The 227963-nt window shown below is 48.1% G+C and overlaps 2 protein-coding genes across 4 annotated transcripts; one reads left to right on the top strand and one right to left on the bottom strand.

The window, feature by feature from the left end:
- The first annotated feature begins 58 nt into the window (after positions 1-58).
- On the top strand, positions 59-3640 carry GPR135 (G protein-coupled receptor 135). Its single transcript, XM_044436255.1, has one exon. It carries the CDS (start codon positions 59-61, stop codon positions 1337-1339), a length of 1281 nt encoding a protein of 426 aa, XP_044292190.1. The 3' UTR covers positions 1340-3640.
- Positions 3641-13958: 10318 nt separating this feature from the next.
- Positions 13959-203677, bottom strand: DAAM1 (dishevelled associated activator of morphogenesis 1). 3 transcript variants are annotated; one of them, XM_044436533.1, is made up of 26 exons: positions 203504-203677; positions 130386-130608; positions 110802-110891; positions 78604-78675; positions 69562-69656; positions 66126-66459; positions 65088-65198; positions 63619-63722; positions 62660-62726; positions 61170-61287; positions 54854-54992; positions 52937-52995; positions 50907-51094; positions 49873-50169; positions 49249-49356; positions 38660-38689; positions 35969-36072; positions 30129-30213; positions 28606-28712; positions 26095-26183; positions 24763-24931; positions 23635-23742; positions 22269-22329; positions 20901-21032; positions 18230-18400; positions 13959-17915 (listed from the first exon to the last, which is right to left on the bottom strand). In XM_044436533.1, the coding sequence occupies exons 2-26, from the start codon at positions 130566-130568 to the stop codon at positions 17706-17708; spliced, it is 3231 nt and encodes a 1076-aa protein (XP_044292468.1). In that variant the 5' UTR covers positions 130569-130608; positions 203504-203677; the 3' UTR covers positions 13959-17705. The 3 variants fall into 3 exon arrangements, with proteins under 3 accessions (XP_044292468.1, XP_044292469.1, XP_044292470.1); XM_044436534.1 differs by lacking the exon at positions 203504-203677 and adding an exon at positions 196458-196892; XM_044436535.1 differs by lacking the exon at positions 38660-38689 and having other exon boundaries at positions 203504-203676.
- Between the last annotated feature and the right edge of the window lie 24286 nt (positions 203678-227963).

A 227963-nucleotide genomic window follows, 5' to 3' on the forward strand; every position in this document is an offset into this window, starting at 1 on the left:
CGGGGACGGCCGGGCCGCCGCCCATGCCCGGAATGCGCCCCCCGCGCGGCCGCCGTCCATGGAGGCGGCCGCCGTGCTGAGCAACGCCTCGGCGGCGCGCGGCAACGGGAGCGCGGGCGGCGGCCAGGGGGCCCCGCCGGGGGCGTGGGGCTGGTCCGGGCCGGCGCTGGCGGCGCAGGCGCTGCTGCTGCTGCTGATCTTCGCGCTGTCGGCGCTGGGCAACGGCGCCGTGGTGCTGGTGGTGGCGCGGCACCGGCAGCTGCGCACCGTCACCAACGCCTTCGTGCTGTCGCTGTCGCTGGCGGAGCTGCTGGCCGCGCTGCTGTGCCTGCCGCCGGCCCTGCTCAGCCTGCTCAGCGGGCGCCCGCGCGGCGCCTGGCTCTTCGGGCAGCGCCTGTGCCTGGCCAGCGCCGCGCTCCACGCCGGGCTGGGCATCGCGGCCACGCTCACCATGGCGCTGCTCGCCTTCGACCGCTACTGCGCCATCGTGCGCCAGCCGCGCCGCCGCCTGGGCCGCCGCCGGGCCGCGCAGCTGCTGGCCGGCGTCTGGCTGGCCGCCCTGGGCGTCTCGGGGCCGTGGTACCTGCTGGCGCAGGAGGACGAGGAGGAGGAGGAGCGCGCGGGCGGCGCCGCCCCCTGCATGTACGTGCTGCCCTGGAGCTCCTCGCGCCTGGGCCCGCCCTACAGCGCCACGCTGATCGCCCTCTGCTACCTGCTGCCCTTCTCGCTCATGTGCTTCTGCCACTACGGCATCTGCCGCGCCCTGCGCCTCTCGGCCCGCCGCGTGCGCCCGCTCGCCTCGCACGGGCCGCCGCCGCGCCTCCACAGCGAGAGGCGCACGGCCACCACGGTCCTCATCATGATCGTCTCCATCATCTGCTGCTGGGGGCCCTACTGCATGCTGGGCCTGGCCGCCGCCACGGGGCACGTCTCCTTCTCGCCCACCACGGACACCGTGGCCAGCTGGATGGCCTGGGCCAACGGGGCCATCAACCCGCTCATCTACGCCGCCCGCAACCCCAACATCTCCCTGCTGCTGGGGCGCAGCCGGGAGGGGGGCTACCGGGCGAGGAACAGCGCGGGCGCCCACCTGCCTGCGCCCCAGGGCCGCCGCCCGGAGGCCAGGAGCCGGGCGGAGGGCTGTGCCAGCCACGGGCAGGGCAGCCGGGGCCCCACCGGCAGCACGCTGAGCTCCTCCAGCACCACCGGCAGGGGCGAGGTGGCCACGTGGGCGTGCAAGAACCCAGCCTTGCTCTTCTGCCGCGAAGCCCAGCTCTGTGCGTCTGCTGACGTTGCCAGGATGCGGCCCAAATCGGGCACCGTCGACACCAGCCTGTGAAGCAAAGCGGTGGCGGGGCCCAGAGGCCTTGGTGGCAAGTTGTGCTGACCGGGCGAGGGAAGAGCGTCCTGACACGGCATCCACGGCGGAGGCCTGTAACCAGAGGGGATGCTGGTGAATGCACGGAGAATAACCCTACGTTGGGAGGAGGAGCACCGTGAAACAAGGCGGTCCTCGGACTCCTGCGCCTTTGGACTCCCCCTGCAGAGATTTCAACACCGTGTTCATTTTGCAGAGCTGTGAAAAAGCTGCGGCTGTTGCAGGCTGCGTGATCTGGGGTATGCTGCTTCCGGTGGGTTGACTCCAGGGTTGGCTGTGTTTTACTTAGTCCTGACTACCAGCCTGTCCCGTTGAGTCCGGAGCATGGCCGTCTCCGGATCCAGTGCAGTCGTGTTGGGGCACAGGACTTCGGACGGGTGTGCAAAACAAGGTGTGTGATGCCACAAGCTTCGCACTGAGCTGAGGGTGCAATGACTCCTGTGGAGAAACGAGAGGGTATTTTGTCTGTGCCTTCCAGAGGGTGGAAGCCTTGGGTGGGACGGCAAATGAGGGGTTCTTTGCTGCTGAAAATGGGCTTAATGGCCGCCAGGGCTGCTTATGTGAGAAGCGCCGCAACCTTTGGGGTGTTGCAGGCACTGGGCAGGAGGTGCTTGCAATAGTTGCTCAGACGAGTTCTGCACTGCACTTAACTGTTCACTAAGCTGGGCTGTGGATGAGGGGGATAACACTTCTTTTGCGATGCTTAAATGCAGGGAGAATGTCGTTTTACAGTTTTGGCTATGCTACTTTCAGCGGTTGTTTGCAGTGTCATGGTTTGTGCCTTTGGAAAGCATTTTATATATTTTGAAAGAAACGAGTGCCAGCCAGCCAGCCTTCAGCACATTTCCACTGATTTCTTCAGCAGACGGCATGAACAGTGCTTCCTATGCATGTTCTCAGGAGTAAGTCACACAGCGAATGACTCGCCACAAGTACCCATTTGAGCGCGCATGGGAATCAGAGGAACTGTTGTGCTGCTGAGCTGTGCCAGAGAGCAGAGTGTGACTTGCTGCCTAGCAAGGAAGCAGGGAACTCATCCTGTATTGCAGATCCTGGACTGAGCAGCGGGTTGGACAAGAAGATCGCCAAAGTCTCCTGATCATGAGCACCCTTTGCCATGTAGCATTATCACATTTATTGCACTATAAGTAGATTTTCTGGAGCTGCAGCCAGTTAGAGGCATAACTCAGCGAGCAAAAACACCTGGAAGCAGTGTCAGAATTTGGGGGGGCCAGTGGCATGCACGCATGTCCGCCCCCCACTCAGTGCCACTCCAGGAACCTGCAGAGTTCGGCTGCGCTGCTTCGCTTTCATGGGGGAGAGCCGTTGGAACGGGCAATCTCTCTTCTTGAATAATTGGCTGCACACAGAATTTGCCTTTCCGCAAAGCACGTCAAGAGCTGATTCTGGGCACGTAAGAGCCTGGATGAGCATCTTGTGAGAAGTAAGTGCCAAAAACAAAAAAGACACCCAGACTTGAACAAGCACTCGGCTACTTACTCCAAGAGCAAAAAGGTTCACCGCACGCTCTGAAAAGCTTAATATTTTTTGCAGGAAAAATGGGGTGGGGGGAGACCCAGGGAGTGTCCTTACGCATCGCTTGCCCCCGCACTTCCTCTGAGAGTCTGATACGAGTGCAGGTGGGTGGGCTTGTCATGGGGAGGTGGGCGCATGGCCCAGTTTATTGTGGTACAGAAAGACGGCCCTCGCGCAGTAACGTCTCGCTCACAGATGTGCATCTTCTGCAGCGTATTGCCCTCCAGATGTGCCCGACTGCAACTTGCAGAAAACCCCAGCCAGCAGTGCACTTCCATCAAGAGGAAGTGAGCCGACAGTCTGCACATGCTCCAAACAGCTGGGAATGCACGTAGGGCATCAGTCAGTGAGCAAAAACGCCCAGAGACTTGGAACGCGAGGGGGCCGGTGGTGAGCATGGCCTGCACGCTGCTCTGTCTCTTCTGCGGAAATGGACAAGGTGTGCCCTGCATCGCTTGCTAGGAGTGACGCACGTGCCTGAAACTTGGGAGGAAGCAGTAGATTGCAACGTGCCGGTCGAAACTCAGGGAGGAGGTTGTGCATTAGTTGCCTAACGGGCCTGGTGTAAGAGGTGGGCATGGTTGGGAGGTTGCTGAGGCCCCCTCGGGCCCACAGGCAGACGTTTCCCCTCCTCCTCCTCCTCCGAGTGCAGCCAAAATGTCCTACCTCTTGGACTGGCTCGGGTACAGAAGCAGTGGCAAGCAGGAGATGCTCCCTGTTTGGCAAGCAGGCAAGTGGGAGCGGGGGGGGGGGCAATCAGGGTGGGGAGGAAGGCATCCCGGGAGGCCATCTTGCAGCAGCACTGGCCTACTAGGAAAAATGAAGCAAAACGGATTTCCTCACTTCTGCTGGACCTTTTGTATGCCTCTCTTTGGCTTGGCGGGACCCCCAGGGGTGCCATGCTGCAACCCTGGCCCAGGAAGAAAGCTGGCAGACGACCCAGCTGGTCGTTGTCCCTGTTGCCGACAAATGAAGATAAGGGGGGACTCGGAATTGCATCCAAGCCATGCTAGCAGTCAAGATGCCTCCCGAGCCAAATCCGTCACAGGCCTCCTGGGCGCGCCATCTCTTCCAGGACCCATCCCAGAATAAGTGTTACCGTTGTGTTGTCATGTTTGGATTTGGCAAGTGTGGGTGTGCCTTCCATCTTTCCCACACAGGCGTTGAGGGACCTGCCCCTCTGCCGCTCCGCAGGCGCTGATTTCAAATGCAGGCGAACGCTTTAACCACGGTTAGTTAACCACCATAATTAGGTTATGAAGTGTGGGTGGTTCGTGGTGAATAAACCGTCCAGTGTTTACTGAGCAGGGTTCAGGCAACATCGGAACGCGTGGTTGGGGGGCAGTTCACGCCCACCCCATGGCACCCCTTGAACATCCATTATTGTGTTATTTGAACCAAGTCACTGTGTCTTTGTCCTCTTTGCAAATGTGACATTTTTTGTGAGAATGCAAAAACATAGAATGGTGTTGCTTTCTTTCTTTTTTGCAAGATATTAAAATACCACCTTTTCTAAACTGGTCAAAGCCTTCTCACTTAACTAAGCACCCCAGCATATAAGCCCCAGACAAGTGTTTTGGCAACACGTTTGTTTGTTGGCATTCTTTTTTCCAGAGGAGAAGGCAGCGGCTTCCTAAAGGCCTTGGTGAAAGTCTTTCACAGCTTCGTCTCAAATCATACCAACAGTGAACGGAGGGAGCCTCAGCCCTTTAGATTTCATTCCATCAGTCCAGTTTGCCCCCCTTTGCAATTTACCTGGCTGTGCGACCCACCAGTCAAGAGTCATGGAGTGACAGAAACATAGAAACAGCGCGAGTCAGAAGGGGCGTCCCGGGCCATCTGGTCTGACCTCTGGCTCCAGCCGGCTGCGCTCACGACATGCCCATCATGTGCATGTCTAGCCTATCTTTGAACACCCGCACCAATGAAAAAGGACATTTAGAATTGCATCGAATCGAACATTCGTGTACCGCTAAGCATTTCTGGTATGGGAAAAGAGCTTCCAGCCTAGTCTTGTCCAGTTAAGGAGTTCTGAAATGTCCTGTTCCCTGTGGAGCCCCTGAAAATCAACTGGAATCTCAGCAGGGAAGGGCACCGGCAGGGAGAGAGAAGGACCTTCTGTTGCTGGGAGTGAGCTGCTAGCTTTTAGGGCCCAAGGAATCACTCGCTGCCAGGAGGAAGGGCTGGAGCCGGGCTGTGGATACTCAGCCAGCCAGAGGACCGCATTCCATTTGGGAGACGCTGGGGGGACCTTGCTGCTGAGGTGGGTGGGGCCAAAGGCAAAAGGGGTGGAGCCAAACATTAGAATACCCACCTCTATTAGACTACTGTCTGTCACAGGGCCTTGGAAGAGGCTTGTTAGCATTTTAGAATGGGAAAACTGCACAATAGCTGGGAAGTGCCATAGACTTGGTGGTCAGCAGAGGAGGCTGGGCTGTTGGGGAACCCCCCCCGTGGGGGGCAGCTTGAACTTTGGGCCTGGGGTCCTGCAGCCCTGAGTAAGGAAGATGGACAGTGCGTGGTCCACTCCTCCTCTTCAACCTCCAGGTCATGAGCACCCCGGTCAAGGAAGAGAAGGCGGCGTGATGGGCTCCCCATTCAACAGTATTTCTTTCTGGGCAAGGGCCCACATTGGAGGCCACTTGGCAGGCGCTGGCAGGACAATGGCGCCTCCTTGCTGGCGCCTGGGAGAGGGATGGGTGGTCCTTGGCAGGGGCCTGGCCTGCCGCCTTGCCGAAGGCGTGAGCCGTGGGGCTGCGTCCCCCCTGCTTCCCACTCCCCTGTGCTTCCTCGCCCCTGCTCCACAAACCCCTTCAATGAGGAGGAGGTGGAGGAGGAGGCACCAGATGCCAGAGGAAGCTGGTGTGCTCCTGGGCGGGAAGGGGCAACCGTGCCCCAGGAGCTGACCGTCACGTAAAACACACGCCCCCCCCCCCAGCATGCGGGCGGACTCGAGCTCTTTCACCGACCCTGCGGCCATGAAGCGCCAGGGGGCAACGGAGGCGCCATTGCATGTGTTCGAAGGAGAGTCTGCTCTTGCTTCAAGGGGCACCGGGAAGCGGGAGGAAGTCCGGGGTCAGTCCTCAGCATCTGCAGTGCCAGGAGCAGCCCTGCTGGGTCAGACCAAAGTGACCTTCGGCCTTCAGCTTGTGCAGTGGTCAACCGACACCCTCCTTCCCATGGTCTTCAGCAATTATTATTATTATTATTATTATTATTATTATTATTATTATTATTATTACATTTCTATGCCGCCCCTTGCCGAAGCCTGGGGGCGGCTTACAACACAATACAATACAATACAAAAATAACAATATAAAATTAAAATTAATAATTTAAAATAAATAAATAAATAAAAATTTATAACCATTATAAAAGAAGTTATAAAAGAAAAGTTAGAAAAGAAGAAAAGAAAAGGAAAGGAAAGAAGTCGCCCTGGCCAGATGAATAAGTGAATATTGTTAACAATTAAAATGACGTTTAAATAAAAAGGTCTTCACCTGGCGCCGAAAAACAAATAACGACGGCACCAGGCAGACCTCACAATTGGTGTGCTTCAGTAGATTGCCTCCACTACTGAAAGGAGGGTGGGTGGGCGGGTGGAACAAACAGAAGGGAGCACGCAGTTCTCATACCTTCATTTAGTTGCCTAAGGATGTCATCCCACAGATGGCGACCATGTGAAACGGAGCCCCCCCAGAGCTGCTCTGAGAGGCTGTCTGGCCATCAGACCAAGGCAGGTTCTGCACCGCTGCTGGAATGAGATGGCCGCAGCTGACGGCAGAGGCGTGTCTTTCCCAAAGAGGCCAGGACGCCAGCTCCTCATCGTGCCAGTTCATGCCGTGTATTACCTCTCCATATCAGCAATAGCTGGAGCTGTCTGAGAAGTTTAGGAACACCTTCAAAATACATTAGGTAAACTTGCACACACAACCGTATAAGCATATCACACACGGACACACCACAATGAAAAGACAATTTTGAACAACCAACAAGAAAAAGTCAAGCTTGCTTAAAACCATAGCCTACGTTACCAGATGCAAGAGAGGAGGAAGGCTTAATCTGGGGCCAGAAAAATAACAATGTTGACTCCAGACAGGCTTCATGGTTCCACAAGTGGGGGCCACGACTGAGGAGGCCCTGCTTCTCTTTGCCACCTTCAGGGCCTCCTTTGGCGCAGGCACCTGGTGGAGGGCCTTGGATTTGGAACCTCATGTACTGCTGGAGATTCTGCTCAGGTCATGCTGGCAGGGAGGCTGTATTCAACAGCTTAAGGCGAATTCCCTCAACTCCCTGCAGCTGTGCGATCAAGTGCTTAGCACTGGGTGACATTCCATCACACTGACGCCAAGCCGCCCCGCACACAGTGCTCATTCCAAGCACAAAGCCGTGACATGTGGGCATCCGCGCTCCTCATGGCCCCTACAGGGCTGCAAATCTAGGTCTGTGCACATGCCAAAAATTAACTGCCTATCTGTCACATGCACGGAGCTCATGTCTTCCGGAAAAATAAATGCACCCAGTTAGCAGAGTGAAAAATGGCCCATTATCATTAACGAAGCATTTGGCTGTGGGCAACGGCTGAAGCCGTTCTCACACATCAGCCTCTCCTCTCCCTGTCAGCTTTCTATTGGAGACACCCTTTCCCCGCGTTGCGGGCATCCCTCCGTAAAGGCATCGTGCACCTCCATCAGCGCTTCCTGATTTGAACGCTCCAGGAAGGCAGCTGCTGCAGGAAGAAACGTTGCATGAAGCAGCCGTGCCCACGAGGTGGCAGCGCTGCCGTTTGGCGCATGCAGCAGACACGCACCGCAACACAATCTTGCTTGAATCAGGCTCTTCCCCCCCTTTTATAGGGCCACCATATCTTCCCAAGCATTCCAGCCAGTACATGGGATTTTCCTGAGGAGGGAACGGAAGTAATAGAGGAAGACCTTTCCGTTTTTTGGACACTGTGCGTGTGCGTCTCTGTGTGTGTGTGTTTTAATACAATAAATCTGTAAAAGCCACAAAGCCCCAGGGAATCTGGGCTCCGTTATGATGAATTTATGGACGTAAATGATGGCTTTCCTTAGCTAGCCAAAACAGCGCAAGAGATCCATTTGGAAACTCCACTGCTTCCCACAGCCTTCCAATCAAAAATCATGGGAGTTCCACCACCTGCCAGCAAAGTTCATCCCATAATCGTGGAAGACGGGAATGGTGGTAGGGCTGCCCGGGCGAAGAAAGTCCTCCGCACTTGGGCAAAGCCTGGCACCGTTATTGGGTAACATGTGCCAGGTTGACCTCGCAGCGAAGGGTTCGAGGCAAACCGAGCCTCGCAGGGAAGCCAGAAAACCTCGCTGGCCGCTGGGCAGCTCCCTCCATTTGCGTGCCCCAAAGGGGCATTTTCCCTACAACAGGTGAGGTGTCAGGCTCTGCAAAAGCTGCAGCTTTCGGACCACCTTTAACGGCAGCCCCGCACAGAGTGTAATCTAGTCTTGAAGTTACTAGCATGTGTAATGTCTGTGCTGAAGCTGTAATATGTAAGCTTAGGGCTGGTTTATTTGCTGATCTGTTCCATTTATTCTATACTGCCCAATAGCCAAATGCCTTTGGGAAGTTCGCATCAATTAAAATAATACAATGCAACACAACACAGCCCATAAAAGTTTAAAAGTATTCTACGCAATGCAGCAGTGGAACCAGTGACCGAGGGACAACATAGGATCGCAAGCCAGTAAAGCTGGAAGTGGCCCAAAAGGCCAGCAGGACTGTCCCCCTGGTCAATGCAGGATGCCAGGTTCAAGCACCCATAACCAATGGCTGGTTTCCAGCTCCCAGCACAGCTGGATGGGGATGCTGAGAGTTGTAAGCCTTTTTTTTCCTGTCTGCACTTGCGCATGGTTACACTCTGACTTTGAGTAACCTATTTTAAAAGGTTTGAGCCTTCCAACCTTTTAAAATAGGGCAAAACTGCACCAAAGGGGAGGCCCGATGGGCCAGGGTCGCACTCTGCACTCCTAGGTTAACAATACCGATCTGGCTGGACCGGTGATCTGGCGCCATAGAAGGCCAGTTTCTATGTTCTTATTCTTGGGTGCCTGCAAAGTGCTAAGTGGTTAAGCAAAGTGCTACTGGTTAAGAGGGCAGGACTGGGCCTCAAGCAGGCCTGGGCTCTGGTTCCCACCCAGCCATTGAGCCAATCACAGACTCTCAGCCCAACCTACCTCACAGGGTTGTTGTTAGAATAAGACTGTGAGGAGGAGGAGCACTATGTCAGCCACTTGGAGTTCCCTGAAAGGAAAAAAGGCAGGAAATCGATAAATCAATAAATAAATGTATTCCAATGAGCTGCCACCACTCAGGCACAACCTCCAGACAAAATCCATGGGCCAGGCGAAAACAGTGTGCTAATCAGATATTATGGATTATAACTCCCATCCTCCTTGATGATTTGTCATGCAGGCAAATTATGAAAGCTACAGTTCCATTTTCCCGAGCTCCAAGATCATCTCAGATGGGGACCGCAGCCAAGAAATTAAAAGACGCTTGCTCCTGGGGAGGAAAGCTATGGCAAATCTAGACAGCATACTAAAAAGCAGAGACATCGCCCTGCCTACAAAAGTGCGTATAGTCAAGGCTATGGTTTTCCCAGTTGCAATGTATGGCTATGAAAGCTGGACCATAAGGAAGGCTGAGCGCTGAAGGATTGAGGCCTTTGCATTGTGGTGCTGGAGGAGACTCCTGCGAGTCCCTTGGACCGCAAGGCGATCAAACCACTCAGTCCTAGAGGAGATCAACCCTGACTGCTCTTTAGAAGGCCAGATCCTGAAGATGAAACTCAAATACTTTGGCCACCTAATGAGAAGGAAGGACTCCCTGGAGAAGAGCCTGATGCTGGGAACTATTGATGGCAAAGGAAGGAGGGGACGGCAGAGAATGAGGTGGCTGGATGGAGTCACTGAAGCGGTGGCTGTGAGCTTAAGTGGACTCCGGGGGATGGTGGAGGCAGGAAGGCCTGGAGGAATGTTGTCCATGGGGTCACAATGGGTCGGACACGACTTTGTGACTAACAACAACACAGTCCCAACCATCTGGACAGTACCAGGTTGCCCACTTTGACCTAGGAAAAACAGAGGCCGAGTGGAGGCTGGGTCAGAAGGTCTACGGACAAGGACCCCTCCAATCAGCCCAGCTCTAGGGGTGAGAAGTTTAAAAAGAAATCACTTTATCTTTTTTCTTCCCCAAAGCCACGGGGACATTGCATTTTGCAGAACTGCGAAAAATGCTTCTTGGAATGGGAGAGCTTTGCAACTGTGTCGTCTTCTTAACACTCATGAAGGATTTTAGTGGGAATTCTAAAGAAATATGGTTTTTAATCCATGAACCCAAATGGCAAAATATACCAAGAATCTTTATTTTGGACAATGGTGGAGGAAAAGAAGAAAGAAGAAAAGCAACACTTCTTGTTCAGATGCAGTGGCCATGGTAACGATAGCGAGAGTGGTAAATAGTCAAACTAACCTAGCTAGTTATAGTTTCGTTCCCTTTTCATGATCCTGGCTTGGCGAGCGTATCTATTTATTATTAGATTTCTATCCTGCCTTTTTTCTTACAAAGAACTCAAAGCAGCTTGCATGATTTGCCTCCTTTCTCAAACTTATCCCCACAACAACAACCCTGTGCGGTAGGTTGGGCTGAGAGTCTGGGACTGGGCAAAGTCACCCCGTTGGCTCCATGGCTGAGCGGGGACTAAAACCCAGATCGCCTGAGTCCCAGTCCCAGGCTCTTAACCACTACATCACGCTGGCTGTGCAAATGCAGAGTTCTGTGTAGGAAAGAGGTCCTGAGGGAGTGTTAAGCCCTTGCAAGGCATCTTGGAGCACCTGTCTGGATGATTTTCATGGACCCAAAGGAAGAGAGGCGCACCTCGCATAGCTATGGGGGCTGGAAGGCAAGAATCCCGGTCCCTTAACCAAGGAGATACCTGGATCCACCAAAAATCATTCAGTCAGCGACCACGTTGCTGATGCACGTGGCCTAGGAAGCCCATCGGAAATGTCTGTACATCTGTTTATTCAACCCGTCTTGAACTTCCACTGCAAAAGAGCGAGCTGTTCATACAAAGGGATTAATCTGGAAAAGTGTATTAGCAAGCAAACCCGACCTCTAGGAGGCACTGTTGATCCACACGAGGATGCAGTTTGCACCTGGCCAACCATTCCAAGGATTTCCAGGCTTACTCAAGATTCCTGAACCAAACTCCTGGGAAAGACCGATGCTGAGCTTCGGAGCAAGGCGTGTTCCCTCTGTTTTGCTGTCCGTCTTCTCGTGAAGAGCTCACCTGCTTCCTACGAGCAGCGCCACCTTATGACCCCCAGAACGGCAAAAACCGCTCTGAAAAGCGACACACACAGCGATGCCGCTGGTCCTTCCCCCCAACAAAGGTGTGGTGTGAGAGGAACCTGCGTGGCTGTGCTCAGGCTTCCACAGAGGCTTGGACGTTCCTCACCTGAAGGTCGGTCAAAGCCCAGATGTCACCGAAGTGACCCACGCTCAGGTTGCCCAGTACGGGTAGTCAGTCGGGAGAGTTACGTCAGAGTGCAGGCATAGGTGCCCAGTGACCAGGTGCCCCAACTTCAGAGGACACGTCCTCCCTCTGAAGAGTGGGCAGAGATCAATATCCTCCATTTGAGGGTCCATCCAGTCCAATGCTGGTGTAAGGCAGAACCAAGCAACCAAGCCATAAGAACAGAAAGCAAGCAGGATCTTTAATTAATTTCTATACCACCCACCAGCCAAAGCTCTCTGGGCAGTGGAGAACAGTTAACAAATGCAATAAAATACATCAACGACAAACCATCATAAAATTCTATTAAAAATCCTTAAAACCGCATTTGCACGACTAAGCGACTGAAACCCATCCAGAGCACTAGGTCTTCTAGAATACAGCCAAGAAGACCCTCCATGCCCATACGAGCTGGTTGATGCCTCAGCAAAGAGGGTGGTCTTAAACTGGCATGGAAAAGTTAGTAGCATTGGCAACAGATGGGCTTCACGCCAAAGTTTGGGGGCCACCAGCCGAACGTCCCTTGGAGTTGGCATTTGGGGGAAAGCTTGGATGCCGACCTTATTGCCCAGGCTCGTTCTGCCTGGAAGAAGTGTTTTGTCGGGTGTTGGGTTCCCACACCATGAAGGGCTTGAAGTTACCCCTCCGCAGTTACCTCCACACAGGTGCACAGCTTACCTGGTCAATTGTTTTAACTACAAGGAATGCAGGTGGGCAAGCGGAGTCGAGCTGGGCAACACCAAGGGTTCGTCTCCTCTGACATTCTGAATGAAGTGCCCCACAAGGGAAACATGTGCAAATATTGGGCAAACTGGTGTCCACGTGCTTTAGCAATGCGTGTGCAGCCGCCCTGGCAACACATCGTTAGGATCTGTGGGAAAGACCTGCAGAATTGCAACCTTCCATTGCTGAGGTGCAGATGCAAACGCTCGTGGGCTTAAGCCAGACCAACAGACTGGCTTTACTTTTTCAGCATGATTTTGCCAATACTCCTTCACCACAAATGCAGTTTGGCATGTGCCTTGGAGGAACTGTCAGAGGATGGAAGGAAGTTTAACGTTCCCTTGAAAGCACCGTATCACTAGTATTTCTGTCCTTTCCATTCCAGTTTAAGCATCTAGTCCTCTGGACAGATGCCTAGCCCTAGAGGGAGACAGTTATGCATCTGTTTTAGCCTTGGATTACATACTCCAGTGTAGCTCAAGACATGTATCAGCTCCAACTTGCTCACTTCACCGATCATTTCTGTCTAAACCCAGTTAGTCCTGGAACTGCATTCTCTCAGGTGCCACCAGTGCCTTGAAATTGTCTTAGAGAATAACCCATCATCCCCAGGTCCAGGAGGCAGGGGGCTGCCTTCTGCAAAGCGGCAGGTTTCTACTGAAGCAGGAGGCCAGGAAGCACACCTGACCGCAGCATTTCAGCGGAGAAATTCTGCCAAGCAAGTGCTGCCCAACTTACTGAATAGCAGAATTGTCCAGGTGCCTGAACTAGGAAGACTCTTCTAGAGTTCTTCCCAGAGCTGGGGATCAACCGTTACTTGCATGAAGACTAGAGATTCTTCTAAGACCCAACTAGATAAGGCGAGGAGCAGCAGAGGAGATACAATCCACTGGGAAAGGGGGATGTGGAGCTGTGTGTGTCTCTCTCTTCTGACGCATTTGCCAAAAGCAAGTCTCCCAGGAAGGGAGCTTGAGGCGGGAACATGGAAAGATTGCCCAATGTTTCTCCAGTACAGGCGTCCAGGTGGCATTTTATTTCCAAAAGAGAGGGGGAGAGACCTGAAACGGCACCAGGAGAACATTGCCGTGGACATGCCAGGTCCTCAAGGAATGAAAGACAGTTCAGCACTGGGCTGTGTAGCTGGCCCCCCTGGCATGGATCACTGCCTTGCCACGGTGAAGGGGCTTGCGCAGTGCAATGAAGCTATGAGCTATGCTGCGCAGGGGCATCCAAGACGGACGGGTTATAGCAGGGAGCTCTGTCAATCTTAAAGGAAATCAATCCCAACAGGATCAACCTTTAGAAGGCCAGATACTGAGATGAAACTCAGATACTTTGGCCACCTAAAGGGAAGGAACAACTCACTGGAGAAGACCCTGATGCTGGGAACAATTGAGGGCAAAAGGAGAAGGGGACGGCAGAGAATGAGGTGGCTGGATGGAGTCACTGGGGCAGTGGGCGTGAGCTTGAGTGGACTCTGGGGGATGGTGGAGGACAGGGAGGCCTGGGGGAATGTCGTCCATGGGGTTGCAATGGGTTGGACATGACTTTGCGACTGAACAAAAATCTGTAGCTAGTATGTAGGCAGTATTTTCCCCCTTGTGTTTTTTACAGAAGTTGTGTTCTCAAGACTGCCGCCAAGATGATGCTTTTCTGTTGAGTGCACAGGTGTTTTTACAGGTATACCTGGATGGCAATGGCTGCTTTCCACCATATTGCATCACTCGTATCTAGACGCAGGCACTCTCGAAAGGATTCTGGCCACTTGGATTGTTATGTACACTCTTTATTGCATATTGCCGTCTTTTTAAAAAAATGTACAGTCTCGTAACATAACACAGCATTTTTTGCTAGCTAAAAAACATTTTTGCACCTAAAAACCACTAAACGGTTTGCTACTTCTATGCTACGCTACAGGATACTTCAGTTTACAAACGATCCGTTTTTTGTCTTTTTTTTTTTGTTTTTGGCATGAATGAAAAATTCTTTAAAATTACACACTCAGGAGAGAGGTAAAGAGGAGCTCAAACAAGAATGCAAGTAAGAGTGGAATCTAAAGGTTGTTTACAATAAATGGCACATGATAGAATTTATCTGCACATGGACCCCTCGGTGGGGAACAGAAAAGCAAAGAAATGGCGAACAGAGCCCAACAAGCGAGTTGAAAAGAGGAATAGCCTGGAAGCATAAAGAATGATTTTCCCCAAGGCCCTGCTGCTTTCCCCAAGCTGCATCCTCTGCAGGGGGACTGCTGGCAACCCAGGGAAGCCAGCGATCCAAAGGATGCAAACCTACCTTTGGACACTCCGAATGCTTCGTTCTGCACGGATGACGGCTCATCAAGATCAAGCTGGCTCAGACTGATTCTTGATGCACTAAATGCCAGAGGACACTTTAGCCGAGATCCTGCAAAGGGTCACTGTGGTACTGAGCCCCAGAGAAAGGTGTGTGCTACCCTGGCTGGCCCTGATGGGATCAGCTGTGCATATTCATGAATTAGATCGAGGAAGACCCTTTCAGGCAGGCTTCTCTTGGGTCCAGCAATATTGTACGTGTTGGTGTTTTTGCCCCCGGGACTGAGGATGCGTTCCTGACGCAGGCCTGGGTATGCTTTCACACAACCAGCTGTGAAATGTTCTGCCTCCCCGCCCAGTGGGTTGGACGTGATGGAGGTGCACCAACTGACGCTCCAGCTGGGATAGTATGGGCCAGAGTTCTCATTTCCACTGTAAATTAGTCAATGCAATTGCAGGAAGTCGTGTAGGTAAATGTGGGTGTGCAGGTAAATGGTTGTGAATTGCATAAGGAAAAACCAAGAATCGTCCAAAGGACATTCCCGCATTTCGTGTGCTTTTGGATGGTGCTACTGGGGGATAGCTGTCTCTTTCTCCGCAACGCAGGAAGCTGGTGCATACGGCACATTCCTCACAACCAACATCTTGCAGTGTATGTAGGATTCACCTGGGGGAAGGGGCAGAACATACCTGTTTCCCTCCCAGACTCATCCTGTGGGTGATGCATAGGCACAGGAAGCTGCTGAATTTTTCGGGTGCCACCCTAGAACTGTTGGACTACAGGCCAGGTCTCCGGAACAGACACACTGTTATTTTCGACAGCCCCTGTTTGCGCTTTGAAAATTCAGAGTTTTGCTTTCTTTTAATCTCCAATCCCGTTAATGCAATCAGCCTGAACTTTTCCCAAACATCAACACCCTTAAATTGTATCTGACCCAATTTCTTCCAGCTATAAATAAAAATATATGTATAAAAGAGAGGCACTTTAGTTTAAGTAACAGTTGTGATCGACTTGGTCGCTTTCTTTTGAAGCAAAATGCGGTATTTGTGCAGCTGCTCTCTGCAGAGGTTCAGAGTGCCAGCATTTGCTTTCTTACTACTTCACAAGCTACTTGAACAGCCATCACACAAGTGGTGCATCAGAAAAAGCTGCAATGAAGAAACACAAAACTGTAAAGCAAGAAAAATGTGCGCGCTGCGCTCACACACAACTCTTTGACAGTTCTCTATAGTGTGATCTTCACAGCTTTCACATTGCACCAGGACCTGGGAATCCCTGGAAAAGAAACGGTATTTTGTACAAACTTGTTTTATATAAAACCACACATCTGCTGTACTGTACATGTGGAGAAGAAAAAAATGCTATTCTAATTCCCCATCATTTAACATCCTTTACAAGACAAAAACCAAAAACAAAACATGTCTCAAACAAGCATCGACTATCTAGTGCAAGAAGGACAAAACTCAAAAACTCCACAGGAAGGAAAAAAAATATCCCCATTCAGTTCCAGATTACAATACAGTGACGGTGGTATAAAAGTCGCTTCAGAGAAAACCCACAAATAAATAAAAGAAAAACCAAAATGTAACAGTCCTCTATATTCTCTATAATTTAAGAATATTAAGCCATGCTATAAAATTGGCATTTGTTTAAATTTTCCCAATTTTTGTATTACTATTTTTTAAATTATTAATTACTCCCTGAGCAATCTGGGTCTAGTAGGTTTTGGATCAACATCTTGACAGGTAGTTCTGTTTATAGATTTGCAAGAAAAAATACAAACAGCAACACACTTTCAAGAAGGAATTTTCTTGGCCTTTCCTCACTACTTTGCACTCTAAATTAGGTCCCAAAGTCCCACTTCTGGACTGCAGACAAAGACTTCTATAGCAATCCGTCCCGCTCAACCACAAAGGACAGCCCCCTGAACGAGTCCTGTAGAAGTACGCTGCACGACTTGACAGCACTCAAACCCGGACGACTCCATGCACTGCTGACCCCAACGTCGGGGGCACTCTGTCTTGGAGGGTCCTCCCCCAGGATGGCTGCCTCCCAGCCAAAGGCCTTGCTGTTGTTCTCATGGCAGCATCCCAGTGCTGAGCTTCCATTATCTGGAGGCTTAGAAGGAAGTCAGACCGATGGAGCAAGCGGGACAGAAGCATCGAAAGCCAACTGCAAATACTTGGGTGCCTGTTGGCCAACTTCTACTGTGAGTGGGAGAACTTTCAGCTGGGCCCATGTTTGCCAGCATGACCCCAAGGACTCTCCTGGAAGCATCCTACATCAGGCAGGTGTGACAGGGTGGAACAGACCCAGCCGAGTCAATGCTAACCGTTACAGAGAATACAGGTTGCCCCATTGGGCAGGGACTGGGAAACAAACCAGGACTAACACGAAGGCTGTTTGCTCCATCTCCCACGAAAAAGACACCCACCCCCAGATTCCCCAATTGTTTCCAGTAAGAACATGAATGAATTCTACAGATGCACCATCACAGCCATGAGGAGCTCCTCCGAGCCTCCGAAGGTGCTGGGAGAGAGACGCGTCTCCTTCAAAACAAGCAGAAGAGGAATCGCTGGAAAGGGGGTTACAACTGGACCACCTCAATGACCCCATGGGGTGTTCCAAGTCCGTGTAATCACCAAAACGAATCATAGTTTGACTTTCCCTAGCTACACGTTTCCGACTGGACAAGGGCAGTTTCTAACGGACTTCTCGCCACTTATGGTCCCAATGGCTTCACGTCTTCCAGCGCCGGTCGATCCAAGCCAACTTGCTCCGGCACAACACAGCACTGCTCGTCCTCCTCCAACTCCACAGGGTCTCCCCATGGCCTTTACATCGAAAGAAAGGAGCCACCAAGAGCATGAGTAAGGCATATCGGCCAGCAATTCTCCTTTCTGCCGAAGATGTTTCTGTGTCTTCTCTCTCCCTCCGTCTCTCTCTCCAGTGTTTGTGCTTTGACAGCAGAGAAATTACTTTTTGGAACGCCATTATAATCGCTAGAAAAGGGGACACTCATCCAGGCAATGGCGCCCGCACACGCTTTTGCTCTCCACCCACCCATCCAACCAACCAACCGGGTCTGTATATACAGCGCATTCGCACACACGCAGGCAAAACAAGGAAGGAGAGTGCCACTGCTTGACAGGGGAGAAGGCAAAAAAACGGACTTTTCCATAAGGTCACTGCTCAGCTTTTCTCACACTTTTCTTTCTGAGTTCAGAAGTTGAGTTTCGTGACGGGCCGCTCGCGGCTCCCGTCGGCCAGCTGGTTGGTGATGCGCTTGCGGCCACGCTTCAGTTTGCAAATGTCTTTGTCAAAGACTTCGCCAGATCGTAAAGCAGACACGAGGTCGTCAAACTCCCCACTTTCCTCACTGTTCTCTTTCGCTTTCCGCGCCTTGCGCTCCCGTTCACGCTGCTCCTTCAGCTGAAAGGGAAGTGGAAGACAAGATGATTCTTCAACAGGGGATTTTGCTGCTGAACAAGTTCTTGGTTTGACCTCTCAACAACAATTTGAGCTACGCGTTAAGTAATGCATGATTTGAGAAAATTAGATACTTCCTCACCCCACCCCCAGATGGGGCAGCTTCTCATGTTCATAAACAGTACAAATGACATCCTTGCCAGATATGGGCTGCCCTGAATGGGTAGGGGGCAGCACAGTTCCCGGCACCCACTCATGCACCCCTTGTGAATGAGGAGCTGGGCGGTTCTGGGGCATCTCCGGCTCTTCTGCCCTACCTGCGCTTCCATGCGAGCGCGCCGCTCCTCTTCCTCCTTCCTCTTCCGCATGTTCTCGTTCTCCTGCTTGGCTTCGTGCACAGCTTGCAGGAACTGGTCGAAGATGCCGAAGAACTCATCCGGCTGCGTCTTGCCGGCCTCTTCCCCGAAATGCTTCACCGCCTTGGTGAACTGGGGGGAGAAAAGGGCCGAGGCTACAGCAGAAATCCACCGGGCTGCTTCCGCCGGATTAAGGGCCTCACTGAGGGGATCCACTCCCATGCATCGCCCTCGTTCGGGACCTGCTTTTGCCTGAGTCATGGAGGCTGCAGCCCAGCCCTGCTGGAGGGCTACAGTTTCCCAACCACAGCTCTCGATAAAACAGCTCCCTGGAGATTGGCTAAAGTGGTGGTCCTTCTCTCAGGCTGTCCCTCCATCACGTCCGGTCATGCGTGCCTACGTCATCAGGCTGGACATCAGCAAAAGCTTCCTCGCGGTCAGAGCAATGGGGCAGTGGGACCAGCTGCCCGGAGAGGTGGGGGGCGCTCCCACACTGGGGACACTCAGTGTGAAACTGAGTGGGAGGGTGTCACGTGGTGTCCTGCAACAGCAGGGGGGTTGGACTTGACGGCCTTCATGGCCCCTTCCAACTCTGCTATTCGGATTCTATGATCTAGGGGAGGGTTGCAGAGCTGAGCTGGGGGGCCAAATGGACCCCCACGAAACCCTCTGCCAGCCCACAGGCATCCTTCTCCCTCCCATCCTGTCTTTCCACAGGACTCTCTCAGCATGGAAAAACGGCTGGGCTCTGGTGGTCTTAGCGCCGGCTGAGCCCCTCCCTTTGGGCCCCGAATGATGCCACCGGCCAGTGCCACGTTCTCGTTCTTAGGCCAATCGAACCGTGAGGATGCAAAGCCAGTTGTGGGGGGCGCCCCCTCCCATCCTGCATTCCTGCATACCGCTGTGACCTTGGATTGGAGACTGGAGTTAAGGGCAGGAATCCTCCAGTGGGAGGGCCCGAGAGGACGGCAAGGAAGCTCCGTGGGCCAGATGCCGACGCTCCACAGGCTGCAGGTTCTGCATGCCTGATCCGGGATGGAATGTGCCTAGAGAATTTTGTGGTGATGGAGGGAGCCTCTTAGAGCATCCCTCAGAGGCCCCGAGGCAGAAAAATCTCGGGCGTTAACTAACCTAGAGAAAACTTGCCCCCTGGATGTGTGGGGACTGCAATCCCCACTGTGTCCAGCCAGCAGAGCTCTTTGGAGGAAGGGTGGGGTCAAAATGAAACCCACCAATGAGAACGTGAAGTATCCCCCAAGACGCACGGAAGGAGATGACTTCCCAATGGCAGAACTACAAAGCAGCTCCCCTCTGAGCATCTGCGTTTGTTCCCAGGTGCAGCTCGAAAGCACCCCTTGCTTGCTTGTCCAAGCCCCCCTTCGACAAAGGTCTCGTGTGCCCCCTCTTTGCTTCACGAAGCACCACCATTTTGAAGCCATCGGGGAAGTCACACCTCTGTTTTTGCTCAACGCCCTTTGATTATCTCATCCCTCGTTCGCCTCCTTTCTTTATTAACTCGGGAGCTATAAAACCAGAGTTCAATATTGCATCACAGCAGATATAAAACGCAAACTCAGGACAGAGAGAGGGAAGACTTGTGCTTTCAACTTCCCTTTGAAGATTCGCGCCATTGTATGCTGTTTATTGTTGCCACATGCTTCGAAATTGGAACCAAATGTGCTAGAGAAGCTTTGGAAAAGTGGTTCCCCATTGCCACCCCCTTTCTTGAAGGAAACAACACCCACCCAGGCAGGAAGGTTGCGGAAGCCCCGTGAAGGTGAGCAGTGCTTAATTCTTTGCAGGGTTCAGGCTATTGACAATCCCTGGGCATAAGGCACATGCAGTCATGTTGGAAGACGCATGAGTGCTTTTAAACTGGCTTTGATATGCTATTCGGGTTCTCTGGCCCATGCTAGGTTAGACGGCTTTTTAAAAAGATCCGAAAAGCTGAGTGGAGACCAAGTCTACTGAAAGCTTGGTTAGGGATCAAGTCTCCATGACAGGAATCTCCAGGTCAGTTGTCAGGTACAAATACCTCCGTCCCAGTGTGGCCAACACACCTGGAAAGGAAAAGTTGGAGGGGCTCCAACCAAGCTACACAAACCTGTCGGCCTGTTTGTTTGTTTTTTTTTAAGTCTTTCTTGCTAGCGCTAGCAAAGAAATCAGAGAGAAGGAAAGGGATACCCACTGTGGCAGGTGTGTGTGTGGGGGGTGAGGGCTTGCCAGAAACTCCTTGGGGGGCTGCACTTTTGCTCCCCAGAAATAGAGAAGGTCCACCTCCTTCATTGCCCTGCTTATGATTTCTTAGAGGTGCACCATGTTGGGAAGGAATTCCAGCCGTGCATTTCCAAGCTCCATGTGAAACCCTGGTTGACGGGACCAGGTGCAAGATGCCGCCTGCACGGCAGGCCCATTGGGCTAACGGTGGCCATGGAGGAGTTGCCCACAGCAAGAACCGATCGGGAGAAGCTTGCGGTTCCTCATTTACAGCCTCAGCAAATGGCCTCACACAGTCCTCAGTCGCCCGGCTGTGAAATGGGAGCAAATCTCATCTTGACCGAAAGGGCAGACACAGCATGAAAGCAGAAAGACCTGGAGCCATAGAAGCCAGGCAATTTCTTGGGCTTCTTACCAGTTCTTTGGCTTCTCCCAGAAGCTCCTCCACATCTGAGAAGCTGAAGCTGGCCAAGGTGATGAACTGGCTGACGACAGAAACAAACTTGTCTCCTGCGTCAGAGGGCTGAGATCTCTGGTATTCCAGCTCCTTTGGAGGAAACAAATTCCATGTCATCACCGGTGGTGAATTTCAGGGGTACATGAGGAGAGGCAGCCATAATCTCAGCTGTGGGTTCTGCAAAGCCCGGAAGAGTCCCACGCCCCTGGCGACAACGGGAACTTGCTCTTTCAGCTGCGGTCTGTGTGCGGTTTGGGGAAGTAAATGGCTGTTGGTGGGGTGGGAGAGAAGCTGACTGTCCCTTCCTTGGGTACCATGGTCCCAATCCAGGCCTTGACCCTGCACACCTACTCTAGAGCAAAAAGAAGGGAGGTTTGGTTGCATGCGACACGATTAGCATGACCCCAGTTCTTCTTGTGTTCTGGGAAAGGAGGGCTGCATTGTGGAGGGACTCCAGCGGCAGCCGCAAAGGGTTCTCAAAGGATCAAAGTCGCCCTGCCTCTGTTGCAGCTGAAGTTCATGACCTGGGGTCAACGAATGGAGATCAATAGAAAGTGATAAACAATGGGAAATGCCGGATGACAGCAAAGGCTCTGAGTCACCAGCCCAGCTAAGCAGCCCAGGAGGTACCCGGCAAGCTGGCCAACCTAAACGCTTTGGCAGGAAATAGGTTCATGCCTGGGAGCAACCATAGCTCAAGGTACCACCTGAGAATCCTCGTGGTCTCTTTTGTTCCGGGAACTTATACCTGTTTATCCCACGGAAGTCTGCCATTTGCCGTGCTCAATCAGTGGCTCCAAACTCAGCAAAGAAGCTGGGGTTGTGCGTGTCATTCCCCACAGTCAAGTAAGGAGGCGTTTGAAGAATTCCATCCTGAGGATGGATGCCCAATTTTGTTGTCTGCTTCATGGGCCTAGCGCAATTTCCGTAACTGCTGTTGCACCTGAGCATTTCTTGTGTTCTGCACTTAGGACTGATCCCCCCCTCACCCCCCGGGAATCCAACGTTCCCAGGAAGAGAAGTTTAACAGCAGCCCTTGAGCCTCCGAAAGCTCAAGCACAACATCCGCACAGGCTATTTCTACCCAACGTTTTGTGTTTTGCTTTGAAGAATGCACATGATGAAAGAGACAAAGCAAAACAATTCGAGTCATTAAGAGGTCTATAAAAATGTAGTGAGAAATAATGAGATGCAGGTCAGGAAGGAGGAAGAGAGATGAAAGTGAATTCAGCTCGCTTCTCCTCCTTCCTCCCAAAGGGCGGATGCTTGAAAAGAGCCTCCCCCACATCACAGCAGGGGACCGTTAAGTGGGTAAACAGTACTTACTGCCTCGACAGCCTTCAACCCACTCCTCAAGGTGCCAATTTCCTTCTCCAGTTCAGTCATGCTGCCAGAAATAAAGGAGGTGCATCATTTTCCAAGCTGCTCTTAGCACTTTTCCAGAATGCGGCTCTGAAGCTGTTTGTGTGTCTCTCATTTTTTAAAAGGCACACAGGAATGTTTGATATTGCCTGATGCTCTGAACTGGCATCCTGCATGTCACAAATCCCCCTGGGTATGGGCTGGTGGCGGGAAGCACCCACATTCCAGGTGGCAGGGCCAATCAGTGTGGTGTGAAGTAGAAACGTTCTAATTTGCTCAACTGAACTGAAAAAGACCTTGGAGTTATTGTGGACAGGGGGCTAAAATGAGCCAACAATCCGATGCAGCTGTAAAAGGGGCACATACTATTTTGGGGTGCATTAATAGAACTATTACTTCCAAATCATGAGAAGGAGTAGTTCCCCAATTCTCCTCACTAGTCATCTGGAATACTGTGTCCAGTTCTGGGCCCCAAGATTTAAGAGAGATGCAGAAAAATTTGAAAGGGTCCAGAGGAGGACAACAAAAATGATCCAGGGTTTGGAAAGACTGCCCTGTGAGGAGAGACTGGGAGAACTGGGCATGTTCAGCCCTGAGAAGACTGAGCAGGGACATGAAATCCCTCTATAAGTCCCTCAAAGGCTGCCACAAAGAGTAGGGTCAAGGTCTCTTCTTGCTGATAGCAGAGTGTAGGGCATGGAATAATCAACTCAAGTTGTGACCACCCAGGTTCAGGCCAGATATCAGGAAAATCTTCCTCACTGTCAGAGCAATACAGGAGTGGAACGAGCTGCCCGGAGAGGTGGTGGGCTCTCCCACACTGGAGACATCCAAAAAGAAACTGGACAGTCATCTGATAAGATGGTGTAAATGGGTGTCCTGCAGCAGCAGGGGGCTGGGCCCCTTCCGACTCTGCTATTCTATGATTCTATGCATTTGGTAAAATCAAAACTGCCAGTTTGAAGGTTCTGTGCAGCTACGGTGCCTCTTCCTTCTTAGTGAAGTTTTTTTTTGGGGGGGGCAGCAAAACATGGGAGGGTCCCACACAGAGGAGAGGTGCTGATGTGGGTCTTCCATCAGGTCCTTCGAAGGAGGTAAAGTGATGGAACGATCACCTGGGAATCGCCCTAACATCAAAGATAAGGGACATGAAAATAAGCCAGCCTGGCTGGTGGGTCAAGTTCCCAGAACCTCCCAGAAGCAACGCTGGCTCTTTTATTTATTTATCTACTATTTGTGGCTCGGAGAAGAGACAGGTTGTTGCTGGAGGGCTCATAAACGCAAGGAAATAAAGAACAGGAACACCAGCTGCCCTGAGAGAAGCACTTACTTCACTTTGGCGGCGGCAGGGACGTCTTTCAGCTCTTCGGGCAGGTTGAGAACTTTGGGGTACTTCTTTTCCACGATGGTGATGAGATAGTGCAACAGAGTAATGTTCCTGCGATAAAGACATGCCCCGCGGGGCACAGAGTCAGACCGGGAGCAACTCCTTTCCTGCATTCAGGAGCGAAAACTGCATGTTGCGGTGAAAGGGGAATCTCCAAATCAAGCAACAAGTTTCTGGAAAGTGGTTGTGAATCCATGGAAAGGGGTTTGTTGCACCGTGAAGCCAACGGTGCAGAGGAGAGGACAGTGTGACAGGGTCGGATCTTTTGTGAAACTTCTCCGTGCCGTGATGGAGAGACCGGAAGGCTAGTCGCTTGGCACTTTGAATGAGGAAGGACTTATGCTAGGGCGGGTATTGGGAAGTCAGCCCATTGCTGATTAAGCTGCTAAATGCACCCACCCCCCTCTTTTCAGCAAGACGGAGAGGGACAAAATTTGATACTTCCCCAGGAGCAACTATCTGTCACATGCACTGACATGAAAGACCTCAGCGTTAAACCTTTCTGGAGCCCCACCACGCCCACCCTTTAGCTCTGGCTGGAGGGGGGATTTGCATATGGAAAGGGGGGTGCAGACACCTGGGTTCTCCCCCCAGATCCGGCCAATGTCATGTCCCCACTGTTTTTGGTGGGGAGCCTGGATGTCAAGTACTCCCTGGATTTCACTGTGGCTGAAACAATACTGGTAAGTAATAACTGATATTATGTTGTAATGACTGATTTGGCCTTTTCTGTAAGTAATCTGAAGGACCACACGGCTAGAATGCATGAAATGAATCATTTGGGTTGTTTCTTGTAGTGATGTGCTTATTGCAATGGATCTATTAGTTTGCTTTCTTTTATTGCTGCAAACCACCCAGAGAGCTTTGGTTGTTGGGTGGCACAAACATGCAATAAATGAAATGATTCATACATCAGGCCGGGCTGCTTCTCGGAGCTGCTTCTGCCCTAGCAGGCTGCATTGCACAGTCTCGAGGACTAGAAGGTGGCTCATTCTGCATCCCGCTCCTCGGAAAGACGGCTGGCCCACCGCGACCCTCATCACGGCAGACTGGAAGGTGGAAGGGACTCACTTGTCGATACTGGACTTGGTGTCTGCGATCTTGTTCAGGCTGGATATTTTAAACCCGTATGCGTTTCCTCGCTGACCCTTGTTCATGTAGTTGCCAAAGGCCAGGACCACTTCCAGCAGCTGCTTCAGGCTTTTGCTCTGGAACACTTCCGTGGAAGCTGTGCGGATTGCTAGGCAGGGCAAAAGGAAGAGAACCCGTCAACCAAGCCACCTGGCCGCAGAACAGGCCTAGAAACACGGTCTCTTCCGATGGTAAACGGCAAAGAAATCTATGCATCCTAAAGGAGGCTATCTCAGGACTGCGCCACCAGCGCGAGGAGGAGACAACAGTGACTCCAAGAAAAATACGGGAATATGATGAGGGGAGGTCAAATAGAAACACAGAAACAGAGTGAGTCAGAAGGGACCTCCTGGGCCATCTAGTCTGACCCTGGCTCCAGCTGGCTCTGCTCACAACATGCCCACCATGGGCATGTCTAGCCTATCCTTGAACACCCTCACCAAGGGGGCCTCCACCACCTCCCGTGGAAGCCCTTTGAATAACAAGCTGGCCCTTTGAAAATGAACGAACTTAGACGTGAAGGTGAAAGGACTGCTCTAATTATTCATCAGTGCGATCAATAAAGGATTACAATACTTCATTTTTAAAAACTTGAGCTTGACTAGTCTTTACAACAGACAGATTTGTCATATGACCTTTTCCAGAAATAAAATATGCCAAATTCTTACAGCTCGGCTCTGTTGACCAGTTCGTGTTAGACCTCTTGTGTGCGGTAGGATGCTACCACTGGAAAAGGCAATTAAGTTCTCAAGATGTTCTGCATGACCCTCAGAAATAGTCAAGAGAAGAGCTGAGGATCCAAGGACACAGCCTGATCTCTACAACTTGTGCTGGTGGAGGATGGGTGGTGAGATGATGTGCTCCCCCTACCCATGTGCCTGTTTTGTTCAGAAATGTAAAAGAAAAAACACCTTGAACATCTTCTGGAATATCAGACTTAAACCATGCATTTTCCATGGTTCAAAGATAGGCTGGACATGCACATGGTGGGAATGTTGTGAGCGGAGCTGGCTGGAGCCAGGGGTAGACTAGATGGCCCGGGAGGCCCCTTCTGACTCGCTCTGTTTCTATGCTTCATTATTCAACTGCAAGGGCATTGTAATGTGGCAGGTTAACTTAAGACTGCCCTCTTCTCCCAAGCACCCAATGGCATTTAATGGCACTTGATGGGGATATTTACGTCGGCTGTCTCCTTCGCTCCCTTCCTTTTTCGATGTCTTTGTCTCACATGTTAGCAATCTTCACACAATCACAATAATTCTAAAAACTTACCGTCCACTTTGGGTTTAACTTCAGCCACCCTCTCAGCAAACTTCTTTTTAAAATACAAAGACTGCAGCCGCTGCTGGTAATGGTTTATTCTGTAAGAGAGTGCGGGGTGGGAAGGAGAGAACGCATGTCTATCCAGGGACTAGCGAAAGATCCAAAGGAAAAGAGTTGGCGATCAAATAGGCCTCTTGGGAGCCTTTTTTCTTTCCACCACATATAGCAGTGCCCAGGGTGACCTTACCCTAATTCAAAGTCCCAGGTAAACCAGCAGCAGAAAACATTTTGGAAAACCACACGCTGAAAATTCAGTGACACTCACAACCTTGTGCAACCAGGTAAGCCTTCAAATCAACCGTGGGGGAAACTGTGGCCTTCCGGATGTTGCTGGGCTACAGCAACATCAGCCCTCACCGTTGGCTAGGCTGCCTCGGTTGGATGGGACTTGGAGTGCACCAAAAACGGGGGGGGGGGCAGTTGTTGCCTGTTCTTGTTTTACACAGTGTTGGCATGCCATCAGGATAGAATCCAGGTACAATAAAGACCACAGATGGTCCTTAAATGAACCATCTTAGTACATTCACTAAGGAGTCCATTCACTAAGATGTTTCCAAATATGTCAAATTCTTTGTCCACTCCTTCAGTGTGAAATTGCTTCCTTCCCAGACTTCCTGTGGATTTCCTACAATTTTACTTTCCATATTACTTTGTTCCCTGGAGGCCCCTTCCAAATCAGCCAATGCAATTTAGTCTAGTCTGAAAACCAGGGGCAGGCGAACATGACCATTTCCATCGTCAGCGTGAAAAGCAGGGGCAACACTGCTGCTCTTTAGAACAGCCAAGATGGCTGGGTTCGGACAACAAGGGCGGAGTGTGGGTTGTTGCTGAAACATAGGTTCTCATGCTGCCTCAACTGTGCCATGTGCAGGAGACAGAGTACCTAGAGGAGAGCCTTCTCTGCGGTGGCACCCCAACTATGGAATGCGCTCCCCAGAGAGGTCTGCCTGGCGCTGTCATTATATGTTTTTCGGCACCAGGTCAAGACCTTTTTATTTAATCAATATTTTAATATGTTTTAATGGGAACTGGGTTTTTATTGTTTGTATTTTATTAATTAGCAGCCAGAGTGGAATTGTCAATTTATCTATTTTATCTTGACCTGTGTTGCAAGCCGTCCAGAGATGCAAGTAATGGATGGCATACAAATTTTATTTATTTATTTATGAATGAATGAATGAATGTGCAGGGAATGGGCTGGACAGTTCCTACCGGCGTGTTTTCCAAGGTCAGCGTTGTGCTGACGCTTCTGGTGAGGATGGTGACGGCTGCAAGATGGCGGAAGCATTGGAACTGCGGAGGCGGAGGAGGGTGGGGCTCTCCCAAGGGCACCACCCCCAGATTCTCAGGCAAGCCATGGGGAACAGGCAGGGTTCAGAAGGGAAGGGAGGGGACAAAGGAGAAGTGGAAGGCAAACCTGTATCCTGCCTGGTCCCGGACTCCATGATACAGCGTCGGGATAAATGAGCTCCTCAGTTAGAGGGCCAGTGTAGATCTCCAAAGCGGGTCCTTCTCAAGATGGACCCACCCAGAGGATGAAGCCCAAAATTACTGAAAAGGAGAGTTTTTGGAAGCAGTTGCTAGTTTGGACTCAACTAAGCACTCTGTCCATGCAGAGAGACTAGTCTTTCCAGTGCTGTAGCTTGTTAGCTGAAGAGTATTCTGTAAAGAGCCTATCAGCTGTTTGGGAAGCTTGAACCAGACAAGGGGAACCCAAGCTCCCAAGACTATGCTGACAAACCATGATTTGTTAACCGCAAACAACCCATGGAGAGAACCCATGCTGCGAACTGCCAAGTGTTCATTGTGGTTTGTTAGCTTGCCTGTGAAAGCTGGACCATAAGGAAGGCTGAGCGCCAAAGGATTGAGGCCTTTGAATTGTGGTGCTGGTGGAGACTCCTGCGAGTCCCTTGGACCGCAAGGCGATCAAACCGGTCAGTCCTAGAGGAGATCAACCTTGGCTGCTCTTTAGAAGGCCAGATCCTGAAGATGAAACTCAAATAATTTGGCCACCTAATGAGAAGGAAGGACTCCCTGGAGAAGAGCCTAATGCTGGGAACAATGGATGGCAAAAGAAGGAGGGGACGGCAGAGGATGAGGTGGCTGGATGGAGTCACTGAAGCAGTTGGTGTGAGCTTAAGAGGACTCCAGGGGATGGTGGAGGACAGGAAGGCCTGGAGGAATGTTGTCTATGGGGTCGCAATGGGTGGGCACGACTTCATGACTAACAACAACAGCAACTTCTTGCCTGGGTTCAGACAACGCCATAACCCATCTTTCAGCCAGAGCCAATGGTTCAGTAATAATTCCTGCTCAGCCCACGAGTGTCCGTCATCCTCTCGTCTGAACCCAGCCAACCTGTGCCGCAGCAGTATGCGGGCTACCCGACAGCCCGGGGGCTACTGCCGGCTGCAGCCACTCTCCTTGGAATGCCCCAGGTGGCACGCTCAGGTAAATCACCTGCTCATCTCGAAGAGGAACCTATCGGCCTTGGCCATCCGGTCCAGCTCATGCTTGTGTTCTTCCAGAAGGTCAATATCAGCTTTTTCAGGGACGAATTTTAAAAGCTAAAATGAGAGGAAAACAGACAAGTTAGAAACACTGGCGCCTTCTGAGAGTTCCTTCTCCCAATGGAAGCATGGGGAAATTTACCTGAGAAGCCAGTTCAAAATCCTCCCCCAGTCTGGGGCCATCTAGGTGTCCTGGACTGCAGTGCCCACTATCCCCAGCCAGCATGATAGGAACTGCAGCCCAGCACATCTGAAGGCCACCAAACTGGAGCAGGGCACCCTCGGACCTGGGAGCTGGCATCGTGTGCCTCTCTACTACACAAATCCTATTTTCTCTCCATAGTTCCTCTAAAAGGGTTCTGCTACTATCAAGCACCCCTGTGACAACTAGGAGTAGTGACACATTTTGCAGGAAATGCCGACAAGGCACAGTCTGGGTCACCGGATTCCAAATGAGTTCTATGTAGAGAAGACCTATTGCAATTCCATTACTAAGTAGGATTAGCACTGGGCACAACCCAGCATTTGTCCTCAGTCTCCGAAGGTGTGTACTTTACCTGTGCCAAGACAAACTGAGTCACCCTGGGGTGTGACGGTACTTCCTTAGCATTCCTCCTCCACAGGAGTGACTCCTCTAGTGTGGTGACAGAACCGCCCCTCCCCCCACCCCCGGATGCAGCCCCAGTTTCTGGACTGGCTCACAGCAAGAAGGGGCAGCTGAACCTAGGAGGAATAGGGCTCTTTGGTTTCCTCCCACACCCTGCAAAAGCACCCCCACCCCCATATTCCTTTAGAGGAGCTGCACCTACAGTGCAGACCATTTGGAATGGCCTGAGACACCATGCTGATAAAAATTCTCCTTTTCAAATATCCCAGGTCTCTGGAGGGGTAACCCCACTGCAAAGATCGGAATCCCCCATCACGGGGCCTGTTAGCATCCTTCGCAGGGAGGGAGGGGCGCTGGCAGCGTCTTCGCCTCCTCATCCTCGCACCATGAATTTTGCTGGATGGGCTTCTTTGCTTGTCTAGCAAGATTTTTTTGGGGGGGGGAGGGGGAACAGTGATACCAGAGAGGCTTTCGAATCTGGTTTCTCTAGGTTGTTCCCCTCCCCGCCCACTGCCCAGATTCCAGTCTGCTTCATCATGGCCCAAAGCCTGAGGTCCTGGCAAGCAGACCCTGTGCTCACGAGGAATCGAGTCCTGTGTGAAAGACGCACGAGTGGCGTCCCTCGTCCGGGTCACGTGCAGCAGCCTTCGTGTGTGTTGCGTGCGACACAGACGAAGGTTCCCTGAGCGCTCACGGTCTTCCCCTCGGTGGGAGCCTGCGAGTGCCACGGAAACCAGATTCCTTGCAGCTCCATTCCTGCAACTCCTTCCCTCCAAAGGTGGCGCTCTTTGCATCTCAGACTGATGAACCCTCAGGTGCCATCCTGGGACTATTGAACTGTTTCCTCTGGCAGCCGTCTGGCTCACCTGCTCAAGCATGTCCTTCGGCAGGTCCTCCTGCTCATCCATCGTTAAAATCGCGCGTTTGATTTCATCATTCGATAATTTCAGCCTGGAAAAGAAATAACCGAAAATGGTTACATCCGCACAGTATCAAGCCAACTACCCAACAGCCCAGTGGCCAGTTCTAGATTTAAATCTGGGGAAGGGCAGACAATTCATAGCCGTTTATTGCAGACAAGAAGCATAGAAACAGAGCGAGTCAGAAGGGGCCTCCTGGGCCATCTAGTCTGACCCCCGGCTCCAGCTGGCTCCACTCATGACATGCCTACCATGTGCATGTCCAGTCTATCCTTAAATGCATTCACCATTGGGGCTTCAACCACCTCCCGTGGAAGCCCATTCCATGCCCTAGGGGTCCTAACTATCAGGAAGTACTTCCTGGCATCCACCCTAAATCTTGATTCCCTGAGGTTTTCTCCATTGGAATGCATCCTGCCCTCCACTGCAGAGGAAAAAGGTCATGACACCTCTGCATGGCACCCCCTCATGTACCTGCATGTTGCTACCAGGTTCCCTCTGAGTCTCCTCTTCTCCAGGCTGGAAAGATGCAGCTCCCTCATTCTCTCCTCATATGGCTTTCCCTACAAATCAGCCACCATCCAAGTGGCCCTTCGCTGCCCCGATTTCAACCTGGCTACATCCCTCTTGTACTGAGGGGCCCAGAACTGAACATAATACTCCAGTTCTGGGTGCACCAGACTTGTATATAGTGTACGCTTGTCACCGTCTGCCATCCCGATGAGTCCCCACTATTGGTGACCCTCTGCTTTCGGTCCGTCAGCCATGCCCTACTCCATCGGACAGTGCATCGCAGGGACCTCCTGGAACGGCTTCTCCTCTTGCAACTGTTTCAGTGTCTGCGGGTGAACACAGTAAAGCTCATTCAAATACTGAATACTGCTGAAAGAAAACGATGGCAGGACTGATTGTGACCAGTGCCTTCCTGGACAGCCGCAACCAGCAGGAAAGCTTTTCTTCTCGCTGCAAGGCAGCTTCTGCGCTGACTTCCCCTGAAGGCTCATGGCAAAACTGAACCTCGCCTCAAATGTACAAAGCTGCTTTTCAATAAGCTCTCTGCAGGGGTAAGGGGTGTTTGTGTGTGTACTTTTAATTATGAAAATGTTTCAGATAAGAAGAGGATGAGTGCGGGGTGTGCGAAGAAACTGCCGTCTAGACCTTAACGAACAGCCGACACGAAACGCGGCACAAATGTGCCCTTAGAGAGTTCTTGAATGTGCGTCTCTGAGTGTGTGGAGAGGCGTGAGTCATCTCCCAGGGCCAAAATAGCATAGCCTCTTCTCTGACAATGCGATGGGAAGCAGGCCAGCAAAAGCTATAAGCCTGTCCAGAAAAACCACAATAATTATCTTTCCTGGCAGCCGCGGCGGTGCACATCCCGTCCCAGGGTGGAACTGGGTCACGGGATTGGCTGTCGCGAGGGTTTAAGCCCTGGAACTTGCCAATGGGACGTGACAGCCCAGCACGTTGATGGACGTGGGCAGCTTTAATGAGACAGACCGAGCCCTGTGGGGGACAGGCGGGAGGAACCAGGCACGAGCAGAGGCGGGGGTCACGCTTTTGGCCTGGGAACCCTCCTCCTCCAACTCCAGCCAAGTCAGTCCGCCCAGAGATGCGCCTGACAAAGGGCAGGCACACCCCGCAACTCACACGTGGGGTACAAAGCCCAAGCAGGGGATGAGGCCGTGGCAGGGTCTGGGCCTCATTTAGCTCATGCACTAGGCCTGGCTTTCCCTGACAGTCTTTCCATCTGTGGCACCATCCCCTCGGTTAGGCGTTCTGCCCACCTGGTGGGAGACAGGGAGAAGGAAAGCCCACCATGAATTTTCACTGGCCAGGAGGAGAACATCCAATGCATCAAGGAGCTCGTTTCCATGGAGCCGATGCAGCAAGATGGCTTCCACTGCATGTCTGTTCGGAGGCTCAAGATTTTTCGGAACTGTACTCTGTGTGGCCCTGGGTGGGAGCTCCCTTGGAGCAAATCTGGACTTCCAACCTAACCAATAAACCTTCCCCCTAGACGGATTTATCCAAGTCTAAGACATAGGAATGTGTGGCTGTGAAAGCTGGACCATAAGGAAGGCTGAGCGCCAAAGAATTGAGGCCTTTGCATTGTGGTGCTGGAGGAGACTCCTGCGAGTCCCTTGGACCGCAAGGCGATCAAACCGGTCAGTCCTAGAGGAGATCAACCCTGACTGCTCTTTAGAAGGCCAGATCCTGAAGATGAAACTCAAATACTTTGGCCACCTAATGAGAAGGAAGGACTCCCTGGAGAAGAGCCTGATGCTGGGAACAATTGATGGCAAAAGGAGAAGGGGACGGCAGAGGATGAGGTGGCTGGATGGAGTCACTGGGGCAGTGGGCGTGAGCTTAAGTGGACTCCGGGGGATGGTGGAGGACAGGGAGGCCTGGAGGAGTGTTGTCCATGGGGTCGCGATGGGTCAGATATGACTTCGTGACAAACAACAATAGAACAAGACATAGGAATGTATGGCTGTGAAAGCTGAACCATAAGGAAGGTGGAGTGCCGAGGAACTGGGGCCTTTGAACTGAGGTCTTCGAATGATGTCCATAGGGTCATGATGTGTTGGGCACAACTTTGCGACTAACAACAAACAAGACATAGAAAACCAAAGCCACCCTGGGGGAATGGGCTGGCCATGCTTAGGGGTGCTGTTTCATGTGCTGGGAAGGCTGCGGGGGGGGGGGGGGGGGAATCAGAAGCACCCCAAGACTGACAGCCAGGCCTTGGACATACCTGAGCTTTATTTGAAAAGAAACAATGGCACTGGCTGAAATTACTTTTTATACTGAATCACAGCAGATGCTCTTGCGGGATATTGGTGCAAGGAGTGAGACACAGGCCGAGGGGAAGAACATCCCCGTTGCCATGTCTAAGGCATAGTCCTGGCTATTTTCCTGGCTGCTCCAGGGCAAGTCCAACCCTATAAGCCCCACAGGATCTCTTAGGTCGGATGGCTTGAACAGGAGTGCAAAGGCACAGCTGGGAGCACCCACAGCTCAGAGCCAGGCGGGTAGCAGAATGGGGGGCACGGCAGACTCTCAGGGCGCCTTGTTGGTCCTGCCAGGGGCGTGTATTCCTGGGTGGTGGTGGGAGCACTGAGGACTGAGCATCGTTCGCAGTGACCCCAGGACCCAGGCGCTCTCATCTCCTGGAGCCCTGTCCCAGTCTGCCACAAGCCTTCTGGCACAGAGCAGGGAAGATGCTGCCACACTGGTGGAATTCCAGCAGCCGAGAAAAGGCTTAACATTGGACGGCATGAGGGGAGATGGACATGGTGGGTGGGGCAGGTTGGCTGTAAAGCACAGCCTGAAGTCTGTCCCATGTCAGCAGACCCTGCTGCTTTTCGGCACTCCTGTGAGAAGGGAGCTGTAGGATCAGACCAAAGGGCTGGCTAGTCCAGGACTGGGGTAGCCATGGGGACAAGCAGGTGCCTTGGAATGCCACGCACGGGGCCCGGTGGCCACTGCACACCTGCGGTTCTCCTTCGGCAACTGGCATCCCGAGGCCGGCTGCCTCCCATCCGGAAGGCTGCGTGTGTTCGGCCTGAGCAGTCCTCCCCACGGGGTCCCGCTTAAAACCAAAAGGGGCAGAGGACCTGCCCCTGGTGGAAGGAGCAGGTACGCTTAAGGCTGATGGCTCGGACACAGACCTCAAATGCAAAAGCCTTATATGGCCATGCTGCGATCAGAGGACAGGGATGGGGGAAAGGGGTGGAGAAGCCAAAACGTTTGCTAGCAGGAGAAGGGATCTCACATGAGCTCATGGTGCAATCATTTTCTCCCAGAGCCAGGCCTGAAGAGATAAATGATCCGGCAAGACAAAACCTTTCTCTGCTGCATGCCAGACAATATCTGGCTTATTTCAGAAACATGTAGGACAGCCTCCCGCAGCCCATCACCCTCCAAATGTGCTGAGACCACGGTTCCCATCGTCTCCGACCACCAGGACCTGTGGAAATGAAGGGGTTCGTAGGCCACTGCATGTGGACAGTGTCAGTCTGGGGGTGCTTTTGGTGCATGGAGGCCTTTCATTAGCTCATGCGGACAAGAAATACGGATGTAAAGTCATTTTTAAACTTAGCACTGTGAGTATGGTACATAGCCCTCCTTGGCCAGAGGGCTGCAGACCTCTTTCTTTTGGTATGTGTGCCATTGGCATTGAAGGATAATCTCACAACAGTCCTAACAGGGAGGCTAAGCTGAGAGAAAGCCACTGGGAGGGGGGACCTCAGCATCCTGTACCCTCTCCCAGGCATCTTCACTGCACTTCCTGTTCCAGGCTCCTTCACGGTCCTTCAAAGAAGCACTGGGGGCACATGTGCCCCATAGTTTGACATGAAGCAGCAATGCAGCAAGGTGGACCTAAGGAGAGTCGTGCCTCATCGGACAAAAAGCCTCTCTCTTGAGCATCTGGTGCCCAGAAGGCAAGAAGATGTGTACAAGAGGCAACAAGCAGGACGTGGGAGAAAGAGCACCCCTGCACCCATGTTCCCCAGCAATTGGTGCACACAAATGCCCATCATAAGCAGAGCTGGCTGGAGCCGGAGGTCAGACTAGATGGCTTGGGAGGCCCCTTCTGACTCGCTTAGCTTCTATGTTTCTATCACCGATACTGGAAATGGCCATCGAAACCTGATTTTACTGGCACATGCCTTCTCCGTGTCCTCATCTAACTCATGCTTGAAGCCACCCCTGTTCAAAGAATCAACTCATTCTTGTGGTGGCCGATTCCACCATGCAGCCAAGCACTGCGCAGAGAGGCCGAACCATGGTCGTGTTCTGCAGCTATGTATTTTCCCTGTTTGACCCAGCTTCTAGCCTGACGAGAAAGGCTTTTCTTTCTACCCTCTTTCTCCACACCATGCATCAATTCCTGTGCCTCTTCCATCTCGTCTTTAGTCACCTTTTATACCTGCTTAGCACCCCAAATGGAAACGTTCCTCATATGGGTTGCTCCATCCCTTTGATCATTTGGGTTGCTCTTCCCTGCACCGTTCCTAGCTCTACGACCAAACCTTTCAAGGTGCCATCGCCAGAACCGGGATGTGAAGTCCCAGCTGCATCTCTTGCACTCACAGGACTTCTTCCCTGCCCTGGCCGGGAAGCGAGGCAAGCCAAGATCAAGTCCGTGAAAGCTCGGGAGCCCCAGCCGACCCCTTCTTTGTGCAAAGCAGGCTAAACAAGCAACTGAGCAAAGCACTGTGTGGTGGCCCGGAGGATTGGCAGATTTATTCTTTGGTTCTTTCCACAATGACCCACACAGGTGGAATCCAGCTTTCTCACAGCCCTCGTGCGCTTTTGCAGCACCAGGCTGTGCACAACAACTCCAGAATGTATCTCCTGGCGAGTCCTGCCTGCTCAGCTCCCGGAAGCACATACAGGTGTTTTGACAAAAGGTACACTGCACAGTCCCTGTGAGGAATGAGGCAGTGCTGCCTCTTGAGGCTGGCATGGTCTGACCTATCGCAGCTTGTTGTCCCACGACACCAGCCCTGTCAGACCTGGTGCACCTGCCCCTCAGCTTCCATCCGCACTAGGCATCGCTGCCAGCGGTCAGGGGTTATCGGCAATTAGGGCCAATATATCTGGAGAGCACCAAGGAGGAGAAGATTTATCCACATCTCTGTGAATGCCTTGGGCCATGCAAGCGGAAAAGCCAAGAGAGCTGGGCATGCATGCACTCCGTCAAAGTGCCTCGGAATATATCAGAGGACCTCCTGGGGAAAAGCTGCAACGCGGGGAGGGAAATGCAGCAGTGGTACCTTGAGAGGAGAATATTGCAGTTCTGAGCCCTCCGGCCATCGATCACGGAAAGCTCCTTGACTTTATGCCGGGAACTCAGCGTGTCGTCAAGAGCGTCTTCTTTCTGCAAGAAGGCATGTAAAGAATCCGTTATAGGCCGACCCACGTTGACTCTTTTGAGTGTCTGGCCGAGGCCAACACCCTCAAGAATCTCTACTGAGATTGACAATGACCATCCAGTCAGCCACTGCAAGATAATCAGCTGCTTCCTCAACCGAAATGCAGGGAACAGGTTGGAGCAGGGAAGAGAGCAGTTGGTAGCAAATGCATAAATATTTATCCAGGTGGAAAGATTTAAGAACTCACAAGTGAGGAACAAGGGTGAAGCAAGGGCATTTCTAGCACATGCGAACTGCAATATTCTGCACACAATAGACGAGCAAGCTGAGTTACCCCCAGCATTTCAAAGCTATACGCTGCTCTGTAGGGGGAAGAAACTGATCTCAGCAGCAGAACCTATGCTGCCCACTGAAGAACCGGCTTCAGTCCCAGGAACTGGGCAGGCAACTGAAATTAGCCTGGCTGGGAGAGAGATCCGCTTGCCGTTTAATTACTGTCATCATGTGCTGCCTGATAGCCGAAACTCGGGGAGACAAGATGAAAGAGAGATTTGGCTATAGACAGGTAATAAATAATCCAAACAAATGCAATAGAATTAGTACCAGAACACATTAAAATAGAACACGTTCATAACAACTTAAATAATCTAAATAACAATTAAACAACGATTTGTTAATACTAATTATGGGTATCTTTATTAGTCGTTTCATTATTACTTGTAATAATTAATGTCTGATCATTGAATGATTAAACAGGAATGATTTAAAATGGATTTAAGAAGAGAGTGACACACGGACGCTTAGAGTGATCCTGTGGCCCGAGCAGCGTCTCCAGGGCCACAGGCATTTTGGGGGGCCCAGCTCTGGAGCAGGCAGGCACCCCCCACTGGGGCTGGGATTCCATCTTCGGACCTTGCAGCCCGTGTGGAGCGAACGGCACCAGCTGCTTCTCCCAGAAGGCCTCAGAGAACGGGCTCAGGGTGCTCCAGGGGAGACCGCCGCGGCCAAGATGGCAGGAGGAGGTGGCCATGACCCTTGCCTCTGCTCTCCGCTTGCCCTGCAAAGGGGGCCTGCGGCCTCCGAATGCAGAGGCGACAGCCACGCCCGTGGGCCTGCATGCAGAACAGGACACTGGCTTGGACTCCAGCATCACAGCACGAGGTATCAGCCTCGCTGGACCAATATCCCGAGCAGTTCCGTGTTCGAAAGGATGGGGTAAAGCATTTGTCTTATCCCCAGTCAGAGCATGGGCTGATGCTCTCTGAGTCCAACCTGTGTGGGCTGGTCCAGGGTCGTTCCCTCTGCCTGGGCACAGCTTTCCCAGGTCTCCTGCCCCGCCACTGAGCTGCTCCCGGCTATGGTCACGTCTCTCTCCGGACTTCAGCAGCAAGGCACAGTGCGCTCATGGAGAGCCGGAGGCGGAGGGTGGGCAGCTGCCCACCCAGAGTGGTCCCAGGGACGGGAGCACGTGCATTGCGTGAGGGCTCCCCCAGGCTGATCTTGCCCTGGCTGTGGCGCTCAGCACCACAAGGCTCATCACAGAGGGGGACTGCGTCGCTCTTAAGGAGGTGGCAGAAATCTGCCAACGGCGCCCAACGCTGAAATCGGGCGGCAAGTTCTGTATGGACCAGGCTTCTCCCCGTCACGCCAACTTGCGGACGGGTTTTTAATTTGGGGGACTTTGCTCCTGTGTGTGTGCGCGCACCCGTTTGCAAATAGAAATGCCATTCTAGTACATGAAAATCCACTTCCATCCACGTGTGGAGGAACAAAAGATTCCTGACACTCTGCAAAGCACAAGTGGAACAGATTTCACGAAATCTTACACCCCTAAGACCAACCTATCTGGAGGGCACCAGGCTGGGGAAGGTTGAAGCTCGATGCACAACAGTGTGATTTCATATTGATCTAGAATAAGCAACAAGATCTTTAGCTACAGGCATGAACAAAATGTTTGGGATGTCCCCCCACCCCCATCTGTTTCAAAGCTGCAGGTAAACACAGAGAAATGAAATAATTAAATCCATCAGTATTTCAGAAATACTGATACAACCATGAGCCATCAGGTGCCTTAGAACCTTTGGTGGTACCCCTGAAAATGGAAAAGGTCTTAGTCAATTAAAGAGGTGATTTCTACCACCTGCTTTCAAGCCCCTGAGAGATGCATGGACCATCTACAAAAAATCAGCCAAATGAAAACAGAACACATGCAAACATCATACGGGCAGAGGCAAACATTAAATCATGGTTAACCAAGAAACCTAGATTGACCCTAGGCCTTCACAGTTCTGGATGGGAGACAAACTATGTTCTTGTATCTTTTGCTGTCAAGTCATTGCTGTGTGGGCCCAATAAATTATTTTAAATAACAGGTTCTTCAGTTCTTTCAGACACACCAGGTTATGTTAACATTTTTAACAGATAGATACAGAAATCAGTTTAGGAGATTTAAATTTGGAAACATTAGAATCCATTAGCATTGCCTAGTCCTCTGTCCTTTTGAAAACTAATACACAATTTTTTTGGTCCACTGAATACAGCAGCACAACCACTCACGCTTTCCATGGAAGATTTAGGCAGAAGCGCACTTACCTGTCTGGAGTTACTGTTCCCAAAGAAGTCCTACAGCCAGAGCAGAAGCATGGGAATAGGCGGGAAAAAAGCGTGCAGTTCAGTGGTCACAGCAAAAAGAACAACCACAACACAAACAAACAAAAAGAGACGAGTCAAAGCACATTGGAAAGGAGATATAATTCCGTGGTGTTTTTTTTTTTTTTCTTCAAAAAAATATATCCACAGTGCTTTGGATATGCCCGCTGCGGTCATTGTAATGCAAACCAGAAGGCATGGGACAGTCGACGGAGATTGGAGAGAGGCCACCGAAGCAAAGGGGCATGCAAGATCAGAGATAAGTGGCAGCCAAGCAAGCCATTAGTAAGATGCATTTTCATTTATCGGTCATGAAGACTTTGGCCAACACCAGTCGGAAACATGGAACCTACCCCTAAATAAGCAGGGATTCTGTCTCCCAAGCGCCCACCCACATGGCCAGAGACAACACGAGCTGCACTGCAGCTGTCGATTCATAATCTTAAGGTGTTTCAGCCAGATGTTGGTTCTCCTGTGCCAGGAACTACAGTTAATGTACTTGCCATGCCTTCGCATCAATCACCTAACCTGCATCACAGGGTTGTGAGGATAAAATGGACTGGAAGGTGACCGTGTACACTGCCTTGGGTTCTTTCCAAAAAGAGAGGAAGAGGAAGCAATGCCCTGCGTATGTGCCGATCATTGTGGAACCAAGGGTGGCGTTCGCCCTCTTGGCCACCGCATCACACAGCTGACTCATGTTCAGCCTGCAGTCAACCAGCACCCCGAGGTCCCTTTCACAAGTGCTGCTCTCCAGCCACTTGTCCCCTAACCTGTACTTATGACACCCATTCCTATGTCCCAAGCGAAAGACCTGATGGGCAATCACAAGGCCATGTCTGCCATTTTTGGTAGGAAAGCAGGATATAAATCAGTGCCTCAGTGACAAATCCCAGAAGATAGAGCTCCTCGGACTGCATAACACATCTAGCACAAGGACTGGGGGATCCCTCTTGTCCTTTCTCAGCTGCTGCCTTGGATGTCGACCATTACCTGCCAGGGTTGTGCACCTAACCAGTACAAGTCTGGGTCCCACAATCCTCTGCTCCTCTGTCAACCCTGGGGGCGGAGCTCAGGAAGATCAGAGGCAAGGCACGGGTGCAAAGCACGGATCTTGTGGCCCTTTACGGGGGGGTAACTGATGCATTTTAGTAAGGTTAGCAGATTATAATTATGCAGGTCTTTCCTTCTTCCCTAGTGTGAATGTTCATCAGGCCCCTGGTTGCCTGGAGCCCTTGAACTGGGATGAAAGGAAGAGGGTGTTCAGGATACAGGGAAGAGACAACTGGCCTCACGACTGGGGATTGCCCAACCCCTCACTGCTTTTTCAGCCTATTTAAAAAACTGGACCAGCTTGGGAAAATTTATCCTTGGCAAGCTCATCTTTGCATACTCAATTTTCAGCCTGGCAAATATAATCCAGTGACCTTGGCAGTGCTGAAAGAACGGTGCGGTCACCAGAGAAGAGGTTTCTCTGGGTTTGCTCGTTACACACACTGCTCCCAATTCACAAACATGTGATGCACAACTTGACACATTTGTGGCTCTCTGCAGCCAGAGCCAGCACGAAGTATTTTAGTACCAAGGTCAAAAAGCTAAACAGTGATGTTCTGTCACCCGCACATGACAGACATTCCCACTGCGGTATCTTCTGCAACGGAGCAGATGTTAGCTGTGTAACTATTAATACTTCCTCACTCCAAACCAATTTTGTAGACAAGGGGCACCATCTTGGATTTTTTCAGAGATACGCAAGAGTCTTGGGGCTTCTCCATCCACAGTACAATCAACACTTCAAGGGTTAAATAGTTTACTGTACTGGGATGGAAGAGAATATTCATTATTGCTAAGGCCATTTACATGGGATTCTAAGAGGGAAAACAGGTTGGGGTTACGAGTTTTTCAAACCGCTAAAAGAATCTGGATTTTGTGCTATGTCCGATGGGGTGTGTGTGGCCAAATAATCACTCCAGGAAAAAATTTCCCAAAGCACATACAAAAACTAAACTCCCAGGATTAATTTTCCATAGCAGTTTACAGAGTTTCTCCGGGCTTAGGGACTTCTTTCCAAGCATCACAAAACTAGAAATGAGAATCACAGCTAGGGCTATTCAGTTAATAACTGCAAATAACAATGCAATTTCAAATGGGGAGTGAGTTTTGCGGCAGACAATTCAGCATGGACAGAACGCCCCTGCTCGCCCCGGTCAAGGCAGGAGGTTCAGGGCTGCTTCATTTTCCCACCTTTTCTCTGGCAGATCTCAGCTTTTCCCTGCTTTAAATTCCCCACCTTGAAAGTAATGCATGAATCAGTCTGACTGGCAATCGGAAGTCGTGGAGGAGAAAGTGATCCCAGGCTCCTTATTAGGATGGCTTTATGCTACCTTCGGTACCAGCAGGTGCCTCTTGCTGGGGTCACAGGAAGGAGAAGGTGCTGTTGGATTCATGGTCCAACTTGGGTGCTTCCCTCCCACAGACTGTTAATTGACTACCATGTGGTCCTAATACTTGAGTACATGGACGTTGGTCGATCTTTGGTCGGTGGCTTTGGATGCAAGGCCATCTTGAGCATAGCAAGAGAGCTCTGCTAAAGGACTGCATAGCTAAAGGATCAAATGCAGCTACGGGACTTCTGTACTGGCAGGAATTTCTGCAGGCATCCTGCCCCATCCTGACCTTCTCCAATGCTCTTCAATGGGCATAAGGATCACTTTCTAAGAGCATGATCCTATGCAAGTTTAAACAGGAAAAAACCTGGCTACAACAGACTGGGAGTTTTCCACCTGAACTTGCATAAGATTGCACTTTTCCTTTACTAGAATTATTTCTACAGTGAATACTCCTCTTTTGTACATTTGTATGTTTAAATAAATATCAATATAAGGGCTCAGATCTGTCAAACAAAGTTGATCTGATTCATATCTGCTCCCAATATTAATATGTAAAGGTTTTTGTTTTTCGGCGCCAGGCTAAGACCTTTTTATTTAAAACTTATTTTATGTGTTAATTTATTGGCTATCTGTAGGATTTTAAAATGTTTAAGCCGAGATGCACCGGGTTTTAATATTTTTATTGTGTAACTTTGTTTTTGTTGTAAGCCGCCCCGAGGCTTTGTTGCGATGGGGGCGGCATAAAAATGTTTTAAATAAATAAATATTTCAATTTGTGGGACTGCAATTTTAATATATGATAAAAGTTGAACAAACTTTTTAGTATCTCCATGAATACTTGAGTTTAAAAAAAATCCAATCTATCTCATTTGCCTTTTAATCAGCCAACACAAGGGAGAGTTCCAGGAACTGGTCTCTGTGTGTTTCAGAATCAACAGATGAGATTCAGCGCACTCAGATAACAGGAGGAAGGGAACAGTTCACCAGTTTTTCCATATCTAAAGATGTTGTAATTAATTTCTCAGAAATTTAAAAGCATCACACCACGGCAGCATTCACACAGTAACACTAAGCCATGGTTCATATCAACCATGAATTCAATTAGCCCTGAATTGTCTTCTAGATGAGCAAACAGATGCTTGGTCTCCCTATTTCTTGTTTGTTTCTTTTCCACCCACTTTGCCAGCCTTTCACTTACACGGTGCTCTTGTTTCAAGGTAGGCAACAGCACAAGCAAGCCATGGATAAGCTACAGATATGGGTTCTGACATCGCTACAAGCCATGGCTTAAACAAGGCTGACTTCTTAAGCCCACAACAAACCAAGGCTTTTATTTCTGGTGTCTTGCTGGTTTGTTTGTAGGGATGAGCTCAGATTCAAACCTAACAACAAGGTAGATTTCAATGGCTTAGTATTGCATGTGATCCAGGCCTGGGTCTAGAAATGGATCTTTTGGAAGAAAATGTTTAATATGGATTTTGAGAGAATTTTTTTTAAAAGACTATTTAAGCATGTATTGCAATACAAATTTTCATGTGGATTAAAAAGCAAATTGCAGGTCAATTTGCAATGGGTGGGAACTGGCTTGTGGGTGAACACGTGTGAACCATTCCTAGTTGGGTGAACTACAGCTACATGGACACTGGGCTGATCCAGAGTGGCTTTTCTTCTGTGTTGCTGGTTATGGCGAATCCAAGGCCACCCAGGCAAGCCTTCAAGATGGCCCTGTGCTTCTTTCTGCAGGTTTCCTCTTTCTGCAGGGGGCCTGACGTCACTGCAGGGAAGGGTGTGAGCAACCAAGCTCTGTTGCTTTCAATGGGAATTCATTACTATTTTAGCTGGATTGGGGTCTCTGTTTACCATTGGCCAAACTGCTGCATTAAAAAGAAATGGTAGAGAAAACTCATTAACTTGTAATCTGATAGAAGAGTCCCACTCCTCCCTTCCCACCAGGCTCTGGTTCAAGTGCTCTGATGTTCTTCTTGCGAGCTCTTGCAATTAGAGACTTGTTTCTAGCTTGACTCTAGTATCATAGTTGAGAGCGGCCTTTAACGACACAATTAGCTTAAATGCCACAGAAGACGGATGCCGGCCTGTATCCTATTTCTTATTAGAGGGTGGCCTGAGGGCAGAATACTTTGAGTCTGTCTGACTGTCTGCCAGTTCCTGTAGGGAGCAGAAAGAGATGCCTGCAAAGAGCAGTAGGAGGCACACCGGCCAAATACTGCAAGCGCTACAAAAACAGCCCCTAAATTCAGTTCGTGGAGGCAGCCTCTGCACACACAGCTATTTAGCTAAGCTTTATTGCTGCCACTGAGAGCCAGAAGGGAAGAGCTTCAAATATCTGTACTGTGAGGAAGTCAGTGTAATAAATATGGGTCGTGCATGGTGACACAGAATACGCACCCCAGTCCCACCTGTGGAAGAACCGGGAGCATTTTATACCTGGAACCCGGCCCTCCCCATCCCACTCCAGTGCAAGCACCGGCATCAAAACAGAATGACGGATATTTTTATACAGTACTTCCAAGTCCTAATATTATTTATGGTGTTTGTTTTTAGTGCGTATTTTTGGAGGTGTGGCACTCCACAATGGAGCAGCTCTCACAATGACAAGCGCACGCCAACACATGAGTTTTTGAAGCATTTTGAGATGTGAGGCCTCCAAGTGTCTGGAGCAAGCCTAAAGGCAAACTTCTCCATACTGGTCTCCTCCAGATGTTTTGAACGTCAGCTTTCAGCGGCTTCAGCAGTACGCCCAATGGTCAGGAGTCCTGGGAGCTGCAGTTCAGAACGTCTGGAGTAGACCAGGTTGGAAGGCCAAGGATGGTTCTTTCCAAGACAGTCCATCTGGTTAAGATGCAGGGAAGATGCCTTGCTCAACATCTTCCCAGTTTGGAAGTTCAGGTTCATGGGAACATGTTGCTAGGTCTTTTCTGCAGTGGCTTGTCATCAGCAATCCATTCACTTCTGGGACCGGACTTAGGACTGTTCTGAACATTAGAAGAAGCACGAATGATTGGTGGCTTCTCATCTCCTTGGCTGCCCAAACTTCAGGGTCGTATCCAAAAGGGGAAGGTGGATGTTCTCTCAACACAGAAACAGAGTAAGTACATCACCTCCCTTTTCAGATGACAAGAGTGGTCCATAATCTAATTTGTCCAGCATGGCACATCACAACAAATGTGTGTTTCATAGGATTTTGTATTTAGATGCAATTCTTGCTTGCTTTGGATTACAAAATTTGTTTTTCATTTCACTTTCTTTGCACTTCAGGCATTCAGGGATTATGTTTTTATAGCATATTGTCTGTCCAAATTCAAGCACTTTTAATCTCATAGATTTTAACCCAAGGAAATAATAATAATAATAATAATAATAATAATAATAATAACTACTACTACTACTACTACTACTACTACTACTATTTTTCATTTCTACTAATCTCTCTGCTAAAAATTAAGCAGGGAAATTTGCTGTCAACCAGATTTTGAAGAGCTTCAGCTTAGCTTTTTGTTTTGCATTGATTTGTACATTGCTTTGAGCTATTTTAGGATATCTGTTTTATTAAACGGATACTGTTCTAACAGCAAAAATATTATTGTTTCTTAACTATTACAAGGTCTGAGAAGACCCATTCAGAGCTACCAAATCAAACAGCTGCAGCCCTCTTGATTTAAAAACAAAACAAAAAAGAACAAAAACCAGTGAAAGTGTCAAGAATGTAAATAGCCCTTTAGTTTAAAAGTTGTGTGGAAGAGCTGGTCTTCCTTCCGTCTTGCTGCATGGACAGATTTTTGTAGACAGATGGTGGCATGTAGCCAAAAACCTTCTATGAATGGCTTCCCTCATTCTTTTTGTAAATAAGCATGCATGGTTTTGTTTTCACAAGTGCAGTAGCCATTTTTTGATGTACATGGCAATCTTCCCTAGGCAAATATTTACAGATCCAGAAGAGCTTCGTTTACCAAAGACTGAAGACAGTTTGGTGCCTCAGGTAGAAAATCCAAATTGCACCCACGCCGAGCTAATTATCGTGGGACGTGCAAAACATGAGATGATCTCTTGAACAAGCTATTGGGGTTTTGTCCTAGCTCAGTCGGCCTTGCCCTTTTGAACCAAAGTCTGCTTCAGGTTTTAAGATGAATAATGGAGAGCCCTGCACATCGGGGGGCGGGGGGGGGATGCCATGGGGGCATAACTCTGTTCAATTCCTCACCTACTTAGCAGGTGAAGGGAGGGACAAAATCCCAACCCATTAGTACAACTTATCGAACAGCCACAAGCTAGACTTGGGTTGATTTCCTGAAAAATTTCCATGGGAACCAAGAAGGGAAGAGATCTATTTTGGCTCTTAGTGACTCCCCAAGAGGGCAGAGACAAAATGCACGGCGGTGACATGTGGATTGCTTATGGGTATGCGTCCTTTGATCTCTGCCAGCATGAGAGTTCTTCCAGCCTTGTCTGATTTTAGATTCTGAACCAAGATGTGTCAGGTACCCTGTGCAACAAAGGCCCTGAAGGGAAAACCAAACCTCTGTGCTGCTCTTTGTCTGATGGATTCCTGAATCTCTGGACTTGGACTCAGCAACACAAGCTCCTGCGATAAGGAACCAGTAATCTGGGACTCTGCCGTGTCATGACTAATCTGTGCATCCCTGAACCCGAGTCAGCAGTGTACGGAAATCCTACACCCGGGACTGTTCCCCATGCTTGTGGCTCTGGCTCAGCTTCATCTTGAATCCGTGTGCTCCATTTGGCTTGGAATCCTGCCACACAGCAGTCCTGCAAAGGGAACTATAAAGGGGAGCCTACCTGGTTGTAACTTCTCCTGACCCTGAACTTGCATCGGCTTGGGTTTCCTGAGCACGGAGATCCTGCTTTTGGGAATGCCTCTATTTTTGTCTGCGGTACAAGCCACAACATCTCTTGAGTTGTGAGCCACTGTCTGCCTGCATTGCAAACCTGGATTTTTAAGTGCTTTTGAGCTCCTAACATGGTTTTAAGAGAAAAAGCTCAGGGTGTGCCTGCTTCCAGGCTGTTCTTTAATCTAAGCCACAGGCCATTTGCTCTCGAGTTACCTGATTTGTAACTTCTAAGATTAAATGATGTGACTTCTGAAGTGTGAATGGTGCAACCTGATTTGCTGTTAAATAAAGCTACATTTCTTTCTATGCTGTATCTCTGTTATCCTGTCCTATGATAGGAAGTTAAAATTGCCCCCAAGACCTCCCAGCACTGCCTACATCTGTTAGGGATGGCAGCAAACCATGGGCACCTGTACCTTTTGCAGGTACAACAAGCACATTTGAACTTAGCACTGGCTATTTCTACTGGGAAGGCAGGTGTGGCTAGATCTTCCCAGCGGACAGAGATTGGCGTTCCAGGTTCAGTCCTCTGCATCGCCTGTTCAAAAGATCTCAGGAGGTTGTATTCATTTTTTAGCTAGTTAAAATGAGTTTCATGCTGCCTTTAAGAGTAGAACCCTCTAGCCTAGAAGAGCTAGGAGAGACTTCTGCTGGAGACAACCCTGGTTAGATGGTCTGATGGCCCAGCTGAAGTCAAGGAAGCTTCATTTGTTCCATTCCAGCCTTTGCCAAAAGCTTCTCGACTGTCTAACACAATCTAAGTGGGATGTGGATTGAGGACCTAACAACATTTTCAGTATCTGAATGGGTGGCATTTGGATGCCACCTGTGGATCCATCTGTATCTAGGTATGCAGTCCACCAGCTGATGCAGAATTGTTTTTATGGATAGCTGCATTATTACAAACTTATATACACATTTCATACACACCTGTTATAAGGGATTTCATTGAATCATAGAATAGCAGAGTTGGAAGGGGCCAAGAAGGGCTTCGGGTCCAGCCCCCTGCTGTTGCAGGACACCAAGTCACACCATCCCACCCACTCAGATGGCGATCCAGCCTCTTTTTGAGTGTCTCCAGTGTGGGAGAGCCCCCCACCTCTCCGGGCAGCTGCTTCCACTGCTGTATTGCTCTGACATTGAGGAAGCTTTTCCTGATGTCCAGCGTGAATCTGGGTTGTCGCAACTTGAATTGATTATTCTGTGCCCTACACTCTGGTATCAGAGAAAAGAGCTCTTGACCCTCCTCTTTGTGACAACCTTGTGACAGCATTTGTTTTAACTTCTGCAAGAACATTTTCACATCAGAAATGAGTAATAATTAGGAAGAAGGGCAGCGAGAAGTGATGAGGAGCCCTTCCCTCAGCAAGTTGTTTTCTTGACTTTAGTGCTAGATAACTCCTGACATCTGACTGTGTTGTTAAGCCGGAAGCCATCCCTCCCTAGATTAGCATCAGGAAGAGCTTAAATGTGCACCTTCTACAGGGCTTAGTTGTTGAGGCTGCTTGTGTGCTGAAAGTGATAGAGCCTTCAGTCTTTAGAATGGCAAGGGATTACCCCAACAGACTAGACAAAGCTGATTACTCTCAGCATTATAAGCCCTCCACAGCCCCTGCTCTGCACTTTGCTTACTTATCTCTCTCTTATTTACACACACACTTTGGCTTACCTACCCTTCAGGTCTCGGAACATATTTCTTCACTTTAAAAGGAATCCAAAGAAAAGGATAGATTTGCAGCCATTTTTCCTCACTAAGGAAACAGGCAGTTAGCAAGAACAGACCGGAGCACAACACAAGCAGGACTGGGGACTTCAGCTGAAAATCTAGATAGCTTTTTGTGGCAGAATAGGTGCTTTTTTAATATACTGCAGTCCTGTGCATGAAGAAATGGCAAGAACCCTTTTGCTAGGTGTGTTTTTCGAAAAGCATCTATGAAAAGTGTACATGGGCAGGAAAATCATCCCTGGCATGGAACCTCTGGCTCTTCAGATGTTTTGGCTTACAGTTCCCATAAGCCCCAGCTGGCAGCATGCCTGATGCTCCCTCGGCCAGCATTGCCCAACCCAGACTACAGGAAAGCTCCTTGACTCCAAATGAGTCCTGCTGAAGCGGCCACGAGAGGTCGAATTTATACAGGGAGCGAGGACTGTAGCATATGAATGGACACTCGTGTTTCTAAGCATGGAGGTGGCATTGCATATGAGCTTCAGAAAGCTCCAATCCACTGCGCACCCTTGTGTTTATCAAGCGACAACACATGCAAAACGACTTGTTAGGCTGAGTGTCCAACGCCCTCTGAATGTGACCTTAAGGAGATTAGAAATAGTCTCCCAAACAGCAAAGATTAATCCTGAACAGGGACATGAGGTGCATTTTCCTCTGGCTTCTCAAAAATAAGATGGAGGGGCACTGGTGTGAGTGGATTCCCTAAATTTGCAGTAGAAGCATTTCCACGCTGGATGAACACATGCAAACTTAAATGCAGAAGGTACCTGTAGAAAGTATTCATGTGCGTTTTACTTTGCCACATGTAGGCAGATGGAAGGTGCTTTCCAGCAAGGAAGGGCTTTCTCTGATGAAAAAGTAACATGTGAAGTCGGTGGACTTGGAAACACGCAGGGTGAAGGACGGATCCCAAGCAGAGCGGTCATGGTGCGCAGCTGGGCAATTTGCTAGGTGTTGGCAGTTTGGGTTGAGGCTGCAATCTCACATTTTGGTTTAATCAGCCTCCATTTGGAAGAAGGATGCTTGAGTATAACAAGAACTGGCAGACCATGAAAATGCCCCTTTTTTGCAAGGAAAGATGCATGTGCCCTTTTGTAAGGACATAGAAGCAATTATTCTTCCTCTCTTTTCCCACACGTTTACTACCATTTGAAAAGACACTACACTGCAGAAGTTTAAGAGACAGAGGTAGCTTACTAAAAGAAATCAAAACTACCATTTGAATAAATCAAAGACTTGTTCTTACCATTGGAAAAATAACCATTCACATGCAGCGGTGTCTCAGGGTTAGTCTTTAGTCATTCCCAGCAATTTTCTTCTCATTCATTGCACAAGCATGCGCGACCATGAAAACACACGGTGTACACTTTTACAACGGCTTCCTTCATCAGTAAACGTACCAGCACATTCAAAATCACAAGTACCAGCATGCCCCGGGGCATTCAAGAAACAAAAGCCATCCCAGCATGTTAAAATGATGTTATATGAAGAAATGAACATGAGGTTGGCGAGGAAAAGGTGCATTCCGTATCTTAGGCATACGTTTACCTGCTGCCTCTGGTAAGCGGAGAACGTTCTCTCGAGGTCTTCAAGATCTAACACCTTAAACACCTTGGAGTCATCAATGTCAGTCCACATGGTTCCTTCCAGCTTGTTCTGGGAGTTACAAGAAGAGGGAAGAAGCATTACTTTCTCTATGCACTATATTTTTGTACCAAAAAACAAACAAGCTATGAATAGTGCTCTTTGACAAGGTCACACCTAGAAGTGACTACAACTTTTGATGGAATTACCAGAAGAAAATGTGAAGTAGCGCTGCTGTCACTCTCTCCTCCTCCCTCTGTCCCAAGTGCATGAAACAATGTCAAGTTCCAGGGAAATGGAGTCCTTCCAGTGTAATATGTAGATCAGGGCCATAAGAGTAGCCGCGTTAGACCAGACTGGAGAAGTCCATCTGGTCCAGCATTCAGCTTCAAGCAGGAGCCCAAGGGATGCATATGGGAAGTTCTCAGGCAGGACACAGAGGAAAGAGACCCTTCCTTCTCCCCGTTTCTTCCCAGTGTCTAGCATTCCTAGCTATGGACTTTGAGAAACAGACCAAACTATAGCCTGCAGGAACCTAACCCAAAAGACTGCAGGAAAAGCTGCGATGGATGGGAGCAGAATCCTTACCTCAGGCAGCTTGCACCAGTTGAAGGACTTGAGGGCATTTGTGGGCTGCGGGATGTTTTTCCTTTTGAGTCCCAGAGGTGCTCCTGGAGCTGGGGTTGGACCTCCGAGTGGAGGAGGACCTGGTGGAGGAGGTGGACCACCAGGAGGTGGCGGCGGCGGCGGTGGCGGGGGTGGAATGATTCCCCCAGGAGGTGGTGGAACTGGAAGAAGCGATCCTACAGCAGCTGTAGGTAAGGGCCCCCCTGGAGCACCAGGCGGTAAAGGGGGCCCAGCAGGGATGGGAGCACATACTGCTCTCTGAAAGAGAGAGAGAGAACACGCCATCATGGCAGGAACGACAGGGCAGCCAAAAGCACAAACAAGCGTGGCTCCATCCTGGGTATCCATCCCTGTCCTGTCATTTTCATTCAGCCTACAGAGATTGGCCTGTTCCTCCTACAACACTTCCTCCAAAAGCTGCGGCTTTGGATTCTGATTCAGAAGGGAAGAAGAGGTGAGTCTGAACTTGCAACTAGACTGCTATGACCAATGGACCCAGAGGTAAGCTCCTGAGAACCAAAGGTATTTGAATTTGTAGAGAAGTTCTGGGGAGAAAACTGGGATGGGTAGGAGTGAATCTAACTTCATTTGTCCAGTTCTATGGCATCAGGATAGAGGGTGGACCAACAGAGAAATGTTAGATGTTCCAGATTAACCTCTCAGCAGCATGATCCACCTTGGCGGCGGTGTCAACTCTTTTTGGTTGGAAAGGGAGGAGATGCATTCAATTTGGAAGCATCGTCCAACTGCATTTCCCTAACGGACCATATTCTAATTTCACTTGTGTCATTGACTTCTGCAGTATGAAATCTCCTTTGGGCAGAGACACCAACATTCGAATTATGGGTTTGACCACACCCTCCTCACAGTAACATGAAAGATCTTTACTGCCCCAAACCCAGTTTTACAGTCAATCTCATTCTTCTGCTGGATGGCAATAATGTGAGGATAAATGAATTTGGTCCCCGCAAGGAGGACTTGCAATCCGGTCTCACCCTGCTAAGTTCTTGGAGCTGCGCCGTTAGCTCTGCCACTTGCTGTTTGACTTGTTTATGCTCAGACAGTTCTTTTTCTAGTTTTTCCTTCATTTTATTCAAAGTTTGCATCATCTCTTCTTTCTCCTGGGTCTTAACATCACACTCCCGCTCTTTCTTTTCCAATTTCTGCTGGAGCTCATGGTGTTCTAAAAAAAAAAAAAGCAATTTAAATATGTCGCAGTGGCTTATTTTCAGTGGTTGGCTGGGATGTCGTGGGAATGATGGTGGAGAAAATTGTCCTTATACTGAAGCCTGGGACCACTAGCCCCACTGACCTCCACCCTATGAGCACTCCCTGATTTCAGCGAAGCTTGTGCAAGAAAACCTTTGCAGTCAGGATGGAGAAAATGCCAAATTTCTTTTATGCAACATAAACAAGCCATTGGAAAGCAGAATAGGGGTTGGAACAGGTTTATCCTACAGAACGGATGATTTTAATAACTGTGCAGGTGACAGAGCAAGAAAAGATTCACTTGCTACAAGTTTCACTGCTGTACTGCTCTTAACAGTCAGGAAGCTTTTCCTGACATCCAGCTGGAATCTGGCTTCCTACAACTTGAGCCCATTATTCTGTGTTCTGCACTCTGGAGTGATTAAGAAAGATCTTGGCCTTCCTCTGTGTGACAGCTTTTCAAGTACTTGTAGAGTGCTATCATATTTCCCTGCAGTCTTCTCTTCTCAGGGCTAAATATGCCCAGCTCTTTCCCTCTCTCATCGCTGGGCTTTGTTTCTAGTTCCTGGATCATCTTTGTTCCCTCCTCCAAACCTTTTCCAGTCTGTCTGCATCTTTCTTGAAATGTGGTGCCCAGAACTGGATACAATACTCAGGATGGGGCCTAAATGCTGGGGAATAAAGGGGAACCAATACTCATGCGATTTGGCAACTATATTTTTATCAGTGCTGCCCAAAATACCATTTGCCCTTTTTGTAGCCACTTAATATAATGTTGGCTCATATTCAGCTTCTAATTACCACACTCCCAAGACAACCAATTCTCAGCCTAATCCACCTCACAAGGTTGTTGTGAAGATCATAGCTTGACTTGCAATAAGGATGTATTCTACATTATTAGAAGCTTTTACACAAGTGAAAAAGCATCTGTTGGGGAATTTCACCTACTCCCTTCATATCTATAGGAAAATTTGTTCCACAGAAAATGGTTTTAACTGGTGGTCTTCAACATTTCCCCTTAAGTCCTATTACCGTATGATGTAAGAAAAGAAAACGAGCCCAAAAATGCAGTGATGACCTCAGGCCAGATAAAACAGACATTTTCCCCCTTCTAGATTGTCCTCATAAGGCAGCTACCCCACACATGCAGAAGTCTGGAGGAATGCCCAGCTCATGAAAGCAATGCATCAGCGAACCGAAGAGACTGTTTTCTGCTATCCTGCTGCCCCTTTTCTACTCCTGGAAGTTACTCCTCTCTTGAAAAAGATTTTGAAACAAGGGTTTCTTCTCATGCTCACAAAAAGCATGAGTTCATCCAAGGAATACTAAAAAAATTGTACAGTCCAGATGCTTGCACTAAGGTCAAGAATTATACATTACCGAAAACTCCCTAAATCCCCACTTCTGAGGTTTCCTACTTCTTCACTGTTCCTCAACTCCAATATTTAGACGCTACACCACCAAGACCCTACTATGAGCAAAACTCAAATCTGCCAGCTCACCCGGGGAATATTCTGGAACTTGCCCCTCTGTGCTGTCACTCCCTCTCTAAGCAAGCGGTTACCTTAAAGTTTAAGGCTTAAACTGAGGAAGAAGGCAGCTCCCTTCAACTAAAGCCCTGGTAGGACAAGCCCCCCAAGGCCTCCGTTTCCTTTACCTCCAGGCCTTCAGAAACCATCTGCTGCACCATTGCCCCGCGGTCCTTCTCTTATAGGCCTGGTTGCCATGGTGATGGTTCATCTACTCTGTCTCCCACACAACCCTCTTTGGGAAGCCCTGCCTTAAGCCACGAAGATTTGGTATTTTCCTCATTCACCTTTTCTCATCTTTTCTGCTTGTTCTTTCCACTGCTTCACTTCATTTTCATTAACCAACCTAGAAAGAAAAACACACAATCCCTCATGAAAACAATAAGCATTGAACACTCAGTAAAAGCTAGACCCCGAACCAAGGATTAGGTAAAGCCTGGAAGATTGCATCCATATGTTCAATTAGTTCATTTCCCTCCCACAAAGCTTTTTACAATGGAAAGGGTTTTTGTTTATATGTTGCTACCTTGAGAGTTATTTATAAAGGTTGGGCTCATTAAGTATTGCCAGATTTTTCAGAGATCATTTTGTCTTGCCCACAAGAGATGAGGTGGAAAAGCTCACTGACATCCGGATGCCCTCATCCTTGGCTACTACATCCCGTACTAGAATGCTATGGGATGCTTACAAACACCCCACTTGATAGAGGGGAAGGTGTCAGCAATGAAATGTTGGCAAAACAAGGGACACGGAAAAGGTATATTAACCTTTCAAAATGGCAACTGCACTACAGTAGTAGATACAAGCTACACATAAGGTGGTTTGTGTGATCATCAAAGTCTAACATGGCTTACATAGGCCACGATGAATTGTGGCACCTGTGGGTTTTTTATTCAAGTCCTGGCCATGGCTTGTCATGTTGTCTGAACCCAGCTAACAGGTTGTTTGAGGGTTAAACTAACCACAAACAACCCATGATCTACTGTAGAATTAAAGTTGTTAAACACAGGTTCAGACAATGCAACGAACTATGGCAAAACCCCCACTAGGGGGTTGAATTTTCAAAATGGCTGCTTGGCAGTCCACGCCGAGCGCACTGGTGATCATGTGAGCTGCCCTGACCTGTCTGGTTGGTTCCTCACCTTGAACAGGGATGAGGGAGGAGAGAAAATAGAAGTATCTTCCTATCTTTATGATACTCTCCCAGTCCTAGTGAACAAGGACGCTTAAAGAATTAGCAGCCAGTGCATGTGGAGCTGGCCTCTGCTTTTGGTGGCTTTTTCAGGGATGGGCTACCAGCAGTGGTTGGCGGTGATGGCTACCAATGGAACCTCCATGTTCAGAACTGCCAGTTGCTAGTTGCCCAGGGAGCACCAGTGTCTTTCTTCATTTATTGAGTTTCTATACTGTCCAATAGCTGAATGCCCTCAAGTGATGGATAAAAAATCATAAAAGCAAGACCATAATGCAGTAGGACACCAAGCGGAGCCTTATTTATTTATTTGGAGTTTTTATATGCCGTCCCATCGCTTAACGCCGCCCTGCTTCCAAGAAGCATTCTGCAGGCCATGATGGAACGGAGGACACATGACCAGTGGAAGCTCGTGGCAGCCATCTTGATGGGGGAATGCACCCACCTCCAGGTTTCAGGCTGAACTTTTAAGGCGCTACCCACAGTACTGCATCCCAGCCCCAATCTAGCTTCAGTACCACGGACAGCTCTTTTGAAGTTCAGGCTGCCCCCAGGACCGCTACACCACCTCACGGGTGTGGAAGCCAATAGCTCATCAACAGGCTCCCTATTAAGTTCTTCTGTGTATGCTCCAGCCAAGAGTGTGGAAAATTGCCGTTAAAATGTCATTTATATTTGTAATGCCCATGAAATCCATTCCCTTTTCTCGAAATATAATAAAACTGAAGAAAGGCAGAAGAAAATTCTGCCACCAGCGTTAAAAGTTGCATGGGGTATGAGTTAGTCCTATGTAGAGCAGACTTATATAAATGAATGAGGCTCAAGTTAGCTGTGACTCTCATGCAATGCAATGGGTCTACTTTATGTAGAACCAACACCTGCCATTCATGGTGTTCTAGAGATAAAGGGCTAATTGAATGCACACTCCCCCAAACCCTATGAAAGAAAGAATAAGAAAGCTGAGATAAAGGGCACTTCTAGTTCCAGCGTTCAATTCAGAAAGAGCCCTTACATGCGGACAACATTTTTAATATTAAAGTTCTCCAAGGGAGTTGAGTCCGGGTCCTGCCCTTTGTCATTCTGGATTACTATTTGTTGTATAATACGGTCCAACAGCAGCCAGTACTGAACGGTGTTGCCATTTCTTTTGTCTAGAAAGAGAAGAATAAAGACATGGTGTTGAATACAGAAACCTTTGGCAAAATGTTCTGGAAGAAATTAGAATCCCCGTTGCAAAATACTTTTCCCCAGAGGGCATATACAGTGGTACTTTGGTTCACGAACTTAATCTGTTCCAAGACTGGTCACGACCCAAATTGGTCATGAGCCAACTCAAATTTCCCCATAAGGTTCAATGTAAATAAGGTTTATCCGTTCTGTAACCATTTTTTTAATCACAAAAATTTGAAACGAAGTGGCAAAGAACAGCAAAGATCAAGGCCATCTCCCCCCCAAGCATGACTGCGATCGCGCCCGTCTTCCCTGCACAAGCGCGACCGCAATCACGGCTACAGATGGGCGCAATCGCGCTTGGGCAGGGAAGATGGCCGTGATCGCAGCCATCTCCCCCCCGCCCCGAGCATGACCACAATTTGCACCTGTGCAGGGAAAATTTTTCTGAAATTTCTGTTCGCGACCCAATTTGGTCGTGAACCGAGGTGTGTGTGAGCCGAGGGACCAGTGTAATCATGAGTCGCCTTCTCCCATTTGCAGGGCATGTGTGTCGGTCTCTGAAGCTCCAACGTGGAGCTGAAGAAAAGCGGGAGGGGCAGAGCGTGTAGTAGGCAGGCAAGAAACCACTGAATATGGCACGCTTGTGGATCTGGCTGTAAGTGTGCGTGGGCGGGAGCGGAGGAAGTGGCAGCCTAAACTATCTGGATGTTTTAAGCTAGAAATGGGATGCATGTGTGAACCGGCTACTTTAGTTTGAAGAAAAGGAAGCTGTGAGACCAAAAACTGGAAAGCGATCCATTCTAGACTGTTGGCAAGTGGGTGTGGGGGCACCCCAGCTTCTTGCTCTAAAATCCCCCCCCCCGTTTCATTTCATTTTTTATTATCCTTCACTTGATTAGAGGCATTTCTCTAAGAAAGGTTCAAGGCATCTCGCACAGCAAAGTTTCAAAGCATACTGAGAATTAAAAACTATTAAAATGAATTAAGACCTGGTCAAATTTCCAGATCAAGAAGCCTTCTGTCAAATGCCTTGGAGCAGGGGAAAAGCTTGCACTAGTGCTGAATAGAAGACAATGTTCGGTGCCAGGTGGCCCTCCCTATGGCTCAAAGTCCGTAATCTTGGACCCAAAACTAAAAAGGCCCTATTCCTTTTTTGCCATCCCCAAAGGCTTCAGATGTGTTGGTGACATATAGGCAGATGGGGGGGGGGGTGTCACACGGAGGTGGGTAGAGACCTGTTCTCCCCTACAGAGGAAGGCAGGATGTGCTCCAACGGAGCCAAGCTCAAGGAACTGAGGTTCAATTCGGATGCCAGAAAGCACTTCCTGACAGTCAGGACCCCGAGGGTGTGGAATGGGCTTCCACAGGAGGTGGCTGAGGCCCCATCGGTGAGGGTGTTCAAGGACAGGCTGGACATGCACATGGCAGGCATGTCATGAGCGGAGCCAGCTGGAACTGGGGGTCAGACTAGATGGCCAGGGAGGCCCCTTCTGACTCCCTCTGTTTCTATGTTTCTTTGTCGATCATAGTCCCTGGGTAAGTTCATACCCTCCCTGGCTACCACTTCAGCAAACAGCACCACAGGGGGCAAATAGCAGCTGGTGGGGTGAGACGTTTAGCAGGAAGCTGGCGACTCCCTGTGCACACGTCAGATCAAGAATGCATTTTGGCTCAGAGCCCCAGAGCGCTTTTTCTTCAGAGTAAAACCTTTATCAGTTTAAAAATCATGACTACAGATGTCTTTTGAAGCCAATGCAGCTCCGAGGCTCTGAAACAGAATGTGCACCCTTGATCTCATGGTGCTGGGGAGAATCATGTGGAATATCTCCCTACCTCCCTTGGCTGAACTTTTTTCATGAAGGAGGGCAAGGAAAAACAGCAGAGAAAGATACAGAGGGGAAATTGGTAGGTACAGATGGATAGGAAGTTCCTTAAAACTAGGGAAACTTGAGGAATGTGGTCATTACAGAAGAAACCACAACCTTATTTCTTTAGTCAATTAAAATTTTATTTATTTTTATTTATTTTTCGATTTATATCCTGCCTTTTTCCTACAAAGAGCTCAAGGCAGCTTACATCTCCTCCTCCATCTTATCCCCACAACAACAACCCTGTGAGGTAGGTTGGGCTGAGAGTCTGTGACTGGCCCAAAGTCACCCAGTTGGCTCCATGACTGAGCAGGGACTAGAACCCAGATCGTCTGAGTCCCAGTTCCATGCTCTTAACCACTACACCACACTATCACACCTATTTTCCTCTTGCCAGGAACCAAAAGTGGCTTATCTGGCCCTGCTCTCAATTTTATGTTCACAACAACCCTTTGAGGTAGGTCAGCCTGAGAGTCAGTGACCCTGTGGGCCAAGGGAGCTTCATCACCAACTGGAGACTAGAACCTGAATCTCCTGAGTCCCATTCTAATAGGCTAACTTATATGCCACAGACAGAAGATTGGCATGTTGCTTCCACCAAATTTTGCACTTCTCCAGATTTTCTGGCATATGACTTGGCAATTTAATTGTACCAAAAATTGCACTCAAATATGTATCTTTGAACAGGAAAAGATGCTTGTTACACTTGCAATATAGTCCATATTTTGAGAAGAGTGTTTGAAGTGTACTGGCTAGAGTGTTGTACTGGGTGTTGGGAGACTGGGGTTTTAGCCCCCACTCAGCCTGAATTGGTGATCTCAGGAGGGCCACTACCAGGTGAAGTGGACCATATCCTCCTACAAGGACTGGTCAGCATTTGATGTAATGATTAGTGTGGATTCAGGAGATCCAGCTTCTAGTCTCTACTCAGTCAGAGTCATTTAGGGTGCAATTCTGTGGGCAGCGGAGGCTGTCTAGGTGGCTACTGAAAAACTGGAGGTGCAGCCACAAGCTCAGAGAAATGCCGCGAGGTTGGAGCTAAGGCTCCCAACTGGAAAAAACACCCTTTCTCTCCTTGTAGCCAGATTGGTTCTTTCCATGCTTGGGGGGAAGGGAGAAGCAAGGCTCTGCTGGGATATGAGGAATTCTATCAGTTCCTCCTCCTCCTTAGGGATAAACACTTAGGTGGCTGAAATCTTTAAGCATTTGGAGGGCTGCAAGAGTGTGGGGACAGTCCTGGTTTCCTTCCACCTTCTTTGGATGCCTGTAACTCCCTGAATCTTGGATGGTACTGTCAAGCAGAGCCATCACTGATTCCTAGCCTAACCTTTTCTCATAGGGTTGTTGCGAGGATAAAACAGAGAGGAAGATTATGTGACCCGCCTTGGGTTCCTTGCAGGAAAAAAAGGCAGGCTATAAACATCATCAATGATTGAATGAAAGGAATTATGAGTAAGAACATGAAAAATACATTAGATTAATGCATCCAGCCCTACTTACGACAAATACCTATTAATATCCCTTTAGAAACAACAAATGGTGTTCAAGTGTTGCTTAAGTGAAATATTTGCACTGGTTTGCTGGCAAGGTGCTAGCTGACCCATGAGGACTGCATATTGGTATTTGGTATATTAATAAAACCACACATATATTGTGCTTACAGAAGCAGCTTGGAGAATATTTGGAAAGTGTCACGTTCAAATCACAACGTTCATCTTCTAGCACACACCTTCCAATAGAAGTTATTTTAAGGAAGGCTCTGAAAAGCTGTCTCGAGAAATAGCATGGAACTACATGAAGACGCATGGATCAAAATGAATCAACAAAAGGTGTCGCTGGTGCGGCGAGGACAGGGAATGATGTCAGGTTAGAAAACAGCAATGTTATTCCGAGAAATTATTTGTGCTCTGAAATGCTGAATCAGTGAAAAAAAGTGGAAAGGAAGAAAGGACAGGATAAATTATTTGGAAGGGCGAATCAATTGTCTACAATAGTTCCTGAGAAATTTAGTTGATGACTCCACTGCTTCAAATGTACCATTGTTAGAGACTGATGGAGTGGAATGTTTAAGGACGCCGTTCATAAGGGAGCTCATTTGGCGGAGCCATTACTGAGCGGGGAAACGGCCTTGCAAAAAGTCACATCCTTCAACATTCCCAATCAAGGCAGATGTTCGCATTTGATCTGTGCATCTGAGCAATCATCAAACCCAGGTGAACTTCAGGGAAATGTTTTTTAAAAGCAAATGTGAGTATTTCCCCCTAAAAATATCTTGGTAGAACAGGTACATCTACGGATATGAAGTACTTCGTCACTACTTGGAAGCAGATCACTGGGTATTTGTGGGTCGGAGGAGCAGAAGGACCTTCCCTGGGGTCTCCCAGCCTACAAAAGTGACTGAAGCATCAAAGAAGGAAATCACACAAGAGGCTGAAACTGACGTGGGACGTCTACAAAAGCATGGAGGCAATCGAGGAAATAGCATATGCAGTTGATTGAAATGACAGTCGAGCTAAAGCAGATTTTTCCTGAATGCTCCAGGGGGCTGGGGAAAAGGCTTGTTTATCAAACTTCGTTGCAGGCTCTGCTTGGGCCAGGAAAGAAATTCATGGCTTTGGCTTGGAACGGGAAAGCAGCTGCGTTATTAAAAGGAGGGAAAACTGTACATGATCAATTTAAGCTGTCAGAAAACTCAGTGACTTGTATCCAGAGTTCCTGTGAGTGGGAGGCTGGAGCGGATCACTGGCGCCCGGCTCTCCTTGCTGAAGGCTCAACGGCAGCAAAGATGCGCACTCCGGGGCTGGGATGAATCTCTCGCTCCAGCACTCAGACTTTGCGTGTTCAGTCCCTCTTAGAAAGGCAGCAAAGACAGAGGGAAGTCCGTGAATGCCCATGCAGAGGAGGATGCAGAATCGGCAACCCTCTGCATCACGTGCAGCCGTGCAAGCAAAGCTTGCGGCACAAGGCACGGAAGAGGGGCGGTGTCTGCACGGCACGTGGGCTCCATGCCCCATGAGCGGTTAGCGTGCGTGCCGGGAGCACTCACTCAGGGCCCATAACAAGGCCCTGGTTCCATTTTGCAGGCGGGAATACACGGGTGGCCCTGGGCTTGGCTCCCGGATGCTGGTTTGCTGTCCTTGGGCCGTGAGTCTGGCCTCCGTCAAGCTCACCCAGCACTCATGCAGCCCTTGCCAGCAACGGACGCCTGCCCGATTGCTGCACACGCCTCAGTCCTTTGTGTGCCAGGTTGTTTCTGCCGCTGCGTCATGTGGAAGAAGGCTGCCGGTTGCACGACTGGCTCCTGCAACTATTTGCAGGCTTCCTCCGAGCTCCGCTCACTTTCTAAGGCAGGGCTCAGCATGAAAGGAGGATCTGTGGACTAAAGAGTCTGTGCGCCGAGTCCACGGAGCGTCTTTGTAGCTGCAGAACAGCCCAAGGGCACTGCAGGACGGCTTGTTTCACCCTTGAAGCAGCCCCTCTTCTCCCTACACCAGCCTGCCCACAAGAACAAGGGTGGGTTGTTGTGTCATCTGAACCAGGGGAACAAGTCTGACTTCCGAGGAGACAGGTACTGTCAAAATTCAATGCAATGTGAGCAGGCAGCTTGTCCCAATGGTACATTGGGACAAGGCACCAGCTAGTGGTTCTCATGCAGCTGCAAGATTTCAAGGGATCCCACGAAAACAGAGGGCAGGTTCATTTTCTGGAGGATGTTACTGGACTTGAGGGACGAGGCCATCCGGGGCTACTGGTTATGGGCACCAGAGCTAACCTGCCTGCGAATCCCAGTTGCCAAAAAGCGTGTGTAGGAGGCCTGTGCCCATCCTGCAGGAGGGATCCTGTGGACAGCTGGCTGGCCACCGTGTGTACCAAGGGCTGGACTCAACGGACCTTGGGTCTGATCCTGCAGGGTTTTTCTTATGTTCTATTGACTTCTGGGAGCTGTCAGCCAACCTTTCCTAGTATCCTTTTCCTTGAGACAAACTGCCATTTGCAGCAGCAACCCATCCAGCTTTGGGAAATATTTTAAGCACTCCAGTAGAAAAAAAGCCAGACAGCATATTCAGTTCTAAGATTTGCAATATTCCCTGTTCTTTAGAAAGACTATGATGTGTAGCCTGCAAATCTCACTGCTTCCATGGAGTAGTAGCAAAGATTTAAGAAGTCCTCTGTAATACTAATTACAGAACAAATCATGTCAGCCTTTCCAGTTTCTAAAACCAGATATTTTTGCCAATTCCAAAAAAATCATCTACGGTGCAAGATGGAAACAATGAATTTACTCACAAGGCATTTGGAGACAGTGGTGAAGGACAGACATAAAGTGCGGGTACGCTTCCGTATGAGTCAACCTTTTCCTGGTGAGCTCGAACATCTGAGTTGCGCTTTTGGTATCTATATGGACCTGTGTTGTTGTGATGGAGAAAAAGAGTTAAAACTGAACTTAGTACTTCCAAGAAAGATTTACTGCTTGAAATCTCTCAGACAGTGAAAAGTTGCTAGCTTCTTTGGATTGGATTCCCTGGGCTTGGCTCCACGGGCACGAATCCAAGTTCCCGGTGAGTGTGTCTAGCGTGCGGCCACTCACCTGGAACGGGGCCCCACACGACTGCTGTGCAAGCGGCATCCCTCTTCCATGTCATGTGCAGATTTTGTGGTTTCTGCTGGTGCACATGATGTGGATGGATGCCAACTGTACAACCAGGTTATGTGAGTTTTCACTGACTTCCTCTTGGCTTAGCTTCCTTGCTAAGAACAGGCCAAGCATGAAAGGAAATTATGAATGCTAGAGGGACATTTTCCATGGAGACTCGTTGCAGGGGAGGCAACATGCGGTGAGACTGAGGGAGCTGGTTCTTTTCAGCCTGGAGAAGAGAAGACTCAGAGGGGATCTGCTGGAAACATACAGGTACGTGAGGGGGTGCCACATGGAGGTGGGTCGAGACCTGTTCTCCCCTGCAGAGGAAGGCAGGACGCGCTCCAACGGAGCAAAGCTCAGGGAGCCAAGGTTCAGTTTGGATGCCAGGAAGCACTTCCTGACAGTCAGGACCCCGAGGGTGTGGAATGGGCTTCCACGGGAGGTGGCTGAGGCCCCATGGGTGAGGGTGTTCAAGGATAGGCTGGACGTCCGCATGGTGGGCACATCATGAGCAGAGCCTGCTGGAGCCGGGGGTCAGACTAGATGGCCCAGGAGACCCCTTCTGACTCACTCTGTTTCTATGTTTCTAACCTTAACCATTATTTAAGTATATGTGTGTGTGCACATGCGTGCATCTTTCTGTGGATCGGTGTGCATGTGGATATACTCGCACCAAGAAATGTGTGAATGCTTCAAGTTGATAAAAAATGTTAATATTCACATGTGAATGTTGGCAACCCCTGACAAGCTTTTGCAAGTGCGCTAGAACTCTGAGGTGGCCCCAGGGAAGGTCAGTGTTCACCTCACTGGAATGGATGCATGTCCAAAATAAAGCAAGTTGGAGGCCAATTTTAGGGCCTGGGCCAAATTCACCCTTGTTTTGCAGCATTCCAGTGCGGATATTAAGATTTGTTGCAATGTAGACACATCCTGGGAGGTTCAACTTTTATTGCTGCTCAGGCACAACAGGTGTGGGGCGTTTGTGAAATGGTTACCCAAAATCCCTCAAGCCATTCAGGATGCATTTTCAAGGGCCACTGCAAAAGGGCAGCTATATGGTTTAGTTTCTAGGGTACTCCCTGTCTAGTTCAAATGCTTCCTTTTTCATTCGAAGAAGTAACAGGCTGCACATACATACCAGCTCAAACCTTTTGGCAAACTCCAGTTCGTCTTCATTTCTGAGCATTTCAAAAAAGTCTAAATGCCTGGAAAAGAGGGAAAGGAGAGGCAACTGAAAATACATTTGTTGCAGCGGGTTACTGAAGCAATTTTGCCAACAGATTTCAAAAGGTTATTACGCTAATTAGCCATTTCTGGAGTAGCCAAGCCCTTCCACTGCCATTTCAGACAGGCTTATGGTCTTAATGTAAAAGTTATCCTCTGAACTACCCTGGAAAGCCTCCAATTCCTGCCCCAATTTAAACATAGGAAACAAAAGTGGTGGAACCGGCTGTCATCTGAATTTATATCAGGCTAAGCCAGCTTTGCCCTACCAGGTGCTCTCCAGATGTTTTGGACTCCAGATGGTTTGGCTCTCCACAATATCTGATCATTGGCCATTCTGAATGGGGTGGATGGGAACCAGAGCCCAAAAGTTCTGAAGACCACCAGGCTGGGGGAAGGTGGGGTCTGTGCTGGAGTGCTCCACTTCTCCTCCAAGCCCCAAGGAAGCGGCCTCTCCATTTTCAGGATGAATTGATGTAGCTTTTGTGCACCTACAGGCTTTGGCCCGTGTGCACATGTGGTGATGTGAGGAACCATCTTGAGCACCACCACAAAAGGGTGGCCATGGGAGGAGTGGCTGGTGGCAACGGACAAGCAATCTGCCCAAAAGGCTGAATGCAAGCAGAGGTGAGTTCCCAGGCGCAACAGACGGTACATAAATGCATTGCACTTTTTTAGAATAAAAAGGAACCCCCAGGAAAGGTGCCAGGAATGCACCTTTGTCCCCAGGTGTCATGTTACCTACTCTGGTCTAGAAACATGGACATGCCTCTTTTATTTCCAATAATGCACAACGTCCAGGGAGAACTAAAGATTGTGAGAGGGAGAGGAACACAGAAAAAATGACAGTTCAGCTCAACCAGGAAAGCTTACCGATCTAAGGTAGAATTTTCATGCTCTCGTAGTTTGTCAATTACAGGCTGGATTCCAAGCATGAGGAATTCATATCTAAGATGCAGTCTGAAATCCAAACTTTCCTGTAAAAGAGGAAGGGGGGAGGAGGTATTTCAAAGAGGGCACTTTTGCTGAAATGGACTTTTAGACAGTTTCGACAGTGGTAAAACTTAAGCTGGGGCAGAAGGGAGAAAGCTTGTTGAAGGTAGTTCATTCTTGGTGTCCCAGCCACAGAGGCAGATGAAACAAGAAGGCATCCCAGAATACAGGTGGGGAGATGATCCATGTCTTTGCCCTGATGCTCTTTTCTGCTCCATGACATGACAGACTGGTCCACATAACCCTCCACTGAGGGATGAGTATTAAAATTGGCTGCCTGTACACACAGGAACCCCACCACAACTTCAAGACACGAAGGTGGGCTTCAACAGCCTCATAAATCAGGTATGTATTTCTTCTGAAGGTTCAAAACACTTTCAAAGAGCTTCCAGGGGAAGAGTTACTGGAGCTTAGGAAAATAGGCTGGGCCAGGGATGAAGGCTGCATGATGGCCACAAAGAGTGGGGTGTAAATAAACAGAATAAATACATTCGGCTTAACGACTGCCCTTAGGGCTTTGCTACCATGACAACCAGATGGAAAGCAGGTTTAGCTCAGGGATGGGGAACATGTGTCCATCCAGGTGATGTTGCTGGAATGCCTATCAACCCTCGCTATTTTGCCTGCCACAATAGATGGGAGTTGGAATCCAACACCCTTTGGAGGGCCACACTTTCCTCACCCAGCCTTAGAAACTAAGGGGGAGTCTGCAGCTCAGTGCCTTATCTGCATATATAACATCCCAGATCCAATCCGTGGCTTCTCCAAGTAGGATTGCGAAGGAATTCTGTCAGCAACCCTGCCAATTCCCATGGGCATCACTGAGCTAGACAGTCCTAGGGTGAATCAGTTTCCTATTTTCCTTTGAAACATGTGGGAAATTGACACATCCCCTTGCAAGGGCGTTCTGATTCCCTCTTTCCAGCACCTCTCCTTTGAAAAGGGCATATTTTCATTTCTCAGTGAGGATAAGCACAAGCTGCTTACACTGAGACCTTGCAGATCTCCTGTGTGGAAGAAAGAAGGGGGAACCGTACAAAGAAGTTTGTGGGAAGCCCAATTCATGCGCCACTACATTTCTTCCCCTAACTGCTGTCTCCAAGTGCTTCAAGCACCAGGGGTCAGATCCTGCAGGCTCCCAGAATCATCATATCATGATAATGTGCAAAATTATTATTTCACGCTGCCCCCGACTTTCTCAGGGAGTTCATGACAAAGAACACTGGGGGTAATGTTCCCAGCAGCACGACAGCCAGCACGGGCCAAGGTGCATGAACAGGAAGTTTCTGCCACCAGCAAATGCTTGCTCAAACTCATGTACGTAAACACACAAGAGCATCCAAACTTACCACTCCAGCTCCTTGGCTCAGAACTGCGTTGATAAAGGACATAATGGCCGTCTTGAGGCTCACCTCATCCCGGTATCGCCCTGTACTTCTGTCTAAGTCATTGATTAATGTCTGCGGAACAGAAGGTTTTGGATTAATGTTGTTTGTTTGGTGCCACCAAGTCGTCTCTGACTTATGCTGATCCTATGAACCAAAGCCCTCTGAAATTTCCCGTGCTTCACAGCCCTGTTCAGCTCTCATAAACTTTGGAATAATGCTATCTGTGGAATACACAGTTGGGCACAGATGAATAGGGGCGTAATGCAATCTGTGTAAACTGGATTAATGCAAATATTGGCAAGTTTTTAGTAATTTTACTATGTTTATATGGCTTTTTACTGATTTTATTTTCTGTAGTTTTTATCCTGTATGACGCCTTGAGAAGATGCCACCCATAAAGGTGGCCTAGAAAATTTTTTAGAGAAAGGATCAAATACACTAAAAATGAAATGCGCATAATGAAAGAGACATGAAAACACAAGCACAGAAAGAGCTGGCCTGTCAGTCTGAGAAGATCAGGTGTCTAAGTTTGCACTGTTGCACAGAATTATGCAAGCTTCTGAGCCAAGTGGTTATAACTCAGTGAAAAACAGAAGAGGGCATGATCTACAGCAACTTCCAAGCATATATTAGGAGTTATTCATGGTCTAGGATGTCCCCAATTTGATATTTTTTAGAAAATATAAACCCAACCCCTTCAAAGTAAAAGGCTAATTGCATTTATGTAAGAGCCCTATTTAGGCTTGCTTTCACACCCTGGAAAGTGGATTTTGAGGACAGAGTCTAACTTCTTGGGAGACTCTGAAAGAGATGGCTTTTCTGTTTTTTCCACCGACAAAGGAGGATTTTATATTGCTTCAAAAGCCTGCAAACTCTGCTTGTCAGATGGGACAAATGAACGCGTCGTCGTTCTGGGGAACACGCCGTCCCTCAAACCACTTTCTGGTGCTGCTTGCATTCTGGATCGGGCCCCCAATGCAGCAACGGGACCCTCCATACCTGGAAGCGCGTCCTTTCGCTGGCATATTTTTGGTAATGCACCATGGCCTCCAGGACCTTCTTGTGCCCTCCGGGAACCAGGCACACGGCGCCCATGATTTCCAGCACCGCCACCTTCGTCTTAATGTTTTCTGTGCTCAAGCTCTGAGCTATGACATTGATGCTCTCCGAGTGTGCCAGCACATGAGCTCTCCCGAGAGAGTTGTTCATCAGCGCTTTGATGCATCCGATGAGAGAGGTATGAATGCGAGACTCGGAGGCCTCATAGTCCATGCCTTTCAGGAAGTCCAGAATGCACGTCAGGCCATCCAGATCGATGAATCGGGTGACGAACCTGCCGGGAAGAGTTAAATAGGGAAGTGTGTTTCAGGGCCTGTCGCCACCATCCAAGGGACTAGAGCAGTGGTGGCGACCCTACGGCACGCGGCCGCAGTGGGCACGCAGAGCCCCCTCCGTCAGCACGCGAGCCAAGTCACCCAGCAGCCGAGCATCAGATAACAGCGCACATAGGGGCCATGCGCTTGCTCGGAAAGGCGTAGTGGCGCCAGGTGATGACATCACGAGCCGCGACTCATTAACCGTGACTCATCCGAGCTTTCGCATGGCCGGTCAGTGCACTGCCAAGGAGATAGATAGATAGATAGATAGATAGATAGATAGATAGATAGATAGATAGATTTGCTTCGACTGGCTGTGAGTTTTAATACATTCGTTTTTATTAACACAAGATTTTAGCTTTGAATTTTCTTATGAAAAATTGAACTTTAATATCTAAGATTTAGCAAAGAGAGAGTGAGATTCTTTTAATGTTGTGCTGTCCCCCTGGCATATTTGAACCAAGGTTTGACAAACGATCAGCATGCATGCAACAGCGAAGATCACATTAATTGCGCAAAAGCAGGCCAAATGCAAACCTTTACCTTTCAATAAAAAGCTGCTTGTATCATTGAAACAATGAGTTGTATGAGTTGCTTTTTCTAAACTAAAACCTCAGTATTCAGGTTTTATTGCAGTGTTGGCACTTTGCGATAAATAAGTGGGTTTTGGGTTGCAGTTTGGGCACTCGGTCTCTAAAAGGTTTGCCATCACTGGACTAAATCCTCTCCCACTGCTGCCTTCTAAAAATATTCTCTTGACGCCACGAATAGGGCCAAGATAAACTCTAATGATTCCGGCAGCCTGTCTGGAATCATTAGTCAGTTGTTCCAGAAACCAGGAGTGCTTCATAGCTTACAAGGCAACTATTCTCTGGAAGAGGACATGGCCTGAGGCAATGGAGGCAAGTGGCTGGAGGACCACGAGGTGTGGAAGATACCAGCAAGCACTTGCAAATCCAGGCTGGAAATCCATGGAGTAAGGAAGGGAAGTGGTTCCAGGAGAAACGCTCACAGGAATAATCCTGCGGGATTAGCATGATTTCCCAGAGTGCCGAGCAAGCTGATGGTGAATAATCACAGAATCAGAACGACTGGATTTGTGGCAAAGTCTTTCCAAGAGTGCTCTGTTTGGCATCAGTCCCTTTGCTGCTGTTTCTGCCGGTAGGTCTCTCCTAGCAGGCAGACACCTTGTTAAGTCCTCGTCTCTGAGGAGACCCAGCAGGCACCTTTCCTGGTTTTCTACCTGCTGGGCACTCTGCTATCCTCGCTTCTCCTCTTCTCCTCCTTTGTCTTCCTTCACTCCCCACATGCCTCCACCATTCAGACTTGCATTGTTATCTTCCTCTCCATCTTTTCCCCCTCTCTCAGAATCCTCAAACTATTTAAAGCAACCTGGTCCTTATCCCTTTATGCTTTGTGGAGCTAGACCTAACTAACTGGTGGTTTTTAGTGGGAAATTCGGAGGCTTGTCTTGTGACCCCTGACTTCTCCTCACAGTAAATATATTGGGAGAAACAGGTGGGAGCATTCGCTTAGTGCACAGGTGCTGAACCCTGGACAAATGGCATCCCTTCCTCCTTCGTAGCACCCCCTTTCCTGGACTGCTGATCATTCAGGGGTTTTCCATTGAAGGGCTTAATGAAACACATCTAATTACATTGTGTAATTACTGGCTATCATAGCAATATGGAAATATGGAGGGTGTTTATGGGGCACCTATAAATCCACCTCCTCTGGGGCTAACCTGGACCTCTGGGTTCCTCAGACAGTCATACACCATTTTCCCAGAATCAGAAGTTTGATGGGGTTCTATTGGGTGATTTGCAGTAGACTGGTATTAAAACCCTATTTAACCCTATATATAACTTTCCTAAACCATCCCTTACCGAGGTCTTGGGATGGTTTAACAATAAAACAATATAAAATAAAACACAGTGTCCTAAAAAAATCCAGCCTACAATAAAACCCCAATTAAAAGAATCAGCTCCTAAAACATTGGGAAAATAAAAGGGTTTTAGCCTGGCACCCAAAAGAATATTTTATTTATATTCCTATCAAGGTACCTCTTCAGCTTAGATTTGAGGGTCTACCATTGTCACCGATGTCAAAAACAACTTTGGCAATGAATTTATTGAACACCATGATGAAAAATGGATGCAGAATATACGTGAGCAAAAGAAAGCCTATATTCTCCCTTTCTGGGGCTCGATTTGGCAGGGGAGCTCCGTGGGCCTCCAGAGATTGCCTGGGAGAGTGACCGGTCAGCTCCTCTCCCAGAGCAAGAATAAAAGACAGCAGCTCTTGCCATGGATTTTATGAAGTTCCTTTCTCCTGCTATTGCAGTCTGTCAGTACACATGGGCTCAAACTCCCACTTCCCAGAAATTGCTTTAATATGGCAAACAGTTTAATTCTTACAGCAAAAGCAGCGCTTATCTATAAAACGACTGAGAAAGGCAGCTCCAGGGCAATTATCTCTGCTGCTCTTCCTAGCAAGAGGAAGGCCATAATGCTCTGGCACATCTGCAAGAAACTTCAAGGAAGGTCAATGCACTTGAACCATAATAACCTCCCTGCCATAGCAAAGTTCACACAACAGCAAATGACTCCCAGTCGTTTTAACATCAGCCACAACTAAGAAGCCTTCAGACCTTCATTAGGTTGCTTTGAGGGAAACCAGGGTTGGGTTTGGCATGAATGTTTTTTTGGGCTTGGTTCTGGTACTGTTCTGGTTCTGGCAGTAGTCTAAGCATGTAATCAAAGGCACCCAGTCCGTCATTCTTAGCCTATCTTCAACTCACTTCAGCTGCCATTTTTCAGCTGGCTCCATTCGGTCAACCTGACAGTTCCAGGAAAAAGCAAAAGAGATCCTGAAGGTTTGAAATCCACCCACCCCGTTCTAGGCTACGGGAACTGGGCTTCCTCTCTCCCTGCCTTCAGAGGAGTTTGACCACCCACCTGTGTCAACTCAATTTTATCATCTGTTATTACGGGACGTGTGTACGTGTGTTCAAGCTGCTGGCCAGTATTTTTGAGCTCACAGCAAGAAATAGCACTTGCCTCATGGGTTTGGTTCTCAGCGCTGTCTTCAGACTCTCTATAGTTTTGTTTCTCTCCTCTTCATCTTCTTTTTCCAAAGCAAGCAATGATTTTCTCTGCAAAAGAAATTGCACACGAGTCAAGCCAATCACCACCGAGTTCATTTACATATTGCCACAAATACAGTGTGCTCAATGCAGATCACAGAGATGGACAAATCCAATACTTCTCTGGGTATCAAGTATATTTTGCAGTTACAAGAAAGGGACTTCCACTTAGGCGTTTCTCTATGCCGGCACCCAGCTTTGCATCACTTTCCCAAAGGAGACAAGGTCTGTACAATTTCATGATGAGGGGTGTTGGGTGCTAGTCCTCATGGTTGTAAGGCTCTGGAAACCTTCTCAAGTCTGACCTACACCCTTGGAAGTCCTTCCAAAGGCGTAGCTCATCCATACTTCAAGAGATTTCCAGAAGGGAAGCCAGCTGGAAGAGCATTTCCGGTGGTTAGAGGACAAGCGTTTTCAGCATCTCGCAGAGTAACTTGGCCTGTACCAGCAGAAGCAAGTTAATTATTCACTGCCCTGGAACACCATGCTTGCGGGCTGATCAGCACATTCTCCGATTTATGACACACTATCAGCACAGGTGTGTGGAGCTGCACAAATTCCACAGCTGATGAACACCACATTCTGCACTTCTTCTGCGACTGCAGGTTTGTACTCCATGCAGCATGGCAGAGCAGCCTGTGACCATCCAGATATTGGTGGGCTCCTCCCACTAGCCCTGACCATCAACCATGCCGACTGGGGCTGGACCCAGCAGCATGTGGAGCAAGCCAAGTCCATCCTTCAGGAGCAGCAGAGTCCCAGGATGTCCCCTTTGACTCCTATCCTGTGGTGGGTAGACTTCAGGCTTGAGGGATCTGCTTTTTATACTAGATTCCAAAGATCCACCCAGCAGCCCCTGGCACAAAAGACACACTTAGTATTAAAAGGATTTGAAACGGTTGCATTTGGTTTGAGTTCCCCAACTAAATCACGCTCACAGTTCTTTCCAACTTAAAAAAATCATGCTTACTTCTATCAAACTTGGGACTCTTTTTATTATTGGCTAGAGAAATGGGACTTCGTATAGGTTTAAATATGTTTTTAAGTTATCATAAATGGAAAAAAATGTGGGGGCTGACCCAGCAGGCCCGATGTTTTTGATGATTGATGTTGTTTTTAGTTTTTCTTTGTTTTTAGGATTATAATTTCAAATAAAACTTATGAAAAAAAATCATCCTTGATAACTTCAAATCTTTCTTTAGATGTGGTTGCTGCTTGCTGCTTGGACCGCACAACTGGGAGCAAGAAACCCTCGGGAGAATCTGCTGTCAATCACCCAGAAATCTACCAACAGATTCACATTTATCTTCTGCCCACCCTCTGGGCACTAATCAATGCGTTCTTTATGCAGCCAGGTCCCCTCCTGACTTTGCCATCTGTGCTTGATGTTTGCATTTTAAAGAGACAATGCAAGGAAGAACTCCTGGTGGCAGCTCCCCCCCCCTTCAATCCAACACTCCCTCCTGCCCCCCAAAAGGTTTTTAAGATTCAAAGCCACCTGTGCACTTTTCAAAGAGCTTCAACAACTCGGGGGTTCAGAGGAGTTCTAATCTGAAGCACAGTTCCAGCCTAGAGACAGTTTATCTTTCTATACCCAGAACACGCACGTGGAAAATGCTTTTTCTGGAAGATGGCCAAGAAATGATGGCACATACTGCCTGCTTTGTTCCATTGTTCCACTGCATTTAAGAAAGAAATAGCTTCTTAAGGTTTACCCCAGGGCTGGGGAATCTCCGGCTCTCCAGAGGCAGTTTGACTACAATTTCCATCATCCCTGATCATCATCCCTGGCATCTGGAATCCCACAGACTTCACAGCACCGTGTACCATATTTCTTCTCTCCTTGCAAGAAGCATTGAAGGTATCTGAATAGATTGAGATGAGTTTGGATTTCTATGAATCAAACTTACTGCCTCTGCAGAGAGACAGTTTTTTCTACATCATGGAGATTCAGTGGATTGGATACCAGGATTTTCACTTCCACTTATTCTCATTAATACTAAATTGCATTAAGAAATGCACATTTGCTAATGCATCTAATTTGTGTAAGTACAGCAAAATAATTATCGACCGATAGCCAATATTCCCTTGGAGGACAAGGTGCTCCAGTGCATTCAGTCGGGCAGCTCCAAGCACTCTTGGAGGAAATGGATCATCTCGATCCATTTCAATTGGGCTTTAGGCTTGGGTTTGGAATGGAAACCGCCTTGGTCGCCCTGTGGGATGACCTTTGTCAGGAGAGCGACAGGGGGAGTGTGACCCCCTGTAAAATCGGACAACCACATGTTGGGGATCGCACGAGCAGAGCCGGCTGGAGCCGGGGGTCAGGCTAGATGGCCCAGGCGGACCCTTCTGACTCGCTCAGTTTCTATGTTTCCATGACCCTGTTGATTCTCCAGGACCTCTCAGTGGCTTTTGATACCATCATGGTGTCCTTCTGGAGAGGTTGGCTGGATGGGGAGTTGGAGGCTCCACTTTGCAGGGACTTTGCTCCGACCTGTCTCCAGCTGGTGGAGCTACCGCTCTGTGCCATGGCACTTGGGTCATGGAGTCCCATTTTGTCCCCCGTGCTCTTTAATGTCTACATGAAACTCCTGGGGGAGGCCATCAGGAGGTTCGGGTTCAAGTGTCACCAGTACGCTGATGACACCCAGCTCTACCTCTTGTTTTCATCCAATCCAGGTGAGGCAGTGACTCTCCTGAACCAGTTCCGCTAAGTCAAAACAGAGCTGGGTGGTTATTAAGAAGGACGGATCCTAGAGAACATTATCACACCAGTCCTTCGCCAGCTGAACTGACTGCCTGTCACAGCCCAGGCCCAATTCAAAGTACTTATGCTAACATATAAAGCCTTCAATGGCTTGGGACCAAGATATCTCAATTTATCCCTACCAGACCACTCAGATCTTCAATGGAGGCCCTCCTTCGGGGGGGATTAGTTAGAAAAAAGGACCCTATTATTGTATCTCATTTTTGGACCTCTCTTCCAAAAGAGTTCCAACTGGCACCCTCATTACTTTGTTTTGCTGCCAAGTAAAGACCTATTTATTTAGTATTTGTTTTAGAATCATGCTATTATTTGGTTTTTGCTGCTGGTTTAATTGTTGCTTATATTGTTTAGCATCCTCTTATTTTTGCACGCTTTTGATCCGTAAACACCCAGACACTAATTCCATGATCATTGGGAGACAGTGTGGTTTTGTTAAGAACAAGTCCTGACAGATCCATCTTATTTTATTTTTGGATAGTGGAACTTCCTTAGTAGATCATGGAAATGCCAAGGACATAATATATCTTGACTTCAAAAGTGCTGCACAATGTCCTGAGCAGAGTCAGCTGCCCTGAGTTGAGAGGAAAGCTCAGGGATGCGGAAGGGCCAAGTTCCTTTTCAGAAAAGTTCCCTCCAGTGGCACACAGGGCCAAAGGGATGAGAGCACAAGAAGCGCCTGAAGGATCAGACCCAGGGTCCATCCAGTCCAGCCATCTGTGCACACTCGGGCTAACTGCCTGCCCACAAAATCCTACAAGCGGGACAGAAGTGCGCCATTGCCTTCCCTCATACCAAAGGCAAAAGAGGTGGGGTTGAAAATGCCAACATATTTTAGTTTAAAGCACTTACTGCGAGAAGCTAAGCCGCTGGAGAGGCACTGCAACCCTTTAGAATGTGAGGAAGAACAGCTCAAAACCAGGAGGTTCGGGAGAGCCAGGAAGTGGCCAACGGGCAAGCCAGATTTGGTGGGCAGGTAGAGCACAGACTTGGAGGGGTGGACTGCCACAATCTCTAAAGCTCCCTTCTCCCAAGGTGCACCAAGAGCTTTCTGTGAATATGCATGCATGCATATTCAGTTTTTTGTAAATGCTGAGCTCTCCTTTTTTTTTTTTTTTGCACAATTGAGGATTAAAACAACTGCTTTGGGATGAGAGTGGTTTAAAAGAACAATGACAACACTGCATATTGATTCACACACACATATAGGGGGAGCTCCGTCCCAGGCAGTTAATGGTGCATGATGGGTCACCCGCTTGAACAGGTCTAGTTGTCAGTGAAATCATTTTGGCCATTTCAGCTACTTGATGGTTGTATCTTTTAATGCTGCATTTCATCATTGTATCTGTGTTTTGTGAATTGCTGTGAGCTGAGCAGAGAGCTTTGGCTACTGGGTGGTATAGCCAAATAGCCTTTGCAGTGGATGCCGTATGAGGCGAGGCTGGGGGAACTGGGTCTCTTCAGCCTGGTGAAGAGGAGACTCAGAGGGGATCTGTTGGCGACATACAGGCATGTGAGGGGGTGTCACACGGAGGTGGGTAGAGACCTGTTCTCCCCTGCAGAGGAAGGCAGGACACACTCCAACAGAGCCAAGCTCAGGGAACCCAGGTTCAATTTAGATGCCAGGAAGCACTTCCTGACAGTCAGGACCCCGAGGGTGTGGAATGGGCTTCCACAAGAGGTCATTGAGGCCCCATTGGTGTGGGTGTTCAAGGACAGGCTGGACATCCACATGGTGGGCATGTCGTGAGCGGAGCCGGCTGGAGCTGGGGGTCAGACTAGATGGCCTGGGAGACCCCTTCTGACTCGCTCTGTTTCTATGTTTCTTGAAGACAGTCTGGATATTTCAATTGGTATAAAATAAAGAAGCCAGGCTATTGACAGGGACTGGCAGATGTGACCATATAACGCTGGACTTGTATCATCTGTGTTGGCTACTAATTGAAGTCCAGGCCCAATTTAAGATGTTGACAATATGTTGATAATATTAAGTCCAGGCCCCATCGGTGTGGGTGTTCAAGGATAGGCTAGACATGCACATGGTGGGCATGTCCTGAGTGGAGCCGGGGGTCAGACTAGATGGTCCGGGAGACCCCTACTGACTTGCTCTATTTCTATAGAAATTAAATCAATAATCATAAACAGTTGGTTCCAAGTTTTATGAAGAGTGCCTATGAAAAATGTAATGCATGATACTGTCCTTATGAAGATCCCACCTTAGATTGAGGAGAAGGCGAAGGAGATGGAGAATTTCATTTCTATACTGCCCCATAGCCGAAGCTCTAGTACATGGGTCCTTAAAGTATGGGCCACGGGACGGATCTGGCCCACCATGGCCATCCATCTGGCTCACGCCGCCCTTTGCTGCCCGTGCACGCTTGCTGCACGGGCAGGGAGGTGGTGGCTTGCTCACTCGGAGATGGTCTCTGAGCGAGCGAGCGAGCTGCTGCTACCTGCCTCCCGTACACTCGCCGCTGCCTCGCAGCGTGTGGGGGGGAGGTGGTGGCTTGCTTGCTTGCTCGGAGATGGTTTTGGACTCACTAGGAGACCTCTGAGTGAGCGAGCCACTGCCCCGCGCGCCCGATGCCGCCCCGCGCGCACCCGACGGCACCTCACTGGCCTGTGCCCCCAGGCACCCCCACCTCACCGGCCCCTGACGGTCACCGCAGCCTTTCCACTGGCCCCCTATTCAAAAAGTTTGAGGACCCTGCTCTAGAAGCTCTGGGACTCAACAACACAAGAAGAGCTGTGCTGGCTCAGAACCAGGTCCCTCTCGTCCAACTTTCTGCTCACAAAGAGGCCAACCGGCTTCTTGTGGGCCCACAAGCAGGACAAGAATGCAGCAGCCCCTCCTGCCCATGATCCCCAGCAACTGGTGCACAGGGACACACTCTCTCTAACATGGGAGGCAGCATATAGGACTAAAAGCCCTGGATAGCCTTCTTTTCCAAGAAATTCGTCCAACCTCCTCTTGAAGCCTGCCATGTTGGTGCCCATTGCTACATCCACAGGTGAGACTCATTGTCTGCGTAGTCCAGTCTTGTCTCCTTTGACTGGACAGAGCCATCCAGAATCTCAGAGGAAGAGCTTCCCACCACCTACTATTTAACAAGCAGGGATATCAAGAGTTGCAGCTGGGACTTTCTGCACGCAAAGCATATACTCCCCCCATAAGTCTAGCCTTCTTCAGTCCAGATGGCTCAGAGTACGGTCTGAAGGCCCATACGGCACCCGCCCTGTTGAAGCTAAGCAGGCCTGGGGCTGGCCTGAGCTTGGAGGGGAGACCACCTGGGAACTGCTTGGAGCCCCCTCGAGTTCCACAAGGGGAGAAAGGTGGGATGTAAAGATAACAAATAATAAAATGTTTTGGACTACTGCTCCTATCAGCTGGTTAAGGTTGGGGGGAACTGCAATCCAAGGGCACCAGTTTGGGGAAGCCATTAAGCAGGGTCCGCACTGGCTGAGTGGGTCTCTTTGTGCAGATCTACAGCAAACCCACCCATTCAGTTCAATTCTCCTGGCCCAGTAGCATCCTGGATTTGGTTTCAAAGTGCCATTACATGCCTCAGCTTCAACCATCTGTGGATAATAAAACTGGGGTAAGTATTTCCTTTAGGAGTTTTTTTTTAAGTCATTGTTTCCGCCAAAGCTGTCTTTGAGGTGCTGATGTAATCAGACAGCTGTCCCAGGGATGCTAGAGAAGGAAGCTGCCCTGCAGAACTTACAACCGATGATGTCATCCTTTCATGCCACCGATTCGCTGTAATAATCCAACAGGATATGATTTCTCTCGCCACAGCTAAGGTGCAGGAGGGTCACTGAAAACTGGCGAGGCGTTTTATGGTTCCAACAAAGCAATGGACACATCTGAGAAACACAGATTTGCAGCTACATCCAGAATGTCGGACTTTAACACGAGGCAAGCAAACTTCAAAAAGAAAGGGTGGTGGACCGCACGGTCGGTCGAGGCAGCTGGCACCCCAAACCTTTCATTGCTAGAGGGCTTACGGATTAGTACAGTAGCAACATTCCTCTGCTCTCCTCTTCACATGAACTTGAGTTTGCTTAAAACGGATGTCGTTCCTAAGTGGCCTTCAGTCTAATGCTGTGGAGCCCTTGGTCTAAGATGAAACGCTCTCTGTGCGCGGGCACATTCAGACCACCAGCCAGCACGCCTTTCCCCTCCCCTCCCCTCCCGTCCCCTCCCCTCCCTTCCCGCCAGTTCCTTTGGGTGGGGAGAGTGAAAGAAAAGGGGAAAGAGAGAGAAAGAGAAAAGGACGACCCACTCTCTTTTGGGCTCTGAACCTGCCCACAGCTGGTTTTGGCTCCATCCCCCCTCAGCACATTGACCATGAGCAAATCTGTTCTTTGACAAGGAAGGGGTTGTCCAAGTTAAAATGCATCTAGCCAGAGGTGTTCACCAGCTCCAGCTCTTTCCTCATCCGACAACACCAATTCAAATCTTTAGAAGTGGACTCAGGAAGGGTGGGGGGAGTGGTGTCGGTGGCTGCCCAGGAGATAAACAAATTCCTGGAGGAGAAGCCCAGTGATGGCTACCAGCTGCGACAGCTCTAGGTTACCTCCAGGATCAAAGCCAGAATGTCTCTCATGATCAGCTGCTTGGGAAAGTGAGCGAGCGTGAAGACCCTCTTGTTTTTGCTTTGTTTTTATTTCGCTTGCATCCTGTCCAACGGCTGAAGCGTTCTGAGCAGTCCACAAGTGCGGCCACTGCCTCCCATCCTGCAGCCAGGTGGCCACTGTGTGAAGACAGCGCTGGACCAGACGGACCCGGCTCTGATTTGGTGGGACTCTCCTCATGTTCTTAAGGGGCCTCTGAAATGGCTCCTGAGTCCAAGCATCACTAGGGAAGGCTGCAGGGTCCCAAAGGCAGCATTCCTTCTGCAATGCATGCCAAGACAGACTCCCCAGAACCACACCGGGAGAAAGCATGGTGCAGCTCTGTGGGTCACGGCTGCAGCACTCTCGCCCTGGTCAAAGGAACAGCAGATGCAACGTGAGAAAGAGGCTTCCCCAGCCCTGTGCAAACCTCCCAGCTGCCAGGCAGTGGTTGAGCGAACCCTTGCCCAAAGGGCCCGTAAATCAACTCGCTGCAAGACAAGCCGGGCTTGTGTCCTTTGATCAAGAGGCTCTTGTTGAAGTCGTTAGAGAGTTTGCGGAGACAACTCTCCCCCACGGTTGCCAGCACACACATGGCACCCTGCCATCGCAGTTGCTTTGACAGCTGGAGACGCAGCCTCCTCGGACATTTCCAGCACCGCCTTCTCCTCCCGTGCATCCAGCCCCCCGACTCTTTATCTCCTGGTTATCGCGGGCCCGCTAAAAGTCCTTGGCCATCCCGGCTTGCTAATGGGCCCCCCATGCAGATGTCTTCCCTCTGCAATGCAGTGCCAGAGAGAAGACCTGCTGATAAATATAAAGGCTCCATCGGGCAAAAGCAGCAGAAACCGTGCAGGAAAGCTGCTGGATACATGATGCACGTCACAGATCCGGGGCCTTCAGGAGGGCCGGGTGCCTGGGATTTGGCAAACTGCAGCCATAGCCTCTTCCTCTGTCTCTCAGTGTTGGACCTTCTGCCCAAGTGCCCCCGGCCGAGTGTCTCTGGGCTGGAACACACCCTTTGGATCAAGAGGGGTTCCCTACCCCTACTCTTCGGCTTCCAGTCTGTGCTTAGCAGTGTCTCAGCTGTGCCTTCCGAAGACCCGAAAAGAGCTAAATACAGAATCCCATCGGCGGAAGACAGGGCTTCCACACCTGGCCTATTTCACCAGAAAAACCAATAAAGAAAGCAAAATAAAAGAGCATTGCAATGGATAGTCTGCATGATTTCTACCAGATACTACATTTTATTTTCTGCTTTTTTTAATGACCCAAGGCAAGTATCTAATGTTGCTCCTGTGTAGTGCAGGCCCATTGAAATCAATGACTCACTGAAGCCCTTGGTCCTCTGCAATATTTGCACATGGTGGGCCTGTCATGAGCGGAGCCGGCTGGAGCCAGGGGTCAGACTAGATGGCCCAGGAGACCCCTTCTGACTCGCTCTGTTTCTATGTTTCCAAACAGAACTACCACTGGAAATGACTCCATGGACACAAAGCCTGGTCCTTAATTCTCAGCATGAGTTTCCTTTTCACCCAAGCCAGGAAGTAATTTCTTAGGAACTGCACTTACAGCAGCCATGGAGTTCAGTTGATCAATGTAGAATTCTGGCCAGCTTGTGGCTCCTTTATTTTCTTCTTGGTCCTGAAACAAAAAGACAGAACAGGGTCAGAAGACATGGGTTGCCTTGCTTACCTTTTGTATTCACAGTACCTATTCAAGGTTCATTACTCCAAGCAAGTCAGCACAGTTCCTCGTGCTGAGTATTTCCTGCATACCAGTCGACTTTCCTGGGTCTTCCAATTTAATGTCTCAGCCTCAGATCGTTGCAATGGTGCCAGCGTGCTTCCATTACACAATGGTGTTAAGGGTCCTTTTTATGAAAGCTTAATAGTATTCTTCAAATTAGTGCTTGAGTGCTTACTATGTACGGGAACAATTGAAGGCAAAAGGAGAAGAGGACGGCAAAGGTTGAGGTGGGTGGATGGGGTGGCTGGAGAGGTGGGTGTGGGCTTGGGTGGGCTCTCGGGGAGGGTGGAGGACAGGAGAACCTGGAGGAATGTTGTCCATGGGGTCGCACAGAGTCAGGCACAACTTTATGACTGAACAACAACAACAACAACTTACTATGTAATTCACAAAGAATAAACCACAATATTGGACAACTCCTGCTCCACACAAGGAGGCATAATACACTTTTAAGGGCCAATTTATTGCAAACAGCATTCCAACAGGTCAAAGACTTTCGCTGCAAGCAGTTGTAAGGCTTAAAAACATGCTTTGAATTCTGCAATTTGTTTGCGGATGTCTAAAGTTACCAATGAAAGCTACTAAACTGATCTGCCAATGGGATATTCTAGGCTTCATGGAATATTTGGCAACCTGTGACTGCAAGCAAAAATATTTGAACAGGTATGGCACACCTAACCACACCTACCACAGCAGCCTGGGGCAAGTCCCTGAGATCTTCCAACCTGTTCTTGATGAGCACATCCTGCAACTCTGGGTTTGGCAACGTAAGCTATAAATGGGCCAATCTATGGATTTCGGCGTATGTGGGTTGCAACCTCTCCAGCACTGCTGAACAGAAAGACAGGCTGGAGACTCCCAGGCTGCTGGAGGCGTCGCCATTCCATCAGACAGGTAATAAAGCATATAAAGTCTCTGCATTATTATTATTATTATTATTATTATTATTATTATTATTATTATTACATTTCTATGCCGCCCCTTGCCGAAGCCTTGGGGCGGCTTACAACACAATAAGATACATTGAAATACAACAGAACATAATAAATACACACACAACACAAGATGTGTGCATGGTGCACATGCGCACAAATGAAGAAAGACAGAGCTGTTTTCCATGCATCATGCAGCACGGCTGTGTTGCATTAATCTAATCTTTTATCTTACTGAGGAACTAAAGAAGCAGCTAAGAGGAGAATTAAGGCTGTGGAAGAGGGAGGGAACGTCTTTGAGCTGGACAGCTGAATGCCAGTTTGGAGAAGCTTTCAGGGATGTCAACCCAGGGGCAGGCATGCTTTACTGAAGTGCTCTTACTGCCAGCAACTTGGCCTTGGGATCTCAACATTTCAGAATGGGGAAAAACAGCACAAACCCTGGAAAATCCACCCAATGATCAGCAGTGGAGGGGAGGGATGTAACAGCCCAGATTGCAAAATCACATCTTCAGGCTGATGACAACTTAGCATGGCACAAATGCTGCTCTGTATGGCTCCTGGTGTTTCGGGTCAACCTTCAGAGCCCCGGTGGCTTGCTCATGGGGGAGCCAAGGAACAGGGGCTCTCCTGACTCCTGCTGCAGGTCACAGCACCCCAGCAAATTGTGAAATAAGCTGCCCGGAGACGCTTGCCAGTTGTGTTATTCCATCAGCAGGGCAGGACCTCTTAATTTCCTAGGAATTTGTTTCCATTGCTTGAAATCCTTCACCCTATTTTAAATTTTCATACTATTGCTTAATTTGACTTCCCCCTTTACTTCTATTTTATATTGTAGTTTTTTTAAATCTTTGCAGTCTATTTTACACTGTATTTGACCATTTTGATTACTGGGAACGACACCCAGAGAGTCTTGGTATTCGAAGATACAGAAAGGGAATAAACAAAGGTGAAAATGAACTAAGGCAAAAGCAGGGCTTGGCTTAGAATCAGCAGAAAGTTAGGAAAACCTCTCCAAGGAAGAGGTTCTGCATAAGAAGCTAGCGATTGTTGTAGTTCATGTTTTTCAGGATAAGATTGTCCTTCAGAGTGACAAGCAGTTTCCCAATCAATCAAGAGTGCCACTAGCAAGAGATGAAGACCAGCTTGTCACAAAGCCAAATTTGCAGGGGAAGCTGTTAGCCCTGCTGAGGAAACCAGCAAATTCACGGTCATTTCCTCTGGTCCCCGAGGAACACTGGGCGAGAGGCGGCTATCGCTAAACAATCCACTGTAGGAGAACTGGGTCACTTGTAGACAAAACCCTTCGCTCGACTGGCACATGGCCAAGAGCTGGTGCGGCAAGATTCATGGGAAAAGAAGCAGTTGCGCTTTTCTATTGTAACCTCAAGCGTGATGGAGAGTTAATTCAGTTGCGGCTCAAGAAAAAAGCCACCAAAACCAGCAGGGCAGAAATGCCAGCCAATTGCCAACCCTTTGTGATTCAGCTGTACAATCTTCGAAAGCAAAGCTTTTGGCGATTTTGACCTAGAGAAGCCACCTGTGTGTAGAGCAGTCTTCCCCGGCCTGAATGTAAGAACGTAAGAATGGTTCTGCCAAGTCTATCTAGACCAACACTGTTCACACCTTGGCCTGACCATGGCAGAACATGAGCGTGATCCACCTGCTGAAGTTCCTCTGCTACCTGCAGGTATATTGGAGAACATACACAGCCACTGGGACCAGCAGGCACTGATAGCAACATCCTCCACGGATATGTCTATTTCCCTTCTAAAGGCACTGAGATGGGTGGCTTTATCCTGCCACATGAGTATCTCGTCTGGATTGCTGCAATGCGTTTTACTTGGGGCTGCCTTTGAAAATGGCCCAAACACTCCAGTTCGTCCAGAACAGGGGCGGCCATGACTTTCATAGAATCACAGAAGAGCTGGAAGGAGCCATGAAGGCCATCGAGTCCAACCCCCTGCTGTTGTGGGACACCACCCCACTCAGATGGCTGTCCATGTTGAATGGCTCCGGTGTGGGAGAGCCCTCCACCTCTCCAGGCAGCTGGTTCCACTGCCGTATTGCTCTGACAGTGAGGAAGCTTTTCCTGATGTCCAGCCTGAATCTGGGTTGTTGCAACTTGAATTATTCCATGTCCTACACTCTGGTATCAGCAGGAAGAGATCTTGGCCTTCCTCTTTGTGACAGCCTTTGAGTTCCTTATAGAGGGATATCATGTCCCTGCTCAGTCTTCTCTTCTCAAGGCTGAACATGCCCAGTTCCCTCTCTCCCTCCTCATAGGGCAGTGTTTCCAAATTCCGGATCATGTTTGTTGCCCTCCTCTGGATCCTTTCTAATTTTTCTGCATCTGAAGGACACAGAATGGTCCTCATCAAGATATTAAGCCAGTCTTCCATTGGCTGCATTGTAGTCTGGGCCCAACTGAAAGCGCTGACGTTAATATGCAAAGCCCTAAATGGCTTGGGGCCAGGATATCCGAGGGAACGCCTTTCTCCATATATCCCTTCCTGATCACTATGTTCTTTGATGGAAGTCCTCCATGAACCATCCCCCAGTGAAGTGATGGGGAAATGGCTCAGGGAAGGGCCTTCTCTGAGATTGCACCTCATTTATGGACCACCCTCCCCACGGAAGTGCACCTGGCACCGTCGCTGCTAGATTTTCAGTGCCAGGTAAAGACGCTTTTATTTAACCAAGCATTTTAGTAGCTATTGGTTTTGCCCTTGTTTAAATTTCCATCACTGTGCGCTTTGTTCTAATTTTTGCCGATTGGTAGTTTTAACTGGATTTTATGCTTTTAACTGTTATTTTATTGTTCTTTTTCCTGTTTTATTGCAGCTGCCCTGAGAGCCCTTTGGGCTACGGGGCAGCATATAAATACAGTAAATAAATAAATACATCTTGTTGAAGTCTATTCCACAGTTGAACCATGCACCGTGTAAATGAGTCCTTCTACTCTGAATCTCCCACCAATCAGCTTCATACGCCGATGAAGTGAGAGGGAGAAAATGTCTCGCAATCCACTTTCTCTGCTCCATAAATGATTTTCTGCACCTCAATCATGTCTCCTGTTCCTCATTTTTCTTGGCTTGACCCCGTGAATTTCTGGCCCCGTTCCTTTTGCTTTCAGCCATGACCACCAGTGAAATGTGACCCCAAAGGTTTTTCTAAATAGACTGCGCCCTCTGGCTGAAAGAGCTTTTCCACATGGTTTAACGTATACTCCCTACGTGTTTCACACATTTTTATATGTATTATAGCTACAAATCATGCATTAAGTCACATCTGCTGACCTTGTGATTCCTTATATTTTAATGGTACTGGTTCTAATACTGCTCCATGTAACCCGAACCCTCCACTGCACACGAAAAGAGGGGCCACATTTGACAGTATATTAGGTCTAAGTTTGGCAAGAACAGATTTCCTGTTCTTCTCTTTCCTTAGAGGCCTGGGTCAAACTCTCAAAGCCAGGCCAAAACTCATTCTGGTTCCCGATTCCTAGCTGAGCAGGTCAGAGGAAGCTGCCTCAGCTGGTCCAGGGACTCTGGGATGCAAGCAGTCAAGCTCCCAGGTAGCGCATGATCAGAGCTAGTGACCAGGGACAGCAAACAGGAGTTTGGCAGCGAAGGTCGTTACATTTTTCTGTTTTCCCCTGAGTTTCTTCCTCCCTTTGTTTTCTTCCTTGCAACACACTCTAATTTACTGGTAGGAGTGTGTTGTTAACCTTCAGGGAAGACAGGTCAACACACCAGTGGTGGTGACTGGCGCCATTTGTACAATGTTTGTCTTCCTGCCGGAGACTGACGTGGCCTAAATGTGCAACTAGTGCAAGCTGGCAGCTTGGTAGAAGAAAAGGTGAGAGCACTGGAGCAGTGAGGGTCCACCCTCAAGGTAATAAAAGAAGATGAAGAGTTTTTAGACAGAGAGGTGGAACTGCAGCACCTAAGAGTGGTGCAAAAGCTAGAAGCGCAACAGCAAGCTGAGGCCGAAGAGGAGCATCCTGAGGGAAGGGAAAACGAGGAGGAAACTCCCTGGAAAAGAGTGACAGTGAGGTGGAGAAGAATGAGAAGACACTCTGCACCAGTGGAACTCTCGAACCGCTTTCAGTTACTCGAGGATGAGACTGGAGGGCAGCCTGCAGTGCAAGAACCACAAGTCATTCTGTGCAACACTGAACCAGTGGCTGAAGGTCAACCAAGTAGTGGGAATGGGACCAAGGCTTGCAAGAGCAAGAAGAGAAGAGTGTTAGTTGCGGGAGACTCCCTCCTGCATGGGATGGAAGCACATGCATGGCAGGAAGACCCATGGACTTGTCAGGTATGCGGTCTCCCTGGAGCACAGATTGGTGATAAAACTGAGAGATTGCCAAGGCTCATACAGCCAACTGACACGTATTCCTCCCTTCTTCTTCTTTTTTATTAAAATTTTAAACTAACACTAAAAACATCAAACATCACATACATCGGATTTACTGGGTCAACCCCCTACTACAAATTTTTAAACATTCTAAAGTCAAATTCAAATCAATTTATAATAATTTGAAAACATCTCTAAGTTTATGCCAAGTCCCATTTCTCCAGCCAGTTATAGAAAGAATCCCAGGTTCGACAGAAGTCGGTGTCCTCTTTATCACTGAAGGAGAAATCCTTCAATCTATCCATTTCTGCGCAGTCCAAGATCTTTCTTACAATCAATCCATCAGTGGGTAGCTCCTCACTTTTCCAATACGGAGCAAATGCAATCCTCGCCACTGTGATTAGGTGCAGCATCAGATACATTTCCTGTCTGTTAACGTCTTCCGGTATGATGCCTAACAAGAAAACTTCAGCTTTAAAAGCAAAGGGCATATCCCTCCCTTCTTATACATGTGGGAGCAAATGACACTGCCGAGGGGAGCTTTGAAGGAATCACGTCAAACTTGGAAACTTTAGAGAGGAAAATCAAGAACTTCAGAGCCCAGCCAGCCCAGACCACATCCTTCCAGTTCAAAGAACAGGAACGGACCGGGAAAGAAAAATACTCCCAGTGAATGCCTGCCTACGAAGGTGGTGCCAACGTGAGAGATCTGGATTCTGGGACCACGAGCTACACTTCCCGGAAGAGGGGCTGCCAGCAAGGGGTGAGCTGCCCCTTGCAAGGACTGGAGAGGAGGTGTTCGGCCACAGCATGAGGAAGTCTATAAGGAGGGCTTTAAACTGAAACTTTAAACAGGGGAGGGAGACGCACACCTGGGTGCAGCAGCAGACAAAGGCTGATGCACCACGACAGAGGGAGCAGCTTTAATAGTGCCCAGTGACGGTCTTCCAAAAACTGCAGGAAGAAAGCTAGAGCATAAAACACGTGGTCTTCCATGTCTATATTCTAATGCCCGAAGTATGGGAAACAAACAGCGTAGACCTGATCTTTCAACACAGAATATGACCCAAGAGGTACAACTGAAACTTGGTGGGATGACGCCCATGGCTAGAATTCAACAAGTGGAGGACAGAAGCTGTTCAAGAAGGACAGAAGGAGCAGAAAGGGAGGCAGAGTCACACTGAATGCTGAAGACGCATATCTCTGCGCAGAAATGCGGGAGGATGTGTTCAGGAGGCCCACCAAGAGCATCCGGATCAATATAAATGCGGCAAGGAATCAAAGGAACGCAGCGGGTGGAGTCTAGTACTGATCTTGCAATCAAGGAGAAGATGAGGATGAAACTTCTGGAAAGTGAGCTGCCGCTGTTTCGAGGAGGCATGATGCCATCATTATGGAGGACAATGTCTCCAATATTTATTTATTTAAAACTTTTCCATCCCATCCCATCACAGATGTCTCGGGACGGTTTACAACACCATGAATAAAATAGCATAAAAACGGAAATAAGAGTAGGAGTCGCACAGCATCAGATGTTAAGTATAAAATCACCAATTAAAACAAATTAGCAATTAAAATTTTGGAAGAGTATCTGTTGGGAGACAAATTCTGCCAAACACGGCCATGCCAAGAGATTTCTGATATGTGTTGCTGATAACATCCTCCAACAAAAAGAAAGAACATGAGGAACGGCTATCCTTGACTTTATATCCACCAACAGGAACGACCTAGTGGGTGAAGTGGCAGCGATGGTGGAAAGTGACCGTGCCATACTTGAATTTTTGATTCTAAAGGAGGCAAGAGTCAAATGTAGCCTGGATTTCAAGAAAGCCAATTTTAATAAACTCAGAACAATCTGAGTCCCTGGAGAGAGACTCCAATGAGAAAAGGAATCCCAGATGGGTGAGAACTTTTTAAAAAGAAAATTCTAAAGGCAGCATTGCAAACAATTCCAACAAGGAAGAAGGGTAGAAGACAACAGAAGAAGCCCGTGTGTCTCCACAAAAAGCTTAGAGATGATCTGAAAACAAAAGGACATGTATATGAAGTGGAAGGAAGGCCAGACTGCAAAGGGGTTTCAGGCCTGGATTTGGGATGGAGACAGCCTTGGCCACAAGGATGATTCAGAGACTGGAAACAAAGCCCTATGGAGAGAGATGGAAAGACCTGGGCATGTTTGGCCTTGAGAAGAGAAAACCGAGGGGAGATAGGATGGCTCTATTCAAGTACCTGAAAGGCTGTCTCGAAGAGGAAGCCAGATTCTGGCTAGAAATCAGGAAAAAATTCCTGCTGGTTAGAGCAGCATGACAATGGAACCAATGACCTGGGAAGGTTGTAGACTCTCCCATACTGGAGGCATTCAGGATGCAACTGGACAGCCATCTGAGAGGATGGTTTTAGCTGGAGTCCAGCACTGAGCATTGGGTTGGACCCGATGGCCCTCTGGCCCGGCTCTACTATTCTATGATTCTATGCACAAAATAACCAAAATGCAACAGCAGAAAAACATGTGAAGCACATACAAAAATAATAATAATAACCCACAACCTATTCCGATAAAAATTCTCCTCTAAAGAATCTGCACACTTGATAAAATAATATATTCCAACAAGCTATCCTCTCGTTTTTGCCTAAAACCCAACGCACATGTGCCCAGTATCTCATGTCTGAGAGAAGGAAGCAAGTTCATATACTAAAAAAGATTTGTCTCTTTAGAAAAGACAACTCAGTGCTGTCTTTTTCCTCCTCTTCAAAGGATCCATGGGGATCCAACATGTTTATAGTTGCCAATCTCAGTTACATTTCTGGCCCTGAACACCAGCACACATTAAAATGGCTGCCTGCCAAAAACATGGGTTGGCAGACTGAAGTCATCCGTCCTAAGAAAGAGGCTTCCACAACCGTTAAGAAATTTAACACCTACTGTTTAAGCCAAGGAATGCCATTCAGTTCCCACAGGGTTCCAGGGAATATTAGACTGCCACAAGGAAGTGGAATATGCACAGAATTGTGACGTTCCGATAGGACAATTCAGTGCTCCAAGACAGCCACACAATGGATTGCCACGGGGACTCAGTGGCACTTCAAGGATCTAAAGGCTGATCTCCAGGAAGGCATTTTTGAATGCCGTTTAGGAGCTATTCTCTCATCTTCTGATGAGGAAACTTTTAGTTTTGCACTTAAAACAGACTGAGTAGCAAAGCAGAGCAGATTTGGACCACAAGGAAAGGCCCAGAAGGCACCGAAATCCAGTATTTCAGGGAAAACATCCAGGGATAATGTCAACACTGTAGTTTTCTAAATGCAATTGATAAAAAGTGGAAATTGCAGCTGGTGTGTCCGAGAAGCAGGGCTACGAGAAGTTCCACCTGTTCCATCCCCTCCCACCACACCCTCGGCTTGTAATGCACACGAAAGCCAAACCGACACATGTTAGAACTCTTCTTTATTCCCACGTTCAGCTCAGTGAAAAGGTTCTAAATGGAATCGTGACAGGCATGGCTTTGGAGCAACAGGGCATTTATTTATTTGGAAAATTTCTAGGCCACCCCATTCGCCGAAGCCTCGGGGCGGCTTACAAATAAATAAATTAAAATGCATAATTAACAATATAAAATACACAGAACTGTATAAAATAAGTTACCCTGGCCAAAAAACTTTAAAATAAAGATAACATTAACAATTAAAATGACGCTTGAATAAAAAGGTCTTCACCTGGTGCCGAAAAACAAATAACGACGGCGCCAGGCAGACCTCTCTGGGGAGCGCATTCCTTAGATTGGGCGCCACCACAGAGAAAGCCCTCCTCCGAGTACCTACCCTCCTAATTTCCTTCACGGAGGGTTCCCGGAGAAGGGCCTCTCCCACTGATCTCAGGGGGCGGGCGGGCATATATGGACGTAAGCGCTCCTTCAGGTAGCCAGGAACTACCAACCAACAGTTCAACAACAAATCACATTTAACTCATATTCAGCCTTATATTCATATTCAGGTAGCCATGCATGGAACTGAAGCTTGTCACTTCTGGGCCTGCTGGGAGCTATCCAGATAGCTGAGCTCTCCCAAGTTGGCCTCTGATGAAGTTGGAAACAATTAAAATCTTCCAAACACAAAAATGGAAGTTCTTGGATTGTATGTCTTAGCCACTGTTTGCCTATCCTCACTTTGCACCCAGGAAGTTGCTGTGCACCCAGGAAAACGTCTCAGAATACATCATACTTGTGTTGCATGGCAGAGAAGTCCTTGTGGAAGCTTTCTAGCCTGACACCGCCATGCCTGAAAGCCAAGTTGAACTAGAGTAGTGCTTTCACACTGCATTCCTGGGAGTTCTTCAGGCCCTCAGCAGGAGATGCTTGAGAGGGAAGCAACAGAGGAAGGTTACATGGAAGAAAACTCATCTGCTGTTCTTTTGTGGTAGGACTGGGACAACGCACGGCAGTTATGCAGATAAAAGGCAGGTTGTGACAGAGCTGCATCTGCCACTCTCAACTCATTGGAGGAACAGAGATACAGAAGTGTTAGATTCCCAAAACAGCTGAGTAAAGACTGAGCAGGCCCTGTGGCCACTGAATGCTGGCTGTTGAGAAGCGAGGAGGAATGGGAGGAGCTGCCCTCCTGCAGAATACTCCCTGCTGCAACAGTTTGTTGCAGTTCCCGCAACAATTCCCGGGGCGGGTTCTAGCATGGGCTATTTGTCGATGTGGCCTGGGCTGGCACCCCGCACTGAGAGCCATTTTCCAGGGTGCCTCAGCAAGGTGGACCACCAATGTGGAAAGTGTCCCTTCAGTGTCAGGAGTCTTGCAAAAGCACAGAACCAGGAGGAATGATACCAGACCATTTGCAAAAGACTGGCAACTTGTCAGGATGAATCCAGGAATCAAATGCAGGTAAGGCACAGAAATCTGACAGTTCTGTGACACATCATCACATACCCGGAGAAGACAGAGGGGTCCCTCGCTGTACTAACATTATTGTATTTATGAATTCTTGACAACTCCTGACTGGATGACAGTGTTTGTCTCCTCTAAGTATTCTCGCATGAGAAGATGAGCCTAACTGTATGTGAGAGAAGAATACGCCTCATCAGCATGAAACAAACCGTGCCAGGTATTCCAAGAAAATTCAGACTGTCAACCGATCAAAACTGATCATGGCTCCAGACCAGTCAGGCTGTTGTGTTGGCATCTGAGAAGGAAGAATGGTTTCCCTTCACAAACCACGTTGCATTTTAACACACAGGCAGAAAGCCAGATAATAACTTCCATTAGGAGTTTGCCAGTGCACAGACAGACAACCGGAAGCAGATTTTGTAAAGCTATAAAAACTGGTTGCTCCGAAGTTCAACAGGCCAAAAGCCAAATGTGATTGCGAGGCAGAAGGAGGGAGTCGGTGAAGGAGGCTTGCTTTCAAGGCTGAAACGATCAGGAAGCGTGAGTGGGAGGCGCACGAGTGGCCTGGGCCCACCACGTTGAACGTGAAAGAGCCCTCGGCGACCTCTGTTAGGAGCAAACTGAGGAGCCATTTGCACAGTCTGGACAATTCAAAGACCTCGCCTCCACACCTGAGTCGGTCGGCTGTAAGACACCACACTGGAGTGCATGGGAGCATTCCTCAGTAGGATTTTTAATGGGAGGAAGGGAACATAATTTAACAAATAAATAAAACTCTCCATTGCATCTCCTGTATACCTGTGTCTCTTGCAAATATCCAAATACTGAACAACATGCATTACCAGCTTTATCAGTTTCAGGGAGAGCCAGTGCGGTGTAGTGGTTAAGAGCATGGGACTGGGACTCAGGCGATCTGGGTTCTAGTCCCCGCTCGGCCATGGAGCCAACTGGGTGACTTTGGGCCAGTCACAGACTCTCAGCCCAACCTACCTCACACGGTTGTTGTTGTGGGGATAAGATGGAGGAGGAGAATGATGTAAGCTGCCTTGAGCCCTTCGTAGGAAAAAGGCAGGATATAAATCGAAAAATATAAATAAATAAATAAATACCTGTGTCCAGGTAAACATTCAACAACATGCATTTCCTGTGTCCAGCTCCACCTGTCAGATGCACAAGCCCCATCATCAGGCAGCAATGGGATGCAATTACAGCACACCCTAAGAATTTCTGATGCCTTCCGTATGAACCTGGCCAAGCCTAACGATTGTCCTCTGAGGTTCCTTCTCTGTGTCCCATCACTGAATGCATCAGGGCAGGTGAGTACGAGCAACGGGGACGTTTCTGCATGGCACCTCACCTGTGGAATGCCTTCCCTGGAGAGATGTGCCAGGCCTCCTCTCTTCTTGTGTTCAGGATGGACACTTAAGGTTCATTCATTTAAATTAGCAGTGGCTACCATCCAGCCCTTCCGGATGCTGGAATGCCACACCTGTCACCCTAACCAATGGTGATGAATTAAGCCCATGTTCCCCATCCTTGGCAGTCTTTTGTTCATTATGAACGATACAGCGGCTCCCTTTGAACAGTTGCTACAGTGATGTTGCCTGCGAGTCTGTCACTACGCAGGTTTACTGCATGTTTTAAAAAGTGATCATTTTACTGGTTTTATTTTTAAGCGGTGAGATTTCTTTTAACAACTCACGAGGTGCACAAACACATTGATGGGTTCAGACAAAGTAATAAGCAACATTCAAAGGCTGAATATGAGTTAAATGTGATTTGTTGTTGAACTGTAGGTTGGTTGTTCCTGGAGCATGGATTATATTGTCTGAACCCAGCTGCACCAACAAACCATGGCTTGTTAATCACGAAGAACCCATGGTTTGTTGGTGGGCTGTGAACTGTGAGTTGTTTGCCATGGTTTGTTATCTAAGCTGCATTCAGACAACATGAACTTCCCAGAAAGCCTCAGATACTCTACAAGTACTTGAAAAGCTGTCACAAACAGGAAGGAAAGGATCTCTTCTCAGTCATCTCAGAGTGCAGGACACGGAATAACGGGCTCAAGTTACAGGAAGCCAGGTTCCTGCTGGACATCAGGAAAAACTTCCTGACTGTTAGAGCAGTCTGACACTGGAACCAATGACCTAGGGGGGCTGTGGGCTCTCCCACCCTGGAGGCATTCAAGATGCAGCTGGACAGACCCCTGGGAGGGATGGTTTAACTTGGTGTCCTGTGCTGAGCAGGGAGTTGGATCCGATGGCCTTTTGGCCCCTTCCAATTCTATGGTTCTATGATTCTACTGGCAGCATAGAAATGAACTGAAACGAATGAAGAAGCGATAATAATGTTGGACAGAGTAATTTCCATTTTTGCCTCCAAATCCCTAGAGATCTCTTCTGGAAATAACAGGTCAGGTTATACAGAGGCCAGTTCATTGTAAACCCCGAAGGCACTCCATTCATTTTGCTTACAAGACTTTATTGAAAATAGAGGTGGCGGGAAGTGTCACTGAATGGCATCCACCTATTAGCCTGACCCTGACCTTCATCCCTTCTTTCCATCTGGCAGTTTATGCCTGGAAGGGGAAAGAGGTTAAATGAAAAGATTTCCTGGGAGACTAGACAGAGAGGAAAGCCGAAAGCACAGCCAAACGGCAGAGCAGAGAGAGATGTGGAGAGATTGCCCCAGATTTTATTAAGCCTGGAAAATGCCCAGTATTTGATGGACGTAAGACCCAAGACTTGCAGAAAGAGGCGCACTGCAGCAGTGCTTTTGCAACTCCATCCACCGTTAATTTTGCATCCCTTCCGGAGAGAGAATGCACTTGCCAGCGAACTCTGCAGCTTCTGGGACTTATGTAGAAGGTTGGCAATTTCGGGCATTGTCCAGGTTTGCTTTGCTTTATCAGTTTCAGGGACTGCTTCCAATGATCAAGGTGCAAGCCTAGATCAGTGAAACAGAAGGAGTGGGGCAGCTTGAACCTTGGGGCCAGAGGCCACAGTTCCACCGGCTGGGGCCTCCCCGAATCAGCATCCAGGGAGCACAAGGGATGCCGGCCGTGGCAAACAGAGGCATTTCAACAGGGAAAGGAAGTGCACCCAAGCCAGGAAACCTGCAGCAAGCACTGGCGGGGGTGGGGGATAGGGGATGTGGGATGTGGGTGGTCATCTCGGGAACCACAGGGACCCTGGGGGGCTGACTCAGCCCACAGACCAGCTGTTCGACCTATGCATGGTTCCTGCTGGAGCAAAGGGGAATTCAAATCGCCAACATGTGTTACCAAGAGTACATCCCCTGCCAAGAACTAACTACAAGATACAACTCGCGTGTTATTAGCAAAATGTAGCAGAGGCTGGATTTTCCTGGCCTTCTCAGCAGCCTTCCTTAACCTGTTGTCCAAGAGATGGGTCCAGTAACCAACCTCCATCATCCTTGTCCATTCGCCATGCTGGGCAGGGCTGATGGGAAAATGAATCCAAAGCATCCGGAATGCACCAGGGTGGAGAAAGTTAAGCAACAGTTAGAGACCAATTTCCCCCCAAAATTCACACTCCTTCCTACTGCCACAAAAATGCAGAAACAAAAAAGTCATTTCCCTTTAGAGCAAAGGTTGCAGAAAGCACACACCTTATTAAAAAAGCAAAATTGCACTCCTGGGAAGCATCTGGGTGCACAATTTTGCTTTAAAAGAATGTGCAAGCTGCCCATACGCCTTGTTTTACAGAGAAATCTCTGGGTTGGGTCGCTTCTGTGCCATCAAATGCGTTGGCAAAAGGGTTGGTGGTTGGGGTCTCTACAAAGGACAGGGGGCTGCCTGAGAAGCCCCGCTAAGCTGTAGGGCAACCAGCTTGTAGATGAGGCTGGAAAGGCTATAGGATTTCTGAGCTCTTTCTCCCAAAGCGGAGGAGAGTGCTTGAGAAATGTTCCAGGCCAATCATTTTGCTTTTGCTCACAAAACATTCAGGCACTGGAAGCTCTGACAGCAAACACAAGCAAGGCGAAAATGCCGAGCATGGCTTTGTGTCCATCCCTGTTTCCAATTCCCAGTTTGTTTTATGCCCTTTTTCCCATTTGCACAGTGTTCTCAATAGGCCAACTCAGTCCCACTTTAGTCAGTAGGGGAAAATTGCACAAATTTGGGGAGATCTGCACAAACCTCACACTGGGTTGCTGCTCCATTTGTGCAAATTTCCCTTTCGTGCAGAGCAAGCTGCAACCAGGAACGCGCATGAGAACTGGTGGGTGCAAACCAAACTGCGAGATTGTGGAAAATCCCGACAGTTTCAAACCTAGGCAGGAGACCTCCCCTGAACCTTAGAAAAACCTCCTTTCCATGCATTTGTGAAGCTCTGCCTGCCCTCCAACAAGCACCCAGGATGTGAAGGACTAGCAAAAAGATGCTTTTGATTTTTCATAGCATTTGCTCAACCGTTTGATCAAAAGTTCCCATATTCCTATACCGAACATAGAGATTTCGAAACCTTCACGAACACTTAGTTCAGTGTTTGCCTAAACTGGCAGGCAGCTAGGGGCTGTTTGAAAAGATCCACTTTCCGCCTCTGCACCTGTGGCTGCTTGCTGGCGGCAAGCTCACAGCCGCTTCCTGCGTTTTCCTGACGTGCAGACAAGACAGACGCAGCCCCAAGCAGTCTCGGCCTGGGGTCAGGTAGGACCGGGACGCGGCAGGTGGCTGAACAGCGTTTAGGCCCAAGAGGGAAACAAGCGAGTGAAAATAAAAGTCTGAAAGGAAGAAGGGTGAGCAAAGCGGCACAACTCCAGTGGCCCAGTCACAACTATGCAGCTGAAATGGGCAGAGGGGGTTCTGTTTTCCTCGCCTCCCCAGCCTGCAGGAATGCTCTCTGTTAGCAGAACATGAACATGGGTGTTCAAGGATAGGCTGGACATCCACATGGTGGGCATGTCGTGAGCGGAGCTGGCTGGTGCCGGAGGTCAGACTAGATGGCCCGGGAGGCCCCTTCCGACTCGCTCTGTTTTCTATGTTTCTACGACCGAGCGAGACAGCTGTGACTGCTCATATCCATCCGTACAATGAAGCAGAGCTGCCTTCCCCAAGCTGGAGCCGCCCAGAAGCGCTAGGACCAGAACTCAGACTAGATGGCCCGGGAGGCCCCTTCCGACTCGCTCTGTTTTCTATGTTTCTACGACCGAGCGAGACAGCTGTGACTGCTCATATCCATCCGTACAATGAAGCAGAGCTGCCTTCCCCAAGCTGGAGCCACCCAGAAGCGCTAGGACCAGAACTCCCAGCCTGCCTGAGCCCACGTGACTGGCAGGGGCATGCTGGGAGCTACAGACCAATGCACAGGGCAAACACCAGTTTGGGGAAGGCTGAAGTACTGGGAGGATATTGCTGCAGCTGAATTTTTCCCACAATTTATATCCTGCCTTTTCCTGCAAAGGGCTCAAGGCAGCTTACATCATTCTCCTCCTCCATCTTATCCCCACAACAACAACCCTGTGAGGCAGGTTGGGCTGAGAGTCTGTGACTGGCCCAAAGTCACCCAGTTGGCTCCATGGCTGAGCGGGGACTCGAACCCAGATCCTCCGAGTCCCAGTCCCAGGCTCTTAACCACCACACCACGCTGGCTCTCAAGTGTGCAAATGCATTATTCAGGAGGAAAGCTGCATCTCAGAGGCTCATTTGCATGCCTGGGTGGTTGCTTTGCTCAGGTGTGCATTCTCCACTTGCCGAACAGACGCCGACGGGTTGAGGATCGGGGAGTGGGGAGTTAGCCAAGTTTGGGACAGACGGTTATTTCAAGATCCGAATCATTGTGCGCACACTTTGTCCAGTCTCACTTTTGGTCAAACCACTCGTTTTGTTTGTAAAGAAAAGGTCTGTGAATCCAACTGCAGAGCCCACTTTGCATATAGCGGATCCCATGTTTGGTCCCTGGAGAATCTGGAAAAGATCCGTGCTTGAAACCCTGGACAGTTTGGAGCAGTCAAGCCAAACAAACCCAAACCCCTCGCCTGGTTTGCACATCACGACCACCCACGTTTTTTTTGAAGCTGTGGGTTATTTATTTACATCCCACCTGTCTTCCTTCATGGACCTCGAGGTGGCTACATATGGTTCCCAGGTGGTCTCTCCTGCAAGCACTAACCAGCCCCAGACCTGCTCGGCTCCAGCACTGCTGGCTGCCTCGTGCATCTCCAGACCAAATCCTGGGACCATACCAGGAGCCATCAAGCAACCCACAAACCTCCCATCTATGGCTTGGTTATCAGGATCCGCAAACCAGGAATTTTACCTTGTCCTTCCCCGGACAAGCTGGAGGAACCCAACAGCAAGCCACAGATTCAGGATAATCCACAGTTTTGAAAAAGTGCACATGATCATGATGTATGAACTGGATCTCTTCTCTCTGAGCACTGAATTCAGGGAAAATATATTTGTGAATGTGTTTTGTGTGGCACCGGTTGCTACGCCTCCCACTCTGCTGTCTGAGGCAAGCTCCTCCCCTGGCTTTACGGGGGACCAGCCCTCACAGCATTACACAGACACCTCATCGGCTCTCCTTTTAAATGCAAACAAATGTCTGGCCAGAAAAGGACGGCATAGCTCGGGACCACAACAGCTGACAGATCACACCTTTCCAAGCTGTGACCTACCCATGAAGGCATGACCTTCAACCCCCCTCCAAGTGTAACTGAGAAGGAGACTCAGGGCAGCAAACGGGAGGAAGGGCTTTCTCTGTGGTGGCCCCCATCTATGGAACAACCTTCTCACTAAGGCCTGCCTGGCACCAACCTTGCCTCCTTTTTGGCACCGGGTTAAGATGGCCCTTTATGCCGAGACTTTTAAAGACATATTTGGCTATCCAAGGCCTTGTGGGGACCACCGCAGATGCTATTACAGAAATCCTCTCTGTGGGATACTGCTTTTAAGCTGTTTTCAATTTTTTGTTTCAACATCTTTGTATTTTGATAAGGTTTGTGGTATTTTATTGTATTGTTTCTGTGAACTCTCGCAAAGCACCCAGAATGCTTCAGCTTATTGGCCAGCGCAAAAAGAAATTCAACCTCACTAATGTTGCTCTGTGGAAAAAACCAAGCAGGCATTGTCCAACTGAGCTTGAGCAGCTGGCGAAACTTCTTGATCCCCGGTGAAATCAAACTTGCATTGTTCCATATGCCACAGTTGTTTCAAAAACTCATGAATGACAGACCCAATCACAAGGCGGCCTTCTAATAAGCTGTCTAAAAATCAAGCCCCCAAAGTGGAGACATGTTCCATTTTCATGGGGATTCTTGGAACAGGCAAGCAAAGGCTATTCCACAGACAAAATGTCACTGGAGAAATTCAAACGCCATGGTGCAGTCCTCTTTCTGTTACCGATTCCTTAGCCTCTTTTCAGCTTTGGCTTGTTACGCGCTGCATTTTCTTGTCTGCATTAGAAATGCACGTAGTCCTTTTTTATTAATGGTGTTGTAATTGATTTTGATAAATGGATACACTTTAATGTCTTTGTTTCCCCCCTTTCCTCCTTTCCCCCACTTCTCTTCTGTTTGTCTCTTATTTGCAAACACACCACTGAAGAAGAAAGAAAGGCAGTCAGCATTCAATTACTAATTTAGGAAGAAAGAATTGTAAAAAACAGTTCTTGGAAGAGAAAAAATAAATCTAAGGCTGCATGCATTTCTTGGAAGAGAAAAAATAAATCTAAGGTTGCAGTTCTGCAGCCTGTCCTACTTCAGACTTTAATTTATGGTCATGTTTCCCTGCTTTCTTTCTGTCTTTCCCTCTTTCTGTCTGTCTTGCTTTCTTTTTTAGCATGACAAGGTTTACCTAGGAGCAGAGTTCACCTGCAGCTGGAAGGAAAGATTCCCAGACCCAGCCCAGTCCTGTTCCTGTTATGGAACACAGGGGGACGTGACCTACACGCTAGGAAACAAAAGACAGATAAATCATCACGTTCGGCTCTCGACTGGGACAAATATGTTGCAACGGATTTAAATAAAGGAAAGCAACTGCAAAGGCAGCTCACACCGTCTGGGGCGGATCTTCCCCCAGAGCAGCTTGAAGTGCTACCTCGAGTGGTTGGGGGGAGCTGCTAATTTCAGCCCCCCCATCTCTGCCCTGCCTCCTGGTTGTGGCACCTGCCCACAGCTGTCCCACCGAGGCCTTAGCGCCAGCGAGAGGGCCACTTATGCTCTGCTTCCCTCATTGCTCCTCTGCAACTCCGTCCTCACCACGCTGGCTCTTCAGAGAGCCTCTCAGCCTGAACGGGTCCCTGGATAGCCTCGTGTGACACGGAGAGGTCCCGCAAGAGTCTCTGCACCCTGTGCGGGAGGTGTTGGGAAAATGCAGGTAAATCCTGGCAGGAAAGGGCTGCTTATGTGCCTTTGTGTTATAAAATGCCTGCACCCCTTTCTCGGGAAGCACCCAAAATTCCAAGCCAGGCTGCTGCTTGGCAGTTGCTGTTACTTTCAGAGGTGGGACAGATGGATTCCCCAAGAAGCTGCCAGGGCTCTGGTTTTGCTGATGGGCAAGAACTGGTCAGGCTGCCAGGTCAACAGCATTGCAAGCACCCTCATTTGTGTGCCAAGACCCACAGGAATCCCTGTGTCTGAGTGATCATTATGTTAATCTCCTGCAGTCCAATGCCATTGTATTGAGGCCCCTCTGCAGACCTCTCACCTTCTTCTGATTGTGTTCACCTTGTGTCATCAACTGCCCAACTGCTGGGCCCATGCGACTCAGAAGCTATAAAATACTCTGTATATGTTCTAAAAGCTTGTAGTTTTGGTGGTGCAGACCACTACCCAGTAACTGCGGGGGGCCTGGGTGATCTCAGGCTTAAAAACGCTGGGTTCCAAGGGGATTAAATTTTCCCTGCAACATTCTCGCCATTAGTGAAGAGGCTCTAACAAAGGCAAACATAAGGGAGTGTGTCTGGACGGCAATGCCACCAGGTGTATTTCAAGAGCCTGTGCCAGGACTGCTAAAAGGACTAAACAGGCTGTGCCTGGTACACAGTGAGCAGAGAAGCAGCAACCGTTGGATCCGTGCTTTATGAATGGGGAGCCAATGTTTTGTGTCCTCCTTGCATCTCCCACCAATCAGCTTCATGGGATGACCCCAGGCTCTGATGCAACGGAAGAAGGGAAAACTATCTTCCTATCCACATGCTAAGGCGTTTCTCTTGTACTGCCCCACTACCATCCATTAATATTTGCCCAAGCTTTTTCGCTCTATAAGACGCACTTTTTCCCCCTCAAAAGTAAGGGGAAATGTCTGTGCGTCTTATAGAGTGAATGTGTGTGTGCCCGACGCCCGGGACACTGCCGGCCCGCCTGCACCACGTGGCACCACCTGGCCGGCACATGCTCAGCGCGCACTGCTCCACCCCCCTCCGCCTCTGGCACAGGTGAGAACTGTGCCACTCAGGGGGAGGCGTGCGGAGGAGGAGAAGGAGCCGTGAGCTTTAACCTGCCGGCCGCACGGAGAGACAGACTGCTCACCCCCACCGCCCGCGAAGACCTGCCGCTGCTGTGCCGCCCGGAAGACCACCGCCAGCACGCTGCCGGCCCGTCTGCACCATGTGGCACCACCTGGCTGGCACGCACTTGGCGCGCCTTGCTCCGCCCCTCCCCCCGGCGCAGGTGAGAGCTGTGCCGCTCAGGGGGAGGCGTGCGGAGGAGGAGGAGGAGGAGCCGCAGGCTTTAACCTGCCGGCTGCATGGAGAGATGGACTGCTCACCCCCACCACCCAGGAAGACCACTGCCGGCACACTGCTGGCCCCACGTGGCACCACCTGGCCGGCATGCGCTCGGCACGCCTTGCTCCGCCCCCGTCCTCCGGCGCAGGTGAGAGCTGTTAATCACAGGTCGGTGTGTGTTTTCAAATGGCAACCCGTCTTTTAATGAAGCCCATGGGGAAGTGATGGGGAATGTGCCTGTGATTATCAGAAAGCTTTCCATGGATCCCTCCTCTAAAAACTAGGTGCGTCTTATGGACAGGTGCGACTTATAGAGCGAAAAATACGGTACACAACAGTCGGGTGCAACATTACTCCTTTCCTCCTGCGACATCTGTCTTCAGTTCTTTTGATGTTCCAGTTTTCCAAAGGTCTGGCCAAAGGGCATGAGAACAACAAGGATTCAAGTCTGTGCCCTAAATGGGTAGCTTTTCCTTAAAGCACGAAACAGACAGATGTGCCAATTTTCTTGTTTCACACCGTGGCTTGAAGGACACAGGGGATGGCTGCCTTCCAAGCCACATGAAAGAGGATGAGCTGATCTCATCAGCTTGATGCCCCCAGGATGAGTGGCAAAGGAGACCAAGATATCTCATTAAAGGTGGCAGACTTTTTAAAGAAACCAGCTGGGCCTTGGTGCAACATGTACTGCATCAAAATCTGGAAGTGAATGAAACAAGACGGATCATCCGGAAAGTCACCAGCCGTCTGAGACTTCTTCCTTTTAAGGTTTCCCACCTACCGACAAAAAACATAGAGGTCTACCGCTCCCTCAGCTGGGGACTTGCTAGGTGGTGGCCTACAGCTCTCACAATTCCCATTGGCTAAGTTGGCTGGGGAGGATGGGTGTCGCAGTCCAACCCACCCAGAGGCTGCCATGTTGTGAAACTCTGAAATAGACACTTTCCCACACTGGAGGTGTCCACTAGGGGTGGGCTGGGATTGGCTCTCCTTCAGTCTTGCACATGAGCAAAGCAACTGCACATGCGCAGGGGCAAGGTGGGGGCAGCAAGGACATGCTGCTGCCCCATAACAGGAATGGGAGCTTTGGCTGATAAGTCTATGAAGTGGGACCGTGCCCATTTGCGAGGGAAAGGCTGCTGCAGCGCATAGAGTCTAAATCCAGAGCCAGAAATGTTTCGGTGAACACCAGGATCCAACTAGAAGGATCAAGTACATGAGCAAAGACAGTCCAGGAGCTCTGCAGGCAGCAAGTTTAGAGAGAGTTTTTTAGCAAGGGATTTGGCCCACTTCTATCTCTGATCTGTGCGGGACCGTTTGGGGCACTCCAGATGTTTTCGCCTTCAGTTCCCATCAGACGTAGCCAATGTAGCCAACAGTGGGTGCTGCGGGGGTTTGTAGCCCAAAATATCTGGAGGACCCAAGTAGCCCACCCCTGCCCTAAATAGCTTCGGGTGTGCTTTGTTCGTGTTGCTTTTACGGTTAATCTTCAAGTTTACTTGCTACAAAAGACCTCCCCATGAAGAGAAAGCAGACGGAGAGAAGGAAAAGCTCAGAGTCTTTCCTTTGGCCTCTGGGGAACGACAGGTCTGAAACAACAGCTCCCCAGACAAGCTGTAATTTCACAGCATTGCATCCAGATCTGATCAAGACTGGATTCTTATCAGCAACTCACGAGTATATTATTTTCTTCTGGACCGGCAATGGCCTCCCCACACTCCATTTCCCACCCCGACGTTTTGCATTTCCCAGGTTTTGTGGTGGTGACGGCTATACCTAACGCTAACAATAAGCAAATACGGCATGACCAAGTATCTTTCATGGTCAAATGGCTCGTTGTTTTTAAAGTTTCAGTTTAAAACCCTAAAATTGCTAACAGATGCATGTTTTGGCTGCATAGCGGAGAAAGGGAATACCCCCCCCCCCGAAAGCCCCCAAACCCCAAGACCTGGGTAGTTGTAAGCAAAAAAAAGAAACCTCTTTTTAAATGGGGCAGTACTAACAGGACTGAAACAATACCATCTGTCATGAGAATCCAAGAATAGTCCTCTGCCTCAGACCAAGATTTCGGGAGAGGGGGACGAGGACACGTGAGCCACAGGCTGCCACCATGGGCCTTTGCGTGGCCTTCTGCTGTCCCACCACTGCGCTTCCGTTACCTGGTGGTCCAAATGGAAAAAAGTCCATTTTTAATGAAGCAAAAAGGGAAGGTTTGCTGTTGCAATCTGGCCATGTGCCAGCAAAGTTTCAGGACCGATTGCTGTTTTTTGCTTTTAAAGGGGGCTTTTCCCCACCTCTTTTGCTAAATTCCTCCATGGCTATGCCTACACTAATCTTTGGTGGGACAACACTGGGAACATGGAACATGGTGTTCAGTTCTGGTCGCTTTAGCTGAAAAAGGACATCACTGAGTTGGAAAGAGCGCAGAGAAGGAGAAGAAAAATGATCAGGGCTGCAGCAGCTCCCCTGCGAGGCACAAGCTACAGCAACTGGGAGGGTTTAGCTTGAGAAAAGGGTGAGGACGGCGAGACACGACAGAGGTGCTTAAAATAATGGGCGGTGTGGAGAAAGTGGAGATGGAGACTTTTTTCTCCTTCTCCCATGCCACTCAAACCTGGGATCATCCCAGAAAGATGGCTAGGGGGAGGTTTAGGACCGAGAAAAGGAAGGACCTCTTCACACAGTGTATGGAATTCTCTGCCAGGGAAAGTGCTGATGGCTGCCAGTCTGGGTGGCTTTCTGGACGTGCTACTTGCTTCGCCAGAGGAGGCCTGCTTGCAGACACCCACTGTGGATGAGCTTGGGCAGAGGGAGGTCTTGCACCCATCAGGCTGGGGGATCCAGCTGGTTTGCCCGCGTGTGTACAGAGTGCTGGAAGAGATGGACTTCGGGTCCGATTTAGCAGGGCTTTGCTAATTTCCTTATGTTCTTAAAATGCTGGGGTAAATTCAGCAGCACTGTGCTGACGAGACCGCACCTGTGATGGGTTATGGCAAGATGGACAATGTGGCCACCTGTCTCCAGCCCATCTCTGAGCTAGTCCAAGGTTGTGTTTCCAACCAAGGTCAACCAGATGCCCCAGGGAAGGGAACAAGACCCACCCACCCCGTCCCTTCTGCAGCATGTGGCATTTAGAGCTGCATGACCTTGCGTTATGTGACTACTCAAATTGGACAGGCCTCTCTTCCACGAATCTGTCCTCTTTAAAAAGCGACCTATGCCAGTGGCCATCACAGCCCCGGTTGGCAATGAGCTCCACAAATGCTTCTTTCCTCTGGAGCAGCAAGAGGCTATGCGCCCGGAAAGGGTTACCTCCCTCAGGCTCTGCTTGTTGGCCACTCTGGAAGCCAGGAGGGGGCTTTTTGCCCGTGCTGAGCTCCAGGGTGTAGAAAGACCACTGGCCCCGCAATCTGCTGGAACGCATGCATGCATGCATGCAGCCAACCCTTTCTGCAAAATGCGCAGCGGCTCCAGTGAAGCAGCCAACCAAAGAGGAACCGGTGCAAGTTATCCCCATGACCAGAGTTGTTCTCTAGCTATTCTTAGAATCCTGAGATTTTGCTTGAACATTCTTGGCAGCTGGATGTTTCTATCCACTAAAGGTGCAATCTTACACATGTTTAGACAGAAAAAGGGCAGCATTTCCCAGCACACCCCAGCTAGCTTTCTGTCCAAACATGCATAGGATTGTGGGCCTTTTTCTTTTTGCTTCTTGCCCTAAGATGCAAAGAATAGCACCGTAGGTGGTTGAGCGTAACAAGTGAATGAGAGAGAGCGTGTGTAAAAGAGGGAAAATGTTTTCATATGAGAAAGACTGCCTATTTTCATTTTTGCACAGTGACGCTGCTAATTTCACAGCTGCGAAGAGAAAGCGTGTGCTTGTTCTTGCTTAATCAGCTCAGCTTGAAAACTAGCACTTGTACAAAGGAGCCCAAGTTCTCAGAAAAAGAAAAGTAAAGCAAGCGACTCTCGCAGAGTCCCACCGCTGCAGCTGTGCATGTAACACTCTGGTTAGACTAATGTCTGCTGCGATTTAACAAAAACCCTTCACAGAAAAGGTTTTCATTCCATAAAATCCAGCAGCGATTTCCATCTGGCTCTCTGCACTCAGCTATTACGATGTCCATAATCTGGCTTGGACTAATTCTCAGGTTATTCAACATGCTTCATGCGCTCCCCTGTTCTCAGTTTACAGATGACTGGCATGCCAGCTTCATTTTAAAAAAATACCAACTTCCCCTCGCCTATCCAAGTTATTATTTAATTCATCCCTATACTGCCCAAGAGCTGAAGCTCTCCAGGCAATTCACAGCAATGCATAAAAAGCACAAGGACATAAAATATCACATAACAGCTCAATGTATACAGTTTAAAACTGCTTAAAAAGCCAAAATCGGTTGCATAAAAATACCAGACAAGCTGCAAGGCAGCTCACATACACATCCGTCTTATGCCATTGTGGTGATGTGCCGTCAAGTCATCCCTGACTTGCGGCAATGAGAGCTCTCCAACTTGTCGTATGCGGGACAGCCCCGCTGAGCTCTTGCAACTCCCAGGCAGTGGCTTCCTTGTCTGTCTCACAGTCGCTCTTCCCTTTCTTCTGCCTTGCTAGGACTTCTCCTAGCATGACTGTCTTCTCCAGGCAGTCTGGCTTTCTCCTGGTGTGTCTGAAACAGGACAACCACCGTTTTGTCCATTTTGCTTCCAGGAAAAGCTCTGGCTTGATCTGACCCAGGACCCCCACTTCTTGGTCTTTCTGTCGGTACAGAGTATTCACAAAGCTCTCCTCCAGCACCATATTTTAAACACATTACTTTCCTTCCTGTTGGCTTTCTTCATGGTCCAGCTTTCACACCCAGACTTAGTGATCAGGAATACAATAGTGTGGACGATCTTGGCCTTGGTCTCCAGGGAAATGTCCTTACACTTGACGATCTTTCCCAGTTCTGTTATTGCTGTCCTTCCAAGCCTCCATCTCCCCCACCCCACCCCACTTCTTGGCTACAGTCTCTGTTTGAATTGAGCTATGTAAAATAGGGTGCAATTCCAGTTTCTCCATTGTTCACAATAAACAATCCATATGCTGTTCGACACCACTAAATCCCTGGGAACAGAGGGCAACCTTGACCTGGAGCCGAAAAGGTGGCACTGTGGACATCAGGTGGGCCTTGTTGAGGAGATCATACTTGGGGAGCAAGCAGATAAAGATGCCTCAGCTGTTGATCATAATGGCTTTCCCTTAGGTATTGTCCTCACAAGGACAACGTCAGACTTTGCAGGTTAAAGCCACTGCCCTGAATCAGGTTTGGAAGCAAGCCAGAATTGCAGTTCCATGTTCAGATGGTCTGGACCCAATTAATGGTGTGGATGCCACCTTTTTGCATAAGCAGCAGCTGCTGAAGAGTCTTCAAGGGCAGCCCCATGTAGAGCACCTTGCAGTAACCTAACTTGGCGGTTGCCAGCACAGAGGTGACTAAAACCAAGTTACACCTGTCCAGGGAAGGGAACAGCTGGGTCTAAGCTGGAAGGTGCTCCAAGCCACCTCAGCAAACTACTATTTAGTCTCTCCTATAAATTTTTATTTTGGGAGGCTCTTAAGATATTAAAGAAACAATCAACAAACAATAATGTGCACCTAGGTAGATTCAGGCCACACAGATCTCCTATTACATGGAATAATTCTCAAAGGACTTTGCCCATTTCCTACCCTGGGCCAGACCAATGGTAGTATCCACACATATATATATGTATCTCTCTCTCTCTCTCTCTCTCTCTCCACACACACACACACACACACACACACACACACACACACACATGGTTCAAGGATAGGCTGGACGTGCACATGGTGGGCATGTCGTGAGCGGAGCCGGCTGGTGCCGGGGGTCAGACTAGATGACCCGGGAAACCCCTTCTGACTCGCTCTGTTTCTATGTTTCTATGGTGCCCAGAATGGTGGATTTAGAGTTTTAGGGTGATGGTGAGGTTTCTCTTTCTTAACTGCCTTGTTGCAACAAGATCGATGGCCACTGGTCTACTTCCGGGAATAATTAAAGTGCTAATTATGACCCATAATTTGATGGCAGGGCTACGTGGAAGAGCAACTTCTCCTTCACCCGCCCGGGTTTTAAAATGATTAGAGGAGGGCCTTTCTCTTGGTAAAAAGAAAACTGATGCATTCAAAATATGGGGCCGGAAGAGAGTTTTGTGAATGCTCTGGACGAACAGAAAGACCAAAAGTGGGTCGTGGATTAAATTGAGAGCTTTCCCTGGAAGCAAAACTAGCAACTTTTCGTGGTACTGCCTCCTTCAGAAGCAAGTTTGACTGGGATGCAGGGCAGGTCCTTCTCAATGGCTTTTGCACACGCATGTCCTTGGTGATCTGCAGCTGGAGCGATTTTTAACTGGGTGCTGCCATTTCATTTTTTATTGCTTCCTTTTTGAAATGTTTGTTTTGCATTTAATTTGGGCTTTACCATTCGTTATCTTGAGTGCCATTCTTTTGCAGAAGAAGGGGATATAAAATCACATTCACAAATAGTCCAGGTTGGAGCCTGCCCGCTATCTATGTTGTGTGGCTCAGAAACTAGAAAGGTTTTTCTTGGCCCTCTGTCATCTGTGCAGCGTTTATTTATTTATTTATTTATTTATTTATTTATTTAAACCATTTCTATGCCGTCCCCATCGCAACAAAGCCTTGGGGTGGCTTACAGCAAGAACCAAATTATACAATAAAAATATTAAAACCTGGTGCATCTTGGCTTAAAAATAATTTTAAAATCCTATGGGAAAGCTGGCAATCTGTCTGCCATGCCTCACAGCAGGTGGCTGGATTCTACAGTTTCCAGCCTCTCCCCCCAGTCATGAGGACTAGAATGTTTTGTTTAAAAACGAAAGCGGACATTCTCAGCATGCCAAATCCCACAAGCAAAAGCAAGAGCCCAAACTTCCTTGGTAATCTTGCCAATGCAGGACAGACCCCTAGATGTGCAAAACAGAGTAAACTCGCTTTCTTTCTAGGGAAATGTCTTAAAGAGATATGACACCCCTCCCTTTCTACCACAAAATACAACAACGTTTCTTGACCTTGGGAGAAAGCAGCTTCAAAGCCCACCCTGTCTCCACTCCCTTGGCCTACTGATATCCTTTCTAGGAACGGGGAAGTCTAGTGGAGAAGAAAGCGTTTGGGGATTAGCGGAAACCCCAACCCAAATGCAATAATATTACTTTCAAATTTGGATCTTATCCCTTTGATGAGGTATCCCCATTTCCCTTTCTTATTAGGACCATACACTGGCCTAAAAAGACTTCAAAGGCCTTTTTCTATCATAATCCGAAAATCCCTCTGCCAGTCCAGGCTGCAGAACAGTTGTTCTATTTAATGTCGGTTACATTCCTTCTTTGGGTCGCTGCCCATGGAGTTGCTTTTACTTGCAGCTTGACATTTTCCTACTCCCTTTTTAAGCAGCCAAGCCAAGCCAACCCCCGCCCCAGCTCCCCAGCACAGTCATTATGTAATAAATCGAAAACTTTCTGAATCAAGATTGCTTTTGTTATTCATCCCTCGCAGTCCTTTGATTACACACACGATGCAGAACCGTTTGGCAGCCAAGTGTGCAAGCAGGCGGCCGAGGGGAAGGCAGGACGGATTCGAGGGGCAGCGGGCTGCTTGCAGCGAGCGGAGGCAATGGAGAGAGACCGTCAGGTCCCTTTGCAGCAATTCTGTGTGGCAAAACCTTCACGAACAGGGCACCGTCCACCCACTCCCCGTTTGGTGCCCAGACGCCGAGGCCTTGGTCTGTTAAGACACTCTCTCAGCCTCACCTGACTCACAGATCGGTGAATGGAGGAGTAAGGAGCGGTTCACCTACTCCAGAATTCAGCACGTAAGAAAAACTCTTATGATAAGATGGAGGAGGAGAATGATGTAAGCTGCCTTGAGCCCTTTGTAGGAAAAAGGCAGGATATAAATCGATAAATAAATAAATGAACAAACAAACAAAAGGCTCTGCTGGATCAGACCCAGGGTCCAGCCAGTCCAACAGTCCATGCACGTGGGGGGCAAACCAGCTGCCCGCAGGATCCCTCCAGCAGGAGGGGTGCAAGACCTCCTCCTGCCCAGCTCCTCAGCAACTGGAATCAGGGCAGCGAAGGGCCACTAGGATGGTGGCTGGATTGCAGGGAAAGCCGTATGGGGAGAGACTGAGGGAGCTGGGTCTTGGCTACCTTGAGAGGAGGAAGCTCAGAGGGGACCTGTTAGTGACATACAGGTACATGCGGGGGTGCCACGCAGAGGTGGGTCATGACCCTTTTTCCCCTGCAGGGGAGGGCAGGACATGTTCCAATGGAGCAAAGCTCAGGGAACCAAGATTTAGGGTGGATGCCAGGACGGTTAGGACTCCAAGGGCATGGAATGGGCTTCCATGGGAGGTGGTTGAGGCCCCATCGGTGAGGGTGTTCTAGGACAGGCCGGACATGCACATGGTAGGCATCTCATGAGTGGAGCCGACTGGAGCCAGGGGTCAGACTAGATGGCCTGGGAGCCCCTTTTGAGTTGCTCTGCTTCTGTTTTTCTATGTAACTGGTGTATGCAGGCTTGCCAGCTCTGGTGAAGGACGGAGCACATGGGCACCAAGGCTCATAGCCAGAGCTAATCTCCTCTGCCATGAATCTGACCAAATGCCTTTTAGAGTCATCCGGATTGGTATCCATCTCTACTGACGCCCCAAGACGTTTGTAGGGGATGGGATAGAAAAGCTTTTGATTGATTGATTGATTGATTGATTGATAGATAAATAAATAAATAAATAAATAAATAAATCTGCCTGTGAATTCCATAGTTTAACTATACATTGTGCAAAGAAGAACTTCCTTTGATTTGTCCTGCATCGCCTACCTATCTGTTCATAGGACCACCCCATGTTCGAGTGCTATGGATGTCCCTGGGTTAAGAACGCTGGGGTTACAAACAATCCATATTGATGAACATGCAGACTGCCATAAACCCTGTATGAATATTTCTTGGCAAAAAGCTGTGACGATTTCTAGGGAAATATGTGGCACATTTACCAACTTGTCATCAGTGGCCACATAGTTCCCTAGAGATAGCCAAGGAGATAGAGATTCACTAGAGGCATTCATGACTTTTCACTAGAGATAGTCATGGCTATCTCTCGGGGACTATGTGACAAGTTTGACAACTCTTCTCTTAGTGCCTGGATGGTTCCCTAGGGATACAGTAATCATGGCTTTTCATTCCATGGCATCAGCTTGAGCATACCCAAGCCAGTGTGTTTGGGGGCATGTTGTTCCTATGTGGTTTTAATTTACCATTTGCCCTTGTAACCATGGCTCCAAAATGTGAATCTGATGCAAGTGCAGTTGATGCATCAAAGAAGAGGAAAGCAATCATGATGGAAACTAAAGTGGAAATTATAAAGTGACTGGAGAAAGAAGAGAGACTATCTTTATTACTTTAATACTACTGTATTATCATTATTAGAATGCTGCATTGTGTTTAAGATGTTTTAGTGAATATGGAAGTGTTTTGAGTTTTATATACATAGAAAGGTAAAATATGTACATATACTAAGACAAACATTTAGCTTACTCATGTGATCTGACTTGTGTACAAATTTGACAAAACCCCAACACCCAAACCCAGCACAGCTGGCTGAAAAGGTACAACCAGCACCCCCCCCCCCCCCCATTCCCCCTGCATCTTGGCTGCGACTGCTTCCCTTCCTTTCCCTCCCTGGGGAGACACTCTCATTTCCAGCATGGGGGGGTGGGCGGGGGGCACTATGAAAAGTGATGGAAGCAGCTTTGTACTTGCTTTTCTTGAAGGTATTCAGGTATTAAGCTTTTGGTTTGCTTCCTGTCTGTCTGTCTCTGTCTCTCTCTGTCTCTCTCTCTTTCTTTCTTTCAATAAGGGCGGTAATTAGGGCTTATCCTTACAGTTTTCCAACTGAGGAGCAGAATGATTGAAACATGTTTGGGTACCGTTATTATGCATATGTATTGTCTAGGTATATGATGGATTGATGGGAATTTGTGATTGCTAATTAACTGTTTTAAATTTGAAAACAATATTGCCGTCTGTATTAAAATTTGTCATATTTTTGGACATCTGAGAGCATCAGCTATTGGGTGGCATGGAAACAAGCCAACCAACCAATCAACCAACATGTATTTTCCCTTCAATTCTTTTGTTCTGTTTCTCAGACTCTTTATAGGGGCAGGTTCCCTCTATGAGAAAAGGATGCATTTTCCTCTTTGTCCATCACCGCCAAGACTGTGGCACTGAAGCTGATGAAACATGGCATACATGCCAAGCACGTGTACCTTTGGGCCTTGGTTGCATGACACATGAATTAATGCTAATTTATGCAAATATATCCATGTGGTGGAACATATTCAGTCACCGGGGCAGCCTTCTTCAACCAGTGCACACAGTCCATACAATCGGAAACTGGGAAGTTTAGTAGGCCAGACAAGAGCGTTATGCTGTCTCTTCCTTGCTATGGGTCAGATACCCCCTGCCCCACTGGGGAATGGAGTGGACACACCTGTCTTTCAGGGGGTCATGAGGGGAACACCCCAGCATGTGCCATGGACGTGACCAAAGGCCCCTATCCTGACACTTGTATATTTTTGAAGGGTTTGCTCTATAAAATAAGAGCTGCTCCTACCCAGGCAAAGCTGGACCTGTTTGCTAGGCACAGATAAAGAGATGCAAATAAAAATTAAGAATGAAACACAAAATTAAAAAGAGATGCCACATCTAATGCTCGGTTTTCAGAACAAAGCCCATTATGCCATCGGTTCTGTGACTGCTGCTAGGTAGGCACAGCTTTAGCAGGAGAAGACCAGCCAGCCTGGATTCTACCATGGGCACAAATCTAAAAGACAAGGGGAACTGGCAAAGAGGGAGTCCCCTTCCTTCCACCCCACGCCTAAAAGCATCACTTTGATTCAATTATGTGGGGTATGCCAGGCCCCGAGGCTCCGAGTTGCTGTAAAGATCTCACAAACCCTTCTTAAAGAGTTGTCCTTCCACAGGGTTGTGTTTTATAGGCTCGGCCTCTTCATTACCCAAGTCACACTACAATGCCTGGGAGCATATTTTTTATCTCATGAGATTGTAATGTACGTCCCATGTGTATACTCAGTCCAGATACACCAGCAGGCTTTCCACAGAAGGCTCTTTAGTAGAGGAGGAAATGATGATCTGTCTATTTATTTAAAATATTTCTAGGCACTCTATCACATCAGAAATAAGTCCTCCCCGCACACCAAGCATTCCTATGGACAAGGGGGATCAAAGCCAGCAGAATCAGTTCTAGGAACAAAACATGTTGTGCTTTCAAGGTAAAACATTGTTCATTATATAACAGTAATTATTTTATGGTGATTTCTTCCTTCCCTGTGTATAGAGGTTGAACACGGATTGCAATAAAACTAGAAGAACAACCAGAAATTATTAAGGTACCCAATCATTTTCCCCTTTCTTCATTAGGGATTCATTTATTTATTAAAAGCTTTTGTATGCCATCCTTTATATAAATATCTCAGGACAGCTTACAGTGCTTTAAAAGAACAATTTAAAACAACAACAACTTCCAATACATGAATTAAAACAGCAATAATGTATAAAACAATAAACAGCAATTAACACAAAAAAAATCACAAAACAAAGCAAAAGCAACTGTACATTAAAAACTATTGCTTTTAAAATGCTGCTTAAATAAAAAGGTTTTGACCTGGCATCAAAAAGAGTATAAGCTTGGCACCAGGCATACCTCTCTGGGAAGTACATTCCAGAGTCTGGGTGCCACCGCAGAGAAGGCCCTGCTCCGAGTTGATGACCTTTTTACCACTTTTATTTAGGGTACTTCCTCTGGGTCAGACTAGGGTAGTCCTTTCAAAGGGGTTGGATTACAGATCCCATAATCCCCCAGCCAGTTACGTTAGCTTAAAAGTATCAGCTTGGACAAGGCTGGCCTAGGTTTTGCAGACTGATTCAAACACATTCCGCAGTATTTTTGTTTATTTTGTTTCTCAAAAAGCACCTCATTAAAAAGGAAGGGAATGAGAGAAAGAGATAGAGAAAGTTGTGGCAGAAGGGTATTTTGCTTTGGGTTTCTTACCTTTTTCTTACTGCAATATATCTGCCATTTCTTCTCTGCCGGAAGTGCAAACATGGCTTCTCTATGCTTATCTGTCAGATCGAGTTCATCCTAGAAAGAAAGAGAGGAAGGGATAAGTTTTGCAGGTCACAAAAATATCCAGTCCGGTGTACTGATTCGCATTACAATCGGGAGGAAATCATTTCCCACAATAGCTTAATTGATTGAGCTTGGTTTCCTCGTTAGCCTGCTACATAAACGAGCGTGGCTCACTACGCTGTGTGCTCCCAATCACTGTTTCTGAGCTGGTGTCACGCTACTTAAGGGCTGTGCTGCTTTCTGGTTTCCTCTGGAGCGTCGCTATGAAATCGAACCAAGCCGAAAGAGCTGCAGTGTAGAAGTCAGAGCACTGAGCTGGGGGGAGCTGGGATCTAGTTCTTTGCAGGAAAAATGGAGGGAGAAAAATAGAATGAAATCAAAACTGGATGTCAGGCCGTATTCTCTGCAGAACACAGGGGGGTCCAGGATGTGTAGTAGGGATGCAGAACCTTTGGTGTAGGGTTGGCCCTCCAGGACTTCCCAAATGGTCAGGCTTTGTTTTCCCCAACAGGCCATCCCAAGGCTGCAATCTGGGATTGTCTGAATGGCTCCACCTCTCGTCCTTTCCCTTTCTCCCAACTGCCCCTCTGAAGGCTTCGTTACTGGCAGGAAAAGCCTTAATTTGCTGGCCTTTGTGGTCCACCTCTGCAGGTGGGCTCTGCCCTCCACTGGCATGTGCCCCAGGTGCTTCTCCAAAATGGAATTCTGTTTGAACCCTTGATGTAGATTTATAGCCAGGCAATGTAGGGCGAAGACAGCCTTCATTTTAACCATACCTCTAGGCAATCATTCCTGATTGGTGAATATCTCAGGAAGGGCCAGGTATCACAAATTGTCACACCACATCTGCAACTCACTAATATCTGACCCTTTCCAATCCTGCACAATTTCTAAGCAGTACAGTACAATTCTGAAAGGAGGGTTCCTCACGCTGCTTCGGTAGCAGGAACCGGCCAGGCAAGGCTGTGCATTTTTGGTGCTCCATAAGTGGGCATCCCCACCAGTGAACAGGTTGGCTGTGGCATCCCCTGCTCTCACCACCATCGTCCCCTGGGGAACATGGAGAGGCAGGCAAACAAGAAGTTGCAGTTGACACGGAATGATCCATTCAAGCTGCGACAACCCAGATTCAGGCTGGACATCAGGAGAAGCTTCCTCACTGTCCGAGCAATACAGCAGTGGGACCAGATGCCCGGAGAGGTGGGGGGCGCTCCCACGCTGGAGACATTCAAGGGAAACTGGACAGCCATCTGAGTGGGATGATGCAACGTGGTGTCCTGCAACAGCAGGGGGTTGGACCCGATGGCCTTCATGGCCCCTTCCAGCTCTCCTATTCTATGGTTATATGATTCCATGAGTGATGGTGTCTCCCCGGAGGCAGTGCACGAGAAAACCTCACAGGTTCAGCACAGCCGCAAAGAGGCTGCACATGGGCAGACAACGGTCATGGGAAGGAATTCCCAGTGACGGCTGCCGCCGGCCCCCCAGTGGTCACAGGAACCGACTGCACGGCAACCGGAAATGGTGGTCACATCCCTAAAGATCAGGCTGAATTGGGAAGGTTTTCTAAAGAAAAACACAACAATGGAACGCTGTGTTCATCATTTCAGTTTGAAATTCTGCCATGCAATCCCTCATGCAATCAGCACACAAGAGTCGACCCATGCAGTTTCAATTAACAATCATGAAGGAGACTAATTAGTAAGCGGGAGATGCCAATTGGCAATTAGCTTTGTAGCCCCTCTGTAATTTGTTTCTGACTAGGCCTGACTGGAGCCTGTGTACAAAGAACAAGAAAATAAACAAGCACGTGGTTAGCTGACCAGGTCTAGCAATCGCCTTTGTGCATCGGAATCAGAAGGCATATAACAATAGTCCCAAATTAGTCTGTCCAAATCTCAGGTTTTCTGATCGGATCTTGCAATCTCTTTGAATGTCACAAGACAGGTTTCGGACCTCAAGGGGTTTTGCAGAAGTTGGAATTGCAAAACTTCCTGGTTTTGCAGAAGTTGGAATTGTCTCCCATGTATACCTTATTTAGAGAAGAAAAAGGTTCCTTCCCAGAATTTTCGGGGACAGTTGTGGCCAAACTTGAAACCGAGCCCCTTACATAGATCAGGATATCCTACTCTCCATTCTGTCCCTATTAAGGAACTGCCAACTTATGCTCCATTTAAAATATCCCCATATTTATTAGTTCCAAAAGAAATCCTGCAAGTAGGTGCCTTCTTCTATACATTTCCCCCCAGAGGACTGAAAAAGCTGTTAAACCTTCAAGGTTAAGAAATTCATTTCCACATCTGGCTTTTGAGCTTACACCATGGAACAAGGTCAGGAGATTTGATTCAGTAGCTCTGTGATTCTTGTAACTGACTGAGAAACTAGTAAATTTACTAACTTCAACCTTAGTAAAGTTTAGCAGAGGGAAGTTTTGCATTTCCTAGAACACCTTCCAGTGTTAGAAGCACAAGGATGGTGGAAGGTGGGGAGGAAGGCAGAGAGACATGCAGAATAACTGAATAATAGAGCCAGGGAAAAGAGGGTCTGCATATTTTTTCTGTGTACCTACAGGATCACGTGCTCCATAAAACAAACCAGAATGCAAAACCAATTTAACATGATGCTACAATTCCCAAGTTCTCATGATTTTGTAGACCGTCTTGTGATTTTACATTTATGAACCCCACCTATTTAATGACCCTAGAGAGCCAATCAAATTTGGAAAGCTAAGAACATTCAGGACAAACCTCTCAATTAGTAGGGTGTGTTCAACTGTCAACAAGCTCACTTTTAATCTATCTTTGATGCCATCCTAAACTTTCCGTGTAGGCTGCACCTCAATTGAGAGCTTCACCTACTGGGTGGTACGGAAATAGAATAAACAGAATTCACTCTGTGAACCTAGTGAACACCCTCTGATTACCCACACATGCCCAGGCAGCATCTGGACTTCAGTGCTCTGTCCTTGTTCTAGGACAGGCTGGTCAAGAACAACGCTTGCACCGCAGAATCACCCATGGCCCAATTATGCGTTGTGTGCAGTGACTTGTGTTATTCCAAAGAATCTTTTTATTGCTTTACAGGATGCAATATCCAGTTTGCATTCTCAGTGGCATATTTGTTAGGAATGTCCATTTTAACCCATTTACCAGCAGTAGGCTGATCAAATAAACCATTTCTACTTATTATGTAATGGGGTCCCCAGCATGGCATTGCACAACCTCCTGAAAAAGATATGTTAGCAATAGCGGCGAATCTCACAAAACTGAAGCTTTTTTTTGAATTTCACAAAAAAGTGGTCTTTGGCTTATACCCCTTTCCAGTGGTTCATTAAGCTAGCTCTCCCAAGTAATAATGGGATAAGAACTGTTCAGTTTTTCAAGACATTTGCTTCTGATATTAATAGGGAAGAATGTTATATTCCAAATTTACAAAGGAATATATTGCATATATATATTACAGTGATGCTTCTTTTGGAATATGAGAGCATTCGCCTGCATTTATACCCACAATTTCATCAAAGGACATTTTCAAAAACAGCTTACCATAGGCACAACATTATAATAAAACCGACATCATAGAATCTAAGCATAATAAAATCAATTAAAAAGGCTAATTCCATCAACTGACAGACTGCAGCTGTAATATGTATTCATCTAATTAGCTCCTAATAAGTTACCTAATTAGTAAATAAATTGCCCTAGAAGGCTTAGAGGACATACTGGCCAAGAAGGAGGACACGAACTTACTGTCCCTTTCCAACAACAGAAAACTCCCTTGACTGCACTCAGACGCAACTAAATTCAGTGCCACCAAGCAACTGAACTACATAATCACACTGTCCACACAGAAATTGTCCTCCACTCCAAGATGTTAAAGTCATGCAGTCTGCACCATCGGTCTATGGACGCAGACAGTTCCAAGCAAGAGCTGGGTTTTGCATTTTCAAAAATTGGGGGTTAACCATTGTTCGTTTCTTGCATCCAGCTGTTGCACGGGCAATCCAGGATATGAGCAGAGAGCCCAGTCTGAATATTTGCAACCCCTTTCCTCCCAAGTTTCACTTTAAGACTCTGACACTGCAGACTCCTTGACTTCTAGATGAATTTTTTCCTCCTTCCCTGCCTGATTAGGAGATCGGCAGTCATGGAAAATGGGCACAGTTTGCAGCCTCTCCATTTACTTAATATACATTTACTTAATATAGGCAATATAGTTAATATAGGTAATATAGTTTTTAGGATTGATATTATGTATTTCATGTGTGTATGTGTGGCTGTGAAAGTTAGACCATACGGAAGGCTGAGCGCCAAAGAACTGAGGCCTTTGAATTGTGGTGCTGGTGGAGACTCCTGCGAGTCCCTTGGACTGCAAGGCGATCAAACCAGTCAGTCCTAGAGGAGATCAACCCTGACTGCTCTTTAGAAGGCCAGATACGTCCATATATGCCCGCCCACCCCTTGAGATCTGCGGGAGAGGCCCTTCTCCGGGAACCCTCCGTGAAGGAAATTAGGAGGGTAAGTACCCGGAGGAGGGCTTTCTCTGTGGTGGCGCCCGATCTATGGAATGCGTTCCCCAGAGAGGTCCGCCTGGCGCCGTCGTTATTTGTTTTTCAGCGCCAGGCGAAGACCTTTTTATTCAAACATCATTTTAACTGTTAATACTATTTATTTATTTTATTCTTCGGCCAGGGCGACTTATTTTATATTGTAAACTTGTTTTATATTTTATTGTATTATATTTTAATTGATATATCTGTGAGCCGCCCCGAGGCTTCGGCGAATGGGGCGGCATAGAAATTTTCTAAATAAATAAATACATACATACATACATACATACATACATACTGAAGATGAAACTCAAATACTTTGGCCACCTAATGAGAAGGAAGGACTCCCTGGAGAAGAGCCTAATGCTGGGAACGATTGATGGGAAAAGAATAAGGGGACGGCAGAGGATGAGGTGGCTGGATGGAGTCACTGAAGCAGATGGTGTGAGCTTAGGTGGAACTCCAGGAGGAGGACAGGAAGGCCTGGGGGGATGCTGTCCATGGGGTCATGATAGGTCAGGCATGACCTCACGACTAACAACAACAACAACACAATTTCATGTGCAGACTGTGGTATAATTTGGTTTTGTATGGCAGTGATAGATGCAATGGAGGAAAGCGCAAAGGCATCAAATCCCTAAAGTGGAAACCTTCAAGAGCAGGAGAGCTTCCTTCCAAACTACAGAGCATAATCTACACCCTATGAAAAAGGCAGGTGACTCATCCCATCCTTCTGAGCATCAGCTTAAGCTTAAACTTTGACATAAACACTTCGCCTGGCATTTCTTCCCTGGGCTTGTTTCCAAGTGCTTGCTACCAGGAAAACAATTCACACCTTCCTTCAACTTGGAAGTGGAAGCTAAAGAAAGAAACAGACATCTTTGACTGATAAATAGGGATAACCTAAAAGGGAAAAGGCAGTTTTACAAACACTCTCGGAAGGAGTAAACAGCACTCTGAAGAGGCATCAAGTACAAACGGGGAAAAGGGATTGTTCATCAAGAGATGCTTTACTTCTCTTGATTAGCCATTTATTGGCTATTTAGGAACCTTATTTATTGTACCTTACGGAAAGGTAAAGGCACAGATAGGCAACCTGATGCTTTGGACTAGAATTCAAATAAAGTCTAGACAAGATGGCTGATGGTCAGGGATTATCGGAGTTGTAGTCCGAAGGATTTAGAAAGGACCAGGTAGCTTATTCTGGCATGAAGGGATCTCTGGCTGAGCAGAATAATTCATGTGGCCCAACTCCTGGGTAAATAAATTCTTACAATAATTTTGCTTTTAAAAAATGGTACTAGGCACCAGGCAAAACCCTGGCGACACACAAGGTGAGCTCGTGGGGAAAGTGGCAAAGAAGGGAAATTTGGCTCCTTAAAAGCAGTGTGTTCACCCTGAAAAATCAGGCAGGTGAATTATTCAGTGCACCCCAGCAAGAAGACTTTTAAATTCATGGTGATTTTGTCCAGCCTGTGGTTTACCAGTTGGGTATCATCTTCCATTCCAAACAACACATTCTGTTGGCCTTCCTCAGCCTAGTGTCCCCCAGATGTCTTGGACTACAACTCTCATAATTCTCAGCCAGATGGCCCCTGGCAGGGATGCGTCAAACTACCATATCAATAATTCCCAGCCAACATTGGCCACACAGGCTAGGAAATAAGAGCGCTTGAGGCCAATATATTTGGGAGGTGAGCAAGGCTGCTATCGTATGTGCGTAATCCAAGAACTTCTGCTCAGAATTGCTGACCAACAAGAAAATTACAACTGCGCTCAACAACCCCCTTGAAAAAGAAAAGACTAGGAGCTTTGAAATGGAGATTTTTTGAGGAGCCTGGGGAAGAAGAAAAAGTTAGACCGCGTACAAGGATGAATCCAACACTAGATGTAGAATTTGGGAAAGTCTGAATTTCCCAGTGATTTGATTGTATTTACCTTTAGAAGGTGATTTAAGGTAGGGGTGGACAGAAGATAAAACTGTGGTCTGTCCGTGAGCCACAGTCCACTTCTTGCGGGCCTTCTGGCATCATGGGATTGCTAAGGTTCTTGCAAAGAAAGGGAGACTTGGCCTGATCCAGCAAGGTACTTATTTTCTGACCAAGCAGGAGTAGCCCCTTACCGCAAAGTGAGTTCTATGTAACAACTACAGCATAATCATCCATTTAACTTGGGGGGGGGGGCAAGTTCCAGAGCCCTGCATCCTCTCCCACCAAGCACAGCACCTTCCCTCTCCCCATCCTTGAAAAAGCCTCCTTAGACCAGCTCAGGTCATTTGCTCACTCAGCTCAACCTCCCACAACTTGGTGCCTTCAGATGTCTGGATCACATCTCCCACCATTCCTGACCGCTGGCTCCACTGGTGGTCCAAACACAGACACACTTCAATACAGTCAAGTTTAGTCTTCCTCACTCACTCTCTGCTGGGAGATCCCCTTTTAAAAATATTCAGAGCCCAAACTTAGGATCCTCTTCATCAGTGCTTTTTTTTGTAAGAAAAAAGGTGCCGGAACTCATGAAATTATTTACCTTTCGCACTTAGTCAATCACTGTACACACGCACACATGTCAGTTGTGTAATGAAACATAACAGTTGCCACCCACAGTAAGCACTCAGCACGTGACCACACGGCCAATCACAAACTGAGCAGTGCCACAAGCCGAGCAGCGCCATCACAACCAGCGCGGAAGAAGTGCGCATGCATCGGACTCGACACACAAGCAGCCCGCACGCACCGTTTTAATGATTTTGCCGCCGACCTGCTACGCTCGACAGGGCGATTCAAATCCACGTGGACCAAACATCAAATTTTCAAAAGTTACTTTTAAAACTTGGAAAACCTGTCAAAAAAAGGTGCTGGAACTCTGTTCCGGTGCGTTCTGTGACAAAAAAATCACTGCTCTTCATGCAAAACAAGAACTCTGTCACTGAGTTCTTTCTGTACACATGCTAGATTCCCTTTTGACCGAAGCTGAGTTTGCATCTATGTAGCTTTGCCCATCCTCGCTACCACTGCCTATTTTTTCCATAAGTTAATTGCACTCTTTGAAACAATGACGCTGCTGATGTAAAGTAAAGCAACCAAGAATAATCATTTTAAAAGACAAGGGCGTGTGAAGGGACCGAAGCCATCAGAAGTGCTGATCTTTTAATGAAAGCATCACACAAAGCTTAGATGTGGCAGCGATTTGAAGGGCTGGGCAAAATCCCAAGACATAAAAAAGAGACGTTACCCATTTGCTCCATGGACATATTTTATTTATTTATTTATTTGGAGTTTTTGTATGCTGCCCCATTCACAGCATACAAAAGCCTCGGGATGGCTTCCAACATATAAATAAACAAGCACATAAGTAATACATATAAAATCCAGATTCACCCTGGCTGTAGAAATTAAAACCAATAAATAATATTAACAGTTATTAAAATATTGTTGAAATAAAAACGTCTTGGCCTGGTGCCAAAAAACATATAACGACGGCGCCAGGCGGACCTCTCTGGGGAGCACATTCCATAGGTGGGGCGCCACCACAGAGAAGGCCCTCCTCCGGGTACTCACTCTCCTGATGACTTTCACGGAGGGTTCCTGGAGGAGTGCCTCTGCCACCGATCTCAAGGGGCGGGAGGGCAAATTTATATCGCATTTCCCCCACCCACATGGTGCGGAGCAACTGTGCCCAAACATGGTGAGATGGTAAAGAGGTAATGACAGAGCTAACCCCAAATCGCTTGGGAGGTGGGTTTTACACGGGAACCAGACTTCCTCTGTATCCATCAAACTTTGGATAAGTCATGGAAATGTATTGCAGGCGACAAGCTGGGAGGTTCCTTGCAGTACCGCAGGCGCCACTGCAACACATCAATGACCAGATGGAGAAAAGGGGGAAGCAGGTTGGTTGCACCACAACTCCTGAACTGCCATTATTTCCAGAAATATTTGTGGACCGGGGGAGAGCAATCTCTTGTGTTTTTAAGGCATCCACATGCAAAAAATAATCAACAGACAGGTGCAAGCAGGTGCAAAAATGCAAAAGAAAGAACTGAGATCCAGTGCATGAACTGAGGCCAAGAACTGAGAGGCCTCAAACACTTCAAAGTAGTATTAAAATGCAGTCATCGCTTCCAAGACCTGGAAAGCGCTTCCTCACTCAACTGAAGCTCACAATGCAACGTCGTTTGGGTTACAAGATCATTTCTGGAGATTGCTGCATATAAGAGGCAAAAGGCAAGCTGTACGGTGATAGGGCAATGACACTGAAAACATCTAGCCTGGAATAAAATAATAAGTCCGGTGGGGGTTATTGCCACAGAATAACCAAGTGTGTCAATTTATATTCTACCTAACTTCCAAGGAGCTCCGGACAGCTGATAAGATATTCCACACAACCACCCTGTGAGGTAGGATAGGCTAAGAGAAATAGCTACAAAGCTCACATTCAAGCACGGATTTGAACCTGGTTTCACCAGTTTGGCTCTAACACACTAACCTGTGGTGGTTCACTTGAGGTTCTTCATATGTTTTGACCTAGAGCCCCTGCTCCCAGATGCTTTGATGTACAGCTCCTGACACCTCCCAGCACTGGCTAGCTGGTTAGAACTGATGGGGGGGTGCAGGGCAGTACATCTGGGGAACTGTTCGTCACCACCCCGGGCCAATCCTGATGTCCCACTGGCCGTCTGGGGAAGATGCCTAAAAACAGATGCACTTTGGAGGAGTTCCCATGTCGAGGGTTTTGCACTGAAAAACCATTTAAAATTTGAAGTATCAGTTTTTACCACTGAGCCCATCACAATAGTCTCATAATCCCCTTAAAATGTGCAAAATTGTCAAAAGCGTCAAGGTATTCCTGTGCCTTAGCAGCCACTAACAAAATATATAGCACTATTACTTCTGTTAGAAGCTTGACTGTGTTTTTCTGGATTTTTTTCTTTTTTGGCATTTCATGTTGTGATACAATCTCCTCCTCCTCCTCGTTCAATAAAGCTTTTTATTAAAAGCTTGAGGAATCCTGGAAATTACAAACGGTATTAAATGGCCCCACCAGTTTAACAATGCAGGGGATTAAATGAAGTTAGTTACCTTGCATGGTGTTTAATTTATGAGAAGATAGTGTTGCTGTAAACACATCTGACACCCTTGAAAGTTTTGGAAAAAGAACCCTACAGGGATATGGCCTTCCATGCATGGAACTCATCTCTACCCAAAGGTCTAAAGCAGGGGGCGGCAACCTTTAAGACTCAAAGAGCCATTTGGACCCGTTTTCCACACAAAAGAAAACACCAGGAGCTGCAGAACCCTTTTGACATCTGAAATGAAGATAACACTGCATATATCGTTTTTTACCTTAAGGCTATGTATATCTTCATTATGATTTAGCTGCAGCTCTTGTTCAGTCACTAAAAACTGTTATTTTTAATCTTACATTATAAACTAGTAGGACTCCTTTCATATATTTTGAATAGGAGAACAGCTTCCTGAAGAGTCAAAGTCAGTGCTAAAGGGCTGCATGCATTAAACAGCAAACCCCAGAAGTTCGTCAGCAGTAAAAGCAAATGAATCTATCCACGTATCGTTAAACATTTGGTTTTCTTCAGAAACTTTTCTTTTCTTCGATTTATCCATGGTTGGCCTATGGGGGGAGGGGGGAGTCGCAGATATAGGTGTGTTTAGTGACTGATTAGCAGATAAACAGTCAAGTGCTGTGAATTGAGACAGGTCCCAAGCGCAGCTTTTAACATTCAGATGAAGGAGATTACAATGGGACAAAGAGAATCTTTTCAGCAGGTTTAGTGTAACATGAGAGCCTGTAGGAAGATTGTTCTGCTCTTTCCCTGCAGGATAGCAGAGGAATGTCGCAATTTACTTAACCAGCTAGTGGGGTGCTACTGACTGGATGCCTCATCATCACCTATTGGTATTTTGTAAGTCGGAGCCTCGGTCGCAGATCAGCGGCTTTGCCGGAGCGTATTTTGAGCAACGGAGCCGCAGCAGAGGGATTCAAGAGCCACGTGCGGCTCCGGAGCCGCGGGTTGCTGACCCCTGGGCTAGAGATTATGGGAGAAACAGGGACATTCCATCTGCCTCAATAAAATTTGAACATCTAGCACCTGAATTCTTGCTGCTGCTTTTTTGACTTCCCACTTCTTTATGATTGTTATTGAATAGCGTTTTAGAATGTTGTGTTTTTTAAAGCAAACTTGAGCTAGTCAGAAATTCCTGCCCATCTAAAAATATTTGGGATTTTTGCCAGGGACAGGAAAAAAACAAATTTTGTAAAATGTCCAATCCAGGATTGAAGCCGGTTTTTGACAGCGGTGAAAAATCAATTTTAGTTCAGAATAGAAACTGATTACACTCCGACAAAATAACCAATAAGTATGGCTTACATATATGTGAGAACCGCCTGGTGAAACAACGGCTTAATAATTTATGACTGCCCAACGGCTTCACATACATCATCCTAGGCTACTATAATTATTATTAATATTGCATTCAAAGGCTGCCTTCTTTCCTTCTGAAGCAAAGGTGGCTTACTTGGCTCCACTGTACCCTCACAACAACAACCCTGTGAGGTAGTTTGGGCTGAGAGTCTGTGACTGGTCCAAAGTCGGACTAGAACCTGCATCTCCCAGGTCCCCAGTCCAGCACCGGAACCACTGCTCTGTGCTGGCTCACACTGCTGCGGCGGTTTGTTCAATTTCTATTCTGCTTGTTCCTAGTATTGAGACTCAAGGTGACCTACACCATTAAAGACTACTGCAATTCCAACATCAAAAGTTTATAAAGTACTAATACTAAAGCTGCAATAATACAGGAGAAACTACAGAGTTAGTCTAAGATAATCTCACAGGTCCGGAGTATGATATTTAAGCAATGGAGTGTTAGCCCTGGTCCTCTGGCCATCGTGTTATCTTGCAGCAGTGAGTTCTATAAACGAATTATGAGCTTTGTGAAGAAATGCTCATTTCTGTCAGTCCCGAGTCTGGAGTCAGTTTTATTGCATGTCTCTGTTTCTTGGCATGTGGCCCACAAGGAAGCGGGGCCTTCTCGCTGCTGGCCCTCCAGTTTCCAGTTATGGGAGGCTCGCTCCCCTGGGGTTGGCCGAGCACCAGCTTTGTTGCTTTTCAGTTCCAGGCTAAGGCATAGAAGGTACTAACCCGGCACTGAAGACTAGCCTTTTGATAGCATATGATGGGACATATATGTCAACTGTTTTTATCAGGTTCAGTATCTTACTGTAATCTTGTTAACTATTTAAATTGTTTTTCCATTTTGAAGATTTAAAGATGTTATATTATTGTTTATTTATCTTGTATTTTTAGTTTGTAATTTTTGTGAACTGCCCAGAACATAAAAGGCTTTGTTTGGTATAGAATAGTAGTAGTATTAGTAGTAATCTAGCTTAAAAAACAAAAAAAATTCTGGTCTCTAGAAGTGTAAAAACAAGTTTTCCATGGGCAGTATCTCCTGTGTCTTAAAACCACCTCCTAGATCCTTCTAGAGTCATATTTGAGAAATATGTTCATCTTCATCACCTACGATAAGGTTTGGCAGGGAACAAGAAGGTGGAAAGTGAGCGAGACGCATAAAAAGACCTTTCAGCAGTAGAGAAGGAGCCAGAAATATTCGAAAGTCTCTGAAAGTCAACACATCACACTCCTGTTTTGTTTAAATGGGAGAATTGCACAAACAGTGAAATTGCGACTGGGTCAACTCAGTCTATGAGAGAAATTCACACAAATTGAATGTAAGTGTGCATTTACTGGGCAATTTGAGAACATTTTCGGAAGAATTGCAATCACATTCAAAGCTGTGCGCAGGGCAGGCTTTTGCAAGGAGACATGAAATCTTGTGTGTCTTTTTAGGTGTATCTCACATTACTGGGAAGACTGGCTTAATGCAGTTCAATTCAAATAAGTAGTTATTTTTTAAAAAAATAGGAAGGATCTGTTTATATTTTCTGAACGCATGCAAAGTAACAGCAGCGGCCTTTTCTTCTAATCTGCTCACTAAGTTCTCTGGGTGGGTTACATGGAAAATAAATTGATAAAAACAGCGCCTGCTGACTGAGGATTAAAACATGCTCCTGTTTTCACAGGCTGCTGTGGGACACAAACCTACCAGCTGTGTGCGACCCTCTCTCCCTGTGGAAGTCAGAGATCTTCCAGGGCAGCTCTAAACAAGAATGGTAAAGTCTTCTCTTGAGCAGACTTCAATCCAACCTGGGAAGAACCTGCAGTCTAATGCCCGCCTCCCTATCAAACCTGGCTTTGTTCACTCAGATCTCTGTCTGTTTAATGTTGTTTAAACCCACTGTTAAGTGTGGAACAACTGAGCAGTTTGCCTTCTGTGAAATGGGTGCTGGAGTAGACAACTCGCTGAAAAATCACGGAATGCAGACACCACCTCTGCCTTGTGCCGGAGCTCTTGGCTGGCTTTTTCTTCTGCAAAAAGGGTGTTTTGTGACTGGCCGTGCCCACTAGCCATTTTGTGACTCTGCAGGGCTTTGCCACGGCCATCCGTTTATGGTCTCGGAATCCAAATGTCCCCACTGGCTTCAAAAACGGTGACCCTCGTCAAGACGTTCTTGTACTGCCTTTTTCCATGTGCTTCCTGCACATGATCCCCTCATTGCTTGCAGAACTGGGGTCTCCAAGATGGTGCCCACAAATGCCACTGCAGCCAGAAGCTGAGGCTGCCAAACTATTTTTCCCCCTGCAAGGGAATAGACCGGTTGTTCCATTCCTCTGGATGTGGATAGGAGAGAAGGTGCCATGCCAAACCATGGCTGAGGGAGAGTTGACCCCCTTGGGGAGCAGGGCTGTTGTTGTCATGAGACACACTACTCCATCCCTCCCTTTCAGAAGGGCAGCCTCTCCTCACCCGATGTAAACAAGTGCTGAAGTGGCTCTATTCACTTGCATGGGAATGAAGAGGCAAGATCTGGAGCACACTCAATGTGCGTAAACATACACCGAGCAGGCGTTGTTCCCAGCACTCCAGATTGGCCACTCCACCCTGTACAGCAGCTGAGGGCACTTTCTCAAAATTGCGCGTGTACCCACAAAGGTTGGGAATCCCTGACATAGAAGATAACATCTAAACAACGATGGAATCTCCTTCACCATAGGTGATGCACCTGACGAAGGAGACACGGACTTAGAACTGGAGTGTCAGCACTTAACTTAGCACAGACTCATTTAAGAGTGCTTGGTAGCGTCCCTCTTTCCAAAGCCACCGTGCAAATTTCGGTTGTTCTCACTGCATCCAACTCTGCCTATGACAGAATGCAAGCTTAGACTAAGATCAAGAATTATCCATCATGCGTGAACTAAAGACTGAACAGCTTCACCTTGGACAGGGCTGCAGTTGGTCCAGAAAAACTCAATGTTCGAACACAGTGATTGGATTAAAACATTCTAGAGCCACGTTTGGACAGATGCTGAAGTTGAAGCTCAAATACTTTGGCCACCTAATGAGAAGGAAGGACTCCCTGGAGAAGAGCCTGATGCTGGGAACAATAGATGGCAAAAGAACGAGGGGGCGGCAGAGGATGAGGTGGCTGGATGGGTCACTGGAGAGGTGGGTGTGGGCCTGGGTGGAGGACAGGAGAGCCTGGAGGAATGTTGTCCATGGGGTCGTGAGGAGTCAGGCACGACTTTGTGACTGAACAACAAAAGAGCCATGTTTGTTCCATATCCTTTATCTTCATTTGTACCTATGAGGATGGTTCTGGATTCCAGTGACTATATTACAGTCATCTCAACCTGATAACACACGGAATACAAAGGTACTTCATGGATTCGATGTATATTGCCTAGGCATTTAATAAAAGGGAATCAAACATTTAATAGAAGGGAATCAAAACTCTGCATCAAATGGCATGCAATTCTACATAAAATTACAGCCATTACATAGGACATGAAAATAAAAAAAAATTGCCCCATACTCTTGGCTCACTGCTCCCCATGAAAACAAGCAAATAAGTTCTTTACTGAAGGAACTCCATCTTTAAACCTAAATAAGATACCTATATCAAATTCTCTGCCCGTGAACAATCCAACATGGCCTTCCCTTCCCCACCTCAGCCCCCAAGATTTCAGCACAGATCGGCCACAAACTCTCAAAACCATCCCTGCAACCATAATATCAAGTTTTCTCCACTCTTACTTTCACAAAGAAAAGTGCGCGGTCACAAAGAAACACAGAAACAGAGCGAGCCAGAAGGGTTCTCTTGAGCCATCTAGCCTGACCTCTGGCTCCAGCCGGCTCCGCTCATGAAGAGCATCTAGGCTTGGGCGGGAGAGACAAGCCACACACTGCCCTAAACGCGATTGGTCCTCACAGGGAAGGATCTACTGAGGCCATTTCTGAAGGCTGCCCCATAGTGGATCGCCGAGTGAAGGCCAACACATCATCAAGGCAACGGCTCCAGCTCCGGGAACTACACACAGGAATGGGGGGTCGCACTGTGTATAATTGCTCGTTACAATCAGGAGCACAATGCATAAGTTGATTAGATCTCCTTTTTTACAGTAACTTGAAGGAAACAATAGGCTTTAAATTATCTTCTCCCATTAACGAGGATGCTTTTTGTGTAGCCTTGCCCAACTAGACTGCAGATAGCGAGTACTAGAATAAGAGGCTCCCCCCCTCCCCCTCCCCCTCCAAGCAGGCTCTCTTGTGAAAGGCATTCTCTAGGAAACACCAAACGTAAGAGCGATTCCTTCTTGGCAAAGACCACCTCAAGAGGCCTTCTACCTTGGAAACCACTTCAGAACAGGGATTCCCCTTTGGCAAAGGCAACCCACCTTCTCCTGCAGACACGGGATGCAGAAGAGCGTACCTGCTACCACACCTGTACCTTGCCTCAAAACGAGGCAGTCATCCCCTTTCTTCAGCACGATTGCTTTCCTCTTATACAAAATGCAGAACGACTAAAATACAGTCGATCGCTGGATAACAGCCAAATGAACAGGCCTCCTTGCTTTAAAATTGGCAGAAACTTGATCAGCAAATACGGGAGCGAATTCTCTCAAAACGATTCAACATGTTGTTGACATGCCGCTTCTCAACTAAACGATGGAACAAAATGGATGTCCAAATGAGACTCATTTGGGCTCGGAAATGTGACATGCAAAAATGTACCTAACAGCAAGCTGTCCCTTTCTGAAAAAAAACACGAAACAAAAAAAATTTTTAGGAGAGGCGTTTGGCGCTTGGGACAAAGAGCCATCCCTTCCCATTTCCCCACACAGCAAAGGTTTTCGGATTCACGGGGGAAAGAAGCATCTCCGTGATGGTGGGATTGGCGTGGCAAAGCAGTGAGCAAAAGATAAAGTGTCCGAACTCCCCCGTCCCCATTGCTTTGCCTTGGAAAAAAGGCAGCAGCTGGAGCATTGTTTGGATGTAAGACATGCTTTTGCCTTCAGATGTTCTACCAACAAAGTGCAAGGCAGAAACTCTTTGGAGGCGGATGCCAGTGGTGGGTGGGCCCCTGGTTTTTTAAATTGCAAATGCCTCTACACTTCACGCTCGTTTGAGCATCCGAACTCCCGCTTCGCTCTCATGAAAGGGGAACAGCATCCCGCCTTGCGTTGGTTTGTGGATGGGAGGAAGGTGGGAAGGTCTGAAGGAGGGAGCCCCTTCTACTCTGGGGTGATTAAAGATTTTGGTTGCACCGGGTTTTAGATGGGGTGAGAATCTGCACCATCCGTGGGGCTAGGAAAAGATGGGGGGCGCAAGCGCAACATCCACCCATCATGCTGCCCACACTGTGGAGGAAGTAGAAGTCAGCTTAGCTGGCTGGCGAAAAGGAGTACTTGCCACCTGATGGAGAGAAGAATAGGTGGCTTTCTGTGCAAGCGGCTGCCAGATGGGGGCTGCGACACAAGAAGCCAGGAAAGGGCAGTGATCGGGGGGTGGGGGGGGAGGAAAATGGGAAAGCATCCACAGTGGATCCTAAATGCAAGAACTAGTGGTTAAGAGCCAGTGTGGTGTAGTGGTTAAGAGCCTGGGACTGGGACTCAGGCGACCTGGGTTCGAGTCCCCGCTCAGCCATGGAGCCAACTGGGTGACTTTGGGCCAGTCACAGACTCTCAGCCCAACCTACCTCACATGGCTGTTGTTGTGGGGATAAGATGGAGGAGGAGAATGATGTAAGCTGCCTTGAGCCCTTTGTAGGAAAAAGGCAGGATATAAATCCAAAAATAAATAAATAATTAAACTAGCCTCAAGGTGTTGGAAAAACAGCTTTATTTCTTGGGAAATCCAACCATCTTCAACTCAGTATGTCACTGGGGGCATTCCTTGGGGGAATCCTTAACAGCTCTATCGGGACTGTCCCATGCATTTGAAGAAAGGCAGGAGTGTCAGGGTGGATCCTGCATAAACTCATGGACGTGTGGATATTCCAAATTCTGCAAAGTTCAACCTGCAATCAGCAGGAGAGCTCGTGCTGGCTCAGGGTCCTGGCTCTGTCCCCACCTCATCTGACCAACTGCTCCTTCCGTATTTTCTCTTGGGAGTCTTGGCACTCATCCAGGACGGGAGGGAACACCAAACTAAAGGAAAGCAGCAAGGCATGTCCCGCTGCCAGTTCAGGGGAACCTCACAGGTTGCCCTGGAAACCCGAGCCGTCTCGAAGCAGCTGGGTTCTGTGAGGCAACAAAGGAAGTGCCGGGGCCTGTCGGCCCTTTGTGGAGGCCGCTTGCCACGCCGCTGTCCGTCCTTGAACGGTGGTGGCAAGAGCAGGCAAGCCCAGACGGACGACGGAGCGGAAGGGGATTTGAGCCCACGAGCGCCAACGACCTCGCCAGGCCCAGGCGCATGGCCGGTCCTGCAAAGGGGCTGGCGCCGGGCCGAAAACAACGCAGATGCTGGCATGTGCCGACCTGCCCTCCCTTGGCTGGCAGAGAACGCAACCCTTCCAGGAGGGCCTCGGACGCCTGAACGCACCCCTTTCGAATCTGCAAGATGTTTGTGGTGTGGGTGCAGAAAAAGCTCCTCCACTTTCTGGGAGTTGCACAATTCCTTTTTCTCTTCCGAAGCGTGCCTAGGACTGTGCCAGAAATAGATCAAGGGGCTGGAACAAGCCCCACCAGGAAAGGTGACCTCTTAGAAAATGGGGAGGAAGAGGAGACGGGGAAAGGTGTGCAAAATTATCTTCTTGTAATAAGAATAAGAATTATTTATTTATTGCTATTCCACCCAACAGCTGAAGCTCTCTGGGTGGATTACAACACATAAAATGGAGGACAAAATTCAGGGAATAATAACAGCATCATGAAAATTACTATATAAAATCTAAAAGCCAACTTTTTAAAAAGCTACAATTTATACAAATTCAGTGATAAGACCTGGTTAAGCAACTGACATAAACCTGAATATAATATTAAAATAATTAATGGCCCTGTAGTCGAGGAGAGTTTACCTGGCATTGGCAAGACATTAAAGTTGGTACCAGGTGGGCTTCAGTGGGGAGCTGCTTCCATAACTGGGAGACCACCATTGAAAAGGCCCTGCTCCTTATTGCCACCAGCTGATTCTCTCTTGGAGGTGGCAACCGGAGGCAGGCCCCAGCTCTTGAGCGCAATGTCAGGGTAGACTGTAGTTGGGAAGGGGTTCTGTCAGGTGGTGTGATCCCAAGCCGGAACCTAAGGGGGCTATCCCATGAAGCTGATTGGCAGGAGATGGAGGACAAATGAAGAGTCTCCACACTGCACATGAGTAAACTACAGAATCTGCTCCGCAAGGGTTAGTGGCCATGTGGTTAGCTTTAAAAGGGGTCTAGACACCGACATGGAGGCCATGGCTATCACTGGCTCGTAGACCTAGTAGCCCTCCTGGATCAGAAGCTGCATGCCTGCCCTGTTTCTCTTCTCACACCTGTCATGCTGACTGGATGGGAGTTCATCCCACTCCGAGCTCAGCAGGGAAGATGGCCAAAGGTACCGGGACTCCTCCACTTGCATTAAAGACAGAGGCATTTCCCCTTTCGTTCCCACATTTGAGTATGTTTCGGTAGACTTGTCCCGGTGATCTACATCCCTCCTCTTCATCCCTTTCCTCCTTTCCCAGTCTGGTGCCCTGGTGCAGAGGGAGCCAGGGAGCAGGAAAGCCTCCACGGTCCCTGGAACCCCGCTAGCAGACCACTGAATCGATCTGTCCATCTTAAAGTATATTCATTTCAATAGAATTATTTTTCAGGGCCAGGAAAAACATTCTTAGTATTTCACTTTAAACCCTTTCAAGGTTTTCTGCTTGTACAGCCTCCAGTATCCCTGAGCAAAGTTCAGGTCACCTTTTGTCTCCTGGGCAAGGCAATTGAATATTTCCACACATAAAAGCATAATTAACCCATCAAAGGTGCCTAACGGTTGCCTAAAACTAACAGGACAACATGATGTGTCCTTTTCTGACTATGTCCCAAGTTTTACACTGTGACTGTGGGATTTCTTTTTCCAAGCCATTCACGAATGCTGAAACACAACTGACAACCTGAAACCATGAAACTCAATGCACCTGTTTACAAGCAGCTGATCTAGACACATTCTCTCCCTTGCCATCTCACACAACAAATACCATCTTGAGCATTGTGGAAAGCATGTATTTGGGGTTAGTTTCCCCCAGGAAGTCTTACCAAGGAGGTTAGTAACCACAGATGTTCACACATTATTATTAAAACTGCATCATACTTTAATATATCAGAATACTGCTTGTGGTCCTTTAGACAAGTTCACTCAAGATGCAGAGCATCCGCACAAACCAGGCCAAGTCCTAGGATAACAAAAACTGCTCTCTATGCATTGCAGCTACAACTTTCCAGAATCCAAATTTTCTACCATGAGATGTTAAAGAGATGCAAAATGCAGGTATTACAAAAATTTGGCTATTTTCCATCTCTCACAATTCCATTTTTCAATTCCCTTAAATAAATGATGGTCCAACACTCACCACAAGCTCGCTGAACATGAGATCCAGCTCTTCCACCGGTGGCATGGGGAAGCCGGGCTCCATGGCCGGCAGGACAAAGTTGCTGTCATTCCGCATCCGGTAGGTGATCTCCGGGTGGTCGTGACTTCGGAAGCAGCAGAAGATGAACGAGATCCCTCGACTGCTCCTTTTTCTTGGAGCCATGGCTGAAACCCTTATGCTTGTCTTTTCTAGACCCTAAATCCTAAAAGAAGTCAAAAGAAAAACAGGAAAGGTGGGAAAGGGAACATTAATGGCTTTGCTAGCAACTCAGAATCTGTTCATACTCTATACTAATATAGTAATGGGCAGAATCAAAATAAATAATTATGCTACCATGTTTCCCCCAAAATAAGACCTAATCAGAAAATAAGCCCTAGCATGATTTTTCAGGATACTAGTAATATAAGCCCTACCCCAAAAATAAGCCCCAGTTAAGATCGTCAGTCAGATGGATGGGAAAACACGGTAGTATGTCCGTTGCAACACACAATTGATGTATTGAATTATAAAATAATGTTAATATATAATTAAATATAAATAAATAATATTATTGCGATTAATACTTAAAATAAATGAAACTATACATTATAATTATTTGTAAATACTGAAGTGGGCACCTTTGGAGGAGAGGTAAATGCCTATGCAAACAGATGAACGCAAGACTTACTGCCGAATGACTAATCGGAGTACAGACACAACGCACAAATAACATTAATACGTAACGGACATACTTAATGCATGGATGCGAAATGCAAGATGAGTGAAAAAGAAAGAGTGATTCCGTTGAGTACAAGAAAGGAATCGTGGAGGCCTCTCGGGGCAAGAATCTTACAGCTTTCATAAGGAAGAAAAACATCACCTGAAAATAAGCCCTAGTGCATCATTTGCAGCAAAAATTAATATAAGGCTCGGTCTTATTTTTGGGGAAACACGGTATTAATCATGCTATAACAGCACGCAGCCACCTGTTCTGGCCACCTCTTTAAGCCCTCATTCCTTGGTCCCTACTACTAATATGAGCCCCTGTCTACCTCACAGCCTTGGAAATACCATGGTGGCAGCCGCTGGAGTCTGTCCCAGGGGCTGCCCGTGTCTGTCTGGAATAACTGCTGCACTAGCTAAGATACCGGAGTCACTGCAAGCAAAACATCCAGGTGATGCTACCTGAGGCAGCTGGGGAAAGGATGGTTTTGCCCTACGGCACAATTGCACTGACTGACACACTCGCTTCTAGACATGGGACATCTCATTCTTCTGGACATGGTGTGATAATATCAAAATACTGAAAACAGTAGTAGAACCAATAAAACACAAAGCTTAGCTCATGAGAACAAAATGGTTAAACTTCTTGACAGATGCTTCTCCAAAGCTGAAATGGGACCTTCTTATTCCCAAGTACAATGAAAAAGAAACAGCAGGATCGTGGAGTGTTGAAGAACAACACAAATACAATTTACATTTTGGTTTTCGTTATGACATGCTCCTTTGTATTCAGATCAGTCCTCAGCAGAATAATGCAGTGCTTGGGAAAGAAAAGGCAGCCTAGGAGCCCAGCCCTGGAGGCCAAGATGGAGAAGAGCTGCACGGCCACCGTGTAGTTCCCCTTCACGCTCAGGTACGTGGGCACAACAGCACCCAGATGCTGCTGAAACCAGCAAGCTGATGGTGGTCAGTGGGAAGACTTACCAGGCCTTTTGCTGTGCATGGCAAGACCTGGAAATTTACCATTCTTGGGGAGTGAAAGTTGGGTGAGCACTTCCCTCTTTATTTCACACTAGGCGAGCCATGACCCAGGACTCCTGATGAACAGCGAGGATGTGGATGAAGAGCACGGCTCAGCATTTTCTACTTGGCACCCTCTGCATGTGTGGAACAACAACCCCCATCTTCCCCAGTCAGTCAGCCATACTGACTGGGGCTGACTGAGGCTGGAGAGCTTTGGATGGGGATGGGGTAGACTGCTATCGTGAGATGCAGGTTTCCCAAAGCATCCACTTCCGGGGAGCAATCAAAAGCTCCGGAGGTGACACTGGAGCAGCAGACAGAGTACAAGCCTATTCCTTTATTTCTGAAGTAAACTTGTCCTGAAAGTCAGCTGTGACCATGTCCTTGTTTATCCCTGCGGGTCGTTTGCTCATTCAACAGATTCTAAAACCAATGCTCTTTTCTGTGACATTTTAAAAGCCATAATGCTTTTATGCCCTTAGCTTTCCTGTAAGATGGGTGTTGCTGGGAACCATCTCTCTTCTTGAATGAGAGAGACCAGGGTTTAGAGGCAGGCTGCTGCCTTCACCCCTCCCTCTCTCAGTTCTTCTGCCAGCTGGTCTGCACAGTTGATTCAAGAAAACCACAAAGTAGTAGTTACTATTTGCTGAGCAACAACTCACACCACTCCCTGCTTCTCCAAACATAAATGCAGAGAAGGCTGGAAAAACACACATGTGCGTGCTCAGCGAGAGAAAGTTCAGAAATGCTGAGACTTAAATGCTGAAACTCAAAAGTTTATTCACTTAAGATCTGAGAAACTGGGAGATGCTGAACAGGTAAAGGGAAATACTTCTGCATGCACTATGCAATTAAAGCATGCAATTTGCTAGCAAGAGAGCCAGGGATGGCCACCAACGTAGATGGCTTTAAGGGGATTAAAAGGAGGATGAGGCTATTCGTGGCAGATGGTCATGATGGCGGTGTATAACTCCAAATATCAGAACCAGCATCTGCACACTGAGTGCCTGGGAATTCGACTGGTGTGTTATTGTACCATGTTCTGTTTCAGGCTTCCTGCTGGAAGTCAGGAGGGCTCTGGGAGATCAGGATGTTGCTTTAGATAGGCCTTGGGTCCCACCCAGCATGGCTCTTCCTATGGTTTTAAGCAAAGTGAACTCTGCGCTCCCATCTCCTCAATACACATGCTGCCATCTCCATTTTTTCACTCAGCTTCTGAAGCCATCATTGCCTACCAAATTCTCCACTACTGATGAGCTCCTTCCATTCACTCAGGACCAATATGGTGGCAAGGGCTGAGCTAAAAGACGGTGACACACGCGCTGGTGACTTCCCGCCTAGACTTCTGTAACGCGCTTTACGTGGGGCTTCCCCTGAAGACAGTCTGAACACTTCAATTGGTGCAAAATAGAGCTGCCAGGTTGCTGACGGGGACGGGGCGTTATGCTCACATGACTCCAGTCCTCCATCAGCTTCACTGGCTTCCCATTGAAGCCCGGGCCCAATTCAAGGTGTTGATTATGACCTACAAAGCCCTAAACGGCTTGGGTCCTGGCTACCTGAACGAGCGCTTACATCCGTATATGCCCGACCGCCCTTTGAGATCTGCGGGAGAGTCCCTTCTCTGCGAACCCTCCATGAAAGAAATTAGGAGAATAAGTACCCGGAGGAGGGCTTTCTCTGCGGTGGCGCCCAACCTATGGAATTCACTCCCCAAAGAGGTCCGCCTGGCACCGTCGTTACTGGTTTTTCGGCGCCAGGTAAAGACCTTTTTATTTAAACATCATTTCAATTGTTAAAACATATGATCTGGCCTGGGCAACTTCTTCTTCCTTCTCTTTCTCCTCCTATATTTTTATTTTATACTGATAATTTTAATTTTGTATTTGTAAATCAATGTATTTTTTGTATTGTTATATTTAATGGTAATTTATTATGTACTATTGTATTTCAATGTATTTTATCATGTTGTAAGCCGCCCCGAGGCTTCGGCAAGGGGCGGCATAGAAATGTTATAATAATAATAATCATCATCATCATCATCATCATCATAGCACAGTGGCGAGGAACAGACTTTGCATGTGGAAAACCCCAGGTTAATCATTTTTTGACTGGGTAGCCTTCCAAATGGACAGAGGGAACACTGTGGACATAACCCACTTAGACTTCAACAAAGCTTTCAACATAGTGCCCCATGATGTTTTTATAGGCAAATTAGCAAAAAGTGGAGTAGACAGAAAAACTATTAGGTGGATCCAAAATTGCCTGCTAAATCGGACACAAAGAGGGGTCATCAATGCCACCTTCTCAGACTGGAGGTAGGTAACTAGTAGGGTACAGCAGGGTTCAGTCCTGGGCCCAGTGCTCTTCAACATCTTCATTAATGATTTAGATTAGGAAGTCCAAGGAGAGATACTCAGATTTGCAGACGATGCAAAACTGGGTGGAATAGTGAATACCCTGGAACAGAGAATGAGGATTTAGGGTGATCTTGATAAACTTGAATTCTGGGCTGAAAGCAACAGAATGAGATTCGACAGGGACAAGTGCCAAGTTCTCCACCCAGGAAAAAGAGACCAAATGCACTGATACAAGATGGGGAGTACGTGGCACAACAGAACTGAAAAAGAAAAAGACCTTGGAGTTGTTATGGACAACGGGCTAAATATGAGCCAACAATGTGATGCAGCTGCACAAAGAGCAAATCCTATTTTGGGATGCATTAATAGAAGTATCACTTCCAAAACAAGACGGGTACTAGTTCCCCTTTACTCCTCACTAGTCAGATCCCATCTGGAATACTGTGTCCAGTTCTGGGCACCAAGATTTAAGGAAGATGCAGAAAAATTGGGGTCCAGAGGAGGGCAACAAGGATGATCCAGGGTTTGGGAAGACTGCCCTGTGAGGAGACTGAGAGAACTGGACATGCTCAGCCTTGAGGAGAGAAGACTGAGGGGGGACATGATATCCCTCTGTAAGTACCTCAACGGCTGTCACAAAGAGGAAGGTCAAGATCTCTTTTCGCTGATACCAGAGTGTAGGGTATGGAATAATCAACTCAAGTTGTGACCAACCAGGTCCAGACTAGATATCAGGAAAAGCTTCCTCACTGTCCAGGCAATACAACAGTGGAACCAGTTGCCTGGAGAGGTGGTGGGATCTCCCATACCAGAGACATTCAAGGTGAAGCTGGACAGCCCTCTGAGGGGTTAGGGACACCCCTAACTGGTGACCTACAACAGCAGGGAGTTTGACCGATGGCCTTCATGGCCCCTTCCAACTCTACTATTGTTTGATTCTATGATCCCCAGCATCTCCAGGTAGGGGAGAAAAAAGAGTGCCTGCCTGAAGCCAGTGCTGTCAGTCAGTGCTGACAAAACTGATCTAGAGAGGCTGAAGCTCTGACTCAGTGTCATGTTGCAATGTGCTGATTATTACTGTTCAAAGCAGCAGGGGAAGGGCAGCCATCTGCTAATCTCTTTCGCCTGTTCAACAGCTTCAGAGTCTCCACCTGGATCACACGAGGCCGTGACCTTTTTTACGTGGTGCAAAGCAGCCTTGAGTAAACCTCTGAATGCTACTGAAATGTTCCTCGCCCAGATAAGCTCCTTGGCATTTATGCTTTGGGTTCCTGCAGAAGCCTATTTTAATCCCATGCCTTTGAACATCTCCATAACGTTGCTGAGTCAGTCCCCTTGACATGGTGAGAGGTTTCATCTGGATGCACAAAGCACCCAGGTCTGCTTCTGGGCCAACTCAGATTCAAATCCCGGAAGAGCTAGTGGTCCTGATGAACATCAATACATGCAAGGTGGATGAACAAACAAGAGGGAGGCCCTGCTGACGTGGTTGATCCGCAGCAGTTAAGCGGCATTCGGCCTGCTCTGGAGGAGGCGGACGGATGTCACAATCTGGAACATCGTGAGCACTGAACGTTTCCGCAGATTGTTCTATGATGGTATTACATTGCCTTTACACTCTGCCTTGTTCCCGCGTGCCAGGCATTCAAGAGGGCTTACATAGTCCGCTTCCACTCTACTTTCATCCTCACAACAACACAATTTTGAGAGGCAGGTGAGACTGAGAGTCTGTGAATAGCCTGAAGTCACCCACTGAGCTCCATGGCTGAGCAGGGGCCAGAACCAGGATCTCCTGGGTGCCAGCCCAACACTCTAAACCCGACACCACACTGGCCCTTGATCTGTTCACATTATTTTACCCACGGCAAATACGGAACGGGGCCTGAATCGCCATCTTTGATCCTGGACTGCAGGACAGCACTTATGCAGCACCAGTGTCTGCCAGTGCCTTCTCACACATTGCCCTGCTGAAATGCTTTGGAAAACCCTGTGAGGCAGGCAGGCCCTATCCTGCGAGTTGCAGAGGAGAACGCATGTCACAAAAACAGAGGCAGAACCTCCTGGGCAGGATGGACGGCTGCCCAGTTCAATGCGCAGTTGCCCACAACGGGCAACCAGATGCCTCTAGGAAACCCGTGAAGAGGACATGAGGGCAGAGATCATCCCACCCCTTTCTGGCACTCCCCAGAGGTTTAGGACTGGAGTGCCCATCATACGCAGCCAGCACGGGGGTGCCAGATAGAGGGAGGCTGATATTTCCTTTAATATTTCCTTTAAAACCTCACAGCCTGTGCTTTGACCTGAAGCCACCAAGAAAGATCAAAGATGGCGTGAGAGTCAAACCAAGGCCTTCCTGTCTTTGAGAAACAATAATGTAGGAAAGGCCTTGTGGTTGATTAGTCAATTGAAGGATGTTCATTAAAATCCCCACTCTTTCCTTGTCACTTAACAGCTGTTGAAACTGTTCAAGTACTCCAATGTGGAGTGTTTTGTGGGCAATAAGTGCTCTGAAGCAGAAGTAATTTCTCACTGGGGTCTACAGCGGAAAAAATGCTTCCACTGGGTTTTGCTATAGTTAAAAAGCACATTTGTTTCAATCACATTCATTTTGCTACTTATGAGCGATTCTGTCTTTGATTCTCGTAAATGCTTGTTTTCATTTCCCACTGCTTTCAATGCAAGATCAGGCAGCAAGGCGAAGAGGAACAGGCGACTGTCCCCAGCAGCTGCTTTTCGGAGTGCAGGGAACCTGCGGACACGTCTAAAAAGACTAGCAGCCATTTTCCGGGGTGTTTGAATCCCCCGGACCCTAATAGCTCTAAACACATAACGGCTACCTTACAAAGGAGGAAGCTGCTTTTTAGTATCTGGGATTATTTGTCTTTCATCAAATGAAAAATGAAAGCAAGGGAAAATGGCTCCCTATTAGGGTGGGGACAAACCTTTTTGGAGTCTGTACCTCAAGCATATGCAGACTTCTTTTCATGCTAAGTCTGCTCCTGCAAAATGACCCAAGCCAAGAGCCAAGCACATCCCGAAACCTATTTGTTTAATCTGGTCATTAGTTCTGAACTGAATCTACTTTCATTTCAAGTCCACTTTCAGCCCAGTGTTCTCCAGGCCCAATTTAGGGTGCACGTTTCTTGGCTGAAGGGAAATTCCCATGCAGAACAATCCTATGGACTCAAGGAGGCATGCGATAATGGGGATCCTACTGCTTGAACTTTGAGATTGACCAAATCTATCTTGCTTAGGATGGCTTTAGAAACTGGATAGAGAAGCTACGGAGCTAAATATGACTACTTGGGATAGAAATCGGCCTGCCAAGGTTTCTCAGATGGCTCCATTCCCTTGCCCCAAACCACTGATAGTTTGGTGGTTTCCTGTCTTTTTGCATTTTTCCCACATGCTAAAAGATTGACATGTCTCTTCTAATGCTTAGGAACTGGCAGTGAGACTTCTCAGCAAAAATATAGCGGTATTTTAGATATTTTGGTCCACCCATCGCTGGAATGTACCCCTAGAAACCTCCTCAGAATTGAATTCAGCTCCCAGGCAGAAATAGCTTTGAGGGTTTCAGGAGGGCAAGCATGGTTAGCTCTTTAATATTCTTCAGAATTTTATGGATTTGAGAGCTTTGACCCCAAAGGTCATTGTGGCCCAGCCCCCTGATCAGTCAGTCTAGGCCTGCTATGGCTGTCCAGTTTCTGCAGAAGCCAGCCCACCACCCTCAAGGGAGAATTCCACCACCGAAGAACTCTTGCCATTAGAAAGCTGATTCCAACACAGCTGTTCTCAAGCTGGTGCCCCCCACATTTAGGGCTGCAGGCCTAGCTTCCACCAGAGAGCACGGTCAATGCTGGGAGATGCCAACACATCTCAAAGGCGCCAGGTTGAAGGAGGCTATTCCTACAGTAGAAATCCGCTTCCTTGCCATTTCCATGCATCAGTTCTGGTCTTGATTTGTCTTACAGACTTGGCATTTGAAAGGATACTGAAGTTGTAGTGTCAGGGGGTTTGCTTTTAGACTCCATAAGCTGCATCAAGATACAATTCCTGGCAGCCAAAGAGGGAATTTGTTTTCCAAACAGATCAGCATTGGTTCTTCCCATACAAACTTCTACCTATATAATTTCTTGGCAACCATTCTAAGAGAAGCTTTACAGTGCTTGGATCCAAGGCAGTATTCAATTTGATTCTGTTGTTTTCTGGACCAGCTTCAACTATATAGGTCAGATCGGGCAAAAGGATCTTGGCAGTCCACTGGCCTGACACTGTGGATGCACAGACAGAATGAAGTGCATTTGGGGACTGGTTTTGCACAGAATCATTCATGGGTTAGAACAGACCCCAAAGGCACGACAGCAAGAGGTCATGGGCAAAAAGTGGATTAGATTTTAATGAGGAGGACAAAGCAAACTCCGAAGAGCAGGTCAATAAAACTGTGCTCAGTAGGGTGTCAGAAACATCTACGCATCAGACACCACCGATCAATACGTTTTAAATAGATGTTGAGAGGCAAAAGTAGCCAAATACAGTGACCCAGGGATGAACTAATCTCTCAGTTTCTGATTTTTCCACTCTTAGATTTGGGACGTCCTGTACTTTGAGAACTTCCTTTTTAAAAATTCATATAAAGATTCATAAGTAGTTTTGTGCACATTTTTCCTACACGAAACCATGCATTTCTGCAGGCCACGTTCTTAAGATAATGCATGATATAAAGCATGGAGGACCAGAGAGAACTTTGTGGCGGCTCAAATGCTCAAAGTCATGGAGTGGAGAAGTCCACCAGCAGCACCTTCTGAGACCTTCAGGAGAGAGCAAAACCTAAGCTCTGTCCAGACAAACACTTCAGATGTTATGGTGAATGGCAGCAAAAGCCACTGTAGGTTCCAGAAGAACCAACAGGGCCACACTTTCCCCATCCACTTCTGGTCTCGTAAGTCGTCAAGTCAGGGTGATCAAGGCTGTTTCTGTTCAACAACCAGCAGACAGGTCTAAGTAATCAATATTATCCAGCATGGCCTGGCATTGTGAGGGCAACCACATGCTACACAAAATGTCTTGCTGCAAAATGGGGAATTTGACCGGAAAACTATCTGCAGCCAGAGGATCTCCATTTGGTTTCTTCAAGCCTGTTCAGATATCACAGCAAGCTATCATGACAGGAAGGAACTGCAGGGAGTCCTGGGTTCACCCATTTCTCCTTCTCCTCTTGCACAGCTAGGAGGATGACTCAGAAGAAAGGAAAACAAATAAGAAGGCGTACAATACCATTTGGAACCCCACCCCCTGCTCTTTAAAGTGTATGGACCTCTTTCACCCCAAGGACCAAATTCCATTATGAAGGAACTATCCAGTCCACCTTCCAATGACCAGCAGGTCCAAAGGTGCACAGGGCTAAAGGACTGGGGCTAAAATACCAAAATATAAACATATATTTTAACTTTGTATGCCAGTAACAAAGTCATAAGGAGATGCATTTTAACCTTTTCAGAATTGGGCAAAATTGAGGTAGGGCAGAAGATAGTGTACAGATTTCTGGGAAGTCCTGCAGTGGCAGAGTAGACCTCCCGGAAAGCTGGACATGGTCCCTGGGACTCAGGTTTCCACCCCTGACCTTGAAGGCTCTCAGACTTACAGAAGAAGAAATCAATGTTTCACTAAGATGGTATTCTTCATTCAGAGAACAATGTGCAAATCATTCCCAAAAGGATAATTATGTATTTCCAAATTGATTAGCTGCTGCCAATCCTATTCAATCTCATTGATTGATAGTTGGATGGATGGATGGATCTTATATACCACTTCAATAGTCTTACATGACCCTCTAAGCATTCACAATCACAACAATATAAAAAAAGATAATAAAACAGTTTAAACAATGTGCATATAACAATATTATAAATATAGCAGCTGATAATATTAATCTAAGCATGGCGTATTAAAATTATAAAAATATTTTAAAATCATTGAAAAAATGTCAGTTTTTAAAATATCTGGAGAAAAGAGCTGTTTTTGCAAGGCACCAGAAAGACTGTAACGCAAGCGGCAGGCAGCTGCTTTCAGGAGGCTGTTCCACAGGTGGTGAGCAATTGCCAAAAAGGCCCCTCTTCTGTTTGCCATCCTTCTCAGAGGATGGCTCTTTCAGAAGGGCCCTGAACTTGACCAAAGGGGTCAGGTCAAGTTCAGGATCTGGCAGCCTCAAACGTGAGATGTTGCCGTCTTTCATATGGCCAGAACCAGAAGGGTCGTCCCATGAAACCGATTGGTGGGAGACTCAGGACAGATTAAAGGAAAGGCTTCTCCACATAGCACATTGCTGAACAGTGGAACTCACTGCCACAGGAACTCTTGATAATCACCTATCTGGGTGGCTTTAAGAAAAGACTGGACAGATTCATGGAAGAGAAGGTCATCAGTGGCCTCTAGTCCTGATGGCTCTAGAAAACCTTTAGTATCAGAAGTAGCATGACTCTGTGTACCAGTTGCTGGGGAACATGGGTGAGAGGGTGCTGTTGTATTCCTATGCTGCTGGTAGGTTTCCTGTTGGCTAGTATGGGAGCAGAATGCTGGACCGGATGAGCTCTGAGGCTGATCCTACATGGTTTGTCTTCTTTCCTCCAGAATTCTGGCTTCTTACTGCGTACCAAAAGCTTGTTCTAGTTCTTTCAAGTGCACTCCTATGGATTTTACACGCACACACACGCACGCGCACACACACACACACACACTTCACCAGTTCAGACACTGGTAGCACACCATTTTCCCCAAGGCACGGTCTGCAATTTTGAGAACTGCTGGTGCCTCTGATGAATTGCTCACCATTCTGCTTATTACATTAAATCGAGCATAAACAAACCCCGACACAACAGCTGCTGGAGGGTTTCAAACAGCAGCCACGAGAAACCTGTTATAATCCAAAAAATCTCAAAAATGCAGCTTGCAGTTACCCAGTTGATACAGTGCCGGACAGCGTTGCGGTCCATTGCCATGGCAACGGCACAAGATGATGGCTTTGTGTATACCGAAAGGTTCAGAGCTGAGTGATCTGGAAATTCTGATTTCGCTGCCAGATAAGAGGCTTAAGATGGGGAAGCCGAGGAGTCTTCCAATTTGTCACACTCTAGGGATTAACGGTGAAACAGTGAGCAGTGAAACAGAATGACCAGAAAGTGTGGCGTTCCATTTGTCAAATCAGCGCTAGCGTGAGTGTGCAAACACACACAAATAATTAAGAATGCAATCGCTATACGTCAAAGACAATGAACCTATTATTGTAGTAGTAGTAGTAGTTGTTATTATTATTATTATCATTTGTGCAGAATTCAATTGCTACATTTATCCCGCTGATTAACAGCCCTGGAAATTTGGTCATTAGCATCCCTGAATTTTATTCACCACCCTTGTCAATTAAGGCATCTTACTGGGTTATGTCATTGTTATTGTTATTATTTTGCTTAACTTCTCTTTTCTCCTTACTGACACTACTCAGAGCTGCTGAGCCATAAGGTCAAATTTTACTCCCCAGTACTGCTTTTGCATCAGGAGCAACTCCCCAGGAGCAACAACTTCGGGGTAAAGCATTCCCATTTCACAGAACTGAAAAGCTGATCTGATGGATTCTTTCCCCAGAAACTACCCAGGTAGCGCATGAGGACTCAAAGGTTTGAGGTCAGGTCTGCCAATGCCACTACAACACTCTCGTGTCTGAAGCATCCCGGAGAGACCTTGTTCTCACAGAGACGATAAACCTGGATCTGGACTAGGCTATTTCAGGCTGCAAGTTGGAGTTCACATAGTAGCACACCCTTTTCTACAAAACATTTAAAAAGACTTAAGCAGCCTTATGTCAGGGAGAAGGTTCAAAGCTCCAGGCCAATATCTTCAGGAAATGGGGAAGTAAGTATCAAATTCATGCAACATAATAGTGGCATCTACAAATTTTTAACTGTGAAGTTGGCATGCTAAGAGGTGAATCCAGGGCCATCTTGATCTTGGTTCAAGAGAGTGGTTTTGTTTTGGAGCTCAGCCACCATCTCTGCCTTGTACTTAGGAACTTGGGCAAATTACTTTTCTGTTACCAATTGTTTTCTGTGAAAGGTATGCTTTGTGACCAGCCATGTCAAACACTGCAGCCATTTCATCAATGGCCAAGGCAGTCGTTTTGTGATAGCACCAACGACACTCCCTTAAAATTCCAAATGTGCCCACTGGCCCAGAAAAGTTGAATACTCCTCTCTTTATTAAAGGTAAAGGTTTCCCCTTGACGTGAAGTCCAGTCATGCCTGACTCCAGGGGGCGGTGCTCATCTCCGTTTCCTGGCCGAGGGAGCCAGCGTTTGTCCGCAGACAGTCTCCGTGGTCATGTGGCCGGCATGACTAAACACCGAGGTGCAGGAACGCTGTCACCTGCCCACCGAAGTGGCACCTTTTTATCTACTTGCATGTGCATGCTTTCGAGCTGCAAGGTTGGCAGGAGCTGGGACGGAGCAACAGGAACTCACCCCGTTGTGCAGATTCGAACCGGTCCAGCAGCACAGCGGTTTAAACCACTGTGCCACCTGCAGTCCCTTTATTAGGTGAACTCAAACTTCACAAAAATGTGGAAACAGCTAAGAACTCCAAAGATTTTCTGATGTTTCAGTTGGTCTAAGAAGGGTATTATACTATATTGCTTCTGTGTTTTTTCTTATGTCCCACATAGATGCCTTTGTTTTTTCTAGAATATAACGATCAGAGTTTATCATCTGTCCTAAAATGCACAAGGTCATGAATGGGACTGAAGGTGAAGAGATGAAGAGAGATGAATTAATCCAAGCACTTGGATCCCCCAACAAAGTTAGGGGCAGAAAAAGGAAGAGTGTCAGAAAATGCATGTTAATGGACAGAATTAAGTTCAATAGCTAGTGACTGCCACTAATTTAAGAGGGTTTTTTTTAAGGGGGAATTATTCACAATTTACAAGAAGCCTAACTATCCATTGGCAGATCTAAGAAGAGAAGTAGAGGCAACTAGAAGCAACATAACTCTTACTGCTGGACACAATCAAGACGTTCGGCCATTGAACTCTGTCTTTCTGCAGGCTTCCAGAAGCATCCGTCTGGACAATGTTGGAGAGGGAATGCTGAGCTAGATGGACTCTTGCCTGGTCCAGCAAAGCCGTTATTTGATCTGCTGAAGTTCTCCTAGCTTCAAGTTATTTGAGACCGCTGCCCAAAGCAAAAAATCCATTTCAAGGGTGACCGTCTCTGCTACAGCGACGTGGCATGGATCCAGAGGCCAAAGAATAGCTTAATGGATTTGGAGAGTCTTGCTTTTTGGCAAGGGTGTCCTCTTCTTTCTTCTTTTTCCAAAAAGCAGGCTAGCAGTACATCACTTGCTCATTATCCAATAAAAAGAACTGCTATGCCAAATTCACAGAGGAGGGCTACAACGAAGCGGATTAAATATCCCTGACAGCAGCATCAGCAATGCCATTCCGTTCCCCAAAGAGCACCTGAGATGTAGACACAGACAAAACATCACAATGTCCATCTCTTTCCCTATCACCTGAATCTAGTATGTGAAAGGAATGAAGAAGATTGCTAACTTATTCAAACAGGTTGGTCTTTTATCTGATGCAGATGTTCAGGGACTCTGAGGTTACGCTAATTCACAACCACCACCCCACCACCGTTGTTAATATTTGAAAGGCCAGATATAGGCTACCTCTTCTGAGCATACCTTCTTGTTGCTTTGCTCCACGCCTTTCCTAGCTCACCTCAGTTGCTCTTGTGCACAGGTGGTTGCTGAATCCTTAACTGGGAGGATCACAAACGCCTCACCTGTGCTGGCAGCACGGGGGCACCTAGCAAGCTTGGCACCTGTATTAAAAATCAGATTTCCCATGGGATGTGGATCCCCGAAGTTTGAGGAAGTTCCAAAAGCTGCTGCTTAGAAACAGTGCAATCCCTGCCCCAACTTCATTAGGAGCACTTTTTTCCATAACATTCATACCACCACTTCAGTGGCGATTTAACAGCTCCTATTCTTTGGTTCTGGCTGATTTATGCTCCCTTGCAATGAAAATAGCAGATGATCTGATGTTGCCAGCACCCTCACTTTTTCAGCTTAGGAAAGATGGAAGTCACTTGCCTAAACCCCCCCCCCCCCCAAAAACCCCCCCGCTTTGTTTTAAAGGTCCCAGGAGAAACAGCAGCAAGAAAAACTTTCTCCCGATTGTCTCTGCGGTAACAGAACACCAAGGTAATGCTAGCCAAGTGGCAAATCGCCAGTGATATGGGCTTGGTCAATATCAAGCCCACCTTTCTCCAACCTGGGGGCTTCCAGATGTGTAGAACCACAACACCCATCATTATCAATAGGCATGGTTTAGTAGTCTGACACATCCGGGGAGCACCAGGTTCAAGAAGGCCGATTAAGTCTAAGATCCTTTGGAGGAAAAGCTCTGGTGTGAAGCTCTGCCTTGCTTATGGTGTGACACACCTAGCATAAAAATGCTGCAGTTTATTAAAAGGCTCTGCGACACTCCCCATTGTGTTGTTCTGCCCCATCTCCGCTGCCAGACGGCTTCCCCTTAAGTGACTGGCGCCCCCCATTTTAGCTAGTTGATGGCATTCAGCCAATTGCCTTCACTAGATTATTTGCACGCTTGTCCTGCTCTGAGAGGAAAACACGGCTCGGCCGCCATCTTAAGACACGCGCATTTGTGTCCAGTTTCTTTGGCAAGAAGCGCCGGGACAAGATTTGCATAACCGCACTGCAAGCCCGGCATCTGTGCCAAACCTTGAATGCCCCTATCAGGAACATCAAAAGTTACTGTAAACAAGGAAAAATGCTTGTGGGACTCAAAATGTGTCTCAATGCATGGAACCTGGCCAGGAAGTTCTTGCGTGTCAGCTTCTCTGCTTTGGGAGGAGAGAAACGCTCCATGCCCATCCAGGAGGAGAAGGCAGCAGCTTTCTGCATTCTGCTCTGAGTCATCCTCCGCTGTTTACAAGGAAGTGCTTCTCCTGCTGCTAATGATGTGTTCGACTTTTAAAGGCCTATCTTTAGATCAAAGTCAGCACACAGCTCAGCCCCTTTTATCAAGTCTCCCTGGTAGACCAGGTGACTGAGACATGTGTTCCTACCTAGGGGGAGAAGAGGAGGAGGGGAGAAACTCTGTGAGCTCACCGAGGAGGAGAAGCGGAGGGCACACGGATGGTGCTTGTGAGGGAGCAGAAGGGGCCCAGCTGAAGCCTTCGGATAGGCTGAAGGCCCTGCCCAGGACTGACATCCGGGGCAGGCATGGTTGGCCAACTGCCAAGGGTCCTCCCCCCAGCACGGGTCCCCCGGAGTGGGCCCCCCTCTCCCCCCAGGGCTTGCCTGCCTCTCACTCCTGCCAGGCAATACTGGTGGCGAGCGGAAGGGCAGCCAGCGCCACTGCCCGCTTGCTCACCCACGCTGCGGCGGGGAGGCAACAGACCAGGAGTTGCAGGTGACCCCAGTGGGGAGAAGGCGGATGCAGTCGGGGAGGGGGCCAGAAATCTGCAGCCGGCCCTGCCCTGTCCCAGAGTGGTGTGTTTGGGACACAGTCTAAGGCTGCAAGGAGCACACAGTCTGGGGAAGCTTCATGCGGTGCCAGCCAAGGAGGTGGGGTGGTGCACCGTGGTGGCCTGCAACAGCAGGGGTTGGACCTGATGGCCTTCATGGCCCCTTTCTACTCTACTGTTCCATGATATCGCCACCATGACCAGCTTAGACTTTTCACTCCCCTCTAAGGTGGAGCAGTTATTTAAGGTGCTGGTGAGCCCTAAATGACTTAGGGCCTGGTTACCTGAAGGAGCGTCACCTTCCCTATGTGCTTGCCTGCCCCTTAAGATCTGGAGCAGACGCCCTTCTTCTGGGTGCCCTCCCCGAAGGAGATTAGGAGAGTGACTACCTGGAGAAGGGCCTTCTCTGTGGTGGCCCCCCAATTGTGGAATTCATTCCCCAGAGAGGTTCGCCTGGTGCCATCACTTTCTTTTCGGCACCAGGCTAAAACCTTTTTATTTCTCCAATGCTTTAAGATTTGATAGTTTTAACTGGGGTTTTATTGTTGGTTGGAAATTTTAATAGGATGCTGTGTTTTATTTTATTTTATATTGCCTTATTGTTAAACCAGGGATGCAGTGGGGCAGTGGGTTAAACCGCTGAGCCGCTGGGCTGGTTGATCGAAAGGTCGACAGTTCGAACCCGCAGATGGGTTGAGCTCCCCTACTCTGTCCCAGCTCCTGCCAACCTTCCAGTTCAAAAGCATGCACCTGCAAGAAGATGAAAAGGTGCCACTTCGGTGGGCAGGTAACAGCGTTCCGTGCACCTCGGTGTTTAGTCACGCTGGCCACATGACCACAGAGACTGTCTGCAGACAAACGCTGGCTCCCTCGGCTAGAAAACGGAGATGAGCACTGCCCCCGAGAGTCAGGCATAACTGGACTTTAATGTCATGGGAAAACCTTTACCTTTTATTGTTAAACCATCCTGAGACCATGGTAAGGGACTTTAGGAAAGTTTTAAATAACTAAATAAAGTTGAGTTATATGTGCTGCAATGTGGTGAAGCGCCAGAGGCCTGCCTCACAAGGGTGGGAACATGAAGCCAAGTACGAGGAGGCCATGGCACTGACTTGTGCCCCACTGGCGTGAGCCGGAGAGGCAACAGCAAAGAGTCGCTGAGAAGCAGAGGACAGGAAGAACGGCTGAATCTGGGGGCACTGCAGATACGTTGGGGCGTATTTCTACGCTAAGAGGTGAGATGAGGAATGCACTGCAGCCTAGGCTATTAGATCACCCCTGTGCTTGCCTGCCCAAGGATTAAGATCTGTGGCAGAGGCCCTATACCCTGGCTCTCCAACTAGAGCCATTAAGCTGCCACAGACTCGTGACAGAGCTTTCTTCATGGTGGCCTTCAGCTTTGACACGCCCAACCTATGCCCTCATCACTCTCAATTTAAAGAAAACTTTAACAACATATTTAATTGGCTCTGCGAACGGTGCTTAAAAATCATTAGCTCTGGCTATGTGCGCCCATCTAAGGATACTGTTTATATGTTTGTGGCTTTCTAATATTGTAATCCAACCAGTGTGCCCTGAAAAATAGGTTGAAAATCTTTTAAATGAACGAAACAAAACGGATAGCCTGACCGCAGCTTTTTCACATCCAGATCTGATAAACCCAGCAAAGCAGAACAGAGCAACTATTTGGAAAGGTTTCTGTTCTGCCCCGGGGGACGGGATAATCCGTCAGGTTGCTTCCTGAGCTGTGTCAGTTTGGTGATTCAAAACAAGCCCAAGTAATCCCGAAGAGGCATCTCTCCTCGGGATACCTGCTCCTGGATACTAGAGAGGGGCCCATATAGCACATACCATCGGCTCATGAAGGCCAGCATGGCGTGGTGATCCGAGTGCTGGGCTGGGACTCAGGAGATCTGGCTTCTCGTCTCTACTCGGCCATACACTCTTTGGGTGACTTGGGGCCAGTTGCTGGCACTTGGCCTAACTTACCTTAATTCTGGGGAGTGAGAAAGACCATTGTTGCTCTTGGCACACATTTTCAAGGCCTGCTGATTGGAATTCGAAGGAGGAAGACGAGGACGGGGCCTTGGAATGTGGACCAGTTCCAGACTTTATGGCGAGGGAAGCAGATACGTTTATCTCAAGGCCGGACTCCCCAGGTGCATAGGCAGCCTCTGGGAATCGCCGAGGTGAACAGTTATCAGGAAAAGGCTTGGGAAAGGGAGTTCTTCAGTGACAGACAAGGCTCTTGACCCCCTCGGCAGAGGACAGTGGGCCAGTCAGAGGACTGGCATGCAGAGAGGAGGTGTACTCAAAAGGCTCCTACCAAACTTACTCTTAAGGAGAATTCCTACAAGTAAACACTAGACTGGGTTCAACAAACTTCTCTGCGCATGCTCAAAGATTCTTCTGGATGCTTGTGCTTCTGAAAAAGCTTTGGTCAATAAAGAATGTTTGGCAAGAAAGGTTTGTGGCTGTTGATGTGGGAAGGGAGGAATTGTGGCTCATGAGACTCATGGGGTTGTTGCTTTGAGGATACAAAGGGGAGGAAGATGGTGCTTAAGGGCCTAACAAGAGGAATAAAGATGGGTTATAGATGTTTTGTTTTCACCTGAATGGGCATAAACCGACATCAGTACTACCATCGCCATGCCAAGCACCATGAAAGCACAACCTAGGTCCACTGGGAAAAAGTGAGCACGGTTTACTATAGAAGGAACCTTCACCCCAACCCTAACCACGAAGACCCCTCCCCACCCCATGACCCACCCAACTACAACTATGCAGGTGCTTGAATAACAGCGAACAATGGGGTTCCCCACTGAGCTACATTTGCACATTTTTCATGCTGAAGCAAGCAAGCGAGGGTACAAGGGCGTGACGTTGGCGGTTTGCTTGAGCGTAGCCTACTTTGTTGTCATCCTTGCGTAGCGTGCACATTCGTTGGGGTTCCTGTTCTTGTTCACGCGAACAGGACACCCTGATCATGCTTTCTTTTACCCGTGACGAGCCATGTCCTGGCTGCATGTTTGATTATGGGGGGGGGGGGTTACAACATTGCATGCTAATTTTCTAGTTGCTTCCTTTGACCCAACGACGCATGGAGGCCTATGGCCCTCCTAAATTTAATTTGGCATTGATTCCTGTGCTTCTAAACCAGCATGAACTATATATTTAACTAGGTCTGTTCAACATTTTATTCTGCCTTCTAAATGTCCTCTCTGTGACTTCACCCTTATAATGGGGAAATTTTCAGAAGATAGATGAACTTTTTGGCCCATACAGAGCAGAACTTTGTATCTGTCAATTAATAAAGGAATCAAATCCCATCTAATACAGTCTGCTGTATTAAAAAGGTACTTGTTTGGGAATAATTCCTTTTGCTACCATAATACCCTGAATGACTTGTCACGTGGTGAACAAAGAACAAAGTTCAGAGTTCAGGACAGACTGGAAGAAATTTAAACATCTGAGAGTTAGTTTGGATTGCTCATTTGTGAACCAGTCCCATCTCTCCATTCCATAGGATTCAGTTTGTCAGATATTCCAAGCACCCAAAGACAGAGCAAAGCGGGCTTAAATCAGCCCTCTGCAACCAGCTACACTCCAGATATTTTTTACTTCAATTCCCATCAACTACACCCAGCATGACCTGTGGTCAGCACTGCCGGCAGTTATAGCCCAAAACAGCTGGGAAAGCACTAAGCACAAATATGAAGCTATTTTTGGTTTTTTGGGGCCACTTCTGGAATGACACCCTTGGGAGTGTCCCTGCCATGGAATTTGGTCCTTTGGGAAATGGGGGGGCAACACGCCTACCTTGCAAATACTGTGACCTGAGCAATCAGATTTGGCCAACCCGGTCCTTAACAACTTCTTAGCAAGAACTAAGAAAAGCCCTGCTGGGTCGGAGCCAAGGTCCCTCCAGCCCAGCACCCCACTCACAGGGTGGCCAACCAGCTGCCCCCAGGATCCCTCCAGCAGGATGCGTGCAAAACCTCCTTCCTTCCGCCCAGCTCCTCAGCCACTGGTGTGTGCAGGCAGGCCAGCTCTGGAGAAGGAGGGAGCCCATGGCCAGCAAGGCTAGTAGCCTCCATCCAGATTGGAATTGCTGCCATGGGAAGTGCTGATGGCCGCCATAGTCCAACTATACTCTGTGTGAAGAATATTTCCTTTTATCTGTCCTACCCAGTCAGCTGTCATGGGATGAAAAATGTCTCCCTCTCCACTTTCTCCACACTGTGCGCTCTTTTAAGCCCCTCTATCGTGTCTCCCCGTCCTCGCCTTTTTCTCTAAGCTACACAGTCCCAGGGGTTGTCGTTGCTCCAGCCCCTTGACCATTTTTGTTGCCCTTCTCTGTACCTGTAACAGAGGTAATACAATGAATATGGGATACTGTACAGAACTGGAGGGTTGTCCTGTTCCCAGCCTAGCCTGAAATCTTGTGTCCCCATTTCACTGTCCCACACACAGGCAGTGAAACTGGGAGAACTGTTCCCAGCTGCCTCCAAAGTTATTCCCCATAATGTGGTGGGACCAACAGTACATCACCATATGGTATTGTTTCCTTGGGGCAGTTGGAGATAAAAATGGCAGTCAACAGATGATCAAAGAGAGCCACCCCCATGAAACCGGCAGCGGCAAAAAACTAAGGAAAGGTAATTTGTCCAATCCTTTCTGGGTATCTCTTCCTGCAGGTTTGAACTGAAAACTCCTGAAGAAGTTTCAGTGCCGTTTAAATAGATGCAAACATTTGCATTCCAGCTTACTGATTCCTAAGATAGCTAACAGTTTTTAAAAGCAATAGTCAGACATGGATAAAATAAATACAGAATTAAGAGTATTTTTAACAGATGTGTGTCAAGGATGGAGGACCTGCTTTCCACAGGGGATCCCAATCCAGCCCACTAGCTTTCGCGGCAGACTCCCCATCTTCTCCCCAGGACTGAAGCAAGGCTCAGCACTAGAGAAAGGCTGAGCTCAGGCACCCTGCTCTAATCTGCCATTACTGAAGATCAGAGATAAGAGTGAGTTGCAGCCCTTCTCTAGAGCTAAGTAGGAAAAGACTGCGCCTTTTTCTGTGCTCAAGAGGCATTGAGCGATCACTGAAAGGAGCCTGGAGACAGCAGGCAGGGTGGCTCTTGGTATCTCCTGCCCCCAGGATGGTTTTGGGAGGCTCCCCAGGGCCAAAACTGCTCCCTACCAGCAAACATAACACAGATTTGGAATTTGATGAAATTGGATCAGGAATGAGATAAATAAATCCTTCACCTGTCACCTAAAATCATAGTGGGTGGAATGGGGAATAGTTCCCAAAGGCAAAGCACCAAAACAGGAGCCAAGAAATGCATCTGGCATCCTTATTTATTTATTTATTTATTTAGAAAATTTGTGTGCCGCCCCATTCGCCGAAGCCTCACAACATAAATCAATTAAAATAATATAAGTTAACAATATAAAATAAGTTAACAATATAAAATAAGTTGCTCTGGCCAAAGAATAAAATAAATAAATACTATTAACAGTTAAAATGACGTTTGAATAAAAAGGTCTTCGCCTGGCGCCGAAAAACAAATAACGACGGCGCCAAACGGACCTCTCTGGGGAGCGCATTCCATAGATCCTTGGACCAGAAGGACCTGCCCTGGGCCCCTGCTGGAAAAGGGTGGGGGTCTGAGCAGTGCCAGTTCTGGCTCTGGTAATTTCCCACAATGCATTTGAGGCAACATCAGTGTAAGGCACTCTGGGAAAGGAAAATGCCACTAGATTTAATCTCCTGGTTCTTCTTGCAGCACTTCTCCGAGGTCTGCTGTCAACCACCAAAAGGTATGGGTGCGGAACGTCCCCCAGCCAAATGATCCAGAGCTCCCTAAAGCCCTGGTGCAGGGCAACCACTAAGAAGGCCCTGCTCCACCCAGGGTGCCTCACCCCCTGAGGCATGTTAAACAACGTCTCTCTTTGACTGGGCGGGACCATTACCCATCAGCATTTCTGTATCCGTGACAACTGATAACCCACATCTGTGCTGGATGTGGCACAGAAATAGGGCCAACATGAATGAGGAGAGAGGCTGGTCACATGAAGCTTGCACTGATTTCCTGAAGGACAGACAGGGATCCAAGAGAGGCTCCGGAAAGTTCCCCCTAGGACACAGCACTACGCCTAGTGCTTGATTTGGGGGATCAAATGCCAGGAAGTCAAGGGCTTCTGGCTGGGTCTGCCAACACCTAGCACAGTTTGGAAGTAAACCCAGCGCGACTCCATAGGAAAGCCCACTTCTGGCTGAGTTATTCTTGGCTTTTCAAAATGTGGTTATGGAGTTTGACTGAACCGCCACCCGCCCTGCCTCAGGCAAATCCCGTAAAGAGTTTCATTTAAATCCATGTAAAGGAAGCACTTCCCCCTAAAACTTTTATCATGCAGAGTCTGACATGCTTCCTAGCCCTTTAATAGGAACTTTTGCAGAGAGGAGAGGAGAGGAGAGGAGAGGAGAGGAGAGGAGGAGTCAAGTCTGTATTGGGGTCTGGAATCCTGTTAAACATCAATAGTTTCCCAAGCTTCGCAAGTCCAACACATCTGGGGGTGCAAGGCTGGGGAAGGCTGGTTCATGACATACCATCTCCTCTTCTGCCTTTGCAGAGTGTGGAGCGGTTACTAGCCCACTGAAATCCCTGCGCTTGACAAAACAGCACACAGTGCTGTGTCAAAATACCATTTTAGGGGGATCCATGCAAGAACTGATAACCTAGAAGCCATATGTCACCCCATCAATGCAGGTGAGCATGCCGAATTCTCTTGCATGACTCCCTTCACAGCCAAATTTGTCTGCCTTGAATGCAGCTCTGGATGAGGAGGAGAAAACAGGGAAAATATTCTTCAGCTCTGAGAGGGCAGTTCTATTTCTTCTGCACAGCAGCACCGATATTGTGGTGTTTGCTGCAATTGTAGCAAGCGTAAACGGGAGAACTGCACACCTGCGGGAATTTCCCTCAGTGTTAATACAGGCACAGATCATCTTTAGCCCAGTTCGGTTTCCCAGCAGCTTCTTCTCCATGTCTCTCCCCATTTCCAGGTAGGGAAAGGTTGTCAGTGGTGGTAGCTTGCCTTGCGTACTTCTGAGTAAACAAGCCAGTCATGCTTATTTCTGAGTAGACACAGAAACATAGAAACTGAGTGAGTCAGAAGGGGCCTCCTGGGCCATCTAGTCTGATCTCTGGCTTCAGCCACTTCCGCTCATGACATGCAGAGGCCTGGCACTGAGAATGCTATCTGAAAGTGCTCCTGAGTAGCTCATTCATTCATTCATTCATTCGATTTATATCCTGCCTTTTATCTACAAAGGGCTCAAGGCAGCTTGCATCATTCTCCTCCTCCATCTTATCCCCACAACAACAACCCTGTGAGGTAGGTTGGGCTGAGAGTCTGTGACTGGCCCAAAGTCACCCAGTTGGCTCCATGGCGGAGTGAGGACTAGAACCCGGATCATCTGAGTCCCAGTCCCATGCTCTTAACCACTACACCACACTTACTACTGACTAGACATTCAGAGGTACATCTACCTTACTTCTGGGTAAGCCCAACATCAGTAAGAATCACATTCTCCCCACAGACCTTTCCCAGAATGGAATCCAGTCCGTGGACTGAAAGAAATTCCCCACCACTGGTTTGCTACAATGCACATCATGTCACATATAGGGAGGTGTGTTTCCAGTCGATGGAAAGTGCAAAAATAAAGATATTCACAAGAAGTTGCTCCCCGTTTCAGAAAAATACAAGGGCAAAGAGCAAAGCTATTCCGTTTTGGAGAAAGGGGACAGAGTGCATTCTAAATAATCCAAAATCTTTGCCACACTGGGCAGAAAACAGACCTGATTTCCCCAACCCAGTGCCCTCCAGACTTTTGGTACTACAAGTCCTGTGTGCACCAGCCAGCATGGCCAATGTCTGGATATGATGGACATTGATGTTCCAAAGCCTTCTAGGACTTTGGGAAGCCAGTAATTTTCTCCGATGTCACCCCCAAAGCTCCCTACAGCTTGCATTCTATTTCTTGCTTGCATTTTATGGAGTGAGGACTGTACCGTAACTGCAGTTGTGGCCATGGTACAGCCACTGTTTCTTCCGGGAGGGTGATTAAATGAGTCTCGGCCAAGGAGTGCCTTGACTCCCTTTCACAGTGTAGACCAAAGAAGGTTCCATTCATGCTGAACTTAAGAGACAACGTACCCAAACACAACTCTGAGAAGCCCGGTTATCTGGAATTTGCCTTCCTAGCAGGAAGGGGAAAAGCATCATTTGCATTCCAAAATCTCCTTCCCCTCTGGATGGATTAAAGAGAACAAGAAAGTCACAAGGGTGAAGGCAGAGGCACCAGCCGAGGCGTCTTTGAATGGGTTCCAAGCTCAATGTTTTTCTTCCCCCACAGATTACTGGCAACTGCTTTCGGTTCCATCCTGCTCATATGGGCCAATACAGTTTCTGAAGAATGCAGCTTTTAAGAAGGTGCCTTTCTGAATGGCAAGCACTGACTGCACACTGAAGCAATGAATGGGAGAGCTGCTGTCGACACATGGTTAAAAATAAAATAATATAAGGCATACAACCATCAATTAAGCCTCATATATTTGTACCTAAGTCAGGGGAAGGTAAAAAAGAGAGAGAGAGTGCTATTTCCCACCAAGAAAGATCAGACTGGCATGCTGCAGGGCCAGGACCTTTTCATAGCTTGCCAATTTTATTCATTTATTTATTAAATTATATCCTGCCCTTTTTCTGTTAGACAGCTCAAAGTGGCTCACATCATTCTCCTCCTCTGGCTTCACAGGTTACTCTCAGAAGGCTTAACCTCAAGCAGACATTCAGTACCTCAAGTCTGGGGGTTCTGATCTGGCCCTTTGGAGGTCCCCAGAAAGACATGCCTCTCTCCTCCACTCCCCAATCATCTGGCCCTTTTCCTGGAATTTGGAAAGTTCTCCCCTTTCCAACCCCATAGGAAATGGTTAAAAGGCCTTTCCTATGACTTAGCTCCTGGAGATAAGAGCAGCAAGCTAAGATACGCTGGTTTTCTGTTTTATTTTTCCTATTTTGGAAAACCATGTGTAGCATTATTAGAAATGCTGCAAGAAAAAGAAAATAGGGAGAGCGCATGTGGCCTGGGTCCTTTTACCAATAGCCCCAGATCTGTAGAACGTGCATTTTTAAGACAAAAGGCATCACTTACAGCCACAAACCACTCTTTTCTTATGCATCCAAGACGGTAAATTGAGAGAATTAAGACAGAGTTGTGTGTGTGTTTAGACAGGGGGGAAAAGGCTGGCTGTTACATGTGGAGAGAGGCCTTTTTTCCTGACTAAACACACATAAGATGGCTCCCTCAGATATTGGGATTGTAACCCTTTATTAACTTTTATATGGGATTTGTAGTCCTTCTATATTTTGGTTATACTGTTTGGTTTGTATGTAAACCAGCTTGAGCTTAGGGAAGGCAGGATGTAGGGTGCTTTTGTCAAATCAGTCTTGTCTTCTCAGGCACTGGAATGGATGTTGTCCACACCTTAAAAGGCAGGGCTGGGAAGGAAACCATGACTAGGCCATCAATGTGAGAAAATGACCCAGTTACTCGAGGAGAAACAGCTTGATGAGACAGCCTCGCTCCCAACAGTGTCCTCCTGACTTACTCAGGAGTAAGTCATACCGGACAGCTTGGGCTTATAACCTACAAGATGACTGCACATAATTTCCAATTTCCTGACCTCCTCAAAGATCTGGTATGTGATGCCGTCTGGGGCAGGTTTTGAATTGAAAAAATTGGGGAATGGAGGATGAGACATTCATATTTTAAAATGAAAAACCCAATCATTAGAATTGTTATTCCTGGTGGAGCAGTTTGTTTCATGCTTGAATTTTACTCAGGTGCACTTCAATCCCTGGCTTTTTTGTGGAGCTGGGAGGTATTTAATACTGCAACTCCTGAATAAAATGAACTATTAGACAAGCAATTCCACTTTGGAGAACAGTGACTCAGTATAAATTATGCTCAGAGAGAAGGAAATCTTTCTTTCCAGCACCCATTTGCACTCCCCAAAATTCAAAAAGCCCCTCAGGCATGGCTTGCTGAGGAAAACAAAATGGCAGCCGCTCCAATTCTCTTTGGCTGACATGAAGTTTGCTTTGCCCCAAAACAGAATCAAATCAAAATGGCCCATTTCAAGGCAGGCGAAGCGGCAGAGGGTGGCCCTTGTCAGTTTGGCACGAACCCACTGGAAACATCCTGCGCAGCAGTTCCCAGAGCAGAACCTGGGCAATTTTCAACCTGGGAAGTAGTGCATGAAAAAGGTTAGTTGCCATCTGAGCTAACCAAGTTTGATGAAGGGCCTTTCTTTCCTTTGGCAGAAAGAATTTTCAGGCAGCAGCAAAGAATGGTCTGTGAGAGACCGCCTGACAGGCCTTCCCTCAAGCTTCCCCCCCACATGTTTCGGTAAGCATCGGATTTCAATAGTCATTTGTGTGGGGACAATGGCATTGTTCCTTTCCACCTGGAAGTCAGAGACACACAGTGGTCCAAGTGATGGGCTAAAGCTCAGGAGGCCCAGTTTGCAGTCCCGGCTCAGCTATGCAACTCACTGGAATAGGCATGGATTCTCAGCTTAATCTACTTCATGAGCTGGTTGTGAAAATAAAATGGAAAGGAGGACCAGGGAAGCCGCCATGAGTTCCTTGCAAGAAAGGAAAAAGTAGGAAATAAATAATAAAAATAAGGTGCTCAGGTGTAGAGAAGGGAATGTATCAAAGGATGCATGCAGCCAAAGGTTCTGCTTAGGGTGGAGGGCTATTTGCACCCTCCCATAGGAAAGCGTGTTGGCACTTCAAGAGAGGATGGCCTGGAATGTGAGCAATTACTTTCAGAAAGTTCCCAAGGCAGAATTAAAACTGACCCTTCCTGGATTTATGCCAATCCTTCCATTGCTGGCAATGGGAGAAGGTCAGATTCATTAGATCCCAAGAATAAGTCAATGAATCTGAATGTGCTCTTTCCACCAAATGCTCGAAAAATTTGACATCAAAGCCTTTCTTGCTTTTGACTGCTCAAGAGTTGCATTCTGCAACATCGCTTGCTTCTGACCAAATAAAACTGAAAGTTCTCCCCTTGATTTATAGCTGCCATGATCAAAGCCATTGTCTCCCAATTGAAGTCCATCTGGAAACTTCACTTCTGTGTGTGCAAATTCCTTTTAGCTCCCTTCCAAAATTTAAAACAGACCATGTTCTGTTCTCCTCCAATGGATGCAGCTTCTCCCTCCACAATGATCAGTCACATCCAGTATTAGTCCAGCAACAGATTGGAGCCCTCAACCCTGGGAACCCCATGCCCTAAGCACAGTGGCCAACTTCCCAATCACGGGGCAGTGGGACTGACGCCTTCCCCGTACTAAAGAACGGATTAGAGTTTTCTCTATTTTGGGAAGAGGTTTGTCCTTTCTGCTAATCAAGGGATGCATTCCGTAAAGTTTCACATTTTCATCAAGACCTGCCCTTCAGTCCGAGGAGATATAGCAACTATCCCCAGCATGGTTTCCTCCAGATGCATTGGGATCACGACTTTCATCTTCTGCATCCTTCTTTCAAGAAGACAGAATCTGGCCAATAGGACAGCCTTCCCCAATCTGGTGCAGTCCAGATGTACCGGAAGATAACTTCCATAATTCCTAGCTAAACTGGAATTGAGTTATAGCATCACAGGACAGCAGAGCTGCGGTGGGGCAACGAGGCCATTGGGTCCCACTCCTGCTCAGTGCAGGGCTCCTAGTCAAACTGACCCTCTCAGGTGGCTGCCTAGCTGCATCTTGAATGCCTCCAGGGTGGGAGAGCCCACCACCTCCCTAGGACATGGGTTCTGTTGTGTTACTGCTCCAACAGGAAGTTCTTCCTGATGTTCAACCAGAACTTGGCTTCTTGGAGCTTGAGCCCATTCTTCCAATTACCCTGGGAGGACCCAGAAGAGATCAGTGTGACAGCATTTCAGCCATGTCTTCCTCCGTCTTCTCAAGGCTAAACAGTCTTCTCACAGGGCTTGGATATGCACCCCTTCTCACCTGGGAAGCACCCCCATCTTGTACTATGCGGGTGATCCAGTCTGCTGCTGCAACCTAGTGGGACGACGTTGGGTTTTGTGTCTGCTTTCTAGGGTGTCTGCAGTGCAACACTTTGGAAGGCACCAGCTTCAGAAGGCTGCATCAGACAAACTGCAACTAGCCCGGGGTCATGGTTGAGAAGGGATGCAAACCGCTAGTCCGACATGACTCTACCCACTACACCATGCTTCCCTAACCAGGTGTCCTCTGGATAAGTTAAAATACAGTGGCATCACTCTCAACCAGACGCCTCTTTCATCTTAATTTAAATGCTTATTCCCAAGTCAAATGAGATGCTGCATTTGTCATTTACCTGATAAGCACTAGAAGAAAATTATGCTATTTTCTCCACACGTATATTTTTTAAAAAATACTGAAACAAGGTCGGAGCAATCCCACGCTTTGCCTAAGGCTATATTGTGATCATGAGTAGTCTTTCAGAGATTTACGAGAGGAATGCATTACAGTAATTCTTTCCCAGCTCTGGGCAAAGTAGCAAGATAAATGCTTAGATTCTTAACTCAAGGTAAACTCAGTAAGCACCCAGATAATAGGCTGTTATAATATAAAACATGCTTCAAAGTAGAACATATTCTTTTTAAAAGACCAGGAAGAGATACATGCAATACATTTTGGGTTACTACATTCATTGATGTTCCCTTTAGCCTAGGAGCGATATATAAGACGCACAATTTGTCACTTTTCCTGGTGTGTCTTTGCAGCTTAAATGCAAACCTTTAAAGTCTGCAGTATTTATTCAGTTCTCTGGGATGCTCGTTCTCTAGCTATGGCAGTTCAGATTCATCTCTGCATTGTGCTACCTCCATTTATTTATTTATTCATTCATTCATTCATTCATTCAATTTATATGTTGCCCCACTATCCATAGGCTGTCTGGGTGCTTTACTTCATATTAAAATCCGGAAACAGCATAAAAAAAATATGATACACAACATGACAACTCACAACTATATGGGATGAATAACAGTAAAATCCATAAATAAGTTATCAAAATTAAATAGAACCAAAATAGACATAATAGAATTAATAAAATAAAATAGATAGACTCCAAACATAGAAAAAGATGGATTAAAATTATTATATTAATATCTAGCATTTAAAAATCAACTCATATTGGCAGCAGCATAAAAATAAAACATCATTGAAAATATTCACTTATTAAAATAACTGTTGAACAAGTATGTCTTTAGTTGGTGCCCGAAGGCCAAAAGAGTAGGTGCCATCCGGACCTCCAGTGGAATTGAATTCCAAAGTTGGGATGCTCTACTTGAAAAAGTCCTCCTCCCTGGACAGAGCATGGAGGAGGGCTTCAGGTGAAGATCCCAGTGAATGGGCTGGTACACATGGAGGAAGGCATGCCCTCAGATAACCTGGCCCCAAGCCATTTAGGGCTTTGCATATTTGCCTCGTATTTTAAGTTCAACCAGCCCTGAGCATCCGGCACATTGCAACTGGTGACCAATGACTGCATAAAGCTGGAGTCTCCGTGGATTTTGACTAGCATCTTCCCTGTCTATCTACTGAACAGAGCTGCCTCGTGAGAACATAGGAAGATCCTTGTCAGATTGGACCTGGGGTCCATTTCTGTGAAGGCGCCTTTTCTTTTCCCTGCCCTGAATCCCAAACTAGCTACTTTGTGGGGTGCCCACATCGGGTTCTTGTGTTACGAGATTGTGAGAAAATGTCTCCCTACCCACGTTCTCTCTACCCTGCATCATTTCTATGCCCTAGTTGGAGGAAAATACATCTGTCAGCCACGGGGGAGCTAAACCCAAATGCATCCTGGTTTAAGGGGATTGTGACTTGTGTCCAAGCTGGTAAAATGGCATTTAATCCAGATGCCAATTTGGAGAAGGGAATCATGCAGAATTCTTGAGATTCCAGATTTGCTGCTGGGATCGTAAGAGTGGGAAAATGCACCAACATGTACGGTGCCCCCATCCACACACCTTCCAGCCAAACCTTCTTAATACAGTCCAGATTTGCTTACAAATACTGCCAATAAAAGAAGACTAATTATCAATGACATCTGACATTTGACAAGAACAAGTAGAACTTGTCAGGCCACAATCCTCCAAAACAGCTGCACGCGCTACCCTGTTTTTATCACACCCCCAACAGGATTCCCAGCATTTATATATAAATATGAAAGGCACAATTCTGAGGCTGTGCCTCCAGTTGCGTAAAGGGGTACTAGATGCCTCTCTCTCCTCCACCAGATGCAAAATCACGATCGTGCGCCTTTTTGAAGTTCGGCAACTTCAGAAAACTTGCTCTGATTCACACAGCAACACATGCCAACCACATCTGCCAGGGCCTTCCACCCCCCTCCCCGACACCCAGAGATTACATAAGCACTGCAATAGCACCAGAATATCAGGTGGCGATTCAACTGATTAAGCAAGCTTCAGACCAAAACAAGCTGCAAGGTAAATACGCCCTTTGGAAGTTCCAGAGAGGAGGGAAAAGGTTAAAAATGCAGACAGTAAATTATTATCCTGAGTCTCTTTAAGGACACAAATGGAAGCAATACAAAGCTTTATTTGTATGCTGTCTGACCAGATACTTTGCTTGTATATGTTTGTTTTGTTCTGCTCTTAGTCTGCTACAGAGAGTTACAAGTCATATTTCACACTGTGCTGTGAGAGTCTTTATTAGCTAAATTAGAGTTTAGAATAAATCAGATAATAATAATTATAGTAATTAGAATTACTGTAAGGGGCTCCACAGTTTCCAACCTTGCTAGGCAAGTTTCTGTGATCCAGACTGGGAACAGGTTCACCATCCTCATCACGGCTCCATCTCCAGGCACAAAAATTTTTGAATTTTTAATTTTGTTTAGAATGAGAGAAAGCTGCACAAAAGCAGGGCAATCACCCGGATTTCAGAAACTTGTCTGAAAGTTTCAAAAATCGTCCTGAGAGTTTTAACCCAGAGAGTACAGGATTTTTTTCCTCTAAATTAATTTCCAAAGCATTTAGGAGGAGGAGCACTCTTGGTTTGTGCTAATGATAAAACAGAGAAAAAAATAAATCTATGCAAACATAAATAACACCAGATCCTACCAGTGCAAAGCCTGAAACAGTAGTGAAGGCCTGGCTGAGAGATTCAGGATGTTTGGACTCACAAGTGTGAGTAAGAATTTACAGCTCATAGCACCTCCAGCTTCTACCTACACCTGGATCAGTCCGGCAACATTCAGTCAGAAAAAAATTATATCCTCAGCTATAGTCCCCAAGAAGTCACAAAGCTCATGATTCATGTGGGCCAGTCACTCCTGCTCAGCCCAACCCACCTCATGGGGTTGTTGTTGTAGTTGTTGTTGTTGTTGTTGTGAGGATAAAACGAAGAGGAGGTAGATTATCCAACCCACTTTGAGTTCCTCACAGGAAAAAGTGTTAGGATAGAAATATGATAAATGTATAAATAAATTTACTCCTCAACTATGGTTGGACCTACTGCAAACCAAAACAGTGCACCCCTTAGCTTTGCTCATCTGTTGGAGCCCCTAAAACGGTCTGAGCTTTAAGCCTTGTTGCCTTTGTACATCATCCAACTGAAAGGGAAAGAAGAGCAGGCCAAAGACCAAATCCCATTTCCCACACACGCCAAGGCAGCTGTGACCGACATTCCAGCTGTGGCCCTGCTCAGGGTAGAGTTTATATTCGGGCAGTCTTCTCCAACATGGGGCTTTCTGGTTCCCATCAGCCCCAGCCAGCACAGACAATGATGAGAGATGCTGGAAGTACTAAAGTCTTGAAGGTACCAGGATGGGGAGGGCTTTGCCAGGGTCAAGAATGACCCCCCGCAAAAAAAATAAAAAATAAAAAAATGACAGCTTTCAACCATTTCCCTTCCTCACCATTTCTTTACCCAGAAGTCTTTGCTGAATGGTTGTGCTGCCCAGGCAGTTTGTTAGTTTGGGTTTTTAAATGTTTTAAACATTTTAACTGATGAGCGTTTGTATTTATTATGAAATATTTTAATTTTTGAATCTGTGAACGGCTTAGAGATTATTATTCTTAAGAAGTGGGAAGCAGTATATACATGGATTACCTTAAAGAAACAAGCACAGATGTTGTTTTGCAAATTCGTACATCCCCTGGCAGGACCACACACACAAATTCTGTTCCTTGCTGTATTGTCTTTGCCAAACTAACCTCGTATTATATACAAGCTTCCAAATGGGTTTCACCCCAGGAAAATCACACACTGTCTAACTTCTGGCTGAGGCCATTTCTGGGGCAAGAGACCCAAAGCGGGACACACAGCGATACCACGGAGTTATATAGAGCAAGCCAAACCCCCAAGGCATGAGTGCAGATGGCTTTGTCCATGATTGATTCGTGGAAAATGCCCCAAGAAATGAGTTTCTGAGGATAAAGAGGGACACACAAAATGAGGTTCGTCCCGTCTGCAATGTTGACCTACTAGAAATAATCAATAAAGCACTATGAAGCCTAAGAGGCCTGTGGCTTTTGCTGTCACAAAAGGAGAGCGAGGCTGCTCCCAAACTACACATTAATTCGATATCGTTTGCTTTTGCAGATGTGTGCTGACTGCACAACCGTCAAATCTGCCACCCCTTTGGCTGCTCATTATGTCTCATGGCTGATCCAGGGCATCCCTGGCCTTGTCTTTGCCAACGTAGGACCCACAGTTGTGATGGGACTAAAAATCCCGTGATTTGCAGCTAGCATATTATTATTATTATTATTATTATTATTATTATTATTATTATTATTACTACATTTCTATGCATAGCCAAACACCAGGTTGGGGAAGGCCTTCTTGGTGTTCATGGCCTCAGCTCCACTTGTGTGTTGTGTCAGTTTAAAGAGGTCATCCCAAGAGAGACTCATGATGCATTTGAAGGTAAAGCGCTCACCGACAGCCGTGTGGCGTGGCTTCCACCCCCAATACGAGCAAGCTCTCAAGCTTTCACTCCGTATCTTACCACCTTCTCAATGAAGCCCTCCATATTCTCGCACAACCAGGATCAAAAAGCAGAGAGAGGACAACTGCAGATGCAAGAGAAAGAGAGCATGGTGCATCCAAACATGACACCAGACCATGGGCTTGCTCCAGCCTGCACATCCGTGCAGCAGCCAAGACTGCTCCACAACAAATTCTTCCAAAACAGGCTGCCGAAAAGCTGCACATGTGCCCAAGCGATAGCGGGCAGGAAAGGGCCCAGGTGCTTCCTATTTGGCAGGTCGCTGGCATTCAGTCAAAATGACAGACGGCTTCCCATGTGAGAGGAAACAGAAATACTTTCCACAAGCAGCAGACAGGACAATCACATTGATGTCTGTGTTTTGCTGCCCACGAGGTCCGGTCATTTCGAACTAGCCAAATCCTCAGAGGACATCCCGGTGTGGTTCTTCTTCATAAGCCCTGACAGCATTCATGCTTCACCGCTCTGGGAAGGATTGTTGACATGTGTTATGCGCACACACGCACACCGAGACACACGGTCCAGAGCCCTAGGTAGGGACGGACCCCCTTGGAGCTATTCCAGTCCTTTTCCCTACATTTTCTTAAATTCCTGGGGGGGGGGGAATCCAGAGCCTGTAGCACTTTTACTGAGGGGCACAGAGAAACACACACAGGCAGAGTCCCACACCATGTCCCAATATGACATTCACAGGTATATAGGCTGCTTTTCTCTATGAACCATCTAACCGAGTTTTATCAACACGGACCGGCAGCTGCTCTACAGGATTCCTTCCAAAGAGGAGTGTTACCTGCCTGACCTGGAGATGCCAACTTGGGCCCACGATACCTGGGAGGGCGCCTTCTTCCTTACCAACCTGACAAGTCAATGAGGTTGTTGGAAGAAATTCTCCAGGTGGCTCCACACAAATTGGCCCAACTGGAGTCCATCAGGAGAAGGACTTTCAGTGTGGTGGCCCCATTTTCATGGAACTCCCTGCCTCAGAAGATTATTAAATACAGTCTTATTCCAAAAAGCCTTTTGTTGCTCACCAGCCATGGCCTTAATGTTAACTTGCTTTGCAGTGTTTCAATGCATTGCTTTTCTTTTTTATTTGTTTAAATCCATGCTGTTTACTGTTCCAGAATCTGTTTGTCTCTCCAGAATCCGACCTCTTAAACTAAGCTAAATAATCCCAGATGTTAACCTTTCCTCATAGCAGAGCTGTTGCAGCCCCTGGATTCCTCGCTGCCCTTTTCTGCACCTTTTCCAACCCTACAATGTCCTTTTGGAGGAACAGTGACTACTGCCTGACCTTTCATGATAAAAACAGTAGCCAGGACAGTAAAAGATCCCAGAAGCAGACGAAGCCAACAAAAATATCAAGATCAGACATTATAAACAGAAAGCTTGCCTAATAGTTTTTTTTTTAAGGCTTAACTAAGTGACAGAACAAATATATATAAAAATATAGACACCAGTCATACATGAGGTCAGACCCTACTTCTAGGGATGTGCGGGGAATCTGGTTTTGGGGGCCAGGGAAATCCATCGGATTCCCTGGGCTTGGTCCCCAGACTCCAGCCTTTGCTTGCACTGTACGTGATGTGGAAGAAGGCTGCCAACTCACAACCTCGACTCTTCACCAACTTCCTCTTGGCTTGGTTCACTTTCTAAGACACGATCGAGCATGAGAGGGAATCCGTGAACAGAAGGGGGGCAGATTCCTTGAAGCTTCGTCACACCACCACCTTGGTCCGTCCAGTCCGGGCTTGTTGTTGACACGGACAAGCAGCCACGGCTCCGCATGTTTTCAGGCAAGATTCTTTCCCTGCCTTTCTCAGGGATGTCCGGGGTGCAACATGAGTTTGTATGCAGAGCGGGTGCGTGACGTGCAGGCAAGCAGCCACAGACGGGAGACCCACACTTGGAGTGCCCCTAGAGGGACGTCCCCCAAACATCCTGACCATCTATCACTGTCCTGATCGGGGTGGGAAGAGCCAGAAGAGCCGTGTCACATCTTAAGGCAGTCGTGGCAAACCTATGGCATGTGTGCCGCAGCGGGCACGCAGAGCCCTCTCTGTCGGCACGCGAGCATGGCCGGTCAGTGCGTTGCCGGGGGGGGGGGGGGGGGGGAGAGAGAGAGAGAGAGAGAGATTTGCTTGGACTGGCTGTGAGTTGTTTTTTCTAAACGAAAATCTCAGTACTCAGTTTTTATTGCAGTGTTGGCACTTTGCGATAAATAAGTGGGTTTTGGGTTGCAGTTTGGGCACCCGATCTCTAAAAGGTTCGCCATCACTGTCTGAGGGAATAGGCAGGACAGCCTGGGAGAAACCAGGCAGTTGGGTAGACTGCACCAAGGTCCTTTAGCTTTCTGAAGCTGGTACCCTCCAGAGGGGCTGGAACTCCTGCTTCTGCAATCCTGCACTGATTTAGGGCATTAAAAATAGTGCCTGGAAACGAACTGGGAGCCTGTGCAGCTGCTGCAAGAGCCGTTGAGCCTTGCTCCCCCCCCCCCCCCCCCCACATTCCAAACCAGCAGGACTAAGAAGCGTGTGCTCCAGTTGTGACAAAGGCAGCGAAATCTTAATGGAAGCGAAATGTAATGAGTGAGCCCCGAAGCAACTGGGCTGGGGGCACTACAACAACTTTTGGTGCTTCCTGTCCTCACCCCACCCCACCCCACCCCACGCACTCTCCTACTAGATTTTTGGCAATAAGCTGCTAAATTCACATTGCATTCTCCTGCTGGCGCAGTGCAGCTATCCATGAGTCACGCCACGCTTTCCTACTTCTGCAGAAGTTGCAAGGAAAATGTGTGCCTAGGTAAAGTTCTATGCGTGTCTCAAGAACTATAAGCAATGAAAACTACTGCTCAGATTATCATCTGCCACGTAAGGTGTGTTTTCAGGGGTAGTCCAAACACCCACACTGCCTGACTTCCAGGAATCCATGTCAAGCGTGTAAGCGCTGTTTTCTGGAAAACGGCACCAGCTTTCTGCAGGTTCAAGGGGCGGTGGTGGAAACCCAATAAGCCAGTTACAAAACAAGAGCAAACTGCAGATTCGTTATGGCAATGTTTCCCTTAGCTTCTGATAGTCAGTGCTCCCTTTGCCCTCCTGAATGAAATCCAGAGAGACGCGTGACTTTTATGGCCAGTGAGAATAACTTTTTAGTGCCTGAAGAGGCGAGGTCACACACAAGCAGACACTGCATGTCCACACAAGTCACCGTTCCAGAAGGAAGGCACCATGAGAAGGCTGAAGCATGTGGAGAGAAAGCTGACCTCATTCACACTAAGCAACTGGACACTTGGCAACGAAAAGACCACGATGTAGGCGGCAAGTGCACTCTGCAGGGAGCGCGCTGTATGACCGCGGTGCCACCACCAAAAAGGCCACTGATGGTCCACCGCACACGGTGTCCCTCTGTCTGGTAGACTCTGGGACTGGGGCTTGGCAGCTACACAATACACCCACCCACACGGGGAAATGGAAGAGCGCCGGTGTTTCATTTCCTCTCCAAATGGGAGGCACAGTCTAAGACAGCCTCCCCCCACTTGGCACCGTCTGGATGTGTTGAGCTGTCTGGATGTGTTGAGCTACGCTGGCTGCCCCACACACCTGAAAGGTACAAGGTCAGTCTAAGGCAGGGGGCGGCAACCTTTAATGCTCAAAGAGCCATTGGACCCGCTTCCCACACAAAAGAAAACACCGGGAGCCGCAGAGCCCTTTTGACATCTGAAATGAAGATAACACTGCATATATCGTTTTTTACCTGAATGCTGTGTATATCATCATTATGATTTAGCTGCAGCTCTTGTTCAGTCACTAAAAACTGTTATTTTTAATCTGACATTATAAACTAGTAGGATTCTTTTCACATATTTTCAGTAGGAGAACAGCTTCCTGGAGAGTCAAAGTCAGTGCTAAAGGGCTGCATGCATTAAACAGCAAACCCCATAAGTTCATCAGCAGTAAATGCAAATGTATCTACCCACGTATCATTAAACATTTGATTGCGCCGCTTTTAACATTCAGATGAAGGAGATTACAATGGGACAAAGAGAATCTTTTCAGCAGTAACACGAGCCTGCAGGAAGCTTGTTTAGCAGAGGAATGTAGTGATTTACTTAAACTAGCTGATTTACTTAACTAACCAGGGCGGCCTTCCTGAGTGGAGCTTCCAGCAGATCAGCGGCTGTGCCGGCGCATGTTTTGCGCGACGGAGCCGCAGCAGAGGGGCTCAAGAGCCACGTGCAGCTCTGGAGCCACGGGTTGCCGACCCCTGGTCTAAGGCAAAACAACCAGAATCTGGGAAAACTTCCATCCATCTGTCCATTTATCCATCCTTCCTTCCTTCCCTCCTCTTTCCATTAAAATCCCAACATTCTCATCTCATTGGAATAAGAAAGAACTTCCTTCACTTTGTGGGACTCATGTTGCTTCATGTTGTGGACCACAGATATCGACCGCATCTCACCTGCAAGGGCTGCCTAGCTCTGAGAAACCTGCCAGCTAACTTTTCCTCAGAGGCCCTTTTTCTTTGAGTTAACACAGGTGCAGAAATGCAGGTGCGGAAGATGGGAGTCTTTAGAAGATCGGTAGACGGCCAGCACAGTGGCAGCACCCAAATTTTGGGCCTCTGGGAAGGTCCGCTCGGTGCCTGCTCCGTGACCTGTGAAGTCAAAGTCCATTCTGTTTGCACCTGCTTTTCATCACCCTTAAGGCTTACACTGGAGTCTCAGCTATGGTGTCTTTTATCTCTTAGCCTTGCCCGCAGCTTTATCGGCGTATGTTTGTTTCACCTGCTGCTTTGCATTAATTTTCCTGTAAACGGCCTTGAACTATTTTGCAAAAGGGACAACACACACTCCTTAAATACCTAACTAGGACATGGCACTCTTTCATCAGGGAAAGCTACCTGATCCACTGCAAGAAGAATCTCCCCCCCCGCCACCCCATGCAGCCCCCGTCCAGATATTTAGGGATCATCCCATTGCTTTATTTTAAGAACATTTCTACAAAAGATTTTTATTAGCTCCTGGCAATATTGGGGCAGAGAGGAAGGTGATATTCCAAAAAACAACAGCACTATGATTGGCAGCATCAGGCAGTAGCAGAAGAACCATAAACATATTCTGACAGCAGCCTGAAAAGCTTCTGGGGATGCAGTTCCCACATTTTGCAGCCTAGAAAAATGAGAAGAGGAATGCCTTCAAACAATGCACACAGCTGTAAACTTGCATGGAGCAGCGCCCTGCTCACCCTCACCTTTCCTAACAAGGCAGGCGGAAGTACACAGCTGAAGGCCAGATGCCCTGTCCTGCCCCTAAGATTCTGGACGGCCCCAGTTAGAAGCTGCCGCAATCTTGCAGTGTCTGCAAGCAAAAGATGTGCTCCTCTGGGATAAACCTGTCGCGCAGCATATTAAACGATACACAGCCGTGCGGAAATGGCTTTCAGCCCAGCAGTCTCTGTCACTCAGAGTCGTGGGGCTTTCTAGAGCATTTTGCAAACATCTGTAAGGCCGCGCAGATGCAAGGACTGGCAAGACTGCCTTTTCCACACCTCAGTGCCCCGACTTGCCACCTAACCAGGTTGAATAGGCAGAAGAAGATTCCTTCTTCAAAGTGGACCATGGAGCCGACTAGGTGACAGACACGGGCTCTCAGCTCAACCTACCTCACAGGGTTGTTGTTATGGAAAGAGAGCAGCAGGAGGAGAACGATATAAGCCACTCTGAAAACAAAAAACAAAACAATTTCCCCCAAGGACCACTTTTATTCTTCTTCCCACAACTGAAACACTGAACAGTGCTGGATTATAAAATATATTCTTTTAGAATTTAAGACTAGGTGTTAATACCTGGTCTTGACTCACCCCCAAATGATTTATAGAATGACATAATTAGAACACTTTATAGAAAGACTAGAGAAATAAAATGTCTCCAAAAACTGAAACCATTGGGAAAATCTTTCTTTATCCTCTGGGTAAGATTCACAGCATTGTTGTTTTTCATTCCTTACTGCAATAATTCATTTAATGTATCTTTTCCTGATGGACAATCAGGGGTGCTGAAGATCATATTTTTGTTTCTCAACATGTGAGTAGAGTAACTGAAAGATAACACGGAGAAAATGTGCATTCTTGACATTCCGAGTTGTGTTTCGCAGAGTCTTGTACTTCTCTGCTTGTTCTCGTTAGATGTTACTCAGTCAATGAGGTCAATCAATGCAGTTTTCTTCTAAAACTCACACATTTAAAAGAACACACGAAGTAGGTTATCCCAAACCGGCCACAGTTTTTGAGTTCCCCATTTGACTTCACCACCCTGTCTACCTCAAAGACACTTTGAAGGCTGGTTCCCACAGCACAGGCTTCAAATTGATCCTGCTTCTAGAGACCACTTTTCAAAATGAGAAAAGAAATTAACAAATTATTTGCAAAAGTTTAAAAGTTCTTAAAAGAAATATGCTGACCTCCCAACTAAGGAACATCTCAAGAGCTTTTGCTTTAAATACTTCCCTAAGCTGCACCCCACAAACAGGTTTGGAAATTTCCGAGTGTTTTCTTAGAAATACGGACAGATGTTGTGTGCCAGTTTTAACCCTGTCTCCACTTCTGCCTGTTTCTTCTGCCTTCCAGGATGATTCAAATGTTTCAGCGTAATGTTCTCCCTGCTCAAAACTGAAATAGGACTCTAAAATATTTTATGGAAAATTTGGCTTGCTCATAAAAATATTGTAGTTGGTACATTCAGTTTAAAAGTACAGTTGATTCAAGCAATACTTAAAATTTTACTTACTGTGCTTACTTGTAAAAGTTTTTAATTATAATGGTAATTTTAGGAGCAAACTAAGTTATACATAATACAACCTTAGGCACATAAAGGCTGTTCGAGGTTCCTAACACAGTCCTCCAGATATTTTGGACTTCAATGCCCAGCATCCTGATCATCCCTAAAGTAACTTTATAGCAGTAAAGAGCACTAAAAAAAGAAAAGAAAAGAAAAGAAAAGAAAAGAAAAGAAGGAGTATTAGTTTCATTTCCCCAAAAATTTCCCAGGGGGAAAATTTATTTTTATTTTCTGTGGCTTCAATGTTTCTGGAAAGTTTATCTCACTAACAATCGTTGGCCAAAATACTAAAAGAATCAGTATCTCTTCGCTTAATGCTCTTGCAGCGGCACTCAGCTTTGAGAGAGGCCTTTGACCTTTCAGAACGAGAGAAACACTGTGCAAAAGTCATGAAAATCGCCCGATGATTGGCAGTGGCGGAAGGGGGTGGGGCCACGGCAAGGGAAGGGAAGGGGAGGGCCATCTGGACAATCATGGCGGCGCCATTTGATCTGCAGTCCCGCAGGGTTCGACCCTTGACCTTGGCTGGTTGGCCGCAATGCCATTGCAAGCAGGGTCCTTTCCTAGTCCTACCACTCAGCCCATTCATACGCTATTCAGGAGGCGGCTGCTTGGGAGCAGTGAACAGAGTGGATTCCGGAGGTCCTCCTGGTCACCTCCAAGGAGCCATCCAGTTCTAGGCTGGACAGACTTGATCCAGATCTCTTAAGTTCTTTATGCTGACTCTGCAGAGATTTAAACCTTGCCTGGGTCTTAGAAACTGTCCGTGTGTCCATGAAGAATGTGAAACACAACCAAAGCTCAAGAGGCCCTTCTTGTGGCCGCCCCCAGACTCTGGAACTCCTTGTCGAGAGTCAAGCTGGGCTCCATCTTTGTTGTCCTACCACCAGTGGGCAAAAATTGAGGCAAGCCTTCAGCACATAGGCAGTTTGCAGAAGAGCTGCTTTTTAAAATTGACTAGGTGCAGTTTCTTTTTCACGGTTGCGCTTTTGATTTATTTGTTTGTATATTGTGCCTTAATTAACTGTTTTTAACCTGCAATCCAGGGTTAGTTACGGTTGGGGGAGGTATAGCAGACGGCTGAGTGTTGGGTTTGGGAAGGAGACCACATCCCTGGTGTAGAAAATACTAGGTTAGATGTACTAATGGTTTGCTCAAGACAAAGCACCTCCTATTTCAGCCTGAACTATTTGATTAGGGAAAAAATAAGCACCATTTAAATGCCATATTCACACAAATTTGCAGCCTCCCTTGGAAAGTATTTTTATGGATACATTTAACTATTTAGATGACATGACTATCCAATAACATATATTCCTCTTCTGAGAAAAGAATATAAAATCACTGAAAAGTAACATAGTTTTCCTAAGCCAAAAGAGTTGTGGAATGTACATGTTCTCTCAAGTATAGATACCAGAGGAGGAAAACTTGATAAGATACTGACTAGTAATGGATGAATACATCCCCTTATTAACTGAATCTGGGAAATCAATGTCATTTTAGAACTGGAAAAATGTGTTACAGAAAAACAAGCTGCAGGAAAAAACCTACCATCAATAGAGCATTCAGCTGAGAAATATATAAATGCTTCTGTCTCAGGAGCAGTCAGTATTAGCAATCAAGACGATGCCAATCCAAAGACTCTATTTTGAACGCACCAAAGAATCTCCATCCAGCCAAAACACACAGGCGGTACCCACAGAGAAAATGGAAGAAGGACCCTCTTTCAGCATTGACTGCACCACACACCCTCCCCCTCCCCTCCAAAAGACGTGGGGATTTAAAGAACTCACGTTCAGATGGCAGTTTGCCTTTTAGCCCCGAAACCCTGAAAAGCTTGTGACAAGATCATGATCTCAGGACATTCCTGATAGATAAAGCCTTGCATTCTTCTCTCTGGACTGCTAAACCAGAGACTACCCAAACCCTCTGCCAGATTAACATGATCCAATGCTTCCTGTTGCAAACCGGCAACGATTCAATCATTTTCCTCATTTAATTAAGGATGTTTGCCTCCCCTTCCCACCCATGCACTGTTCCTAGCACAAGCTGTGCTTTTGGTTCAGTGTGTACAGCAGCTATTCGGAGAGAGAGAGAAAAGACAAAAAAATGCCTATTTAGCAATAGCAGCAGTATGTCTGGTTAAGAAAGTGAAAGAGAGAAAGGTGTGCATCTTTCAGGTAATAGAAACATAGAAACAGTATAAGGCAGAAGGGGTCTCCCGGGCCATCTAGTCTGACCCCCGGCTCCAGTCAGCTCTGCTCATGACATGCCCACCATGTGCACGTCCAGCCTATCCTTGAACACCCTCACCATTGGGGCCTCAACCACTTCCCATGGAGCCCATTCCATGCCCTTGGGGTCCTAACCGTCAGGAAGTGCTTCCTGACATCCAAACTGAACCGTGGTTTCCTTAGCTTTGCTCCATTGGAATGCATCCTGCCCTCCACTGCAGGGGGGGAAGGTCATGACCCACCTCTGTGTAGCACCCCCTCACGTACCTGTCTGTCGCTAACAGGTCCCCTCAGAGTCTCTTCCTCTCAAGGCTGAGAAGAGCCAGCTCCCTCAGTCTCTCCCCATACAGCTTTCCCTGCAAACCAGCCACCATCCTCATGGCCCTGCACTGCACTGATTCCAATCTTACTATATCCCTCTTGTAACGAGGGGCCCAGAATTGAACGCGATACTGCAGCTGCGGACGCACCAGAGTCGTATAGAGTGGTAGTAATGCCCCTCTTGATCTAGAAGCCACGCTTCTCGGCCAGCCTCCTTTGACCTGGGGTTCCCCAAAGGTGTTGGTCTACAACATCGGGAGGGCTGCATGTGGCCCGATCCTATCCTAGCTACAGAAACAGCTAGGCCAAAGCTAGTAGGGCATTCTTTGACCCCAGGCCTGACACTGCCTGCTCCCGAGTTTATGTAGGTTCAGTCTTTAGGTGAAAAGACGCACATGCCACTTCCTGATTTGCAGCTAGCGGCCATGATGCACCTTGGCTTCTCCCAATTCTTCACTTTTCAGCAGCTAGCAATAAGGCGGTCAGCAAAGCTTTGGGATTCTGCCTTCAGAGAAGGCTGCCACATCAGAGCTCACCACATCAGCAGCAGCAGCTGCTCCTGGAGGCCGTGCTACAAGAGCTCGTGCCCCAAGAGCCAACAAGGATGCCCCAAGTTAACACACACGCCCACGTTCGAACCATGGGGAATGTGCAAGATCTCGGCAAAGCGGTGAAGCCAAGCCCCTGCAGACCGACATCCCAACGCCTCAGTGTAGCTCAGCTGCCACCCATGGCAGCTGTTCCTGGTGTTGCAGACCCGGCACCTGTTCATACACCTTTGTTTCTTCCTCCAGCGCAAGGCCAATCCACCCAAGCCTCCTGCCTCTACCACACAGATCCCTTCCCAGGTATTGCCAGCACTACGGAAGCCATCCCTCTTTCCCTTGCCACAAGGACTACCCCCTAGCAACGCCTGAGCATTCTCCCTCCTTCCCACTCTCAGAGGAATCATCAGGGCCTGTAGCACTGAAATCAGAAGATCAAGAAAGAGGGAAAAGTCACTGTCACGAGAGGGACCGGTGGTGCTTCAGGTTGTCACATCGGCACCCGGGGGCACAGCTGCTGCTTGGCCTGGCAAGGTGCAGAGCGGAAGAGTTGCGATAACTCTCTGTTTGCTTGCTCAACTTGCTGGCCAGGGAAAGGGTGTTGCACTACCTTTCTAACCCTCTCCTGCTCTGAAAAGAGAGCAATTCAAGGGGATTATTTGGTGGCTAGGCCTGGCCTTTATTTCCCTGGGCTCCAAGATCACCACAGATGGGGACTGCAGGCAAGAAATTAAAAGACGCTTGCTCCTTGGAAGGAAAGCTATGGCAAATCTAGACAGCATACTAAAAAGCAGAGACATCACCCTGCTGACAAAAGTGCGTGTAGTCAAGACTATGGTTTTCCCAGTTGCACTGTATGGCTGTGAAAGCTGGACCATAAGGAAGGCTGAGCACCAAAGGATTGAGGCCTCTGAATTGTGGTGCTGGAGGAGACTCCTGCGAGTCCCTTGGACCGCAAGGCGATCAAACCGGTCAGTCCTAGAGGAGATCAACCCTGACTGCTCTTTGGAAGGCCAGATACTGAAGATGAAGCTCAAAAGCTTTGGCCACCTAATGAGAAGGAAGGACTCCCTGGAGAAGAGCCTAATGCTGGGAACAATTGAGGGCAAAAGGAGAAGGGGACGGCAGAGGATGAGGTGGCTGGATGGAGTCACTGGGGCAGTCGGTGTGAGCTTAGGTGGACTCCAGGGGATGGTGGAGGACAGGAAGGCCTGGAGGAACGTTGTCCATGGGGTCACGATGGGTCATGACTAACAACAACAAAGGCCTGGCCCGGCTTTGCTTGGTTCAGACCCCATGCAACGAAATGCATTCAAAGCTGTTGGGCTTCCAAAGAGCTGTCTAGCTGCAGCGGCCATCATCGCTGCTGCTGCTGCTGCTACTGCTGCTGCTGTTGTTGTTGTTGTTGTGGTGTGCCATCAAGTCGACTCTAAACCTTGGTGACCCCACGAATGAAAGCCCTCCAACAGCACCACTCAGCTCTTCCATGTTCATGGCTGTGGTTTCCTCGATGGAGTCCATCCATCCCTTATTTGGTTTCCCTTTTCTTCTTCTGCCTTTGACTTGCCCTGGCATGATGGTCTCCTCCAGGGAGTCTTGCCCTCTCATGATGTGCCCAAAGCAGGACAGCCTCAGTTTTGTCATTTTTTGCTTCAAAGGAAAACTCTGGCTTGATTTGATCCTGGATCCACTCGTTGGTCTTTCTCTTGGTCCAGGTGATTTGCAAAGGCCTCCTCCACCACCAAGTTTTGAATGCAGAACTTTTCTTTCTGTTGGTTTTCTTCACTCTCCAGCTTCCACACCCAGACACAGTGATCGGGAATACAGCACTGTGGCTGATCTTGGCCTTGGCCTCCAGGGAAGCACTTGAGGATCTTCCCAAGCTTTCCCATTCCTGCCCTTCTCAGTCTTGGTCTTCTTCAAATTTCTTGGCCGCAGTCACACTTTGAACGGATGACTGAGCCATGCAGCCATCTACAAGTTTTAAATTTAGAGACCTACCACTTCTGCTGCCACAATTTCATCCATTCTCCTCCAAAAAAGCCACAGACTAGTTTCCAGTTGGGCAGTTAGATGACAAAGGGACTCTTCTGGAAAAGAACTGACAGGCCTTACAAAACCTCCCTCGCCCTGTCTATTCCAATAGAAGTCATCTTTCCCAGGAGACGCTGTCGTGACAAGCCATGCATCCGAACAACAGGATATCTCTGAGCGATTCAGCATCAAGCGTTTGCCCGGTGAGTCTCGACAGCACTGGGACATAATTCAGCATCCCAAGAAAGCTGGCCTGTCCTTAAGCACACAAGACAAGTTTTAGCCCCTCAGGCTGCTTGAAAGTCTCTGCACCACACTGGATAAATTCACAAGCTGGGCCAGAAAGGGGTGAGCAGGTATTCCCCGACCCAAACAGCTCCCCTTTCCCACATTATCCGAGCAAGAACATGCAACAAGCAGGACTCCCTGCTACTTGCACCTCTGAAGAAGTTCTAGAACTAAAAATACGGTACAGATGCATCATACACCAACACTGGAGAGCCCGTGTGGTATAGTGGTTAAGAACGTGGGACTGGGACTCCGGTGATCCGGGTTCGAGTCCCTGCTCGGCCACAGAGCCAACTGGGTGACTTTGGGCCAGTCACAGACTCTCCGCCCAGCCTACCTCACAGGGTTGTTGTTGTGGGGATAAGATGGAGGAGGAGATGTAAGCTGCCTTGAGCCCTTTGTAGGAAAAAGGCAGGATATAAATTGAAAAAGAAATAAAAAAGAAATAAATAAAATGTACGTACGCAAAAGCTTCCTTCATTGCATTTCAGGAGACTGTTTCATGGGTGAACTTAAATGCACCAGTGCCGTATCTCATGGCAAGAACATGCCACGTTCAGGTCCTGGCAAGCACATCTTGCTTCCAAGGTGAAGCGCCCACATTCACGTCTTGTCCCTCTACACAGCTCAGTGGGTGGCCTGCAGCTAGCAACCTCTCAGCTTCGCAGCTGCCGCAAAGCAGATTTATTGTCATTATAAAACTATAACAGATTCTTTGGCCACTGCATGCAATGCTCAAGGTAAACCTCACTGCACCATGAGAAGCATTCTTGGGAAGGAAAACCCCAATGGCTTGCTGCCAGAGCCACACAGGGAACTTTCCACTTCGTTCTAAAATGCGCAGCTAAATTGGGAGGACTCAAACGTTGGATAAAGGACACAATCCTATCCATTTTTCTGACTATAGGTTGACATCTGTCCCACCAAGCAGTTGTCTGTGCTTTAGCCAGGTTAAACCATCTTCAATGTGTTCGGTCCAGACGAAGCTCGTGGAAGTCTGGAGTCAGTGCTGCTAACTAGAAATACTAAAATCAAGCTAAATCATTCTTAGGAAGCCCAGTTATAGCTCAATCATTTTCTAGCTCAATCATTTTCAAGCTTAGCAGATACAGGAGAAAGTAGAGATGTGAAGACTTGGAATCAAACCAGGAACATTTTTACAAAGTTCATCCCCCATTTTTTTCTTGGGACACCCTACTTTTCCCCCCTCCCATTTTTTGGAAGCCAGGCGATTTTCTCATCCTCCAAGTTTTGCAACTCCCTGCCCATCTTTCAGATCTCTAGGAGGATCCATCCTCACTCCAATTTTGCAAAGTGTTGCAGACTTCCACATTAGTGTCTGCATATTTCCATCTTCCCCCTTTTTTATTCTAGCACAGTTTCCCCCAACCTGGTTCCTTGCAGCTTTGATGGACTGCAGTCAAATACATCTGGGAGTCATATCTCCACATATTTAATACAGGGGATATGAAAAAGGGGTCATTGAAATGCAAAAGGATCACAAGGCTTTGGTTGACCAGAAGTTGAACATGAGTCAGCAGCTTGATGTAGCCGCAAACGTTCAGCTGAATAGAGTCACTGTTTCCAGGTCAAGAGAAGGAATAACAATTTGACTTTATTCCGTGCTTGTCAGAGCTCAAACGGAGTATTGTGTCCACTTCTGGATACTGAGTTTTAGGAGGATGCAAACCACCCGCAGCTGGTGCAGAGGAGGGCAATGAAGATGGAAACCACCATCAAGAAATTGCATTGCACAGCGTTTGGCTGGGACTTCTGGTTTGTCGCTTGCAAACAAGCCAGGGAACCTACCCCTTGTTTGGGGGGCATGGCAAGCCAGCAGTTGTAGTCCAAGGTTAAACTTTTTCCACCAGTTACTGAAGCTGTTCCTGCCAGCAGGTCGACCCAGAACGCTTGCTTGGGAACAGCAAGCCAGGTTCTCCCAAAGTTTGGTTTATCCTGTTGTGTGAATACAGCTAATGCAGTACAAGAGAGAAATGAAACAGCCAGTGTTTTTAAAATGATGGGCTATGCAGGGAACATCTCGCAGGAACATTTATTTAAAATCAACATGAATGCAAAGAAGTCGGTGGAGAAATTTCCACTGGTCCCCATAGACATGGAGTCACCTGTTGGAACTAATTTGGATATAAAAATCACCAGTGAGTTGGGAAATGTGGCTCATCACCAGGGACGCTGACAAGGAAGCTGGGACCACAGCTCAGTCAGCGGCTGGAACCTTGCTTCACACACCGGATATCTCAGCTTCAATCAGCAGTATCTTCATGTTGGACCTGGAAGAAACCTTGCCTGGGACCCTACAGAGTAGCTGTCGTCGGCCAGTGTAGGCCATGCTAGATAAACCCAGGGCTGGACTCAGTGGAAGCTTCCCGCGTCATTCCTTCCCACCCTTTCAACCCCCAAATGACTGCCAGGTATGTAGAGGCTGACCAGGTTGTAAAAACAGTCCTGAGTAACTTCCATAGACTCAGTCGCAATAAACCATGTTTCACCTCCTTGCAGAGAAAACCTGGCAGAAACAAAGTTCCGCAGTTTTGAGAAAGAGAAACGAAACACAGAGACTGATTTCTATAGAGATGTTCTCCTTGCTCAACCTGCCTAGTGGCCACGACATGTGCTTCTATATTCGTTCAGGACATTTGGTGAATTTAATCCGCTTTGCTAAAAGTGGAAGCAAACACTTCAGTTGGTGAAGACATTTGGCAGAAATCTCATTTAGAGATCAAGACAGACTTAATTGGGCTTTAGCCAGACCTGGACAAAGACAGTATATTCCACAAGCACAGTCGGTAATCTGCTCATTTTATGCTCCAAAGAACCCCTGCAAAAAGAGGTTACTGTAAATTTAATATTTCCAGAATGACAACTTACTCTCTTGTGTTTTTAAATGCAACTAGGACAGGGTTCGATTACATAGTAATTCTGGCTGCTTTTACGAACCAAAAACATTGACATGCTAAGCAAGCAACCCTTTGGAAACCCACCAAATTGAATGCTCGGGCAGGACCTGTTCCAAAGGGCTGTTAAGACCCTGTCTGTGTGGAAGATTTCTCTAGCCAGGATGAGAAGCATACAAGTCCATGCACACGCATGGAGAACCAGAATCATAGGAGAGGAGAGCTGGAAGGGGCCAGGAAGGCCATCCGTGCAGTCCCCTCCTGTTGCAAGACACCCATTTACAGCATCCCACTCAGATGGATGTGCGTTTTTTGTGAATGTCTCCAGTGTGGGAGAGCCCACCACCTCTCCAGGAAGCTGGTTCCACTGCCGTATTGCTCTTGATTTGATTATTCCATGTCCTACACTCTGGCATCAGCAAGGAGAGATCTCGACCTTCCTCTTTGTGGCAGCCTTTGAGGTCCTTATAGAGGGATATCACGTCCCCCCTCAGTTTCTCTTCTCAAGGCTGAGCATGCCCAGTTCTCTCAGTCTCTCCTCACAGGGCAGTGATTCCAAACCCTGGATCATTCTTGTCACCCTCCTCTGGACCCTTTCTAACTTTTCTGCATCTTCCTTAAATCTCGGTGCCCAGAACTGGACACAGAAGAACCCTGCTGGAGGAGGTCCAGGTCCATCCTGTCCAGCCTTCTGTTCACACAGTGGCCACCAGTTGCCCCAGGAACCCCGCAAGCCAGGCAGGAGTGCACCGCCCCCCCTGCCCATGTTCCCCTGCAACTTCTGATGCTGGAGCTGATATAGCACCACCAGGGTGAGTCACCCAAAGAGGAATCTTGGCATCTCCTGGGCAGTAATGCCTCTAACCCTGAACCTTTTATCTGCATCAAGTTCTCACAAGCCAACCTCTGGTATTCCACTGGTTTGAAAGTTACATTCTTCCTAGGCTGAGGAAGGACATAAATACGAAACCAAGGCATGGCCTCGCTCAGGATATTTTCCTTGACAGAGGAGAGCCTGGCTTCCCAAGCACAACAGGCCTTCTCAGTGGTGACAACCCCACTGTGAAATGTTTCCTCCTCAAGAGCCACACTTCTGGTTTCCTTCTCACTTTTAGGAGGCAAGTGAAAACATCATTTCCTGAAGATTATATTGCTAATTCTGCTGTGTTGCTTGGTATTTGCAGCTGCAATCTTACCCTAGGAGTACAAATTGTGGCAAGTTCTTAAAGAGATGGGAGTACCAGACCACCTTATTTGTCTCTTGAGAAACCTATATGCGGGTCAAGAAGCAACAGTGAGAAGTGGACACGGAACCACTGATTGGTTCAAAATTGAGAAAGGAGTTCGGCAAGGCTGGATACTGTCACCCTGCCTATTTAACTTATACGCAGAGCACATCATGAGAAAGGCAAGCCTAGATGAATCACCAGGTGGAATTAAGATTGCTGGGAGAAATATCAACAACCTCAGATATGCAGATGATACCACTCTCATGGCAGAAAGTGAAGAGGAACTAAAGAGCTTCTTGATGCTGGTGAAGGAGGAGAGCGCAAAAGTCGGCTTGAAACTCAACATTAAGAAAACTAAGATGGCATCCGGTCCACTCACTTCCTGGCAAATAGATGGGGAAGAAATGGAGGTAGTGACAGATTTTATTTTCCTGGGCTCCAAGATCACCACAGACAGGGTCTGCAGCCAAGAAATTAAAAGACACTTGCTCCTTGGGAGGAAAGCTATGGCAAATCTAGACAGCATACTAAAAAGCAGAGACATCACCCTGCCAACAAAAGTGCATATAGTCAAGGCTATGGTTTTCCCAGTTGCGATGTATGGCTGTGAAAGTTGGACCATAAGGAAGGCTGAGCGCCGCACTGAAGAATTGAGGCCTTTGAATTGTGGTGCTGGTGGAGATTCCTGAGAGTACCTTGGACAGCAAGGCGATCAAACCGGTCAGTCCTAGAGGAGTTCAACCTTGACTGCTCTTTGGAAGGCCAGATCCTGAAGATGAAACTCAAATACTTTGGCCACCTAATGAAAAGGAACTACTCACTGGAGAAGACCCTGATGCTGGGAACAATTGAGGGCAAAAGAAGAAGGGGCCGGCAGAGGATGAGGTGGCTGGATGGGGTCATTGAAGCAGTTGGTATGAGTTTAAGTGGACTCCGGGGGATGGTGGAGGACAGGAAGGCCTGGAGGAATGTTGTCCATGGGGTCGCGATGGGTCGGACACGACTTCACGACTAACAACAACAAGCTCGCTTGAACTCAGTGAGACTTACTTCTATGTAGTGTTCCCTAGCATTGCAGTGTTAATAAAGCTCTATATAGGTTAGGGTTGTCAGAATCTTCAGAATGCCTAACTGGAGGGAACAATTAGAAAAAGCTGTAGTTAAATTCTCCCTCTCTCTCTCAGAGGAAAATGAATATATTCTGATCATTTAATACCTCCGTAGCTTTACCACAAACAAATTTCTAGAAAAAAAAAGTTACTTTTCAAACAGTTATCATTATTTGGAATCTATCAAGTTTAGTTGCTTATTTTACCTTTGATCAACATCTCTCAGATCAGTTCTTGCAAATGTGTTGGATTACAACTCCCAGAATTCCTGGAACTGCCCATGCTGGCTACAGCTGATGGGAGTTAAAGTCCAAAACACGTGGAGCGTTCCAGGTTATGGAAGGCTGCCAAATTATTCTAGAGTTTGTACATTCTACCATAAAAATACTTCTTTGTCAGAGGTGGGGGTGACAAAGCACAATTCTGAGCATGTTTGCGTTCACTGGTTCTTATTAGCCAATTCACTCTTTTCTGATGCTCTTGTGTTTATTCAGAACAGGTTTTCCAAACAGTAAAGCTCTTTTATTAAGCACCACTAAATACTGGAACAGCTGAGGCAAGTGCTTTGGAACAATTTCCACTGGCCTGAATCAACTGATATCCAATTTAGCACGTGGACTCACACATAGTAAACAAATCTCATAATAATATTTCATGCTGTATAAATATCTGTAAAGGTTCTATTCTCTGCACAGCCCAAACAAGAATGGAATTTTTCTGAGTCAGGGAGAGGGATTTAGTAGGGGTACAATCTTACACATATTTAGACAGAAAAAAGTCCAAGTCCCAAGAGTCTGCAACTGAAACACAGAAACAAAGTGAGTCAGAAGGGGCCTCCTGGGCCATCTAGTCTGACCCTCGGCTCCAGCCAGCTCCGCAGACTGCTGACTAGAATTCGCTAGGCAAGTTTAGAGAGAAGGAAGCCTTTGCTGCGGCATGTTATGAGTTGTATGGAGTACAGGGAGTTGTACCTTAAAGATGAAGTCTATGCCCCCTAGACATTGGGGGAATGCATAAATAACGCTAAGTGAGATTGTGGAGGTGGAGCGACGAAGAAGCTAAGCATTGGAGAAGTGTGTGCCGGCAGGGAATAAAGCAAGCATAGAGACAACCAATCAGAGTGCTGCTGAAGCAACTCATCAGTTGCTAGGCAGAACAGGCCAGAAAAAACATAGAAACATAGAAAACAGAGCGAGTCAGAAGGGGTCTCCTGCGCCATCTAGTCTGACCTCCGGCACCAGCCGGCTCCGCTCACGACATGCCCACCATGTGGACGTCCAGCCTACCCTTGAACACTCTCGCCAATGGGGCCTCAACGACCTCCCGTGGAAGCCCATTCTACACCCTGGGGGTCCTGACTGTCAGGAAGTGCTTCCTGGCATCCAAATGGAACCTTGGCTCCCTGAGCTTTACTCCATTGGACCGCATCCTGCCTTCCTCTGCAGGGGAGAACAGGTCTCTACCCACCTCCGTGTGACACCCCCTCACAGACCTGCATGTCGCCAACAGATCCCCTCGGAGTCTCCTCTTCTCCAGGCTGAAGAGACCCAGTTCCCTCAGTCTCACCTCATTCGGCATCCCCTGCAAACCGGCCACCAACCTTGTGGCCCTGCGCTGCACTGACTGAAAGTGGAGGCTAGAGTGTCTGCTGCCACCACACTCGATGGCAGAAAGGCAGAAACCATGCAGTAACATGGCAACTGTAGGTAATGACAAGCAACGGTGAAGCGCAGAAACCTTAGAACACGCTGTTGGTTCTCTGTCGGGATTCCCAGTAAGCAAACAGTCAGTGCTACACCATGCTTGCTGGATTCACATGTAATGACAAGTACTTCCCGCGGATTTCTACCTCCGAGGATGTAGGCAGAGTTCAGACCTCAGAGGTCGGTATCTCCACTTGGATTTTCTCCATTGTACTTTTCCAAGGTCTGTCACAAGCTTGAAAAAGGACTGAGGAAGGAGACCAGGTGTGCCGGTGCACAGAGAAGCCAAGATTCATTGGGGGACTCAGAGGCCGGTCTAACAGTAGAATTTTGAAAGGACAGCAGGGATGCAAAAGTCACCTCCATCTTTTCTCCCCTCCTCCTGGCAACAGCTCAGGTCGTCTTAGCATAAAGCTGAACCCTGAGTGTGGCTTAATGTGGCATTCAAACAGAGTCAACCTTTCAGTTGCAAATATTTGCAAGTCTTGCAATAAATTCTAGCAAGGCTATCTGAGAACACATATTTCATTTGCATTACGTTTTAATCAAAACTAATAATGCAGTGCAAGGGAGTGTACTTCCTAGAGATAACCCCCTGGCGGTTATCAGAACAGGTGTGATTTCAGATTTGACTGGACTGGTGTCCTTTCCAGTTGCCCCAACTTACCTGTATTTTGTTTATTCCGCATACTGCTGATTAACATTATGAAACAGGACATTTCTAAAAGTGGGGGAATTCATGGAAAATTCCATCCCACATCACTAGCTGAAGGACTTTGGCCCTCTCTCTAAGTCCTGGAACAGGCTGGGAGTCCATCCCATCCAGATACATACTCAGCCAAAGAGACTGAGTTCTAATGCTTTGCCAGGAAATTCAGACAAATTTCGGAGCGGCAGCTTTTGATCTGGTGTAGCCAATGCAACGTGGAGTCCTGCAGCATCCTGAAGACTATTGTATTTAGCACCTCAGAAATGTTACTAGTCCCAAGGGCACTGCTGCAGACCCGAATTACGTGATCCTAAGTTGACAAATATACACACAGATGCAATACGCAAGCAGGACCTGTGACGAAGTGCCACAGCGTGTAGGACTCTGGTTCAGGGCTGGCATCCCGCCCTTTTCCATGTTACTCCCTTTCATTCCCTCGCCCAGTAGTTTTTCATTCTCCTACAACCACGAGTCAGCATACTCAGTCTTCTTTGGCTTTTTAATTATTTGCCGGGGGGCGGGGGCAGTCCTCCTCCCTATGGGTTTTTTTGCCCCTCCGTAAAGATTTGTTTGTGCTTCTACAAAACTTGGGGTTTCTCCAACTCTTCCCCCTGGAAGTTTGAAATGGTTGCCATTTATTTCATTGATATTCCACCTTTCTTCTAAAAAGTGGTACTCAGTGCAGCTACTGGTCTTCGGCAAGGGGCGGCATAGAAATGTTATAATAATAATAATAATAATAATAATTAAAAAAGTGCACCCCTTATACATCTTATGCACATACATACAGAGCTACAGGTGTATGTTACAAGCTTGGAGCAGCGGTCCTTTGTTCAAAGAAAACTGGGATGCAGGGGCAGAAAATAAAAGGATTTCTTGAGGGAAAAGGCAAGGCAGGTTTTAGTGAATAAATCACCGCAGCAAAACTCTGCGCAGAGTAGACCAATGCTTACAAAAGTGCCAGAATGCCCATGGACTAGTGCGTGGAAACTACATCACTCATCAGCTGCAGACAGCGCAAAGTGAATGTTTCTTTCTTTCTTTTCTGCAGACGCAAGTTTAGCCGCCTCCGGTGCTTCTTTTGGCAGAACAACAGGGTACAAATCAGAGCAATACCTAAATGTGTACTGGATAGTCATAATTCTTTAAAAATTAATAACTATTTGCCATAGACCTTGTTTTGTATGTTTTACTGTGTTTTATTGTTGTTTTTAATGTGGAATATGTTACGGTTTTTATTATGTTCTATTGTGTCTCTATCTTGAGGTGCTGTGGCACAACTGGGCGGCATCCAAATGTTTTAAGTAAATAAATAATCTTGCAAACCCCACATGATGCCATGTGACTGCAGTGTATTTCGAGTAGAAAGAGCAGCTTTCCCCTAGAAAAGCATCTTTCCCACAAGCCAGGACCACAGAACACGCTACACACGAGCCAAGCACGCAACACGAGCATCAGCCCTCTGAGGCAACTGGGCAGGGATGGTTTAACTGGGGTTCTCCACTGAGCAGGGGGCTGGACCTGATGGCCCTCTGGCCCCTTCCAACTCAACTACTCTATGGTTCTGTCACTACACTCAGCTAGAACGCCCTGCGTCAGGGTCTGTTCTTGTACGTTCTGGGTGCCTTCCAGAAGATGCAAGGGATTTACTACAGTTGGGATAACTAAAAGGTGGCAAGAACTTAATAGATTCTGTTGAAACCGAGCCGTGAAAGCTGCCTCGTGCTGAATGCCAGCTGTTTTACCTACCGAATTGAACCTTCTTCCTTCTGAGCTCAGGTGGATGATGGCCAAGCTAGGCCAAAGAAGTTGCTTCTGCTATTCAAGGAGAGCCGAATGGCTACCAGCTAGAGAGCGGCTCTTCTTACGAAACACAGTTTATACCGCTTGCTGCCGCAAGATGTGGTCGCGCCCATGAGCGCAGAAGACTTTAAAAGGAGACTTGGGAACCGCATCGAGCTCTTTGAGTTTATTTTGTGGCTTGCTGCTGAGGGGGCTTGCAGGCACTCACTCACCACACACCATCTGCCACCGCTGCCCATGGGCACACCTTGCCACTGGCCACCCACTGCCGCCGCCTATGGGCACCTGCGTGCAGCTCTCAAACATCTGCCATTAACCGTGTGTGGCTCAGCCACCGAGCAAGTCTGGCCATCCCTGGTATATACTAAGCCTCCAGGGCTGCTGCTGCTGCTGGTGACGTGCCATCAAGCCATCTCCAACTCACGGCCATCCGAAGGAACCTATCCATGACAGCCCTGCTCAGCTCTTGCACACTCAACGCTGTGGGCTTGCAAGACCAAATAAGACCAAATGTGCAGGACGAAGAAGAGATGGAGTCCGTCCATCTCTTCTTTGGTGGTCTTTTTCTTCTTCCACCTTTGACCTTCCTAGTATGAGGGTCTCCTCCAAGGATTCCTGCCTTCTCATGATCTGTCCAACAGAAAACAACCTCAGTTTTGTCATTTTCATTTCCAGGGAAAGTTCTGGTTTAATTGATCTGAGGACCCTCTGGTTTGTCTTTTTCTCAGCCCAGGGTATTCACAAAGCTCTCCTCTAGCACCATGTTTCAAATCCATCCATTTTCCTCCTCCCAGCCTTCTTCACTGTCCAGCTTTCACAATCACACACAGTGATTGGAATACAATGGAGTGCATGATCTTGACCTTGGTCTCCAGTGAAACACAGGATAAATGGGGAATAATCTTGCTTTCTGCTCCTGCTTGTTGACTTTTCAGGACTACCTTTACAATACATAAAGGGATGGACTTTGGTCTTCTTCTGGGGAGGAGGGCAAAATGGCAAGTCTTGGCATTACCTAATGCACCCATCTGCATCTTGGTGTCCTCAAGTCTGACAAGTTTAGCTGGGGATAATGGGAGCTGTAGTTCAACACATGTGGCAAGCACCATTTTCTGAAATGTGAAGTGCAGGGGAGGGAATGTGGAAAATATTGCCCCAATATGATTTTTCCCATTCTTCTACCCTTAAATCCTCCAGAATCCCCTAGAAAAATTGGGGAAATCCCCCCCCCCACTTTTTTCAGGCTTTCACCTCTTTTGCCACTGTGTCAAAACCACACACCTAAGCAAGCAAAATGGTTATAATGAGATACTTGCTTGGGCAAGCTACAATAGCTGCAAGCTCATGACAACCCGTGTCAACCTTCATCAGGGTAATGACTCCTAGAGAGATGTGGCCGCCCAAGGTACAGCAAGTCCAGCTGTCATAAAAGGACAAACAAAAACCCCTTTGGCTTGCAGAATATATACACGGGATCAGGCACTGGAGTCGGACAACACTTTCTGTTTAGTTTTCAGATCCAAACACTGGCATATATGGGCACCTGGTATGTAAATCACATACACAGGCATCCACATTTGAAATGCCACATAGCACAAACAGAATTCTCTCTCTCTCTCTCTCTCTCTCTCTCTCTCTCTCTCTCTCTCTCTCTCACACACACACACACACACACACACACACACACACACACACACACACACAATCTTCAGGGATTAGGGAAGTTTAAGTCAATCTCTGTATTGTTTACCAGAGTCCCAAACAGACAAAATCAGCCTTCCATATTCAAATCTTTGCCGCGGCTTAAGAAAGGCGATATTGCTGATTAACCCTTAAGCATCCGTTGGGAATGCTAAGTTTTGGAAAAGGTTTTTTTTTTTTTTTTAAAGATGGCTTAGTCTGCTCAGAGCCAGACAATGAAGGATGAAATTGAAGAAAGGAGCAAACATATGAAGGGTTAGCGTTCTGCCAACTTATCCATAAGCTGAGAGGGTTTTTTGAAGGGGGAGGAAGAGAATTTGTTGCTGCGATGTGCCAAGTGGCCTCTGACTTAGGGCAATCCCATGAATGAGCGCCCTTCAGAGCGCCCTGTCCATGACAGCCCCTCTTAGCTCTTCCAAGTTCAGGGCTGCGGCTTCCTTGATGGAGTCCGTCCAGCTCTCATTCGGTCTTCCGTTTCTCCTCCTGCCTTCAACTTTCCCCAGTGGGACGGTCTTCTCCAGGGAGTCTTCTGTGATGTGTCCAAAGTAGGACAGCCTCAGTTTTGTCATTTTTGCTGCCAGGGTCAGTTCTGGCTCCGCTTGATCTCGGACCCACTTGTTAGTCTTTTTGCTGGTCCAGGGCAGCCTTCCCCAACGCTGTGCCCTCCAGGCAAGTTTGGACTGCAACACCCAGGAGTCCCAGTCAATGGCCCTGCTGGATGGGAATCCTGGGAGTTGTGGTCCAAATGTGTCTGAAGGCCACGGGGCTGGGGAAGGCTGGTCCAGGGTATTCACAACGCTCTCCTCCAATACCATCCCTTCTCCTCCTGACAGCTTTCCTCACTATTCAGCTTTCACACCCACAGATAGTGATCGGGAATACTAGGCTGATGTATCTTCACCAAAAAACAAAGCAAAAATAAAACAAGTCCCCCTCCAGAAACTGGCAACCCCATTTAGCATGGGATGGGTCAGGTCAGGCGACAATCAGGTCAACTGGCCAGTGTATTCGGCCACAAGAAAATAAGATGAGCCAAGGGGCGAGTCCATGCTGGCAGCACGGCCAAGCAGCTAACCCTAGTCCAGGGGTCAGCGACCCGCGGCTCCGGAGCCGCATGTGGCTCTTTCATCCCTCTGCTGCGGCTCCGTCGCTCAAAATATGCGTCACAACCGCCAATGTGCGACACCTGCCGGCACGTGGTTTATTGAGCTTTTCAACCCCCAGCAGGCCAACCATGGATAAATCCAAGAAAAGAAAAGTTTCAGAAGAAAACAAAACATTTAATGGTACGTGGGCAGATTCATTTGCTTTCACTGCTGATGAGGCTGGTTTACCAATATGCTTAATATGTGGTGAGAAATTGGCAAACAACAAAAAGTTGAATGTTGCAAGACATTTCCAGAATAAACACGCAGCCTTTGCTGAAAAATATCCGGATGGAGATGAGAGAAAAAAAGCCATTTCGGAACTGATGCGGAAGGTTGATCTGAGCAAAAATCATTTCAAGAAGTGGATGAAGTCTGCAAATTCAGCTACATACGCTAGTTTCGTGGCCGCTCAGGAAATAGTCAGGCACGGGAAGCCGTTCACAGATGGAGATTATATAAAAGCATCATTCATTGATTTCATAAATGCAACACGCTATAGTTTTTTTTATACACAGCGTAAAAGTAAAAAACGGTATTTGCAGTGTTATCTTCATTTTTGATGTCAAAAGTGTTTTGTGGCTCCCGGTGTTTTCTTTTCTGTGGGAAACGGGTCCAAATGGCTCTTTGAGTGTTTAAGGTTGCCGACCCCTGCCCTAGGACATGAGTCCCACCGTACCACCCCACCCATTTTCCAGAGCAGCTAGAGCACATGGTGCCCCTGGAGCCATCAAGACAATTAGTCACGGATAGCCGGCTACTAGTCCAATTCCCTTTTAAAAGCAGCCGATTTGGTGGCCATCACTAAACCCCACGGAAGGGAATTCCAGGCTTTCAATGTTGTGTGGCGTGAAGAAGCCCTTCCTCTGTATCTCCTGTGATGCCCGGCTTGGTTTGGCCCTGGTTTCTATTATTACAGGAAGGAGAAAAATCGCTCTACCCACACACATTTCAGATACCTCTATCATGTCTCTCTGCAGTCACCTGTTTTCTAAGCAAAACAGCCCAGTTGCTGCAGCGGCTCCATGCGGGGGAACTGTTTCGGTCCCCTGATCCTTTTAGTTGCCCTTCTCTGCACTTGTTCCAACTCAATAATGCTCTTCTTCAGGTGTGGCAACCAGAATGGTACAAATAATTCTGAGTACAGTCACACCAACGCTTGTTACAAAGGGAATATGATCTTGGCAGTTTTATTTGTGCATGTCATGAGCGGAGCCGGCTGGTGCCGGGGGTCAGACTAGATGGCCTGGGAGACCCCTTCTGACTCGCTCTGTTTCTATGTTTCTATGAATAAGATCTTGGCAGTTTTATTTATTTATTTATTTATTATTTATTAAAACATTTTTATGCCGCCCCATTTGCCGAAGCCTCGGGGCGGCTTACAACAATAAGTTAAAATAATTATAATATAAATAAAAAATATAAACATTAAATTAAAAATACAAAAATACAGTATAAAATAAGCCGCCCTGGCCAGATAAAATCCAATAATATTAACAGTTAAAATGCCACTTGAATAAAAAGATCTTCGCCTGGCGCCGAAAAACAAATAATGACGGTGCCAGGCGGACCTCTCTGGGGAGCGCGTTCCATAACTTAGGCGCCACCGCAGAGAAAGCCCTCCTCCGAGTACCCACCCTCCTAATTTCTTTCACGGAGGGTTCCCGGTTGTCGGTTCTTTTCCAGTTATGCTCAACATGGAGTTTGCCTTTTCACGGTGGCAACGCGCTGGGTCACCGCTTTCATTGAGCTGCCCCCTATGAGCCCAAGGGCTCTTTCTTGGTCCCCTACCGCCAGTTCAGACATTTGGGGGAATTATGTATTCATACACACCGCTGGCTTAATTTTAAGAGGATGGTAGAAGATTTTTCTCTGCTCTGGATTAAAGAAACAGTTTTAGCACAAAGATGGCTCATCTGAGGAAGCATTTCTGAGCGAACCAGCAGATATACTTCGCTAGTAGGAGGAAAGCTTGGCATGCAGAGGGCCGCAGAGATATTCCCAGCTAATTGAACAAAAACTTTCCTGAGCCAGAATTCAGCTTTGGGCCTCAGGCATGTTCAGAAAAATCCACAGGGCGTACCTATCCATTTCGTTTTAACTTACAAAGCAAGGGAACTCCAGGTCCATTTGCTCAACAAACAGAGTGCCTTGGTGGAAGAGAGAATCTTGGTGCTTTATGCATTTATCGTCCATGTAAGAATAAGTTTCGATGCAAGCAAAAGTCTTGGTCTCACCCTCTCTTTCTCAGCCCCATCAAAGACTAATGAGCTGTACTTCACATTATAATAGCCCAAGGCAAATTTTAAAAATCTCATCACATCACATCCATGATCTCGATACCCCTTTACAACAGCTCTGCAGAGCGGGACAGTACTGTCCCCATATAACCAGCGGGTCAGGGTGGTGTGGTGCAGTGGTTAGAGTGTTGGATTGGGAACCCAGGAGATCTGGGCTTTAGTCCCCGCTCAGCCACAAAACTCAGAATGTCAGCCTAACCTACCTCACAGGGTTGTTGTTGTGAGGATAAAACAGAGCTATTTAAGCTGGCTTGGGTTCCTCCCAAGAGGAAGGAAAATGGGATAAAGCAATGTGACAAACCACCACCAACACAGAACTGGAAGGGTGCTCGAGCAGAAGGAAAAGAAAATTTGCTAGCGGCCTCATCACGAGCACCCAGCCAATGCAGCATCTCTCAGCCTTCCCTCGTGAACACCCCTGTAAACCGGCTCTTACATCAAGATCAGCTGGCACCCCTCTTCTTGCTGTCCCCTCAAACTCAAAACACACCTCTTTAGGCTCTCAAACAAAATGGTCCATTTTAGAAAAGTGCAAGAAACTGGTTTGTTTTCAACCAGAATTTGCTCTGCTCACACCCTGCAGACTTTGAGCAGAATCTGCAGTCAAAGCTCCCATATTTCTGAGCTTGCAAGTCAATCCCTGGAACAAAACATGCATGTGAAAAAAATGGACACATTTCAAAACTGTGTGTGGAAAGAAGGTGCGCGTTTCAAAAATATGCACAAGCTTGCTTTAATGAAGAGTGCCAGAAGAATATAGATATTTGAAAAAAAATGCGCTAAGTGTTTGGAATGCATGCCAAAATATGCATGAATTTTGGGGCAAAAGGGAAAGCAACGCTTCCATCCAATTGCAGATATAAATGAGGATGACATTTGAGGTGGTATTCAGAAACTCTGACAAGCTCACGTCTGCCGATTCTCCCCTTTCCTGGTGGATGAGGGATATATTTTAGGAAATATTTTAGGCTTAGAGACCATGCAGAGGGAGAAGTCAGGTGATCGTAACGCATCACTCAGTGAGCCCTGCTGTGGATTGCCTAGCACATTCCTTCGCGGAGATAAGCAGCAAGAAGCCGCTTGCCCCTCAGCACACACGATTAGGGAAACTTTTCACCTCTCGCGCTGTGGGGGAGAAGCGCAGCTCACGCCAGGGTGCGTTACATCCCCTTCCTCTGGGCCTAGAGAAAGATCTCAAGAGGCAGGGATGGCTCTTCTGGAAAGACGGGCTTGCCATAAAGAGCACCGTGGATTGCATCCGCATCGCCGCAGCCAAGCCAGGCTCAGCCTTTCATTTTACAGAGTGCGTTTCCCATAAATGCTCGAAGCATTTTGCACACCCCACCTCGGCGACGCTTGCAACACTGAGGAAGGGGCTCATCTTCTACGGACGCACCATGGACAGTCCTGGGAAACCCCGTGTAAGCTGCGAGAAGCCAAGAATGGCTTCTTTAAACCATCCAAGTGAATTTCTCGCCAGATTTAATTTTCGGACCAGGACTTCAGGGCTCACAGATCATTCATTCATATTCATTCATTCATTCATTCATTCATTCAAAACATTTTTATGCCGCCCCCATCACAATGAAGCCTCGGGGAGGCTCACAACAGAAACAAATACATAAATACATAAATAATAACCATATAACAATAAAAAAATTACATAAACCCCCCCCGTGCATCTCGGCTTAAAATTTAAAATCCTATAAATACAGATAATTTAACAATTAAAATAAGTTTTAAATAAAAAGGTCTTAGCCTGGCGCCGAAAAACAAATAACGACGGCGCCAGGCGGACCTCTCTGGGGAGCGCATTCCATAGATGAGGCGCCACTGCAGAGAAAGCCCTCCTCCGGGTACTCACCCTCCTAATATCATTCACGGAGGGTTCCCGGAGAAGGGCATCTGTTGCTGATCTCAAGGGGCGGGAGGGCATATATGGATGCAAGAGTTCCTTTAGATATCCAGGTCCCATGCTGTTTAGGGCTTTATAGGTAAGCACCAGCTCTTCCAGCTCGGCAATGGTCAAGAACCCTCCGAGGTGCCGCTCGGCCCATGCACAAGGCATCAGGCTGGGGGACAAAGGGTTAAAACCTCCCAGATGAAGAAATTCACCCGGAGCATCCAATGCCAGTGCAGCCAACCCACAGCGCTCGCAAGGGCTTTCCCAGCCTCCCCAAAGCCAAGGCTCGTGCAGGTTCTTCAGTCCCCTTCCCTGGGAGGTCCTGGGAGGTTGCTACAACGCTCTGAAATCCAAAATGCCCGCATGCTGCGGCCATGCGCAGCCGCCGGTCTTGTGGCAGCGCCGTTGTGGTTTTGTCCGGGACTCAATCCGTTTTGCCACCAGTGGCGCTGCCCGACGTGACACCTACATGGTCCATTTGCAGCTCACGCGAAGGCGCAGGGAGAGTGAGGAAAGCAGCAACCGAGCGGCCCAGAATCGTACAGGATGCGGAGAGAGTTTGCAAGCAGGCATCTTGCTGCTTTTCTCACAATACTAGAACCCAAAGGGGTCATCCCGCAAAGCGGATGCAGGAAATTCGGGACAGATTAAAGAAAGAGTTCCTCGTTCCGTGCATCAGTGATGGAATCCTTGTTCCCGTGAGGCTACTTTTATATTGTTATTTATTCTATGTTAATTTTATATTGTTATTTTTGTATTTTATCGTATTTTATTTTGCGTTGTGAGCTGCCCCTTCGGCAAGGGGCGGCATAGAAATGTTTTAATAAATAAATAAATAAATAAATAAAAATATTGACGGCTCCATGCTCTGTGACGGTTCCGCGATCACAATTTTGCTTTAAAGGGAACCCGTTGGGCGACTGGCTGTGGAGCAGAATGACAGGTTTCGCCACATTTGAGCAACATGGTGGGCTCGGTGGGGGGATCCGAGAGCTGGGGGGGGGGCTGCGCTCAGGGTGTGGGAGCGCGTGTGATGCCACCACTGCTTTTTGCACCCACCCGCTCGCACACCCTTGGCACACACGCCCGGCTCTCACGCCTTCCTTCAGCGTGTGTGTCCCGCCCTTGAGCTTTATTGCCACGTCCACCCACTGGAAAGCTGCAACCTGAAAAAGCAGCTGAGGCCGTTCTCCGGAGAGCAGCACCGACGGGTTCCTGGAGCGTTGTGATTAGATATAATTATTGCCTGCGATATATAATATAATATGTATATGCATTACATTAGATTAGAAAAATTGCATCCATATCCCACCTTTGTCCCTCCTGCAAGGAACCCAAAGGTGCTTACAAGGATCTCCTGCTCTCGATTTTATCTTCACAACAACCCTGTGAGGTAGGCTAGGCTGAGAGGGAGGGGCCAACCCAGTGGACAGCTGCACTGGAAAGCAAAGGGCATAGCTGGAGAGTGGGGAATGGTCCTACGGAGCCCCTGCTGAAGGGGCCACAATTTGCCACTCTTCCTGCACTGCGGCCTGAGGAAGGGGCGGCCCCTCATCTCGAGGGAGGGCTGGCCCTGGTCCGCAGGGCAACCAGGTGTAGAGGCCAAACCCTGGATATTAGCCAGCCATGATGGCCGGTTAGGGAACGGAAAGGAAAGGGCTCATTCCAGCCAGGCTGATTCTGGCAGGATTTGGCCATGGCCAAAACAAGAGGTGATGGCAGCTGGAAGTTGCTTTGTTCCTTACAGGGGCAGGAAAACTTGGGAGAGGAAGAGTCACATCACGCGGGGAAAAAGGACAGGAAAAAGGAAGATGCTATAGAACGGCGGTTTGGGGAGGCATCTTTGCAATGCTTCTCCCACCTTGCTGTGGACCTCCAGGCTGAGCAAGAGTTTTGACACAGCATCTCCCACATGCAAACTGCAACCACATCCGTCACAGCAGCGCTTGGGATGGAACCAGGCTGATACAGAACAGATATTTTAAAATGTTGTGGAATAACACTTCAACACACAGCTCCAGAAGCTAATTCATCAAGTCTTTCAGCAGGAATGCAATTTCTCTCCCAAACACGGCAGGCTTAATTGCTCCAGCTAAATCTGGTCCAATTATACCGTGGTAAGGTCTGATCTGTAGCAAGGGCAATATGGCACGCTAAATCATGGAAATTAAAGCAGAAACCCAGGAATATTTCAAAATCCTCATTTACACAAGACAGTTCCGGAACTTCACCCAGGGGGTTTGCAAAACTAAGCACAGAACGTTTTCTTGCTGCTTGAAATGGGCTGCTGGGGGATGAGCAGAAGAACACTTGTAGCAAATGAGATTTTTAGAATTTTTGTGCAATTTGGACAGTTTATTTTTGTTCTCAGTTTTGTTATGCAAGATAAGGCTTAACAGTTACTTTAAGAAATTCCCAGGGTAAGGACAGAATGCAGAGCCGTTTGCTTTCTCCTGTCCTTTGTATTTCTCCTTTACTCTTTTTCTGGCGAGGTTTCTAAGCCACCCTTCACCAACCTGGTACCCTTTGGATATGATGGGTCACAACTCCAAGCATTTTCTCATCCAGCATGTAAACACTCACCAGTTGGAAATAAATGTGCTTCATAGAGAGGGCTCATCAGTGATCTGGCTCTTGTCCATTCCTGGGACCTAATTAGTGCTGGTTTTAACTTTTAAACCTCTCAAAAACTTGGGGCCAGGTTACATGAAAGATGGCATTGCTCCACACACTCTTACCCAAAACAATTATCTTTTTCAAAGATCCTGCTCCGCAAGTCCCTCCTAAATGAGGTAAGCAGCCTTCTTGGTGTTGGCACCCAGTAGTCACACAACTTCCCCAGACTGTCTCACTTGGCACCATCTTTTCGGCCTTTTCAGTGCCTGATAAAGTCCTTTTTCTTCTCCAAGGCTTTATATGCAATGAGTGTATCAAACACACACAATCTAGGTTCCCGCTGTGTGAGGGATACTTTCGTTTGTGAACAGAACAGCTCAATGGTTGTATATTGAGCAAGGAGGGGGAGGAGTTTTATGCTGCACTTCAGCGTGTGATTTTTCAGTCATTATTCTGTATGCTCGTTTTGCTTTTGAAATTCTGCTTTGTAAGCCACCCAGGGAACTGGTGCAGAGTGGAACTCATCCAGATCAACACCCTCTTCGTCATGTTCCATGCCTGGTGAACTAAAGAGGAGTCCCACCGGATGGGACCAAGGGCCTTTTCCACACAATGGGGACAAACTGCAAGCGGGGCGGGAGAGCGACAGCCCCTTCCTGAACACGCTCCCAGAAACAGGTGCCTGCAGGTAAAGTGCTTCTGATACCGCAGGGACCACAAAGCCATCATGACGCGCAGCCTCCAAGCGCCTCCGTGAATCTGCCAAATTGGTGGCCATCTTGCATTCCCTAATTATGTGCGGCGTGAAGTTGTCCGGCCTTGTCTCTGTCCATAATCCCCTACCAATCAGCTCCCTGGGATGACTCTAAGATGGGTCATCCCGGGGAGTTGAGGGCTGGAGGAGATCATGTCTCCTTTTCTCCTTCCTGGATACCTCTGCCTTGTTTCCCCTCACTCGCCTTTTCCCGCAGCTCCAGATTGGCCATTTTTCCTGGATAGGAGAACTGCTCTAGCCCCTTGATTATTTTAATGCATTAATCGAGAGTCTTGTTTAAAAACATTGAGTTCGGATGTATTTCATGAACCCTAATGCTTGGGATGCAGATGAGAGTAGGTCAGGCTGAGAGTCTGTCACGGGCCCAAAGTCACCCATCTTTGTAGAACCCAGACTGCCCGAATCCCAATCCGGTGCTCTCAACCACAACCCCACCCTGGCTGTCCATGCCAAGTACCGGGAACATGGGACAGCCCTAAACCACTCTGCCAAGAGATGCAGAGCTCAGCAAAACGGGCTAGAAGCACCTGCTGGATGTCCATAACCTTAAGATACTACCTGCCAGATGGCCGAACTGGGCAGGAAGACAAGATGGAGGGCCCTTTTAGGTCTAAATGGTCAGGACTGGGAAGGTTGAAGGTTTCCTGAAACAAAGACCAAGGCCATGAGTCCTTGACCTTCACACTGCACAATTTCAAAATGTGGACAGGAAGCAGTGCCCCAAGAATCTCAGCTTCTACTGATATTTTTTTTTAAAGGCAAGGTTCTAGCCCTTAAGATGAGGACCAAAATGTGCAGGGCAGATTTCCAGTGTAGAGAGTGAGGTGTTTCCTCACCCCACCCACTTTTAACTTTGTGGGTTACAGGGAAAAGACAACACAGAGAACCAGTCTGGAGGATCACGGGGGTGGAGAAAGAAATCGAAGGGAGAACCTATGAATCCCTAACCACTCTGGGAAGGCTTACAGGACCGAGACAGCAGGGGAGTCGCACGTAAACAACCCCTGCAGGAAGCTTTCTACTGAATTCTACTGAATCCCTTTAACATCTCCAGTAGCTGAGTCAGGAGGGAGAGATGGGGCGGGAGAAGAGAGAAAGTGACAGGCCGGGGAAAACAAGCAAGAATGCAAACATAAACCTAACCTACTTACGAGATGCAAAGTAGGTTTCTGGGACCCAAACAGCCACAGCATGCGCTTCTGTCCAATCACCTACGCGAGGCTTGTATACACAGTGGCAGAGCAGTGGGTATCCTGGAAACAGGGCTGGCTGAAAACGAGACAGAAGCTCCCAAGGTGTTGCGCTCTGTCTGCGGTGCGTTCGGAGTCGTCAAGGTCTCCCGGAGAATGCAGGGAGCTGCACGGTTTCATGGTGACAGCAGCCTTCCCCAACCTGTTGCCCCCCAGGTGCTGGCTAGGAAAGGTGGGAATCGCAGTGCAACACATCCAGAAGGTGGCTGGCTGGGGAAGAACGGCTTACGGAGTTACTGATCCCAAGGGAAAAAATGCAGCAGAGTCAAGAGTCCCCTAGTTTATTGATTTATTTATTTAAAACATTTCTATGCCGCCCCCATCGCAACAAAGCCTCGGGGCGGCTCACAACAAAAGCAAAAACAAACAAAATCATACAAAAATTTATACACTAAAAATATTAAAACCCGGTACATCTCGGCTTAATTTTTTAAAAAAATCCTACAGAATAAATTAACACTTAAAATAAGTTTTAAATAAAAAGGTCTTAGCCTGGCGCCGAAAAACGAATAAAGACGGCGCCAGGGGGACCTCTCTGGGGAGCGCATTCCATAGGTGGGGCGCCACTGCAGAGAAAGTTAACAGTGGCCTCCTGTATGCTTTGGAACTTGCATCTGTTATGGGTTCTTCCGTCCTATCCCACTCCCTCTTGTAAGCAATGGGGGGGGGGTTAAGCAGCCCTCCCTGCTCCATTTCATCCTCACAACAACTCCCTGGAGTAGATTAGGCTGAAAATCCATGACAGTGGCCGAGTGGCATCTAGAACCGGGATCTCCCATTCCCAGCCCAACCCTGCATCACGCTAGCTCTCGACTGTTGCCCACTCAGAAACAAAACCCGCCTTTCCCCTCGTTTAAGTCAATATACCAAGTGCTCCTTGAGCCGATAAGCAATGGCTTTGGGCCAAGTCTCTCCTGCCCTCTCCCAGTCCCCAGGGTCCGGCGACAATTCACATCCAGGGCTGCTGGTCCTTTGGAACAGAGACGGCACGAGAAGGGCCAGCTCGTTCGCCATTCTCGTGGAGCGAAGAGCTGGAAAGTAGGAGGAGCAATCTTCTCAAGATTAAGCAGTAGGACTGAGGGAGGGCTTGGCTTCTGGCCATCCGGGAAAACCGAGTGCAAGCACAGAAGACTCACAATGCCAAATGCTGCACATAACGCACATCACAAAGACCGCAACATAATACAAGAACTCGACTGCAGTCACCAAGCCGAGCCCAAAGCATGCGCTACTCCATATCAGTTACTATGAATGAATTAATGGATAAAGCCGTGAAGTCAATTGCCCAGGGATATTTACCATGTTTCCCCGAAAATAAGACCTAACTGGAAAATATGCCCTAGCATGATTTTCAGAATGCTTGTAATATAAGCCCTACCCCCAAAATAAGCCCTAGTTAAGATCATCAGCCAGACAAATGGGGAAACACTGTAGTACTTCCATTGCAACACACGACAGATGTATTGAATTATAAAATAATAATGTTAATATATAATTAAATATAAATAAATATTAACATTAATACTTAAAATAAATGAGAATATACATTATAATTAAGTATTTGTAAATACCGAAGTGGGTGCCTTTGGATGAGAGGTAAACGCCTATGCAAACAGATGAACGCAAGAGTTATTGCCAAATGACCCATCAGAGTACAGACACAACACATGAATAACGTCAATATGCTACAGACGTACTTAATGCATGCATGAAAAATGCAAGATGGGAGCAAAAAGAAAGAACTATTCCATCGAGTACAAGAAAGGAATCATGGAGGACTCTCGGGGCGAGAATCTTACGGTTTTCATAAGAAAAAATAAGGCATCATCTGAAAATAGGCCCTAATGCGCTTTTGGGGCAAAAATTAATATAAGACCTGGTCTTATTTTTGGGGAAACAAGGTACAGCTGCCTTCCTCAATCCCAGGCCAATCACCACGCCATTTCCCCTCTTTGAGACATTTGTACAAACACACCACCACACACAAGATGGCATGCCCTCACACATGATTCGCACCCAGGTCTGCATCCACGCCCGTGAGGAGCTGTGGCATAAAGGGCCATTTCTCATCCCTGCAGAAGAGAATCATTTGAAACTTGGAAAGTAGCTGCTCCATTTCGCCCCCGCTGCCTTCCCCGATGAACCTCACCGGTCTCCAGGAGAGAAAAGCTACCTCATTTTCAGGGATGAGGGAAGGAAGATGCAGTGCAGTCTCCCACAAACGCTGAAAACACAAGCAACGACAGGACAGGCCATGTGTCATTTCAAAGGCAGCCTCTGATCTTGGAGGCTAGCTAAAAAAAGACTCCGGGAGCATCACTTGCTAAGAAGGGAACGATCACACACCTGTGAGTTCTGGGCCTGACCCAGCAAGATGCTGTGCACATAGCTGGCATTTTTCCTCTGCTGTTCTGCCCCCAGATGTTTGATGTACAGGCCAACACCAGGAAAGGCATGTGAGAACATGGCTTGCGGAGCAGAACGTGCAGGTACCGCTTCCGTCTGGCGCATGTGTATGGCTGCATCGGAGAGCTCAAAGTCATTTAACTTTGCAGGGCAAGGACCAACATGCAGAGAAAGGGGTGGCTGGAGATCAGCTGCACTCCCCACAAACCCCCTTCCCCAAAACCTCAGACTGCATCTAGGGGTTGCTCTGGAACAGTATTAATCAGAGCATCAGGTTGGCACTGAGCACCATTCCGGGAAGAAAGATGGAATGTAGATTAAATAGGTAGGCTTGTCTCCAATGTGCCCAGGAAATGTGCCACCCTTAGCCCCCTATTCACTCCTTGGAAAAGCTCTAGCAGAGGACTCCAAGATGTGGCAGTGGGAATGTAACCTTTAGATGCTGAACTAGATTGGCTGCTGGCCTGGTGCGGCAAGCTCTCCTACCATCTGGACCAGCCCTAGGCAATAAAAGCCCAATCTCAAGCGCTTCTCTCAAGAAACCCACTGGTGCTTCAGAGAACCGAGTTTTAGACTGTGTAAGCCCAGGCAGTGGAGAAGCAGCAGCCTTCCAGACATGGCTGGATGACAACCCCCATCATCCATGCCCACAGAGTGCTCCAGAGCCATTCACGCACACATACGCAGGCCGTTCGCCTTCACAGCCACCATCTGCACCAGCCCATTCCTTCGGAGTGCAAAACACAATCCTTTTAGAACGGAGGAACTGCTCGTGTCGGACCAGCCCACTGACTGGCTGGTTGCATCTGGTACTCTTTGCTGGACCAACAGTGATTCTTCCGGGACAGCCTTTCTCAAGTAGGGGTCCTCAAGGAGGTTTGGACAGCAATTCCTGACCTTCTTGACACAATTCAAGCCAGCCTGAGAACAACAGGATGGGAAGCGCTTGGAGGGATAACTCCAGAGGGATGACCCAGGACTTCAGCACTCTGGTTTTCCACCCCTGGCATCATGCAGTTCAAGAAAGCGTTTATTTGGGGAGCTGGCTCCTGCCAGGAGTGTTGAACTGGCCTCCAAAGGCCAAGCTCAAGTTGTGATGGGCCTTTGAGCTCAACAGCACACCACCCATCTTGGCCTGGCTCTTCATACAGGTCTGGGAGTTATCCTTATGTAATGCACAGGATGATCCAACATGAAAGAGACAATGCAGGTTTTTCCCTTCATCTTCTAAGATAAGGATATTACTGATTACCAACATCTTGGATGAGTGACATATCCACATGTATTCCAGGTTAAAGAACACACACACAAGAGCACACCTTGCAGGTTGGACATCGGTTGGGGATCGTTTAGAGCAAAGATTGGGGTGGGGGGAGGTACTGAAACGTAGAATCAAGTCCGAAGCAGCTCACCCTAAGCAAGCCCTGCCCCAGAACAAAGTGGGAAGGACAGAAATATTCGACAACACAATGATGTGTTCTCCTTTTTTTGTAGGAATGTTTGGAAACTTTTAAGGGTGGATTTGCTTAGCTTCTCCAAGCCTTCACATCTCTAGTATCCCCCCTACAAAATTATTCTCACCCGACAGTTAGGACCCCGAGGGCGTGGAATGGGCTTCCACGAGAGGTCACTGAGGCCCCATCGGTGAGGGTGTTCAAAGATAGGCTGGATGTGCACATGGTGGGCATGTCTTGAGTGGAGCCGGCTGGAGCTGGGGGTCAGACTAGATGGCCTGGGAGACCCCTTTTGACTTGTCCTATGTTTGCAGACCCCCAAACCTCAGGTGCTGCTTCTGGAGATCTTTGACATGGAAATGCCAAGGTCTGCACCCAGGACGTTCTGGATGTTGTTGGCAACACTGAGCTATGGGCAACCCTGTACCCAGGAAGAGTGCACTCTGCATACATTTGCACAACCCCCCTGTACAACAGGCACTGCAAACCCACCAGCAGGGACCTACACATGGAAGGCATGACAGGAGCAGAGCTGGCTGGAGCCAGGGGTCAGACTAGATGGCCTGGGAGACCCCTTCTGACTTGCCCTATGTTTCTGCACTGCTTCCGCCTGTGCCCAAAAGTGGGCTCAGCCAGGTGCTCAGCATAAGCTTCACCTTCTGCCTGTCTGCAGAACAGCAATTCCATCTCTTTCACAATTCATCTCCAGGAGTTGCTTCTGACAGTCTCAGCCACCACCCAGGGCTTGGACACCCCCGGCATTTAAGGTCTTGTGCAAGAACAAAGCGATTGAAATAAGCAGTCGGTCCTTAGCAACAAGTGCTGATGAGCCACTTTGTCAGCATGGAGTCAGCACGGAAAAAGGAGGGGAGTGGGAAACACCCTCTGGGATTAGTGGGTTTGATGCCTGCCTGCACACCTTCCCTTCCCACAGACAATCCAAAAAGGAACAGGTACCCAAACCTGAAGGCTTCCTTCTTCACGCTCGCAGGGAACCCACCCACAGCCGCTGCTAGGAAAGCCGTCAGCCCCCTTGGCACAAAGCCCCGTCAACTCCCTTTCCTCCAATTCTGCCCTTCCAGATGTCCACCCCAACCCTCCGCGAACACTCCTCCATGGGGAAGACGAAACCGAAGCCGACTGGGAAGGGTAGCTAGCCCACGATGAGAAAATAAAAGGCAGCAAGAGGACCTCCATTGCACAGGGACAGATCTGACGCCCGTCCCCGGAGCAATTGGAAAACGAGCCACCACCAACCACACCCTCCCAGTTACCAGGCAAAGGTTGGTGGTGGTGCAAAGCCGGCTCTGCTAGCAAAAAGCAAAAAACCAGCCATAATTCCAACAGCATGAGTAACCATAGCAACAGGGTTGCCAATGCCTCTTCCTTCTCCTGTTGCAGACCTTCCAAACCGTTCAACTACGAGGAGGTTTTATGACTGCTGCAAAAGCACAGAATGCCATGCACGTCGCCTCTGACACCCAGGAGAAAAAGAAAGAGAACTGCATGCAAAGGAGAGTCGCTCCTCGCCCAGATGGAGAGCATTCGCTTTCGCCCACGTCACGGGAGCCATTGTGCAAGGCGCCCAGTCTCGCATCCCCCGAAAGCGCAAGCAAGGGCCACCCAGCGGATCCACGGCCACGTTCGGCAGGCATGGAAAGAGGCACGTCCCCAAACTCTCGGGCTGGGGAGAGAGATGGGGACCAGGTGCCCGGAAGAACCACCTTCCTTTCTGCATCCTCTGCAGAGGAAGCCTGGGTCAGCCGGCATTTTCCCCTGGGAACACAGGTTTCCAGAGCGGAGCAGCCGAATTGGTTGCTGCCCTTTGCCAAAACGCGGGCCCAGCGGAAGGCGCTGCGCCCCTCCCGCCTGGCAAATATACAACCAGATTTTTGTTGCTGGTTTTTTCTGAGTGGGCAGACGGCACACTCGGATGGCTCCGAAGAGACGCGGGAGCCTCGCCGCCGTTTGCGAATGGTGCTGAGAGGTGCATTGAAAGGCGCAGGCTCCGCCTCGCGGCTGGGCACCCCGAAGGGCGCATCGCCTTCGGCTCCCGCAGCTGCCCGGGACGCGCGTCTCAGACCCGGGCGGGCGCAAGTGACCCGGGCAGGCGGCTTTGCGGTGCCGCTTGCAAGAAGACGGCTGAACTTCCACGGGGAGGAAGAAGGGCCCCGATCCCGGAGAAGATCCGCGTCCATGCGCGTGTCACTGCGGTATTGTTCGCCCCCTGGGTGCTCGCGCACGCCTGGCTGTTCAAGAGCCTTCCCTCTTAGCCGGCTGAGCCAGACTTGCTCTTTCCTGGTTTTTCCCGGGGCACCTTTGACGGGGCGGGGGGCATTTTAACGCCCCCCCCCCGAAGGGCAACTTGCACAGGGGGCGGTCCGGGTTTTCAAGGCAATCCCTTCCTCCCCCCGCTACGCACACACATAGCCCTTTCCTCCACGATCTCATTCAAACAAGAGAAAGTCTGCAGCCGAAACGAAGCGGAGGAAGCCCCTCGCCGCCTCCCCCTCCCCGATTCTGTCCCTTTTGTTAGAGAAGACCCAGCCTTGCCGCTCGCTCCTCGCGCAAACCGCATCGGGGAGCCGCACGATGCCGGGGAGCGGGGCGGAGGGGAGCCCGGCCGCCGGCCATTCCCACCCGTGGAGCGAATCCAACGTGCACGCAGAGCCCGGAGAGAACGAGCCCTCCTTCCCCGCAGCAGGGAAAGGAGTTGCAAAGTTTCGCCCCCCCCCCCCCCCGCTCCCGCACACCTTCCTCCCTCTTTCTCTCTGCAAGCCAAGCCCCGGCCCCTGGGCCCCCACCCGGGCACACCGCGAGCAGTTCGGTTCCGCCCCGAGAGGCTCCCGTGCCCCCCCTCCATCCAGGGGATCCCCCTCCAGCAACCAAAATTAACAAGCCAGCCGGACGTTTACCTATCCCTCCTCCCCCTCCGGAAGGTAACTTCGCTTCCTCCACCATCGCGCGCCGAACAATCGCGGCGCGGCGCAGCGCAGCCCGGCCGAGCCCGCAGCGGGGAGGCGGCCCGCTCCCTCCCCGCCTCGGGTTCCGCACCGATCGCCGCTCCCCGGGCGCGGGCAGCCTTACCTGCAGCCTCCGCGCATCCTGCAGCCGCCGCCGCCAGCTTCCCCGCAGCCCCGCACGGCCGTCCCAGCGCCCGCGTCCTCGCGCCGCCCGTGCCGGCAGCAGCGGCGGCGGCGGCGGCGGCGACTCGCTCCAGCCAGGCTGCCGTGCTGCTGCTGCCGCCCGTCCGCCCGCTCGCCCGCCTGCCTTACGAGCCCGCAGGTGACATCATCCCCTTTTGGCCTGATAGGATGGGAGGCGCGGCCGGGACGACGTCAGGGAGGCTCGCGCTGATAAAGCTCCCCGGGCCGGCCGTCGCCCGGCGCGCCGCTGGGACATGGAGTCCGGGCCGGGAGCCTCGCCGCGGCAGCGCTCCCGAAAGGACTACGTTTCCCAGGAAGCTCGGCGCGCTGCCGCGCTCCCCCTCCCCGCCCCCTCCCCGCTTTCCTTCGAGGCACCGGCTGCCGCGCGCTGGCTTGCCCCGCGCGGCTGAGTGGAGCGCGGCGTGCGCGGGGAGCGCCGCGGGCCGGTGCTCTTGGGGGGGTCCTGCCCCTGCCTGCGGAGCGAGCGAGGCCCAGTGCGGCGGGGGGCGCCACCCGGGCACAGAAGGGCAGCGCGATCCTCCCGCCGCCCCGCACCCGCGGACTCGAGGGCAGTCGCTTCCTTCCGAGGCAACGCACTCGGGATCGGGCCGCGCGCCTTGGAAACGGTGCTCTGCTTCAGGCGGAGGCATGATCCAGCTGTGGACTTTTGTGATGGAGCTGCGTCAGTGTGATTGCATTCTATTTATAGCTCCCTTTCTTCTTGTAAGGAACCCAAGATGATTTATGCAGTCCTCCGTGCCATCTATCTGCACAACAGCCCTGTGAGGTAGGTCAGGCTGAGAGCCAGTGAGGGGCCCAAAGTCACCCAGGGAACCCAGAGTAGAATCCTGATCTCCAGGCTTCCCAGGCTAGCACTCTGCACAGCACTGTCTCTCACTCTTCATTTATCATTATTTTTTATTTCCTATTTGATTAAAGGCATATTTTCCAAATAACAGTTCTTTCGCAGCATAAAACTGGATTGCTGAGGACCCACAAGCCTAGCAGCACAATGCAGTAACATTTAAAATGAGGCCAAACATTTCACTGTGTCAGAGTTCAACCACGGCCAGATATATTTATGCATTCAGCTTATGAGGCTCACCCCTTAGGCAAAGCTCTGCCCACCTCTACAAAAATAGAAAATAACATGCAAATACAATGCAGTGGAATGCAATAAGAATTGAAGAATAGCTACTGTTCCATGCACTCTCTTATTTATTTATTTATTTGCCATTATTTATTGCATGTATCTACTGTCTTAGCCCAGAGGGCTTTCTGGGCAGTTTACTGTAATAAAATACAGTAAGGTAAACAGTTGGATCATAACGAAGGCTGAGCGCCAAAGGACTGAGGCCTTTGAATTGTGGTGCTGGCGGAGACTCCTGCGAGTCCCTTGGACCGCGAGGCGATCAAACCGGTCAGTCCTAGAGGAGATCAACCCTGGCTGCTCTTTGGAAGGCCAGACCCTGAAGATGAAACTCAAATACTTTGGCCACCGAATGAGAAGGAAGGACTCCCTGAAGAAGAGCCTAATGCTGGGAACGATTGATGGCAAAGGAAGAAGGGGGCGGCAGAGAATGAGGTGGCTAGATGGAGTCACTGAAGCAGTGTGAGCTTAAGTGGACTCTGAGGGATGGTGGAGGACAGGAAGGCCTGGAGGAATGTTGTCCGTGGGGTCGTGATGGGACACGCGCGACTTTGTGACTAAAAACCAAACCAAACAAAAACCAAGGTAAACAGTACATTAATAAAACAGTAAGTTCCTATAAACGTGTTTAACCCCACCAAAAGGCCAGCCTCCAGAACCCATGTTGAACCAACGCCAAATGGGCGATGTCCTTTGGAACCACTCTTTGGCATTGCCCAAAGAGGCTGCCCTGTGCCGACTTAATAATAATAGCAATAATAATAATATACCACGGAGACTGTCTGCGGACAAATGCTGGCTCCCTCGGCTAGGAAATGGAGATGAGCACCGCCCCCTGGAGTCAGGCATGACTGGACTTCACGTCAAGGGGAAACCTTTACCTTTACTGTAAAATAATATAGAACTGTTGCAATGTAGCAATGTCCTCCCAACATTTCCTACTTTTTCTTCTTTTTTTAGTGAAAGGGAATCTGGAGGGCGGCGTCAGCAGATGATTGGCGCAGGAGGCAGGCAGTGTTCCCGCGTGGTATGATGCTGCCAGGGCTAACGGGCACAGTGCTGGTGCTGGTCCATGCAGGGTTACCACCATCCTCTGCCCTGCCCCCTGCCCCTCTGAATCCCCAGCTTCCTCCAAGCGTAGCTGCGATCCTCACAGTGGCTGGAGGAAAATCAATCCCCATAGAAAGTCTATTCTCATTCCAAGCATTTTGGCTTGGTCCAGAATGGAAGTTCCAAACAACTTTCTTCACTTGCTCTTAGTGGTGGCTGTGATTGCTGGCACTGGTTCGCTGGTCTGGATCCACATGGCTGCCTGGACTGTCCTTAGTGGCACAACTGGGGGGGCTGTCATGATGAGCACCTGCCGCTCACGACATCGCTTCGAGTTTGGAGAAGGCTCCCTGCAAGCTCCGGGGAATGGGACAGTTGCTTGGTCCTTGCTGCTGGGAGTCAGAATCCTGTGCTGACCTGTCGCCCCGGGGGCCAGAGCTCTGCATCCACTCTTTCGGTGGATTTATGGTTATGAAAGGAAGCGCTTGGCCCACGGGGACGCTCCCATGGTGTAGGGTGCGAAGCAACACACTATAAACTATCCACCTAAAGCCTGGAGACAGATCAAACCGCAGTGCGGGTCATGAAGCTAATCAGGCAGAATAACAGAATCATTCACTAGAAATAACACAGGGAATCCCACGGGCTTTGCAGATTCTCATGCCAAGAAGAGGGGCCAGTCAGCTGCTGTAGAAATAATGCCATTCTTAATCATACACATGCAACCACTCCCCTTTATTTGCCTTTTAATTGCTGGCAGGGTCCTCAAATTAGCATCTCTGTGGTTATAGGCAACCCATCTTCTAGGGCACCTCCCACCAGAAATCTCTGCTCTTGCTGCAGACAAAAGCTGGTGTTGCTAACAAAGAGCATTTGGACCCTCCTGAAACATCTTTTTGCGCTATAAAAGTCAGCTGTTGACTTTCGAGCAAGAGTGGAATGGAAATGAGATGTGATTTCTGTGTGTTTAGGAGAGGAAAGGGCTTCTGAGGAAGGTGGCAGGGTCTGGAATTGTAATGGGCAACCTGGCTGCAGGAGCTCCCGCAAGGTCAGCAGTGCAATTCCAGCAACAGCAGCAAGGAGGACTTGGCCAGGTCTCTGTTCCTGCTTACCAGTTCGTGGTAAGGCTGGGCAAAGGCTGCTCTGTGCAGAAGGGAAAGAAGGCACCGTGTGGGTGTTCCAGGCAGGGATGTCATGGGGCACTTGCTAGGGCCCATGTGTCTGTAGGGGGCCCACTGCTGATCCTGGAGATTACTCAGTCTTCCCCAGTCCCCTTCCCCGTCCCTGTCCTCAGCATGGGCAAACTGTGAGAGGAGTAACGAGAGGCAGCGATGGAGCCACTGATGCTGGGGGGAGGGGGGGGGGGGGGGGGGCGTTGCGCCTTTAGTAACTACATGCAGTGGCTTGGATCCTGGCCAAGAATTCTGCATAATTTGGGGGAGGTAGTTCTGATGACATCCATACCACCTCCTCCCACAACCCCAAATTTCTATTGGTTATCAGCATGTTGACCAAGGTATCGAAACGCAGTTTTGTCATAACCATCATCGTCATTTTATCCTGCCTTTTCTCCTCCAAGAAGAAATGGGCTCCCTCTTCATTTGATCCTCACAGTTTTATCCCAGTGTGGCAGGTCAGCCTGGGAGTCGGAGGCTGGCCCAAAGTCACCCAGTGAGCTTCGTGGCCAACTGGGAACCAGGACCTAGATCACTGGAGTCCTACTCCGATATTCTAACTGCGGCATCCCACTGGGTCTCCGAACTGTTTTCTCCTTAAATGGCTCTTTGCCACTTGGTACCTTGCAAAGTGCTCTCGCCCAGAGTTGCAAGTAGCTAAAGTCCGTGCTCTTGCCTCGTTTCCCTGTCTACCTGCACCCCTTCCCCCCAGCCCTAATGCTTGGAGTGTAACCAGTAATAACCTCTTGGGATAAGATAAGGCTCTGTGGACTGACACTTCAGACATGCAGGAAAATTAATGGCCTCTTTTGAGAGCATAACAAACTTTGGCGTACCAACCCAGTCTGGAATGCCGCATCCGTGCAACTCCTGGGGGATGCTGGTACAGCCCTGACTGGAATTCGGGTCTGCTGCCGTACTGCTTGGTGTGGGAGGCTTGGATGCTGGGGAGGTGAGCCAGGAAGCCTCAGGTGCCAAGTCTTTCCCTTCTAGCATTACTGCCTTCTCTTCCCCAAGTGTCTCCCAATACTTTATTTTAAGGAAATCTGCCAGGGCTCAGGGCTATTGTACCCTTCGTATCAGCAAAAAGTTTGTAATTAATATAGTTGTTGTTATTTCAGATTGATATGTTGTAACTGTAAGTAAAAAGCCCAAGAGTGGGATTAAAAGGCAATGGAATGGTAAGATGAGCAGACAGTATATAGAGATGTACATTCAAAACTTAAAAGTTACAAAGTAAAAACGTCACAGATCACATAGAAAACTTTTTTTGTTTAGTCGCAAAGTAGTGCCTGACCCATCACGACCCCATGGACAACACTCCTCCAGGCCTTCCTGTCCTCCACCATCCCCTGGAGTCCACCCAAGCCCACACCCACTGCCCCAGTGACTCCATCCAGCCACCTCATCCTCTGCTGTCCCCTTCTTTTCATGCCGTCAATCGTTCCCAGCATCAGGGTCTTCTCCAGGGAGTCCTTCCTTCTCATTAGGTGGCCAAATTATTTGAGTTTCATCTTCAGGATCTGGCCTTCTAAAGAGCAGTCAGGGTTGATCTCTAGGACTGACCGGTTTGATCGCCTTGTGGTCCAAGGGACTCGCAGGAGTCTCCTCCAGCACCACAATTCAAAGGCCTCAATCCTTGGGCGCTCAACCTTCCTTATGGTCCAATTTTCACAGCCATACATTGCAACTACATTACATTAATTAATACATTTGTTCTTTTAATTTATTAATAATTGAATAGCTTTGATATATTGGCATAGGTGCCTTTTCCTGTCATTATTCAATTTGTTTTGCATTCCCCTAAATGTCCTGGCTCAAACATTTGGGAGTCCGTGTACCCCAGGTTGGGACTCACTGCGCTAAGGTGGAAAGGGGCTGCTTGACCCCCCGGTGGCATCCTTCAGAGGGCTTGGCTTGGCCTGCGGGCATCTACTGCTGATCCTGCTCCGAAAGTGGAACCAGTGATTCCTAGATTTTGTCCCGCATCCCTGAGAAACAACTTCATACAAAATCAGACAAATGCGGGGACTAGTACCCAGACTTGAAATTGAACTCATCGCTTGTATCTGAAACCCTGGAGCCTCAAGTCACGGGAGGTTCAGAAGGCCCAGTGGCACGAAGCGCCTTCTACCAACTTTGGCTGGGATAACCAGGCTTCGGTTGTTTGTGTGGTAGTAAGCACCTGGTTTGTGCTTTCATAACTCCCGTTCTGAAAGGGCCTGCCTTTGAAAGCTGTTCAGATTTAAAAAATAAACCAGCCAGCCAGCCTTGGAGAGGCATTTCAACCTTTCAGAATGGGGAAGTGGTTAAGAGCATGGGACTGGGACTCAGGCGATCCGGGTTCGAGTCCCCGCTCGGCCATGGAGCCAACTGGGTGACTTTGGGCCAGTGACAGACTCTCAGCCCAACCTACCTCACAGGGTTGTTGTTGTGGGGAGAAGATGGAGGAGGAGAATGATGTAAGCTGCCTTGAGCCCTTTGTAGGAAAAAGGCAGGATATAAATGGAAAAATAAATAAAAAATAAAAAATAAAACCACACAAAAGCTGGGATACCACCAAACGGTCATAGGTTGGAGGAAAGAGGGTAGGGGGTGCAACCATCTTGAGAACCTCTGGCGGGTGGATTCCACCCTCAGGTCTGAGCTTTCCCACCTCCGTTTTAAACCTTCTCCTAGGCTTAAGAGTTGTGCGTATACCACCTGTGTATTTTGCATTGTGGAACTCACACCAGGTAGACTTGCAATGTTCCGCTGCCCAGGAAATAATTGCACAGAATACACCATGTTTCCAAATTTTAGCCCGCTACAGCTGTCCTTCAGTGCCTGGGAGGGGAGAATAGAGATCCTTCGCTCCCAGACATGTGAATCTTTGCTTTTGCCCCACCCAACGTAACCTGTTGAAATCCTTTTATCGACACAGTGAGCCAGAGAAGTGGGGGTGGCTTCTTTTCCTGGGACACAGGGAAAAGTATGGTGGGCCCTTGGGATAGACAGAGCTTCCTGTTCCCCAGTCTGTATGAAGGTGCACGGGTAAGCCCATTCTGTCTCCATTCCTACCTAACCTGCAATTTTTGTAAAAAAAATCAATGTGCAAGAAAATTCATATCCAAACACATATTGCAGGTATATTTTTAATCCCCTCAAACACCTTTAAATATATTTTTATCCTGAAATACATATACAGATATGCATTTTGGGAGGTTCTTTCGATCCAAGAACTGCAGCCATGAAGTTTGGAGAAGGATGAAATCCAGATGATTCTGTTCCTGAACACACAGGTTTGTGAGATGTGAGCCAGGCTGGATTGTTTCAAACTAATCAAAGCAAACTCCTCAAAGATCCCTCCTTGCAGCTTTGCAAGATCCACTGGTGCATCTGTTCATCTTTCCATTTCTGCTTGCCCCTACACGCTCCGTTTCACGTCAGCTCTCCGAGTTTCATCCCTGCCAGCAATTCTGTCCTGCCCATGAGCAAACGGGAATGGGTTGTTCAGAAAGCTAAGATTCTGCTCAAAGGCAGTTGTGCAAGACGGTGGTTTGCCACCAAAATTCAGTGGGTGCACTCCTCCTCTCCACTGCGACCTGCTCATGTGCTTGCATCCCACTCTGGTCCAGAAATGATGGGGCGAGAAGCACCGGCTCTGCAGTCGCCGGCTCTTTGCCTGTCCAAGTGGCATCAGTGCTGAGAAAGGGGATGGACAGCGGATGGGAATGGCATGGAGAAGGTCGACTCCTGGAAAGAAGAGCCTGTGCAGGGCTCTCTCCTTTCCAGAGGCCCTCCAAAACCACGGCTTGACGTAGCTTGCTATGAGATTTGTACACAGATGTTTGTGAGGTTTGCACACTACAATCCTTTCTGCTTTTACTCCAGTGGTTTTCAGATTTTGTAGGCACAGAGGAACTTGTCCCCATCAATCGGTCTGCTGGAAAAGCTTCTGCCCATTTATATCTTTTTAGGATTTTTTTTAAACATTTAGCCTGTATGCCTTGGCCCTTTTAATTGTTTTTATAGATGTTTAATTCATTATGCTTTCATTGGTTTTTAATGCGTTTTTATTCTGTTAGCATGTTTTTATGCATTGTAAGTCACCTAGGAAGGCCTTGGCAATTATAGGCGGCCTATAAATACAGATAGATAGACAGACAGACAGACAGACAGACAGACAGACAGATCTGCAGTGAGGGACCTGCGGCTGCCTTCCCCACCCAGTACCCTCCTGATGGTATGGACTGCAGCTCTCTGCATTCTTGGCCATGGCCCCAAACATCTACCACGCTGGGGAAAGCTAACTTCTGTGTTGCAAGGGATTCTGGGAAGTGATCAAGGGCAGGGAGGATCTGCTAGGGTGGATCTGAAGTGGATCAGCCAGGTTGTACTTCCAGTCGCTTCTCCATGGCACAGCGATTGTCCCTCTTAAGGATGATGAAAGGAAGAACGTGAGAGAGGCAGTTTTCCATACCATATTCAAGCACATAGACTGTATCTTTCTCTCCCTGCCTCGCTTATCTTCCCTGAATCTGTTTTCCTCTTTGCTGCGTTTCTGTAGTCCACAATACTCGGGCTCATGGGAACCCAGTAAGGCTTCCACAAGGACTTGGTGGCCTTTCAAAGGACAACGTCAAGCAGGAAAAGGTGGAGAAAACAAGGACCCAACAAGCAAGCGACGGGGGCAGAGAACCAGGGAACATTCACCCAAGGAAAAGGGTGCATGGGGGCAACATGACGGAGCTCTGAAAACATGCAGGGTGAAGAGAAAGTGGAGGCATTTTTCTCATAATATTTATTTATTTATTTATTTATTTATTTATTAAAACATTTTTATGCCGCCCCATTCGCCGAAGCCTCGGGGCGGCTTACAACAATAAATTAAAACATCATAAATAACATTTTAAAATATATACATTAAAATAAGATACAATATAAAATAAGCCGCCCTGGCCCAGTAAAATTCAATAATATTATCATTTAAAATGCTGCTTAAATAAAAAGGTCTTCGCCTGGTGCCGAAAAACAATGACGGCGCCAGGCGGACCTCTCTGGGGAGCGCATTCCATAAATTGGGCGCCACCACTGAGAAAGCCCTCCTCCGAGTAACCACCCTCCTAACTTCTTCCACGGAGGGCTCCCGGAGAAGGGCCTCTCCCGCCGATCTCAGGGGGCGGCTGGGCATATATGGATGCCCATATACTAGGACCCAAAGGGTTGACTGGAGGGACAATCAGGACGGCTCAAAGGAAGAACATCTTCACCTAGCAAATAGTTAAACTATGGACTTCCTTGCCGCAAGAAGTAGTGATGACCAGCTTAAATGGTTTTGACAGGAGATGGGGTGAATCTCGGAGAAGGTGGTGAGCCATGAGTACCCATCTGGAAAGAGGCAGGGTACCTATGAGGATTACAGGAAGGTGGGAGCAGCAGTCCTCACACAGGATGTGTGGATCTCCCACACGAAACGGGTTGGTCACTGTGTGAACAGAATTATGCCTTTGGCCTGATTTAGCAAGACGCTTCTTACGTTCTTACGGTCTTCTGCCAGGATCTCTTGGGAGGAATACAGGCAAATTTAACGTTTGCTGGCCAAACAGTCAAGGATGCCCCTTTCTTGACCCCAAAGATCAGCACTCAAGCAGGAGAAAGCATTTTCTGAAAATGTTGGTATGTTCTTAAATATGTGCCCCCATTCAAAAAACCACACATTTCAGCAAATTGAAATTGCACGCTCGAAAAACTGCACCATGTCACACTCTGGTTTACAGGGGAAAGTTACACGGCTTTGAAAAACGTGCTACACTTTTGCACAGTTTCCCCATTTGAGTGCATGGTATTTGTGCCATTTGCCTGTTTGCGCAAACGCAGCTGCGATCACAAGGGCCTGCAAAAAGGGAAGGAGAAATGAGCGACCCGCTGATGGTTGTAGAATCGGAGAGAGCACAAACATCACTTCTTGCAATCCTCATCCACAGGACGCTGCTCAAAGCACGTGGCTGCTAATGATACACGATCCAGCTGTTGTTAGAGCCCATCCCTGGCACAGTATTCTTCATCTCAGATGTCAAACTCTTGCCCAGGCCAATATGGAGGCAGGACTGAGAAAGGCCAGGGGTAAAGCCATACAACATTTGGAGCAAAAGGTCAAATATCAGAGATAAAGGGAACAGGGTGGTCAGGGTAATTCTGTGGGACTCCTGATCCCTTTTGCATTTCTCAGCAACTACGCATCTTCCTCGTGTTGTAAATCCAGGCACCAAATTTGACGTAAAGAACTTTGGGGAGGCTGACCGGAACGTGCGTGCTGTCTGTTCATCGCAGGCCTGGCCTATCGAGCAATCATTTTTATGGCTTCCTTTGTGTAAACAGCTTGAACCTGCAGAGACCAAATGAGTCAGAAGAGCGATAATGGGATGTACAGCGTTCCTGCCTTGCTAATGACATTGGAAGACATTCCTATTCATTCATTCATTCATTCATTCATTCATTCATTCATTCATTCGTAGCTTTTATAGACCTTTCTTAAGCAAAAACCTCCATCTTCACCTGTCCAACCATCTCTTGCCTTCTCAAAGCTCTTCTGGCTGCTTGTCTTTGCATTCCTTCCTGGCCAATAGGTTCAGGGTGTTCTTCGCCGCAAAATAAACTGTGGTTTTACTGTAGCGCTTCCTGTTTCAGGGTGGAAGCCTTCACGGGCTTGTTCCTATTTCGTGAGAAGGCCTGCTTCCCTGAAGGAGACTTTGATGTGCATCAGAACGAGAGAGAACAACACCTGTTCCATATAATTTGGCCCAAGCTGTTTACTGTTTTGGGGCATAGCTTTCTGCAACTTGGAGCCCTCCAAACGTGCTGGGCTGCAATTCCTAGCATCCCCAGCCTGCATGTTGGCAGGAGTGAAAATCCAGCACCTGCAGAGCATCCCCAGGTTGGGGAGAATGGCTTCAGTGGGATGGCATTCCCTGTCCCCATGGGAAAACTAAGCTCCCTCTGCTAAGGAATAGCCCTTTGGGACCAGCTTCAGGGCCAGCAGGGTGCTGTACCCAACCTGGTCTTTAGGCTAAACTTTCAAGGAGCGACACAGGCAGTTCAGCACCATGGATAACTCCTTAAAAGTTCCTCCCACCCTGTCATATTGAAGCCACAACCCTCCTTTGGTCTCTGCAGGAGTAGGTGGATGCTACATTTATCAGATGGAGGGGAATCATTGCAATGACCAGTGCTTTTTTTGTAAGAAAAAAGGTGCCGGAACTCATGAAATTATTTACCTTTGGCACCTAGTCAATCACTGCACACACACCCACACACGTCAGTTGTGTAACGAAACATAACAGTCGCCGCATGTAGTAACCGCTCAGCACCATCACAACCAGCAGCGCCATCACAACCAGCGCGGACGAAGTGCACATGCATCGGACTCGACACGCAAGCGGCCCGTATGCACCATTTTAAAGATTTTGCCACCGACCTGCTACGCTCGATGGGGCGATTCCAATCCACGTGGACCAAACATGAACTTTTCAAAAGTTACTTTTAAAACTTGGAAAGTCTGTCGAAAAAAGGTGCTGGAACTCCGTTCCAGTGCGTTCTATGACAAAAAAAGCACGGGCGATGACCCTATGCAGATCCCTCGATGGGCTTGAACCGCGGGCCGATGGGCACCTGGGGGCCCACTGAGAGGCACTTGGACCAGATGAGCCATAGGGAGGCAGGGCCACCCCCTCCCACAGAGGGGCACATGGGCGCCACCACTCCTCCGCAACCGTTGCCTGGGGTGGCCCTGACAGAAGCAGCTGCTGCGTTCAGTTCCATCCTCTGTCCAGACTGCTAATTCTGTGTCTCTGTGTGCTGCGGGTAGACAACATCGTCCACAAGAAACGAAAATGTTCAGACACGCTCTTCCATGAGCACAGGTTGCAAAATAGGTGCTGGAGGCAAGCCAGGGCTTCTGGTCGCAGCAGCAAAGACTGGCAAGTACCCGTGTTTTCAAAGGGAGAGGGACTGAATAATCACCTTTTCTGTAGACACAAAGCCATTTTCAGTGTTTGTCTCACCAAGAGAGAAATGGAGCAGGGGAAGATGTCTTAACATCCACTTTATGGAGCGGGGGAAGATGTCTTAACATCCACTTAACTGCAGCCAGGGCTCAGGTGCAAGGAAAGGTTAGAGCAGCATTCAGGGAGGCCCCCCTTGCCAGCTGATGGTTTTCTGGGTGTGATTTTAAAAGACACCCGTATCGGGCCTATTTTTCATCGGGGAAGCTACTGCCGACGCACAACCAACCAGAGGTGTTCTCAAGTCCCATAAATACACTCCAGTTATCATTGGAGGAGAACAAGCCCCCTCGGACTCGCTTGTGCGAAGCTCAGCAGGGGTCTCCAAAGTGCCTTTCAATCACGGTTTGAAAGACTCGAGTGCTTGAAGCCCCTCGCAGCGGCGCTTGAAGCTCTGGCCACCTTCTCTTGCCACATCTCTCTGCCCTTCCTGTTTGCATTGTCCTTAACGTGGGCAGCAGGGAGCAAAAAGCCCCAGGGCATAAGAGGAAGCACTAGTGATTTCGTCAGAGAACAAACTGCGATCTTTCGGTGCCAGGTCTTTTTGTGCACTCGGGACATGTGAATAATTCACATCCTTGGGACTTTCTGTTGTAACATCCGTGTTTAACCCTGGGGGTTACCGTGAGCTTTGTTGTCCGTTGTTGCACTTATGATTGTGATTTCATGGGAAGTCTCCCGTGTTAGTGGGATGTGCTGCTCGTAGTCCCGGAAACAGAAGGAAAAGAGCGGAGATGCGTATTTCTAAAATAATGCAAATCACCGAGTGGAAACTAGGGCTTCTGCCCATCTGGAGACCCATCTGGGGAAGCCCAGGTACCTGTTGGGGTCACTCCCTTCGTGCGAATTCTCATTCTGCTAGCAGTGGGTCCCACAGGTGCAAAGGAATCAAAGGGGGGGGGGGCAGTGGCTGTAAGCAAATACTGCCCAATGTTTTTGCTTAATTTGAAGCTCAGTTTTGCCTGATCTTTTCTATTTCATAAGCTAAGCCTGTATAAAATGGAGGGATGATAGACTGAGGTTACTACGAAAGATGAGACACTATGTTCTGTTAAAGTTATTATTATTACATTGTACATCTACCCCAGCTTTTTCTGCTTATGGGAAATCCACGGCCTTGAATTTAGAACAGCTAAGCAGGGCTGTCATGGATAGGATATTTTGGAGAGTTTCCCTTCATAGGGTCGCCATAGGTTGGAGATGGCTTAACAGCACATAACAACAGCAATAATAACACGAGGAACCCAAGATGGCTTAAAGTGCCCCATTTTATCCTTACAACAACCCTGTGAGAAAGTTCAGGCCCAACATCACCCAGGGAACTTCATGGCTGAGCAGGGACTTGAACCCAGATCTCCCAGTCCAGCACTCAAACCACTATACTGAACTGGTTCTGAAGTATTGTAATACCCTGATCAGAAAATATCCTCAAGTTGCAAACATGCTTTTTACTCCAGAGAAAGATCCCCTTCCTGGTATTACTCCTGCTTGCCCTTTCAGTGATGTCCTATATAATCTGTCCTCTTTCTGGGCACAGATTGCAGGTGGCCTGGGGTCCCACAACAGTTGTGAAGTCCTTAAGCTCAGTAAAGGTCTCATGAACTTTCTCCTAAGCTGAAGGAGGATTTTTCTTCGAGGCATTCTTATATTCCTCTCTTGTAAGTGGCCCGGATAACGTTTTTCCCACCTTGCCACATCCACTGCACTTTCACCAACTTCTCCCAGGTTCCTCCCAGTCTTCCCCCCGCCTGCCTTTCTCAAAAGGCCTTGGGCCCTGCTCTAGCACATTCTTTTGTCCAGGGTTGCTCTGGTGGGAAGAATGAGCACGGCTGCAGTTGCTAAGGTTCTCCAAGTTTCACTCTGAAGCTTGGTCCATCTCGATCCCATTCCCCATCAGAAGTTTTCTCCCGCTTTCAAACAGGAGAGTTTGATATATTTGGAGACACAGTTTTTGAAAGTGTGCACCGAAAAATCATTGCCTAAGGGCACAATCCTATTGCGACACTCATAATCCTCCAAAGTTGGAGGTTATGAGATGCTATGCAACTTCGTGCTCAGAAACTCAGCAGAACTAACTGCTGCTTCAGAGGAGGAGCTGGAGGAGCTGGCTGGATGACTTGTGGCACCCATCTCCTCCCCGCCTGCCTCCTGAAGGCCTCCAGTCCCCATTCTCCGAGGTTGGTTTTGCAACCTCGGAGAAGCAGCCAGAACAGTTCTTTCCCTGCCAACTGTGAGCAGCGGGAGACTGCTCTGAATGCAGAGCCCCAGCTCCAACATTGGAGCTGTTTTCCACCACTGGATTTAGGACTCTCCAAACTTCTGCTGCTGGTCCCTTCCCTCCTTCCCCCAGATTCCAAACCCCGAAACAGCCTAGGTAACAGAACAGTTTGAGCTCCAAGGAGCCTTCTACCAAAGCTCTGCTCATGTATAGAGTTCCATCCAAAGTAGAAACTTCCCCTAGGTCCCTCCCTTCCCATAAGACTCCTGGCTCCACCCCCAGAGTCGCCTCTGCAGGTGCAGCGTACACGGTCATCAAGGGCAAAGCCCCTCCAATGGAGCGGCTCATTTCTCCCAGTGCCTCCTCACTGGGATGAGGACTGGGTCTCGCACACGCTTCCCCTCCCCTCCTGGAAACCCTCCCTCCCCTGCCAAAGCAGCCTGATTCTCACTCTTGGCCAGAGACTTCAGCAGGCACCTTGGAAGGAGCTTCAGAATCTCTCCCCCACCAGTCCTCCTCCTGCTCTGAATCTGACCATGACGACGCGCACTGAACCGCCTGCAATGCGTGTGAGGCGGGCCCACCACACACACAGTGCGCCAGCATCTAGGGCCACTTAACCATGCCATTAAGCATGATTTTTTCCTGTAAAATGAGCTTGGATTTGGAGGTGTGAGCAAGGGGCCTGCTCGTCTCAGCTGAACGGAACTGGAATTCTTGTGCATTCCCAGGAGTCCTCGGCTGCAGTGCAAGAAGCGCTCTGAGGGGCACTCCATGCTGAGACCTGGCGCGGTACTTAGTCCAACAGGCCTCTCAGGATGGGAACGCCAGTGTGGTGTGGTGGTGAAGAGCATGGGCCTGGGACTCAGGCGATCCGGGTTCGAGTCCCAGCTCAGCCATGGAGCCAACTGGGTGACTTTGGGCCAGTCACAGATGCTCAGCCCAACCTACCTCACAGGGTTGTTGTTGTGGGAATAAGATGGAGGAGGAGAATGATGTAAGCTGCCTTGAGCCCTTTGTAGGAAAAAAGCCAGGATATAAATCGAAAAATAAAATAAATAAAATAAAATAAAAAATGCACAAAGCACAGCAAAGCGCAGTGTGGCCGCCATCCAAGACGGCGGGGCGCCGTTCAGCTCCCCCTTTTCCCTGCACTGCATTAGGGGTGCGCGGAAGCGCCGAGGAACCTGGCCCTCTGGCGCTCACAGACTTGCTCTTTGCCTAGAAAGCGGGTTGAGCCAGGAAGGAGTCCACGAATGCTCACAGAGGGCTGTGGCTCCTCCTGATGCGGAGGAGCGGAGCGATGTGCTCAGGGGTTGCGCAGACCTCGATCCTGAGCCTGTGGAGCTGAGCCAAGGGAATGTGGTGGATCTGCACCCCCAGACAGGTTCCTCACACATCGCTACGTGGCGTCTCACTGCACACGCCCCGTGGCACGATGCTGCCACCCGAGTGGTGGCCAGAAGAGAGAAGAGACGCAGCTACCTACCATCTGGACACTTGGAGGGAAATATTGAATGATACACGCACCAGCCAGACCTCACCCGGAGTCTTGTGTCCAGTTCTGCATGCCTAAGTTTTAGAAGATGCAGACAAGGCAGAAGGGGTACAGAGAAGGACAGCAAGGGTGATCTGGGGACTGGAGGCAAAGCCCCGTGAAGAGCGATTGAGAGAACCGGGCATGTTCGGCCTCAGAAAGAGAAGACGGAGGAGGTACATGACAGCCTCTACAAGGACCTGAAAGGTTGTCACAAAGAGAAAGGACAGGATCTTTGCTCATTCATTCCAGAGTGCAGGACACAGAAAAACCCACTTAATTTAACCAACTTTTACAACCAATTTAAAAGAAACCAGATTTAGACTAGACACCAGGAAGAATTTTCTCACTGTCAAAGCAGTACAACCACCTTTTACCTGGGGAAGCTGTGGGCTCTTTCTCGCTGGAGACATTCAAAAAGAAACTGGGCAGCCCTCTGAGTGGATGGTGTAATTTAGTGTCCTGCAGTAGCAGGGGCTGGATCTGACGGCCTTCTGGCCCCTTCCAGCTTGACTGTTCTATGATTCTAAGAGACCAGAGCTCTCATCATTTTCAGTGGCAGCGGTACTTCCAGGCCTTCTGAGATTATCTTTGGCCTGAGGGAGCATCTAATTCTAGAGTGGAAGCCAAATCTACCACTCCCGGGTTCTCCAGAAGGCAAGGAGCCCTTCTGTTGACTTTCACTGATCACTTTGTGGCTTCCCGGCCTTCATGCAGTCCCTCCCCCCTTGCAGAAGGGAGAAAGAAGCCTTAATGAGTGACGAGAAGAATCTGCAGCTCCAGGTTCCCAACCTGAACCCTTGTTGCAGTTTTGGCTCTGTAGCTCCCTGGAGCTTGTCCTCAATTGACGTTGGCTCTCAGACTGGAAGGAGTTCGACAGCCCTGCTTTAACAGAACACTCCCCAAACTGCCTTTTGAAGAGCGCAGGGACTGTACCACGTGGTTCTTTGGAAGCTTTGCATCTGCTTACAGCAAATCCATACATATACATGAAGCGTCATGCATAACTCATGATGTATAAATGCTGTAAATATGCATTGCCTGCAAAATGGCCTTAATCACCCCCGAGAGCAGCCTATTCTCAGAGGGTTGATTATTCTAATATTATTCATGACCTCCGTGGTGCCGTGCGTGCAATTACCATTCTGACCTCCTTTACCCGTGCTTGGGAGGCAAGGTGGGCTAAGAGACGGGCTGGAATCCTGTGCCTACTGACTTCACCGAGTCGGCCCTCCTGGAGCCAGCAGACAGACCCTGCTGCAGCTCCGAGGGATTCCCCCCCCCCCCCCCCGGACGGCTGAGGCTCCTCTTGAAGCCCAGGTCACTCTGTGGAAAATGGAGATGGTTCCCGCACTAGACTGGGTCATGCCCAAGCACCTCTCCCTCTGCCCATCTCCTCGGTATCCACTGGAGCAGAAGCCAGGTGAGGAAGGCAGGTAGAGGGACCCTTGGGCCCAGCCCGAGCGAAAGCGATTTCAGCTCCTTATGGAGGCGTCCAGCCTGTTCCGGGTGGGGTGCGTGCTCCCCCTTGGCAGGATTTGGGCCTGCTCTCATTGGTGCCATTATTGCTAGAGGAACAGGCAGCCTTGGGGGCCTGGAGCACCTCTTATCCGCTTAAACCGATATGCCAGCTGCACCCTAATCTGAGCAGAGACAGCCTAGAAACGGTTATCCGTGCTCTGGTGACCTCTTAGCCAGATTACTGCAATGCGTTCCGTGTGGGCCTGCCTTTGAAAAGCATCAACAGGTCCAAAGCAGCGCAGCAAGATTCTTTATGGGACCAGCCAGCAGGATCACTGTACACTGGTCCTTGATGATCATCTGCACTGGCTGCTAGACCATGTCCAGGTCCTGTTTGTAGTGCTGGTTTTTGCATTCAGAGGCTTAAATGGCTTGGGTCCTCTCCTCCCATGTAGACCTGCCTGGCACCTAAGACCATTCGCAGTGGTCCTTCTCTCAGAGCCCTGCCAAAAGAAGCGCGGTCAGTGGCTAGGAAGGAGAGGGTCTTCGCTTTGGCACCCCAGTTGTGAAATGAGCTTCCCTGGCACCGCCTTTGTGCTCTGCCTTGTACCAGGTGAAGTCCTTCTTTCCCCAGAAATTTTAATCATTCAATCTCTGTAATTTTAAATCCTTTCCTGTGTTTTAAATCTTTGCACTGTTGCTAGCTTTTACTCTGGCTTTTCCTTCTATTTTGCACTGTGCTTTTGAAGTTTTAAATTTTTGCATTGTGCATTATGGCCTTCATTGCTGTGAATCACCCGGAGAATATGGCTTTGGGGTGGTAGAGAAATATAATCGATACATGAAAAACACGTCATTTCATGGACTCTTACTTCATGGAGTGGTCTTTGGTTATTTTCAACAATGGCTGTTACTGATTAACAGGGCAAAATGCTTCCTGTGTGCATTTCCCTATTGTTCCACCAGCAAAAGAGGCAAATACTTGCTTTCTTAAAATGAAATCTGAACATGAATTTCGCTGGGGCTGCAGTGTCAAAACCCACTGCAAGATGATTCCATAGGACATTTGGGGTTTATCGGAAGCTCTTTAAGGCTACTTGCTGCTGGCTGAACAGATTCTGTTTCTTGCGTTCTTGAAAATAACGTTTAGGGGCCTGCCAGGCAGTTACCACCACTTCAGGAAGCTCAGGTCCGTCCAAGTGCCACAGATGTTTTACAGAAGCACATTGGAAGTCCAGATCTTGCCAAAGCTTGTGGCAAAATTCCCATTCTCCAAGCGTGGGGAGCAGATTTCAGTTGTTAATCTTCTTCTTTCTTCAGCCTGGAGAGGCCGGTTGGAACAGCTGGATGGATTAGGCTAACCTGAGGAATGTTGGCCCATTAAATGCCTCAGGGAATTAGTGATCAGTAGGTCAATCTGAGCAACCAGCTAAACATTTCCCTCTTTGCGAGATAGCCGGTCACATAAACTGCCCCCTGACCAGGGCTAGGTCACTGGGGAATCCCCAGTTAATCCCACTTCTGCATTCCCATGTCCTCCAGGGTGTCTCCCATCCCCTGCTCAGCAGTCTCTGCTGTGAAGTCACCGCACCTTGAAATGCAGGGAGGCCTTGCAGTTTGACGCTGCCTGTTCCTCCGGTGGAGTAAGGGAACCGGGACTTGTAGGGCCAAAGTCCCAGGACCTTTTGCTTGCAGGGTTGCTAATGCCCACAGGGGAGAAGCAAATGATCCCAGCAACAATATTTTGTTTTCTATAGAAATGCAAAGTGCTTGAGCTTCGCCTGGTCTTGAATGGTCCATCAAGACCCTTTCGCTTTCGTTTATGAAAGACCTACCCCGGGAGAGAGAATGACCAGCTCCGCAACATGTGATCTCTTCGGTTTTAAGTGTTGAGCTGACAGTTCTCAGTTCCCATCTCACACGTTTTCAACACTTCCCCAGTTCTTCTGCTATTCCAGAAAGGGAAGTTATTGTTTCCCCCACTTTATGTTGCTCTTATCGCTGCCATCACAGAGAGTACCTGAGAGTTAAACACACAGCAAAATCATAAATGCACACCAGTTTCATCACTGGGAAGGAAACAGAGCACAGATTTGAGCATCCACACTTGTCAGATAGCCCTTGCAAAAGAGCAATGTTGCTAAAAAAAATAAGGGCTGAATATTAATAAAAATCTCCCATTGTGCTCTTTGGAGGCTTTGAAAAAAGGGTGGAAAATGAAAGAAGTGGTAATTGGAGTTTTTTTCCCCCTTATTTTTTATTTTAAATACAAAAGCAAAAAACAACAACAACCCCATAAATACAACACAACAATAATATAACATACAAAAACTCAATCATTAGAAAATGATAAAGTGCCCCCACCACCCTTGAGACCAATACTACCTCCACTTAATTCACAAATTATAACAATAATACATAATATACTTCAATTATATCCATATCCCCTCCAGAAATTCATGTAGTCTTGATTACGTTTGCATCCTTTGCCTTCTATCAGTAGTGTTTTTACAAAATCTTCCCAATTTTCCTTATATTTATTTGCTTTTGTTAACTCTTTTTAAATTTTTATTTCTGTCATCAGTTTATCATTAATTACCACAGTCCATATTTCATTATACCATTCATGCCTTTGCAAAACCCAATTCTGTGTCCAATATTTAACTATCACTAGCCTAACTGCCATTATCAAACTTAAGATAAATTGTTTCTTAACTTCATTTATATCTTGTTTTTCAATCAACAGTAATAACACAATTCTCGGCGATGTGTCTAAGTCTATATCTAAAATTTCTCCATATTCCTTAAATGTTGTTGTTAGTCGCGAAGTCGTGTCCGACCCATTGCGACCCCATGAACAACATTCCTCCAGGCCTTCCTGTCCTCCACCATCTCCCGGAGTCCTCTTAAGCTCACGCCGACTGCTTCAGTGACTCCATCCAGCCACCTCATCCTCTGCCACCCTCTTCTTCCTTTGCCGTCAATCGTTCCCAGCATCAGGCTCTTCTCCAGGGAGCCCTTCCTTCTCATTAGGTGGCCAAAGTATTAGAGTTTCATCTTCAGTATCTGGCCTTCTAAAGAGCAGTCAGGGTTGATCTCCTCTAAGACTGACTGGTTTGATCTCCTTGCAGTCCAAGGGACTCGCAGGAGTCTCCGCCAGCACCACAGTTCAAAGGCCTCAATTCTATACCATAATCCAAATATTTTGTATCACAATCCCACCACATATGTTTGTAAATTCCAATCTCTTTACCTGAGGCGGTAATTGGATTGAGGTGGGGAGGGCAAAATAACCCGAATGGCAGTGGAATATATGCCAGCGCTGACTGGAGCACTGAGCAGGAAGTCAGAGGAAAAGAACCCACAGGAAGCCTGATCGCCTGCCAGCTGCATCATGGACTATCAGCCCACCTGCCATATTCACAAGGGCGGGATGCAAAGCTGTCCACAAAGGCTGCATAAATGGACAAATGCGTACAGCCAGTGCATGCTGTGCTCTGGCATACCTTCTCCAGCAGAAGGCAGATCAGAAAGAGTGGTTCCAAGACATGTGAAAGGCTTGCACAACTCAAAGTTGAGGTTGTCTCCGGTCACTCTGGCATGTGACTGCCCCATTCCAGGGCCATTTGACTCTTCAGTAACTCTCATCCTCTGCCCTGACCTCTCTGGAAGGCTGGGTCAGCAAAAGTAGAAATGGGCTTGATATTTCAGACCATAACCTGCTTACTATCGTGTTTCCCCGAAAACAAGACCGGGTCTTATATTAATTTTTGCTCCAAAAGACACATTAGTGCTTATTTTCAGGTGATGTCTTATTTTTTCACGTACAACAATCTACATTTATTCAAATACAGTCATGTCATCTTCTTTGGGAACATTGTCATAACTCTCCAAACCCCGAATTGTGTTGCAACGGACGTACCACATGTGTCCGTCTGGCTGACGATCTTAATTGGGGCTTATTTTAGGGGTAGGGCTTATATTACGAGCATCCTGAAAAATCATGCTAGGGCTTCTTTTCCGGTTAGGTCTTAATTTTGGGGAAATAGGGTATGCCATTGACCATGCTGGCTAGAGCTTATGGGAGTTGTAGTCCAAAAGATCTGCTGTGTGCCAGATTGCCTGTCTCTGAGATAAACAGAGAAATGAACTGTGGAGAACAAAGGTCCCCTGACCATTCATCATTAACCCTTTGAAAAGACATAAAGGAATCATGTGCAAGGAAATGGGTTTAGAGAGGAGACCAAACCACAGATCAGCATTATGTCTGGGCCAACATCATATGGCAAAGATAGATCCCAAAACCCAGCCTGACATTGGTTTGCAACACCCCTAGCTTTTACAAACTGTTTGTTGTTGTGACTGTAAAGACCACAGTCTGGGTCCTTCTACCCGGAGGGTGGATGTTTGGGATGACATCCAAATGATCTTGGGAAAGATCATGGCTTGTTGTAACATTCAGAATACAAATCATGGTTTGAAGTCCAACTAGACTTACATCAAATCCTTGTTAGGCTTTTGCACCAAATACGTTAATGCCCAAGATCTGCTTCTCCATTCCCCTTTTGTGGTTGCCTTCAATGCTACCAAAATTTGCAGATGCCACTCTGCTAAGCTCTAACTTTCCAGTGCAAATGTGTTACTCTGTGCACAGATACAGCTCTCATTGGTTATCTACCAACGTGATCATGACCAAAAATTTTGAACCCAAAACCCACAAAACAGATTCTCCATTGTTGTTGTTCTAAAATCTGCATATTATCAGTTCTTTGTGTGTGTGTGTGGGGGGGGGGGAGTCTAAGGAGATGGAAAAGACATATTCTTGCAGCTTAATTACTGAAAAGGATCGTCTTTGGCCGTGGGACATCAGGTTAAATTTTAAACCTAAGAAAGATCAGAGTCCAATAGAGACTAGAGGCCAAGAAATAGATACAGAGCTAGGAAACCTCTTTCACGGTAATGCCAGCCCCTCAAGCTGTGGCTCCGACCCCACATGCTTTTCCTCCCCTACCTTCAGCACTCAGTTTAAAAGGAAATTTTGGGACCATTGCAACATTTTTTTTTTCAACAGAAAGAGGGACTTTGCCCTTATAGCTCATTTCTGGTCTTCCAGTTCCAAAGACATTTAGCTGCTTATGTTGCAAAAAAGTTCCAACAGATTCTTGCCCTGATTTAGCAGGGCTTATACTACAAACCCAGCTCCCAGCTCTGCTAGTGCATGTGGGCACTCATGCATTCCGAAATCCATTAAACCTATAGAAAATTCACAGGCAAGCTCCTTGCTAGCAGGAGGCCCCAAATGTTTCTTGCAGGGTCAGAACAGTTGGCTCCAAAGCCCCTCTGTTTTCCAGGATGCAGGAAGGGAGAAAAGACTGCGATCCACCAGCATGTTGCAGCCTGTACCTGATGGTTTAAAAAAATCACTATTTCTCAGCCTGGTATTATTATTATTATTATTATTATTATTATTATTATTATTATTATTATTATTATTATTATTATTATTACATTTCTATGCCGCCCCTTGCCGAAACCTCGGGGTGGCTTACAACACGATAAAATACATTGAAATACAATAGCACATAATGAATTACCATTAAATACAAAAATACAAAAAATACATTGATTTACAAATATAAGATTAAAATTATCAGTATAAATAAGTAAATAAAAATATAGAAGGAGAAAGAGAAGGAAGAAGAAGTTGCCCTGGCCAGATCGTATGTTTTAACAATTAAAATGATGTTTAAATAAAAAGGTCTTTACCTGGCGCCGAAAAACCAGTAACGACGGTGCCAGGCGGACCTCTTTGGGGAGTGAATTCCATAGGTTGGGTGCCACCGCAGAGAAAGCCCTCCTCTGAGTACTTACACTCCTAATTTCTTTCATGGAGGGTTCCCGGAGAAGGGACTCTCCCGCAGATCTCAAAGGGCAGTCGGGCATATACGGACGTAAGCGCTCATTCAGGTAGCCAGGACCCAAGCCGTTTAGGGCTTTATAGGTCATGATCAACACCTTGAATTGGGCCCGGGCTTCAATGGGAAGCCAGTGAAGCTGACGGAGGACTGGAGTCATGTGAGCATAACGCCCCGTCCCCGTCAGCAACCTGGCAGCTCTATTTTGCACCAATTGAAGTGTTTGGACTGTCTTCAGGGGAAGCCCCACGTAAAGCGCGTTACAGAAGTCTAGGCGGGAAGTCACCAGCGCGTGTGTCACCGTCGCCAGGCAGTCGTACTCCAGGTAGGGGCGCAGCTGATTAATCAGCCGAAGCTGAAGGAAGGCGTTCCTCGCCACCGCTGTCACCTGAGCTTCCAAAGAAAGCTCCGGGTCGAGGAGTACTCCTAAGCTGCGGACCTTATCCCTAAGAGGGAGTGTTGCACCATTCAGGACCAGGTCAAATCCACCTTCTCCGAAACGCGATCCGCCAACCAACAGGAACTCCGTCTTGTCTGGGTTGAGTTTCAGTTTATTTGCCCTCATCCATTCCCTTACCTCGGCCAAGCACCGGTTCAGCACAGCCACTGCCTCACCTAGATTAGTGGAAAACGAGAGGTAAAGCTGGGTATCATCAGCGTATTGATGATTCCGCAGCCCACACCTCCTGATGACCTCTCCCAGCGGTTTCATATAGATGTTAAATAGCAGAGGGGATAGAATGGAGCCCTGTGGTACTCCATGGCATAGCTGCCATGACGTAGAGACATGGTCCCCCAGCACTACCTTCTGGAATCGACCGTTGAGATAGGAGCGGAACCACTGCAGAGCAGTGCCTCCAACCCCCAATCCCGCAAGTCTATCCGGAAGGATACCATGGTCAATGGTATCGAAAGCCGCCGAGAGGTCCGGAAGAACCAACAGGGATGCACTCCCCCTGTCCTTCTCCCTGCACAGGTCATCATACAGGGCGACCAAGGCAGATTCAGTACTGTACCCGGGTCTGAAGCCGGACTGAAAAGGATCCAGATAATCAGTTTCATCCAAGAGTGCTTGGAGTTGTCCTGCCACCACTCGCTCCAACACCTTGCCCTGAAACGGGATGTTGGCCACAGGTCTATAGTTAGTGGCCATCTCTGGATCCAGTGACACTTTCTTCAGGACCGGTCGTGTTACCGCCTCCTTTAAAGGGGCAGGCACTCGACCCTCCCTCAGAGAAGCGTTAACCACTTCCAAGATCCAGGTCCCAATCCTGTGCTTGGAGTTATTTATTAACCAAGACGGGCAAGGATCCAATAGGCAAGTGGTGGGATGTACTCGTCCAAGCACCTTGTCCACATCATCGGGCCGCAATAATTTTGGACCAGACGGTAGCATTGGTGACTCCTCAGAGACCTCCGATTCATTAGTGGAGTCCAGCTCGTGATGAATCTGAGCGATTTTCTCCCTGAAATGCCTGGCAAAGTCGTCACAGCGGGCCTTTGAGGGTGGCATCGGATCTTCCTTAGGACCCGGGTGAACCAGGCCTTGCACCACTCGAAAAAGCTCCGCCGGACGGCATTGTGAGGAGGCAATGGAAGCGGAAAAAAACTTCTTTTTCGCCGCCTTCACCGCCACAGCATAGGCCCGATAGTGGGCTCTCAAGTGTGTTCGGTCAGATTCATTCCGTGATTTCCTCCACCTATGCTCTAGCCGTCTCCCAACTCGCTTCATCGCCCGCAATTCAGGTGTATACCAAGGGGAAGAGCGGACTCTGCCCAGTGGGAGAGGACGCTTGGGAGCGATCGTGTCCACAGCCCTGGTCATCTCTCCGTTCCACAGTTCGACCAGAGCC

The sequence above is a fragment of the Varanus komodoensis genome, unplaced genomic scaffold, assembly GCF_004798865.1.
Source record: "Varanus komodoensis strain SLA01 unplaced genomic scaffold, ASM479886v1 scaffold3, whole genome shotgun sequence".
In the NCBI taxonomy this organism is placed as follows: domain Eukaryota; kingdom Metazoa; phylum Chordata; class Lepidosauria; order Squamata; family Varanidae; genus Varanus; species Varanus komodoensis.

Coding starts and splice junctions, on each gene's coding strand:
- GPR135 (XM_044436255.1), top strand. CDS start 59: ATGGAGGCGGCCGCCGTGCTGAGCAACGCCTCGGCGGCGCGCGGCAAC.
- DAAM1 (XM_044436533.1), bottom strand. CDS start 130,568: ATGGCTCCAAGAAAAAGGAGCAGTCGAGGGATCTCGTTCATCTTCTGC. Junction 49,357..49,872: donor ACTGGTGCAAGCTGCCTGAG/GTAAGGATTCTG, acceptor TGTAACTCCCAG/AACAAGCTGGAAGGAACCAT. Junction 23,743..24,762: donor ACCAAGTCCAGTATCGACAA/GTGAGTCCCTTC, acceptor TCTTTATCGCAG/GAACATTACTCTGTTGCACT.